This window comes from Actinia tenebrosa, unplaced genomic scaffold, assembly GCF_029948245.1.
Source record: "Actinia tenebrosa isolate PJP-AT-01 unplaced genomic scaffold, QUT_ActTen_1.0 PGA_scaffold13__45_contigs__length_12533684, whole genome shotgun sequence".
In the NCBI taxonomy this organism is placed as follows: Eukaryota; Metazoa; Cnidaria; class Anthozoa; order Actiniaria; family Actiniidae; genus Actinia; species Actinia tenebrosa.
Genome location: NW_028292573.1, coordinates 4,675,662 through 4,912,494, shown reverse-complemented (window position 1 = coordinate 4,912,494; position 236,833 = coordinate 4,675,662). Strand labels below are relative to the sequence as shown.

The 236,833-nt window shown below is 38.5% G+C and overlaps 20 protein-coding genes and 1 long non-coding RNA gene across 35 annotated transcripts in view; 12 read left to right on the top strand and 9 right to left on the bottom strand.

Moving 5' to 3' along the window:
• Nucleotides 1-2,320: 2,320 nt before the first annotated feature.
• Nucleotides 2,321-9,057, bottom strand: LOC116299765 (large ribosomal subunit protein uL10). Its single transcript, XM_031708485.2, has 9 exons — nucleotides 9,010-9,057; nucleotides 7,625-7,735; nucleotides 6,829-7,004; nucleotides 6,081-6,315; nucleotides 5,100-5,208; nucleotides 4,185-4,261; nucleotides 3,545-3,631; nucleotides 3,102-3,155; nucleotides 2,321-2,533 (listed from the first exon to the last, which is right to left on the bottom strand). The coding sequence occupies exons 2-9, from the start codon at nucleotides 7,676-7,678 to the stop codon at nucleotides 2,387-2,389; spliced, it is 939 nt and encodes a 312-aa protein (XP_031564345.2). The 5' UTR covers nucleotides 7,679-7,735; nucleotides 9,010-9,057; the 3' UTR covers nucleotides 2,321-2,386.
• Nucleotides 9,058-9,154: 97 nt separating this feature from the next.
• On the top strand, nucleotides 9,155-20,507 carry LOC116299771 (uncharacterized). Its single transcript, XM_031708489.1, has 19 exons — nucleotides 9,155-9,309; nucleotides 10,507-10,786; nucleotides 10,997-11,082; nucleotides 11,588-11,676; nucleotides 12,277-12,388; nucleotides 13,552-13,658; nucleotides 14,016-14,096; nucleotides 14,661-14,706; nucleotides 14,783-14,903; nucleotides 15,090-15,175; nucleotides 15,396-15,541; nucleotides 16,042-16,113; nucleotides 16,390-16,443; nucleotides 16,868-16,931; nucleotides 17,192-17,292; nucleotides 17,777-17,905; nucleotides 18,386-18,500; nucleotides 18,892-19,315; nucleotides 20,070-20,507. Exons 2-19 carry the CDS (start codon nucleotides 10,527-10,529, stop codon nucleotides 20,272-20,274), a joined length of 2,298 nt encoding a protein of 765 aa, XP_031564349.1. The 5' UTR covers nucleotides 9,155-9,309; nucleotides 10,507-10,526; the 3' UTR covers nucleotides 20,275-20,507.
• Nucleotides 20,508-23,251: 2,744 nt separating this feature from the next.
• Nucleotides 23,252-68,190, top strand: LOC116293286 (extracellular sulfatase Sulf-2). 2 transcript variants are annotated; one of them, XM_089029033.1, is made up of 10 exons: nucleotides 23,252-23,787; nucleotides 35,888-36,356; nucleotides 59,833-60,154; nucleotides 60,905-61,228; nucleotides 61,767-61,913; nucleotides 61,984-62,028; nucleotides 62,556-62,860; nucleotides 63,117-63,797; nucleotides 64,508-64,650; nucleotides 65,122-68,190. In XM_089029033.1, the coding sequence occupies exons 2-10, from the start codon at nucleotides 35,963-35,965 to the stop codon at nucleotides 65,986-65,988; spliced, it is 3,228 nt and encodes a 1,075-aa protein (XP_088885159.1). In that variant the 5' UTR covers nucleotides 23,252-23,787; nucleotides 35,888-35,962; the 3' UTR covers nucleotides 65,989-68,190. The 2 variants fall into 2 exon arrangements, with proteins under 2 accessions (XP_088885159.1, XP_088885158.1); XM_089029032.1 differs by lacking the exon at nucleotides 23,252-23,787 and adding an exon at nucleotides 35,317-35,501.
• LOC148911662 (uncharacterized) lies at nucleotides 37,851-41,788 on the bottom strand. The gene is made up of 3 exons (XM_089029034.1): nucleotides 41,197-41,788; nucleotides 40,836-41,090; nucleotides 37,851-40,562 (listed from the first exon to the last, which is right to left on the bottom strand). The coding sequence occupies exons 1-3, from the start codon at nucleotides 41,487-41,489 to the stop codon at nucleotides 40,352-40,354; spliced, it is 759 nt and encodes a 252-aa protein (XP_088885160.1). The 5' UTR covers nucleotides 41,490-41,788; the 3' UTR covers nucleotides 37,851-40,351.
• Nucleotides 38,464-40,276, top strand: LOC148911663 (uncharacterized). Its single transcript, XM_089029035.1, has 4 exons — nucleotides 38,464-38,604; nucleotides 38,899-39,047; nucleotides 39,134-39,334; nucleotides 39,732-40,276. The coding sequence occupies exons 1-4, from the start codon at nucleotides 38,513-38,515 to the stop codon at nucleotides 39,896-39,898; spliced, it is 609 nt and encodes a 202-aa protein (XP_088885161.1). The 5' UTR covers nucleotides 38,464-38,512; the 3' UTR covers nucleotides 39,899-40,276.
• A 2,281-nt stretch (nucleotides 68,191-70,471) lies between the features above and the next one.
• LOC116293290 (TBC1 domain family member 2B) lies at nucleotides 70,472-111,501 on the bottom strand. 3 transcript variants are annotated; one of them, XM_089029031.1, is made up of 34 exons: nucleotides 111,375-111,501; nucleotides 109,201-109,243; nucleotides 108,797-108,830; nucleotides 107,869-107,937; nucleotides 107,136-107,210; nucleotides 106,265-106,337; nucleotides 105,407-105,481; nucleotides 104,783-104,843; nucleotides 104,262-104,406; nucleotides 103,142-103,294; nucleotides 102,430-102,507; nucleotides 101,811-101,852; nucleotides 101,093-101,156; nucleotides 100,411-100,460; nucleotides 99,847-99,897; nucleotides 99,695-99,721; nucleotides 99,294-99,357; nucleotides 98,651-98,700; nucleotides 98,112-98,211; nucleotides 97,605-97,675; nucleotides 96,997-97,161; nucleotides 96,476-96,561; nucleotides 95,916-96,015; nucleotides 95,216-95,324; nucleotides 95,045-95,134; nucleotides 93,773-94,009; nucleotides 93,312-93,377; nucleotides 92,652-92,710; nucleotides 92,212-92,355; nucleotides 73,504-73,570; nucleotides 72,980-73,024; nucleotides 72,350-72,484; nucleotides 72,055-72,132; nucleotides 70,472-71,152 (listed from the first exon to the last, which is right to left on the bottom strand). In XM_089029031.1, exons 1-34 carry the CDS (start codon nucleotides 111,489-111,491, stop codon nucleotides 71,045-71,047), a joined length of 2,931 nt encoding a protein of 976 aa, XP_088885157.1. In that variant the 5' UTR covers nucleotides 111,492-111,501; the 3' UTR covers nucleotides 70,472-71,044. The 3 variants fall into 3 exon arrangements, with proteins under 3 accessions (XP_088885157.1, XP_088885155.1, XP_088885156.1); XM_089029029.1 differs by having other exon boundaries at nucleotides 70,473-71,152; nucleotides 102,430-102,519; XM_089029030.1 differs by having other exon boundaries at nucleotides 70,473-71,152; nucleotides 102,430-102,519; nucleotides 109,201-109,240; nucleotides 111,375-111,497.
• A 448-nt stretch (nucleotides 111,502-111,949) lies between these two features.
• Nucleotides 111,950-121,195, top strand: LOC116293283 (nucleolar RNA helicase 2). The gene is made up of 19 exons (XM_031700685.2): nucleotides 111,950-112,094; nucleotides 112,496-112,606; nucleotides 113,456-113,534; nucleotides 113,629-113,712; nucleotides 114,099-114,118; nucleotides 114,211-114,285; nucleotides 114,779-114,896; nucleotides 115,079-115,175; nucleotides 115,700-115,934; nucleotides 116,034-116,093; nucleotides 116,394-116,483; nucleotides 116,731-116,787; nucleotides 117,111-117,215; nucleotides 117,333-117,452; nucleotides 117,640-117,713; nucleotides 118,060-118,219; nucleotides 118,725-118,865; nucleotides 119,149-119,193; nucleotides 119,458-121,195. Exons 1-19 carry the CDS (start codon nucleotides 112,008-112,010, stop codon nucleotides 119,731-119,733), a joined length of 2,034 nt encoding a protein of 677 aa, XP_031556545.2. The 5' UTR covers nucleotides 111,950-112,007; the 3' UTR covers nucleotides 119,734-121,195.
• Nucleotides 121,196-121,652: 457 nt separating this feature from the next.
• Nucleotides 121,653-129,200, top strand: LOC116293302 (sialin). Its single transcript, XM_089028873.1, has 10 exons — nucleotides 121,653-122,050; nucleotides 122,517-122,550; nucleotides 123,034-123,233; nucleotides 123,611-123,698; nucleotides 124,104-124,199; nucleotides 124,967-125,103; nucleotides 125,481-125,636; nucleotides 126,137-126,263; nucleotides 127,538-127,782; nucleotides 128,362-129,200. Exons 1-10 carry the CDS (start codon nucleotides 121,757-121,759, stop codon nucleotides 128,611-128,613), a joined length of 1,629 nt encoding a protein of 542 aa, XP_088884999.1. The 5' UTR covers nucleotides 121,653-121,756; the 3' UTR covers nucleotides 128,614-129,200.
• A 549-nt stretch (nucleotides 129,201-129,749) lies between these two features.
• LOC148911661 (uncharacterized) lies at nucleotides 129,750-135,185 on the bottom strand. The gene has a single exon (XM_089028872.1). The coding sequence runs from the start codon at nucleotides 134,923-134,925 to the stop codon at nucleotides 129,976-129,978; it is 4,950 nt and encodes a 1,649-aa protein (XP_088884998.1). The 5' UTR covers nucleotides 134,926-135,185; the 3' UTR covers nucleotides 129,750-129,975.
• A 226-nt stretch (nucleotides 135,186-135,411) lies between these two features.
• On the top strand, nucleotides 135,412-141,407 carry LOC116293307 (cathepsin B). The gene is made up of 8 exons (XM_031700717.2): nucleotides 135,412-135,708; nucleotides 137,497-137,612; nucleotides 138,411-138,526; nucleotides 138,786-138,815; nucleotides 139,253-139,416; nucleotides 139,654-139,806; nucleotides 140,612-140,740; nucleotides 141,090-141,407. The coding sequence occupies exons 1-8, from the start codon at nucleotides 135,495-135,497 to the stop codon at nucleotides 141,167-141,169; spliced, it is 1,002 nt and encodes a 333-aa protein (XP_031556577.2). The 5' UTR covers nucleotides 135,412-135,494; the 3' UTR covers nucleotides 141,170-141,407.
• A 559-nt stretch (nucleotides 141,408-141,966) lies between these two features.
• On the bottom strand, nucleotides 141,967-148,311 carry LOC116293306 (serine/threonine-protein kinase RIO3). The gene is made up of 10 exons (XM_031700716.2): nucleotides 147,844-148,311; nucleotides 147,523-147,645; nucleotides 147,026-147,121; nucleotides 146,558-146,685; nucleotides 145,722-145,871; nucleotides 145,318-145,445; nucleotides 144,388-144,573; nucleotides 143,421-143,580; nucleotides 142,582-142,863; nucleotides 141,967-142,227 (listed from the first exon to the last, which is right to left on the bottom strand). Exons 1-10 carry the CDS (start codon nucleotides 148,028-148,030, stop codon nucleotides 142,075-142,077), a joined length of 1,593 nt encoding a protein of 530 aa, XP_031556576.2. The 5' UTR covers nucleotides 148,031-148,311; the 3' UTR covers nucleotides 141,967-142,074.
• Nucleotides 148,312-150,628: 2,317 nt separating this feature from the next.
• Nucleotides 150,629-177,205, bottom strand: LOC116293308 (heterogeneous nuclear ribonucleoprotein A/B). 8 transcript variants are annotated; one of them, XM_031700718.2, is made up of 14 exons: nucleotides 176,971-177,205; nucleotides 176,642-176,682; nucleotides 176,408-176,489; nucleotides 175,511-175,556; nucleotides 172,549-172,587; nucleotides 171,923-171,961; nucleotides 167,198-167,293; nucleotides 165,019-165,067; nucleotides 163,047-163,129; nucleotides 162,260-162,356; nucleotides 161,070-161,123; nucleotides 159,910-160,155; nucleotides 154,783-154,900; nucleotides 150,629-152,172 (listed from the first exon to the last, which is right to left on the bottom strand). In XM_031700718.2, exons 1-14 carry the CDS (start codon nucleotides 177,054-177,056, stop codon nucleotides 152,145-152,147), a joined length of 1,104 nt encoding a protein of 367 aa, XP_031556578.2. In that variant the 5' UTR covers nucleotides 177,057-177,205; the 3' UTR covers nucleotides 150,629-152,144. The 8 variants fall into 8 exon arrangements, with proteins under 8 accessions (XP_031556578.2, XP_031556579.2, XP_031556581.2 ...); XM_031700719.2 differs by having other exon boundaries at nucleotides 159,910-160,152; nucleotides 176,971-177,204; XM_031700721.2 differs by having other exon boundaries at nucleotides 171,929-171,961; nucleotides 176,971-177,204.
• A 1,435-nt stretch (nucleotides 177,206-178,640) lies between these two features.
• LOC116293289 (uncharacterized) lies at nucleotides 178,641-188,413 on the top strand. Its single transcript, XR_004196796.2, has 3 exons — nucleotides 178,641-178,791; nucleotides 183,364-183,506; nucleotides 187,956-188,413. It is a non-coding gene; the product is annotated as an uncharacterized LOC116293289 (long non-coding RNA).
• Nucleotides 188,414-190,111: 1,698 nt separating this feature from the next.
• On the top strand, nucleotides 190,112-200,695 carry LOC116293287 (uncharacterized). 2 transcript variants are annotated; one of them, XM_031700693.2, is made up of 8 exons: nucleotides 190,112-190,591; nucleotides 191,416-191,542; nucleotides 196,571-196,761; nucleotides 197,376-197,443; nucleotides 197,884-198,341; nucleotides 198,961-199,228; nucleotides 199,454-199,546; nucleotides 200,283-200,695. In XM_031700693.2, exons 1-8 carry the CDS (start codon nucleotides 190,560-190,562, stop codon nucleotides 200,345-200,347), a joined length of 1,302 nt encoding a protein of 433 aa, XP_031556553.1. In that variant the 5' UTR covers nucleotides 190,112-190,559; the 3' UTR covers nucleotides 200,348-200,695. The 2 variants fall into 2 exon arrangements, with proteins under 2 accessions (XP_031556553.1, XP_031556551.1); XM_031700691.2 differs by lacking the exons at nucleotides 190,112-190,591; nucleotides 191,416-191,542 and adding an exon at nucleotides 193,395-193,806.
• An 892-nt stretch (nucleotides 200,696-201,587) lies between these two features.
• LOC116293288 (uncharacterized) lies at nucleotides 201,588-203,093 on the top strand. Its single transcript, XM_031700694.2, has one exon. The coding sequence runs from the start codon at nucleotides 201,732-201,734 to the stop codon at nucleotides 202,266-202,268; it is 537 nt and encodes a 178-aa protein (XP_031556554.1). The 5' UTR covers nucleotides 201,588-201,731; the 3' UTR covers nucleotides 202,269-203,093.
• On the bottom strand, nucleotides 202,914-211,676 carry LOC116293298 (uncharacterized). Its single transcript, XM_031700706.2, has 6 exons — nucleotides 211,430-211,676; nucleotides 211,205-211,321; nucleotides 208,458-208,882; nucleotides 206,628-206,753; nucleotides 206,139-206,299; nucleotides 202,914-205,935 (listed from the first exon to the last, which is right to left on the bottom strand). Exons 1-6 carry the CDS (start codon nucleotides 211,538-211,540, stop codon nucleotides 204,533-204,535), a joined length of 2,343 nt encoding a protein of 780 aa, XP_031556566.1. The 5' UTR covers nucleotides 211,541-211,676; the 3' UTR covers nucleotides 202,914-204,532.
• Nucleotides 211,677-212,812: 1,136 nt separating this feature from the next.
• Nucleotides 212,813-216,250, bottom strand: LOC116293285 (E3 ubiquitin-protein ligase RNF181). 2 transcript variants are annotated; one of them, XM_089028617.1, is made up of 6 exons: nucleotides 216,057-216,250; nucleotides 215,854-215,892; nucleotides 214,946-215,037; nucleotides 214,526-214,644; nucleotides 213,817-213,891; nucleotides 212,813-213,668 (listed from the first exon to the last, which is right to left on the bottom strand). In XM_089028617.1, exons 1-6 carry the CDS (start codon nucleotides 216,128-216,130, stop codon nucleotides 213,609-213,611), a joined length of 459 nt encoding a protein of 152 aa, XP_088884743.1. In that variant the 5' UTR covers nucleotides 216,131-216,250; the 3' UTR covers nucleotides 212,813-213,608. The 2 variants fall into 2 exon arrangements, with proteins under 2 accessions (XP_088884743.1, XP_031556549.1); XM_031700689.2 differs by lacking the exon at nucleotides 215,854-215,892 and having other exon boundaries at nucleotides 216,057-216,245.
• Nucleotides 216,251-217,511: 1,261 nt separating this feature from the next.
• LOC116293301 (muscle, skeletal receptor tyrosine protein kinase) lies at nucleotides 217,512-225,988 on the top strand. 3 transcript variants are annotated; one of them, XM_031700710.2, is made up of 9 exons: nucleotides 217,512-217,679; nucleotides 218,834-219,077; nucleotides 219,611-220,074; nucleotides 220,847-221,170; nucleotides 221,584-221,871; nucleotides 222,624-222,811; nucleotides 223,967-224,146; nucleotides 224,839-225,052; nucleotides 225,272-225,988. In XM_031700710.2, exons 1-9 carry the CDS (start codon nucleotides 217,610-217,612, stop codon nucleotides 225,436-225,438), a joined length of 2,139 nt encoding a protein of 712 aa, XP_031556570.1. In that variant the 5' UTR covers nucleotides 217,512-217,609; the 3' UTR covers nucleotides 225,439-225,988. The 3 variants fall into 3 exon arrangements, with proteins under 3 accessions (XP_031556570.1, XP_031556568.1, XP_031556569.1); XM_031700708.2 differs by having other exon boundaries at nucleotides 217,517-217,679; nucleotides 222,621-222,811; XM_031700709.2 differs by having other exon boundaries at nucleotides 217,520-217,679; nucleotides 222,621-222,811; nucleotides 225,275-225,988.
• Nucleotides 225,989-226,878: 890 nt separating this feature from the next.
• LOC116293303 (melatonin receptor type 1A-like) lies at nucleotides 226,879-227,830 on the bottom strand. Its single transcript, XM_031700713.1, has one exon. It carries the CDS (start codon nucleotides 227,828-227,830, stop codon nucleotides 226,886-226,888), a length of 945 nt encoding a protein of 314 aa, XP_031556573.1. The 3' UTR covers nucleotides 226,879-226,885.
• Nucleotides 227,831-231,728: 3,898 nt separating this feature from the next.
• LOC148911660 (melatonin receptor type 1A-like) lies at nucleotides 231,729-233,065 on the top strand. The gene is made up of 2 exons (XM_089028718.1): nucleotides 231,729-231,769; nucleotides 232,072-233,065. Exon 2 carries the CDS (start codon nucleotides 232,072-232,074, stop codon nucleotides 233,023-233,025), a length of 954 nt encoding a protein of 317 aa, XP_088884844.1. The 5' UTR covers nucleotides 231,729-231,769; the 3' UTR covers nucleotides 233,026-233,065.
• Nucleotides 233,066-235,441: 2,376 nt separating this feature from the next.
• Nucleotides 235,442-236,833, top strand: part of LOC116293304 (melatonin receptor type 1A-like) — a 4,535-nt gene continuing 3,143 nt past the window's right edge. Inside the window, exon 1 of the mRNA XM_089028717.1 lies at nucleotides 235,442-235,816. Within this exon, the coding sequence (XP_088884843.1) occupies nucleotides 235,442-235,816 (375 nt within the window). The remainder of the gene's footprint in view (nucleotides 235,817-236,833) is intronic.

Sequence of the window (236,833 nt, the reverse complement as noted above, 5' to 3'; positions counted from 1 at the left end):
ACATCAAAACACATAAAAGGCTTCATCCAAAACAGCATTTATCCAATACTTGGTGAAACTTGTCGAAGACGTTGAAGAAGTAACTTTATATAGTAAGATGGGAGAAGTTGAAGTGTCAGATTCATGGAACAATCGCCTCAAGACCCTGGCTGAAGGCCTTGCAAGCATGATCCCCACAGTTGGAAAGGTGGTGAAGGTCGCCATACAGTTATTTTGGCCCGATGACACAGAAGATATTTGGTCACTGATCAAGTCACAAGTCGAGCATCTCATCGAGGTTAAGATTTTGGAGCACGAGCTGGATGAACGAGAGGCACAGTTGAATGGTTTGAAGCAGAGCTTAAGTATGTATTCCGATGCTACGAATAAAGAGCGAGCGAGCCTCCTTTCTGCCATCATAGTACAGTGCAATGAATTGTACAGCGAGCTGACTGAGTCAGATAATACTATCCACTTGATCCCTCTAACCGTTGCCCATGCGTATTTACACTTGACCGTACTCAGAGAGCGCTACGAACATGGCCTTAAACTTTATAGCGATGCTACAGATCAAGATCAATGGGAAAAAGATCTAACCACTAAAGTATCTGACTACCATTCACACTTCCTCTCTGTGTACTCTCAGTGGCAAGAGTGGAGAGAAGATGAAATATCGGTGTCAGTAAAGACAAAGAAAAAACCCATGGGCATTCCTCCATTTTTCTACTGGACGGCGTATGGCAAAACGAAAGATTCCTTCGACGGCGAGTCTGTCAAGTACAGTGAATCGTGGAATAAGAACAAAAAAACTTTCAAAGACGTCCAGAAGCGCGCAAAATTGAGGATGTATAATGAAGCGAATGCCAGTATGATGATGGACGCTTTTATTCGAACGTTCAGCCTCGGGAATTTCCTTCCCGGTCATGAGAACGACGCAGCTAAAGCTGACACTACCGTGTCAGAAGTGAGCTACGGTCCGTACTCCGTGGCACTCACGAAGGGGGATCATGAAAAGAAAAACATGGCGACAATAATCGGTCAAGAACTAAAGGACAATAATGGAGTCATTACAGAGATTCACATCTGGGCTGGAAACTTTGTAGAACGAATTCAGTTTCACTACGAGGGCAAGGGTGCCGGCCACGCCTTTGGTGCGCCCAAAGTAAGTAGCAAGAGCGAACATGTAATCACTCTCTCAGATACCCACGTAACAGGGATGAAGATGGGATTTTCAAATGGGGTGATGGCAAGAGTGCAGTTTAAGTTCAGTGATGGCAGCTCTAGTGACGCTTACGGTAACAGAGGATGGCGCATGAAGTATAAACAAGAAGTCGATGTTGACAGTGATTTTCGTTTGGTTGGAGCGACAGGGAGGAAGGGTAACGGGCCTGGTGCAGTAGGTCTAGCGGAAATGATGTTTAACTTCCAACACATCTCCGTTGATCCATCTTCTTGATCTGCATCGGTTGAAGTTACGCCCACCGAAAATAGAACGTTTCATACTCTAAGTATTATTCATATGTACGTAAGAATAAGATCGAGTCCATTGTCTCTCGATAAAGAATATATTATGCATCTATATTTTACTCTTTTTATATATTTTACTCTTCTTGATCTGTGTCAGTTGAAGTTACGCCCACCGAAAATAGAACGTTTCATACTCTAAGTATTATTCATATGTACGTAAGAATAAGATCGAGTCCATGGTCTCTCGATAAAGAATATTATGCATATATATTTTACTCTTTTGTGCACGTGTTTACTCCATTTTTCCAATTAATATATATTATATTTTAGATGATTATGATAATTAAGTTTACAACATTGTAATATTGTAAGTAAATAAATGTCCAAAAAGTACCTTTCATCAGATTGTAAGTTCATCAACACTTAAACGTGTCGTTTTTCGAGCTCATCACGTCAGAGCGCATGTTTCATAGGATAAGAACATTAGGAGTTATACAGAGCGCATCCCACATGGAAAGAAATGGCTATGGTCCCTTTATTTTCCTTGGTCACTGTACGTCTGTTTGCCCGTGTCGATTGGTCGAGGAAGATGGGTTAAGAGTCAAAAGTCCCTTGGGGAGGGCGCTGGGGAGGGAGGGACGAAAGCTTTCCAGTCTCTCTCGTTTTTGCCGCCATCTTGAAAATATTGAAACGAGAGAAACTGTGGACGAGTATTTTGGTTCCCAAAGCACGCCGGGTTCAAGTTTTCGGGACCCATAAGTCCTTTCGGTCATTGTACCGTTACAGTCTCTAAGCGTGGAGACGGAAAGGACAAGCGAGAGACTGTGGAAGAGTCTACATTCTATTAATGAGTATAAAATACACAAGGCCTTGCTTGGAGAATGAAGCTCTTTAATGTTCAGTATAGCTGTAACAACTAAGAAAGTCTAGTGAGAAGAGCTTAGTCGAACAGACCGAAGCCCATATCTTCATCACTCTCTTCTTCAGACTCTTCCTTCTTCTTTTCTTCAGCAGCTGGGGCAGCAGCAGCTTCTACAGCAGGTGCAGCTACAGCAAAAGCAGATGGATCCTCTAGGTAGGCCTTGAGCTAAATGACAATAACATACATTGATAAGCATTGTACTTGTGGCAAAATCTTTACACATTTCCTACAACTTCAAGGATAAAGGATGATGAGCCCATTAAAATTGTTCAAATTAGTCAGCGTGACTTATTAAACGGTAAAATGTTTAGATTGAAAGAAACCAGATTAAAAGATACCTGGGATTCTGAGATATTCATAGTTGACAAAGGGTGTCAGGTTGGTTACATGAAGTGTGGATAGAACTATCCATTGGATAAGTCAATACTCTTATCCAATAAATTTATAGACCCCTTGCAGCACTTCAGAATGCAGCTCAATTTGGAGGGCTAAACAATAGGTTCATCACGGGACGTATAAATTCACAGGGTTGGGTGATGCAATCACTTATTTACTTAGCGTTAGTGTTTAAGCAAATTGGTGTGTAGTTCAAGTGAGTGTTGGACCAGTTTTGTCCTCCAAATTCAGCTGCTTTGACATCACATGAAAGGAGTCAATGCCAACAAAATACTAACATCAGCAACAACAAAAAATGACTAGCAACTCGATGTTTAGTTTTTGTTTGTATTCTCACCTTTTCAACTTGAGGGAAAGTGATGTCTGTCTCAACAGCCACAGCTGCAACATTCTGTAATAAGAAGAAATGTCACAAATTTGTTAGAAAAATGGAAAATGTAACCAAAGGAATCATATTGGCTTGACACGGGTGTAAAAATATCACGCCCACAAAAAAAAATTCTTGCATTAATACTACAATATGCTTCATTTATACCATTAATAATAAAAACTCAGACAAAAACATAGACCATAGCAAAGATAGTGCACTGTGGTCTAGCCTCGGTAATAACATATTTTGTTCATGCCTCATATGGTACCATTTGTACCCAAGCTAGACCACAATGCATCATGTTTCTGGAACTCAGAAAAGGTCTATTCTAGTAAAATCTGTGCTTGTGAAAATCTGCACATTTCTAGCACCACACCAATGTTGATTGTGATTTAAACAGAATCTGTTACCTTGAATCCATTGATGATGGAATGTGGCACAGACACAACTGTGGGATAGCCAATCTCCAGGCATACTGAGGCAACGTTGGCAATTCCCTGGAAATGGAAGGTACAAAAAAATAATGCTACTATTAGTTTTGTAACAAGCAATAGGAGGGTACTTGGTAAAAATATAAGGAGAGAACACTATCGCAATGAAATCAAGCATTCATGTCAAAAGCCAAAAAAAAAAAAAAAAAAAAAAAAAAAAAATCCAAAAAATAAATGAAAAGATGAATGACAAACAGGTACATGTCTTCTTAAAATCAAAACCAAAATTTGAATATCTCTTGGTTTACAGTACTAAAACTCTTCTCATGGACTAGGTGAGGTATCTATGCCCAAGTTTTGTGTTGTTTGATGGAAATCCTTGTTCTGCAGGGCTTAAGATAACTGCCAGACATCAGATCATGTCTGCCTAGAATTGGAACTTGTCTGGTCAAATATTTGCCTTGCCGGCCATTTTGACCAATAACATTGAGCCAGAAACAAGATATGACCGAGCTTAAATCAATTTGGCCAGTTATCATGACTGGAGACTAACAGGCCATTATCTTAAGCCCTGGTCTGGAAATGTTTAAATACATGGTCTGCAGTACATCCAGCTTACCTCCCTGAATCTTCCAAGGAGGTCCTCAGGAGTGATGTCCAACACACTTGGGTCAAAGCAGGAGCCATCTTCAAAGACTGTAAGTGATAGAAACAACTTGGTCAATGAACCACTTCGGCGATACAGTGACCATCTTGGATTGCAAGTTTATTGGGTGTACAGGGGGCAAATAAAGCTTTGTTACAGTAATGACGTCGTTTGATATTACTGCTATTTCCATAAACATGCGAAATCTGTGTCTTCGAGCTGCACGCTGAAATTTGGTTTTTCACTACCGCAAGTCAAAAATATGAAAGGTACTGACTGATTGGTTTTGATGGCTGAAGCCAAAAACTAAATTTTGGCGTGCGGCTCACAGATACATAGTTTGCATGTTTATGAAAAATAGCATCAACAGCTCTCAAGAGAATACAAAAAAAGAAAAATTAAGATGGCACCTCAAACTATAAAAGAAAAGCAAACACATGAAACTCTATATATCTTTCGTCATCTTTGTTTTGTTTTGCCTCCTGGCAAGATGGCCGCCGTATTGTCGAAGTAGTACACCACTATATTGTGTGTAAAAATTCAATAGCATGTCCCTTTTATATATTGTAATTCTAATGAAATCCTTCCCAAATCAAAGGCAATAGACCTTTTTTGTCTTCCTATTTCAGACCAATCACTCCCTTGAAAATTAAATTCTTTGTTTGAGTCCTTTCCATATTCATGCACAACCTTTAAACAAAGGAATCATACTCAAGGGAATGACTAGTAATCCGACATGGAAAAACTCTATGCCCAAGCTAAAAAGCCCTTTTATTCTACATCTTATCAGCAGAACAGTCGTACACTCTACCACAAAAAGTATATAACAATAACAAGTTGTCTGAGCTTAGTTGTCTTGGAAAACTAAGACAAAGATATTAGGTTTACCTTGACGAAGAACCAAACCGTAGCTGAAGGGAGAGATCTTCAACATAGTTAGCAGAGCAGACTCTGAAGCTCCAACCTTGTCATCCTTTTTGATCAAATGCACATCTGCCTATAGAAAGAAAGAAATCTGAGACATCAAACAAGAAATCTGAGACATCAATAGGACACACAGACTACGCTACATGGATGTTATAGGACAACTGAGGTTTCATCCCCCTATAGAAATGTCTAGAAATCTGAGACATCAACAGAACACAGACTACTCTGTATAGATGTTATAGGACAAGTGAGGTTCCACTATGATATTCAATAACTGAGCAGGAAAACATAGGTATTTTACAAGATAGTGAACAAGGTGTATCTAAATAAAATTAACTTCAGTACAAACTTCAAATTTTGTTTGATACCCTGTAACAACCTCTGAGCTATATCATAACTCACAGATCAAATTGGAATTTATACTAAATGTGATGCCGAGTCTAAGAATCAAACCAGATAGGGTTCAACCTCAGCCTCATCAGCGTGTAATATATTCTTTAGAAATTGCCTACAACCTGTGAAATCTTTAAGTGTTTCAATTGTTTCAATTCCTTTCATTACTGCGGACTGTAGTCAAATTCTAAAGAATAATTACACACTGACGAGGCTGAGGTTGAGTAATGGGATCCATGAAATGGCCTATTCCCAAACATCTTTGCGTTAGGGATGAACCATTAGATTTTTTAGGAGGGGGGTTTGGCAAAAACCAAACAAAATTTGAGAAAAAAATTCCAAATTATGTCCAACAAAAAAAATTCCTGCACAGCTATGAGGCGTAAAAACAAAATTCCTGCACAAAATGAATTGCCCAACCCCCACCTCAAATATCTTATGGTCCATCCCTTAGATGGTGTTGTTTGTAACCAAGCTAGACCACAATGTATCATGTTTGCCCAGACATACATAAATATGGAAGAACTGAATATGTTTTTCACTGCTTACCAAGATTTCAATGGTACCCCTAGAGATTTTAGTGGGGATAGCTAAGGCCTGAAAGAAAGAGGTCTTCTCAGGACCAAGTCCAGTGTTACCACTAGGGATGTAGACATCAATAGGTGCAATAGCTCCTGCCCTAGCAGGGGCAGCTACTTTGTTGTTAAGGATGATGTCACGGATCTCCACAAGATCTTCTCTGGTAAACACAAAACCAACATTTCCCCTGATGTGAGGAAGTAATCTATAAATAAAAATGATATTATGTAAGTTATAGAGAACCAAAGTGATAGTACACTTTCTTGTATCTCACTTCTGGGGCCTTGGGTTCAATTGCTGGACTCAGTATCATATGCTAGTAGAGTTTTGTTAGGTCTCTCCCTTGATTAAAGGATTTTTCTCTAGGTTCTCCGGTTTTCATTTCTTGCCAAAAGTCGAATTTCCTCAAGAATTCAAATTGAATCTGTGAGTTAGCCATGCCCTGACTTATATCAGCCCAGAGGTTGTTTCAGGGTTCAATCTGTGAGTTAGCCATGCCCCGACTTAGATCAGCCCAGAGCTTGTTTCAGGGTTTGATCTACAAGTTAGTCATGCCCTGACATAGATCAGCCCAGAGGTTCTTTCAGGGGTTGATCTATGAGTAAGCAGTGTCCTGACTTTAATCAGCTCAGAGGTTGTTTCAGGGTATTGAAATAAGAAAAAAAGCAATGGCTACATGGCTAAAAATTTAAATAGCTTTTCTTTTGTAACTGCTCACTTTTCCAAAGCAGGGTTGTTGTCCAAGTGTCCTCTAATGGCCTTGCGAATCATGGTATTCTTTCCCATGAGGACCTCAGCTTTGCCACGCAGATTCTGTCTGATCTGCTGCATTTGCTTGGAACCAACATTGTCAACACCGACCAAAAAGAGCTTAGGGTACTCATCCAAAAGTTGCTAATAGAAACAAACAATACCCATTAATGCAGCTCTAATTTCAATAGTTGGTTCTCTTGGTTTGAGGGTTTGATCTGAGAAAATGTTGTAGCCAATCAGAATCGAGAAAATTTGCAAAACTAAGTACACTTTCCATCAGGTCTAACCTACCAGTCTGGGTGGCCAGTTGTCAAATGGTATGCATCAGTTCTTTAGAACTGATTAGCCAGGGTCTTACAACTAATGAGAAATGACCGCTTGGACTGTTCAGCTCGACTTAATGGTAAGCCCCCTAAGTTGTCACCTTTTCTCATGAAATTATGGATTTTCAGGCCACCAAATGAAAATAAAATGACATTGCTAATAAGAGGTTGATAAAAGCAACACAATAACTAATGAGTTTTATATTTTTATTACGATGGTGGTTAGGTTTTTATTTTTCGCTGGTCAATTTTTGCAGGCTTCATGACACCTCAGTTTTACAGTACCGTCATTTTTACGACACTATTTTAGATTATCTGACTCTGGTTTCCCTCCCTTTGTAAAAGTAAACTTCTATGTTCAATAGATGGAGAACCACTATTTGGAAATTTCAATCCCAAATCCTTTTTTTCTATGAATATTTTTAACAATCAACTTACGATAAGTTTAAGGAAATAGTTTGACTTCCAAGTTGCCTTGTCTTCCCTGACCATTTTGCCTGGTAAAGGATTGCGCAGTTGTGCGTTTAAAGACAAGTTATGTATTTATATCTGAAATGGGAAAGAAAACTACACGTTAATTGAAATAATACTGAAAGCTTATGGTTTATTCCCTTTGATTTCTTGCTTCGACAAATGAATACTAAGGGAAGAATGTGAGAAGCACTTGCCTATGGTTACTATTTCTGTTTCTTCTTTAATTCTATGCTATAAGATACACTTTTTTCAATAAAGTTAGTCACCTGAAAAGCTACAAAGCTGAGACCGGCAAGGATTATGGATAGATACATCTTACACGTTCCAAGCGCTCAAAAAAACTGTTGATGGACTGGATATCTCCTACCATTTACAAGTCCACCTCCTCTGAGCATCCCCAACTGCTGCAGGTCGCGCCAAAAGCCTTACTTCTTGGATATAAAATGTTTCCCATGATTCTCAGCGATCACAGCTTTCTAGGCTTTTGGTGACTAACTTTATTGAAATACGTATATATTTAAGATTGAGGTTCAGGGTCTGGAAATCATGAGCTATACTTCCCCAAAATCAAGCATCCTGTGACATTTTGTAAGTGTCGACCACATTCAACATATTCAAAAGCAAAATCCAGCTTGTCGGACATTGAGTTTGGCAATTCCGGAGTCACGGCCAATGCTAATATCCCAAATGACGTAAGACTTTTTCTACTTTTCCGGCTCCTGTGCTATATTTTATCCCTTTCCCGACTCCCGTGAATATCCTTCCAGACCCTGAGGAATCTTAAGGATCGACAAGCATCCAGGATAGCTCTACTGGAATAATGGCCGAATAAATACCGAATACAGTACGAAAAAGTTGTTCCATTTCTTAACTATAGTATATTATATGGATACCAAATTTCAGAAATTAGGAAATGAGTTACTAACTTTCTCTATTTCTCAACATCATCAGAATCAGCTTTAATCCAAACATTCTAGCTCGATTCGACTAGAATTTTAAGCTTAACTTTGATATTATGAATGGAATTTCGAACCATTGTTGTTATTGGGTCTAAGAAACTGTTATAGTAACGTACTTTTAAAGTTCTTTTATTGTTAAATTATTATTATAAGTTTGCTCGTATTTTCTACACACAACGTGTTTTAACCGGGGTGTTTTGCCTGGAAATTTGATCGGTTTTCAGTTTTCGCAATATAACTCTAGAATTTAACGGATTTTTAGACTTTTTCTTCAAAAATAAACACCAAGGAAGAATTGGATATCATTTTACGTTATTTTATTGCAAAGAAATTGGTTAAACCGCACGAAAAAAGGCATAAAACCTGGCACTAAAATTTTACTCCACTCACCAAGGCGAAAACTTGAAAGAAAGAGAAACCTCACGTGGCCGAACTCCCATACATACCATAATTTCTCCATTTCCGTCAACTCCTCGGACCAATCGATAAAGAATCGTGAAGCCTCCGCTTAACCTTCGAGCTCGTTCGAGGTCACTATTGGAACATGGATGGAGACTGATTCCTGTTAGGTTCGAAACCCTATTTATAGTTTATTAGCTAGTTTTGAGAAATGTATTTCATAACTTCCTACAGGATTGATCTTCGTGTTCTTTTATTTATAAAAGTCTTTTGTTGAAAACAACTGTATTTGTAAGTATGATTTTAATCTTTTCCCTGCGCAAAACCGAATGGTTTGAGCATTTTCACGTGGAACATTGTTAGTATAATAACTAAAGCTCATTTGTTAAGATAATTTTCTTTTTTGTCACTTATACAGCTTATAATGTAAATTTTGCACCTTAATTTAAATTACGAATTAACTTATCAAGCCTAAAATGTTGTGTGTAATAATAGTTTTAGGGTAAATGTATGCTACACTGCGTTTAACCTTATATTTTGGGGTAACTTTATACATCTGTGGCTTTTTTCCTTTCCCACCGGGGGAGGGACAGAAAATATAATGTATTTCAGGTAAGGGGTCACAGAAAAGAAGTATAATCATTTGTACTATTTTTCACTCTTATGCAATCTCTTATGTTTGATGTTAGGGTAAGTTAGGGCGGGATATGGGATTTCGCTTTCTGATTTTTGGGGGAAACATGCAATAAGCCTTTTCATAGTTTAAGAATCGATTCCACTGCGCATGCGATTTTATCCCGAATATCTCACCTTCTTTTGTTTAATTAAGAACAAAAGAAGGTTTAGACAAAAGAAGGTGAGAAATTTGGGATAAAATTGCATGCGCGGTGGAATCAATTCTTAAACTATGAAAAGGCTTATTATCAAGTAACAATTTTTAATTTTTTCTTCAATTTTTGTTAAGATCTTTTTCATTTTTTCCCTGAGGTTGAAGAAAAACCTGCTTTGAGTTAGCATTGCATTTCATTGTGGGACTGTTTTAGGGGACGAAATAGATGCCATCTTGGAAATATGTTCCCTAAAGCTGTCCCACAACACACTACAATGCCAACTCGACCCAGCCAGTTTTTCCCTTAACCTTGAAATGGATAATACTTGGGACTTGGCTTTGATAGGTACATATAAACAAATTAAATGTATACACCTATTTCAAAAAACGTTGTCGGTCGGAGATCTGAAATCTGAGGCCGAAAGGAATTGTGGGTTGTAATTTGTTTGTGGTTTTAATAAGTAGTTCGCAAAAAGTTAATATCTTGATATTAACCTCTGTGCTGGCAAACAATCTGGCTAAGTGTATATTGAATTTTGAACAAGAAAACACTCAGTTCCCCACAATTATAATCAGTCTCAGATTTCTGATTTCAGATATCCAATGGACAACCTTTTTTTGAAATAGGTGTATATCACACGTGTGTTTTTAATTGATAGGTTGTTACTGATCCTGTAGAATGATGATCAAGGGAGTGTGGTCTGTTCTCAAGCATTCAAGACTTGCCTCATTCAGAAGATTAAGTACAATAACTGAGTACAGCCCACTAGGGACAGGCCTAGGACCAAAACCGATTGTCAAGACTCTACTAGATAAAACATCAAATCCATTGTTAAATATTTATCCTGAAGTTGCAGATGCAGTTGCATTGAAGAAGCCAGTTGTAGCTCTGGAATCTACAATCATTACACATGGTTTTGCATATCCACAGAACCTAAGGTTTGTAAATAGAAAGGGTTAGGGTAGCCTTGCCTAGCTGTGCCATAAAGTATTTCTATATTTGACATTGGTATAGTTCCTTCAGTTGAAATTCAAGTGCTATCAATGGAAGCCATGACTTTGATCAGCCCATGTAGGGGCTCAGCCCTATATATTATATATAATTAATCATTCCCTGAATATTTAATGATTAGTTTTTTGTTGTTTTAGTATCGCTAAAGAAGTGTGCAAGATAGTGAGGGAAAATGGTGCCATACCAGCAACAGTTGCAGTCTTTGATGGTTGTGTTCATGTTGGTAAGTTGTAACAAAGTGATATCAAACCTTTGAATCAACCAGCAAACAAAAAACTAAGCATATGCATGTAGACTGTGTCAGTGCAAAGAAAACAGACAAAAATGACCATCAATGATCACCCTCACATCTGCCTCATATATGTATGAGGCTTTTAAAAGTACTTCTCTATGACCCTCACATTTTGCTTAACAGTCAAACATCGAGTACCATGCACTTGTGGCAAAATGGGAGAATCTACATACGTAGCACTCAGTTTATGTATTCTATTCAGAAAATCTATTGTATTATATATTGTCGTTCTATCTATTAATTGTATTATTATTGGTGCGATATTCATTGTATTTTGATGATACATTCTACATCAGTTGCTTTATACATAGGCTCCCCCATGTAATTCATGCATTTGCCATGGGCCACCAAAAAACAAACTACAGGCTAAATTTTCATATGAAATTTTCTCTAGTCCTTTGTACACATGTTAACTTTACTTGTTCACATATTTTAGGTATTTCAATGGAAAATCTTGAGAAATTAGCCAAAAACAAGGAATCTGTAAAGACATCAAGAAGAGACTTTCCTTACGTACTTAGCAAGGTGTGGTCTATTAACCAAATCTCATTGAGAATCTCATTAATCAGCAATTTTAGGTAGCACCTAGAGTCTATATTTTCCCTAGCTATAATTCTTCTTCAATAATTACCTTTTCCAACATACAGTATTTTGGCAAAGTTCTGTGTAACATCATATTCCACCTTTTTGAAATTCATCGGAGGTTTGTATGTACAGCCCTTTATATAAAAATGTTCTCTTGGATGGTGCGGAAGACTGTGAGGTCGAATTTGGGGATGTGGGATGGTAAAGGCTTTTTGACCTCATCCCAGAAAATATACCTTTTTACCTAATATTGGGTGTAATGTTTCCCATTTCAGACCAAATGTCATTCCCTTGAGAATAAGATTCTTTGTTTGAGTTGTATCTATGTTCATGTGTCTTCTCATGCACAACCATTAGACAAAGAAATGTTACTCTAGGGAATGTCATGTGGTTTGAAAGGGGAAAACATTACAGGTAGAGGGGTCAAGGTAGAGAGGTCAATGTAGCCCTATTATTCTGTCTGTTCACCACAAGGTTAGTAATAGTCTTCCTTTGAACTTCAGAATGGTGAATTTTCCATTTTCCATGTAAACAATATAGGGTATGATGGGAGGAACAACAGTAGCAGGCACCATGATTGCAGCCGAGAAGGCTGGCATTGACGTTTTTGTTACTGGAGGCATTGGGGGAGTTCACAGAGGAGCACAGACAAGTGAGTTTATTTGTAGTCAATTTATTTATTTGCGTAGATCATTCAATTCTTGTCGGTAAACCCTACAACCCCAAAATTGGTAGGTGCTGGTGGGTTTTTTTCAGGTGGTTAGTAGGATGTTGGAGGGGTGTCAGTAGGGTGTTGTAGGTGGTCAGTAGGGTGTTGGTAGGTTGTCAGTAGGGTGTTTGTAGGTGGTCAGTAGGGTGTTGGTAGGTTGTCAGTAGGGTGTTAATTGGTAGGTGGTCAGTAGGGTGTTGGTAGGTGGTCAGTAGGGTGTTGGTAGGTGGTCAGTAGGGTGTTGGTGGGTTGTCAGTAGGGTGTTAATTGGTAGGTTATCACTAGTGTTGGTAGGTGGTCAGTAGGGTGTTGGTGGGTGGTCAGTAGGGTGTTGGTAGGTGGTCAGTAGGGTGTTGGTAGATTGTCAGTAGGGTGTTGGTGGGTTGTCAGTAGGGTGTTAATTGGTAGGTTATCACTAGTGTTGGTAGGTGGTCAGTAGGGTGTTGGTAGGTGGTCAGTAGGGCGTTGGCAGGTGGTCAGTAGGGTGTTGGTAGATTGTCAGTAGGGTGTTGGTGGGTTGTCAGTAGGGTGTTAATTGGTAGGTGGTCAGTAGGGTGTTGGTAGGTGGTCAGTAGGGTGTTGGTAGGTGGTCAGTAGGGTGTTGGTGGGTTGTCAGTAGGGTGTTAATTGGTAGGTTATCACTAGTGTTGGTAGGTGGTCAGTAGGGTGTTGGTGGGTGGTCAGTAGGGTGTTAGTAGGTGGTCAGTAGGGGGTTTGAAGGTGGTCAGTAGGGTGTTGGTAGGTTGTCAGTAGGGCGTTGGTAGGTGGTCAGTAGGGTGTTGATGGGTTGTCAGTAGGGCGTTGGTAGGTGGTCAGTAGGGTGTTGGTAGGTTGTCAGTAGGGTGTTGGTAGGTGATCAGTAGGGTGTTGGTAGGTTGTCACTAAGGTGCTGGTAGGTGGTCAGTAGGGTGTTGGTAGGTTGTCACTAAGGTGTGGTAGAATGATAATGGCCGATGCCCTCTGACACTAATTTTGGTGATGTTTTGTTTACTATTACCCCTGATATATTCAACTCCCTCTAGGGAACATAACTTCATGCATTCTGGATACATATTTGTGAATTAACAGTGAATAGATCTAGTTACCTTTTTGTGTTAATATTGCAGCATTTGATGTCAGTGCTGACCTGACAGAGTTAGGACGAACACCTGTGGCTGTTGTATGTGCTGGTGCCAAATCTATTCTGGACATCCAACTGACCCTGGAATACCTGGTATATATATGGCTATGATTACACCACTATAGCAATGCAAGAATATATCTGGATCATTGGAACCAATCAGTGATCACAGATTAAAAATCATCCTTGTTTTATGAGGGTGGCACTCAATTGCCAGTGGCTCTCATCCCATGATTGAATTGGAATTTAAAATTTGATTTTTGGGAAGGGAAGAACATGCAATACAATACAATATGATACACACATACGACACCGCGTCCAGGAATCGAACATGGGTTACATAGGTGAGAGACGAGCACTATCGCAGCTATGCTACCTGTATTTTCCAAATCTGATGAGTTACCTTAAGAGATATTTTTCAAACTCATAACTTTTTGTCATGATGTATAGGAAACCCAAGGTGTTACCGTGGCGACATATGGCAACACAAAAGATTTTCCTTCTTTCTTCACATCTAAAAGTGGATTTGAGGTATAAAGACAACAAAATAAGTCTTAAGCATAATGTTTTTCTATTACAGACCACGTGTCATTCCCTAGAGTATCATTTCTTTGTTTAATGGTTGACAAGAGAAGCCACGTGAATTTGGAAACAATTGAAACAAAGAATCTTAATCTCAAGAAGATGATACTTGTCTGAAATGGAAAAACATTACGACTTAAGTAAAGAGATTTATTGCTAGTGAATACATATCAAATGATGTAATAGTTTTTTTAATTTTTTCCTGTCCGGTATCCTAAAAAATCGTGCGTTCTGATTGGCTGTTTGAGCGGGCGGTATTTTGTCAGTATCTGCCCGCGCGCGCGTGGTCCGGTACACAAAACGATTACAAAAACAAGTAAAAAAAATACGGGAAAAAAAGTTATTTACCGTCCTATAGTCGGCCTAACGGCCTCGCTCCGTATATTCAAGACCTCGGGCACATTTTTTCCCTATCCGGACCTCCTGGCCGGTAAATAACATATATATATCTTCATTCGTTCTTAGCTACAAGACTTTTTCAATGTATTAACTCTGCATATTTACTTATTCTAGTCTTCCTGTTTTGTACAAACTCCAATAGAAGCAGCAAAATTGATAGGTATGAAAATCAGGAAAACCAGTGTTGGTAATTTATTTCATTCTAAAAGTCATGTTGTTGGGTCTATATCTATTAGATTGTAGCAAGTCATTTGGTCTTCAGAAAGGCATGGTCATTGCAGTACCCATACCTGAGGAAGAAGCCGGTGAAGGGTCACTTATTGAGCAAGCAATTCAACAAGCACTGAATGAAGCAAGGTTAGTTGCCAATCAGCCAACAATTTAAGAAATAGTCGAGGTTAAAAATCGAATAGGGAAAATTATTATCATCATAATCACCTTACCTAAACAGCAGCAGCAGCACCAACACCACTTAATTAATTATTATCATCATCGTACCACCATCACAGCAACCGTTTTTATTAACAAATTATATTATTATAGCTCAACAGGTATCATCGGCAAAGACATTACCCCTTTCGTTCTCAAGAGACTCAATGAACTGACCGAAGGAAAGTCTGTCCAAGCCAGTATCCTTATAATAAACTAAACTTAAACCTAAGTCTAGTTTATACGTGTGATCGCTCATAGAAGGGTCCTACTTTACACATTCCTTAATTTATTTTTGAAAGCAATTCCGCATTGAGCTAACGACTCCATTTTTTAAAAATCCTTTTTATATCGACCAGCATGGCAGCCATGTCTTTAGTTACTTAAAAACCATTCATTTTTCTTTAACTTATGCTCCAGACTTTTCTCTCGTAAAAAATAATGCAAGAGTTGGGAGTCAAATTGCCGTCGAACTCTCTAAACTCAGGCAAGGAAGAAAAAGTATGTCGCCAGCAACGACACAGGGATCTGTTAGTTTGCCTACAGACGGGCAACTGCATTTCAAAGTAAGCCTTGCGCAAGCAATTCTTGATGGAAGACGAGGTTCTTATATAGCGCATTTATACATCGTCTTAATGTGCTTTACACTTTTATGACCTATGAAGGATTTTACGGGCTGCATATTAAGGCGCTGTAGCAGTCGTGCAGCTAATATTCTTGGTTCTGACCATACATAGCTGGTGATGGATTGCGTTGACGTTTCTTTACGTTCGAAGGCCTCCATCGCTCCCGAACAGAATGTTACATTGTTAACAGATTCCCACCATAATATACCGCCCATTAATTTGAGCATCCCGTTTTCCCCATTTCAAAAGCCTTGGGAAACTGAATTCGTGACGATTTAATTCACTTACAGCACAGGTTTCATTTGCACGAAATTACTTTTCCACTTAGTTCGAAGCAGCCGAAACGTCAATGGCACTCGTTTAACTACGTGGAAACCATAAAACCTCGCAAAACACTTTATGTTAACATGTTTATATCTTACTGACTAATTCATCACCAGAACGATGTGACTAAGCCTAGCAAAAGGGTATCGAATGACGAGACTAATGGTAGTGAACGACGTGGACGACCAGTAAGTAAACTAAAACTCATTCATGAAATTTGAAATTCAAATAAAACTTGCAAATAAACTCGTGTTTAGAAGTTGTGTTTGTGTGCTACCTTTTTTGCAAATATTTTTGTGCATTGCGCGGAACAAGAACGAAATATGCTTAGGATAGGTGCAACTCCATAAGCTTCTTGAAAATTCCTGGAATTTGAAATCCAAAAGTACCCTTGCAATTCCCTGTTAAAAATCATGTGGAGTAGGGTAGCAGGGTTTCATGCAAGTTTTGTTTGTTTGTTTCAGGTTGTTATAGGAGGCTCCAATGTCGATTTTATAGCGACAGCCAAAACAATTATTGTAAGTATTTGTTCTACTCACATTTGATAGTGAAACCATGACAACCACGTTGGGAGGCGGCGCATTGGTAGGCGCAGCCATCTATGATGATGATGATGGTAATGATGGTGGTAATGATGATGATGGTGGTAATGATGATGATGGTGGTAATGATGATGATAATGGTAATTATGTTGATCATGATGATGGTAATTGATGATGATGATGATGATACTGATGACGATGATGATAATGTTGGTGGGGATGATGATGGTGATGATGATGATTCATGATGATGATGGTGATGATGACGATGCTGATGACGATTATGATGATGGTGGGTAATGACGATAATGGCAATGATGGTGAGCGATTATGATGGCGATGATGAATAGCGGTGGATTTAATAATGATAATGATGGTATATCGTTGTCATTTGCTACAGCCTGAAGCATCCAATCCAGGCAAGGTGCGAATGAGTTTTGGTGGTGTTGGTCGGAACATTGCTGGTAAGTGTCAAACAATACTGCAGCAAATCAAGACCTTTTCAGCTTGGGCATAATGTAATGTTTTCCCATTCCAGACCACTTATGATTCCTTTGAGAAAAAATTATGTGCTTTCGCAACATCCATGTTAAACGTTTTATCAAGCAATACCAGCAAACAAAGAGATAATAATCAAGAGAGTGACACGTGGTCTGGAATGGGAAAGCATTACCCAAGCTTGCAGACATTTTAGATTTAACATGATCTTTTTTTACTTTTCTAGAGGCCTTATCTCGATTAAAGATGAAGCCATTATTCATCTCTGCTGTTGGCGAGGACCCTTTGGGCGCTATGTTGCTTGACCATTGTCGGGAAGTAAATATAGTAAGTGCAGCCTTCTTCATATCCACGTTACGAGAGGCTCTGTTTGTTAGTTTCTTAATATCAAATTTGATTTGCTGCGCTTTTTCCTTAATGTTGGATGTTACATGGAATAAGTTAACTAATATATACCAACACTTTTCAAGTGTTCTACCAATTCCAAGTGCTTTATAACTTCACACAGCACAGCAAGTTTTTTATTTCTTTTATAAAATGCAAAGGGCGCGTGCGTGCTGTGTCTCATAAAGCACACGCTCCCAACCAACCAGAATGCGAGATTTATAACAGTTATTTTGTAATGTATAGTAGTGTATTGTTTTATATTATATGCATTGTCTTGTTTTCTATTGTTTAAACGAATGAACTACCGCATCGTCGACGAGGTCCATTCCCTAGAGACTTGTAGAAATGTTCGGAACTGGGTGCCTTCATTTCAGTAATTTTGACATATCGATTCTAGTATGTTGATGTCGATACTCATATATAGTCCACAGGTGGGATTCAAACTTTCAGCACATGTCAAACAGGAACCTACTCTACTATACTGAGTAACGAAGGCGACTTTAACGTAGCAGTTGGTGATATGGATATACATCAAAAGTTAACACCACATTTGGTGGGTATTAGCTATTTCAGGTTAAGGAGAAAGACTGGGGCGAGTTGGCATCGTCGTGCATTGTGGAGCTCTTTATGTACATATTTCCAAGATGGCGGCTATTTTGTTTCATAACACGGGTCGGTGTCCACTGGTAGAACGAAGCTTGGGATTAGACAAAATAACAAAAACAAAGAAAGCATGGATTATGGTGAACAATGTGTATTGTTCTACATGTGAGCTGCGTTCTTTGATTTATCTCACCATTCATTGTTTGTTCATCCACTCCCAGGCTTCGTTCTGCCGGTTGTGGATTACCCGATAACACAGCCCCCACGCCTTCTACCCAATCTTTTCCTCAAACGTTTTTATTTCCATGAAAATAAACATGGCTGCCGCGTGAGTAAGAACCATCGGTACTAAATATTTTGCGTTGTCCGCATTCAAGGTTTCAGAAAAAACTCGTCCCGTGTAACAAGAACACTAATATTTTTTCCCCAGATTTTAAGCTTCGAGGAGTCCATAAAGAATGCCCCTCTAGTGATTGTCGACGCTAACAGTAAAGAAGAGAGCTTAGATTTTGTGATTCAGCTCTGCACACAACATAAAGTACCAGGTAAGCTAGCTGACTTAAAACAGTATTAATAATAACTCTTAATTAACTTTGTTTATAGAGGATAACACTTGACAGTAATTTAACTGATAAACTTGTGGTCCTCTTTTAACGTCTCTAGTTAATCAGGGACGGGACCCATTAACGAAGGTCTAACCATTTGCAGATGTAATTACAAAAGTAGCACCTTCTCCTCAGTTATTTTAAGACCCTGAGTGTTGGTCCGGCCGAGGCTTGAACCACGACCACGAGTGAAAAACGCCTGCACATGCTCTAAGTCCGTATGCTAATTAGCATGCGCAAACGTTTTTCTGTAGTGTCATTGGAAGGAGCTGTAGTAATAGTAAACTCTGATGTCGTATAATATGTTTTAATAAGTTGATCTTTTTCGTAGTCTGGTTTGAGCCCACGTGTATGATGAAATCAGCTCTACCATTCCAGTCATCTGCGTGGCAGAACATCACGTACGCCTCGCCCAACGTGCACGAACTTCGTAGCATGAGCGACACTGTTGTTCAGTACCACAAGGCACCGCGACATCGAAAAGCCGAAAAATTACGAAACCGGGAAAAATCCCTTGAGGATGCGATAGAAGAATGTATATTGCTCTCCCAGCCTCTCATGACTCATATTCATTGTCTCGTTATAACCCTGGGAAAAAATGGCGTCCTCGTTTGTCGGAATACTGCCGCTGACCACCGGTTTCCGACGGCTCAGTTTTCAGAAATGCTCACCATGTATCATGAGCTCGTATCAGTGGTTCACTTTCCTGTTCCTGAAGTAAAGGACATCGTCAACGTCACAGGAGCAGGCGACAGGTAGGCTGGTTCTTCGTTTGATGTCCGCCATGTGTATAAACTTTGCGAGTGACGTCATAGGCGCCATTTTGGTTCATTCAACATGGCTGTCACATATTTTGTTGTTTGAGATGTTTTGGACATTCTTGCACGTCACTAAAAAGTGTTGAGAAATAAACTTGTAAGTTTATGAGCAATTCTCTCAATACTAAGGGCGATTAATTAATGAGCGGACTAATTTTAAAACTTTTGGATCATTTAGAGGTCTGTTTTCATCTTTCTCTTTTCTTTGGTTTCTTTGGTATTACTGGATTTTTCTTGTTGTATTTGCACTTGATCTTTTAAAAATAGAACCTCATTCTCGTAGCCAGACCTCCACAGTAGTCTTTCCTCCCAGTCGAAGTAGAAAGAAACGACTGTCGAGGAGATCTGGGAGCTTGAATGTAGGAATCTCTGCCCGGACTCGGCAAATTTTCGTGCGCGCATACGCCGAGACTTCATCCTTGATAATGATAAAGCGCACGCATAAATAATGTTTTCTGACAAAAATTGAGCCGCGACTTGCTTGCGCATTACTTAATGAACTTATAACTGGTCGTAGTCTCGTACCCAGAGCTCCTTTTTCTCGTTCCTTTTCCGAAGATAAGCCGAGGAGCTCTGGGTACGAGACTGAACTGGTCGCAAATGAGCCCACCCTCATATTTGCATTTCAATGACGGAACCAAATACTAGGGATAATCCAATATTTTAATTAGCTTCCTTTTACTTTTTTCAGTCTTGCTGCCGCTATAATCATGGCTATCATAAGAGGTTACCAACCAGAGATCTGCATAAAACTTGGCCTCAAAGCTGCAATTCATTCCTTGCATTCCCAAGACGCCGTTTCTCAGTCCCTTACTCCTGATAATTTTACCGCGGATTTAGTTAAAGACTGGACCGAGTTAACTCACAGGGAAATAGATATCCGCGACTTACTTTAAAATAATGATCGAAAATAATCCTGAAATATGTAAAAGTAGTAAAAAATTTTTCCCCTTTTGTAATCAATGCCTTTAGAAGAAAATGGAAGGCCGCCATCTTGGTTTGTTGATGTCACGAAACAAGCGAGTAACCAATCAAAATTTGTCTGTTAAAAACAACCTAGATTGCTGCCTGAATATCAGAAAATGTGAAAATTTAACAATGAAAACAAGAATAGATCAGTGTTTTTTGAGTAGTGCTTATTTGCGTATGTGCGGCGTTCAGTTATTTCAAAGCGCATCCCACATGGAAAGGAGGGTACATGGGAGCTTAGTCCTCAGTGATTGCTGGTCATAGCAAGGGGTTAACCATCTACACGGTCTACGTACAGGGACCTCTCCCTGCTTCTGCCGAGCTTCCTGATCAGTCTGTAATTCCTTCCGGGATAGCGGTGTTGGGGTCGAAATCATAGCCGTAAATGCTTCGCGCTGCCATACAACGCTTCAGCATTCGGGTCTGGGAGTATGGTCCTGGTTATTTTTAATCGATAAATCAATAATAATAAAATCTCAAAATATTGGATGGACACGACGTCAAGACATAACTAGACTGCACTATTCTATTACACAAGACTTCATTCTTTTATTGCCTTTATCTTAAGTGGGCTCCCTGTGGTGTACCGTAAACCTAATTTGTCTCCCACTGTCTCATTGATACTTGTAGTCCGAACAAAACGAAGGCATCAGTCGGATACCTCTTTATTTCACGTCCAATCATATCAATATTTTCGAACTAGTGCTCTCTAGCTCTGATGAGCGCTAGCAAGACATAAGGGCTGTTGACAATCATTAGCTAGTTTGCTAACTAGAAATGCTCACAAACTCTTCATTTAAACCGTACGTCATAGCCGATGTTGAACGATAGCGTTTCATTTATCATAGTGTCCTGCTGTTAACCATAAATATTATAGAAAAACAGTTTCAGTTTATCCTCTGAAGACGAAAAAACGTTGGTAAACAAAGTACAAATTTGGATACATTGGGATTTTCATCAGTTTTGAAGAAATGCCCATTTTACAAATTAGGCGTGATAGACGACGGCAATTATTGCTAGGAATGAAATTCTGAACGGAAATAGGCCAGGCATGCGCTTTAGAAATGTCGAATTTGTCTGTTCATAGTTTTACCTTAATCAGTAAAAGTGCTTTCTTATTAAAAAAAGCCGGCACGTTCAAAAGAATTTCTCCTCTAAGTCTTTAAATATTGGTATTTGTCTGGTTTTTGACAGTATTTTGGTGCTAAGCATATTTGTTAGACTTCGCTTCCTGTCTGCTGTGTTGGGGTTGACCGATTTCCATCTAAAGCTAAAATAAAAAGTTTTGGCTTGAGGCGTACGTTCATTTATTCGTGTTCAGTTTGTTCTGAAATTCCCGGCTTTACTGGCATTTACCCCCCGAAAAGTTTAAATACATAAATATTGGAAAATTTCCCGCAAGATAATATCAGGTTGCATGAGTTTGGATGATCATTCTACTTGAAGCTAATTACTTTTAAGAAATATGTCAATTAGGAAAAGCAGGAAAAAGATTATCAACCGTAGATAACGAACTATAGATCAGATCAGAGAAATATCTTGAATCTTTTCTTTATCTTTTTGTATTATCTGCTGTCTCTACTGATTTTACTTTTATTTTCAAGCAAAATAAAATGATACTTAAGTATATTTTTACTAGAAGACGTTTTGTGCTGAAAAATAAATTTAGGTTTATAAGGGTCTCAGTAGTTAAATCTTTCTTAGGAAAAAAACTAGAATTAAAGATGAAATCTAATGGAAGTGAGGTTTGTAGTCGGGAGATTTAATCTAAATTCATTCGCAAATACCGAAACGATTACTGCGTTTCTAGCCTGTCTTAAAAATAAATGATAGAATTAAAAAACAAGAAGAAGAAGAAGAAGAAAAAAAAAAAGAATTAACAGTGGATTCCACAGAGTGGCTCTTCTTCAGTCCACTGCATTGCAATTGGAATTTACATCTTTTTCATTAAAATTAATCAGACCCTGATCAGACCAAACGCCATAAAATGTTTTGCAAAACTATTTTAGACTTACTCATAAATGAAAACGGTTGCAACGAGATTAGTACAATCATTTTCAAAATGAAAAGTGTGATGAGAAAAGTACAAAATTACGACATTCGTTGCTATTTGGCTTAATTTGTTTTTCGTCTAGATCTGTTGATGCGCGCTGTTACTGTGGCCAATGAGGGACGATGACATGCAGCAAGTTGGACGATTTGCTGCATGTTAGACGAGTTGCTGCATGTCATAGACTAGTTGCTTCAAATAACAGTTGCTGCAAATTAGTAAGACAGAAAAAGTTGCTACGAATAAGAAACGAGTTATTGCATGTTAGACGAATTGCTGCTAATAAGAAACGAGTTGCTACAAGTTCGCTGCAGGTTAAAGACCATTGGGCATTGAATTAATCCGTGCCCGGTAGTCTGTACACTTATTATTACTTACAACTCGTCTAACTCGCTTGCAGCAACTCGTCTAACTCGCTTGCCCAGCAACTCGTTTCTAATTTGCAGCAACTCTTTTCTAATTTGCAGCAACTCGTTTCTTATTTGCAGCAACTCGTTTCTAATATGCAGCAACTCGTTTCTCATTTGCAGCAACTCGTCTATTTTGCTACATGTCCCTCGGTTTATAGCAACCATACGCTGTAAATTAGTGACAATTTGTTCTCGAAAAAATGCAGTAAAATTGCGCCTTTTTACAGTGGGAGAAATTCACGCACAATCTTAGCTGAAGAGGTTAAACAAGCAATATAACTGATTGTTTAGTTTATAGAGTCCTTAACTAAAGGAGTTTGAAATACCAACACGACCTTGGCCTTATTCAAGAATTCACTTCCAATACGACAACCTTCCCTTGGTGACGTCACAATTGAAATACCAACCCAAACGTAAACGATTGTCCACATTTGGTATCCTGTTTTCATGAGGTCAGGCGGGAAACCTATTTACTGCTTCATCTTGGGCTTTATCCAGACAATCCCTTTCCACCAATTGAAGTCATGTATTTATTTTCCTGCTTTCTTAACGGAATAAATCCTTATCTTTTCCTCTGACACGGAAAACACCAGTCTTATCAATAAATAATTGAAGGAAATGAACGAAGCGTTTTAAAAGAGGCCGAATTATAGTTTCACGCCACTCAACTTTGATCTAAGAGGTCTAGCTTGTCGCGGTGGAGCTTTGTCGAGGTAAAATTTAAGTACAAACTCCGTTGATGCGGTTTTCATGAGCGGAAAGTAAACACTTCAAATGAAGATAGTTCGAGTTTGAATCAATCAGCCGCTTACATTTCTTGGCCAGTTTGGACGAAATTTTGGTATACTACTAGCTTATTGCGTAGTTCATTTGTGGGTCTGACTTGCTCGTACTAGACGGTATTGAAATCGTCGAAAAATTAACACCTTTGAGTTCTAACTGGATGACATCAGTGAACGTACCTCAGTCACTATATGAAGGTGAGATTTATACACTTTATGAAATGATGTTGCTTTTACAACTCAAGTATTGTATGAAACAACTTCAAACCTCTTATACCAGGCGTTAATATATTATGTTTAGAGCCCCTATATTTTCACAACACGTTAAATTTTTTTAGTTACATCAGTTAAATATTTTCCTCGATAGTTTTGGCGGTATGATTCGTTTCTAGAGTATAACAGGAACTCCGCTTTTATTTCAAGCAAAAATCTAATCAATCTAATAATCAAGCAGTATAAATATTTGCCAAAGTGCTTTTCCCCTTTGATCCAACTTTCACCATTCCTGCCAAGGTAAAGCAAGAAAACTCCGGTCTTTTCTTAATTTTAAGTTTTACAGCAGATGATATATATTATATATACTTTTGCTTAAAGTAAATAATTTTGAACTAAATAAATTGCTTCCATGCAGTGGTTTAATATTTCATTTTTTTATCAGTGATCAGAAAGTCTACTTCTAACTCGTTTTCCCAAAATAAATAAATAAATAAATATAAGTGAAAAAATCTTCCCAGGAACCATGATAATCTTACTCGAAAGTATAGCCACGAGACGACACCAGATTATTAACTTAACCTAAATATTCCTTTCAACCTAAGAAAGATGTTACAAATTTAACTTGTTGAGGGGGAATTCTTCCATAAACTATAATAACATATGAAACTTACGCTTAACAAAAGGTCAACAAAAGGAAACTGACGCTCACGCCCCCTCCTAAATCACGGTCAAACACGCAATTTTGAACATTTTTTTGTACATTTTGTTGGATATATTCATCTCTTCTAACAATATGAAAAAGGTAGCAACGGAAAACGATAGAATAACATCTCCTTTCAATGTTTTTAGTTTTCTGGATCTCGTAGATTATTTTTTACCCCGGTCAATTTGGAATTTTTGATCATCGGTGAGGTCAATGTTTGTATGGCTTTCCTCATATTTCAGCACACGTACGTGCACAAAAACCCCTATAAATAGCTCCAAAATCAACCAATCAAAAAGGTAGCAGCTGAATTGATTAGTATATGGAAAAACCCGCATTTTGATGTAAAACAGACCCACATTCGTAAGGATTTTACGCGGTCAAAATGAATTCGAATGTTATACTTCTTGCCTCTCTCGTACTGATTCTCTTCGCTGCCCCTGCTGTCGAAGCACTTGGAGAGCAATCTTCCGAAGGAGGTTCGAAAGGAGCAGAATTTCCTCATTTTTTCCACGAAATCAATAAGTAAGTAGCGTTGGAATTGATTTCTGGAAATGCGCGGGAATACTATAGTTTTAATTATGTTTCCTAATTTTACAATTTCAGCTTTCTGATTTATACATTGTCGAAAAAAATACAACGCGATGCTGGAGAAAGCTATGAGTCGGCATTGAAGACTATTGTTGAAAAGGTTCTGGACGAATCGGGTCTTAAAGGGATCACCGTCAACAACAGAATTATCAGTGCGATCAAAACTCAAATTTACAATTTACAAGCAAAAGTTAAAGCAGCACGGTTAAAAGGCGGTGGCAGGTTGGCAAAGAAAATTTTAGACTCGTGGAAAAATGGAAAGACCTATCGGTTCAAAATATATTACAACGAGTTAGATGTTGGAAAACTTAAAGAGGAAAATAGAGAATTAAGGAAAACAAAAAGAAAACTTGAAGAATCATTAGTCCAAGAAAAGGTTAAAAAACTACACGAAGAAAAACTCACGGACGCCTTAAAAAGAACAGAAAAACAAAGGAACTATTATAAGAAACAATTCAGAGCAATAGCGCTAAAAGTTGCCAGAAAACAAAACAAAGTGAGAGGTCCAGAAAAAAATAAAACTTTTAATGAATACTCCCCACAGCAAAGGACAAGAATAAGATCTAGTTTGAAAGAACAATGCAAGACAACACTATCCTTTCTTGGCCTTTATAATTTTATGGCTACGAAAGTTGAAGTTTTTAATCCTGATACCGGAATGTTTGAGACTTTTGAGCTAGCTAACGAACAAGATATAGATTTTACTAACGCCCCAACAAAAGAATTGACTAGTGATGACATCAATGAACTGAATACCTGGTTATATATCAAAGACAAATTCAATCTTTCCAATGAAGCATGGAATGAACTTGCTCAAAAATCCAAGGAAATTCCATGTCAATATAAAATGGTAAAGAGGATGCAAGCATTAAATGGTCAATGGGAAGTGAGGCCAACCCCTGGTGATGCTGAAGGTATTCAGATTGAATTTGCTAAGAGTTTAGAAGAGCAAATACAAAGGCTACAGAAACAGGGAGAACTGCTGGAAGGAAATACCATACAGGTCAAAATCAGTGGTGATGGGACTAATGTTGGAAGGACTTTAAAAATGAAAACATTACTTATACAATTTTAAACGAAAAAGATATTGCTATGGGAGAGAAAGGTAATTATATACTAGCAGTCATAAAAATACAAGAAGATTATGATAACTTAAGAATATCCCTTTCTGATCTTACGAATGAAATGTCTAAATTAAAAGAAATTACTGTCGATAATATAACATATAACATAGAATATTTTCTGGGTGGGGATTGGAAATTTTTAGCTTTAGTTTGTGGGTTGGGAAAGGCAAACCAAGATCATGCATATGCATATGGTGCAAGTGCCCAAGAATGGAAAGGCATGATACTACTAAAACATGGTCAATTAGTGATTCAAAGCAAGGAGCAAGATCCCTTGATGAAATATCTAATCATGCCAAGTCTAAAAAATTTAATTGTAAAGCTGTTCCTCTCTTCCCTTTTATTCCTATTGATCATGTAATTATTGATAACTTACATTTATTCTAAGAATATCAGATAATTTAATTGAGCTACTGATTAGAGAACTCAGAAGGCAGGATGCAGTTGACAAGCTAAAAAAATTTCCAAATGGATTTCAAAGGGATAAGTACAAGCACATGACAGGCTATGAAACCTTTCTAAACAACATTGGAATATCATTTTCATGGAAAATCAACAAAGATACTAAAAAATTAGAATATAGAGATCTAACTGGCCCTGAAAAACTTATTTTATTTCAGCATATTAACTTTTCTACACTTCTTCCATTTTATGACAAATGTAATGATCTTGAAAAACTCTGGATTGATTTCATAGAAATCATAGGGGACCTCAAACTTACATTTTCATCTGAGGAAAGCATTATCAATTTGAAATGCAAAATCAGAAATTTCTTCTCCTTATTTCTCTCTTTGTATCAGGCAAAAGATGTGACACCCTATATGCATGCGCTGTATGCCCATGTTCCTGAGTTCCTATCACTGTACAAGAATCTCGCATATTTTACACAACAAGGGATGGAAAAATTTAATGACAATGCATCGAAAAATTATTTTAGATCTACCAATCATAGAGGTATTTCTGCTTTGAAACAACTCTTTTTAAAGAAAAACAGAATTCACTTCCTTGAAGCAGAAGGCTGTGAGAGAGTTAAAGCCACATATCAATGTAAAAACTGCTCAAAAAGCTGCCATAATATTAAGACTTGCACTGAGAAATGTGCAAACTGTGGCTTTCAAACTTGTTGTGCACATCTTGAGAGAGTAAATAATGTATGGACAAAAAAATGCCTAATTGCACAATAAAGTTTTTAATAGGTTATTCACTGGGTATAGGGTATTCACTGTGATGATCAACATTCTAACACAACAGTTAATGTGCTAGATATTTAAACATACCTTGTATCAAAAATGATGTTCTGAATCTTCATTAATATAAATCAAAACATCAATGTAGAGCTATATTGCAATCAAAACAACAGTAAAAAATATTGCTTCTTCAGACTATTATATTGCCTCTAAAAAAATATGTATATATTAAGCATAATCTAATACCAAAATTATTAATTATTGGCAAAGAAATGTATTTTTACTTATTCCATTGTTGTTAATTCTTATCTATAATTATGTAATTATGTTTCATCAAATATTTTTTCTCAAGTCATTTCTAGTATTATGAACTAAATGTACTGTAATTGTAACGATTTCCATAACCACGAACAAATGTAAATACAATAAAATTTCTTTCTTCAATCTCAGACTTCACATATTGATCTCCAATTAACTTATATTCTACTATAGGATTAGATTTTGAAAGCCAGTAGCGAACTGTTCCTTTAATTACAAAGGCAAAGTCTCCATTACCATTAAAAATGCGCTCATCCCACTTTTTATCAAGGAAATTGTCAATGAGTCTGTTGGATGGTAGCCCGTAAATAGTCTTTTGTCTTTCTTTAATACCTCTTACTACTGTGGCAAGTGCTCCTTCAAACACATCTGGCTCAACCCTAAGCTCTATGCGTACAGCTGGATCATCCCTTCGACCAGAAAACAATTTTCTCTTGATTTCCCGACATAATTGTCCATGGAATATTTCTTGTCTATCTCCAATTGAATCTGCGGAAGGTATATTCAGCTTTTCATGACGAACAAAGGGAAAGCTTGCTCCATCTCCAAAAGATTTCCACTCGTCATACTTTGTACTATACCCAACATAGTGGATTTTTATTCGCTTCTTTGACTTATCTACCTCAGTTACTACCACGTCATAAAGATTATTGTCTTTCTTTGACGATTTTCTTTGCTTTGAAGCAAAATCCGAGGAAAATTCCTGCATATACCTCACTGGAAATTTTGACTCACGTTTTACACGAGCCGTGTCCGCCATTTTGAGAATCCATATATGGGATTGATTCGCATGCGCAGTACATTAAAATGTGTCCGCGTAGGCCTAGGCGCTAAAAAGAGCAAATGTTCATAAATGTATGGAATAAGTTTGATATGAGTAACAATATAATCTAGACAATATGTCTCAATGGTAATGAGTGAAAAGTAAAACTGTACCAATGGGAATATAAGTATAAATCAGCTCATTTTCAAGCTCCTTATCAGCGTCAGTAAAATCAAAAAGCCTTGACAGAATAAGTAGAAAATATAGTGAAACACAAATGTTTTTCTTAAAAAAAGATTTAAAATTATTTTTTCTGTATCTAAAAATTACAGAAAAAATATTTTTGTAAACATTTTTCTTAAAAGCCATTTGATTATTGGCTCGCATTATTGTGTAATTATCCAACGAGTTTAAGTTATTTTATTATTAATGGCCACCGTTTCCTTATTTAAATATAGCTTCAATTTTTATTCGAAGATTCTTAAAATCATTAAGTATAAAAAAGGATTAAGGAGATGTGTGCCGAAGAGCATGAATAAAGATCATCGTTTCTTTTGAACAAACATCTTAATTCAATGGGTTTGGCGGCCGGCCTTTTATCGGGCATATTTTGAATGGATAAAGATTAATCTTACTTGAATAAACATTGGAACAAAGTTACGGGGAAATGTTAGGGTTTAGATAACGATTTCACTGTCTATAATCACAGTGCACATGCGCCAAGAAAAAATTCGTCGAAATCTTGAATCGATTTTTCGATCGGCTATGACGTCATGACCGCCATTTTGAATAATAATTAGTTACTCATTTTAAGAATATTTTTCTCGAAAAACTCCGTTCTGTCCGTTTTACACAAGAAATGGAATTACAAAATTTTGTATTTCTAAATTTGCCCACAATTCCACGCAGGAGGTACTAGTTATCAGTCTTTTAAAGGCTTGAAAATGGTAGAAGTCGGTCACGGATAAGCATCGCGTTCGGCGTATTCATTAAAAGTCTTTTCTGCCTTTATTTATTTATATTTTATTATTTCTTTAGTTTTTTCTTTCTGGAGGCTCTTTTTCATTACTATTTTATGAAACTCGAAAAAATCGATTTAAACTATGAAATGTTGAGCTATTGTGTCATCCATAATCTTTACTGAATGCATGATTGCGGTCAAGTGTTAGATAACTCTATGGGTTAATTGTGTCACCCTCCTTAAATAAAGTTTTATTGTATTGTATTGTAAGTGTCTTCCCTCTTCCGGCTTCTCTTCGCCTAGTTTTCTTCTCCGTCTCTCTTACTAGCTAGCTAGATAAAAATCTACAAAATAGATCGAGAAAGCAAAGCAAACCCACTACATAGCTATCATTCTCCTATAACGTGATTGCCAACCATAAATAATATCTAAGCATAAGATAAAATGAAAATACACAAGGTGACAACTATGTACACTCAAAAGCCTTTGATAGCCTTATATCTTTAAGTACAGTCTTACTGCTATCCGTAGTCTAACTTGCGCTTATTCCGGTCTGAGTTCGCAGGACTTATATAGCAAATTGAACATGCCAGTCAAGATTATTTCATTAAGTGTCAGGAAATTTTTTTTAGTTTTTTGTTTCCTGATAAAATCCGGCAGCCGGTAGAGTCAAGGCCTTCTTTAAAACTTTTAAATAAAGAAATGTCACGCTAGGGAATGACACGTGGTCTGAAATGGAAAATATTACGCTCATGTTATCAAACGTAGACCGTACAAGAGATTTGATAGATGGAAGCCAAAACCTAGAAGTCTCGACGTTTTCAATTACGCAAAACGCGATGAAAAGCGCTCTAAACAAAAGCGCTCTGACAATGAATTTTTGAATGACTTTAACCTTAACGCCAATGTAGCCGAAATTTAGAAATATTAAGAATTTAATATTAAATGTATAGTTTTAATATAATATTATATCAGTGTGAAGAGCTGGACTCTTGTTTTGAGCTATTAATTTATTTTACAAATATGTTTTCATCGATAAATAAGTAATTTGTACATATATTTGTTATTTTATATTCATAATCTCTTTTTTTTTTTATTGTGTTATAATTATAGGAATATTCTTATCACATGTCAATTTATTATTCAAGAAAGGTTTTATTTTTTAAAGCGCTCTAAAAACCCTCCCTCTTAAAACAAAATTGTAATATGTATGTTAATGTGTTTGGTATTCATCACGTGCGCATGCGCTAAGCTACATGATGACGAACAGCCACTTGAACCGCACTGTACAAGTAGGTAAATCTCGAGAACTTAATTTGTTTTTTTTTAAATTTGATATTTCGTGTACTTGACTCTCGTTGAATAACATCATGATCAAAAGCCTCCGTATAAATAATTGCGTACTTTGATCACTTTAATGTCTAGACTGTTAATCTATCGGGCGCGGCTGATCAGAACGAGGTACGAGGTTCGAACGCTGATTAAGGTACATATACTTGCAGTGACGGTAGAGATTCAGTCAAAACAATAGACTGTTTTCTCAAGGTTGCGTGCGCATACGATCTTGACGGGCCAAATAACTAAAAAAACGCAAATTCAGTAAAACTGAGAAGCCAGTTTATAAATTCAAAGAGGAGAATAATCGATTTTATGAATTCTTATCGAAAAAAAAAAAAAAGAAATGTATGATAATTCTCATTATAATTCAGTTTCTTTGAAATATCTTTATTTTTGCATGAAACCGAGACAAGAGAATATGACCATTTGAATTTATTAAGTATGGCATACAACATCCCACCTAAAGTGATTACAAAATTAAATCAATCAAATACGTCTTTGATTATGGACATTTTCAAAGCCCATCCCACACGGAAAGGAGTGACAATTAGGGCTTACTCCTCAGTGATAAGAGCGACATTTCGGGTTTGCTGGTCATAGCAAGGGGTTAATCATCTACGGTCTAGGGGCCGACTAACCTCTCCCTTAGGCTTCGGCCGAGCTTCCTGATCAGTCTGTAAGTCCTCCCGGGGATAGCGGTGTCGGGGTCGAAATCTCTGGCATAGCCGTAAATGCTTTGCGCTGCCATACGACGCTACAGCATTCGGGTCTGGGAGTATGGTCTCCGGTTATTTTTGATTCATCAATAAATAAATAAACATAATCCTATAAAGTAGGTTTAACTTCGGGAAAGGACAAATTTCATATCATATCAAAAGCCCTCATGTCTTACTGCGCATGCTCGACGAATATATATAGATGTATCTGTTGTTCGCCACATACAATACAGGAAACATAAGAAGCTTAGTGAAAAAGGGAAGAATAAAAGACGCAGGAGTGGTTTTACGGTAACAAAAGGAAGGACATATAGATAAGCGAGATGTTTTCTATTTAGATAAGAGCTAGGAGTGGTAACAGTAGTAAATAGAAAAGCAGATACGAGTATGTATGAGATAAAAACTCTTTTCCTTCCTTGTCAACCACACACGTTTTTTCTTATCACTTCAGCTTCCCTCTCGTATATATTATCTATATTTGTTGTCGAACGCTGTTGCGAACGAGGAAAGGCGTTCCTCTGCAGACGGATTGCGTTACTTTCTGAAGGCCAAAAATCCAGAATCAATGAAACTTTCGCGAATTCGTTTGAGTGACAACGAAACTTGATATGAAATACAATTAATGTAAAAAAACACTTTCGGCTTTTCCCATTTCAGACCAAGTATCACTCCTTTGCGTCACATCTTTGTTTACCATTAATGCTTGACACATCAATATTATGGATACATAACTCCAACTAAGACTTTTTAAATATAATATTCTTAAAACTTTCGAAATGCGGAGTTTGGCGGTAAAATCAAAAATTGTTTTCGAAAGACGGAAGCCAATAAAATGCCGACAAATCTGCCGCGTCTGGAATTGTTTAGCTGAGTCACGTGATATAGATGAAATCATTCTTTCTCAAACCAATCAATCAATAAACTTTATTTAAAGAGGGTTACACTGAATAGCAGAAATGTGGCCCTAACAACTTTAACTTAACGTTTTTCAAACTAAAAACGTTACCATACTTCCATTGCTTGAACCGTTACGCTTGTGAAAAGAAGTTTCGATACTTGTTGAAGCTTACGAATCATATAGCACGTGGTAAGCATGAGGTAGAAATGAGAACAAGGTCGATTGTTGTCATGGAAACCACATGCCACTCTTAGTGTAAATTTCCGGACTGTGCCGGAAATAATATCTGGCTTTCATGATCAAATTTACATGTTTGGAAAAAAATGACCAAACTATAGAAGTATTTTGGCATGTTGGAAAACCATTTCGGCACCACTGAGGTCGAAGGCCAACTGGTGTTTTGAAATATTTGCACGATACAGTAATATTTTGAAACCAACTTCTAACAGGCCTCGTTGGCTTGCGAGATATTAATATAAAAATTCTGGCACGATAGCGAGGCTCTCCAAAAAACGATTGAAAAATTGCATTATACCACAAAAGGATCAATGTATATATATATATATACATATATATATATATATATAGTAATGTAGATTCCATTATGACGTTGCTGACTAGCATTCCTACCAAAATTTCATATTATTGCCGAAAGGTACTAACGTCGTATAATATATTATTTTATTCCTATCAATTAATGTGAATCCACATGCTTGTGACTTAGATGAAGCAGTAAAGTCTACGAGCTGTGTGACTATAGATTTCAGTTTTTTCACTCCGTGATACGACAACGGAAACCACAACAACAGCATCAACAACAACAACAAAAAACAATTTAAAAAATTATTTCTTTCCTTCCTTTTTTTCCATTTAAAAAATCTATTATTTCCCTTATTTCAATATTAAATTGCGAAGCCGAAACTTCCAGCATTTTAAAGATTTAAAGTCGAGAGACAACTTTTATCCATCTTATTTCGATAATAAATATCTAAGAATGTTCTGAAATCCTGAGAGAACGTTTTTAAAAATTTGGCTGATAAAATCTTCAAAGCAGGGGAGCCGTGGATCGAAGTCTTTTTTTACCGAAACTATTGTTTGTTTGGTACATTTTGAGTTGGATAATTTTCTCCATCGAGAGGGATGGATAGGAAAGTGAAAGAAAAATCGAAAGAAGAGAAAAATGAGAAAATCTTCAAATCTCATATCACGACCGAGTGAAGAGCCGTAACTGATCGCAATCATATTTTCAAATAATGAATGGAATCTTTCTAGAAACATCTAAAAAATGTATAATACATACTTGGAGGACTTTGTTCATGTCAGGAAATTATCGCAGCGAGAAATCATTCAGGGCTAAACTCTTGAATCGAACTCAAGCTTATCAATCGAGTTGAAGCCGAATTCAAAGCAATTCATTCGATTTTTGAGTGCATTTTTAGAAAAGCGAATATATTAAGTATTCATGTATCGCGAGCTGTCTTGCATCAATTGGCAAACTGATTTTGAAGAAATGTTGTGCAAAAAGACCTCTTTAGTTTGGGCTTAATGTTTTGTATTACGGACCACGTGTCGTTCCCTAGAGTATTATTTCTTTGTTTAGCAGTTGAAAATGTTTAAACACACGGAGTATAGATATAATTCAAAGGAAGGATTAATTTTCTCTCACTTATTTATTTGTATTCAGTTTTGAAGCAAACTATAGAGGTTGCGCTGGCTCTTTATTCCTGGCGAGTGAATAAGATCATTTGTAGGGGTTTTACGTTTGGAAAACAATAAGTCTATCAATCGGCTCGTCTAAACGGCTTGATAATGTAACTGAGAAATTAAGTATAGCCTGAGGGTGGATCAATGATATACCGATAGAACTGATTAAAACCCGACGATTTTACCAACCGCTCACTACAAAAATACTCCGTGAAATTGTTAGTTCGAAAGTAGAATCCTTTTTGTTAGGTATAGTTAATCATTAAAACGCAGAAGTTACCTGTAAAAGGCAATAGATAGTAAAATTATGCTACAAGCGGGGCGTACCCAGTGATATGAACTATATGAGAGTATCACTATTCCTCCCACTAGTACTGAAAGGCCATCCTTCCGCCCGAGACCGATATCAACGGTAATTGCTTCTAAGAGGGCTTGCCGTTGGGCGCGACTTAAGTTTAAAACACACCCTTTTCTTTCAAGAGAATCTTTGAGCTGTAAACACGAGCTTTTAATTTTCAATAGTTTCTCGTCTAAACTGTCAACAAACTCACTTTAGGCACTCAGCCGGGTTTGTATCTAAACTGAAAAAGGGTGGGCGAATGGCTGTAGAGAGGAGAATGCAGGAATAGCGTGAGGTGGGCTGAGCTGATCATACGATTTTGGCACATTTATCTACATCTTGCGATCTCGTCTGATTTTTCACTCAACACGGTCTTTGATCACGTAGATAAACCCATGAAGGATTCTAGACGAGTGATGGCTTCTTTAATAAACGCATAAGGAAATCATCCAAAAAAACTACGTAAAGACTACTGGTATAGTAAGTCAGTCAAGTGACGAGACGTGTCCGCGACGAGTATAAAAAGAAAAAAACTTTTGCATTTGACCAGAGGTCACTCATCAAGGTATCTTTGCCAACAGCGATTACATCATAAGATATATGATCTGATTTAACTCAAAGTTAATGGGAAAATCAACGAAAAACCCCCACAAAGTAGTGAATATTAGAATTAAAAATCAGGCGGTTAGTGGAAGGAGATGCTAAAAAGTATCTTATTAACACGTCGAATTCACTAATGACTTTTAAAATCATCAAAAAATATTTCAATGTCAAATTATGTTGTTGAAAGGTTTAGGAATTCCAAGGGAAGTTTTTAGTCGATTAGGTCACCTCTGGCTGAGCCCTGGTCACCTAATAGGTCATTCAGCAGTCTGTGGGAGTCTGGATACACGTTATCCCGAAAGCATTCCCAAAGGAGAACAAGCCAAGCGGTCTCGCCGCTGTTAGAAGACAAAAATCGTCTTGAATATTTTGAGTAATACTTAGAATGACTTCAAAGTGTCTGATAGTCGCTATATTCACTAACGCGGGTTAGGAATTCACCTCTATAAAGTAAGTACAAATACAATGTTTATTAAGATGGAAATTACGCGTGTTTGGGCATCGATGATAACTTCATTGACCAGCCAAGAAAATCTTCTAATCACGTAAAAATAGACTCCAAATATGATAATCGAAGTCATGAGTCATTAAGTAATTCATACCAAGGATAATCATTCGCGAGAAAAAAACTTTCTAGTTCAATTTGCCAAGTAGTTGCGATTGAAATAAGAGCGGCAAGACAGCCGAGTCGTAGATTGGCATTCAGTCAGTTCCCCAAAGCGGCATGACTTCATCAATTCATCAGACTCTATTAATTCATTATTGTTTTCCAAATTCTATTGGTAAACGTCTAGGTTTTTTCACACAATACTAATTAATATACGTTGTCTCTACAGTCGGTCAAGTCACAGAATTACTCGAACTGATCGGCTAAAGATTCAGACTGTCTTCAAAGAGCAAGCCAAAACATCATGGTGTATTGCTGTGGTATCGATATGAAACTTCTCTATCCACTCTTGTTTTTATTGTGCTTCTTGTGTCAAACTACACAAGGACGAAAGAGGAATAAAGCTCAATCAAAACCCAACATTATATTCATTTTAACCGATGATCAAGACAGTGAATTGGGGTCAATGTGGGTTATGAACAAGACTCGTGAAATCTTTTCTTCAGGAGCTGCCTTTGTCAATGCGTTTGTGACTTCACCGATTTGTTGTCCTTCTCGATCATCGATTTTAACCGGCATGTACGCGCATAATCACAACACCTTGACGAACAACATCAATTGTTCTTCACCGAACTGGAGAGCAGGACCCGAGAGAAAAAGTTACGCGAGATACCTCTCTGATGCAGGATATTTAACAGGTAAAGTTGTAATGAATAAATTGAACTACCGAATCCTAGAGTATTGCTAATGAATTATGATAATAATAACATATAATATCTAAAGCATTATGTTAGTTTTTCAATTGTTTTAAGCACTCACTACACAAATATAGCCAACCAATTGTTCTAATATAGAGGCAATATTAATTACTGAACTATTGAATCAACTGATCATGAGTGCTCTGATTGTAGTTGTGAAAGGAGTGTTTAGCTCCGTTTAGCTTGACTAACTTGCGATGATTTTTTTTTCATCTTGAAAAGCAGAAAGCGAAAACGAAAGTCCTTCTCGCGCGCATTAGTAAAACTGCTCCACGAAGTGACACCAACTTCTACTTTATTTTTCTTATGAGGCTAATTTTAGAAATGGAGTTTATGAAGAAAAATAGTGACATAAAAATCCATCGAACCGTCGTAAGTTTATTTCACTAGTTTTTCTTCTGAATTTACTTTTCGTTTATTAAAAGTATATATATAAGAAGTATTTCGAGTAATTTGGTGAACGAAGTAGGTAATCTAGTTCCAGACATTTGAATGATGTGTTAAGAACAATTGACTTATATTTTTCCGCGTTTGAACACGTCCCAATTAAGTTGTCAAAACTTAACCCTTGGATATCCTACTCTATGTTGTTTGTGTAAAAACAGTCGGAGATGGATAATAGTCAAACGTGTCTACGTGAACTTGAACTTGAATTTATATCCTGTGGATGGGTGGGGTGAAAATGCGTCTGTGTCTACAGAGACACCGATTATATCCCATAAATGGGTGGGGTGGAAATTCATCTGTGTCTGCAGACACGGATTATATCCCATGGATGGGTGGGGTGGAAATCCATCTGTGTCTACAGAGACACGGATTATATCCTGTGGATAGGTGGGGTGGAAATCCGTCCGTGTCTACAAAAACACCGATTATATCCGGTGGATGGGTGGGGTGGAAATCCATCTGTGTCGACAGATGTTACTCTTACATGCACGCCACAGGCTACCCAGTCACATTTTACCCTGCATCGACTACCCTATAACACTCCCATTCGTTTTCATCTTTGCTCCCTGAGGATTTCTCCAGGTCCTCTACTGTGTTTGGTCGAGTGGCAACCGTCGAGCGTGCGCAGTAAGAAAAAAGGCTCCGGGTACGAGACTGGTCAAGTAGTTTCTGTTGGAAAGCGCACGCGCACAGCCTTAAGAGCGCCGTCAAAAAAGAACTCTGCTGTTCCTTAAGAATACCAGAAATTCATTGGCATTGTTTTTGTTCCAGCGATTCGACGTTTCTCTACACGCTTTTCATTCAACTGACATTGACAAACATCATCATTGCACTCTCGTTTCCTTTATTCAATAGGTCAATCGCCATGACTTGACCTCCCCCCCCCCCCCCCCCCCCCCCACACACACACACGCCACCCCCTAGGAAAATCTATTGTAAAGGTATTTTGCGGTTTGTAATCGAGGCATATGCCAAATAACGAAATCCTTAGGCTGGTATAAAACGTGTATTGTGTGTACTCTCTAAACAATAACCGCACTATTAAATGATAACATACATTCTCAGGCTTTCTCGTTACGGCATGTGGTCTTTGACGGTGATTAAGTGGATAGCACGCCGATAGACATAACAGTCTGATTTTAAAGTGTATATCAGGTCTATAATTTTTTTACGGTTTTGTCATCTCTAGATGATATAGATAAATATTCCAAAAAAAATTTTCGATTTCGAATTTTTTTCACCTCGAAATCAGCCTTCAAAGTTAGATTTCTGGCGACGCCCAGTCGTGTTGGCCGTGTTTTGGGAGACGCTAATGGACTGGCACTAGTTTTTCTGTGACGTAAATTCGGTGACACAGTTTAGATCGGCCTTTCGAAGTATTGTAAATATGCCTAGTAGGTGCGTGGTTGGAGGGTGTTCAAATATAACGAAGAAAGGCATAAAACTTCATACGATCCCTTATTTTAATGATGACCGACCAATAGCAAAGGCTAGAAGGAAAAGATGGGTCGATTTTGTGTTGAAAAGACGAGCAAAATGGACGCCTACGGCGACTTCGGCAATATGCTCGGAGCACTTTTCTCCAGAGGACTACAGTCAGCGTTACTCTTTCGGAGAAGACGACAGAAAGCTGGCACACTTAGTAAGGGATGAGACCGGAATTGTGTCATACCCAAAACTTTACCCAGTTCCATCGACTAGTTCAGCTGAAGCCAACAATTCTCAAAGAAATCGCCGAAAGGTAAGTCGTCGATTGATAATAAAAAAATGTCACACATATTGGACTATATGCCCCAACTGTAGCACTATCGTTTGTTTACTATATAGATTTTTCTAATATTATAATCATAGTATTATTCTCATATAAAAGCTATCAAGAAATAAGACATAAATGCATGACTAAATATTTGCATTCTTGCAAAAACTTGAATTGCAATATGCAAAATAAAGAAACAAATGAAATCAAACTAAGATATTCGAATAATAAGAATAATAATTTGTTATAATCATTCTCTTTGTTTTCTTTCCTTCCAAGACAAATACTTGCTGTAAGCCACTTCAACTACAATATCATTAGAGAGACAAAAAAGAAGCCAGATGGATCAGACCAAGTGAGATTTATTTATCCGAAGTTTAAAAATGGGGAGGCTACTGTAAGAGATGTGAGAATAAAACCAGATTATGGTAAGAATTGCTATTTCGGCACATCTGATTTAACAAAAAGTCAAAAAATACTTGTATACATGTTATTGTTTATCTTTTATCAATAGGGTATGTGGAAGAGATATACATCACTTTTCTCGAAGCATTGCAGAAAGAAGACATGTTAAGAGAGGCACAGAAAGAATTAAAAGAAATGACCCCACCATCAATGAACACGATGCTGGTAAAAGAAAGTAAAACTGTGGCTTTGGAAAAAAAGGAAAAAAGAAAGAGTATGGTTGTAGACAATGTACCACCCACAACACCATGTGAGTAGGATGTTATTTCCCATTGATGTTTCTAAGTTTGAAGAGTGCCATCATCATACCTGTGAAATTTGCTTAGCTGAATAGCACTGAATAGTGCTAACCAAACAAAAGAAAACAAATGAATTTGTGCTAATTATTACTACTATTTAGATTTTGTACTATTTCACTGGTTATACTGACTGCACTCTGTTTCAGTGTTCAAATATCACCAAGTCCTTATTCAGTGCTTTCACTATAGATCTTTCTTCATAATTAGACTGTTGTGTCTAAGTCATGAAGGTTTATTTCTAATATGTTGAATAATCTAACAGTCATAACATAATAGAAGTATAATATAAACTAACAATTTTGTCATCAACTATTCACTTCATGCTAATTTGTGCATTACTTTTATCAGTATCACAGGTACTTGAACAAGAAGCCAAAGCTGCCAAAATGAAGAAAACAAAGAAGATTGGAGAAGGCAGGATAGAGAAATCAATCCCTCATTGCACTCGTTGCAAGAATCCCATGAAAGGACACAAGAATGTGAAAGACTGCCCTAAAAACCAGAAAAGCAGTTAATACTCTCTTGCTTTTAGAGTGAAGTTACTAAACCCGTGAAATAGAAATTACTTGTTAAGGTGTAATAGTCAAATAGACACAAAAGAAAACAATGGCATTAGAGTCTCAGTGCTAAGGTGTATTAGTCTACTATCCATTTCACTGGTTTAGTGACTTCACTCTTATATTAATATGTAGAAATGTATCATTTTGTAATACTTTTTACAATTAATTATTTTATAATTTTTTATTATAGTTGTAAGTGCAATACAAAGTGACAAATACAAAACAACCCTCATAAAGGCAATTTGAGTCATTTCTATTAGACCCATGATACAAAGTTGTATAATTAGTGAGGAGAGTCGAAGTAAAACAAAAGAAAACAGTGAATATCTACTACTATGTAGTGCAATTTTTTTTATGCTTCGAGTAAAATCACTCTAATGCAATGTTCTGTTTATAATATAATATGTATCACTCGTTATCTTCGTATCCACAAAAATCGGTGCTAGGAAACTGTTTTCTTATCGAGTGGTATGCACAAGCAGGCAGTGGGATTCTCTTGGATCCTCCTCCTTGATAACCATGACAAGCACAAGCAGGCAGTGGGATTCTCTTGGATCCTCCTCCTTGATAACCATGAACCAATTGGGTGAATTCCCTGTAAGCTGTTGCACGGAGAAGCCTAAAATATGAAATGATAATTTGTTAGTATATAAACTTATCAAACAAACAAGAATATATTCTTGAAATAAACGACTGTCAGTTACAATTGCTATTTACATCATTATCATGGAAATAAGTAATACTTTAAAACGGCATGGTATGACTTGTAAAGCACGTGAACAGTAAAAGATATAAGAAAATAAGGAAGAAAACATTAGTCATAGTTATCTTACTTGTTCTGGGCCCATGTAATTAAAACTAAGCTTAGAAGAAAAAAAAAGGATTTACTCACTCTTCTTCACTGCCAGTTTGTCTATACTTATATCCGTCGATAGTGCGGTACTTGGCACATGATGAACGTAGGGACCAGCGATTTAAACAAACAGGCTCAAACCCTGGATGTAAGGTCACACAAATGGGAGGTACTTCCAATTCTTCGAGCACTTCGGAAGACTTCAGTGACTCGAGACAACCCTCTATTTCGTGACAGCAATTACACTCTTGAGGTTTTTGAAGTAAGTCTTTCTTGCAATGACCGCATCTACACCTAAAAGAGGAAACGTTTAGATTTGCGAGTTAGTAAAAAAATCAAAACGAAACTAAATATTTTGCAAAAAGAGTGAGCTTGTAGCTAGATCTTGATAGTTACGTACCAAGCGCTATTCGGCGTGACGCCATCAAATCTTTCTTGAAGCTTTTCATTTCTCTTCTCGATCTTTGAAATTTCTTCGTTATATTCACTGAGCCAGTCCGCATCAGCAAGTGGTTCTGAAGAATATGGTCCTACCAATTCGTGAGATTCAGACCTGGGGTAGCTATCATCTGACTCGTGTGTTTCAGCATGTTGATGGCATTCGTCCTCTATTTCTCCATCCTCTTCCTCTGAATATATACTTGAAATCTCGCTTTCAGAGCTGCAATCACTCCCGTAATAGTTCGTAGCCATCTTGTGAAATTATATATTGAAATTTATGTTTTTTGAAGGAATGAAAGTCACTAACGGGTCAATGTTTACAATACTTTGTCTACTCGTATCCTTGACAATCGCTTTTCTCGGTTCTCGAATTTACGTCACTAGTTACCAGTCTCCTAAAACACGGCCAACACGACTGGGCGTCGCCAGAAATCTAACTTTGAAGGCTGATTTCGAGGTGAAAAAAATTCGAAATCGAAAAATTTTTTTTGGAATATTTATTTATATCATCTAGAGATGCCAAAACCGTAAAAAAATTCTAGACCTGATATACACTTTAAATCCTAAGCGCTTTGACTAGCAGATTTAGTTATGCCAAAAATTCGATTTGTCGGGAAAATGATAAAAAAGGTTTGAGTGTTACTATACAGTTGTAATGTCTTTATCCCTTTTGCGTCTGTTATGTTAACCGCAAGTGCATTTCAAATCGACCACGTGATGCCAAAGTTGTACCACGTGGGCAAAATTTTTTACACCAAGTGATCGAAGTGCAGTCAAGTGTTTATCACGTGGTGTAAAGAAACGTACCCACGCAGTCGATTTGAAATGCACTTGCGGTTAACATAACAGACACTACGAAGCCGATAAATAAAGATCACAACTGCCTTGGTCTACTGGGAAGAGTGGTAGCATGATGTTAGAATCGCGAACAATTAGAATCCAGGAAACATTCGATCAAAGTTGTAGCCTTGGAGCCGTGCGTTGACGTGAAACTAATCTGCACCATATTAAATAAGACGCACTCGCATATTAGCTAGAATATCTAAAAGTTTGATAGCAGAAAATTAATTATAAACTGTTTCGATTGTTAACTGTCCTGTGAAAATAAAAATGTATTGCCTTGTAATCCTTGTAGTACTCTTTAAAACAGATACTGTGTAGTTGTTTGTGGGACAAGATTTTCATTCCACTGGAAAAACTACTGCGACGGTGATTGGTTCGCTATTATCTGAGTCGTAGGAAGCCCTTTCGGTGTTACCTCCGGCATGTTTCGTAAACGCGGATGTGTAGCAGCAGTAAGGGGTACTCGCGGTCACCATTCGGAATCGCCCGGGAATTACCCGTGTTTATGCACTAGCGTCCCCCGCGGGAATTACCCGTGTTCTGTTATGTGTTGCGCGAAAGTTGGGAATATTTGTCTTATATATGCATGAATGTAAAAAGTTCACCAATGACTTCTGTATAATTTGCCCAAGATCCAAAGTTAACATACCCAAGCCTCGGGGTTTCTGGTGTTGTGGTAAGAAAATGCAAATAGAAGACGACACGTCAGCGCAGTGTTACGAATGTGGTAAGAATATTCGTAATGCCGTACCAAATGCTACCAGAGAGCAGTATTACGCCAATGGAGGTCGTAAGAAAACACCTTATAAGAGAATAAAATACTTTAGAGACTGGATGAGTCATATCCAAGGTTTACATCCGGTATATTTAGACAACGAAGTAAGGAAGAAAATCATAGACCACTTAGAAGAGCCAACCCCACAAAGTCTACGGAAGACATTGAAAAAATTAAAACTAGGGAAATATTACAAAGCTATTCCCTATCTTTTGTCTGAAATTACCGGTAAGTCTCTTCCCGAGGTTTCTGATATGAGCAGAGCCGAGTGGATGTTTTGTCGGCTGGATAAGGATATTCCTTATTACCCTGACGTAATCTATGAAATATTTTACAAAATAGACCCCAACCACCCCCTGTTAGGATGGATTCCGAGAAGATAGTGAATCTTATGGCATAAGATGAGCGAATAGCATAAATCTTATGCCATAAGATGAGTAATTAGCATAAATCTTATGCCATAAGACGTTGGTTACGCGTAATTTCCAGACTGACGTTCGATATGTAAATAGAATCCTGTCTTGCTTTTTTTAAAGTAAATATTTACTGAGCAAGCTTTCTTTGAAGCTCTTCTTTCGCTTCTTGATAGATCTTTTTGCGAGATTCCTCGGAAAGATCTTTTACGACTGTTTTTTTATTCCTTATGTCCGACTTTAATTTCTCGTATTTGTCTTCTTCGGCCAGAATAAGCGAGAATTCTACGTCGTCTATCTTTCTGTCACGCAAAGCCTTTGAGACAAGATCGGTAATTGTATTTACTTTAGCCCTAGACAGAGCTATTGTCGTGTCATGCTTGGATATTTTGCTTGACAACTGTTTCATAATACCCGTAGCAACAGCCGAAATGATACCACAGGCTGCCCCAACGCCGGCCAAAGGAACTCCAACAATTATTCCCGGTCCGGTAAGCGAAGTAGCAACGCCGGAGCCCGTTAACACAACAGATATGGACCCTGAAGTTATCGCAATCTTATGTAGCGTACTCCGTGCTCTGACGTATTTCTTCCTAACTTTTTCGTAGTGTTTTGCTTGTCCTTCCAAGTAAGCCAGAATTAAGTTTGCTTTATTCAGACGAAAGTTTTCAGCGTTTAATTCGTTAGGTTCCTCCCTAGGTAAATCAGGATAAAGTGGAGGTGCTGATGGTATAACATCCATTATATATACTAATGTACGACGCTTTTGGGAATGATATTGAGGAGCAGCCACATCACGATAATCGAGATTACTGGAATTGGAGAGCATTTAGGAAGATGTTTCCGCATGCAGACCCTAGTAAGTTCGAAAGGAGGCCTGATGGGATTTACTTCAACGGCTCCAGGATGTACAGCAACGAGGATTTGAAGCCTACGCTGGTTAATCAAATAGACGATCAACGGAAGCATTCGCCAACGCCAACATATGTCGAGCATAAGCCAACGCCAGCGCCAACGCATGTTGAACCCGGTTGGTCAAAGGAATTATTGCTGGGTACCAGTACTTATCCGATACCCGCAGTTTCATTTGATAAACACCCAAGCTTGGACCTAACGCTGAACATGCGGATCTCTAACAAGCATTCCTTTCCGTTAAAGGTGCGAGATATCTTCAAAGAAGTTCCCATTATTCATACCACCGCCAAGGAATCTCACGAATGGTTAAGTGGTCCTAACATGCGTTATTGGCCGCAGCAACTAAACTTTGCGGTTTGGTGTGCCACTAGCGGCTGTGGGGTAAGCGCAAACTTGATGAAGAATTCGATATTTATGTTTCACTTTCACTTCACGGTTAGAAGAATACTGCATGAGATGGGTGTTATTGCGCTGCCGGGAGATGCCACGTTTTATCCAAGAGATAACAAATACAGCGTGCCGGCTTATGATAGACTTTGTAAGGAGTTTGGTGTTGTAGGGAAGGATTTCCGATGCACTACGGGCGCTAACAATGGGCTGAGACACGTTTGGGCTTATTGGGGGATTGGTGGGCACGAGCTAAGCGATAAGGAAGTGCATACGCTGCGGTTGCAGTGGGACACTGGGTATCACAAAGAAACCTACGACAGCAGCACCTTCTTCGAACCAAATACCAAAACTACTAAGGAAGTCAGGGATGGGCCTTTGTTCAAAGACGAGGGCGGTAAGTATGCCGGGGCTAATCCACTGATTATCAAAATTACCAACGACGAGCAAACAAAGCAATACTTTAACTTTATACCCCCAGAAGGTAAAGGGTTAACCAAAGCCGGCCTTGCCCGTTTGAACCGCAGCATAGAAGCTTACGTGTATTCCATTTTGGGAGCTCAGGTAAACACCCGATCCAGCATAATCGGAAATACGGGCGCCGCAGAAGAAACGCGAGCCGAAGCTTTGATTCTATTCGAAAGTTCGATCTTGGAGGGCGACATTAGCAAGGGCGTACAGCGTTACCAACTAGCTATACAAAATTCTAAGGCGAGGTTGGACTATGCCGTAGCCCCTGGTTGTTGGTTAATGCCCAGTAATTTATCTATAAATACTGGCTCTGTAGTAGGATACAACAACAAACTTCAACGAGCTACTAAGGATATGAAGTTTGGGGTGAATGACGTGAACTCTGACACTCTTAGAAGGCACTTTGTTGAACAGCCTAAAAAAGTGCACCATACGCAACCACCTAAGAAAGTGCAGCTAACAAAAGAAGTATACCGAGCGCCTAAAAAAGAAGAGGAATATAACCATAACTTATTAAAAGCCGGCCTAGCAGTCGCGGGTGTTGGTCTGAGTTATTATATATGGCGATGAACAACCCCTACGTAGCTGGAGTAGATTGTGTCTATACGACTTACACAGGTGAGAAAAAATACACCCAGGCATCTTGGGTTGATGTCACGGGCATGTCTGTGAATTTGAATTACTCAGGAAAGAAATTGATCCTTTGTAGTATTTGCATTGGCACGAGCAGCCATGCCAACGTCGGCTTTAGGTTCCTGGATGAGAATGGCGTACTGCAGCCTATGAGAAATAAGACAAACAACAGGGAGCCTGCGCATTTCTCCGTAGAGCCCAACCCCAGCAGTGCCGAAAATCATTCCGTTTGGACTTTTCACATTGTCGCCGATTGCCATGGAAAGGTAAAGCTGCAAATGCGCGTAGACGATACGGGAAAGGTTACGGTAAATAGCATAGAAAATCAGAAAGATACGATTTATAATCACAAGACCATTAGCACTCTTACGGTGATTAGTCTTTAAATATATGAATCCACATGTAAAGGAAGATTGGTTCCTTCATTATCTAGAGGAAAAGGAATACTTAGAACAGCATTGGCATGACACCGGGCTGTGGGTGAAGGTTGGGGGCCTGGGATTGATCGTGTGTACTATTAGCATTAACACGGGGTATTCGTGCAATGCTGGGTTTAGGATCGTTGATGAGAATAACCATCCATTACTGCCTTACAGAAAAAAAGATAACAATAGGAACCCAGTCCATTTCTCGTCGGAGCCCCCACCGCAAAGCTCAGAGGACATAACGTCGATAACTTTTCATATGATAGCTAATTGCCAGTATGCGAAGCTTCAGGTTCTTCCCAATGACGTTGCCTACCTTCGAATAAATGGCCTTGGTTCTAGTTCCCCTAATGCTGCCTGGTGCCATAAGCCCATTTCTACTATGACTGCCCTACCCCTGGTGCCAAATTACCAAGGCGGCGCGAATACTATCTTTACTTATCCCCAGTCGAGGACGCCTCGGATGCCTGACGACGACAAGCCCCCAGTAATACACAAGGATAAGATTAAGCCTTCATCTTCTTCAGGAGTACCACTCCAATAGCTACGACTAATATCCAAATGTTATTCCCCACGAACTTCAACAGTTCGCCGCCGGCCCTAAGTGCCAAGGAAACAACCGAACCCAGCAGCCCGGGAAGACCGGCTGCCATCTTTTTACCCAAGTCCGTTAGTCCACTGCCTAATTTCTTTACGCCCGCACCCGTAGCCTTAAGCGCATTAAGGATAACTCCTACTACGCTCGAAATAGCAACCGCAAATGCCAGTGGAACGCCATACTTCAAAAGGGCTCTTTTTACCTTTTCCTTGGTGGTAAGCCCCAGCTCCTTTTCCAGCTTTTCCTTTTCCGCCCGTAATTCCGCAAGGCGCACCTCTAGGGTTTCTACTTCCTTTTGAGCTGCCTCCCTTTCCTCTTCAGGCCGAACCAGGTCCGTAATTACTTCTTGCTGCCGCTCTATTTGCCCCTCCAGGTCTTCGATGGCCTGATCTCTTTGCCGGATTTGTTCCTCCTTAGTATTGATTTCAGCCATTAACCGCCGCCTTTCCACCAAAGAGCCAGCTATGGTGGTTTGTAGGTTTTCGGTATCGTCTCTAATTAAGTCTAACTCTTGCAGGGCGAGGTTAAGAGCCCTTTGAGCCTGATTTCTTTCACGTCGAATTCGGGTTCTTTGGTCTACCAACTCAGCTATTTCTTGATTTTTAAATTCGACCTCCCTCCTATGTGCGTCGGCAAGCCGTTGGTTTTGCTTCATGTATTCTTCCTCCCTTTCTTCCAACGTTTCTCGCAGCGCCTCAACGGAGGCGCCTGAGCCTTTAGCCTCCTCCAGGTCCCTTTGCGCTTTATCCCTTTCCCGCAGGGCTTTATCCAACTGGTTTCTCATTTCCATCATTCTTTCGTTACCGAACTTTTTTTCAGCATCGACAATTAGCTGAGTTTGCTTTGCGTATTCTTCCTCCCTTTCTTTTAACGTTTTTTGCAGCTCCTCAGCGCGTTTTTCTAGTGCGACCCTTTCATTTAAGGTCTCCAGCCGCTCTAAAGCGCTCCGGGTAGCCACTTGGAAGCCCCTTAATCTTGCCACGTTGACCTTGACCGAGCCATTTTCGTCGAAAAGGAGCTGTGGTTTCGTCCAGCGGTCTTTGTCGGGATACCTTAGGTCTCTGACGCTTACGAGGACTTTGTTTCCGCGTTCTGTGAGTCTTATGCCGTCGGCATCGAGGTGGGAATAGCGCTGCGCCAGCTCTTGCTTTGCCCACTCTACGGTTTCCCGCGCGGTTGCCTCCTCCGGCTGGTCCACGTTTTGAAGTTCCAAGTACTCAGGAATGGGTTCATTAGGCTTTTTAGATGACCACATGTCTCTTAAGGTGGCTTTGGCGCGTTCCCATCTGCTACCATACTTGTTTTCTAAGGCTGCGTCGTAAACTAGGGGGTCGGTTTCCGCGCCTTTAGTCCATGCGTCGAATTCGTCGTCGTTAATGTCAACTTGACCTTCTTCGGTAAGGGGATCGAAATCCGTTCCTTCTACTTCCATTATATATGATAAGCTCAAAGTTAAATCCCAACGCATTACCTAAGCAGGTTGGCGGACTGAAAGCAGAACGCACCTTTCACCGGGTCACATTCACGCCCAGTAGCGCTAAACCTGGAGAAACGCTGTACGTAGGCGTGCCCCGCCTAACAGATAACCTAGTGTTGGTTCCTGGCACCCTGGCGCTAAGGTTTGACCTAGCAATACAACCAAACACTGCGGACGTGCGTTACGTCGTCAATAACGTGGGTAGAAACCTCGTTTCCAAAATACGCGTAAAGTTCGCCGGGGAATCCTTGCTGGACTTAAATAGGTATGATTTGTATACCACGTACAAAGACTTATGGTTGACTGCATTTGACCGCGCGCAAAGGATAGAGCAGGGAATCGCCAGTGATGTCATACGCAAGGTAAGAAGCGCAACCTCTGGCGCCTCAGGAGAAGACGAAATAAAGACGGCTTATGGTACTAAATATGTCGTTCCATTAGATTTCGAAGTTATCACGAACCACGGTGCATACTACCCAAGGCAGCTAAGCGAACTGCAGTTCGAAGTAACCCTAGCAGACACTACAAACATCCTGCAGGGAAAGGACGTAAGTTCCTCAGCCGTCCACCCATACTCCGTTACTAACTTAGAGCTGCAGTACGAAACGGTATACAGCGAAGATTTAGCACGTAGCGCCGGTATGGAATACAGCGCCGGGAAGGCTTTCCTTTACGATCACGTCGTGATGTACAAGACGTTCAGTTTTACAAACAACGTCGAAGAGGTCATCAACCAAAGCATTAACCTTCCCAGGCGCAGCCTCACAGGGATAATGTTGCTGTTCGCAAAGACATACACGGCAGGATTGCGTGACTCTGAGGCGTTCTTTTATCCTAACATCACTAACGTAGGCGTTAGCATTAACGGAGTGCCTAATAAGGTTTACTCACAAGGGATAAAGCCCGAGGACATGTACCGGGAAGTCGCGCGTAAGTTTGGCGACCAAATTGGCCCAAAGGAATTCTTTAAGGATAAGTATGCGCTGTGGATCGACATGCGCACAACGAACGACGAAGACCTACATGGTCAGGGTTTACGCCTGGTAAATACCCAGGACGGCATTACGTTGGAGATCAAGCGCACCAAACATGCCAGCGACACTACTAAGATAAACGCGTACATTTTCGTAGTCTCAGACGCGCAGCTGAGCGTAGAAATGAATCAGCTAAAGAGCGTCGCCTACTAGTTTCGTGAACGAAGTGAACGAAAAATTAAAATATTCCTTACGTATAATATGCTTCGCGTATTTCAAAACAACGAAACCAAACTGCAATGCATAGTGCAAGGCGACAAACTGTACTTCAAAGCAAAGGAGGTGGCTTTGGCGTTGGGCTATGAGCGCCCTAGAGATGCAATTAGAGCACACGTATCTGAGAAATACCAGAAAAGATGGGTTGATCTACAAGGGGCTTCAAATCACCGCTCCCCTACTACGCAACCACATTCCGTGTTTATATCCGAACCTGGTTTGTACGAACTGATATTTAGCTCCAAACTACCCAAAGCTGTGGAGTTTCGTGATTGGGTCTTTGAGGAAGTCCTACCCGCGCTGCGTAAGACGGGTAAATATGCAATAGACAAGCGCTTCGACGGTCCAAACAAGTTGGTATTTAAGATCGAAAATGAATTCGACCTGCATAAAAAGGTAGTGGACTACATCCGCAGGTTTTACCCCCAAATGCTTGTGACCCCTGGTCTAGGCGAACTGCAGGACGGCGACGGTAAACGCATAAAGTGCTGGCAGAAAGGATATCAGCGAGGGCAACCCGACCTGCTCATCCTGAATGCGCACACCCATTACCGTGGCTTCTGCATCGAGCTGAAGACTCCAAAAGGCAACGGGGTATTATCCGAGGATCAACGCCGCCTCTTACAGAGGTATGAAGAAAACGGTTATAAGGTAATGATTAGCAGCGGCTACGATGTCATTTGCAGGGAGATCACGGAGTATGCACAAGGAATTCGCCTGCCATGTAGGTGGTGCTGCAAGCGCTTTAAAAGCGCGCAGACTCTGGCAACGCATTTGAGAATATTCCATAGAATATATGGACAAGGACAAATTTAACGAGTTAAAGTTCATACAAACGCACTGGCGCGATTTGACCGTAGGGGAAATCTACGAGATAAAGAATTACGTGGTCTTTGAAGACATCGACCGCCTGCGCTTGGTCTTAAAGAATAAAAAAAGAACATACACCCTTTGGGCGCCCGATAGGATAAGGTACGCTATTGAAGGGCAGGACGTTACCCATGTTATGAGTCATGGTAAGAGGGATGGCAGGTGGGTATTTGACGTAGTCAAGTATGAGCCTGAGAGTCCTCTGCATAGCTAAGCTTCGTTCCTCAGCTTACTAGCGCGTCTGCTAAAGTCCGCTGCGCTTTAGGATCCGCGGAGCACCAATGCCCCACAAAGGATCCTTCGGGGAATACCTTGCCACAATGAAGGCAGGTGTATTTTTTCTCCTCACGAATTGCGGGGGTTTCAGGGATTATGCAGTCGCTTGGTAGTTCGCACGTAATACAGTCCATATATTGAAAGGGCGATTAGGAATCCTCCAAGAAATGCGGCTGCGTAGGCTAGCATATACCTTTAAAAGGGGTCCTTATTTTTATTGTTGTTTTGTTAAATGTTGATCCCTAACAAACAACAAGAAAAATAAGATCAGGATTTGAGACTCTTTGCACAAACCCTGCTTTACTATTAAAGGCCCCAAGAAATGCTATTGCGTATCATATATTTCAAAGAGTGTCTCAGAATGTTGACAATAAGGTTAAATCTTTGTTAAGGATGCCTGGAAACTATTTCAAAGAGTGTCTCAGAATGTTGACAATAAGGTTAAATCTTTGTTAAGGATGCCTGGAAACTATTTCAAAGAGTGTCTCAGAATGTTGACGTTTAGGTTAAATCTTTGTTAAGACAGTTGAAGATATGTTCCTCTTCTCTGACGCAACCACAACGATCGCACTCCTGCCTCCAATACTCCCTTTTAGTCCACGGAACGCCTTCGGCGCGTTCAAAAAGAGGGGAAAGTACGGACTATCTTCTTATGGTAATCTATGCGATTCCTTAAGTAATCCTCTTTATGCGGGCAGCGACACATCAAATCCGCACATTGGTAGCAATCCACGCCTTCCAAGTCGTAAGCGCGGGAGAGAAATCGATAATTCACTTCATGCGTTCTCCGGTGCGTCTGTAAACGTTGACGACTACTAAGTATCTTATTACAGAAACTACACTGTCTGGTTCGATTACAGACGCCCCTTTTCAGATGCTGCTGCATTTCAAAGGGGTTGAGGAATTCCTTATTACAGTCCTTACAAAGCCCACGAATGCGTTTATCCTGATGTTGTTGCATCTTTTGAACGGTGCTGAATTCCTTACCGCAATCCTTACAAACCTTACTAATTGGCTTCTTCGTGCAAACTCCATGCCGAACATGGTATTGCAGTCTTTGTTTGGTGCTGAACACCTTTTTACACATCAAACAGTCCATATATACTTAACAGTATCTTAGCCTCCATTTAACATCCTTAACAAAGATTTAACCTTATTGTCAACATTCTGAGACACTTTTTAAATAGTTTCCACATATACTTAACAAAGATTTAACCTTATTGTCAACATTCTGAGGCATTTTTTGGAATAGCTTATGGGCGACTTAACAAAGATTTAACCTTATTGTTAACATTCTAAGACACTTTTTAAATAGTTTCCAGGCATCCTTAACAAAGATTTAACCTTATTGTTAACATTCTAAGACACTTTTTAAATAGTTTCCAGGCATCCTTAACAAAGATTTAACCTTATTGTTAACATTCTACGGGGGATATCGCATGAAGTCCTTAACGGACTCCTTAGCCCACGTTGCCATCGTTATCAGCGCGCCAAACCGTTCTGCACGCTTCAGACCGCACATTTCATCGTACAACTCCTGCACGCGCTCTTTTAACCGGTCTATCTCCTCCCTTTGCATTTCTATGGTATCTCTTTTATCCTTTGCGTCGGCGACAATTCTTTGCACTGCTTCCACTGGCTCCATATATATCAGGGAACAAGTTCCCTTCGAAAGAAGGGATATAAATGAACCCAAATCACATGCCTTGTAACGCTCTGATAGTAGGACCCACCGGCTGCGGAAAGACCCAATTCGTCGTGGAGCAGCTATTAGGACCCTTTAGATACCGCTTCGACTACATAGTGCTGCTCTGCCCCACCTACGTGAATAACCGCACCTGGACGGGCATAGGAGTGAAAGACGACGACTTCTTCGTAGATATCTTAGACCCTAACGAGTTATCCAGCCATTTGAAGTTCTGGCACAAACAATTCCCTAAAGATACGCAAACCATGCTCATACTGGATGACATCGCCTGCGGGGACGACGTAAAAAGACGCACCTCCGAGCTCGTTAAGCTCGCTTTCAGCGGCAGACACGACAATATTAGCGTTTGGTTGCTCTCGCAGCAGCTTACCAGCGTCTCTAAGCCTTTTAGGGAAAACGTAGGTTCACTTGTCGTATTTTATACGCCGAGCAAGTCTGACCTGGAAACCATCTTAAGCGACTACGGCGGTGAGATATCCAAGGAACAGTTACATGAATACATGCGGCATCTAAAGACGCACCAACATTCCAAGATGATCTTCTCTTTGAGGTTTCCGTATTCCATAAAGATCTGCGATCTTTAACTCCTAACATATATGGATATTGAGCAGCTCTTAGATGAAGTCCCCACACAGTTAGATGAAAGTAACCTCAAGGAACAACTCAACATCCTTGTGTCATCTGGGAAGTGTAAAGAAATGATAGGCAAGGAACTTACCCATGAGCAGGTTAATAAGTTGTCAGAAGAAGAAGTCAAGAAGTTCCATAAGAGGTATGAGGCTGCCCTTGCAAGCAAAACCACGGACGCCGTAGCAGACTCCGCTATCCGGCTTGCAACTAAATTGCTTGGACTTGCGCTGCCCATAGACGACGTGGAGCAACTACGGAAGGACATAAGCGAGGACTATGTTATCGCCCAAGAACTTAAGATAACCTGCGGGTGGTTGTCTTTGAAGTGCGGTAAGTTAATGGCAGTCGCCTCTGCGGCACTTCACGTAGCTCAGCATGTCGACTTGAAGGAGGTACTGGTGTCTTGGAAGGACTTCAAGAAGGACAGAGAAGTCGAAAAGGTCTTCCAGGCGGCACTTGCTGAGGTACCTGATCACTTAGTCAAGTCGTCCTCAGGAATTACCCAGGTCGCCTCAAGTACTTAGTCAAGTCGTCCTTAAGTACTTAGTCAAGTCGTCCTCAAGTACTTAGTCAAGTTCGTCCTTAAGTACTTAGTTACTTATCAAGTCCTTCAAGTCCTTAGATATAAATGGAACCAGAGTCGAAGGTAGAGCAGCCCCAAGAGGAGCAACGAATCACCAAGGCTAAATCCCCAGGCAGAGTTGCCGCGCGAAAGAAGCTCGCGGAGATGAATAGGAAGAACAAAGCCAAAAAAGAAGAAAAGGTGGAGGAAAGAGAAGAGGAATCCTTTATTAATCCTGGGTACGTCATCGGCGCGTTAGGAGTCATCATAGCTGCAGGCAGCCTTTACTTACAATGGCGGGCAACGAAAAAGGTAGAACCACCAACATATCACGCGCCCGTGCACGCACCTGTGGAGCCGGCTGTTAGAAAAAGTAAGATCCCTGAAATGGAGTAATAACCTTCTCGCTTTGTAATATAATGTCGACCGCGTTGTTGAAAACTGTTGAAGAAGCAGCTATTATTACTTCCATCGTTGCGGGTATTGGTTGGGTAGGTAAGAAAGTGCTCAAAGAAGACTTTACTGAAGACCCAAGCAAGAGCTTCGCTAATTTTGCTAAAATGACCGCTGCCTGTGGGTGGGGCTATCATGGTAAAGGATTACCTACGAAAGGAAAAGTACCTACCTACGACGTAACTCGTGAAAATCCCTGTGATTTTCTAATATATAATGGCTAGCGTGGTCGCAGGTGGAGTTATTGCAGCTTTAGCATTCACTGGAGCTAATTATGGCGGTCAATATTTGGATAGATTAGTTAGAGGTGATCGCAGCGGAGATTTGGCCGCTGAGAGGAAGAGACACGACTTAGCGCTGGAGAAATATCAGCGGGACGTGGCGGCTTGGAATGAAAAAAGACAAGCTTACAGGGATTGGTTGGACAAGAACTACCAAGACAAGATGCAGGCGGATAAGAACTTCGAAAACACAGACTACGCCTTCAAACTTTATGCGCAAGCACACCCCGCAGCATCGATGGGATTGAGAAAGCCTCAGTTTAAGAATTACTATCAGCCTTCTAAGAAACAAAAAGATAGCGAATTGGTCTTTGTAGGAGTCGCAGGGCTGGCGGGAGGCGTAGCTTTGGCGTACTTAGTCTAAGTCAGCAAGCGTAGCTTGCTTCTAGAAGGAAACTGTGTTTCCTGAAATATATGATCGTCTTTTTGGAAAGCGACAAGAATGACTTTACCACTTATTTAAATCCCCCCATTAAAGCCCATAAGGTTCGGCTCATAAGTTGCTCTTTGTACAATTCTTGGTATAACCTGATTAGGGGCATAGTCACTGAGCATACAGGAGGATCTAACTATCAAGCCGTATTGCTGCCCGATGGACATTACACGCCAATCACACTGGCCAAGGAATTAGCAAAACACGGTTATACTCTCACCACAGGATTACCACACGAAATGACCCTCAAACACAATATGCCAAACTATTCAGTAACTTTTGGAAAGTCTGACCCATTGGGATCTTTATTATGTGCCTCAGGCAAGACAATTACCGACGCGGCCATACCTGTGAAATGGAAAGTCGCATCCTCTTACGAAGTCTATTGCGACTTGGTCCATAGTTACAACAATGGAGAAAAGTCTTCTCTTATGTCCAAGTTTCCACCTAAGGGTAATCCATTTGACCTGGTAGAATACACCCCCATTTCTTTGAGCTATGACTTGTCTAATTTGGTAGAAAGCATAAACATCACCATTAAAGTGGACGGAAAGACGGTGGATTTTAACGGACGTAAGATCAATCTCGTTTTGGAATTCATATAATGGGCCGCGTAGAGAACAAACTCAAGAGGATTTACTATGGACCTGAAGGCTATTGGAGAGGAGCGTCGGCTATTAAGAAACTTGCAGCCGCGGCCAGGGTATCGGAAGAAACGGCTAAGAACTGGCTAAGAAAACAAACCATCTGGCAGGTTTATCTTCCCGTGCCCAAGTACATTCCCAGGCCCAGCTTTACCGTAAATACCCCCGATGAAGTTCATCAGGCGGATTTGCTTTTCTTACCGCACGACAAGGTGAGAAAAAAGACCTATAGGTACGCTTTGACAGTAGTCGATATCGCAAGCAGATATAAGGACGCCGAACCCATAACCAGCAAGGATTCTGGGGAAGTCGCAGAAGCCCTAGGTAGGATTTATAAGCGCGTCTTGAAATGGCCTAAGCTGCTGCAAGTGGATGCGGGGACAGAGTTCATGGGCGTGGTTACTAAGACCCTGAAAGACCACGACACTAAGATTAGAAGAGCCGAGGCAGAGTACCACAGGGGTCAGAGCATCGTTGAAAGATTCAATAAGACCCTGGCCGAGCGTCTCTTTGGGTACCAGTATCGGAAAGAGCTGGAAGATCCATCCAAACGCAACAGGGAATGGACTCAGAGGCTCCCCCAGGTCGTCGCGGCTTTGAACAACGAGGCGGCCAGGGCTACGGGAATAAAACCCAAGGATGCCATAAAAAAGAAACACGTGGAACATAAGTCCTACGTCAGAAGTTCGAGGGCGGTCGGACTGAAGGAAAAAAAGCTACCCCGCGACATAGTGGTCAGATACCTCTATCAGCCGGGGGAACTCGAAGGTGGCAGTAAGAGAGCCACGGATCCTAACTGGTCCCTGGAAACGTATGAGATTTCGAAGTCCGTCACCAAGGAAGGGCAACCCGTGTTGTATTACCTAGATGGCCCAAGTCGTGGATTTGTCAAGGAAGAGCTGCTCATAGTCCCCAAAGACTCAGAGTAGTGCTGCTCCACGCGCCCGATTGCACTCTAGGCATGTCAGTCTTACGTTGCCTCTGCAATGCCCGCGTTTGTTATTTATACGATCCACGGAGAACTGCTGATCGTCATTTGGGTCAAACCTCCATAGTAGAGGTATGTTACATTTGGCACACCTTGCCCCTTTCTTATAGACGTCGTCCACGCATAGGTCGAACGTCATATTTTTTTCTTCGTCGTGCCGCTTGTAGCGAAGGAGTTTCTTGGCGATATTCTCTTTGGCTACGCCCTCTGGCGTTTTATCGTAACGCAGTTGCGGCCCCCAGGCTCTTTTTAACTGTTTGGCGTACTCCACGCGGCTTACGGCGGTGTAGATAAGGTTGCTCCAACACAGCCGCTGGTCTATGATCCATAAGGTATCTTTTATGGTAAGCCCTTGCGCGCTGTGGACTGTCATGCAATAGCCCAAGCGCCAGTCTGGATGGGAGGTTATTTTTTCCACCTTTTCTATGGGTACCCAGGCTTTGTCATGCGTTACTGCGTTCTGCAGTTGGATGTCGGTACCAGGTACCCAGACGTCGCGGCGCTGCATGCGGGTGTCGTGGGGTTTGTAGCAAACAGGTACGGGATGCGTAGGGAAGCGCTCTCGGTGTATATTTAGCAAATCTTTTTGTATGCGCGACTGTGCTGCGCGTTTGCTGCTCAGCACCAGATCCTTTGGATGCCATGTGTAAAGGAAGTCCTCGTAGGACTTCGCTCGTATGCGTTTGCGCAGCGTCTTGCATTGGTCGGCGTCACTAAGGCCCCTTAATTCCGCTTTCAGGTATCTTACTTGATCCTTGCTGCGGTAGTCGGCGTTAATTTCTTCCGCATGGTCTACGAATTCTTTCAGTCATTCGTGGGGCATCTCTCCGGCTATTGGAGGAGGCTGGCATGGATCTCCGGCGAATATTACTTGACACTTTCCACGGAGGAATTCTACGAACTCCTGCAGGATTTCCAAAGGCACGGTGCAAATCTCATCCCAAAGTATCACTGGTGGTACGTCGTGGATAGCTTCCGGCACCCACTTTTGGCCATTCCAACGAAAGAAGCTGTGGTACGTTTGAGCGTCGTGGCCCATTTCGCAGAGTTCTCTTTCCAAACGGTGCGTTGGCGTTAGCACCTTTATCTTAGGAAAGAGTTCTAACACGCGCGTCGTCTTACCGCTGCCTCCCGTACCGTACAGATAGGAGAAGCGTTGGTAGGAAATAGGATCGGCAACGGAAGGCAGCGGCTCCACAGTGGGCGTTATGGTGCCCCGGGTGTGTTCTCCATGATATTCCACGCGCGCTCTCCAGGCTTTTATTTCTTCATCTTTGACGCGCCATTGGCCACTTTCTGCGAGTTCATCGGCAGTGTAGAATTCCTTCATCTTCTCTAAGACGTGCGGTTTCACGTACAAGGAATCCGTGGCTACGCGTGGAATGTCTTCTTTGTCAAACCGCAGGAGCATTGCGAGAAGGTTAATGTGCGCGTAGGCTAACATGCTGGCACGCAGATGGTAATACTGCGATCGATGGTCCTGGTAGTAACACAGCGCATTCCATTCGTGCAGCTTATCGTCGACAATGTAGTCCCATTTCTCTACGGACACCATCGTTCCTTTGTCATGCGCACGTTTTATGAGGAAGCTTAACTCGCCGGCGTCCGTTATTAGGCGCCGCTGCATATGTTTCTCTCCTTCCTTAGCGCCCTGCGTGAACTTTCCTATGACCACGCGCGCTGTGGGGTTATGCTCCGGTAACCATTGCGTGAAGGTGCTGTGACAAAGTATGGCCTCATGCGCTGTGTATTTTAAAAGTTTGCGCTCTTCAAAGAACTTCAATAGGGGTATGGGTATCCATTCTTTCTCCTGCAGGTGCTTTCCGTACCACGCATAGATTATGGGGTGCAGGCCCGCTGCTAATTTCCAGGTGGTCAACCGTACAAACCCCGTTGCTGGGGCGTCGTAGTGACCATCCAACGCAACACGAAAGAACTGTGAATCTGGATGTCCGTAACGGTCGTAATATTCCTTACAATCTCCTAGGCCTTTGAAGCTTGCGGGGTAACAATGTTTCATATCCAGCGACACGTATTCGTCTTCATCGTACTCCATGTTCCACAGACCACCGTGACCGTGTTCTACACAAGCTTTAGCTATATCTTTGAACTCCTCCGGTGTGGATTTCCACCCGTTTCTTTTCTTTGCGGCTAAGAAGTCCAAACTGCGACTGCTAAGCACTTCGTCGGAGAAGTCTTCTCCTAAAGTCTCACAGGCGCTTTGAATGCGCAGCTGTTCCACTTCAGGACGATACAAAGTACCATCTTGGGTCATAAATTGACTTCCCTCCGCATCCATTAACCAAATAGAATTCTCGTGCATTAGTTCTGCAAGCGGCGACTCCTTGTAAACGCGCGTTTCCTTCTTCTTTGGGAACCTTAACTCCCTCCACGCATGTGCGTTATGCTGGTAAATTACGATAGGCGCACCCCGGCCCCCATACTTGTGCGTCCCGGAGTAGATGAAGCCGTCGGTGATGTCTTTCACGTGTATGCGCCTTTCTAGAGCAACCTCTAACTTCTTGATGTTTTCAATGGTGGCTCCTGCCCTACGAGTAGCATGCTCCCATTTCCTGATGGCTTCTCTTCTCTTCAACGTAAGCTTACCTCCCCTAGAGGAATCCTCGAAGAACTCTCTAACTAACTTACCCGCGCAGTTACCCGGATGCCGCATTGGTTTGAGCTTCTTAACGTCCGGGTTCTTAATTTCATACGCACCGTAAATAACCACGGTGACCGGGTAAGCAACTTCGTAGAACAACATGTCGATGCCCACCAGCGCCCCAGGACGCGTGTCCTTGTTTAAAACGAACAGGTCCTTCTTGCCAGACGCCCGTATTGGATTCCTGCCCTTTTCTATTATCCACTCGCCGTCTAAATACTTTATAAACGTCAACTCCAGGCGGTAATTACCTTCGGGCATCAAGCCAATTATTCTTTCTGCTCTTTCCTCGTCCATCGTCTCGTCTGTATCTCCCTCCATAAATGTCGTGAAGGCAAAGTCGGCGTCTAAGCGGTCCAGCACCTGAGTTCGCAGTCGGCGCACAGTCTTGTTACTAATGCTTTTGATGGTGTCCATCTATATCTAAGGAATATTTTATCCTCCGTTTGCGACCTTGCCCATCGTTTCGGCTACCTTTAATCCCCAACACAGCAGCAGTAAGGGGCTCAGCGCGCAACATATAACGGGACACGGGTAATTCCCGCGGGGGACGCTAGTGCATAAACACGGGTAATTCCCGGGCGATTCCGAATGGTGACCGCGAGTCCCCCTTACTGCTGCTTGTGTACAGAAAGTGTGGTAACCAATCATATTATAATAAAACAATTTATCTATTCCTTCCTCCGCGCAAAATTTATTTCTGAAGTAAAGTAGGACTTGATGCATGAAGTATTTTTCTGATCCCTTAGTAATGCCCCCTTAAAAACATTCGCAAATTTGCAAACAGCTTCAATTTGGCTATCACTGAGTTTTTATGCATAGCCTTGAAAAATAGAGTCCCATCCCGCTTCGTACTTCGTGTTGTACGAAGCTCACTAACTAACTATGCTTATATTTTCAGGTCATTTTGGTAAATACTTGAACGAGTATGATGGAAGTTACATTCCAGCAGGTTGGCATCGCTGGGTCGGTCTGGTCCGTAACTCCAGGTTCTATAACTACACCTTGAGGCACAACACATTCTTCAGGAGACATAGTAATGTATACAAGAGGGATTACTTTACAGATGTTATAACCAATCACAGTCTGGCGTTCTTTCGTCACGCCAAGGCACGAAATCCAGAGAGGCCAATCTTGATGGTGATCAGTCATTCAGCGCCTCATGGACCAGAAGATGGTGCACCGCAATATAAAGATACGTTTGAGAATATCACATCTCCGAGGTAAGCCCCATTTAAACCAGCTATGCTGAACTGGGTATCTCTGCTTAAATATTGTCCATAAACTAAAGCCTTTCTCAATGGCACGAAATGACCAATGAGTGACAAGAGTGAGGTCAGTCCAAAAATAGCTAAATTTTGGTTGTCATCCATTAGAATAAAATTGTCAGTCTTTTTCCACACGCATGCATTAAAGGTGGTTTTATTCAAATATTTGAACCTAATAAGTTGAGTCGACTCCATAAGTTTTCGACAATGTTTTAAAAAGTCAGTAAACATATAGAGTGCCTTTTAAGTTTTGAAAGCCAATTTTTGCGAGTCCCACACTTTGACAATATAATTAATGTATTCTGATCTTAATGCTTTCCCATGTCGGGCCACGGGACATTCCCTTGAGTAATATTTCTTTCTTTTCCAGTAAACGGCTAGCCTGCGTGCAGCAGGAATTTTCTCTCAAATACAGATTCGTTCGAACACGCAAGCTAGTAAAAAACGGCTTGATAATACTAGTCAAGTATTTAAACTTACTGATAATCTTTGAGAATCATATTTTCAAGTGAACGACACTTTGATTTATCATTAATTCAAAGACAATTCATTATAATATTCTAAACTTACCATTCCGTAGTATGCTGTGATTTGATATTTGACATTCTTTCTGTTTTTAGAAGAATTTTAAAAACAGATTTTTTGTACTACTGGTAGTCAACATGGCCGCCATTAAACACCCATAATCCTTTGAACTTTCCACAGGCTACCCAACTGGAATTTCATCTCACCGGACAAACACTGGATAGTTCGAGTAACTCCCGAAATGACCAACCAAAAAATCGCATTCTCCGATCTTTTGTATCGTAAACGACTGCAGACGCTCCTCTCTGTTGATGAGTCTATACAGCGAGTATATGATATGTTGAAGGATACTGGCAACTTAGATAATACGTACATTTTCTTCTCGTCCGACCACGGTTATCATTTGGGTCAGTATGGACTTGTTAAAGGCAAATCCATGCCTTATGAAACAGATATACGAATACCTTTGTACGCTAGAGGACCTAACATCCCTACGAACATCAAGTATGTATGCACTGAAATTATTTTCACTGTAGTGTGCGTGTTTATAGTTCTAAATTATGGATTGTGAAGTCGACACACATTCCAACGTTCTTGGACAAACCTGCCAGATAATGACCAATTATGGTAAAGCCTGCCCATGCTTTTTGTCAAGGGAGGGGTTAAAGTCACACATGAGTTGCATTCCAATGTGCTTTGTGGACCTGGAATATTATAACTAAATATGGTAAAGGGAGGTCCATGATATTTTGTAGGGGTGGAGGAGAGGTTTAAAGTCACATATAAGTCAGATGCATTCCAACGTGCTTGGTAGACCTGGAATATTATAACTAAATATGGTAAAGGGAGGTCCATGATATTTTGTAGAGGTGGAGGAGAGGTTTAAAGTCACACATAAGTCAGATGCATTCCAACGTGCTGGGGAATATTATGGTAACTAAATATGGTAGAGGAAGATCTATGATATTTTGTAGGGGTGAGGGGTGGGGTGAGGAGAGCCGTGTAATTTTTTGGTCAAAATTATCATTTGCTCGTTTTCCAGGATGCACCAGGTAGTCCTCAACATTGACCTGGCCCCAACATTCCTGGACATTGCTGGTGTTAAAGCACCTCGTTCCATGGATGGCGTCTCAATCATGAAACTCTTTAGGCGTCTAAAAAGCCAAGATGACAAACCAAGAGTCAGAAGGTATAACATCCACAATCCCGACTCCAGGATCCGGATAAAATCTTATATGATACTGTTTTTATTTGTCCAGGAAAAGTAGCCATATGTGGAGGGACACATTTCTCGTCGAACGAGGGTATGTAGATACATTAAGATATACAGTCAATGTCATTAACGTTGTCCACCGAAAAAAGACATTTACACATTTACATATTTTAGACTAAAAGAAATGTCACGTGTTTCATTATGTATTCTTTGCCTTGTGTGCGCCAGCCTGAACTTTAAATGTAAAATTCAACTCGTGAATCGAAAATCCAGAATGCCCCGACCATTTAGAGGATTTAAGATGGAGAATGGTATTTCAGCGTTTGTTTTATGCCAGAACCTTCGAGGAAACACGTGATATTTCTTTTAGTCTAAATGTGTAAATGTGTGAATGTGTAAATGTGTAAATTTGTAAATGTGTAAATTTGTAAATGTTTTTTTTTTGGTGGACAACGTTAATGACATTTACAGTGTAGTTATTTTAGTTGTTCCTTCCTTCCTTCCTTCCTTCCTTCCTTCCTTCCTTCCTTCCTTCCTTTCTTTCTTTCTTTTACCACTACGAAACCAAACAACTACCATGTTAGCTTTCGATCTAAGCAGTCTTCCCTTAAATTACAGAAAACCGAAAAGGTATGCCAAATCTAAGGTTGTAAAGAAACTCAAGAAACCCACCAAAGCTACCTTTCTTGAGCAGCTTTGCTTGAAGACCAAGTACAGAACACCTTGTGCCCTGGGACAGGAATGGCATTGTGTGCGTTTAAATGGTCAGCAGAGACTGAGGAAATGCAAAAAGGTTTCAATTGGTCAGCAGTTTGTTCCATCGACTTCACCTCCGACACTGGAAGTAGAAATGTGCACGTGCTATCGTCCTAAATTGCCTTGGATGGCGGAAAAAAGCAGTCCAAATGATGAGCCGCACGGTGGTAAGTGTGTTGTTGTAGCGTTTGACAAAAACGAGTTGGGGTTGGGCACTTTTTTGTCGCGCAGGGACTGGGAAACGGCCCTCTGGGTGTACTGTAGTCAAAGTCAGTTTTCCAGTGTCTCCTGTCATGGATGCCATCACGTGATGGTACAAAGCCTTTGTTCAATTAAACATCTCCCTGATAATAATACTGGTGCTTTTTAGATATTATTTACCAAATTCTAACTGTTGCGTTGTGCTTTTTTTATATTTCCTAGATGACTGGGAGGCTTATTTACGTAAAAACGAAGTAGAGCTGTCAAAACAACTCAGACGATTTCGTAGATCAGTCCAACGAACGTCACTCAAAGAAAAACAAATCACGAGGGAATTATCTCGTGCAATGAAGCAGCAGACAAGAAGAAACAAAGCCAAGATGCTAGAACAAGAGAGTAAAAGATCGCAGGAAGAAGAGGAGTCTGATAACCCTGACTTGGATGTGGATGGAAAACTTCAACGACTGAATGCTCGAATAGCTGGTATAAAGAATCGCTTGGAAATGCTCCGTGGCAGGAAAAAGAAGCTCATTCGAATCAAAGAGGAAAAAGAAACTGAAAAAAACTTTAAAGAAAAATACGAGGAATTCCCTTGTGCTTGTCCTGTTCCTTCGCGCTCAGTGTTTAAAAAATCGAGGCGACCAAAACGCAGTCGAAGAAGCGGGAGGCTGTTTGAAAGACTTCGCAGCGGAATGATTGATCCCGAGGTATACAGAAGGAAGATGAATAAGAAAATGATGAAACGGTCTGGACTCAGGTCAGGAATGAGGAAATCATTAACCGTTAAGAGGAAAAAGAAAACGGAAAAGAAGAAAAGTTCTCGGAGATCCAAGTGTTCGATTCCCGGTCTCAACTGTTTTTATCAAACTAATGATCATTGGAAGTCAGAGCCATTGTGGAAAGGTTGGTACACTGGTTACTGGTTGCACGTCATATCCGGTCTAGTGCGCGTATGATTTTGTCCTCAAATGTCTCCAAAACTAAAAGTCAAATTCCAGTCTGAATGAATGTACCTCAGCTGATCTGAGAGAAAATGTTAGCCAATGAGAATCAAGAAAATTTGCAAAAAAGAGGTGTTGCTTTTCCTCTTGGAACTATTGATTTCCAAGCCACCAAATGAAAAAACAAAAATGTTGGTAATAAGAGGTTGATAGCAGTAATACAATAACTAATGAGTTTTATATTTTTATTGCGATGGTGGTCAGGTCTTTATTTTTTGCTGGTCATTTTTCACAGGCTTCATGACACCTCAGTTTTGCAGTGACGTTATTTCTACGTCACTATTTCAGATAAGCTGGCTGTTAGAAGCATGTTAAACAACGTATTATTTATGTGTATAGAAAAAGATCAGCCTATGATTTATTGTCGTTCTGCTCTAACCGTGAACTCTCGAGCTTGTCAATTAATCAGATTACAAACCAAAAACAATAGAATTCCAATTATTGAAAGTCTATGAAAGCTATTCATGGAGATGAAATAATGATAGAGAAAGAAAAAAAATGAAATAATTTACACCAATAAAAGATAAAATGAAATAAACTCGATTGTTCATGGTTAAAGTAAAACGACAGTAAAAGATTTCTACCACTTATATATTTGTTCTTTACTTGTAGGAGGCGAGTTCTGTTTCTGTCCCAGCTCAAGTAACAACACGTTCTGGTGTCTGCGTACGATAAATCAACACCAAAACTTCTTGTACTGTGAATTTATCACACAATTCTTGGAGTATTTTGATCTCAACGCCGATCCTTATCAGGTACCATTAAATACATCTTGAAAATGGTTATGATGACGTTAATGATGATGACGTAGATGACGTAGATGATGGATATAATGATGATGATGGTGATGATGATGATGATGAGGAAGTCGAAGATAAAGAAGTCAGTAAAGATATGTGATATTAGCGATCACGATGATGATGGTGATGATGATGATGATGGAGATAATGATAGATAATGATGACGATGATGATGGAGATAATGATGATGATGAGGAGGAGGAAGTCAAAGATGAAGAAGTCAGTAAAGATATGTGATAATAGTGATAATAAAAATCATAATTGTTGATGATATGCTCCCTTTTGAGAGTGTTTTACCTCTGGTGCGAACAAATTTAATATCTGTCCGCCGCAATAGGAAAACATTACAGCCAAAAAAGAACCACTCTGAGAAAATGGTAAGATAGTTCTTATTCATCTATTATTTCTTTGATTTTTCTTTTCCAGTTGTACAACATCGTAGACCGCATTAGTCCCTCCGTTTTATACGACCTGCACAACCAACTCGAGCACATGAAGGGATGCAAAGGTGCTCAAAGCTGCACACAGTATCATGGGAAACCAAGGCCCACAACACCTTCACCTTTACTAAATATCACTGAACAACCTGTGTTGATGTCTACACCGGAGCCTACACAGCCTACAACAGTGCAGAAAACAACAGACAGACAAGAGGTTATTACACCTACGAGAAATGCGTCGAGCGAGGTCGAGGAAAGTCCATCAGAGTCGTCTAGCGAAATTGAAAAAGGGATAAGTGAAAATAAGAACGAAACGAGAAGTGGAAGGGAAGAGATCGAAGGCAAGAGACGCGAGAAAGAAATACGAAAGAAAAATGGGAACAAAGCGGAATCCGTTGTTGATAAAGAAAAGACTGAAAAGAAGAAAAGAAGAAAGAAGAAAAGAAATGGTAAGGCGTTAAAAACTGGGAATAAAAGAAATAAGAATGAAAATGAGAATTTACCAACGGAATTGACACCAACGACGGTGGCTCCCACTTTGATGGTTGAGAAAGAAAGAAAAAAGCTGAGAAGAGAGAAGAAAATACGACCAGGCCTAGGGACCTCAAAAGAGCAAAAACAACTGAAAAAACGAGAAAAAATTAAAAGTCGTCATAAAAATAAAGGAAATACGACGAATGGAAGAAAAGGCGTTGGATCTAACATAAATAGGTCTTACATGTCAACAGTGACTCCGACGACATCACAAGCTCGCGACGAAGATACCCAAAAGGATGAACAACAAGCTAAAAGATACGAAGAGGAAATTCCAGAACAAGAAGATAAACCTATTGAGGAAACAGCAAATCTCTAGATTCGAATTTTCCCACGATTATATTGATTCATTTGGGCATTTACGATAAGATTTATAGTTGACATCAAAACGAGGCCCGTGATGACATTTTTTAGGCCTATTTTTGTCGAGGCTTGGTAGTCTTTAGTGTAACGTCAGTAGTATGGAAAAACGACTTCTGGGTCCAAAACGAAAAGCAGTTCTACAATGATTTTTCTTGCTGTTTCTTCGGGACAGGATTTGTTGTCCAAAGTTCTATTTGTCTCAGGAGTAGGTTACATCATTGAGAATATTTTTCTTCTTCTTTATTTTGATGCCGGTATACACGGTACGGTATTTCCTCGCGCGCAACATGCTGACAACACGAATTGCTTCGAATAAATCAACCGTGAATTAGCCGTTAATGAGCAGTTGGACCCGAAAAAAACGTTACAACTTAAAAGCTCTATATATTGAGAAAGGCTGATTTAAAAGCTAGTCATTCCGAGGCTGCATAAAAGCCTGCGTCGAGCTAGTACTGCAGTGCATTGTGGGGCTATTCAAGAGACGAAAAAACAGTCCCAAAATGCACTGCAATGCCAACCCGATCCACGGTTTTTCCTCAACGTAGGAATGGTTTATAGAGCGTTTTCACTTACGTGAGAAGGCAGCCATAAACAATAGAAACTTTCTGCACAGTATTTGCATAAAAATAGAGTTCAATTCCCGGAGGATAGAAAATGTATTGTTTTGGTACCCCATAATGGCCGCTGTGACGTCACGTGAAAACGCTCTATAATAAGTCCAAATTTACTTAAATTACTAGCCAACCACTTAATAGGAAACACATTTTTGGCTAGAGGGGGGAGGAGGTTTACTTGACTTCAGAGTGGAGTACATCATAGATAATTCAAGGCCTTAAAATGCCTATGCTTTTTCTTTTTTGAAAAAGATTGTGGAATTCTCCATGGGCTTATCCCTATTTTTTTCTTTTCTTTTTACTTTTTTTTTGATTAAAATTGTGCTTTTTTCATGCAGCAGCCATGTAATTGGTTTGAACAATAGATTCCTCCATGTGTGGCCTCGCATTAAAGTAGTTGAAAATAAATGTATGGGGGAGAAACAAAGACCTTTTTTCTCATGAGAAAAAACATGGCCATCGCGTGATAAAGGTCTATGTGTTAGTGTGAGAGCAGAAGGTTTTCCACCAGCATTTTTTGAATTACGTAATAAATGCCTCCTTTCCTTCCCACACAAATAACGAAAAATATATCTTTATTGGTTTTAATACCCTAAGTTTTTTTCAAAAGGGCTATAAAAGCCAATTTTTTATATTCTAGTTGAGTGGTCAAGCACCAAACATTCTGGCCCAAGGCTCTAGAGAAACAATGTAATAGACCCCTTGCATGTGAAGTCAAAACAGCTCAATTTGGAGCCAAAACAAAAGAATTTCAATCTCAAGAGAATTGGAAACCTATTGTTGTGTAGTGCAAATTGAGCTGCATTCCAATGTGCTGCAAGGAACCTATTGGAATTGTTCTTTTCTTTTCGTTATTAAGGTCCATGGGAAGCAAGAACACATATGTGTCCAATGGCATGTTTTTCCCAGTTATATCAAATTTATACTTCATAAAGCATTTTTAGAAAAGTTTTAAAATAATTGATAGAAACTACAAGAACATGCCAATGAAAATGTGTTAAAGGTTCTTTAGTACCCCCATTGTGCTGTGACTTGTAGTCCAGCCTTTGACCCTTTCTATAGAGCAAAAACTACCCATAGGTAGATAAGAAGAATGAGTGGGTTTAGTTTTAATGGACAGTTTTATTTTCAATGTTCTTCAAAAAAGTCGGCCTTGTCTGAAAACATTGAATGCCCCTCTCCCTATTTCATTATCCTATATCTGCCTGTGGAACCATGTTCACTGGAAGACAATATTTTTCCTTGTTAAATTAGTATTAGTATTTCCCTCATGAGAATAGCAAGACAATCGGTGCTAATTAACTGAACAAAACAAAGTGTGTATGGGATTCTGGTAGTAGAGGTTTTTTTTAGACAATACTTGACATTCTTTATTGAATACTTACCCTCCCCTCCCTCAGGTTTAAGTTTTTAAGCATTGACTTTAGTCTAAGTAAGGGAGCTGGAAGAAGTTTTTAATGTTTCTTTTTGAGTAATGTTAATGTGCTTTAAGATAAATTTGAAATTATTAAAATTAATAAAAGAGAGAATATGATCAACTTTAATAGCATGTTGTATACACTTATTAATGATAATTAATAATTTATTGAATCTATATAGCACAAATCTCAATTGGGGTATTTTCATTTGTATTTCAATAAAGTTAGTCACCTGAAAAGCTACAAAGCTGAGACCGACAATGGACCGATTATGGATAGATACATTTTACATGTTTCAACTGCTTGATAACTGTTGATGGACATGAGATCTTCTACAACTTAAAAGTTAACCTCCTCTGCGCATCCTCAACTGCTGCAGTTTGTGTCAAAAGCTTTACTTGTTGGATATAAAACATTTTCCCATGATTCTCAGCGATCACAGCTTTCTAGGTTTTTGGTGAACAAACTTTATTGAAGTAAGTACTGATTTCAGAAAATGTTTTAATAGTGGTAACTAGTTGATACTGAGAGGCTAGGTGTGTTCTTTTTTTTTGTTTTTGTTTTTTTTTTTTGAGTAAATTAAAGCTGTCATTTTTTCAAGGCAAAAACTTGGAATAAAGAAATAACAAGCTATGAAGAAAATCTTCTTTGACTGGCTAATTCGTTTTGGCAGACAGAGGCGGAAGCACCTAAGAGTCATTTCAGATGAGAGAAAAAATGTGAGCATTTTACCTTACATTGTAAACATTGTTTTCAGCTTCAAAACAGAACAGAATTTAATTTTAAGTTACCTTAGTACTGCAAACAGACTGCTCAACATTTTGTAACTTACCATAAAAAAGTAGATGTAGACAAAAAGAGAAAAATGAATTCTGTGAGACATGAAAAAATAATCTTAATCATGGTTAACTCTGTTTTCTTTTGTTATTGGCATTAACAGCTTACAACTCTAATAATATTCCAATATATTTTCTTTTGATACAACTTGGTAATATAATTTTTTATGTCAAGAAAAGAACACATCATTAAATAATAAAACTCTCATAAAAATATAATTCTATTTCCATTTATAGGGTGAAAATTACTAAAAAAATATGATTTTTATATAAGTATTTACGGAAGAAACCTTATTTTTGTATGACACTAACCATGTTATTCAAACTCTAACTGTTACCGAGCAATAAACTTCATCCTTTGATAAGATGATGGCCTCTTCAGCCAGGAGCATGCACATGCCACATGAAATTTTTGTCTTTTAATTTTTTTGAATGTGTTTAATCAAAGTTAATAGAGGGGAATGGTTAGGAAACCTATTGTTATCAGGTCTTTGTTCGCTTGTGAGGTTGAACCGGTCTTGACCGTGCAATATGTTTGATTTATGCTCATCCGAAATTGCAAAATAAGTAAACATAAACTTTGTCTATGGGATTATTGTAAGGAATATACTTTAAAATCTTTAAGTATTTTGAACTAGCTGCCAAAAGAAAGATTTTGGTCTGTTCACTCAGCCATTGCCAACAATGGTAAAACAATGGTAAAACAAAGGGTTGTGCAAGGTCACGCTTGAAAAAAGTGAACAATAACCTATAACAATAGAGTTTCCAAACCATTCCCCTCTATTAAGGACGTTCATGGGCATTGTTCACACGCATCCTTCTACACGTGAATTTAGTGCGCGCGCGCTCATCGTGATGACGTCTTTCTAATGTTTCGATTTAATCTCTTATAGCTCTAAAACGAAGTCGGGCACCCCCTTTTTTATTTCGTTTTTTGAAAGTATTCGGCAATACCTAACTTTAGAGGGGGAAAAATCTGACGATGGGATCAAATCGAAATTACAAATTTTGTGCATAATAAATTGGAATACGTAATCACGTAACGCGAAGGCTTCAAGGCCACACTTAAAGCACAAATACTGTCATTTCATAAGTCGGGGACACCACATCTTTTATTTGCTTATTTCACTTTTAGTATGATGGAAAAAAATCTGACGATGGGATCTTTTGCCCATGAACGTCCTCAAGAATAACTTCATTCCTATAGTAACATAAGGTGGAAAACTAGTGAAAACTAGTGTAAACTGCGTCGGTGTTTTCAGTAAAACAGTTGATAGATAGATAATTTATAACACCGTATGGTATGTAAAAATGAAACTGACGTTTCGGACGTTAGTCCTTCATCGGAGTAAACGAGAGATGAATGTGAAAATGTGTTTATATAGTGAGCGTGGATGATAAATAACCAATGAGAGATAAGATATATTATACTTATCTCTCATTGGTTATTTATCATCCACGCTCACTATATAAACACATTTTCACATTCATCTCTCGTTTACTCCGATGAAGGACTAACGTCCGAAACGTCAGTTTCATTTTTACATACCATACGGTGTTATAAATTATCTATCTATCAACTGTCTTATAGTAACATACCTTATCAATTCTATTCAAATATTAAAGCACTATTATTATAATAGATAACGATCAAGTTATTATTCATTATTTACATTATTAATATTTTACATTATTTTACCTTAAATAATAACTATTAAACTTTCATTCGAGGTCACATATTTCCGCGAGATTTAAATTTCACAATTTTGCCAAAAATCCATATTTAAAGTTAGGAGGTGTTCAGGGCACGAAATTAACTTTTAAACCGACTAGAAAAACCTTGCTAGTAAGTTTTGTTCTCATTTGTAAAAATTTGAAAGTCACTAGCGATCGGACGCGGTGAATAGCAAAAGTTACTTGATGCGGGTTCTAAGTTTTTCAGTCCTTCAATTCCTGGATTGTGGTCATACTCGCAAGTTAGCTAGTTAAATTTTTTGTCACTCGTTGCGAGTTTGCGAACGTTACTTTGAATACTAATAATCCACCATAATCCTCTATAGATTCAATTCCGTAACTACAACTTGGGCTACCTGTGATATGTCTGGTATCACAACAATTATGACAATGTAATACTATTTATCAACTTAGTCGTCTGTCGTTAACTCACTTTCACTTAGTATTTCTCCTTCCTTGTCGTCGTCACGTTGCATGACGTAATCTGCACGTAATCGGTCAAGCTCGTCTAGTTCACTCTGTTGAACATAAAATTGTAATTTAATTGCAGCAACTGCTGAGCGGCTGCGCGTCAAAAAGTAGGGTACGACTGTGTCTTTCAGAAAAATTTTGATTATACGATAAGGCTATATTGGTAGTTGCTAAGCATCTACCCGTGGCTACGCGTCAAAAAGAAGAGGACTTTTGATTAGAGCGAGGCTATATTGGTAGAGGCTACTAGGCTTAAAGTTGATCTGCAAAGTGGCTATTCCTCTACGCGTAGCCATAGCCACCGGCTACACCGAGTAGGGAAGGTGTGCGGGGCAGTCTAGCCATGTATTAATGCTTCACCTCATCTCTCTTTCCACACTCCATTTTAGAAACGTTTTGATTATATATTGGCGTAGCAGCTATGCATCTATACGGCATGGCTACGCGTCAAGAAGAGGACTTTTGATTAGAACGAGTTTTATAACTACAGCTGGAAGTGATTTTAATTATTATTTTAATGTATACCAAAAAGAAAAGTGACAATTTGGCATAAAAATATCTTGCTTATCTGTATTTATAAGAATAAGGGATATAAAACCGCGCGTGCATCAATATACTGTGATATAAACTCCATGAGATCTAAAGAACAAGGAAGAGTCATAGACAAACACGAGGCGTTAGCCCACGAGTTCCTTTAACTTCTTGAGTAGAGAGAAGTTGATTTTCGATTTCAAATAATAAGAGATTAGCAGGATTTGAAGTAACGTTCTTGTCGTGGATTTCCCAAGGATCTAGAGTAGTTCTAATTGGGAACCCTGTGTTTGAGATAAATTGAAATTTGGGAGCCCTGTGTCACTCCTTATGGAATAGGTGAAGCACATAGATGTAAAATTAATAAGTTCGAAGAAATAAAGGAAAGAGTATAGTTTTATTCCATCACAGTTCTTACCTGCACTAATCCCAGGTAATAATTTCGTTTAGTTTTGATCTTCTGCATTGGGAATGGATTGAGCCCTTGAAATGCAGTCTGTAGGAAAGAGAACATAATTGTGAAGATCAAGAGAAAAATAAAAGGATAAGAAATTAGCTTCTGTGTTTATTATTTTCTTACCTGGGTTAATGCATGGTGATCAGCAATTCTTTCTGTTACTTGTCTCATGTGACACCTCCCTCCCTCCCCCCTGTTGTCAAGGTAGACCTTGCTACGTCACTGTGATGTGGCAAAGTGGTTTTCATTATTTTACCTGGGTTAATGCATGGTGATCAGCAATTCTTTCAGGTACTTGTCTCATGTAGTTAAATATTCCTGTGGCTTCTTCTATTTTCAATATCTGTTCTTCATTAGTTTTAAACACGGCCAAAGCATACCGGAAAAGCACCTGTTCAATTTGAAACCGTAAATGAAATGATGTCGACCATACTATTAAGTTAAAAACTGATATGTCTTTTAACTCGACTATTGATGCGTCCAATGGCAGATCCACCCAGGAGCAGAGCAGAATTCCCAGGATAGGGCGAGTAAAAAAAAATGCCGAAAAACGTCGTCATCGCCAAAAGCGATAGGCGATAGGTCATTCCGACACGGAAATGGTTTCGTCGACTACAAAGAACATTGAATCTGTCTCAACACTAAGATCCATGGTCTTGACGAGAATAAGGCGCAGAAACACATGCCATTCCAGCTATTCTTGGATCTTGAAATGACTTATCTCATATCGCTTTTTGTCTATCGCCTATCGCCTTTGGCGATGACAACGTTTTTTGAAATAGGTGTATATAAATAGGTACTCCCCAAGGATGTTAAGCATTTTGCAAGAAAATTACTGCTAAATCAACAGGTCTGGAAGTACTCCATGAACATACCAACTTCATACCTTATTGCCCTCAAGGAAGTAGCAGTCCCAAATCCTGAGAATCGTCTGAAAATATAAATTAATATTCACATTTGGAATAAGTGTAATATGATGAAAAAATAACAAGTTTGTAAGGAGTCATGAGGCCATCGTTATTTCAGGATTCTACGACAAACATTAAAAGCTACCTACAGCTAAGGCCTAACCATTTGCAGATACTTTTATAGCAAAGGTAGCACTTTCAAGTCTCATACTTGAAGACCCTAAGTGTTGTTTCTTCCACAGCTTGAACCCACAACCTCCTACATAATAATCTGGTACCCAAAGGTTTTTAGTGATCAAAAGTGATCAAAAAAATAAACGGAAAGAGCAGACGCACGCAAGTTGATGACGCACGGGAGTAGGGCAAGGCGAAATTTAAACTGCATCCGGTTACCAAAAATAGCCCAACCGGGAATTTACCGTCATGCCGCGCGCGTTGTTAAGAAATTTCCCTCTCTTATTTATGCTCTTTTGGTTATACGAAGGAAATGATGATGTTTTACCTCTATAGGGAAACTATCCACAAATATGGTCAAGAACCAATTGAAGGTGATCAAGGACAAGTCCACACTGTAAAAGAAAGAAAGAAATTAAAGAAAACACCGATGACTCAGCTTTCATCTGCAGTCTCCCACAACCTATGGACGTAATTGGGAGACCGCTGAAAACAAGAAAGAGAGAGACTTAAATGAGCCAGCCCGTACCGCTCAGAACGAGTTACATGATTGGATTAAAAAACAATAGATTGGTCATCCAAACAATAGCACTAAACCTAACCTTACGAAAGCTGTACTGTACTTAGGGAGCAATGAAAATCCAGTTTTCGAGCGGTACTGGATTACTCACATAAATGTAAGAGCCACATTTGAAGAATTTTTTTATCAGAATACGAAGACCCCCTATCTTGCTCGCCCAATGCATGGAAAAGTGCCACTCAGGTTGAATGACCTTTTTCTCCAGTGATTCAAGCAAATACATGTATGGTACTCCAAGTAAAAGCATGGAACCTCTGGCATGGCAGGGTAGGTCCGCACCCCCCCCCCCCCCCCACCTAACCCTCCCCCTGGACCCGCCCTCGTATTACACCTTTTGCTGTTCATTAACAGAAAATGTACATTCATTTGTGCCAATAGTTGTATCAATAACGTGTAATGTACTTTCATCAACACCACAAGTAACATCATTAGCGCGGATCAACTTTCAATAACGATATTTGAATATGCGTGTACATTCATAGGCATCAATGGACAATCAATAGCGCGTTTGTACATTCATATGCGCGGAATGTATTTTCTTGTGCGCGAAATTCAACTTCAATAACACCAAATGACAAACAATTGCATTTATGGACAATCATTTACCCAAAAGCGAAAATTCATTAGTGCTATTAGCATAATCATTGACAATCTATAACGCGTTTGGACAATCATGAGGGTCAACGTTATATTCTATAGCGTGGTTCAACAAACATTTGCATGATTCGAATGAACAATAAGAGAAATAAAACAATCATTAACGATGCTCTTTCTTATCAATTTAAAACATATAAAAAACTCAGGAAACTGCCTCCATAATAGCGGCTGCGTAGGAGAATGGCAATTAGCTCACTTAAAGCAGCAATCAAAGCCGACATCACCGTCCAGAGATCCAACAACATACGAACGATCGGGCTGAGGCAAGACGACAAGGGATTGCTCTAGGTCACTACAGAATGTAGTAAAATGTACCAAAATGTGGCAACTATCACTATCGCTAAATGTGGTCAGTGGTTCAGATATATGCAAACGTATTTGCCACGAAGTATAAATGGCGAAGAAATTGAAGGCTAAAATTAAAAAAGGACATCGCTAATGATTGTTTTATTTCTCTTATTGTTCATTCGAATCATGCAAATGTTTGTCGAACCACGCTATAGAATATAACGTTGACCCTCATGATTGTCCAAACGCGTTATAGATTGTCAATGATTATGCTAATAGCACTAATGAATTTTCGCTTTTGGGTAAATGATTGTCCATAAATGCAATTGTTTGTCATTTGGTGTTATTGAAGTTGAATTTCGCGCACAAGAAAATACAATCCGCGCATATGAATGTACAAACGCGCTATTGATTGTCCATTGATGCCTATGAATGTACACGCATATTCAAATATCGTTATTGAAAGTAGTAGTATAGGGAATGGGGGTTCCAGCGCAATCTCAACACGGGCAAGACCCGTGTCAAAAATCCACCTACGGACAATCCCCACTCCAAGTGTGGTTGGGGGCAACAGCGCAAATATGTTAGTTTATATATGGAGTGCGAAGAATGTAAAGAGTTTGTTTATGATTTCTGTGTAAAGTGCTTGAAACCCAAGTTTGTGTCTACTAAACCAAATAAGTATATTTGTTGTGGTAAGAAAATGCAAATAGAAGACGACACGTCAGCACAGTGTTACGAGTGCGGTAAGAATATTCGTAATGCCGTGCCTTGTGCTACCAAAGAGCAATATTATTCCAACGGAGGTCGTAAGAAGACGCCATACAAAAGAATAAAATACTTCAGGGACTGGATGAGTCATATCCAAGGTTATCGACCGGTATATTTAGATAACGAAGTAAAGAAGAAAATCATAGACCATTTAGAAGAGCCAACCCCGCAAAGTCTACGGAAAACGCTGAAAAAATTAAAACTAGGGAAATATTACAAAGCTATTCCCTATCTTTTGTCTGAAATTACCGGTAAGTCTATTCCCGAGGTTTCTGATATGACAAAAGCCGAGTGGATGTTTTGTCGGCTGGATAAGGATATTCCTTATTACCCTGACGTAATCTACGAAATATTTCACGAAATCGACCCCAACCACCCCCTCTTAGGATGGATTCCAAGAAGATAGTGAATCTTATGACATAAGATGAGAAATTAGCATAAATCTTATGGCATAAGATTACGCGTAATTTCCAGACTGTCGTTCGATATGTAAACGAAATCCCGTCACGCTCTTTTCAAAGCAGATGTTTACTGAGCAAGCTTTCTTTGAAGCTCTTCTTTTGCCTCCTGGTAGATCTTTTTGCGAGATTCCTCGGAAAGATCTTTTACGACTGTTTTTTTATTCCTCATGTCCGACTTTAATTTCTCGTACTTTTCCTCTTCGGCTAAGATAAGCGAGAATTCTACGTCGTCTATCTTTCTGTCACGCAAAGCCTTTGAGACAAGGTCAGTGATCGTATTTACTTTAGCCCTTGACAGAGCTATTGTCGTGTCGTGTTTTGATATTTTGCTTGACAACTGTTTCATAATGCCTGTCGTAACAGCGGAAACAATGCCGCAGACGGCTCCAACGCTGGCCAAAGGAACGCCAACGACTATTCCCGGTCCGGTAAGTGAAGTAGCAACGCCAGAGCCTGTTAACGCCACGGACATGGAGCCGGAAGTTATCGCGATTTTATGTAATATGCTTCGGGCTCTAGCATACTTTTTCCTGACCTCCTCATAGTGCTTCGTTTGACCCTCTAAGTAAGCGAGGATTAGATTTGCCTTATTCAAGCGGAAGTTCTCGGCATTCAATTCATTGGGTTTTGTAGGTAAATCAGGATAGAGTGGAGGCGCTGATGGTATAACATCCATTATATATACTAATGTACGACGCTTTTGGGAATGATATACAGGAGCAGCCACATCACGACAATAGGGATTACTGGAATTGGAGGGCCTTCAGGAAGATGTTTCCGCACGCGGATGCTAGTAAGTTCGAAAGAAGGCCCGATGGTATTTACTATAACGGCTCCAGAATGTACAGTAATGAGGATTTGAAACCTACGCTGGTTAATCAGATAGACGATCAACTGAAGAATTCTGGTTATGTTGAACATAAGCCTAAGCCAACATATGTTGAACATAAGCCCGTGCAAGGTTGGTCAAAGGAATTATTGCTGGGTACCAGTACTTATCCGATACCCGCAGTTTCATTTGACAAACACCCAAGCTTGGACCTAACGCTGAACATGCGGATCTCTAACAAGCATTCCTTTCCGTTAAAGGTGCGAGATATCTTCAAAAACGTACCCATTGTTCATACCACCGCTAAGGAATCTCATGAATGGTTAAGTGGTCCTAACATGCGTTATTGGCCGCAGCAACTAAACTTTGCGGTTTGGTGTGCCACCAGCGGCTGCGGTGTAAGTGCGAAGTTGATGAAGAATTCGATATTTATGTTTCACTTCCACTTTACCGTCCGAAGAATACTGCATGAGATGGGTGTTATTGCGCTGCCGGGAGATGCTGCGTTTTATCCAAGAGATAATAAATACAACGTTCCGGCTTACGACCGGCTTTGTAAGGAGTTTGGTGTTGTAGGGAAGGATTTTAGATGCACTGCCGGTGCTAACAATGGTTTGGGATATATTTGGGCTTATTGGGGGATTGGTGGGCATGTGCTAAGTGATAAGGAAGTTCATGCGCTGCAGTTGCGATGGGACACGGGATATCACAAAGAAACTCACGACAGTAGCACCTTCTTTGAACCAAACGCTAAGACCACTAAGGAAGTTAGAGACGGACCTTTGTTCAAAGACGAGGGCGGTAAGTATGCAGGGGCTAACCCGCTGATTATCAAGATTACCAACGACGAGCAAACGAAGCAATATCTTAATTTCATACCCCCAGAAGGTAAAGGACTAACCAAAGCCGGCCTTGCCCGTTTGAACCGCAGCATAGAAGCTTACGTGTATTCCATCCTTGGAGCTCAGGTAAACACCCGATCGAGTATAGTGGGGAATACCGGCGCCGCAGAAGAGACGCGAGCCGAAGCCTTGATCTTATTCGAAAGTTCGATTTTGGAGGGTGATATTAGCAAGGGCGTACAGCGTTACCAACTAGCTATACAAAATTCTAAGGCAAGGTTGGACTATGCAGTAGCCCCGGGTTGTTGGTTAATGCCTAGTAATTTATCTATAAATACTGGTTCTGTAGTAGGATACAACAACAAACTTCAACGAGCTACTAAGGATATGAAGTTTGGGGCGAATGACGTGAACTCTGACACTCTTAGGAACATTCCTCACTTCGTGGAGAAGTCAAAAAAGTCGCATGAAACGAAGCTACCCGTAGTTAAGAAACCATCAAAGAAGGCCCTGCCTGCGATACCTGAGGAATATGACCATAACTTACTAAAGGTCGGCTTAACCGCTGCAAGCGTTGGTCTAAGCTATTATATATGGCGATGAACAACCCCTACGTAACTGGAGTAGATTGTGTTTATACGACTTACACAGGCGAGAAAAAATACACCCAGGCATCTTGGGTTGATGTCACGGGCATGTCCGTGAATTTGAATTACTCAGGAAAGAAATTGATATTATGCAGCATTTCTTTGGGGGCCGTTAGCAGTGCGAATGTAGGATTTCGTTTCTGTGACGACAATGGAGTATTGCAACCCATGCGCGCGAAGACGAACAACAGAGAGCCCACTGCATTTCTCAGTAGAGCCGCCAACGAATAGCGTCGAGAATCTTTCCGTTTGGACTTTCCACATGGTTGCTGATTGCCACGGAAAGGTAAAGCTGCAGATAAGAGTAGATGACACCGGGAGTGTTTGCATAAATAGCATAGAAAATCAAAGGAATACTGTCTATAACCACATGACCATCAGCACTTTGACGGTAATGAGCCTCTAGAAGGGAACTTGTTCCCTGTAATATATGAATCCACACGTGAGGGAAACGCGTTATACCCACCGCTTAGATGAAGAGGGATATGACAACGGCGCTTGGCATGACGTTGGACTGTGGGTTGAGGTTGGGGGCACTGCATTGGTCATTTGCACTATTAGCATTAATGCAAATACGCATGCGAATGTGGGGTTTAGGCTTATCGATGAGAATAATAAGCCACTGCTTCCTTATCGAACTTCAACGAACACCAGGAAAGTTACCCATTTTTCGATGGAGCCCTACACTAGGTCCTCTGAAGACCTAACGCCAGTAACTTTTCATATGCTAGCCAATTGTAAATATACTAAGTTGCAAGTCACTTCTGATGACGGCAAGTTTGGGATAAATCGCATAGGTCGCAGGCCCGCTAATGCAGCCTGGAGTCATAAGCCCATTTCTACCATGAGTGTGTTGCCGTTGGTTCCAAATTACCAGGGCGGTGCTAATACCGTCTTTCATTATCCTCAAAGCAGGACACCGTCCGATGAGAAGATCAAGCCTTCATCTTCTTCAGGAGGACCACCCCAATAGCGACGACTAATATCCAAATGTTATTCCCCACGAACTTTAACAATTCTCCGCCGGTCCTAAGTGCCAAGGAAACAACCGAACCCAGCAGCCCAGGCAAGCCGGCTGCCATCTTTTTTCCCAAGTCCGTTAGTCCATTGCCTAATTTCTTTACGCCCGCGCCTGTGGCCTTAAGCGCGTTAAGGATTACCCCTACTACGCTTGAAATGGCGACCGCAAACGCCAGCGGAACGCCATACTTCAAAAGGACTCTTTTTATTTTTTCCTTGGTAGTAAGTCCCAACTCCCTTTCCAGGTTTTCCTTTTGCGCCTGTAATTCCACGACTCTTTCCTGAAGGGTTTCTACTTCCCTTTGAGCTGCCTCCCTTTCCTCTTCGGTACGAGTTTGGTCATTGATTATTTCCTGCTGCCGCTCTTTTTGCCCCTTCAGGTCCTCAATGACCTGATCTTTTTGTCGGATTTGTTCCTCCTTAGTATTGATTTCAGCCATTAACCGCCGCCTTTCCACCAAAGAGCTGGCTATGGTGGCACGTAAGTCCTTGGCTTCTTCCTTGCTTATGTTTAGGTCTTGCAGGGCGAGATCGAATGCCTTTTCAGCCTGGTACATTCGACGTTCAGCATCATCTCTTTGTTCTCTAAGTTCTAATATGCGTTGATTTTTGTCGTCAAGTTCTCTCTTTTGAGCATCAAGGAGTAGTTGGTTTTGTCGCATGTAATCTGCTTCCCTTTCCTCCATCACCTGCTTTAGCTCTTCGACTTCCCTTATCGCATCAAGGCTTTTTTGTTGCCGCTGCATTGCGGTCTTAACTCTTTCGACGGTTTCATTAATATTCTCACTATTTTCTCTCATTCTTTCGGGTAAGTTAGGCTCTCCTAATACCTTTCTAAGGGTTGAAGGAATATTTTTATCTGCGTAGTATTTACCATTTATGTCCCTGATGATGTATGGATGAGCATTAGATCTATTTAACCTTGCTACTACAACTTCCCTGCCCCATTCGTTATCCGCGTCAAACATTACTTGGGCTTTGTTTGGATCCCAGTTTGGGAATTCTTCCTTGATCCTATCAAAGTCGTCCGGGGTTTCTTCCATGGATTCGTCCATTTGTTCCTGAACCCTACTAAGCCATGCAGCGCCGGGGGCTTCGGGGATGTTGCCGTCCGGACCAAAGCTGGTTTCCGCGGTTTTACTCCTAGGAGGTTTCATCATCGTGTTACTACCAAAGTCGATGTTATCGAGCTTTATGTATTCTGGTATGGGTTTGCCTGGGTTCTTAGTGCGGTATTTGTCTAGGAAAGCCATCCAGCCGGCGCGGGCTCTTTTTCCAAACCGACGCACCATGTTACCTCGGAATTCCGTGGGGTCATTGGTTTTAGGTAGTAAAGACTCGTATTCTTCGTCATTAATGTCGACTTGACCTTCTTCGGTGGTGGGATCGAAATCCGTTCCTTTTGCTTCCATTATATATGATAAGCTCAAAGTTAAACCCCAACATATTACCTAAGCAGGTCGGCGGACTGAAAGCAGAACGCACCTTTCACCGGGTTACATTCACACCTTCTAGCGCAAAGCCGGGGGAGACGCTGTACGTAGGCGTACCCCGCCTAACGGATAACCTAGTATTGGTTCCTGGTACCTTGGCTTTAAGGTTCGACCTAGCGGTGCAGCCAAGCACCAAGGACAAGCGCTATACCGTCAATAATGTGGGTAGGAACCTCGTCTCTAAGATGAGAATCAAGTTCGCAGGGGAATCCCTCTTGGATTTGAATAGGTACGATTTGTACGCCACGTATAAGGACCTGTGGCTAACAGCCTTTGACCGTGCACAAAAGATAGAGCAGGGAATTGGAAGCGTTATTCTTCGTAAGCTTCGCAGCGATACTAACCCCGCGCCTACGGACTCCAGTGGAGCAACCGCAGTAGCAGACGCGACGAGGGTAAAGACCGCCTATGGTAGCAAGTACGTTATCCCTTTGGATTTCGAAGTAATTACGAACCATGGCGTGTACTACCCCAGGCAGTTATCCGAGTTGCAGTTTGAAGTAACCCTGGCGGACACTACGAACGTCATAGGAGGAATGGACAGCGCAATCAGTGGAGCTGTGGATCCCTATTCTATCACCAACTTAGAGCTGCAGTACGAGACCGTGTACAGCGAAGAGCTGGCCCGTAGCGCTGGCATGGAATACAGCTCCGGAAAGGCATTCTTATACGACCACGTAGTGATGTATAAGACGTTCAGCTTCCTGGATAAGACGGACGAGGTTATCAACCAAAGCATTAACCTCCCCCGAAGAAGTCTCACGGGGTTGATGTTGGTGTTTGCCAAACCCTACGAAGCCGGCAAGCGCGACTCCGAGGCCTTTCACAACCCCAACATTACTAATGTGGGGGTCAACATAAACGGCGTTCCAAACAAGGTCTACTCGCAGGGAATAAAGCCTGCAGACGTGTACAGAGAAGTAAAGCGTAAGTTTGGTGACCAGGTAAGTCCCGAGGAATTCTTTAATGATAAGTACGCGCTGTGGATCGACATGCGCACAACGAACGACGAAGACCTACATGGTCAGGGTTTACGTCTAGTAAACACCCAGGATGGTATAACATTGGAGATCAAGCGCACCAAGAATACCTCCGCGGGCGACGGCGATAAGATAAACTGCTACGTCTTTGTCGTGTCTGACGCGCAACTGAGTGTAGAAATGAATCAGCTAAAAAGCGTTGCGTATTGATTCGCGTTCCTTGAGCCAAGCGAAAGGATAAAAAAAAAAAAAAAAATATTCCTTAGGTATAATATGCTTCGCGTATTCGAAAACAACGAAACCAAACTGCAATGCATAGTGCAAGGCGATAAACTTTACTTCAAAGCGAAGGAGGTGGCGGCGGCGTTGGGCTACGTAAATTCCAGAAAAGCGGCGTCTGATCACGTATCAGAGGAAAACAGGGTAACTTTGAAGTCTTTAAAGGGTGTAACTCAGCGTGACACCCTTAACGCACAACCCAATGCCGTGTATTTGACGGAGGAAGGTCTTTACGAATTGATATTCGGATCTGAAAAGGCCGAAGCAAAAAAGTTCAGGAAATGGGTGTTGGGTGACGTTCTACCCACGCTAAGGAAGACAGGTAAATACGATATGGAGAAGCGATTCAATGGTTCAAATCCAATGGCATTTAAGATAGAAACGGAGGCAGACATACACGATAGAACCGTACACAGGGTGCGTAGGTTCTACTCGCACGTAATCATAGTTCCAGGTCTTGGAGAACTGCAGGACACCGCAAGTAAGCGCATTAAAAGCTGGCGGAAAGGCTACCAGGCAGGTCAACCTGATCTGCTGATCCTTAACAACCATAATAAATACAATGGATTATGCATAGAATTGAAGACACCCAAAGGCACCGGCGTATTGTCCGAGAAACAAAAGGTAATGTTGGAACGATATGAAGAAAATGGATATTTAACCATCGTAAGCAATGATTATGATCTACTTTGCAGGGAAATAGACGAATATGTTGCCGGTATTCGCATTCCTTGCCCTTGGTGCATTAAGGCATTCAAAGGTCAAGACACTTTAAGCACGCACCTTAAAATATTTCATAGGTATAATGATTCTTGAACAAACACACTGGCGAGATCTGTCGCAAGGCGTTTCATATCGAATAAAAAACTACGTCGCATTCGAAGACATCGACCGTTTGAGGTTGGTCTTAGAACGCGACGGTCAGGAATACAGCCTTTGGGCGCCTGACTGTGTGAGATACATACTGCAGGGTGAAGAATATACACACCTACGCAGTCATGGTAAGGTAAACGGCCGATGGAAGTTTGACATCGAACGTCGAGCGGAGGATAATCCGTTGTGCGACTAATCCTCTTCATGGGCGGATAAGTAGTCATCTGCTGTGTCTGCCCTCATTTTTTCCGCCATTTCATACGCTGATAAGGTAATAGTCACACCTCCTAGGAACGCTGCGATGTAAGGTAACATTATACCTTAAGTAGATTCCACTCTTTTCTTACCAACAGATAATGATCTAAGGGCTTAGGGCCATCGTAAAGGCAGCACCAAATATGTTGGCCGCTGCGTTGACAGCCACATCGGTCGCAGATGCCATCCCAGTGTTCTCGGTTCTCCCATTTTACTCCTTCGTAGTCGTCAAAGCATACGAAGTCTTCGTCGATCTCCTTCTTACGTCGCGTGAGCACCCGGCCGGTTTCAAGGGGGCAACATCGCTCTGCTAAATCGCCGTGGGTCTCGCAGACCACATCTGTGAGGTCATAGCGACGGCAGCGGTACTTATGCCAGTTTTCTTCGAAGAGGGGTTCATCGCATCGGCGGCAATGACCTTTAAGGCAGACTCTATGCTCGCGGTGATATCGTAGGGCCTGTACTGTGGACAGTTCCTTACCGCAGCCACCGCAAACAGTGCTGATGGTCTTCTGACAGACTTTCTTGGAAAGATGGTATTGCAGTCGCTGCTTGCTACTAAAAGCTCTATCACATTGCACGCACTTCATTATATATACCTTATTTTTTATTGTTAAATTGTTAAACCCTGTAAGGGGGTTTTAGGATAGGATCTACCTTTTATTGTTATTTTGTTAAATCATCGTTGAAACCAGCAAAAAGATAATCATGTTAACCATTCTTCGATTACGATGATTTAACAAAATAACAATAAAAAATAGGTCCTTGCTTGAGACCTCTTTGCAGCATTTGGCGAAATAACGATAAAAAATAGGTCCTTACTTGAGACCTCTTTGCAGCATTTAACAAAATAACAATAAAAAAGAAAGACCTATGCTAATTCCCCTTGCCGGGGGCTTAGTAAGATCTTCTTTGCGACCTCTTACTCTTCTCGAACGTCGTCTAAAGTCCTTTGTGCTTTAGTATCCGCGGGACACCAATGTCCAACGAAGTCTTCTTCAGAGAATACCTTATTACAGTGACGGCAGGTGTATTTTTTACACGGTTTGGGTATCGGTGTTTTGGGAGGGATTATGCAGTCAGCAGGTAGTTCGCACGTAATGCAGTCCATATATCTATGGGGGATATCGAATGAAGTCCTTAATGGACTCCTTAGCCCAGCCCGCCATTGTCAAAAGCGCGCCAAACCGTTCTGCACGCTTCAGACCACACATTTCATCGTACAATTCCTGTACGCGCTCTTTTAACCGGTCTATCTCTTCCCTTTGCATTTCTATGGTGTCTCTTTTATCTTTTGCGTCGGCGGTAATCCTTCTTACTGCGTCCACTGGGTCCATTGTATATATAATGGATCCGAATCATATTCCCTGCAATGCTCTGATAGTAGGACCCACCGGCTGCGGAAAGACCCAGTTCATCGTGGAGCAGCTATTAGGATCCTTTAGATACCGCTTTGACTACATAGTGCTGCTTTGTCCCACCTACGTGAATAACCGCACCTGGGAAGGCATAGGAGTGAAAGATGACGACTTCTTCGTAGATATCTTAGATCCTAACGAGTTATCCAGCCATTTGAAGTTCTGGCATAAGCAATTCCCTAAAGATACGCAGACTTTACTCATACTGGATGACATTGCCTGTGGGGACGACGTAAAAAGGCGCACCTCCGAATTAGTGAAGCTCGCCTTCAGCGGCAGACACGACAATATCAGCGTTTGGTTGCTCTCGCAGCAGCTTACCAGCGTCTCTAAGCCCTTCAGGGAAAACATAGGCTCTCTCGTAGTATTTTATACTCCGAGCAAGTCTGACCTGGAAACCATTTTAAGCGACTACGGCGGTGAGATAAGCAAGGAACAGCTGCACGAATACATGCGGCATTTAAAAACGCACCAACATTCCAAGATGATCTTCTCTTTGAGGTTTCCGTATGACGTTAACATATATGGACATTGAGCAGCTCATAGATGAAGTCCCCACACAGTTAGATGAAAGTAACCTCAAGGAACAACTTAACATTCTTGTGTCTTCTGGGAAGTGCAAAGAAATGATAGGCAAGGAACTTACCCATGAGCAGGTTAATAAGCTGTCGGAAGAGGAAGTCAAAAAGTTCCATAAGAGGTACGAGGCTGCCCTTGCAAGTAAGACCACAGACGCCGTCGCAGACTCCGCTATCCGACTTGCAACTAAATTGCTTGGACTTGCACTGCCTATAGACGACGTGGAGCAACTGCGGAAGGACATAAGAGATGACTATGTCATATCCCAAGAACTTAAGATAACCTGCGGCTGGTTGTCTTTGAAGTGCGGTAAGTTAATGGCAGTCGCCTCTGCGGCTTTGCACGTAGCTCAGCACGTTGACTTGAAGGAGGTACTAGGTTCCTTCGGAACATCTTGGAAGGACTTCAAGAAGGATAGAGAAGTCGAAAAGGTCTTCCAGGCAGCACTTACTGAGGTACCTGATCAAGTCGCCTCAAGTACCTAGTTAAGTCATTCGTAAGTACTTAGTCAAGTCACCTCAAGTACTTAGTCAAGTCGTTGTCAAGTCATTGTCAAGTCGTTGTCAAGTCGTTGTCAAGTCCTTCAAGTCCCTTAATATAAGATGAGTGGCACCGAAGAACAACCACCCGTAGAAGATACCAAGATTACCAAGGTTAAATCTCCAGGCAGAGTCGCTGCCGGTAAGAAGCTCGCGGAGATGAATAAAAAGAACAAAGCCAAAAAAGAAGAAAAGGCGGAAGAAAAAGAAGAGGAATCCTTTATTAATCCTGGGTACGTCATTGGCGCGTTAGGAGTTGCTATAGCAGCAGGCAGCCTCTACTTACAATGGCGGGCAACGAAGCCAAAAGTAAAGTGGGAGGCCGTGCATGTGCTGCCAACATATCACGCACCTGTAGAGACGAAAAAGAGCAAAATCCCTGAAATGGAGTAGATTTATCACCCGCGGCGACCTAGATTTTCCTTCTTGCTTTGTAATATAATGTCGACCGCGTTGTTGAAAACTGTTGAAGAGGCAGCTATCATTACTTCTATTGTTGCGGGTATTGGTTGGGTAGGTAAGAAAGTGCTCAAAGAAGACTTTACTGAAGACCCAAGCAAGAGCTTCGCTAATTTTGCTAAGATGACCGCTGCCGTAGGCGGGGCTATCATGGTAAAGGATTACCTACGGAAAGAAAAGTACCTACCTACGACGTAAGCTTTGCTTGCGTCTAATATAAATGGTTAGCTTAGTCGCAGGTGGAGTCATTGCAGCTTTAGCATTTACAGGGGCTAATTATGGTGGTCAATATTTGGATAGATTAGTTAGAGGCGACAAAAGCGGTGCCGCCGAAAGAAAGAGACACGACTTAGCGCTGGAGAGATATCAAAGGGACGTTGCAGCTTGGAATGAAAAAAGACAAGCTTACAGGGATTGGTTGGATAAGAACTACCAAGACAAAATGCAGGCAGACAAGAACTTCGAAAACACAGACTACGCCTTTAAGCTCTATGCGCAGGCGCATCCCGACTTTAGAATGAGAAAGCCTCAGTTCAAGAATTACTACCAGCCTTCTAAGAAACAAAAAGACAATGAATTGGTCTTTGTAGGAGTCGCAGGGCTGGCGGGAGGCGTGGCCTTGGCGTATCTAATATAATGATCGTCTTTTTGGAAAGCGACAAGAATAACTTTACCACTTATTTGAATCCTCCCATCCGCGCGGAAAGGGTTAGGCTGGTTAGTTGCTCTTTGTACAATTCTTGGTATAATTTGATTGGCGGCTTTGTCGTTGTGAATTCCCAAAAGCCAAAAATACCAGATTCCCATTACACCCCTATAACACTGGCTAAGGAGCTAGCAAAGCATGGATATACTCTTACCACAGGATTACCTCATGAAATGAAATTCAAGAAAAATAGTGGAAGCGCTAATTTAAAGGGCAGTTCATTGGTAGAACTCCTGGGCCTTACTAGTACCACGATCAATGGTCAACTTGACGTAAAATGGAAAGTCGCATCCTCTTATGAAGTCTATTGCGACTTGGTTCATAGTTACAACAATGGAGAAAAGTCTTCTCTTATGTCCAAGTTTCTGCCCAAAGGTAATCCATTTGACCCAGTAGAATACACTCCCATTTCTTTAAGCTATGACTTATCTAATTTGGTAGAAAGCATAAACATCACCATTAAAGTGGACGGAGAGACGGTGGATTTCAATGGACGCAATATCAATCTTGTTTTGGAATTCATATAATGGGCCGCGTAGAGGACAAACTCAAAAGGATTTACTATGGGCCTGAGGGCTATTGGAAAGGAGCGTCAGCTATCAAGAAACTCGCGACCGCGGCCAGGGTATCAGACGAAACGGCTAAGAACTGGTTGAAAAAACAAACCCTCTGGCAGGTTTATCTTCCCGTGCCCAAGTACATTCCCAGGCCCAGCTTTACCGTAAATGCCCCCAATGAAGTTCATCAAGCGGATTTGCTTTTCTTGCCGCACGATAAGGTGAGAAAGAAGACCTATAGGTACGCTTTGACCGTAGTCGATATCGCAAGCAGATACAAGGACGCCGAACCTATAACCAGCAAGGATTCTGGGGAAGTCGCAGAAGCCCTAGGTAGGGTTTATAAGCGCGTCTTGAAATGGCCTAAGCTGCTGCAAGTGGATGCGGGGACGGAGTTTATGGGCGTGGTTACCAAGACCCTGAAAGACCACGACACTAAGATTAGAAGAGCTAAAGCAGAGTACCACAGGGGTCAGAGCATCGTCGAAAGATTCAATAAGACCTTGGCCGAGCGTCTCTTTGGGTACCAGTATTGGAAAGAGCTGGAAGATCCCTCCAAACGCAACAGGGAATGGACTCAGAGGCTCCCCCAGGTCATCGTGGCTTTGAACAACGAGGCGGCCAGGGCTACGGGAATAAAACCCAAGGATGCCATAAAAAAGAAACACGTGGAACACAAGTCCTACGTCAGAAGTTCGAGGGCGGTCTTCCCCCATGAAAAGAAATTAGGTAATGTCACGGTTCGATATCTCTATGAGCCGGGTGAATTAGAAGGAGGATCCAAAAGAGCTACGGATCCTAATTGGTCTTTGGAAACTTACCAGATCCGAAGTGCGATAGCTAAGAAGGGTCAGCCCATCTTGTATTATCTTCGTGATGGTCCCACGCGTGGGTTCGTCAAAGAAGAACTGCTTATCGTGTGATGTCCGAATGCTATCGTATGCACTCCGTCATCACACATCCATCGCTTACCGTCAAATGCAGACAGTGACACCTTCTCCTGCGTGACGTTATGTATCTGATGACCATAGCTGCGCAGGCTGTTCATCTTATGCCGCTGTTCCTTGCGTGTTCGTAATACGTTGAGGTAGGACTCGTGCGTAATGTCCTTCTTAACCACATACTTTTTTACGCCTTTAGCTTTCTTTTCTACGCCGTCTAACTTTAGCACGCTGTACATCTTTGGTTTCAGACCCACGTATTCCACGATGGGTTTTCCTAACATTTCGTCTTTCATCTTCCCAATTACCTTCTTATTCCTTCGCAGAGTAAAGGAAGTGCTCCTTCGGGTAACCGCTGGTGTCGTACTCGTCTATGTCGGGGAGGCAGTCTTTGTAAACGTCTTCCGTTTGCACTTCTAGAATTAGGGAGTCGGTGTCTGTGTACAGGAGGCGACAGCGGTCTCCGTACTTTGGCTTAAGCTTATCGTAGTAGAACTCGTACATAAGCAGCTTCGATAGATCCAGCACCGTAAAGCCTGTGTAAACGGGCTTGTTTAGTAAGAGGTTTGCCCTTTTCATGTGAATCACGTAGAAGTTCAGCATTTCTACGTATCTAACGAAGCCTGGCTGTGACACGTATGCTTCTGCTTCCTCTTTGGTGCTGACTATTTTTACGCTTACGCGCTTGCGGATGTTCTCCATTGTCTTTCCGAACACGCTGTTGTTCATCAGTTTGAAGAGGTTTTTCTCGAAGTCATTTTTCGCTGCGGTACGCTTTTGCGTGTTAAAGTCAATGTAGGGGCGCATCCAGGGTTCCTGCGTGAATTTTAGGACTCTGTGGATCTTCTCTACGCGCATTCCGTGTCGCACGTAGAACTGCAGGTTGCGGTAATGTACCACATACTTCTTCTTATCCATCAGGTTCATAGTTAGTTTCCTGTACGGTTTGTAACCAGGGCACATTTGCTTTTGCAGCGGACTTAGCTGCTTAAATGGTATCTCTATCGCTTCTGGTGCTAAGGGGAACTCATTGTGTTCGTCGTGCAGGCGCTCTGGGTACTCCAGATCCACTTCTAAGACGTAACCCTTGTCTTCCTCCTTTCCTACCTGCATGTAGAAGTCTATCGGCTTCACTGGATCCCATTCGAAGTCTCTCACAGGTAGGTACTGTGACATTGCCCAACCATAAAGGTTATTCGCATCCAGGTAGTAAATGTATGTGGTTGGTTTCTCTGGGTCGTGCTCTACTAAGGGGTTGTTTGCGCGGGCGTAACGTCGGCTGGGTCCGCATACGCCGCCACGAATACCGTCTTCCATAAACCGATACATGTCGTACTCCGTTAGGAGATCCAACTGCGCATTTGTCTTCTTTAACAAAGCACTCCAGCTGAGCCCAGGAGCCGTGTAGAAATTAGCGGGATCCAATCCGTAATATTCCATAGCCATCTTTCTGAAGCTTTGGAAAACATCTGCAAGCAGCACTACGTCAGACCTTAGGTAGATGTCGTGGTAGTCCCCCATGTTCTCACAGGAGTACTTTTTCCACACGTCTAACGCATGCTGGTACTCCTCATCCTTTATACCAGACTCGTTTAGGGTGCTGTAGAAGCGATCTTTGGGTGGTAGGGGTTCTTTGAATCGATCCCAGGAATCCATGTATTCGTATGGGTAGACTCCTTTCCTTTCCGCGCCGTATTGACTGGAAATGGGAAAGTTGGTGTTATACTTTACGAGGTTTGCTAAGGAGTCCGCCATAAACTGCTGCGAATCTAAGAACTTTAGCTTACCCACAGTTACGGACATGTAGCGCTCTTTGTTGTTGGGTATGCATTTGACGTCGGAGCCGTCTGTTCCTTGTAGTAGCAAATGGGAGTCGTAACCGCGGAGGTTGTGAAAGAACACCGGAATCTCCATGTCTGGATTTACTTTGAAGTTTATATTGCATTTCCAATGAGCCGCTCCTCTGTATTTACCCGTGATGTGGCAGTGATCCCTAACCTTATCCACATAGAAATCCTCAACAAATGCTTTGTGACAGTGAATGCAGTGCGTGGAGGGCTTTCCCGGCTTCTCACCTTTCTTAGCATACTTCCCGCATTTAAAATGAGCTTCTCCTAGATACTTTCCATCTTCATCCCACGCTTTCTTGGCTCGTCTTCCAAACTGAAGAAGCGTATGTTGGCAAATGTAGCATTTTTTTGCCTTGTTAAAAGCCTCCTGGTTCTCTTTGGTAAATTCCATCTTCTTTGGACATCTTAATTGTTCTCTTATCTCTTCCTCCTCTTCTCGCAATGCTTCTAGAAACTCATTAGCTGCGTTCTTACCTCGGTAAATCACAGGAGGGTTGGCCTTACCATCTGATCTGACTACTATGTAACCAAAGGAGCAGATCTCGTGTAATCCCACCTTATTCGTGGCGCCACGTTTCTGCTCTTCCTTAGTTATCAACGCTTCGAAGTCTGCATATATCACGTAAGGCACTTGCATCTGCTTTTGATGGTCTGCGTATGAAAGCTCTTTGTTGGTGGGCATCTGGATCCGTTGCGCCACTTCTTCGACTCCGCGGCAGATCTCATCGTGTTTCTTTAGGGTATTTAAGGATGTAAATGACAGCAAGCAGCAGTCACAGAAGTACTTTTTGCCTTTGTGCTTAGTATGTCTGTAGAATAGTCTGCTAATGTGTTTAACCCATGAGTAGTGTCCGCCGTGGTAGAATAAATGTACGCGCTCTCCTTTACTTTTTGACAGAACTAACGGTACTATCGTCTGCTCTCTGACTCCGTAAACGTTAATTGCTAGATCGTTTATTTCCTCAAATATGGGGATGTCTATCAACTGCATGGGAAATTCCACACCGTCCCACTCTAAATCATCTGTGGGATACTTACTTGTCCTACAGGGATCCTTCTCTGCTGGATACAGTGCAGACCTGATTGCCCACATAAAGCATCGATTGTCTTCATTCTTCACGTTTACAATAGCCTTCTTCCTTTCTACCCACGTTGGTAGCGGTACGTAACTCCCCCCTCGTATGGGTACGTACCTGGCTATACTTATCTCTATTCCTTCAACCTCCTCTACTGTCCAACCCGATCCTTCTTTCGTGTAGTTAGACAGCGACTCCATTATTGCTTCTAAGGCTTCACTGAGTGACCTATCCAGATTCGTGGATTCTAATATCACTAACGACTTTGATCGCAACATTGCTGTCGTCATTACCTCGTCTTTTGACAAACTTACTTCTACCATTATGCTCGCTTTCAGGGCTCCTAATTCTTCTATACCTTTTCGGAGAGTCCTTTTAACCTTCCTTTCTGACTGACGCCAAAACTGTCTAACGTCAATCTCACCGTTACCGGGTATTGACACCGTGCTGAAGTTGCTTTGGGATTCCATCTATATAATAGGAAATATTTTATACCTAATACCAAGCACTTTTTAAGTCGTCGTAGTCGTACTCACAGTCCTGACAATGCCAAAACAATTTAACCTTAGTCTCAAACTTCTTACCACATCCACAATCATAACTGCTCATACACTTCGTCTTCATTTTCAAATGCTTTTTCAAATCCGCTTCTTTCTTAAAAGTTCTCTTACAATCTTCGCACTCCATATATAGACTAACATATTTGCGCTGTTGCCCCCAACCACACTTGAGTGGGGTTGTTCCTGTAGGTGGATTTTTGACACGGGTCTTGCCCGTGTTGAGATTGCGCTGGAACCCCCATTCCCTATACTACTAAAGTTGATCCACGCTAACGATGTTACTTGTGGTGTTGATGAAAGTACATTACACGTTATTGATACAACTATTGGCACAAATGAATGTACATTTTCTGTTAATGAACGGCAAAAGGTGTACCTTAAATTTTCCAGGTGTGTGTTAACTCTGGGTAGTTTTTCGGCCAGTAGGTCCTTTAGTACACGTTGATCTGCCTGTGCTGCTAGTAATGTCTTGGAATAATAGTCCTTAGGCATGATGTGTTCAATGACTGCCACAAGAAACCTGGCAACCAAAAAAAGCATACGCCACCATTAGGATTCGTTCCTTGCTTTGGATTCAACTTATCTTTACAAACTACAGGTCACTGGGAGACTCTAGCGAGGAAGTAATGCGACTCTCTAAGTTTTTTCAGCTTTGGTAAAATATTTTCTCATTTCATCACGTGTCATTCCCTAGAGTATCATTTCTTTGTTTAACGTTGCACCTGAGAAGACACATGAATCTGGGTACAACGAAAATAAAGAATCTTATTCCCAAAAGAATGACACGTGATCTTATTAAATACTGACAGCTCTTACCAGAATGCCTCATCTTCTGTCAAATACAGCATTGCTATGGCAACCAGACGATTGATTCCCTTTAATGGAAAGTATTGAATAATGATAGATAATAACGATGATCATTTGTACCAGGTACATGCAGTAACTAAAATGATGAAAAACATCTTTTCTCTGTAGCAAAGTATATACCATAAGTGTGTTTGTCTGATACAGCGCGTATGTCTGTCTTTGTATTCTCATCTCAAGACCTAATTCTCTACATTCCCGTAGCTAACGATGTTTTGCTTTTTGTGGAGTAACTGGTCAAAAAACTGTCTTGAAATTAAGCGTGTTCAAACGATTGTACACTATACTGATTATCAATTTATTCTAGTATTTTAATTTTGCGGGTTCAGAACATCATCAAGAATCGAGGACAGCAACATCAAAACAATGACGTGAACACATTTGAAAAATAATTCTTATGCACACACCATAATCCTTGCCATTAGCATCTTTGTTAGAGCGTCAGTTGGTGCTTTTTCACTAAAGAGAATGGTAAGGACAGTGGCGCATGCATGAAAACCGTTTTGAAAAAGTGGTGGCATCATTATCCTGGAGTCGCCTTCCTGGTCTTGATATCCTCATGCATGAGGTATCTATTGTAGCCAAGAGGATATATAGAGCCTAATATTTTACCTGGCAGTAGCCAACTTCGGGGTTGTGTCCACTGTATGCTAGCAGTACCCTGCGTAGTTTGTCTATCTGTAAATAAAATAGTCTCAAATTTGTGATGATAATAATGATAAATATGATGGTGGTGGTAGTGATATTGATGATGGTGATTGTGATGATGATGATGATGATGGTTGTGGCGGTGGTGGTAATGGTGATGATGGTGATGGCGGTGGCAATGATGATAATGCAGATGATAGTGGTGGTGGTGATGACGATGATGATGATGCAGGTGGTGGTGGTGGTGGTGATGTTAATGGTGATGTAGATGATAGTATCAATGCTGATGATGATGCTAGTTAATGCTGATATAATTGTAATGATGATGATGATGATGATCATGATCATGATGATGCAAAGGGCAATGACTTGGTGTCATTAGCTTTCCAATCATGGCCCTAATACGCAATGAAGACGATCCTTACCCCATCAGAGTCTGGTTTATCGTAGTGTTTGTTATTAGGCAACGTCCGTAACAAATCCAGCTCAATTTGTTTGGCAGCAGGAGAGAACTTGCCCGCCATGGATGCCAGTATCTTCGTGTAATAATCTTTACCAGCAACCTTCTTGGTTTCGCGTACGTAAACCTCGATACATTGTTTCCATATTTGGGCACGATATTGATGGGGGATTCCTGCGCGTGTTAGGGTCTTTAGCTCAACCTGAAATGGCAAAAGGTAAGGCGTTAAGTACACTGTATGGAGCAAGGCTCCATTGAAATACTCTCATCAAGAAATAAAACTGTTTTCCATGCTCCAATCATGCCTTCATCGCTGCATGTTGTATAACTAAACAGAACTCACATAAAACAGTTTTCAATGCTCCACAATCATTAAAAGATCATGCCGGCCATGCCTTCATTGCTGCATGTTGTATAGCTAAACACAGCACATAAAGGTACTTGTCCTATATCATTCTGGTCAAGAATATGTTTTAGGTAGTGTTGAGGTATTTAGTGTCGTTTGTAGTAGTCGACAAAGCCATTTAAAACACTTCAATGTACACCTATAATGCCTATGCGTCTTCGAATAACCTATCGCCTATCTGCCTTTGCTCTGGCAACTTTTTTTGATATAGGTGTATGATACTTATAATAGTGTTGAGATATTTAGTGTCGTTTGTAGAAGTCAACATTTGAAACACCTCAATGTATACCTATAATACCTTGGGTTAGAATAACCTATCGCCTATCTGCCTTTGCTCTGGCAACTTTTTTTGATATAGGTGTATGATACTTATAATAGTGTTGAGATATTTAGTGTCGTTTGTAGAAGTCAACATTTGAAACACCTCAATGTATACCTATAATACCTTGGGTTAGCATAACCTATCGCCTATCTGCCTTTGCTCTGGCAACTTTTTTTGATATAGGTGTATGAAACTTATGATAGTGTTGAGATATTTAGTGTCGTTTGTAGAAGGCAACATTTGAAACACCTCAATGTATACCTATAATACCTTGGGTTAGAATAACCTATCGCCTATCTGCCTTTGCTCTGGCAACTTTTTTTTGATATAGGTGTATGATACTTATAATAGTGTTGAGATATTTAGTGTCATTTGTAGTAGTCAACATTTGAAACACCTCAATGTATACCTATAATACCTTGGGTTAGAATAACCTATCGCCTATCTGCCTTTGCTCTGGCAACTTCTTTTTTGAAATAGGTGTATAATACTTGACATCATTGTCTTACCGATGTCTTTTGAAACTCTCTGTTCTTATGTGCCACAATGTAATTATCCCATTTGATAGCGTTGTTGATCTCAATACTTTCTCTTGTGGCCTGATAAACATAAACATATCCATATCTTGATTATCCAATTCATTTAAGTTGTGTTTGATACATTAAAAGATAAAATCATACCATAATCTCTCCAGACCGTCTGTCAAGTCGGTTAGCCATAGATAGCATTGAATCTTCATCCTGACTGTCAAGTTTCTGAGGAAAACCCCAGCGATCATATGGGGCAATTCTAAACACGCACATATAAGGTATAAAGACCAATTAAAAATATTTACTATTACGGCTATTTATCTGTCATGCGACCACTCTTGCCTTGGTCCCTGGCCCAACCATGACGGTAAGAGGGTCATCCCCTGCCCCACCCATGCTGGTAAGAGGGTCATCCCCTGCCCCACCCATGCTGGTAAGAGGGACATCCCATACCCCACCCATGCTGGTAAGAGGGTCATCCCCTATCCCACCCATGCTGGTAAGAGGGTCATCCCATACCCCACCCATGCTGGTAAGAGGGACATTCCCTACCCCACCCATGCTGGTAAGAAGGACATCCCCCACCCCACCCATGCTGGTAAGAGGAACATCCCATACTCCACCCATGCTGGTAAGAGGGACATCCCCTGCCCCACCCATGCTGGTAAGAGGGACATCCCCTGCCCCACCCATGCTGGTAAGAGGGACATCCCATACCCCACCCATGCTGGTAAGAGGGACATCCCCTGCCCCACCCATGCTGGTAAGATGGTCATCCCCTACCCCACCCATGCTGGTAAGAGGGACATCCCCACTCCACCCTTGCTGGTCCAGTCAGTTTGGTACTTACACTGATCTGGACAATGTAGCTCTATCTAGTGACTCATTCTCCATAGCATCTTGTAAAAGTCGATTAATGATTTCATCATCTGGGCCAGCATTTTCTGAACCTTATGTAAGAAAAAATGTACTAATAGTTATCCCAACTATGCTACATTTTGAGCAAAAATTAAAGATGATGAAATAATGACGATACTGCTGGTGATCATAGTCATGTGATGATGGTGGTATCAGTGATGAGGGTGATTATGGTGATGGTGATGGTGGTGGAGATGGTGGTGGTAGTGGTTGTGGTAGTAGTAGTGGTGGGGATGAAGATAGTGGTGATGGTGGTAGAGATGGTTGGTGGTGGTGATGGTGATAAAAGTGGTGGTGGTGCTGGTTATAGTGGTAGTGGCGATGAGGATGATCAAGGTGGAGGTGATGATGGTGATGGTGATGTTGGTGTTGGTAGTGTTTATGGTGGTAGTGGGGGCGATGAGTATACTGTTGATGGTGGTAGAGATGGTGATGGTGCTGATGGTGATAATAATACAAAAGATACAGAAGCATGATGCTGATAACCATTACCTTGCTTTGGTCTCTGGAATTCTCTCAATACCAAAAGATACTTGGATTTATATTTACAGATCTCAGCTTCAGCAGTTGCAACTTTACTGCATACAAATCAAAATAACAAAGGTATTCAACACTTCAGTCACCAAAAAACTCCTTTGTCTACCCCCTTTGTCTTTTTTTTTTATCGCTCTATTGAGTCTGATGGCTTCATATACTGCAACTGCTCGATACCGCAACTTAAAGCATTTGTATTTGGACGTTGTCAGCAAAAAGGTCTGTAGCACACGTTATCTTTTTTGACTAGAAAAAGTAAATCGTACTGTAATCCTTTGGTAACATTATGAGGGATCATTCCATGAAAAAACCTTGGACAATCATCTGGGACAATCACACCAAAACTAGGATCCAAATGGGGTGAAAATCCAAAGATCGAATTGATGAAATTAATGTGAGTGGCTAATCGTTAGGTATATCACTGTATGCATTAGTCATGTATTTCAAAAGCCTATGGAGTCAGCCTTAGTCATACTTACATTGCTTGTAGGCGCAGTCTTTCTTCATCATCTTGTCGAAGTCGATTTAATTCTAAAATTTCACTGTTAAGGAATCGGTTTTGCAAAGCGTATGCCTGACAGGCTTCCTTGATTCTGCCCATCTCGTGTATACTGTTTATGTTCTCTCTCTCACGAAATGATGGACTGAAATTAATGAAAACATTGGTATCAGGAGAGAAAGATACGAAACGAGAGGGGAGGAGAGGGGGAGAGAGAAATGCTAAAGTCCCTGAAAAACGGTCCCAACATTGGACCCAACTTTCAGCTAACATTAGTAGAGTCAAAATGTTGGGGGCTGGTTGTCAAGGTCTGCCAATGCAACAAAGTTGGGATATGTTTTTTTTTTTTTTTTTTTTTTGAGTAACACAATTTTGATTTTCAACTAAACATTTCCACAATATCACACCAACATGCGCATTTAAGCTAGAGGTTTCCATCAAATCATTGGAAATGTTGGCTAAATGTGTGGCTCATTTGTCACGCTGGTTTTTCACAACACGACATTGTACCAACATTCTGCCGACAAATGTTGTCTAAATTTTGGGTCAAATGTTGGGCCCTTTGTGAGTGCTTTTATACTGTCTAACCTTTCAGGTTCAATTTCTTCGCCCACTTCTTCTCCTTCACGGTTCTTGTACATACTTTCAAGGTTATGAAGCTAGCAAGAAGCAAAATAAAAATATGAAAAAAATTCTCGACCATGCTTTCTCTCCTTGCCTCCTTTTTTCATTGCTGCCAAAAATTTTTTTCTTATCACTTTGGTGTGTACTTTTGTTTATTGAAGAAATAGAAAATGGTCATCAAGGAGTGTGGAGGAATACTTCTCAACACTTCTGCCAATCCCCAAGTGCTTTTATATAACTTCACACAGCACAGCAAGCGATATCAGCAATTCATAACAAATATTTTCAGTAAGAGTAGCAATTACTGTATTTTGGACATGAACTACAAAATAGCAAGTGTGTATGCGTGCTGTGTGCTTTCATAATGCATGCACTCCCAACCAATCAAAACACGATATTTATAACAGTTATTTTATAAATCCTGTTTCTTGTCTTTTCGGGGTTCGATAAAACTAGGAGTGGCAATATTACCTGGTTTGTTAAAGAAACTACAACTTGGTCTTTTACTGCTGTCATTTCTTGATACATCTGGATCTGTTCCATTAGTCCACAAAGCTGAATGTCCTTCTCTCTGGAATTGTTACCATCATTGACAACAAATGATTATTAGGATCACATTTTTATAAGGACTAATTCCACTTGGGTGTAATGTTTTTCCATTTCAGACCACATGTCATTCCCTTGAGATTCTTCATTTGAGTCGTATCCATATTCATGTGTCTTCTCATGCACAAAGAAAATAAGTGGAATTGGTCCAGTGGGTATTGATGAACATAGAGACAAGGCTAGACATAATGAAATTAGTCAAGTAGACCTCTTTACCTAGAGCGTAATGCTTTCCCATTTCAGACCATGTTTTTGTTATTCCCTAGAGTATTATTTCTTTATATAATGGTTGTACATGAATATAGATACGACTGAAACAAAGAATCTTATTCTCAAGGGAATGACACGTGCCCAAGGTTTTAAACGATTTTTTAAAGTCAAGATTTTGATACGGAAATATTTACTTTAAAGAGCTTTCGTGTTCTTCCTTTAACTGTTTCAACTGTTCCTCAAGCTGTCAAATAAAATGTAACAAAAATAAAATACAAGTTTAATAACATTTTCTTAAACATATTCAATCACATACAGTAAATTCAAAAAACGTTGTCATCGACCAACTCAAGCCTACGCGACTGGACCGAGAGGAACTCTGGGTAGCAATCATTGAAGCCAAGTTGACTCCATAATTTTATCTGACTAGTTATGCCTGGTTTACAGCATGAACCTTCGTAGGCGAGCGGGAAGTGTTTAAGGAGACGTTTTTTTAATGCCTTCATATTTTCGAAATTGTGAACTGAATCATAACTACTTTATTTTTCTTTACCTAAACCCAAAGACATGCATTTGATGGATTGTTTCTTGCCATTATTATCTTATTACTAGCTGGACAATCAATTCAGAACGAATATTTAACCGCTTCAGTGATTTTTACCCATATTCCTTTCGGTCCAGTCGCGTAGGCTTGTGCCGGTCGACGACAACGTTTTTTGAATTGACTGTATTAACCCCAAGAGCATAACCTCATTGAGAAACTAAATTACATGGAGTACATAGGTGAAAAAAGAAAATTAATGACATTTGATTTATAAAGTATTAATAATATTTTACTTTTCTTGTGTAAGCTGTGTTTGTTTTTAGTTCTTCTTCCATTTTCTTTTGATCAGACTGCAGGCTGAAAATATCGTGTAAATGAATAGTTAGACAAATTAATCTTTAGTTTGCAATGGATAGATAGATAGGTAGTCTCCTATGCAGCCGCTATAAGTGTTGCCAGGCAAGGCTAACTCCCCTAATGAAGAGTCAGAAAGAATGGCAGGCAGGAATGATGGATGAATGGATGGATAAAGGGATAAATGGGAAAGAATGGGATGGGATAGATAGGTGGATGCATAAACCATACATGAATATATGGATAGAATGATGGATGAAATAGATCAATGGAATGGGTTTATAAGTGAATGAATGCATGGGATGGGAAAGATGAAAGGATGAATGAGTGAACAGCTTACCTTTCTTCTTTTTCAAGCTGAAACCGTCTACAGTGAAACAAAAAAGGAAAAAAAAAAAACAGTCAATATCATGTAACAAAATCTTAAATTTTTGTATTTGGACTGAAGCATATATAAGGAAGTAATTCTTACAGAGCAAATGCCCTTCTCACCTTAGTAATTCATGCAAATTGAGGATCACTTCTTGTCTCACTGTTATTTCTCTGTGGAAGAAAACGAATTCCAAATTCCAAAGGTCAGTTCAAATTTATTGAAGGGGGACATCCCAAAAATAGGCTGACACGTCCTGGAATTTTTCTATTTTTGTACCCCCCTCTCTACTAAGGATGGTCAGACAGAACAGAGGAGGCAGCATGGTCGAGTAGTCATAGTGTCAGTCTCACAATCCAGTTGTGCTGAGTTCGAGTCCCGCTGTGGACACTAGCTGAGACTGCATTTATCCTGATTTCTGATTAGTGCAGATTCAGTTTTTCAACCATGCTTGTTAATAGCCAACTGGTTTGCCTCCTTGCCAGTTGGGATTCTTAAACCACTTTATGTTTCTTTGTCTATTATTTCTTCATTTCCGTATTTTTTTTTTTTGTTGTTTTTTGGTACTCTCCTGTTTAAGGGCGGTTTTACTCTCAACTCAAAACTTCCACTTCATGGAATGACAGTAACAAGTTTTCTTATCCATGAAGGTAAATATGCAATTTAATTAAGAGGTTTGTACTTACTCTCTAGCTGATTCTAGTTGTGCTTCACTAGTATCTAACATCGTATGCAACTATGATGAAGATAATGAAAATATTGATAATTATTAATAAGGTTTCTGGTATTATGCAATGAGTTGAAATAGGGTGCCGTCCAATTTCAATAACTTACTATTGTTCTGGACTGACTGACGAGCCACTTTGTGGAATACACCGTAAGTTAATCCCATTATTTTTATTTTTATTTATTATTATTTATTATGTAATATATACAGTATGAGTGGCCGTGTTGTATCAGATATACAACCATGAGGCGTAGCCGAGAGTTTGTATATCTGATACAACACGGACACGAATACTGTATATGACTTATCAAACATCTAGGTTAGTTCCTTTGTGTTTCACTAAAATTTTCAAAATTAAAGTGAATTTGGCCAAGAAAATCCAACTTAAAGTAAATGCAAATGAACACAGTTTTGTATCAGATTTACAACACTCTTCATGGTCGTGATTTCTGTTGTGTTTTCCTCATGAATTATTAATGAGTTTGATAATATTATTTAAAAGTGTTTTCACATGTATGAGAGGCTAGTCAGTTCGTCAGTCCAGAACAATCAATATTTAATAATTTTGAAATTGGTCATCGTATTTTGATTTGGTATATAGTCATAAGAATAAAGTTAAATTAAAATACACTGAAGCTTACCCTTTCACATTCCAGGCATTTGGGATTAACTGGGGCACTTGAAGATCTACTTGCTGCAAATTTTCTGGAATAAAAAATTGGGACAAATGAATAAATAGAAAAGAAAGGAAAGAAACAAATTAAGAAAGCATGAACCATAAAAATGTCTAAAAAAGGATGGAAAACCCACACATTTCCAAAATAAACAGATTTTTTTCACAGAAATAAATTCTAGGAACTGATAAAAGAACAGAAACAATTTAAGAAAGAAATGTGAGAAAATGGGAATAGACAATATTGAAGCTTCTTAGAAAAAATATTTATTTGAGAATTTGCCCGAGGGCTGGTTTAGCACAATAGGACCCGAGGTCCCCTACAAGGTACATACACCAATCCCACCCCTTCAAAACCCCTAACCCAACCCACAAATCAACCCGTTAAGAAATCATTAGTAAAGGCCAGACACTGAGGGTGGTCACTGCCAGGGTTTTATTATGTCCTAAGTGGTTCTTATATAGGGTTAGATAGTGTGGAGAGACGGGGCCTACGGTTTAACGTCCTTATCCGAGAAGATGCGAACGTCTAACCATTTGCAGATGTAATTACAAAGGCAGCACCTTCTCCTCAGTTATTTTAAGACCCTGAGTGTTGGTCCAGCCAGGAATCGAACCCCGGTCTCCCGCACAATAGTCCGGCGCCCTACCAACTGAGCCAACCGGTTGTCCTTTATTAATAATACCTTCGTAAAGTTCCTGCTAATGTCCCAGCCTCTGTGTTTGAGCTAAAAAATTGAACAATAATTTAAAGACTGATTTATTTCACCATGGATGTAAAAAACATTTTCAAAACACCGATCAGCATGTAGCAATGAAAATAGTAATAATTTGATTAACAAAATACAGTAACTGTGAAAAAGATGAAAAAATTAAGGGAAATAGAAGAGCATTTAACTGCCACGAGAAGTGCATAAAAAAATTGAAAAATTGAATCAAAAATTATTCTATAAATTATATATTACTATATCCAATATCTATCTTTAGGGTTAGAAAAAATAAAATAAATTATATATACTTGTCTGAATTCCCTTGGAATCTAGTATTAATATTTATTATTGTGTAGTTCCAGAAATATCCATACCCCAACCACGGAGGGAGTTGGAAATTCTAAAGGGGAGGGGGGTTAGTGTAAGATCAAAATTACAGAGTTTGTATTGAAGAAAATTGGAAGTTCCTGGGATAGGGGGGTCCTTTTACAAATTCCCTCCATGGAGGTGGTATGGATATTTTCTGGAACTACACTGTACTGAATAGACTAGAGTGTATAAATGAATTTGATCTCGAACAAATTTTAATTTTTACTTTGTTGTAATATGTGTTTTATCATCATTTGGTTGGGTTGTCTCGGCTGTGTTGTCCTTGTCTAAAGTCTTGATGTGGCTATGGAAAGAACTGCATACATGTTTAATAACAAGGTGGTTAACAAACTGGATGGTTGACAAAGGATGGAAGGGAAAATGAATGAATGTGTTTAAGTAAAAAAATGAATGAATAGATGGAAGTAAAAAATAAATGAATGGATGGAAGTAAAAAATAAATGAATGGATGGAAGGGAAAAATAAATGAATGGATGGAAGGGAAAATGAATGGATGGAATGGAAAAAAGGAATGGATGAAAGAAAGGGAAAAATGAATAAATAGAAGAAAGGGAAAAATGAATGGATGGATGGAAGTAAAAAATGAATGAATGGATGGAAGTAAAAAATAAATGAATGGATGGAAGGGAAAAATAAATGAATGGAAGAAAGGGAAAAATGAATGAATGGATTGAAGCAAAAAATAAATGAAAGGATGGAAGTAAAAAATAAATGAATGGATGGAAGGGAAAAATGAATGGATGGATGGAATTTAAAAACAAACCCAAAAGTTTTGAAAAACATCATCATTATCTCAATGTTTCCACGATGTTTATTGTAAATTTGATGCAGCGAAAAACCAAATTTCAACGCGCAATTCAGAGACACAGTGTTCACATGTTTATGAAAATTACAGTAAGCAACTTTTCCCTTCTTACTTTTGCGGTTGTAGTTCTGTCCTCCCTTCCTGAGTGTGGTTGTTTCTTGTTGTAGCCTGATCTGTTTTATCATCATCATGTACTTCTTCTGTCACCACTTGAGGGATATTTAAGCTTTGATTTCCAGAGAAGAAAGTTGAAACCCTTTTGGCACTAAAACAAAAACTTATGATAAAGGCTTTGCACCATCACGTGATGGCAGCCATGACAGGAGGCACAACAATAGAGCCTTTCTCCCCTGGGAAACTGAATTCTTTCTCATGTAAATCACATTAGACCAGATTCAATTGTTCCTGCCTCGTGTCATGGCTGCCATCACATGATGGTGCAAAGCCTCCATAAATGTACTGCACAAGGGAATGAGATGTGGATTACTTTTGATTATTTTACTCAACAGGTTTAAATTGCATTTATCTTTTCCCTCTCTTCACTTCTATTTTGCTGGATTTTCTTTGTTTTTTCCTTATATTTTTCACTTTATTTGTACAATAAATCACTAATTTCTCGCACGCTGATTGGTTATTTTTTATCATCAATAAGAGGACAGACAGACAAAGCATGCACTCTTTTCTTTGATTGTTTTGATCAGTAAAAACAAGAAGTTTTTATCATTTAATTGCTATCGCCAAAGTACTAGTGTGGATCCACAAAGATATGTATATTGATATATATACTGAACCACTCGGCTACGCCTCATGGATCCACACTACTTTGACAATGTGATGACACAATTTATTGTCAATAAGAGGACAGACACATAAAAACTGATGTCAATTTGTTAAATTTGTCATTCAGTTTTTCATCTTCTTAGTCATTCATTTGTTCTATTTTTTCCCTTCCTTTTTTTACTTGCTTTAATTCATTCATTCGTTCATTAATTCATTCATTCATTTGTTCATTCATTCATTCCTTTTTTCTTTCTTCCATCCTTGTTTTCTTATTCTCATTCATGAATTTTGTTTTTCTCTTTTTCATCATTCCTTTATTTATTTCTTTGTTTGTTTGTTTGTTTATTTATTTATTATTCAAACATATATTTTTAAATTCCATTACACCCATTCCTTCTGTACTTCCTTCTATCCTTCCTAATTTTTTTATTTTCATTTTATACTTTCCTTACCTCATATTTCTAAACTCTGTTCTAATATTGGTCAATGACAAGTTGAACATGCCCCCTCCTGACGGGGACTTCATTGCTGCTTCTTGTCCTACTGTTTCAGGGGGAGGCACTGGTTCCATCACTTGGACTTCTGGTTTGTTGGACTCTGTCAAAAGTACAAAGGTCTGAATTTCTTCTGTTTATTCTAGTAAGTCCTTTTCAAACTTCCTTAGAGAGTTTGGAGAAGACCCAGAAGAATTAAAGGGTACACATAGGCAAAACGATTGTAGTGAAGTGTTGGGGAAGTGACGGTCAAGTGTTGGGCAAATGTTGGTCAGCAGTCAGGCGATAATCGACTGACACATGCCAGCTGGTCATGAAGTACACAATTAAAGAGCAGGCTAACATGAAGTTCTTTAGAAAAATTCAAGTTTGTTCAATTCTAATGTTACGTTTTAAATTCATGTGCCCTGCTTACCATAAATGATCTTGGGAGCTATACTAGGACCTGTGTGTAATTTTCAACAGCAAGTTAGACCAACCTGGTTTGTCCTGGCTTGATTTTTCCTTTTCTTCTTGCTCTATCAATCCACCTGTTGATTGCTGTGAAATTTTACATTAATTTACTTTTTATTTTTGAAGTGACTGTAGAGGGTAGTGTACCAACTAAGAAATTCTCAATGTGCTCAGCTGCAGCAAAGTATAAATTTAACCAATTTTGATTATTTCTGATAGGCTGCTTGAGAGGGTTGGTATCCTGACAAAATGCTTATGTCTTCCACCATGTGCATGGGCTAAGGGATTGTTATTGAACAACAACAAAAACTGCATAACAAGTGGGAAGATATGCAAAAAAAAATTGATAAGTTATTTAAAGTCCTAAAGTTGGTCAGGATAATTCATTATTGAAAACTGTACCCTCGGCCTTGAAAAAAGTAACCTTCGCCTAACCCCCAAGCAAGGTGAAGTTATATTCAAGACCTCGGGCACACTTTTTCCATATTCGGACTCCTGGCTGGTAAATAACCTAGCTTTATATTATAAATGCTAATTTAACCCTAAGTTTAACAAAGATTTATGCCAAGCTTTTGACCAACATTGAAAAAGTATTGAATTAATATAAAATTTAACGTTCATATTTGATCGTACTGCTACTTTATTCTTACCATGTTTGCAACACTGTCTTCCCTTTTTTGAACGGCCAATTTAGTGCGCCTTCTACTGAATTCCCTCCTTTTAACCTAAAATAAGGAAAAATATATCATGAACAATGGTTTGTTTAACTCAGTTATTGTAACTATTTTGTGCTATTCTCTATAAATAGAGTTAATTATCATCATTATCATCATCATGAAAATTATAGGCATTATCATCATCATCACCATCATCATCACCATCATCAAAACCATCATCATCATCATCGCCATCAACATCATCACCTTCATCATCATCACCATCAACATCAACATCATCATCCTCACCATCACCATCATCATCATCACCAAAACCATCATCATCATCATCACCATCAACATCATCACCATCATCATCATCACCATCATCATCATCCTCACCATCATCACCATCATCATCATCACCATCATCATCACCATCATCATCATCACCATCACCACCATCATCACCACCATCATCATCATCACCACCATCATCATCACCATCATCACCATCATCACCATCCTCACCATCCTCACCATCATCACCATCATCACCATCATCATCACCATCATCATCCTTACCACCATCATCATCATCACCATCACCACCATCATCATCACCATTATCATCATCATCACCATGACCATGACCATGATCATGACCATCATCTTCATCAACATCATCACCATCATCACCATCAACATCACCATCATCTTCATCAACATCATCACCATCATCTTTATCAACATCATCACCATCATTATTGATTGACTTTTCTATAAATATTTTTATAAATAAATTATTATTTAATTCTGACAATATTTTTAATGGAATGAATAAATTCCAACCTGTAGTTGCTGTAGCCAGAACATCATGGTTTGTTTGTCTTTAGCCTGGAGGTGGTAGTTTCTTTCCGCAACACTACGAACAGGGAAACAGAAATAAAGATCTATGATATCAAATAATTGGTCATTGCACAATAGACCCCAAGGTTTCATGAGACGTCAAGGCAGCTCAAATTGGAGGACAAAACGAAAGAATTTCTATCTTCCAAGAATTGAAAACCTATTGTTATGTTCTCCAAATTGAGCTGCATTCTGAAGAGGGGTCTATACTAGAAAATATGGGTAGGTATCTCCAAAATATAGATTTATGATTTAATCTTGTGAACTGATTCAAAATTCAATCAAATTACTGATGCTTAACATTAAGCCATTATTGCATAGTATTTCGAATTTGACTATGGGACTGAGTGATGCAGTTCGTATGTCAAACCACACACAGATAACTTCTGCTCACCATAGATTCTCTAGTAGATCAGCTAGTGGTTAAAAAAATCCCACTAGATTGTGGGGGTCATGGGTTTGAATCCCATTTCGAACTCAGGGTTTTCGGAGTTTCTTTACTCTTATGTTCAGTTTCTATCTACTCAGGGGTGGATCTAGGGGAGGGGAGCAGGGAGAGCAGACACCCCCCCCCCCCCCCCCTCCTCCAATGAACTAATATCTACTGCATTATTGGTGTTTGAGTTTGTGCACCAAAGGTGTGCACCCCCCTCCTAAAATGAAAATCCTAGAAGGTGCACCCCTCACCTCCCCCCATAGGAAAAATCCTGGGTCTGTCCCTGCTGCTGTTGATAGCTTAAATTTATTATTATTATTAACATATATTCTAGCAGTATGGAAACCTCATAATTCAGTAAGATATTACTGTATTTACCATATATCAAACTGATTGAGTCTCTCAGGGTTTTCTACTTGGAATGAGAGGGTTGCATTAGCAACATCAATGAACCTAAAAAGAACAGATCTAATAGGTGAATAGAGCTTTTTAGCTTGGACATAACGTTTTCCATTTCAGACCATGTGTCATGCCCTAGAGTATCATTTCTTTGTTTAATGGTCGTGCATGGGAAGACAAAGCAATATAGATACAACACAAACAAAGAATCTTATTCCCAAGAATATGACACAAGGTCTATTGTATATATAAATCCTTTATGTAGAAGATAAACAGAAAGTGAGACCATAACAAACTGAACCTCATTCAGTGGGCTAGCTGTAATGTCAGGTTTTGTGGTGCCTAAGAGTTTACACAGTGTTGATTGGAATTTCTGAGGGGTGGGGAGGGTATGATATTATGGTATACATGTGTAATTACAGCAAATTCCATGCCTTCCCAATGGAAAGGGTTTTACTAGGGGTGGGGAGGGTGTAAGGAGGGTATATTTTGCAGTTTTAGAAAATATCCATAGCTCCCAAATGAATTGAGATCAGAATTTCCAAGGAGTGGGGAAGGCCTGAGGAGGGTATATTGTGAAGTTTCAGAAAATATCCATACCTCACTCACTGAGATGGGTATTGGAATTTCCAAGGGGTGGAGATTGAGGGTCTGAGGAAGTACAATATTTATATCAAGTGAAAAAACATAAATTGAAAAATGAAAACATTACCCTAGTGGTACATGGTCTTGTGGCGTTCTGTAATAAAACAATCTGCAACGGCCTTCATCATAGACAAACCTTTAATGTTGTGGAATAAAAAAATGAACACAATTCCACATCAATAACACACCCTATATCAATAAAATTAGAAATTTTATATTTTTAAATTTTGAGTTATCTTAAATTAGAACGGTTACCATTATCAGTATATTTCTATTGAAACATAATGCTTGCCATCTGACTAGTAAAACGAACTTCCATGAGATAGAAAATGATTTATTAATAGCAACATAATGCCGCCTGGTTAACTCAGTCGGTAAGAGTGTTGGTCTTTAGTGCAGGATGTAGAATACTCAGGATCTTACAACAACTGAGGAGAAGGTGCTATCTTTGTAATTACATTGCAAATGGTTAGACCTTTGAGTGGCTTGGATGACCAAGTAAATGGAGGTCCCCTAATTAACCCTAATTGATTAGAGACACACGTATGTAAGGATCACAAGTTTAATATGAGGGTCCGGTTGTACGAAGCCTGAATAGCGCTATCCAAAGGATAAATCTTATCCAGTGCCAGGATAAATTTATTGGATAACAGCATCGACTTATCCACTGGATAAAGCTATCCCAGCTTTACAACTGGGCCCTGTTGAATTACTGTTGAGGATTAAATCCTCTATAAACAAAGCTGATTTATTTTTTATTATTCTATTTTTCATGTACATAGCATTTATGCATGTTAGAAAACATTATTAATAAATTATATTTTTTAAAGTTACAACTGAAGGGAGAATCCCTTCACATGATTGCCATGTGAGCTAAAAGCATGAGTGTATATGTACTTGTAGTCATTTATAGATAATGACATATTATCTATTTAACAAATTGGATGTTTTTTCTAAAATATTAATTATTAAACAAAGTAAAATTTTATTCCTACCATCTTGACTTCCATGTCTTTATCAAGCCCTTTTCTGAAGAAAAAAAAGAAAAAAAATTCAAGTTAATATCTTACAATTTTCTACTTCTTACCCTTGGATCTTGGGCTCAATTCTGACTAAGCATCACATTAAAGGTTAAATATGTTAAAAAAGAGTTTTTCTCTAGGTTCTCTGGCTTACCTCCCTCCACAGAACCGAACAAGTTTATTTCCAATTTGATGTGTGAGTTGGACCATGTGAGTTGGCTAATGCCCTGATTTTGATCAGCCTAGACTGACCAGATCTAGAGACTATTTCAGAGTATGGAAACCAGAAAATATTTCTATTTCAATAATGAAAGCATGAAGGTTCCTTAGCATAATCTTTTACTTTTCAGATTCATACACTATCATTAGTAACTAACCTCCTTGTTTGTTTAGAAAACCACAGAGTTTTGGGGTGTTCTGCTGAAACAGAATTAGATAATTTAAAATGTTAGTTAAAAAATTAGAGATAATACCCTTAGAAATAAAATCACTAGTTCAATCAGCTCTCTCTAGAATGGTTTAAAAGCTGTTTGGCTAGCAATGGCACCTTCATAATATAGAATTAAAATGTTAAAGCAAACAGGCATATCCTAAGATGGAAAGATGGAAACAGGAATTTCAGTTCGTTCATGTGATCGTGATGGTCATGGATCACAAAAAATCATCAATCAGCTAAAGCAGCATATACAGTTTTTTTAAATACAACAAAAATATGTAGTAATTAAAAAGAACTGATAATTATTTTTGTAACTAACTTCCATTAGATAAACCACAAGCCAGGGTTCAATTCTTGATAATAGAACTAATATTTTCAGCTGTAGGAAAGCAGTAGTCATAAAATATTCTCTAAAACACTATGCTTTTTTTATTCTCTTAGGAAGTTAATTAGCATATTTCTGTTGATGAAACAAGACTGATACAGAACACAGGAAATGATATTATAATGGGATCAATTTAAGCAAAGTTAATCCCAAAAATATACTAAAAACAATAACATTGGCTACCCAAATTTCAGCTGAACAGGTTTAAGATAACTGCTGATCCAGGATTTTTAAAATATGTCATTTTCAAGAGGGTTGTGGTCAATTGCATTATAGCGAGCCTATGTGCAAAGACAAAGTTTTGTCTTTGACATGTCTATTTTGTTTATAAAATGGTATACACCTACTTGCAAGAAGGTTGACATACAAGAATAGAACATTAGTAATTTAGTGAGAAAGGAATGCATTGAAAGACAAAAGAAAAAGTTCAGCTTCAGTGATCTTCTTTTGTTTTTTAATATAATCCCTATCCCACTAAATCACCAACGTTCTATTTTCGCATGACAACGTTCTGGCAAGTAGGTGTATATATAATAATTCAGTCGCCTGTTAAAAATAAAATTTCTCAAGAACACTTTCATATTTTGTGCTACCAAGCATATCTTGGCAACTAGAATTGCTATTATGCACTTGGTCATTACAATTCAGAATTTGCTCTCATTAAATAAGGGTATATATATAAAGTAAACAAATCAAGAATCGATTGTTTAATCTTTTCAAGTGCTTGATCTCTCGAAACAGCAGCCTAACCCTAAGGAAAATAGCCAGGAAAAATGCTTTTCCACAGATTAGCCATGCTATATAATCAGCTACATAGCTTGATAGAATAAAGATATATGTACCGATTTTAGCAGAGGTTATAGAGTAAGAATGGTAGCAAAATCTTTGGTATAAAAAAAAAGTGGAAAAAAACGTGAAGTGAAAGTGTACAATAAAAAAGGTCTATATTTACTGTATCAATCGTTATTCTTTAAGTTATTGTTATGCATGGGTGGATGTAAATTTAGATGTTCAGAGCAGCGTAATCTGATAAAACATTGATCACCTCATATATAAAGGTCACCAACTTCCTTTGAACCAGGAAATCGTCCAAAAGCTTCCTATAAACTAAACTATTTACAAAATAGGAGTTACTGTATTATGAGCTCAATATTATACCTTAAATTATTAATAAACAATATTGAGTATTTATAAACTATCGATTTCATTAATAATTAATTAATAAAAGCTTATAAATACTCTCGCTCGGAAATACTCTAATAAACTTAAACAATTATTTATACCGAAATGAATAAGGTATTATTTAAAATATTAAACAAGAACAAAAATGAATGAATGAATAAAGTTTAAACGTTTAAGATCCAACTAAAGTGTTTAATTTGTCAAGTTTATTTGGGTATATATTATGTACGGAAACTGAAAATGTCAAACATATGTAGACTCAGTCCGGGACTGAGTGAATGTCAATAACAGTCGAGTGTTTTTTCCCGCAGAGAAAACTTTAAAAATGTATATATAGTCCAATATGTGAGGTATTTAAAAAAAGAATATATCTATCTTATAGGAAATAAATGCTGCCTTAGATATTTTATTTTCTATACAAGAACAAAGTGTCATTAAGTACAGGAAATTAAGAAAATTCATCCTGTCAGAGAAGATAGTCGCGAGCAAAGCAAAAATAAGCTTCGAAAGTGACCCGCATTTTTGCTCTAGGTTTATAAGCTACAAACCTTGGTCTTCTCTGCATCTTCTGGTGTGGAATTATTAGCTTCGGAGCCGTTTGTTTGGCTGAGTGTTGAATGTTCGATCTCTGGAGGAAGAGCTAGAACTTCCCAGGAATCCTCCATCTTGAATATATCGGACGATGCTATTAATTTATGCTAATGTCGTCAATTAATTTATGCTGAAGTACAGCTAATTTATGGGTTTATCACAGGAAGCCCAAAGTGTATATTTTCAGTGCGTATATTAAATTTTAATTCTCAAAAAATCTTTATAAAGCGTGAAAAAATTCTATAACTTGTTTTTAGAATTCTCCTTGGCCATATGTGAACCAAATTTCGGTTTATTGGTTGGTGCCAACTGCACGCATTTATAAAGCAGTAAAGATATAGAAAATCGATTAGAATGAATAGCCAAGAGAGAGAGAAAGAGAGAGAGAGAAGAAATAGGGGACTGCTAAGATTTATTGTTTTCTATTTGATTTTATTAGAAAATATAAAATAAAGTCGAATCTCTTAGCTTGGGCTTCCTGTGGTATTTTAAAATTCGCGGAGGTCTGAGTCTCATTGCGCAATATTGTCTTCACAAGCAACAAGAATTCTCTCACGAAGATCTCCAGTTTTTGACGATTTTTTCCTATCATGGCTGAAAGGAAAGATAAAAAGAAGTCCAAGAAAGACAAGAAGGAAAAGAAAGAGTCGAAAGATGCTTCAAAATATAGTTTAAAGGTGAAATTTGTAAAAAAGTGTTGACCGGCAAAACACACGTGGTTCGTAAACCAAAACACACGTTTAGTCTTTGTATTTCTCTTATTTTACTAAAAATTAGCAGAATTCTCGTGCTTCTCTCTTATTTGATCGCAACTGTACAAGATTATTTGTAGAATTATAAACGATTTGTTGCGATCAGGTTCTACAGATTACTACAAAAACAGTTTCAAAATTTGGGATTTTCACAGCTGATGTTCAAAAAACTTTCTCTAAAATCTATATACAATTAAGTTTATGTACCAATAACTGCATTTTCTAATAGTCGACTAACTCTTAAATAGTATTTATTTCCATATTTATAGTTGTAGTTAACTTTGTCCTCGTTGAAATGTTTTTTATCGGTTTTGTTTTTACTTTAGGAAGAAAAGAAGGAAAAGAAGAAGCGCAAGTTAGAAGAACATTCATCTGAAGAGAGCGATAGTGTTGCTCCTAAGAAAAAGAAAGCTAAAGAGGAATCTCTTGATGAAGGGGTAATTACAAGTATAGTATTTTACTGTTGATGTTCCATTCTCTTTTCATGGAATGCCTGTGGAATGGATGGAGCCATAAAGATCATACATGTCGACATAGAGGAATAATGTTTACCTAGCGTTATCAATCGAACAAAATCGAACATTCGATTCCATCGAATTGATTGGATTCGATTCCATTCAGCAATCAAATGAAATCGAATTCACAAAAAAGTTGGAGCCAATTGAACACAATCGAACATTAGATTACATTTGATTGTACATTCGATTAAGTTCGATTGAAATGGAATCGAATTCACCATTTTTTTAGCATTCGATCTTTATGGCTGAATGCAATTGAATCCAATCCTGTGATGGTATTCAATTGAATTTGATTTTCAAATAATTCAATTGATTATGCTAGGTGTTTAGCATACTGTAAAATTCTGGTTTGAGCCTTCGCCTTCCCCTACTCCCCCCCCCCCCCCCCCCATTCCCCTCCCAGGTTATAAGCCTGCTAGTCTGCTAACACAAATATTTTTCCAGTTATATATTAAGCCCCCAGCTACATAGGCCCTCCTCTGGTATCTTACATTCATAGCAATGAAAACACAGAATATTGATTGGGAAAATAAAAGAAAAAAAATCACCATTTCTTTTTATCCCAAACTCTTTTTCCTATTGCTCAGTCATAAGGCAATTGAAAACCCCTTATGAATGAGTGTAAGCCTAGCACTTATAACTGGTACAGTGGTAGTTAAACACAAGATGCCTACCTACACATACACTTACCAATAGACTGATTTGTTTTCTCAGTAAGATTAACAAGACACTTTCAAGCAACTACTGATTTACTTTTGACTTTCACAGGTTGAAATAAGTGTAGCTCAAAGAGAGGGTAATTTTGCAAAGTTCAGAATATCTCCAAAAACTATTCTAACTTTAGAAGGTAAAATAAATTGGTGTTTATAATATTTTCTTTCCTGTTTTTCGACTGCACAACAGAATCGTTAACAATGTATTTTTGTCTGTTTCTTCTATAGACAGAGGCATTACATATCTGTTTCCAATTCAAGCACATACGTATGATTACATCTATGATGGTCATGATGTGATTGGCAAAGCAAGTAAGTCATAGGTTTTGCCACTTGTGAATGCTGTTTTCTCGGGGGAGTCAGGATGGTGGGGTGGTAAAACACTCGCCTCTCACCTCTAAGGCCCAAGGTTTGAATCCCAGTCGTCTCATGTGAGCTGACTTGGTTGGTTCTCTTTCTGACTCCAAGGGTTTTTCTGACCCTTTTGGTTTTTCCTCCCTCCTCTCAAATCAACCCTAACTAATTTAAGCTGGTTAGAGCTGTGCTCCAGGGTCATATTTGGATTGTATAGTGGCTGCCAGAGGCACCTTCACATGCTCTCAGTTCGACCCAGCTGATAGAGTTTCTTGAATGTATATATAATTAGTTAATTTCCAATATTATGAAAGAACTAATAGTGCATCTCTTATTGTCCATAGGAACTGGAACAGGTAAAACAGTAAGTATTAATGTTGTAGAATACACAGAGAAATTACCAATCGATTTTTCTGATGATGATGATAATTTTCATAAATTGTTTCCTTTGTTCAGCTCTCCTTTGCACTGCCCTTGATGGAGAAACTGCAGCTAAATAAGCTGGATAAGACAAGAGGAAGACCTCCAAAGGTAAGCATCATTGACTTTTAAATTAAATTATTAATGAATTACAAGCATTCTCAAGAGAGTCAAAGGACAAAACCACGGCAGTCATCTTGGTGCGGTTATGGAGAAATCTTGTTAAAATGGCACCAATATAGCCATGACTGCTTAATGTGCAATATTAATGGCTGGCATCAGTGGCATATGCTGCTAAGCCTTACCTTTCACTGCTGCAATTCCCATGGGCTGAGCCCCTGGTTTGAGTCTTACGGCTGCCACTTGTGAATTGAGTTTGTTTGATGTATTTTCTCTCCTATATGCCACAAGGATTTTTCTCTGGATTCTCTTGTTTTCGTCCCTCCATAAAAATCAACATTTGAGTTGGGAGTTGTGTGTATAGAATATTCTAATGTAGTAAGGAATGTGTATGGAGGATACACGGCCCCAGAAGCTTCTAGCTTTGAAACAGGAATATATTTAAAAACTGAAAAAGTTTTTTATGTGCTTATATCGTTATTAGGTTTTAGTTATGGCACCAACCAGAGAACTTGCTAAACAAGTGGGCAAAGAATTTGAAGATCTAAAATCTGAACTGAATGTGTATTGTATCTATGGTGGAATGCCTTATGACCCACAAGGTATGCACTGTTATAAACTATATTATAGCAATAAAGATACATTGTTAATTAATAACTTGAAAGTTACCTATCATATCCCAGCTTATCTTCACCAAAGTTTAATATAAGATAATATTTATCGATATTTAATGTTACTTGTATGAGCTCCAAAAAAAGTTCCTAAATTGAATTTTCTTTTTCAGAATATGCTATAAAAAATGGTTTGGATGTTCTAGTTGGAACACCAGGAAGAATTCTTGATTTTATGAGACAAGGAACTCTTGACTTAAGCAAGCTGCAGTAAGTACAGTTTACAAGTACTTGTTTTACTGTTCAGTAGCTGATCTAGAGAGAATTGACTTTTATATAGAGAGCTAGTAAAAGTTATGGATAAGGTGCAATATTCCAAGATTTCATTGACAACGACAACTTGTGAACAAGGCATAAGTTTTACTGAAACTTAAGTCAACCACTTGGTTGATACATGTATATATGAAGGGGTGATATGGACAAAATTGTTATTCGTTATACAGTCTTTTATATTTTAGCGTGCCAAGGGCCTATATATGTAAAACCTCTATGTGATATGCCATACCTCTAAGCAATATGGTTTTATGCCTGCATGGTGATCACTTGACTTGGCTTTACCTAAAGAATATATATCGCTTTGAGGTACGGTATATCACATAGAGGTTTTACATATATAGGCCCTTGGCACGCTAAAATATAAAAGACTGTATAACGAATAACAATTTTCACCCCCTTTATTTCAAAGATTGAGTTGGGATTTAGCATGTTTAATTGGGTTCATATAATCTTTTCAGACATGTGATATTAGATGAAGTGGACAGAATGCTTGATATGGGGTTCTCTGACTCTGTAGAGGAAATCCTTGCTGGCTCGTTTGTTAAGGAAAGAGAAGACAAGCCACAGACATTGTTATTTTCAGCCACTTTACCACCCTGGGCTGCGACAACAGCAGCCAAATACATGAAAAAGGACAGGAAACTTGTTGATTTAATTGGGCATGATAAACTGAAAACTGCTGTTACAGTCAAGGTATGTATAGTATTTCCAATCCATTAGACAGGTAGTGCAGTCCACTTGCATTGAATCCACTACTTCATGCTTTACTGAAAATCCTTTTTTTCGTTTCAGCACATGGCAATCAAATGTCATTATACTGCACGAGCTTCAACTATTGGCGATGTTGTACAGGTAAAGAGATTTTATAAGTTCATTGCCACTCTTTTCAATGCTACTCGCTGATCGAGACAACAGTCGCAACAGGGAAATAGGGCAATGTACACTTCCGCCAATCAGAGAATATAGCAGGCACTGACTAATTTATTTGATTGACGGTTTAGTGTATTGCCCGATTTCCCTATCGGGACTGTTGTCTCGATCAGCGCGTAGCAACGAAAAGAACGGTAATTATAGAATCTTCAATTGATATTTTGATAGTCAGTTCATCTTTTTTTCTACTCCACTAATTATCATTCCTCCCATTTCCCCCAGGTTTATTGTGGTGCACATGGCCGCACTGTAATTTTTGCAGAAACAAAGAAAGATGTCAATGAACTAGCTTTGAATTCCTCTCTCAAACAAGTAAGGGAAAAATAAATAAAAACTGTCTTACCAAAATTTTTAAAAAAATTAATGCATGTAAGGTATTCTTAATCCAATGGAAATGAGAAAAGTTAATTTCTGTATAGAAAATAAAGTGTCAAAACTAAAGTGGACTTATCAAAGCATCAATGCAGAACGAACAAGCAATGTTTTAGAATCTTGCACATACACATGCATGGCAAGAGTATTTTACTTAAGTATTATAATATTGAATTTCTTATTTTAGGAAACACAAGTATTGCATGGTGACATTCCACAGAAACAGAGAGAAATCACCCTTAAGGTATCATTAGCCACTAAATTCATGCATTACCATTTGCAATAGTTTTTTTGACGGCCTTATAACCTGGGGGACTCATAACTAAAAGGGGAAAAAGATGAAGAGAAAATGGTTATTTTCCCCTTTTGTTCCCGATCAATCTCTTCTGTGTCATTAACGCCATAAATCTGATACCAGTGGTGAACTAGCTTCTAATTGTGAGAGGGGGGGACTTCTAATTGCGAGAAATTGGGGGAAGGCTGGAAGGCTTTTTATGTTAGCATTCCTTTTACTAACATTCTGCATCATGATTCCCTTACATATTATGATATGTGTGTTTTTTGCAGAGTTTCCGTGAAGGGAAGTTTCGTTGTTTAGTAGCAACAGATGTGGCAGCTCGAGGTCTTGACATCCCAGAGATTGATTTAGTTGTACAGTGTGAACCTCCCAAGGTATGGATACTCATTCGCTTTGCAGTTACATTCCAATCTTTTCTTATCCAGAGGCAATAGCCTTAGCATAACGACATTTGTCGTTTGAGTTTGTTGATGGTTTATAATTTTCTGCAGGATGTAGATGCCTATATCCATCGTTCTGGTCGTACTGGACGCGCTCATAGAGAAGGAATTTGTATCGTGTTCTACAAACCACAACAAGAATCACTCTTACAACACGTTGAACGCAAAGCGGTAAGAAAATAAAATAATGAAAATAAACATAAATAATCCCACACTTGTTGACTGACCATCATTGTGCCGATTTGGCTATTTTTTATGCCGTTGTTGAGAATAATTGAGCTAAAGTGAATCAAATATGGTAAGAAACTTTAAAACTACGTAATTAATCATTTCTTTCGTTTGATGCTTTGATTTTCAGGGAATTAAATTCACTCGTATCGGAGCACCTCAGCCATCGGACATCATAAAGGCTTCTGCAGAAGATGCTCGAAGGTATGGTTCCCTTTTATCACTCTTCATGGGCTCTTGCTTCCTCCACTCATAACGATAGCAGTAACAGCGATGACGTTATCACCAAAAACCCCTAAACACTGGGTATAATGTTTTTCCATTTCAGACCATGTGTCATTCTCTTGAGAATGATATTCTTTGTTTGAGTTGTATCCATATTCATGTGTCTTCTCGTTCGTAAACGTTAAACGAAGAAATGAGAAATGATACTCTAGCGAATGACAAGTGTTCTAAAATGGGAGAAAATTACGCTCAAACGTAAAATATCTATGAATTTAGATATTTTCAATATGTTTTCATATTTTCAAAATTCATTGGTGTTTTATAGCTTTTTGGAACAAATTCCTTCAGACGTGTTAGAACATTTTCAAGAGGCTGCCGAGAAGCTTATCAAAGAGAAGGGAGCTGTAGAAGCTGTAGCAGCTGCCTTGGCGCAAATCTCCGGTACGACTGAGATCAAGTCCCGATCTCTTCTCTCGTCACAAGAGGTAAAAGTCTATAGGTTTTCTCACATTGAATTCGAGTGGTTTTCCTCAGACAGTGAAATAGTTAGTCGACTGAATAGATTAAGTTAGTAAATCTTAATTCCAGTGTTTACTTTTGTGTCTATTTGATTATTACACGAGTTGGTAGCAACTGTTTCAGGGTCTGAGGAAAATCACTTTACTATATTTAATACAGCTTTTTGTGGGGGGAAAAGAACCAGGTACTCGGGAATTTCTACCCATGAGAAACAAGGGTTGCGTAGTGGTAGCGCACTCTCCTCTCACCTCTGGGGTCTCGGGTTTGATTCCTGAACTCACGGCTCGACATCACATGTGAGTAGAGTTTGTTAGGTCTCTCCCTTGATTTGAGGGTTTTCCTCCGAGTTCTCCGGTTTTCCTTCCTCCGCAAAACCTAACACTTGATTCCAATTCAGTCTGTCAGCCCAGGAGTTTTTTTTTGTTTTTTGTTTTTGAGTTGTATACTTAAAGATCTAATTTGTTTTAATAGGGATATACAACGTATATTATGACTTGCGATCTTGCTGAACCAGTCAGATCGACAGGGTACATGTGGCGCATCATAGAAAACAATCTGCCTCCAGAAGTCAAGCCTGAAGTACGAGGAATGCGACTTATTAGTGATAAAAAGGTGAGTTATTCTTCCTTTCGATTCAATAACTACATAAATAAATCATGTGCAGAAGAAAGGAGATATAACTAGCTAAAAACTAGTGTGAGCTGCGTCGGTGTTTCTAATGAAACAGTAATGATAAAAAGGTAAATTATGCACCGTGAAAAGATTTTAAAAACCTGACATTTCGGACGCTAGTCCTTCGTCGGAGTAAAAGAAGAAAGGGTTACAGGCTGAAGCTCCTCATGAATCTCCTCTGGAATTAAATATATAACTAATAATTTTCGTCTTGTTTCGGTAGGGAGTCGTTTTCGACGTACCTAGAAAGCTCGACAACTTAATCAAGGTAAGATGATCAGGCGAGTTACTAAGGCGTGGCAAGGCGTTTGAAATATTTGTTTGAGATATCGCGGGCAAGCAAAAAAAGAGGAAGAAGGAAGCGAATTCTTTCTACTCCCCTGAGTTTTTTACCCTATCAAGGTAAGAATGAGGTAGTGCCCCAAGGTACCAAAATAGTGTGCGCGAGCGCGCTGGATGTAAACACATTCCTGCTGGCAACTTCCCAAAACAAGGGAAATTTTAAATTCTAAGATTTGACATTTGATTTCAGGAATCGTGGACAGATAGGCGTGGAACCACCCTGCATAGAGCAACAAAACTCCCCGAACTCCTCGAATCAACGCAGTCATCTTCAGGGGGGTATGGTCAAGGCGGGTACGGTCAGGGGGGGTCATGGGGAAACCGTCAGTATAACGGTAATCGACAATATGGAAATGGTCGACAGTACAACGACCGGTCGCAAGGATATAACAATCGATACAACGACCAAAATAACAGTAATAGGAACTTTAATAGGTCTTTTAATGGCTTCAGATCATATCGTTAATCACTATCAGAAAAATATTAGCGTTTTGGAGTGATTTTACTTGGCCCGTAAAACAAAGTTGTAAAACGTATGTCCAGCAGTCCAAGTAAAATATTGCTAAATTCCAATTCCATCTGAGTTATCCGTGCCCTGACCTAGAGTAGCACAGTCTGTGCTATGGTATCGATTAAATTAATTTGAAGGTTTCAAAGCAAACAATGGAATAAGTGTCTACTATAAGTATTATGCTTTGTACTGGTTTTTTTTTACGGGCAAAGTAAAGTTATTCTTAACGTTTGTATAAATAGACGGAGCAGTGGAGGTAGTTTTTGGCTTTTTTGCCTTCAGTTCTTCAATGGCATAAATTTGTAAAGGTTCTGACACACAGTGCAACATTGCATGCAACATTGCACGCAGCAGGAATGTTGCAGCGTGTGTCTACCGCAAACTTGTTGCGCGCAACGTTGCATGCAACAAATCTGAAGTTGAATCCTGCTCTACTCTTGCAACATTGCGCGTAACAAATTTCATCATGTGAACATGGCTGCAACATCACATGCAACGTTTTGAAATTTCCAGCCAATCAGCTTGCACCAAATTTATAACTGCTGACCAAATATCTTAACATAGCAGGCTGACACAAGCGATGTTGAGTGATTTTGTTGCAATGTGTGCCAATGTGTGCAATGTGTCACCCCGATTCAAATTTGTTTCTTGCAATGTTGCGTGCAATGTTGCACCGTGTGTCAGCACCTTAATTATTTGAATGACGAAAGCCAAAAACTCATTCATTCATCAACTATCCTGGCCACAGAACCATGGTCATGCTTCCAAGATAATTTTATAATATACACCAAATGAAAATATGTTGACCAATTTGAATAACTATCGTTCTGCACTGACTATAGCTTCCTGTTCACGTGGCGTTTTTACATGTAAGAGAGGCTAGTCAGTCCAAAACAATAGTGTTATTCAAATTTGTCGCCATATTTTGATTAGGAGTACTGCATGTATTACAATTAAATATGCAACATTAATTTGGGATATATTTTATATGCAAGGTATATTTATTTTGTACTCTAGTGTGGGGTAGGGCAGTTTGTTCATTATTTCTCTCATTCAAGCATATGTCTTTCATTGAGGTTAGAGAAGGATGCAACAATTTCCCTGCCCTCCCCACCCTTACTATTCTAAAAAAATTTTCCAGAGGTCATGGAAATAAGCAATTAATGCGCACCCATATTCCCCATTTTGATAATGGGTTGTTATCCTATAAAGTTAAATCTCACTTATGACTGAGCTTTTCTTTTAGATAAGCTATATGAAATTAATATAATGGTAAAACGATGTACCTATTACGCTTTTTAAAAAAATAAACTATTCTGACCGCCGATTGTGTAGCAGGAACGATACCAAATAAATATGTGAGTAAAAGAGGCCCAATGTCTATAGGGAGGTATGTGGATACAAGTACGTTACTTGAACGTAAGTAATGTACGGAGTTTTGAGAGTCAAATACGAGAGCTAGGAATACGCGCTACCGAAAGGAATGGCAAGGATATCGAAATAAAGCACACCCTTTAACTATGGGATTGATGGAGTCTTGTAAAAATAGAGAGAATGGGAAGCAGCTTGGGAAAGCTAGGGGATGGAAAACCCTATCGACTCCAGACAGATCGAACCCCACTGAAAAAACACTCTCTGGGCTGATCAAAGGCAGGGCACGGCTAACTCACAGATCGAACTCCACTGCAAAACACTCTCTGGGCTAATCAAAGTCAGGGCAAGGCTAACTCAGATCGAACCTTGAAACAACCACCTCTGGACAAAGGCAGGGTGAGGCAGGGCACGACCCATCAGTTCTTTTAAATAAGTGACGTCATTGCGTTATGTATTTTATGGGCTTCCTGTGATGAAAGTCACGTCACACGTCACATGTTTTCACAAACCTTCAAGGACCGGAACCTGTCCAATATTTTTGGTTGAATCCAGCAAGAATTTAGGTTTTTCACGGCGCTAGAGAGGCGTTTTTACCCCATAAACCATGGATCACGAAGATCATTCACACATCGATGAAACAAGTTCTCTTCTCGACGGATCTACGGAGTCAAACTCAAACGAAAATATCAGTTTTTGTACTCGCTTCTTTTGCTGTCGAAACGTCTTGGTGTTTTTACAATTTTGTGGTTTTATTACTGTATATGGAATGAGGGCTAATCTAAGTGTCGCTCTAGTAGCTATGGTTAACCAGACATTCGCTGAACAGTCAGGAAATAAAGTGTTACAACCCGAATGTAGAATATACCATGGGAATTCGAGTGACGACGACACAGCTGAGGTAAAATGTTGTTTATAAACATACAGCGTTATTTTTAAGGTTTACCTGTTTTTCTTTTCTTTTTTTTTTTTTAATTTTCTTGTTTGGTGTTTTACCTTCATTGCTCTTTTTATTTATATTTGTATGGAATTTTTTTTAAAAACGGCTTTTAAAATATGGCTATATTTGCCTTCGAGGACTTTTCCCTCTCTTGTCACCACAGGTAGCCCAATATAAGTGATCTTCAAAACTAGAAAATCTTAAAGAAAATCTTACAATTTAGAATAGTATTTTAGATAGATTATGTTTTGTGATAGCTTTTATCAAGCAGAAACATCAATCAATGATGCCATTAATATAAATTTCTCTCTTTGTACTAGGAATTGAATTTAGAATATAATTTCCTGAGATTGGGATACCTGTGGTAGGGGTTGAAATCTTTAGTTTTGATAAGTAAACATATTTTTTGTATCTTTGCTTTTTATAGGATGGTCCTTTCAATTGGGACCAGCAGACCCAGGGTGAGTCATAACTTTCAAGATATCTATATACTCTTTATAACACGAGATTTAAAATATTATGATGGATTCTTGGGGTACATATGACACCATTGCTGCCCATGGTTGATGATATACCAATAAATATTGGTGGCTGTTTCATCGTTATATATATTTCAAGGGATTTTAGGTTATGTGGTATAGGAATGCAGTATCTAACAAACAGTGACTGTTATTTTCTTCCTATTCTATAAAGTTTGTTGACAATTACTGAATGCAAAGTTGCAGATAAATTGCATTACAATTCAAAGTTATAGTCTGTAAAAAGGCATTGTGCAACAATTAAGTGGTGTCTAAGCCAAGCCTCTCTTCTCTAGTTACCCTATTCCCCATGTTTTCCACTCCCCCCCCCCCCCCCCCTTCAGCCCACACCCCTCCCCCTTCAGTGCCCCCTGCAACCCTGAAGAGCAATACCATAAATAATAAATGTTTTTTATTCTCATGCAGGGTATATTCTCAGTGCCTTCTTTTATGGTTATATCATAACCCAAATACCAGGTGGCTGGCTGGCTCATCAATATGGTGGCAAGAGAGTCCTGGGGTATGGGATATTTGTAACGGCTCTTTTTACTTGTATGACGCCTATTGCAGCTAAGACTCATGTTTTATTTTTGATTGCTGTAAGAGTACTGGCAGGCTTTGGGGAGGTAAGATGCGCATTTCATTATTGAAAAGATAGAATAATTAACCTTCTATTTTGGTGGTACCATTTTCACCGTGTTAATAAATGCCATAATAATCACTGGTTTTGCCCCTCAGTTTCAATCAGCATTTTTTTAATCCTAAATCTATTTTGTAGATGTCATTAGCTTTACTATAGCATTTGCTATGCTAGCGTATAACAAAAATCTACCTAATTTTCATTTTAGCCCCCCTCTCCCCCCCCCCCCCCCCCAATAAAAATATTATGCTCCTACGTCTGTTTGCCTGTGATCCAATCTATACTTAATATGTAACCAAGGCTTTAATCTGATAACACAAAACTAACTAAATCCACTGACAATCATATTATCTGCCGTTACAGGGAATTACGTATCCAGCAGCTACAACTCTGTGGAGTAGATGGGCTACTCCCCTTGAGCGAAGTACTTATATCGTATTCTCATTCTCAGGTAAGGTTCAGGCATTATCTGAAGGAGGTGGGGAGGATTATACATAAGCGATGCCAAAACACGAAGAAGGGAATGCAAGACTAAAAGTTTGATGTTTGTGAGATGGAAGTGACAAAACGACATTTTCATATATGCAAATTGAGTTGAACATTTGCAAGTGAGGAATGTGAAGAGAGTGCGAGAGGAAGCAAGAGTAACAAGTTGATTTGTAAACTTTCAGTGGTGAAAAGAATAAACGCAAGTTTATCCATGATCTTTAGCGAATTACAGCCAATCAGTGGGCATTCGCAACAAGTGTGTGGAATCATAGGCGTTTGGAGACGTGACCGTGGCATGTTTTTTTGGCTTGGTTCGACAGTTTGCTGACATCTGTAGTATCTGATTCTTGTATTTCCTTTCTTCCAGGTGGTGATTTTGGTGCTATTTTTTCCCTGGGTGTCAGTGGATGGCTTAGTTCACTTGAATTTGATGGTGGTTGGCCTCTGGCATTTTACGTTTTTGGTAATTCTAATATGTTTTGATGAATGATATTAACCATAATATTAAATAATATTTATTATATTTAGAAGCTTGGTACTCCATCAAATATCCTAAGTGAAAGAAAGGCTGTATCAAGCTTCCAGAAATATATCTAGAACTCTCATGCAGGACTCTCATGCGTTCAAAGTTGGAACTCTTTACCTAATGACATTAAATTACTTTCGTCTTTAAGAAAATTTAAAAGAGCACTAAAATGTTCTTTTTTTAATTAGAAGCTAATATTTAGGTTATAATTATATATGTATACATATTTACATATACTTTTATTTTTACTTTTTATTTATTTATTTATATTTATTTACTTTTATTTGTTTATTTATTTATTTATATATATATATTTTATTTTCTTTTTTACATATCGTTTTTGATTTTACTTGTATAGTTCGTAATGCAGTTCCCTATTGTAAATCACTAATCTGACATAGGTTTACTGTCGAAAGAAAGAAATTATTATTATTGACTCTAGTGCATGCTGATACCAACATTTAAATAGGTGTGCCCAAATACCAACGACACACTGAAGCAGATCCATGGTTCACTGATTGAAACGTCTGTAAAATTCTAAGTCAAAGACAAATATTTCAAGTAGCAGAGGAGGGGATGGGGCTGCAAACTAAAGATGGATTGTTTATAGTCAACTATATATATCATAATAATAAATGTATATAATTTATATATGTTGGATGTGTGTGACATTGCAGACTGAAAATACTTTATTTTCTGCACAGGTGGTCTAGGTATTTTGTGGTTTATTGTCTGGATGATTTTAATCTATGAAAGTCCTTCTCAACACCCAAGAATAGCACCTTGGGAAAAACAGCACATACTCAAGGGGATTGGTAGATCACAAGACATAGTAACCATGGTAAATAACTTCTATAGTACCGTAAAATCAATATGACTTCGAAGGAAAGGAGGCGAAGTGAAACAAAAGGAAAGGGAATAAGGGAAGGATATGAGAGGCAACATTAAGGAAACAAAAGAAAGCAGAAGCTGAAATACTACTAGTATGTTTATAAATAATTTATAATGAATGTCAGCCAAGGACTGCTTGCATTGCTTAAAACTACCTACTACTTTGATTTAGGATCACTAAAAGAATTTCTGGCTAGCTGGAGATAAAGTTCAATGTGTTTTTCATAGACTGAAGAAGACACTATTACTTATACTCTGCCATTATTATAGACTATATATTAATTCAATTATATTCAATGTCAACTCCACTATTTAAATTATACACAGAGAAAACCAATGCCGACCCCCTGGAAGTCCATCTTGACCTCAGCACCAGTTTGGGCGATAGCAGCACTTGGATTCTCATATGGCTGGGGGTGGTATGTCTTTCTGGCGTGTCTTCCATCCTTTTTTAAAGAAGTGCTGGATTTTAACATCAAAAAGGTAAAAATAGTAACATTTAAAATAGTCCAAAGCCAGCTAAATTTCAGTCTCTCAGTGGTATTCAATTTTGATATTAGTTGATTACACAAGGCTTTGCAAAGACTTGCATTGCGTTTCTGACTGGAATTCAATTTTTTTGGGTCTGTTTAGGGTGTCTCTGAAAAATACATGCTATGAAATTTCAATTCGATCTGTAAGCTGGTTGTTTCAGGGTTCAATCAGTGACTTTTCATCAGCCCAGAGGTTTTTATAGAATTACTGTGAGTTAGCCCTGCCCTGACTTAGATCAGCCCAGAGGTTGTTTCAGGGTTAGATCTGTGAGTTAGCCATACCCTGACTTAGATCAGCCCAGAGGTTGTTTCAGGGTTCGATCTGTGAGTTAGCCATGCCCTGACTTTGATCAGCTCAGAGGTTGTTTTAGGGTTCGATCTGTGAGTTACATGTAGCTGTGTGCTAAATTAGACCAGCCAAAACTTATTGTTCTATAATTCTGTTTTCAGAATGGAGTCTTAACTGCTCTTCCTTTTATTGCTTCTTGGACTATAAAAAATTTATCTGCAAGGTTCTCTGACCTGCTACAGAAAAGCTTTGGCTGTACAATTGTGAGAAAAGCCTTCAGTACTACAGGTAAATATTTAGCAATAATTTATTCACTGAAGGTGAAGTGAATATCGGGGAATGTTTACCAAGATGCAAGTCTTCGAGCAGCAAGGAAAATATTTAATAGATAATTACTGAGGCACGCAGCATTCGTAGGTATAATGCAGGCAGCTGAGGGCCCCTCATGCACCAGCTGCCTGCATTATACCTACGAATGCTGCGTGCCGAAGTGATTATCTAGTATAATTATTGTTCTTATCAAAATCCAATTGTTTTCTTTCTAGCTTGTTTATCATAGAAACAAAGCCAATAATGAATGAACTAAATATGTCTGATTTTCCTCTATGCATTCGTTGGGATAATGCAGACTGAAAACAATGGATTTTGATAAGATCAGTAATTATTCTCTGATATTCACTGAGTCTGAGGCAAATCATTGTTATAATATTTTTAACACAAATGAATTTAATGAATAAGGGAGAGTTTTTTTTTTTCAAATTTTATTCATCTCTTCAAGCGGCACAAATGAACCAACGAGGGTGCACATGCATGCATGTTATATTCACCTGTAGGTAAATATAGCAGCATAAGATGTAAATTGAGGCCAATGAGTAGAGTGCAAACAAAATAACCGTGAAACTTTAGTAATACTAAATAGCACGATTTCATGCAAATTCCATTGTTTTCTATTTTAATTAGCACTCTATCCTAAATTTAATATATTCACTTGTGTAAATGTAACCAAATGAAATTTAATAGTTTTATGTAACATTTGTTTCATTTTTGCTCACATAGCAAAGCAAGGTATTTTCGGAGAATAGATTGTGTTCCAGGTTAAGAGAGCCTGATTTTGTAGAAAGACAGCAAGGGTTTGTCTTAATTTGTTAACCTATTAGTTAATTAATCCTTGTGTCAACATGTTATAGGATACTTTAGTTGTCACAGGAAATTAGAACAAACACACCCTGTTTATAAACCTGTTTTAAACTTGTTTTCAATTAACTGTCAATCATTTTGTAACCATATGCTTATATTACTTGTGATTTGTATCAATAAACCAGTTCTGTCTGACCTTCGTTTGGTGCACACATGAAAGTTGTGTGTTACTGTTTTCTATAGTATTAGTGAGAGTCACATATTCTCAATTCAATCTTCTGATGTAAATGCCACTTAATCCATCGAAATGGACCTGTAAATTAAACCCGCTCACATAAAAATACTTAAATTAGTTTTGTCAATCATTTTTAATTCAATTCTTACCTTTTTTTTTTTTTTTTTTTGTTCTTTGTTTTGTGTTTCAGCATTAATCATAGGAGCAGGTCTCCTTTTACCAGTGGGGTTCTTAAAGTGCAGCCAAGATGTTTTATCAATAGTCTTCTTGACCATATCATGTGGAGCACTTGGCTTGTACGCTCCAACAGGGGCAACCAACCCAGTTGATCTTTCGCCAAGATTTTCTAGCATCGTGATGTCAATTTCTAATGTTGGGACAAATATTCCGGGCATTCTTTCACCAGTTGTTGCTGGCTATTTGACCAACCATCAGGTATAAGATATATTTATTATAATATTCTGAAAATTTTGATTTTAGGAGGGCCCCTTTGCTTACAAACTCAAACACCAATAATAGGGTTATCAGTTTATCTAGGAGGGGTGTTCTTCCCATGTATATACCCCTTCCCTTGATCCACTAAATAGATATTTTATTCCATCCACATACAAGGTGCACAATGCTATGCTCCTTCAATAACTTCCATGCGGCACTCCATATGCACTACACTACAGGGTACTACATCCATTATTTGCAACAGACAGCATTCAACTCATATGTTGATTCTTATGAAGAGAGGAAAACTGGAGAATCCAGAGAAAAACCCTTGTAGTTCTAAGAGAAGATTGAGAACAATGCATCAAGCAACTTAACAGTTCTCATGTGACTCAATCGGGTAAAATGAACCCCGCGACCCTAGGTGCGAACTACACACAGCAGTGAAAGACAGAGCTGTAGCAGTGCATGCCGTCAATGGTTATCTTATGTTGCACAAAAAAATATATGTAAGGATTTTGTGATATAAATTCAAACAATTAAAGTTTTGATAACTGTTGCTCTTAACTTATCCATTAGGGTACAAGGGCACAGTGGAAAAAAGTGTTTTACATCACATGTGTAATCTATTTCTCTGGACTTCTGTTCTTTTTGATATTTGGAAGTGGAAAAGAACAGGCTTGGAACTCCCCTCCAGGTGTGAAGGCCGATGATGATGATATTGCTTCTATCGTAGCAAGAAGGGAATTGCATAGTGAACCACGTGATGATTCTGATTTTGAAAAATCGTTTGGACACGGTGTACAGAGTTCACATTCAGCTGTTATCTAAAGCAAATCATATATAACTTGTAGCTTTTTAGAGTCGAATTAAGAAAACTGTGAACACCAATGGTGTAGTAGGGGTCAAAAGGTGAAGTGAAAATCCTTGCCATTCATCCCCCTACCATTGGACTGTGTTATTCATGTATCTATTACTAGTATTAAAGCAGAGGTAATTTTTCTTGCCCTCTGTAGCTGAACAGCAAGTTTGACTTTACCTAAAGCCAAACAACTGAGGGCAGATAAAGACATCTGCAAGCACTGTTCTGTTGACGGTATACTTCTCTACGAGGTACTAAATTGCCCCTATTTCACTTATGACGACACATGCATTATAAAACAATCTTTTGTTTTAATGCTAATTCAGAATCATAGAACTTAGGAAAGTAAATATAACAGCCACCAACTACTTATATAGTTTTAGGTTTTAGCGTAATAATATCTTTACATAATGATATTTTTAGCATAATATTTTTACAAAATTAAATTGTATTAGGAAATTATGGTAAATTTAAAGAAATAATGATATTAATTCAGATTTGACGCATATTATAAATAGCTATTTAAGAATACATGCATGATAGATTTTGTAAGATATTGTAAGTAGTATGGTAGTATGCAATAAATAATTTTAACAAAAATTTTTTTTCTTTATCCATTCATTGATGCTGTGTTTGCAACTACTAACAAGAGAGTCAAAACATGAAGACACAATAGCCATGTTCGTGCTACCATAGTTCTTCTGTTAACACCCAAGGGGAGGCCCATTTAAGGAGGAATAATAGAGAAGGGGCCTTAATAGAGAGGGGGCTTAATAGAAAGGGGGCTTAATAGAGATGGGGGCTTAATAGGGAGGGGGGCTTAATAGAGAGGAGGTGGCCTATTAGAGAGGGGGCATTAATAGAGGGGGGCTTAATAGAGTGGTGGGCATAATAAAGAGTGGCGCTTATGGATTCAGCAAATGCAGTACAAGTATGCTATCAGTATATAATATGATTTGATAGCTTTCTTTGAACATGGCAAACTCAGGATTAAACAGAAGTAATACAATATTGTTATATAATTTGAACTTCCAAGACCTGCTCATATAATAGTACTTTTACCAGGCTAATGTACTTGCAGCGCCAGTAAACACGACGAACGACGTAAACGAATGAACAAGCTTTAATAATGAAACGTAGTCGCCAGATGGCCGACCAATAACAACAGTAATGAACAGGCGTCACTGGCGCGGGCGCGCGCGCATGACAGGCACAAATGTCCGCGGGCACAACGGGCTCGCTGGCGCAGTATCTTCTTCTTCCTTATTTTCTGTTAATTAACTGGATAACAAAGTTATTATGGTTCATACATCTACAGGTCGCATAATGTCTCAATATAGGAAGTAGTCCTTGAGGTAGGCTGGGGGTTTGCGTGTTCGTTGTGGTCTCGAGGGAGATTCTTCGCTGCTGAGTTCGTTGTTGATGGGCAGTGGGACGGTGAGAGTGACTTGCGAGGGTGGTGGGTCTTGCTCAGTTGTTTCTGGGGTTGTGTTGGTGTCTTCTTCCGATGCGTTGTCTTGATTGTTTGGTTTACACCAGCTTGGTAAGTCAACTTCGTATGGGCGGATAAGTTCCGATGGGGGTGTTGGTGGACTTGGTTCTTCTGACGCTAACGTTGGGTCTACGGTGGCGAAGTCTTCGTCGGCATCGTTGTGGATTACTTGAGTACTAGTGTGGGAGGAGGCGAGGGGAGCGGGAACGGCATAGCACTCACATAGCTTGACCTTGTATGATGTGGCGCGAAGTTGGGATCCGGTGAACTTCTTAATGTAACACCAAGGGTCGCTCACTTCTGTAACGATGTAGCGGTCACGAGCACGTAGTTTGTCGCGGTCAGCGATCAAATAAACTATGTCTCCCACTCGAATCTGTGGCTGAGGTGCGGCAACTCCGTGTTTGTCTTTGGACTTTTCGCTGTGGGGATGGTTAGTGGACCTCTTCTGGTGCTGCGCTACTATATTCTGGTAGTCAGATAGTGGGAGTTGGTCACAGGTGTATTGACTGCGCTGTGTCCATAGTTCACGAGCGGAGAGACCTTGATGGCGTAGGCGAGAGTTGAGACGAGCTGTTGCTAGTGCGAGGCCAGTAGAAGTAATGGGTCCACCTCCGGGCTCCTGTCGCAGAAGCTCTTCTTCTAGCTCTTGAATAGCCTTTTCGGCGACTGGGTTCTTATTCTTATTCTTTATGCGACCAACATCGAGCCAAATGTTCAAGTGTTTTAGACCGTCGTTGTTGCTAAGAGATAAGAAGCTTGGTGCAGGGTCTACTCGAATGACTGCTCTTGGACCGTCCAAAGGGTGTAGTTCCACAATGAGGCGTGTAAGGGCGTCGCGCAGGGTGTCGTACTTTTCGTCTTGTATTAAACAAGTGTTGGTGTAGGATGTCGAACACTCTCTGAGTAGTAAGATTGCTTGTCGTTGTCGTTTGATAACGTCAGCAGCGAAGGATATGCCGACGACGTCGGGTGGTTCTTCAGATGATTGGTTTACGAGAGAACTTGGAAACTTCCGTAAGGAGGCACATGGGTGGCATGACGAGGATACCCTGGTTAGGGCACTGTTCATGTCTAACGCAAAGAAGTGGCGTAGTACAACCATCTGAAGCTGGTTGCGAGATGGATGGTTTAGACGAACGTGGAGAGCTGTGAGAAGACCATCAAGTACGGACCGTGGTACTACTATTGCCTCAGATGAGGGGGTGAAAGGTTGGTTGCGTTTGACTACTAGAATGCCGTCTTTGGAGATGGACGTTACGTTTAGATAGCGTTTGATGTCTTTTATGTTAGTCAGTTTCTTCGAGGGTCTAGTTCCTTGTTTCAGATGGGCATGGACTCTGCGGAGGTCGGGACATCCGTTTTGGATTTCTCGCCAGGCTGATCTCGTGGTGAATGGAAGTGACTTGGTGTTGTCGATGATGTCTTGAACGGACACGTCACGGACGACAGAGTCTTCTGTTTCTTTGATGAAACTGCACACCTGGCATGTTGGTTCTTGGCACTCTGGAGCGTTGCGGCTCGTAAAGTCTGAAGGGAGGTTAGCCGTACCGGCCAAATGCTGCAACGTGACTTGATATCGGCTAACGGTAGTTAGGAATGATGTTACCCGAGGGCTTGCGGAAAATTCGCCGCGACAGAGTTTATTGATGGCTTGGACGCATGGTTTGCTGTCAGTGAGTACGCAAGTACGGTGTTCAGACTGTATTATAAACGGGCTGAAGTGCTTGACGGCCGCGGCGATACTCAGTGCTTCAATTTCACAGGGCAGCCAGTTGACTTGGTGTTTGCGGAGTTTTGCGCTGAAAAATCCGGCAAGATAGAGGTTGTTCTCACGGGACACATATAGTGTTGCTCCGAGGCCACGTTTGGTTACGGAGCCGTCTGTTACGATCCATAAGGAGTCGGATGGACGTGGTAGAGCGATGGCTTTGGTTGACGTGAGGGCCTGCTGAGCAGCTTTAAACTTGTGGAGAAGACTTTCGTTCAACGTAAGTTTGTCTTGTGACTGGAGACCCGAGATTGCGCCTTCGAGGGGGTCGATTAGGGAGGAACACTCTGGTAGGACGCGGCTAAGGACTTTGTAGGACCCGATAAAAGAGCGCATGCCTTTGACGGTAGTTGGAGGAGGACAAGATGCAAGAACCGCGACGCGATGAGGACTTGCAGATAGTTTGCCTTGGGACCACACCCATCCTAATATGGTGGTGGACTTTGGACAGATGACCGTTTTAGTTGGTGAGAGTCTAAGGTTGCACCTGTCAAGCTGTTCCAGGACCCGTGCCCAGATAGGTAGAAGGTCTTCGGGGCTTGCTCCTCCGCAGTACAAGTCGTCTGCTATCTTTGCCACGCAGCCTTCTTGGATGAAGTCACCAAGTACTCGACACATCATCTCTTCGAGTGCTGTTTCTGAGCCGGGCATTCCCATTGCGGAGCGGCAGTAAACGCGTACGCCACGAAATGGTGTGGCTACGCCGCAGTACTTCCTGGATTCTTTAGCAAGGGGTATTTGGTAGAAGGCGCGGCTGAGATCAGACTTTATCAGGAACTTCCATGGTGCAATGGTGCGTAGTGTGGAGTCAACGTCTGGCATGAGTGATGGTTGGGGTTTGCTGTACCGTCCCACGTCTGCAAAGGCAGTGACGAGGCGATGACCGCCAGAGGGTTTCTTTATGAGGAAGGAGGGGTTCAGGTATTCTACTGCCACGTCGATATCTTCGGGTTTTTGGAAGACTTGGTCTCTTTCCAGTTCGTCAAACTTCTCTTGCAGCTCTATTAGTTGGTTTCGAGAGTATTGAGGAAGGCGCCCTTTACGTTGGGGCGGCTGTACCGGTCCCATGTTTACGCGGGCTTCTATATGGCCCGCTGCTCCGTTGTACCCTGGAATGTCCGGTTTGAAGACGTTGTCGTATTTCTGTAGGACCTTCTGGAATTGGTCACGCATGGAACTTGTAAGTAGCTTGTCTGGATCTAGACTTACGCTGCCTGAGGACGGCGGGGTAGGCTTTACTTCTGTAACGGGGAGTGTTGAGGGTGGAGCCGCTTCGGGAGGAGTCGCTGGGACGGTTGGGCGGGCCCAGCAGATGTGGTCGTGGCGTCGGACGGTGTATGGTTCGTCGGACGTGTTGGTAATTCGCACTTTACCTCCGACTGTATCTATGACTCGTGGTTGGGGCCATGGGTTTTCGCTGGGTGGAGGGCGTTTGAGTTGGGACGTATCACTACGGGGTTCAATGGCGATAGTGTTGTCAGTTCCCAGCTCGGGGGGGACGTCAACTTCTAGGTAATCTCCAGGCCAGATAACGGTGGTGGGCGACGATGAACGTAACACATACGACGTGGCGTGGCGTATGGTGTGAGCCTGAGTGCTGTGTTTTTCATCGGTGTGGTACAAGATGGTTTCGGAGCCTTGTATAGTTATCTGTTGAGTGGCTGGGCGAACTGAGATGTCGTTCGCGATGAGGAAGGGTATTCCAGCGAGTATGTCAACATCTATGTCCTCTACTACGAGGGCGTCGAGCGCGAGTTTCTTGTTGGAACGAGAGAGCAGGACGTGTACTTCGCCAATAACGGTCAGCGGTGTCGTACCATCGGCTTGCAATGCTTGTTGGGAAGACTTTTCGACGGTAAGACCAAGTGTCTGGGCAACGGACGCTTTAATCATGCTGGTTTCGGCGCCGGTGTCGAGGGTCAGCCTCACTGGGTGTTGTCGATAGAAGGCGTTGAGTAGGGGTGACCTTCTGGTGCTGACCCTTCGGGAGATGGAACGTGCGGACGGAAGGGCTGACGCTTCACTGTCAACTTGATCAGGTGCGTACAGATCTAGGTTATCGTCGTCTTCTTCTACTTCCTCTTCATAGTTGGTTGTCGAGCGAGTCTTGGCGAGGAAGAGTCTGTCCTCAGGAGGTAAGTAAGGGCACTTACTTAGGAAATGCTGTTGATCTGCGCGGCCTGCTTCTTTGCATAGTGGGCATGACCTGGGGCGTCTGGAAGTCGTTGGGCGGCGACTGTTTGGCAATTTGTTTGGTTCACGTGAGGCAGGGAATCTAAATTTTGACGCTGTAGCGCGTAGTATCTTGGAATCAGCGGCTGTGCGTAGTTCGTCAAGCAGTGAGTCCAACGCTTGGGAGATTTCTGGTTTTATCGATGCGAGGGTTCTGGAGCGAAGTTCCGTGCCATATCGTTGTTTTACGAGGTTTGGTAAGTCCGGGTGGATTAGTCTAAGCCAGGTGAGAACGATCATATTTTCAAGACTGGGTGTTGATTCCTCGTCGGCGGTTATAATCTCGCCATGGTGGGTGATATTGCCATTAGCGATGAGGAGATTGTCTTCGACGAAGGACATCAGTCGTTGAAAGAGGTCTTCTGGGCGTTCGTCATGTTCCAGTTTAATGTTATTAAAGTCGATAAAGTGTGCTCCGGTGGACTGGAACCCATAATGCATGCGAATCATTTGCCAGATGGAGTTGATAGATGTTGAGTTCTTGACAATTGAATTTCTAGAGATAACTGGGCAATAATTAGCGATTTGGCCAAGCATCAACTCCAGATGGGTACACTTTTGCTGTGCTGTTCGACGTCTAGCGACAGGGACTGCTTCACCGTCATCAGTAAAGCCTCTTAGAGGGCCTCGAGATTTCTTTAGCCACGTCACGGTATCACCAAGGAAGGATGCGAAATTTACGTCGAGAGATAATGTATACTGTAGGTTTTGTCTCCATGCTTCGAAGGAAGTGATTGTCTCGTTTTTAGTCAGTGTCCATTGTTTTGGTGCTCTTGTTGAAGTCATTTTTGGAGTCGATGGTTTGGGTGATTGTTGATGAGGCCGTGTGAATGTGTTTCGTAAGCTCTTGTGTACGTTTCTTGCTGTTCGTTTTCCAACCACCGTACAGGTTGGCTCGTTACGAGACTTCTGCTATTGATCGTTGTATTTATACTGTTGTTCGTGGGTCCTTTAATCGCTGCCACCACGCCAGTAAACACGACGAACGACGTAAACGAATGAACAAGCTTTAATAATGAAACGTAGTCGCCAGATGGCCGACCAATAACAACAGTAATGAACAGGCGTCACTGGCGCGGGCGCGCGCGCATGACAGGCACAAATGTCCGCGGGCACAACGGGCTCGCTGGCGCAGTGACGAATTTTATCTGAATTATTTTTAATATATTTGAATTGGGCTCCCTGTGGTAAGAATTACGTGATCGTAAAGCGTGTACGTGAAACGTGAAGTTTCGAAGTCACATGGAATCACATGCAGAACTCGTGATCGATCGATGAAGCGTCACAACTCTACACTTCTCCAAAGAAGCTTGAAGCAGCGGTTTGAAAGCGCGAAATAGGAGGACAAATTCAGCATGTTATCGTGCCTAGTATTGTCTCTAGCCATCGCTGTTGCCAGCGCAATGCCGGCAAACATCAATCCGTTATCACAAGAAGCTATCGACTACATCAACAGTCTCGAAGGAATGACTTGGAAAGCTGGCAAGAACTTTGATGATTCTGTCTACACAATTGACGACATCAAAGCGATGTGTGGAGCTTTAAAAAGCCCAGTACCTTTATTAAAAAGTAAGGATTTTACAATGTAACTTCTTAGATAAGATTACATGTTTAGAAACGGAGGTTTCAAAATAAAAAGGTAATGCAAATTATCCGAATTTGACAGTTCATGATAAAGTAGATATTTCGACGACTGAGCTTCAGCTAAATTATGCAGAAACCCTATAGCTTTGTCAAAATATTTTCTGCTACGAGAAAAAGAAAGATGCAGTTATCGACACTAGTTTAAAACAGTTGCTATGCAACTAATATTGTGTAAACTTTATTCCATGGTATAATTTTTTACTGGCTTGATAAAAATGAAACATGCCAGAACTCACGACTTCGACTGCGTTAGATAAATACACATAAAATCCTCACCAATAATCGGAATGCAGCGAGAAATAATATCACGAGGCAGGCATCTTTCATCAATTTTTAAGTCATATCATGTGAGATGTGGCATGATTCCAGTCTATATATGTCAGGGCTGTCAACTCTCCCGGATAAACCGGGGGTCTCCAGATTTTGGACCGTATCTCCCGGTCTCCAGATTAGAGTATCAAATCTGACAATTTCTCGTTTTGTGAGACTAGACTTTCACAACCATAAAATTCCAATTATTTCATGTTGTTTGTGTTATTTTACATCGCTAACAAAGTCAAAACCCCAGGGTCAAAACGTTCCTCATAAACTGTTCTTGCAAGCAGGCCATTGTAATATAAGCGATAATCTGATTGTTCAGAAATAAACTAATCACATCAAATGTTACAAAGCGAAAGACGTCTTTTCGCGCGCTTTTTGACGCGCTGTGACGTCATGTCCCTTCCCTATCAATTTTCCAGATTTGAATATCTCGGGGGTTGACAGCCCTGTTATGTCTATCTTAAAAGTCAAATTTGAAAGAGATCCGACAGAAAAAAATGGCAAGCTAAGTATTCCTTGCATGTTTATTTTGTGTATTATTGGGCGACGATGACAAGCTTCCTGAATTTCAGCAACACTACATTGGTGCATTTTGTTTAAACTTCACAAGGCACGCTAATGCAAACATAGGGAGCCCAATACTACAAGGTGCAGGAGCAGACGTAGCTCAGTTGGTTAGTGCGCGACCTTCAGAGCTTGAGGTCCACGGTTCGATCCTTACGAACTCCACGTCTGTTTCGATTTCTCTCTAATCCATGTAGCTTCAGCTTTAAATACTCTTAAAACAGAGCACTGATTGAGAGAGGGGGTAAAGTGCGCACCGTCGGCTTCCATTGATAGCAGTTGAATTTTAACTGAAGGAACTACCAACGTTAAACTTTACTTTACCTTTAGATCAAGTAATATGCTACTGTATGAGGAAGGGGAGCTTTAGATAAAAAATGTGGGAAAGCCATCCACTTGGATATGAGAGTATGTAAATTAAAAAAGAAATATAAGAGAATTCAGTATTTTTTTGAAGTAAGAAGCTCAGGTGGACTTGCGCATGCACTTCCGTTTACTATTAGCCAATCAGAAGCATTTTTGTTGAATCAAGTTCCATGATGAATTCCAAAATGGAGTCATATTTTAAGTGAACCTTTTTTAAATATGAGGGCTTCGAGGTGAGATCACTGGCTCTCTTGAAAAAAATAGGTAGCTGTGTCCAGCACCAGATTAATATTAATGATCTTACATTTGAACATCCATGAAATAACCGGCAGTGAAAGATGAATTACCTTGAGATCAATGGCCAGTAGCCACCCTCTATTGAAACCCTTGGGCAATAGGAACAAAATAATGAATGCATAAGATATAAGCTTCTAAAATGTTCAAATCTTTGTTACATCTCAGTCCGTGAATCCCTTGGTGCCATGGAAATACCTGATAACTTTGACTCCAGGGAAGAATGGTCAAACTGTGCCAGTATTAAAGAAGTCAGGGACCAAGGCTCATGTGGAAGTTGCTGGGTATGTTCATTAAAAACATTAATTGATACCCTGAAACAACCTCTGGGCTGATGAAAGTCAGGGCATGGCTAACTCACAGATCAAACCCTGAAACAACCTCTGGGCTGATGAAAGTCAGGGCACGACTAACTCATGCACAGATAGAACCCTGAAACAACCTCTGGGCTGATGAAAGTCAGGGCACAACTAACTCACAGATAGAACCCTGAAACAACCTCTGGGCTGATGAAAGTCAGGGCATGGCTAACTCACAGATCAAATCCTGAAACACAAGCTCTGGGCTGAACTAAGTCAGGGCTCGGCTAACTCACAGATAGAACCCTGAAACAACCTCTGGGCTGATGAAAGTCAGGGCATAGCTAACTCACAGATAGAACCCTGAAACAACCTCTGGGCTGATGAAAGTCAGGGCATGGCTAACTCACAGATCAAATCCTGAAACACAAGCTCTGAGCTGATCTAAGTCAGGGCATAGCTAACTCACAGATCAAACCCTGAAACAACCTCTGGGCTGATGAAAGTCAGGGCACGACTAACTCATGCACAGATAGAACCCTGAAACAACCTCTGGGCTGATCTAAGTCAGGGCACGGCTAACTCACAGATAGAACCCTGAAGTAACCTCTGGGCTTATCTAAGTCAGGGCATGGATAACTCACAGATCGAACCCTGCAATTCCCTCAAACAATCCCTACAAAGTGTCTAAAAAACATTAACATCATTATAATAAAGATCAAGCAGGTAAATTGTTTTTGCTACTGAATTCATTTAAAATATTTGCATGCTTTTTTCTTTTAGGCATTTGGTGCAGTTGAAGCAATGACTGATCGTTTTTGTATCCACTCTAAGAACAAGGATACACCTCACATCTCTGCAGAGGATCTTCTAACTTGCTGTGATTCTTGTGGAGCTGGGTAAGTACTAAACTGAACAAAAGGTGTGCAAGGGATCCTGGTAGCTGTAGTTAATGATGTACTGTATAGCGTCATGCAATTGTCCTATTAGAACTCAAAACTCTAAACACAGCATGAGCAAGTTTTTATCCACATTAGTAATTATTTGACTGATGCCAAAAATCCCAGATCTCATAGAAATAATTAAGCTACATAGTAGAACGCAGATTAGCAAAGAGTGCACAAAAACTAATTATCAACCTTTTCTTTTTTCTTTTAGTTGCAATGGAGGTTACCCAGAAGCTGCTTGGTGAGTGATTCGATTAAATTAATGGATTGTGATCATATATAAGGCACTCTACCCAAGGCACTATATTGAGCTGCAATTATACAGATGTACAAAACAGTGCGTGTCACACATGCACCTACAACTATTTTCATTCATTTACATTTACCTACATGGGAATCAAGATAGAACTATGTCTATGTACAGCAGTTTTTTTTAGAGAAAAGACAGCACCATCTATTCAGATATATTGAGCCCCCAAGAGTTTGTCTGGCTGAGGTTTCAACCAACAACCCCCCATGCAGCAGAACCTAATTGCAACCTAGCAAACCAGGAGTCGGTTGGCTCAGCTTGATTTACACCCTAGCTGCCTCAGCAGCCAGAGCAAATGTCATTCCCAGCATTATCAATATACTGCATTTAACACGCTGTCTTACGAAAGGTTTTTAATCATTTAACAGGCAATATTGGAAAAACGATGGTATCGTAACTGGTGGTCAGTATGGCTCTCATGAGGGTTGTCAGCCTTACCTCATCGCTAAGTGCGACCACCATGTTGTTGGCAAGCTTCAACCATGTAAAGGAATACAGCCAACACCAGAGTGCAAACACAAATGTGAAGCAGGTTGGTGTCTTTGCTTTTAAATACTGTAGAATCTCATTTATAAGCCCCCCACCCTCTCCTCCTCTCCATTCCTTGGATGCAATCCCACCTTTCTGTTTTAGAAGACATTTCCTCCCCTGAGGTACAAGCTCCACTACCCCACCCCCCTCCGTCTTAATCATTTATTAGGAATATCCTGCCGCATTAAAATTGTTGACCTATATTTTTATATTTGTATTCACTAATTCTTACTTATAGGATACAATGTAAGCTACTCTGATGACAAGCGTCACGGAATGAGTGCTTATTCAGTGGGAAGTGATCCAAGTGAAATCCAAAAAGAGATCATGACTAATGGTCCAGTTGAAGGAGCATTTACTGTCTACGCTGACTTCCCAACCTACAAAAGTGGTGAGTCGCAGCACAAGATATCGAGTTGTTTAAATTTTGATTTGGAGATTTTGCCTGTAGGTGCATGCTGCACAATATAGGACACAGGATCCCCTTTGATGTACATTGCAATAATTTCAAACGCACAAAAAAGGGGTGGGTCGACATCCTATTCAGACGTTGAATTTTCTAAAATTCACATGTCAAATTAATATTAATTCACAAATCACACAAATTTCAAGGAAAGAATCGCATGCATAGTTGAACTGGAATTCACGAATCACACTTTTCTATTTTGACGAATCAAATCTCACAATTAAACAAATCAAATCACACAATCAACTCCTGTGCCACCAGGGTGGGTTTTGAAATTCAGGCAACGACATTTCTAAAACTGACGTGTCAAATCAATCATTCATAAATTACACATCATCACACATCGTAGCTAACCTGGAATTCATGAATCACGCTTAACATTATGCTACTTTCACATACCCAATCACATCGTCATATGTAACTCCGGTGCCACCCGGCTGCTACTAGGCTTCCATTTTGATTTGGTGAAATAAAATCCAAGAAACAATATGGATAAATTGCAGGGCTTATAATAAATATGGCTGGTCATTGGTGGATCATAATGAGGTGTCAAATACGTTTTAGCTCAAAATCAATTAATTAATTATTATTATTAATTATTATCAAACCTTGTTTCTTGCCAAATCAACTGGTGAGGCAAAGATTTGACCAGACAAAATCCAATTCTGGCTGGACATTGTCTGATGACAAGCTTTGAAATTTAGAATGCTTTTCTTTTTTGTCTTTTAAGGTGTCTATCAACACAAAAGCGGTGGAGAATTGGGTGGTCATGCTATAAAGATCCTTGGTTGGGGAGTGGAAAATGGTACACCCTACTGGCTGGTTGCTAACTCATGGAACCCTGACTGGGGTGATAAAGGTATTTATATTAATATTTATATTAGTCAAAGGAACAGTTGGCTAATTACTACGGATCTCACCAAACTGTGGCGACACGTCAAAAATTTGTCTCGCTACCACACCCTAATTAGTCCACTGACACACCTACTTTTGTCACTGTCTCGGATCTAGCACATTGCCAGTAAGGTATTCACTGTAATACATGTAACAAAATGGGGCGTGACAGTAGATGAATTAGGGTGTAGCAAGACGTGTCACCACAGTTCTGTGAGATCTGTAGTATTATATTTTGTCTGTGACCTCTTTCTTGCTCCCAGCGAGTCGTACCATTCTATAATCCTAATATTATGAATGTTTTTTTCTTTAAGGTTTCTTCAAGATCCTGAGAGGCAGTGATGAGTGTGGAATAGAGTCTGGAATTGTTGGCGGCATGCCAAAGTTCAACTAAGAAAGTTATTAAGCTCTAGTTTCTGTTCGTTATGTTGACTATAATGATGATTCATACAAAGCATTCTTTTAGGAAAAATCCTATTTTGTATTGCAAACCAAATGAAATCTCTAAAGTAGTAGCAAAATAATACTAATGATAATATAATGTGAAAAGAACAATATTTTCTTTAAAAAATGTCATACAGTAAAACAAAAATATTTTTCTATCAATTTAAAATAAATTTGTTCTTGTCTTCTATGGTTTCATCTGAGTACATTTGAGATAACTTCATCATGATCCCTATATATTTCATACTAAATCATTGCTCTGTAGCTTTTGGTACTTTTCTATGATAGTTGAATCAAGGGAGACAGAAGTGGGTGTGCACTCACCTTTCACTCGCAAATCAATCATGGATTTGTGAGTGCACTATTTGCTGATTTAGATCAGAGTGAGTTAGCTGTGCCTTGGCTTAGATCAGACCAGAGGTTGTTTAAGGGTTCTATCTGTGAGTTAGCCATGCCCTGACTTAGATCAGCCCAGAGGTTGTTTCAGGGTTCTATCTGTGAGTTAGCCGTGCCCGGACTTAGATCAGCCCAGAGGTTGTTTCAAAGTTTAATTTGGAATTTAGCCATGCCACGACTTCAATAAGCCTAGAGGTTGTTTCAGGTGCTCTGTTAATTAGCCTTCCCATGACTTAGACCAGCTTAGTTTAAAGACTGTTCAAGATTGACAGAACTCATACATTTGGAATGTATATGACTCAAATGACTGGTTTCGAATGAGTACACTCTTGTTAAAAACTCAAGTCATCATGATTTTCTTTAGATGTATTTATTTCCCTTAATCTTTTACTTCATTCACTACACTCGAACAGCATACATTACAAATACTACCTTCTTCAAAGCTTTGTTTAACCAATTTCAATCGTTGGTCGTCAATTCATCTGGGGAGTCATCTGAAACATTCTCATCAGATCCACAACTTGACGTCTTGTTAAAGAAATAGTCAAAGGCATAAGGTTGTACATTTTTACGTCCACCGATGGTCATCTCATATCTCTCATATGACTGAACCTAAAAGAAATTTAAGTTATTTCTGAGATCAAAACCAACTCTGCTACATCCTTGAAGACGTCTAAGGGTAGCTAATGATACCATGCAAAACTGACCAGTTTTATAAGAGGGTCCTGAAGGGGGAAAATGGGAGCTTTGATTTGCCTTTTTGGGGCTGTGAAAATGGGATTTTATGCACTGGGAATGGGATTTCCCCTTCACTGATTGTCATAATTCTTTACGCTCAGTAGAATGAAATTGAAAACCCACTTTGTAAAAATCGTCCTTGGTTTTACAAGGGTAGCACTTAGCCAGTGGCTAACAAACCTGTCACCTGTTTAAATCTATATGACTTTAAAAAGATGTTCAACAAACCTTTGCTAGAAAGAGGCTTTCATCCTCGCACAGCGGTATGTCAAGACCGGACACCTTGAGAAACAGCTGAGGTACAGACATGACCTGTTGATTTCCTTGCTTCTTGAAGAACTCTATGATGTTAGTACAATCACGGTACAAGAACTCCAGGGCATGTGGGTGGATGGGCTCAACAGCCTGGCTGACATCAATGAACCATACCCGATTATCATGCCATAACATGTTGTATTCACTTAGGTCAGCATGAACAAGCTTGCATTTCTGATACATGGCACACATCATCTAGAAAGGTTTGTATGCTTGTTAGTTTCTTTTAAAAGATACCCTACTGACATCCAAAATTAACCTACTGACAACCTACCAACACTCTACCGTCCTTTTTCTTCACGAGGGTAGCACTCAATGATAGCCTGAGGCTAAAAAACCTGTGGCCCTCATTTTATGATCAAATTGGAATTTAGGAGTTGGATTTTGAGGAGGGAGGAAAACCGGAGAACCCGGGAAAAAACCCACGAAGCACAGGAGAGAAGCAACGAACAACTCTACTCATATACAACACCGAACCCGGCGGGACTTGAACTCAGGTCACATTGATGAGAGGTGAGCGCTCTGACCGCTACGCCACCCGTGCTTCCCAAGGGATCTGCTATTACTCTTCCAATGACATACAGACACTACTGTGATCAACACTGATTTTGAAGTTGCAAGTATCAAACAGTTCAACAGCAAATCCGAAACACCTCAAATTAAAGTCCTATAGGCTGGCAATAAATATTCGAGTCATGCATGTAGTGTAATAATATCTCAGTATAATCTTAAAAATGATTTTACTGCAGTACCTCAATACACTGTTCATATGCCAGTTTCAGCTGGTTTGAAGACAGAACAGCATCTTTTAGCTTGGGAGCAGCCTTCATGTCTCTCCCAACAAAGCTCATGACCAGAATGTGTTTCTTGAGTAGAACTACACTGGGGCAGGAAATCCCTGCCTTCTGCATCCTAGAACAAAACAAGAAACCATTTAGAATAGGTTGGGTAAAACCAGTAAAACTGGTTTGCTTTTTACCCCTGTCAGTCATTAATATATGGTCACTGCATGTGGTTGCAATTGGATCGAAAATAAAGCTCTTCAGCTTGGGTGCAATGTTTTCCCATTTCAGACCACATGTCACTCCCTAGAGTATTATACCTTCATTTAACGGCTGCCCATAAGAAGACACATGAATACCGGATGCAACTTGAACAAGAATCTCAATCACAAGATAATCACATCTGGTCTGGAGTGGGTAAACATTAAACCAAAGCTGAAAAGGTCTATTGGGTGATTTTACAGCACAGTTCATGTCTGTGGTTTAATTTCTGTGGCCACTGCAGGTGAACTTATGGACCTCTATGTGTGAACACTTCTCAATGAGATGGGACTGACCATTTTATTTGGTCATTCAAGCCACAACCAAGGTCTAACCATTTGCAGATATTTTGAGAGCAAAGGAAGCACCTTCTACTCAATCAGATACTGTACTTTAAGACCCTAGGTTTTGGTCCATCCATAACTCAAACCCATTAGAGTGATTTAGCAACAAGATTCGAACATTGTTAAAGACAATGGTGGCAGCACTTTTTTTTTCATCCTAAACGTGGCTGACATCCTAGACAGGAAGCTTTTTAGCAGCATTTTTACCTCATGTTGAGAATGTCAACCATGTCGTCTTTGACATTCCCGTCTGATGCAAAATCTCTCTATAACAGCAGGTCAATGCCCAACTGACCAGTTTGAGTTTACTAGTTTACTAGTTTGAGACTTACCTGCTCAAGTTACACATCTCTTTCTCTGCCCAGAGACGGATCACCTTCCTGGGATTCTGCTTGCTGAACCTGTCTCTGAACCTGTGGTCATCTTTGATGTACCTCTCCCGCGTTCTGAACTCATTCAGAGTCGTCTTGAAGACCTTGACGGCACATTCTTTAGGGAGTTCTTCACCATTCTCCTTCCTATCAAAATTAAAATTAAAAACATTGGAAAGATTTTTAACAAATTTAAAGTCTACCAGCTTCTTGATTCCAGTTGAGAATGGTGAAGTGGAATTGCACTCACTCAACTCTTACTACTTAATTTGTCTCAATGTTTCTCTTAAATTGTTTCCTGATTTCAGGCATCCCAGCAATTTTTTAGACAAATTTGATAGGAAATATAGGCTGTGCAAGTTCTAAATATAGGAAAATATAGGAGTTTTTCCCAAAAATATATGCACTTTATAGGAGCTAAGATAGCTTTTCGGTGCCATAACCAGGGATCGGCCATAAAAAAAAACAGAACCAAAAAAAAAAAAAGGGGCCACTTTATTTCCTTCGCCAAATATGCTAAACAGTGTAAAATATAAATGTATCAATCAGCAGTCGTCCTATTTATACGAAATATAGGAGGTTTTCTTTAAATATAGGCTCTTTATAGGATCCCATACAAATTATAGGAAATATAGGATAAATAGGAGGTCTGGGATGCCTGTAATTTTGTGAGCTTTATCTGTTCCCCTCAAAGTCTTAGTTTTTCTCTGGGTTTTCCAAAGAGGTTTCCTCCCTGTGAGCTAGTTGTGTCTTAAATTAGATCATTACAGAGGTTGTTCATGAGGGTTTGATACAACAAAAGTCTTTAAGCTTATGCTCTACATATGTGGTGGGTACAGTGCTGTCGTCGGGGTCACAGACACATGAAGAAATGCCATGCCATATACTAACCTTCCTCCATTAGCATGAAACACACAAGCTTCCTTGCCTGTGCTAATGCACCCATTCACATTCTCAAGTGTCTCGTTATTCACCAACTTGTACAACAGAAGGCGTGTCTTGGGGTCCAAGGCTTGCTCCTGTTTAACAATAAGAAGAGAAATTGGTCAGAGCATTGGTATATTGTGCAGGCGGTCGTGGTTCATGCCTCAGCCAGACCAACCCTCAGGTTAAAATAACTGAGAATAAGGTGCTGCCAAAAACTCAATTATTTTTTTGTTTGTGATGAAGGTCAAGTTGAGGATCACAGCAATGGCCATTCTGTTCCTAATTAACTAGAGATGTTAAAAAAGGCCATGCATTTGTTGAATTACCTGTAGTCAAGTGTCATCCTCTATAAACAACTTATTACTCACATGTGTTGAGTGTTCTTTCTTCTCGTGTAGTCTGTGACTCTGTCTCTCCTCTTTGTAGGAGTGTTGCTTCAAGTTGTTGTAGACATGGTTGGAGAGCTTGAGATCAAGCTGCTTGCTTCCCACATCTCCCGCTGCAAACCCTGGTGGAAACTATGATGAATAGGCACACAAATGTCAATGCAATATTGCTTACATTAAGATAAGAATGGGGGACTTCTGATTGGCAGTTGTCAACAGCACTTCCCTCTCACAAGTAGTACAACTTGGAATAACTGTGGTTATTGATATTCAATATTGCGAACTCCGACATTTCAACGGCTTGTTATAAAATTGGTTCTTCACTGATTGACGGCAGCAAAAAATATAATTTCAGCATGCAGCTTGCAACTACCAAGTTCACAGAATATGAAAAACCACAGTAAACCACAGGGGTGTGTGATGCTAATACAGGATCTCTCACTACTGAGGTCATGGATTTGATCCGTGAACTTGCCATCATATGTGAATAAAATTGCTTTTGGCTCTCTCCTATCATTTGAGGATTCTTCTGTGGGTTTTCTATTTTCAGTCATTCGTTCACCCATTCAATCATTAATTTGTCAATCCATCCATCCCTCCTTCCTCCCATCTTCCCTCCATTATATTCATTCATTTGTTCATTCATTTGTTCATTCATTTGTTCATTCATTTGTTCATTCATTTGTTCATTCATTTGTTCATTCATTTGTTCATTCATTTGTTCATTCATTTGTTCATCCATTCATTCATTCCTTCATTTTTTGTTTGTTTTATTTTACATCTACTTAAGTAGTGTGTGTTAAAGTGTAATGTTTTACCTTTTCAAGGCTTCTAACATTCTTTCTCCCACAAACCATAGCGTCATGTTTGGTAGCAATCTGCTTCTTGGTTCCTTTTGGTTTAACGCTTATCTTACTCATGTCAGGGTCAGGTGGCGGTGGTGTATCTAATCAACATAAAAAGCAATGGTAACAAAATTACACCAGCCATTAGATATCAAGAAGCACTAGCAAGTATTAGCTAAAGAAGTATTATGGAATCCAGGGTGACCAATAGCAGAAGTTCACTCGCCTCCCACTATGAGGTCTCTAGTATAATTTCTGCATCATATCATTTTCAATAAAGCTTGTTAGGTCTCTCCTCTGTCCCTTGACTTGAGGGTTTTCCTATGGATTCTCCTGTTTACCTCCCTCCATAACACCCAACATGCGAAATTCTAATAGCCAAGTTTCAATATTCTGTTTGAGCGGTAATATAGTAAGTCTTACTCTTATAGTAAGTCTTACCTAAATCATCTTCAAATGCTTCCTGCTCATCAGAAGAACTAGAATCATCTTTCAGCTGTGCATGAACACTGCGGTAATTGTCGAAGCTCAATGAAACTATTTATAAAAAAGAAAAACAGTTTGATGTAAATACAACTGAATGATTTACTCTTTGAATGGAAATATGTTGCAAATACATGGGGAGTGAGTGTGAAGTGTTCGTGATGCGTCAGCCAAATTTTGGTCAAGTATTGGCCCTGTGTTGGCTGTCAATCGGAAGATTGTCGGCCAACATGAGTTGACTAAAATAGTGGTGGTGATAACAATATTGATGACAGTGGTAGCACTGATAATGACATTGTTTCAATCATATGAATATAGATTGATTGTAAACATATATAAAGTGCAGAATCAGTCATCAAAACTGGGTATCCTTGTTGTTCCAGCCCATAAAATAGAGATCTTTGAAGGATGAGAGAAAAGTACCAGTCACTGTTATGTCATAAGGACTTGCTTACCTTTGCTATTTCCATTGTACTTCTGTTCACAGATATTAACATAATGATCGTTCTCTTTATCAAATTCATTCTGAAGCATCTGAGCCAGCAATAAATCGTTCTCGACATCAGAACCACTTGCTCCTAATTTTAAAAATAACAATAATGATAGTGGAAACTAAAATCTTAGAATTGGTGGAAGTGTGGGAGGAAATATTTCAAAATTAAGGGGGTTAGCAAATTAAAACTTAAAATATTAATATATAAATTTTTGAAGATAAAATGGTCATAGTAGAGATTAGTCTAAGGCTGTTAATAACATAACAATTCCTAATTTCTTACCAGCCACTGGAAGTTCTACAGCGAGACTGTATTTTAAAGCCAAGTCTTCTTCTTTCTGCTGCAAATCCCTCGCCATTTCTTCGTCAATAACCGAAGACAGCGAACAAGGAGCTACTGAAGGCGTCTTCCCCCAAGGACTTCGTTGAATTCCTGCAGCATTGAGTACCACTGTTTCTCCTTGATCCATATTTTGACTTAATTCTGTATCTAAACTTTATATTACAAATAGTATGTACACTTGCGAAAAATATAAATTAAAGCTTGGGTTTTTAAACGACGTGAAAAAATATTTCTTTTAGGTTCTAGAGCGAATAAAGACAAACTGTTCGTAAGACTAGGGTTTGAAGTTCTTGTCTTTAGGAGTACTAGGTGCAGACTAAAGGAGTTATCAAGAAAATTTGGGATAAGAAGGAGTAGAAAAATTACAAATAAGTGAAAATGGTGGTGCAATGTGCCTTGTATAGTTATGACGTCATGCTTACTGACCAGCATAACCACAGGGAACCCAAAAACTGTTTACTCATCATTTTATTTTTCCACTGAAAGAGAAAAGAATTATTTATTTATTGATGATAAAGCGAGAGTTTAACAAAGAGAGAAGTTTATTCTTATTTGTAGTTTTTGAATTCGAAGCTTCGTGATTAATCGTTCATGCATGTGCATGCGCAATGCTTTTGAACCGGCGCGCGCAAACAATCTCGTAGAAGTACCCAGAGCCAGCCCAGAGCCTGAGTTTCTTCTGGCCTGGCCTTATATATCTCTTTTTCGAAAATTGCGCATGCGCCAAAAAATAAATTATGCCAGAGCCCTCGTTCTTCGCTGCAGGCCAGAAGAAACGCGGTCTATTGGCGCGCAAAGTCACGATCAAAGTCAAGACTGGCCGCACGATTGAAGCGGAAAGATCATCGCATACCGGTCAAACCAGTTTTGGATATCAAGAACCAACTCAAGAACCAGCTTTGGAAAACCAGTTTTTGACTTCATGAGAAAGAACAACCAGTTTTGAAGATTTAGAGAAACCAGTAGTTTTGGTACTCTGGTTCACCTAGTCGGCCTTCCCGTGGAACGAGGGCCACGCTACCATCGCAAAACGACAGAACAGAATCCCTTTTACCCCTCCCCTCCCCCTACGAAAAGCGAGCTATTTTCCAAATGGTTTTACTGCAATACAAGAAACACTTGGTACTACATCTTGGATGTACAATTCAAAACGAAACCAATGCCGAGTGACTAAACGGCGCCTTACGCCATAAAGTCGGTTCTAAGTAACCTTCGAATTCATTTCCACTCATCGATTTGGTCATTGAATAAAATCTATTGATCGAAGAAAAAAACAAATGCTGGAAATATTTCGTTTTGATTGATACATGTGAATAATATAAGGGAGTATTGGGTCAAATCAAACCAGAATTAGCATATATATAGACAGCTAAAGTTCAGATTCGCAAATTCCCATTCGTATGGAAAGGAATGTAAAAGGCCACAAAATGTTGGCAGAAGTTTTGAGGGAAAAATTTAATCCTGAAAGAGTCAAAACGGAGTGATTTTAATTTTTTACTCCGCTAAAAGTTTTACAATCCTTTAGTATACGAAATTAATTACGCTTTGCTTAGAGTGAAGTCATTAAACCCGTGAAATAGATATTAGACTAATACACTTTAGTAGACCCTAATTCCATTGTTTTCTTTTGTGTCTATTTCTAGTAATTTTTATTTCACGGGTTTAATGCCTTCACTCCTAAGATAATAAAAGCGTGTTTCGCGTAATAAACATAATGCAAAAATTGGTCTAATGAAACAAAATAAAATAAGCCCAAGTACAAAAAATTTTAGTCAAAGCAAAAACTAGATTATTAGCAACATTATGGCTTTGTGCCTAAAAATACCACAGTAAACTGCATGGCTGTCAAATTTTGATTCTTTACTGTAATTTAACTGCAGCTCCAATTTTCACTGCGCGGTCACACTAACCGGGACCACTTGAATAAAGCTGACCAATCAGATAACAGTAAACCAGACAGAGATTGAACTGATAAGAGTGTTATCCAATCAGATTATCACGTTCTCATGCTCTTATTATATCGATGTGCTATCTGATTGGCCGGTTAGAAATATTGAACTAAATGAAGCAATATGATTGGGTAATAATATTAGTTTATCGAAGTGATCCCTGTTGGAGTTAGTCACCTACGCAGCCGCTATTTGTGTCGTCACGCCACGCTCACTCCAATCTCGTACACAGAGCCTGCTTTTCTTTTGGCCTGCGGCGAAGAACGAGGGCTCTGGCATAATTCATTTTTTGGCGCATGCGCAGTTTTCCGGAAGTGAAATATAATGAATGAAAATCATGCTTTCAAACGTGCTTTCAAACAGAGTTCCGTGTTTACTTCCGATTAAAATAAGAATTAGAAATCGGGAACCTTTTTTTTTTGGCAAGTCTTTTAACGTATACGCTCTTATACCGGAAGTCCAAGAAATTCTGGTCTCAAAAAATGGATTACTGCCAAAGCCCTCGTTCTTCGCCGCAGGCCAGAAGAAACGCAGGCTCTGGGTACGAGATGGCGCTCACTCGTGACGACACCGAATAGCGGCTGCGTAGGAGAATAGGTCGGAGTCACGCCACACAGTAACTACTAAGTTTGTTAAATACTGTGGTATGTCCACTCACAAGCCATCGAGGGTTACATTCTCGTTACCAGGATCTCGTCGCCATAACAAGGTCAATAAACGCCGAGAAGACCATGGGTACAAAAAATACTATAGAATGTATCCCAATCATCGCTGAGTACAAATACACAAGATTTTAATGTAAACAAACATTACTAATAAATATACTTCGTAAAAATTTCCTAAGGGTACTTTTCGTAACCCGTCAAGTCCAAGATATAGAATACTTATTCTATCCTCAGTAATACAAATATTTTCTACATCTACTAACCATTCGACTTATTGCTCAAAATCTAAGACTGAAATTACAATATGATTGTTATACTCGTGTTTCTTTCGTCCTGAGAAAAAAGATGCAGCTTAAGAATGTGGTTGTAATTTTTCAGTAACGGGCTGGTGCGCGTGCGCACTCTACCCCCTCTCTCCAACAGTGCTCCGTTTTCCGTTTATACACAAGATCCAAGGATGCTGGCGTGGCAAGACAACGATAAGCTGCAACTTGTTTCTCAAGCTTATGGACTAAATGCATGACAAATTTGAAACGAAAGAAATGGAATAATGGAATTATTTGATCAGGAATAAAAGTGGGCCCTTTATTTATGGATATATACGCGATGCAACCTGTAAAACCGGTGGATCAAGTAGCCAACGGTTAGAATATCTGTCGAATTCTTGAAACGTTTGGATAATGAATCGACAACTCAGTATTTCAGGTTCGCAAAACTTTGGATGAAAAGGATGTTAATGGGAAAAGTCGTAAAAACAAACTAAAACCAAATGCGCTTGAAAATTCTCCATCAAAAAGATGTCGAAAAATTGGTTATTTTTAAATGACTAAAAAATAGAATAAAAAAACCACAAACGAGGGGAGATGGATTTTGGTTTGTGGTAACGATGCGGAAAAATTACAATATCGCGATGGATTCAAATGAAAATGTTAAAAGATGTTTTTAGACGTGGCGTTTGGGTTCTTAGGGGCGTCACTAATACTCCTCTGTCGTTGTATTGAATTTTTCAAACTCGTGCAAGCTAAGCACACGAGGCAAAATATGGTGGAATTGGGTTGCGTTTTCTACGCGATTTTCCTTTCGTTTCCTAAACACAATTTTATGATACATTAATGACTTAAAATATTACCTTATTGAACGCTTGTTACGAGCCGTACGAAAACTAAAACACAATACTTTCACTATTTTCTAACTACAATTTTAGTGCAATTACCGTGACTTCTTATCACACATTCTAAAATATCTTTCACCGTTTGAGTCACGTGAATATCGGGTCTTGGACCAATCACAAATGACCTACATCGATTTCGAGGAAGCCATTTGAGTGCAAATCCATCTTGAGTGAAATATCTCCACAAAATGTCATTGAAATGTTTTGGGGTTTTTTTTCAGTTTGGAAAATAGTTGCATTTGTACATTTTTCTTTTGTCAGATTCTTTGTATGAAGCTTCCAGTCTGGCTGTGTGTTTACCTCTGAGGCTCGTCAATGTTTGCTGCTGGCATGGTCTGTAGTTTGACTACTGTAGCAGCTAAATAAAGAACCAGATGGAAGACCAGCCAGTCAATCTAGCGAGCATAAGGATGAAACAAGTGGCGTGCGTACGTAGCTGTGGCAATCGGACCGATACTACTCGTTCGCACCAGTTCTGTTGGGACTGAAAGAATAAAGACTGTTAGTAGACTGGTAAGAATGAGCAAGTTTAGTTTCGTGCGGATTTAGGATTAATGTTACCTTGCTAGGAGAGTTTTGATTGCCATGTAACTATCAAGGGGAAATAAGATGATGTGGTGGTGCAAGAAGAAATAGGAGGCGAAGGACGAGGTGGAAGTGGACGAAGAGGTGGAAGTGGAGGTGGAAGTGGAGAAGGAGAACAAGGAGAAGATGAACAAGGAGGAGGAGGATGAGGAGGAGAAAAGGAGCGAGAGGAGCGAGGAGGAGGTGGTGGTGGTGGTGGAAGTGGAGGAGCAGAACAGGGAGAAGGAGAACAAGGAGGAGGAAGAGGAGGAGGTGAACAAGGAGGAGAAAGAGAGGGATGATTTGGCATCCATCGTAGAGGATCCTTTTTCTCCGCCCTTATTTCTGGACTCACCCTCGTATGATGCTTACAAGGAGGAGGAGAAGGCGAAGGAGGAGAATGAGGAGGAGGAGAATGAGGAGGAAGGAGAAGAGGAGATGGAAGAAGTGGAGTGCTTGCAAACGTAAGAACGGGAAGAGATACTGGTAGGAGCATGAACTTCCATTTCACAAATTATTTACGGTTATTCGTTATCATACCAGGACCTTAAAGAAGGCTTACCGCCACAATCAACTATCCCCTTCCTCCTAAACAAACGTTAAAAACTCACCGACACCCAAAGAGGCTCGCCAAAATGAATGCATTCTTAAGTCATAGCCAAACATTTTCTCTCACATCAAATTGCTCACATGCTACACATCTGCGCGCTTCACGCCCCATGCGTTAAGGGTCTCGAATACTTCGCTCTGGGGCTTCGCTTTGCAAAATTGGTTTTTGCACTAGGAGTAATTCCTATTGATATTCATTAAGACCTTATTTATCACACGAAGACTAAAACCTTGCAAAAGCAAAACGTTTAAATCAACATTTTACTCATCAATAAACAATACGCTTCACTATCAACCAAAAACAACAAACGATTACGAGAGCGCTTTCTATTGATTTGAACCAATCAGTCTGAGCGGCCACAGTTCTCAAGTGTTTTCACACGGCTACATATCGCATCTGTCCACGTACACCAAATTTATTATCACTCATGACAAACGGCTAGGCGCACGATGCGCACCACACAAATTAAAGTTTTCTTTACGCACTTCTCATTTGTCATCACGCATCACGCATGTCCAATCACATCACACTTGTCTTCACTTAACATCACGCATGTCCACGACACCAAACATATCACTGCGCGTCACACACTACGCGCATCACGCACGAGTACGCGCATCACGCACAACTACGCGCATCACGCACAATTACGCGCATCACGAATAACTACGCGCATCATGGACATCTACGCACATTACGCACGCACAACACTTACGACTACGCGCATCACGGACACGCATTACGCACGGCTACGCGCATCGCTACGCGCATCACGCATGTTCACGCTCTACGCCTGAGAGCTACTACAACAGATAACTACAATGTCTAAAGGAAAGTAATCATCTTTACAAAGAGCATATGGATAGCGTAAAGGAGAGCGCGCAAGAGAGTGCATACCAATAAACAAAAAATCATAAGAAAATGCGTAATATTTTAACAAATGTCGTGTAAAGTATGGCTCATTTCTTCACCCTCATGGAAGTGTCGTAAAGCTACTGTTTAGAAGTGCAGTAAATGACAAACAAACATTAACTATAATTATCATATACTCTATAAATGGTCACATGTATCTTATATGTTCTACTAATAACTAATATATATATAGATATAGATATCTATTTATCTATATTTATATATATATATATATTGAATATGTCATAAGTATTAGCAATTCTTTAAGATTAGCTTTGTTATTTTAAAGTGAATCAGTGATTGATTTTACGGATCTTACAAAAGAGATAGAGGTTTTACATGAAGGTGTATTAAATAACCTAGCTGTACAACAGAATTGCTGTCTTTTACCTAACATGTCCACTTAACGAACAGATTACTTTACCATCTTAACTCGGTGTATAATTAACACTAAAATAGAATTAAACATGAACAATTATTATTTTTAGGTTAATAACGTTCTATACAGTGTTTTGTACATCTTTGAATTTATCATGCAATTATTCTATATTTTCCCCATAAACAGACAAGATTCTTGGCAAGATTCAAACAAATTCTTTCTGCGCATTTTATACAAGACATACATCCTTCCAAAATCGATCCAAAATGCGCGCGAAACCGAATGGGGGCTGTATTACTGGCTTTGGTTTTTGTTGGACAACTGCATAAGCCAGCTAAGTCTACCCGAGCTATTGAAAGAATTGCTTGTATCAATGCGTCAAGAAAAGACAATGTGCTCGTGTTTAAATTCGTGCATATTAACGTTTATCTTGATTATTATTACTTATAAAAGATGGTAACACGGTGGGATACAAAAAAAGGCGGAGTGGTTAAACGAACAAGACTTAAAAGAAGTACGACTACGTAAAAGATAAACTGAAAGAATTGAAACGTGATGAAGAAGGGAAAGGCAAGATTAAAGGAAGAAATAAGGTTGTCTTGGACAGGGTAAAACGAAGTGTCTCTTACCTGAGTCTAATCAAGGGGCTCATTGAAAGAGGTACATTATACGCTTGGGGCCTGGTGTCATCTGAGCCCGCGATACCACTTCCCCGGTGCGGGAAGGAGCCAATCATATCACTTGTATCTGTCACGTGACAAATGGTCGTCTCATATAAGGTAATGTTTTACTAAACGCATGCGCAGTTGAAAATGGGTTGCTTTGGTTGGTTGGCTTTGAAATACGTTAAAAGACTAACAAATTTTAAATATGTATAATTTAGACAGAAGCCAAATTTTAAAATATTTTATAGATAATGAAATGCTAAAGGGAAAAGAAATCCTGATAAGACTAGTGGAAAAAGGGTATCAGATGGAATAGACTTTGGTATATACTAAACACAACAGCAAAACAAGAAGGGGGAAAAAAGACATAAGAAAAACATAAATACAGATTATCATTTGCTTACTGAAACGGCTGGTAAAACCAAACATTTCAGGAAAGAAAAAAAATAGGAAAAAATAAAATAAACTTAAATACATTCACTTGCACCCTAACTCGCTACCATTAAATGGATCTCCATGCACGATGCTGATTGGTTGATCAGTAATGACGTAATCACATAAACGACCAATCAGCATCTGACACACCAACCCAGTCAAGGAATTCGCTTCAAATTGAAGTAGAAAGTTCTAAATTCCAAATTTTTTAGTGTTACCATGGCAACTTAAAAAGGCTCGAAACGATAAATATAGAAAAAATAAAGTGAAAATTTTGAGTCGCAATTCAAAATGTCCATGTAAGAGTTTCCAAACTAAATTTCTAGCCGAAAAAATCAAGAACAAAATAAATAACCACAATAACACACGCACAGGTACGAGGTAGGGTGAAGCGCGCGAGCGATAACACAACATAAAAAGTTTGAAAATGACTAAAAAATGAACAACAAGATGAACACGCCGTTGTAATAAAATACAACTTTTTATTCAGGGTCTACAACTCTCTATTAAATATAATGCACGTGTGCATGTCTGGAAAAACTACAACAGGAAAATATTGACCGCAAATTTCGGCTTCACAGAGCATAACAGCTCGTTCAAGGCCTCCTCCGCCGTGGCTGGAGGAGAGTACTGGAAATAACAGTTCAAAATCCAGGTGCTCACTACGCATGCGCATCTGCCTACCAACACCTGTGAGTCATATTATGGTCCATCACGGGTCTACGAAAATATATTTTGATCTATTCTAGTCAAACCAGATTTGACTTGACTGACCGGTTTAATGGTGGGTGTAACTTCAACCACGTGGGTTTGCAATCAACGACTTGTATTTCACGAAATATTCACTTTTCAATTTCATTTGATGTCATTTTCTGTCTCGTGCAGAATGTTCAGCAGCTGAATCACAACTTTTCACTGGAATTTTTTTTGGCTGACAGCACATGGTGGTCAGTGTTTGACAACCATTTAGAGCAGATAATGAGATTCAAAGAGTTTCTTCAGCTGATTGAAACCCAGCAATCCGAGGTGTTAATATGGAAAACTCTAAAATGCCCTACCTTCAACAAAGCGGCCAGTCAAGCACCAATCCAGTTCAGAGAAACATTAATGGATATATCGCTATATTGATAGTAGTTCTACTCAAAACGTTATAATTAAGGTCTAACAATACTATTTATCTAATGCTTAGAGTGATAGTTCTAAACCAATGAAATTAGCAGTCTTTCCGTGGATTCGACTATGATAATTTGTTTCACGTGTGAAGTTCCATCACTCTAGTATAAATAACTAATGCAGGACAAAGAAATTTGGTATTCATTCAAAGACTCACTGAAAATACTGATTAATTTTGACTGTCAAAATTTCCTCACATCCTCGATTTTAGAAATGCTGAGGATCTGGTGGTGGGGTCCAAAATAATGTCAGTTTGCTTGCGCAGATAAGCATTATAAAAACATAAAAAATTAAGTCTGTGCGTAATTCGCTTCTTTCCTTGTCGTTAAAGGTTCTGATTTACGATTTGCTCTGGGTACATGTAGTTAGAGTTAGTCAAAATTATTCAGCTTCCAGGAGAAAAAAGTAATTGAACGAATCCTAAAATTTCAATTTATAGCCTTTGAGCTAAAACTATGAATCTAAGTTGAAATACATATATCGATCAATCGCCAAACAAGAAAATACATCAAAAAATCTACTGATGGTTTGTTCAAGGAAAACACAGAATCGATTCAAGTTTACTCGGGCTTCTGTTGTTGCCTCGTGTCAAGGGCAACTTTACTCGGGCGCTCTGTTAATGACACAACTTGATTCACATTTAACGAGAGGGTGGGGTAACACCCAAATGCAGGAAAGCTTCACGTAATTGGTATTTAACTTTGGCCTAGTAAGTCTTAACTGTGAAGTGATTTGATATATCGCCTTGTTCGGCGAATAGTAAGATATTCTGAGATGTGACTTTCGGCTTTGTCACGCAAATCGTCAATACAGTCGCGCGCAACACGAGATTGCGTGACAATCGTGTAACGCAACCGAAATCACCTACAAAAACATTAATTTACGCTTAACATTCTTAGAACTAAAAGTCGAGTCAGGTAATTTATCTAATAAATAATCCAGGAGAATGTAGATGACGTTGGATGGCTTTGGCCTTGCATCATAACCAGTGATTATTTCACTTTTTCCATTTCGATATTGTCTGTGTACTTTTTATTTCCGAATGATCATTTCGCCACATCCGGGGAATTCTGTTTCCATGGTAGTCGTTTCCATGGTATTTTTTCGTATGGTATGTGAATGGATACCACACATACTTTAACTCTTGCTTGGCAAGAATCTTGCTAATAACTGGTTCCGTCATTGATCGTTTACAACAACGTTGCGGATTTTTCTCTTTTACAAACTTTATAATTGATGTACAGTTTGCCATTGGTTTCTCGGTATCAAAGAAAAGAACCAGAAAACCCGCGCGGGCTTCCTGTGGGCCAGTTAGAAAATCTCTCGATTTATCCCAGCATACTTCGCTAATTCTTTGATACGAAAAAACACAACAGATTTTTCAAGCATAGCTAAAGCTGGGAGAATAGATCGAATTTGTGTACAGTTTAATGATATTCTACCGATATTAAAAATAATTTTCCAAAAGCTCTTTTCGTAATAATTGGTGCGGATATACGGTGCAACATTACCATGAAACATAACAATTTAAACGCCTTATTTCATTTTGTCGGTGTTATGTCCTCGTAATTTATGCGAAAAAATATATAATTGCAAGCAATGTTGCACCGTGTATCAAGTCAGAGGTCATTTGCATATCATGGGACCATATGTTTCACTTCCATGATCTGAAGATTTCCTCACTTTTTTTTTTTTTTTTTTTTTCATATTTCAAACTTCGATCTATTCTAGCTTTATTGTCTCGTAATTCTTTATACACATTCTATCGTTGTTTTATAAACAATAAATTCTCTTCAAATATGGCTGCTGGTGTTAAAAGCTAGATGTTTTTTTATCAGCCAAAGTGTAATTACATTTTTAGGTCTGCTTCTTGCCATTAGTTTGTCAAGCTTTCTTTGCAATTAGCGAACAAAGTCATCGTCCTTTCTTAAAATCAAACACCAAATACTACCATGAATTAACTTCTTAATCACCATCAATGACTTATTTATCTTCTCGTTGGATTTATTTTCAACAATATTACCTCTAGTATTTTATTCTTTGAAGATTAAAATTTATTAAGAGCTTAGTGGGTTACCCTTATCGGTTAATAGGGTTCAAAAGAACACCGATTTACGGCTTTAAAAGCTAGCTAAAAGGTTAAATATCTGCAATACAACTGCACCCTTGACGGTTCGTCATTTTCTTTAAAATAAGACATCATTAACAGTAGCTTTACCACACAACAAATAGACAAATGCAAGACTCTTTAAATACTTTAGCCGGGGTTTGACTGGTTACGATTAGCGGAGAGTGAGAGTTTCTTGTCAATCTCCTTACCTTAGCGCCAAGGTGTGTTATGTCTAATATTATGTTAGTGGTGACTTAGATTAACTAGAAACCATTCAGACTTAACGACAGCTAGTTTTAGCAGCGCTATAAGGAATCGTTTGGTTAAAATTACAGTGAACGATTTAAACCAATTGAAGTGGAAAGTACAAAATTCTCTGGTCAAGAAAGAGATTACGATCAGAGAACTACCCAATGTACCACCAAGCACGCAAGACATGATGGACAGGGTTGGGTCAAGTCTTAAAGGCACATAACATTATTAGAGTTTGTTAACAGCAACCAGCTGGAGAAATAAGATTCAAAGATGGAAAACTAAATTGAAAAGGCCTTAGAAGCAACTCGGAAATAAATAGAATAAAAACGTAACAAAGCCAATACATATGTATCTACAGTTCTGTACACTGCGCGGCTATGACAAAATCAAATAATATAACAATATTGGATGTGCTAATAATATGAATATAGCAATACATTGATATTATATACACGTCAGGAACACAGTGACACGGCATAGGTGAATTGAGAATTTTTTAACTTCCTCCACAAAAAACATTTTGAGCGGGAAAACGTTTTGGCGGGAAAATTTTGAGCGGGAAAAGTTTGAGCGGGAAAATGTTTGACGCGAATAAACTGTTTATGCATAACGGCCTATGCTATGTTTTACTGTGTCCCAAATAATGGATAAAACATATGATGTATTGTAAAATAAAGGCATGCAGATAAAGAAATTGTGAATCTATTTGTCGTATCGACTCATTGGTTTTTCATTTAAGTGTAACGCTTTTAAGCTGAGTGGTCCTGAAATAGATTCGAACAATGCAACAAATAAGAACCTTGGATATAAATGAAACTCCTCGCTTGGAGTGAAATATTTTGAAAACAATAAACGAATGAGAAGAAAAGCAAATGATGGATGAAAATAATACTTATTTATTAAGCTGATGCTACCCTGGAATGGTGTCAGCGCGGACTTCAGTAATTTTTTTTTTCCACTGGTAAATTTAAATGAAGAACAAGATAAAAACGACCAAGGCAAAAACAATTCCATTCAGGGCCACACGGCTCAAAACCAAAACACAAACAGCAGTAAAATTAATTCCCCAGATATACATCACGGTGCAGCCAATAGTTCCTTAGCTTGAGAGCTCGTACCTGCATATCGAACGTCACTTGCTCTGGACACAGCTCCATATGTTCCATACTCATATGCAGCAGCTGCTGCCGCTGGGTACCCCGGTGGGTAGGTCCCGGGACTGTACCCTGGGTAGCTGGCCACTCCAAAGGAGGCACCATATAAGGCAGGGTCAAAAGTAGCAGCACTTGCTCCAAGACCACCACCATATAAGGTATAAGGGTAGCCGCTAGCACCAATCCCTACTCCTGGACGAATGGCTCCTGCTGAAGGAAATCCCAATTGTGACAATGATGAATGATTAATCTATTAGGATTGTTGATAATAGTTAATAGAATCAGATGATTAGAGATTCAGAATTATCGTGACGATGTGATGCTATTTCTAAAGTTGTGAAGCTTTTGATGAAGGAAGCCCAGTTACAGAAAACATGCAATTTGGAACACTGGAAGATATTATAATAATCAATGATTTATATTATGATGATTATTATCATTAAGTTGACATGAAGACACTGTCAAAAGTTCTTCTACGAAAGTACGAGAAAAGTTTTCTCGAACGGTTTATATTTTACGAGATTCTGCTTTAAACCGCGTCATTCCCTAGAGTATCATTTCTTTGTTTAACGATTGTGTCTTATTCTCAAAGGAATGACATAAGGTCTGAAATGGGAAAATGTTACGCCCAAGGAAAAGAAGTCTTATTCATGTCAAAAGTTCTTTTTATCAATTTAGTTTTGTTCTGTGATAAAATGGAGACTTTTCAGGAACCTAAATAGCGCATCCGGGCCAAAACATGTTTTTTATTCACACCCCACCAAAGTGATGGGCCATATGAAATTATTCAATTGCGCATTTTCCTCAATAGTTTGGGAGATGAACTTTATTCAAAATCCCTAAATCTCATAATCTGCTCCAAATGGTTGTCAAACACTGAATGAACATGTGCTGTCAGCCAAGAAGAATTGCACTGAAAATTCAATATATGTATCGATTTATCTGATAAAAAATCTGCACGAGACAGGAAATGGCGTCAAGTGAAGATCAGCAATTACAGAATGCATGGGGTTCTTTTAACCTGTGAGCTTTTCTTCATTTTAAAATTTCACTGGATCAAGATATTTTTTGTTGACTTTTGACAGTATCTACATGTGTGAATATATGGATGATTTCGAACTCACCCCTCCCTATAGCAGTGGGCCTTAACCTTCCCGTCACCACACCAGCAAAGGGAGCTGTGAACAATAAGCCAAAGCTTTTCTTTAAAATGCTGCCTACTCTTTGTTAACAATAACATTAGCAATCATTTAGTAGCATATGTGGCAATTATATATTAAGCATGATATTGATATCAGGTGCATTTAGAAGTGAATTGAGATTTAATTTAATAATAATTAATAATGGTTACTTTCTTTGGTGTTGTATGTTGATACAGATATTATATAGCTAGCAGGTTTTTCTTTTATGGACACAAACATATTTCCCTTAAGATTAGTTAACGAAGTGTATTGAATAGTAGTGAAAAGCAGATAAGGGGGATAAAGTAAGATTAGGTAGAATGTATACCAAGTCAAAGGGGGGCAGAGTATCAGAATATAGAGGAACTTTAGTTGAAACTGAAAGATGGGTACTATTTCAAGAATGATGGACTAGATAGTGGGGGGGGGGGGGGGGGGGAGCTGGTGGTAAGGGAGTGATTTTGAACATCTGACCATCCCCTCCCCCCCAATTCCAATCAGACCAATCAAATACCTCAAAAAGCATACCACAAAATACTCCAAAACTGATAAATTTAAGAAAAGCAAGTTTGTAGAAAATGTATTATAATTTGAACCAGGCTATTATCCTTTCATTCTAAACCCCCTACAAATTGCCAAACCCCATGCTGGTAAATGTCAAGCATGATAAAATAAATTTCAAATGCAAAGGAAACAAAGAAATCTTTTAAGACCCTCCTACCCTAAATTTAATATATTGTTACCCCTGGAAAATCCAATTTTCTTCCATACAAACTCTGTAATTTTGTTTTCTCTGACCCCTCCAACCTTGAAAGTTCAAAATTCCTCTGGGGGGGGGGGGGGGGCGTGGAAGGGGGTTATTTTATGGAACTACACAATGAGCTTTTAATCTTAAGAGGAATTTATCTCATTCAATATATACAGGGTACAGATATACAGAGATTGAAATGCATACACAGAGATTGAAACCTGATGCTCTTTAAGCTCAATGTGTATCAATTCCGTCATGTCTGTATGTCATTTCCTCTAATCCCAACCATTAATACTTGACCCGAACAGAAGGTGCTTTCTGTCACTTATCTGGTTGTATATTATTAGAAGTGAAACTTATCATCATAACCCCAAGAACCCACCTAAGGCTGGAATAACTCCACGTCCTGTCACAGCCGCAGCCCTAAGGACAGCTTGTTGCTGTTGAAGTTCTTTTGGAAGGGCTCGTTTGACTTCAACCTGAGTTATTAAATTAGTAATGTTAGTGAAAATCGTCTGAATTACACTAATGGTACAACTTAAATCTTGAATGAGCTTTGACTCGTTGAGAACAAAGATATGTCATTCTAAGTAGGGAAAGATAATATCGATTAACAGAGAAAGGATAACATTACATTGGGTTTTTTTTGTAACTTTAGAATCAAGGATGCATTTTTAGGTACATTTTTCAGTTATTTAACCACCCACATTAAGGTTTATTTTGTACAGACTTCAAGCAGACATGTTGTGGAGTAAAACAATTTCTTCTGTACAGGGAGTGAGTACTATTTTGATTCTTGAAAAGAACACTGACTAGTTTTGCTCCAAAACATGTCTGCTGTCAAATCTCTAGTCATAATTAATAGAAAATAAAAGGCAAAAAAAACCTTAAACAAAACAAAAAGCCTATAATCACTTTTCTTTGCAAAGTATGTACATCGTGTGCATTGAATTTCTTGGTAGACCCATTGTTGTTGATGAATAAAATAAATTTAAGACTGTTTTTGTGAATCACTGCTTCTGTATTCATAGCAAATATAATATTTGATACTGATAAGAAATAAATGAGTTTCAGGTCATTTTTCTTGCTTAAATCATTATGATGGTATAAGCCTAGGTAGAGATACATGAATAAGTAAGTAGATACAGGATTTCTAGGACATTTGTTACCTTATTCCCATCAATATTATGGAACTGTGTCTCACATATCTTGTCTACGGTATCTTCAGAATCAAAAGAAACAAAACAGAAACCTGTAGGAACAACAAAAGATAAATCAAGATTAAAATCAGTCATTAAAAGCCAAGGACATGACAAGACAAAGAGCTTTATTTGACCAGTATTAGAGGGAGATAAAATCTATCTAATGTAAGTATAGGAATATTAACCTTTAGGAATGCATATCACACCCAATTGTAAACATTACAAATGCTAATGCCAGGCCATAGGGGCTTTAGTTGTTACTCTCTGTAGGGTTTGATGAATTAGTTTTTAAATTTGAAAAGGGTTTATGGAGATGACAGTTGAAAAAATATTTTGAATTTGATAAATGAGTTGGAAGGTCTAGAAAGTTTATATAAAAAAAAGAGTAAGAAATGAAAAGAAAAGAAAAGAGAAAGAGAAAAGAGAAAAGGAAAAGAAATAAAAGGAATAGGGAGAAAGCATCTGAATGTAAATGAGAGGAGATGAAAAATTATGGAAAGGAAGGGAAAGGAAAGGGACAGAAAGAAAAAAAAAAGGAAATAGGAAAGAAATCTAGATTGAGAAATTTATATATAGTGCTCAATTAGAGTTATCCTCCCCTCTTCTCCATGTCTAGGGGTTAGATTTCCATGATTAATGCCAGACCTAATCAAAACTATCATCCATTTATGGTCTTAAGAGTTTCCTTCCTCCACAAAACATTTTTGGCAGAAAACCAGACAGCCACCTTCCTAATAGCATCACATTTTAATTAAAATGGAAAATTAGACAGCCAAAGTCCCACCCTATTTTGATAATGCTCATGAGAGCTTTTTATCATCTCTTATGAGACGCACCTACTTTGTGAACAAAGTTTCATTAATCAATATTTATAGCCATAGTACTATTATGGTATTTTGAAGAATCTAAGGTTGACCAGCAAAATATGGTTTAAATATTTAAAAGCTCTTATGTTAATGAGGAATATCAAACAGAAACGTATAGTAAAGCACAGTACAGACTGTTCTTTGCTGATCAACAGCACAGCACAGCGCAGCACAGCACAGCACAGCACAGCACAGCACAGCACAGCACAGCACAGCACAGTATAGTTGTACTCAACACATAGCTTTTGTCATTTACCAATCAACAGTTAATAAAGTCTAATGACCCAGAAGCACACCTGCCTTTGTTCCATGATCAAATTGAAAACTTAAAAGTTGATTTTTGCTAAGGAAGTAAAACTAGATCTATATACCAGGAGAAGAACCCATGAAACAGATTGATCCAGAGGCCAGTAAGAATCCACATTGAGCTAATATAATGGCAGGTCCAAGTCTGGTCGAACCTAACAACAGGCTACCCCACCCACACTTAACTTCCAATGAAAATAATCCAATTTAGATGCTTTTTACGAAACACAGCAAAGTACCATCTTTTAACACTTGAAATCCAATCTTTCATTAAAATTAAGTAAATCTTTTTTCTAAGTAGACAAAGAACGATTCTGGCATGGCTTAACATAATATTCTCTTGACTTGTGTTTCATTTATGCCAAATTTAATTAATTAAAAGTGAAGGTAATGAACATCACAGAAACTCCGAGTGCTTCTTAGAACATGTCTGAGTTGAATTATAAGCTACTTTCAGCTTACTAACATTTAAATGACCAATGAGTAGAATAAGTTACAGACCTCTTTACCTCGGGCACTAACTTCAGACCACGTGTCATTCTTTAATTTGTTTAATGAAGTTGCACATGAGAAGACACATGAATATGAATACAAAGCTCAAACATTGGAATATTATTTTAAAGAGAATTTGTCGACACACCGGTCTGAAATGGGGAACATTATGCCCGAGGTAAAGTGGTGTATTTATAGCTTTCTGTCACTAAGGTATCGTCTGTTTAATATATAATTGTTAATGGCAGGCAATTAGTGCCCTGACTAATTCTTACCTCTCCTCTTGTTGCTTGAGTGTTCAGTGATATATTCTATTTCTTTTACCTGATGAAGAGAAAATCAATAATTTAGATTAAAATAAACCATAAAAGGCCTTCCGTTGAGTACTTTGATGTCAAATTGCGTTACCCTCTTGATATAAATCCATCCATCCATCCATCCATCCATCCATCCATCCATCCATCCATCCATTCATTCATTCATTCATTCATTCATTCATTCATTCATTCATTCATTCATTCATTCATTCATTCATTCATTCATTCATTCATTCATTCATTCATTCATTCATTTATTTATTCATTCAATCAATCCAATCTATTTTCACCAACATCTACAACAGATATAAACAATTTTGGTTTACGGGGGGATGCATTTCTGATTTTAGACCATGAGTCATTCCCTTTTGTATGTTTTCTTTATCAGTAACTCTTCAGAAAATTACATTGAATATAGATATGATGGTAAGAATGAATTAAAATATTTTAAAGCCCCATTTACACTGGCGATTTTTGTGGCGGTTTTTGCTGCAATTTTTGTGGCACTTTTCAGAAATACAAAATCTTTTGTCTCATCCTTCAAAAAAGGCATTCGTCTAGGAAAATCTTGGTATCCTGAATAAAACTTTACAAATAAATTCTTTACCATTATTTATTATGGACAGGATCGCCCAAAAAATCTCAGCAAAAATCACCGCAAAACTCTCTAGTGTAAACGGGGCTTAAGATAATAGAAAACCCATGGGATGATACAAGCATCTATTAATAGTAATAACTTGTCAAATAAACCTGTCCCACTAAGTGAACTATCAATTTTTGAATTCTAATTGGCTACGTTCCAGATTCATATTCCATTTCGGTCACACCACAGCTTTGAGTTCTACAGACTAACTAAATATTTGAAGTAGACCAGGCTAAAAACTCTCATGCACTGATTGTAACTTATCGTACAACAGGACACAATACTTTAATGTCATCACCTCAATAATTAATGAAAATGTTCTAGATTTCTTGGTGTTGTAGAGGAAGTTTCGTCATTATCAAATATTCAGAAAATCAAAAATCTGTTTCTCAAGTGGTTTTCCATTAGACAGCGAGTCTAAGAAATAAATGCCCACTTTGTGAGCGCTGTGGCTATTAAGATAATACCATTCAGCTGCCTAACCTTAAACATGCACTTAGACTGGCTTAAAACTCCCCTTACAGCAAAACACACAAAAGTATAACCACTCTTAATGTACTTGCATACTTCTACCCACACATTTAAATGCAAAGTTGGCTCGTTATACCAAATAAGGCATGAAACTACTCTTTTGGCAGCAAAAAAGCTCATACATAGAAGTATGCGAACATTAAATGTGGTCATACCTTTGCGCATTGCACTATAAGATATTAATAAAATATGAACTTTGGCCATAAATCCCTAAATCACAAGAACATCTCAGATTACACCTAAGGGCAAAAAACTGACGAATAAGCCTGACAAATTTGTGACAATTGTTTGGCTACAGCTATTCCAAGGAATATTCTTTCTAGTTAATTTAAAAAATTAAGAACATTTTTGTTCATAAATGAACAACTATTTTTGCTAAAGATGAGAACTTTATCAAAAAAAGGTCACAAATAGGTTTAATTATCATAATTCCAGCTGTTTTAAATTTACACTAAATATGCATGTCTAAATTACAAAAATGAGTAGGAGTGCATTATAAACTACAATACAAATTCTAAATTACAAACCAGTACACTTATTCTTCCTTTTTTTTCCCTTTTTTTGACTTTCTTTTTTTCTTTTTTTTTTTTTTGTAAGTTTATTTTTTCTCCACTTCTCTCTTCCCTGTTTCTTTACTTTGTCATTTTTCAATCCATTTAAAACTACATTTTCCCCTCATCTTAGCTTCTCTCTTCCTTTTTTCTTTCTTTCATTCATCTATATAGGACTGGTTCATTCTTTTCCTTAACTTCATGCTTTTCCTTGCCTTTCCTCCTTTCTATCTTTTCTTCTAATTGTCCCATTAGAAATTACATTTTTTGTAACAATAACTACCATAGCACTTGGTTCCACTCGGATCAATTCAATTAATGTTCACCCTACGCCCACTTGGGTATTATTTTGTCTAGTGTTCCCTCCCACACAAAACAAACCAAAACAGAAAAACATGTACGTAATACTTACAGGTGCATATTTTGCAAAATAATCTCTTATTTTATCATCTGAAGTGTCTGGCTTTAATCCACCAACAAATATCTTCTTCACTCTCAGATGTGGAGGCTGAAAACCAAGATAATAGTTATTATTTATTATTGATTTCATGCCAGGCATATACCATTAATATCTTGACAATAGCTATGAGGGTTTTATATATGAATATTAAAAGGGTGTCTGCTCATGCAACAACAAAAAATATCAGGAGGGGTTGTTGAGTAATTAATAAATAGTAGGTCAGTCATATTTGTTTCTAAATGTAAAAGTAAATTTTGAGAAGAAGACAACACCTTTTGGTTGTCTGATGGCATTGGGAGACTGTACATAGGAGACATCATTCATTTTCTGTTCATTTAGGAGCTATAACATTTATTTTAGCAGAAACATCAGATATTTCGTTGTTTTTTTTCTGGGAATCGGATCCTGGACTTACGAACTTATATTCACAAGTACAGTTAAATATTAGGTCACTCCCTTGATTCAAGGGTTTTTCTCCAGTTTTCGTCTGCACCAAACCTATAGCAAGGTAGCTAAATTTGAATGATAATCTGATACTTAGCAGTGCCCTGACTAATTATAATCCAGAAGTTGTTTCAGGTTATTGATACAAATTTTAAGTTTCCTGGTACATATATCCAATTTCAAGGTCCTGACCTCAAGCTTCTCGGTAAATAGTGAATGGATAAAACAATATTTTATCAAATACATGATATGTAAACATTAGTCCAATAATAGAATCTTATATGTGAAACATAGAATTCCTCTTTGAAGTAGACTCTTTTGACTTGAAGAGTTTAACATTATAGTAATGCGTATGAGGTGGTTTGGTTACAATAACTGGGATAAAGATATTGGTTAGTTCTATAAAAATCATAAATGTTCCTCAAATAGAAGGTCAACTTCCTCCTGACATTATAGGATCAGCATGCAGTAATACGATCACGTCTTGCCTATATTGACGTAGTCTGCCATCAGTTAATTCATTTTGTTTTTCAGACTTCTAAAATTAGTTTGACAAAACATTTTCTATTTCTTGGGAAATAATAATAATGATGATAATAAAAATGACAGTAATGATGATGATGGTGATAATAATATTATTAATAATATCAATATTAATTATGATAATAGTAATGATAATCACAATATTAATAATAATAATGGTAATGGTAAGGGTGATGATGATGAGATAATGTTAATGATTTATAATAATGATGATGATGATGATGATGATAAGGTCTTATTAGCTGACATTACAGCGGCATTTAATGTGAAATCATCATTATTATAAATATAATAATAATAAGGATATGATGAAGATGATGATGATAATAATAATAATGACTTATTAAGATCCATAGAGTGGTTCTTCCCTGATAATATGAGCTAAATATATGTTCATTGAATTATATGTACATTTGTACAATAATTTTTCATGATAACTTAATTTGATAGGAGTCTTTAAATAACCTAAATCTTCACTCAGGAGGGTGGTCTGACATAGGAAAGAGGAGGATCAAATCCTAAATTAGCTTCATGAAGAATTAAAAATAATCTATTTTCCTAAAGCAATTGCCTGTGTAAGGATATCATAGCTTGTGCTTTAAAACCCTTAAAATTATTATTTCAATCCGATCTGATGTGATGCTACTGCACATTTATAGGAGGGGGCAGAAAAACGGGTTCTACTTTCGATGTTCATGCGTTAATAAGCTTTATATTTCATAAACAGGCTATTTTTGGGCTGATTAACAAAATACCAAAATTTGGGGAAATTTAAGGAATGCATATTTGAGATATAACGCCCTGAACGTTGGGAGAGATGATATTTTGATCAGCACAAAAACTAACGTTTTCGCTAATACCTCAATGTAGAATTGTTCGAGGTTAGCGGAATTTTGTGAAAAGCTTAAAGCACAAGAGACATGAATGAAACACTAAACGTTTTTTAGCATGATTGAGACCCCATGCAGGGACGTACACCAGTTTACTTACAAAACCTTTTCTCCGACTACCATACTAAATACAACCTTCGAAATCATGATCATAAACTGTCAATACCTAAGCCACACACTGAATATCTAAAACGATCATTCAGCTATAGTGGGGCAAAATTGTGGAATGACCTACCGTTAAATATAAAAGAGGTCAAGTCAGTACGAAAATTTAAAACGGAAATTGATAGTTTGTACAGTAAGAAAAGTTGTAACTAAGGGCTCCACGGCAAACATGTAAAACAGTAACTAGCTTTTTAATCGTAAATCTTTACTTTTAAATATTTTTAGGCAATCGACTGATGTTTTTACCGTGGCAAAATAAAGAAGCTTCCTTCCTTCCTTCCTTCCTTCCCATCCACACTATGCCGGATAAATTTGAATCCAAATTTTTATTTATTCAGTTAGGCCTACCGTCCACACTAGTCCGGGCGAATCTGGAACAATTCTTCACCGAAAACGAATTTTCTAATAAGTAAAAATCCGGATTCAAATTTATCCGGCATAGCGTGGACAGGTCCTGAGAGATAAAGAAAAGAATTGCGAAAGTAGCAGCCTTGTCCTTTTTCTGCTCTGTCCATTTATAGTAAATGTTTGATTGAAATGTGTTCAATTTGTGATAGGTATCTTATAAATATAGTACAAACTGGATAGTTTTTTAACTTTAATAAGGACCACATGCATATCTTGTCTAAAATTTGAATATAACACTATTTAAATGGCAGGTGAGCTATAATTAAGCAGATGTGAGACTCCTATTATAGAGTTATGAATCAGCTTACTTAATCAATCCTTAGAACTTCCTTTTATAGGTGTAATATCTCGTTCTAAATCAGGAACATGGACAGCCAATTAAGAAATCATAATAAAAATTAGTCTTGAAGAAAATATAGCAGAGCTTAATAGGAAATAGCCATTAAATTGGATTAATCTTATGATATTCACAAGATCATCTATTCTGGCATAAGTGACTAAGATAAATAGAATATACTGTATTTGCACAGTTTTTAGTATTTACTCAAAAGGATCCATTTATTTGGATTGATTTGGCATGTTTAATTTTGACTTAAACTGGAGGTAAACGAAAGTAAATAAAAACTCTGACCATCTAAAGATCAATTCTCAATTTTGATAAAGTTTCTAAAAAATATTTGTACAAAATTTCAGAATGTACAATTCCTAAACTAGGCAGGTTGAATAACTGTTAAAAATAGCTGTTTTTTTGAAGAGGGTAAAGAAATATAACCACAAAGAGTTATCTAACAATGGGCCCTTGAGTCTGAGATTGAATTAGAATTAAGCATTGTTGCAAACAAGACCTGATGAAAAACCCTCCTAGCATCAGAGGAAGATGCATTGAACAAACTCATCTCACATAATATTAAAAGCTCTGCATGTGGTGCTCCAACCATTGAACCTGACAAGCCTTGATTTATGATTTATTGGTGAAAGGACAATGCATCAGCATCGCAAAACCACCCTGTCTCAACTTTGACTATTAATATAAATTATATTTGTAAAAAATTTCAAAACCATTATCAAGTACTAAGTACTAGCCAAATAAAAGACTATGAACACAGAGGCTGACTTTAAATTTTATGTTTCAACTTTGAAAGGCAATAATTTCGTTTACAATGTTCAAGATTTATAGTAAAGGTAGGCTTTTATTGGGGGAGGGGAGGGGGGTCACTCAAGCTGGGGGATTCACAGTAATTTCTTTAAAAATGATTACTACAGCCCTTCACCTTTCACTTAGTGAGAAATTTATGACCCTCATTAAGTCATTTCTCTCCTAGCTTTCTTCAAAATAAAAAGGCATGACCTTCCACAAAAGTTTAAATTGTATGATAAGTACTGTGAAGTACAACCCCCCTGTGATGTTGGTATCCTCAATTTGAAGATGATTCAATAATTGCTAGTCATTATCTGTTCTTATTACTTATCTTAAAATCTGAATAACATTATATTCACTCAATTGAAAAATCATTGTCAGGTTCAGAAACATAGAACAAAGAAGCTGATAACGAAAGAAAGGTCTTCTTGGAAACGACATAATTATCCTCTGGGCCCCTTCATACAAAGGGTAGATAGTGCTATTCAACAGATAAATCTTATCCAGTGAATAAATTCATTGGATAACAGCATCACTTTATCCACTGGATAAGGATTTATCCGTCAGATGGCACTATCCACCCTTTGTGACAACCGGGCCCTAAGGTATTCATTTGGTAAATTTTTTCAGCCAATAACAATGGGTTTAGCTGTTTTGCCGTCAGCCCTAGCAGACATTTCCAAGCTGCTACAACCCAAATTTTGGCATATTTTTCTGTTTTTTGTTTTTTGTTGTTTTTTTTTGACTAAAATAAAATATACGTGCCTACAAGAGACAGAAATGTGGAATATGGAAAGGAAGAAGAGAAGCAATTTCACTTTACTGCCAGTGTTTGCCTCATTCCTTCTATCACTGCTCAGCTAGGGATCATACACAGTCGATATGAAACATGTGTTAAAAGCCTTAGTCCATACTTTCTGTCATTGCAACAGGATTTATAAACTTTTCCCATATATTGTATCACTAGATTTACAAATAATTTTAGTACTTCCCATGTTCCATTTTAGTCTCAGCTATTAGCTTCTTTGTTCTATGTACTGAGCCCGACAATGATTTTACAAGTGAGTGTTCACTGCAGTTTGTTTGTACCTTTACCTTTCCTATGGGTGCGGCATGCTTAGGATCAATCTATGACGAGAAAATGAAACAATTGTCAACAAACATGATAAATAGATAAATAACACTTCTTTCAGACAGCAATAAAAATTTCATCACAGATAATATAATATAATATAATATAATATAACAATAAAGATAGTCGTTCAATCTACGTAAAATAACAAAATTGAGCTTATGATTTAAGTCTTTTCAGAAAAGAAAATATCTGATTTTTTTAATATGTATTGTGTGTTCATAAAAATAAATTTGCAATGAATTCAAAAAATACCACATAATTTTTTTGTCAACATTTTTAAAACCTGGTTTTTGTTCATGAATTTCTCTTAATGTTTGAGTTTCAAAAACTAGACCAATATTATGCTCAATTTTCAAAAAATAATGCTGTCCGAAAAATAACACCTTGTAAGTGAATACAAATTACAATATGAATTACTTATAATATTGTTTAAAAGCTATATTGAGACCACAAGATAATGTTTCAACAAAAAATATAAAAGGGACCAAAAATCCCTTCCTACTAAAAATTGTTTCTTTTCACAAAAAATATTAAATCATAAGCACTGTAATTAATATCATTTATTTGAAACTTTATGTACCGTTCGTCCATCTAAAATGTGAGGTCCAGTTTGGAGAACCTGGAAGAAAAAGAAATAACTATTATTCTATTATATTTTATTTAATGTGTCTTTTCAGTGAAGATTTGTAAAGAATAAGCAGCATTTTTTTACCAAAGTTTTAACTTTTATAGAAAACATTTGAAAATATTGCTAATTTGGTTAATGGTGTATGGCAATAGTTAGGACAACCATACAACTTGTTTGGAATTTGTTTTAAGAGCCATTAAGACTGCAATGATTTATCAGACTTTAAATTTCAAATACACCTTTTTTAAAAAAAAAAAAAAAAAAAGAATAAATCTTACTGATGAATCATCAAAAGTAATGGTTTTTAATGTCAGGAAATCAATCCATTTCCTACATCTCTGAAAAGATATTATCTTAAGGTCATAGAAAAATCTTCCAAATTTTAAAATAATAAAATTTTCCAAATTTTATACAAAATCTTTCAATAGCTTTAGCTGATCATAATTTTTCTTATTCCACAATTAATTTTAGCATTTCCCAGACATTTGTTTGTATATGTAGCCTCCAAGCACTCAGGGCGTCTTTTTGGAATATTTTTTAACTGAAAATTCCAAAAACGCTTTATAAATTTCCCAAAAAAACTAAGCTTTAATACAGCAATACAAATATTTATCTTCTAATTATTAGTAAAATAATGAATTGAATAAAACATATTTAATTTATTTTATAATAACTGTTTGCTTGTGTTTGAATTATTTATGGTGAAAAAAGTTTGCTGTTAAAAAGACAGAAAAATTACTGATAGCAGGTACCCGTGGTGTTTATCATCAGAACAAATTAGCCTGTTTTGTAGAAATAATAATTAATATCTTATATACTGACTAGTATTTCACAAACACACATAGATAAACCAACTTCATAGATTTAACAAATTAGCCTGTTTTGTAGAAATAATAATTAATATCTTATATACTGACTAGTATTTCACAAACACCCATAGATAAACCAACTTCATAGATTCTGAGCAAGAAATACAAACAAATATATCCGAACTCAAAAGCGAAATATATAAGACAGGGCATAGGATTGAAGGGCTAATTACGCAAATTATAACTCATTCATGGCACAAATAAAAGATCTTTTAACATTTTTATCTCGTCTTGCATAAGATAAGAAGCTTTTATGTGAAATTCATTAGGTTTCATAAATTTCTAAACTCTTGAAATTTGAAATTAAATGTTGAATAAAAGTTTAGCAGTTTAATAAAATTATTTTTCATAATAAAGAACCAAGCTTAAATTCAAAAACAATTTATATTTTCTTTGTTACATTTGAAAAATGATATCAAACATAATTTTCTTCTTGAAGAAACGCATTATTTATTAAAAATAGAATTTATTGAAAAATTTCCAAAATTCCTCTTTAATTAGTTCAAACATTTTCTAATACTAAATATTCAGAAATTATATATAAGAAATCTATGAATTTTACTCTTGTCTTGAAAGGAGTTCAAAGTAAAAAGTCTTAATCACGAAAAGCTTTGTTTATAGAATTGTTGAATGCATTGATTATCATCATAGCTGCAGGGTGCTTGTAAACTAACGGCATTTATATGTAAATAATGGAACATGGAATCTGTCCATTATGCTCTGAGGGGATTCCAACTTGTGAGTTTTTATCTTAGAAGAAATGGCAAATAAGAAAGAGGGAAGGACACCCTCCTGTTATAAATTGATTGGGGGAACTATCTTTGATCAGCTGTAGTGGAATAAAAGATATATCTATCCACTGTGCTGATATTATATCTATATGGAAACCCTGTTTACAAATCATTTCCCCAAAAAAATGCACAAGCTATTTCTTTAAGTGGCCTGATCTTTAATTTCACTTTGATGTGCGCTTTGAGGGCTTGTCTTTATTTGCACAGCCCTAGCAAAAATCACACATGGTTTAAATCTAGTTCACTATATCCTTAATTTACAAGGTCAACATAATCCAGCATCTTTATTTGGAACTTTCAATGTGGGATTTGAGGTTGGCGATAAAACTTTTTATCAAAATAATCATGAAATTTGTTTCGTTCTAATTATGAATAAATCATTCAAAGGTTTTAATCACTAATCATTTGACTTAAGGATTTCCTGGAGGAAGGTAAAGTTTACTGCTGAATCTAAAAATGTTTGTTTAACAACAGCCATGCCCGTGACATCAAGTGGATAATTATTCAACAAAACTGGTACAAGTCTAATTTGCCACTAGCAACTCACTAGCTGGTTCCCAAATTTGCTCATTAACAAGTCCCTGAGGATGCAAGTAGCTGACAAGCCCTTGTCAAAACATAGACATCCTCTTGTCCATTAGGTTGATGGCCATTCAAATATGTACATCCCACACTGATCTCAAGCCCCGGAAAGGGCAGAATGGATCTACTTTAAACTGAGAATAGTCCATGGCAGTGGAAGGATGCTTTGAAATCGCATGTATATAAGACACTTAAAAGGGTATTTGGTCTCTTGAAGTGACAGTTGTAAAGACAGCACTACTCATTAATATATAATCAATATGCCATTTATCATTAACAGTGACAATTGCTGTTGTTGGCTCTATTTTGTTTGCTATAGATTTGAGCCACAACGTTGACAGTGATACCCCACTAAGAAAAGGCCATTATTCAATATATGCATACAATGCAAGTTCTAGTTAAGTTTTATCACAGTGATTATGCTTGACTTACTCGTATAAAAACAATACTATAAAGTCGATGGCACCTAGCTGTCTGTTTGCGCGCTTAGACTAGTCTGGTGGTCAGTAAGGATTGTATAAATTACGAGTGCAAGCCATTAGTGCAATCGAGCGAGTCTTTGACACGTTTCGTTAGTCGCACGAAAAGCCTTGCGCGCAAGCTCCAGGATACCAAGGAAAGAAAAGATAAGTATAGTACCGGTATTAGTGTAAGATGAGAGGTTATACTCACCGCGTCTGCCTGAGACTGGTCCTTAAATTGGACAAAAGCGAAGCCTCTGGAGAAAGAGAGAGAGAAAACGAAATAAGACGAATAATTCAACCAAGTCTAGAGCAGACAAAGCCATACTCATTTGCATTTCATTTGGCTTAATGGATCTCAGCTTTAAGGGCTGTTATTGCACGGCTTAGCCAGTTATTGGCATGCAAAACGAACGTTCGCGTCACACGTTAACGTCGCTTGGAGATGGAAACTTTTCTATTTTACCAAGTCACGAACACTCAAAATAACCCTAAAACAGCGCTTAACCCTTACGCCTCGAGTAGAGAAACGAATAATCCAGCGAAATTTCTTGGGTTGTTTTTGAATCCAATTCAAAACAGAAAGTTCCGGGTTGCGCCGTATATTGGCTTGCGCGATGCGCCCTTCATCCCATGCGGTAGATAGTCTATTCAATGGAAGACTAATGCTCGAAAATTTAACTTCGCTAAATCTCCCGCAAAATGACTCGACTCTGTTAGGGGGTCTGTTTATTCTAAAATTAAAATAGCTATGTTGCTTTAGAATAATAGTGTGCTCCTAGTTTATCAGGTAAACAACGGGTAAAATTAAAAACAAGACAATCACATCGATAATGGTGTTTGTAACTGTTGAAGGAAGAGAAAGGGAATTCAGCGACGCATTTTACGATAATCGCCACAAAATTCTAACGTCAATTTTCTAAAGAGCTAAGAAAACTTCAAATACTCGTCCTAAATTAAATATGTAAACTGTGTAAGAAGCACGTGGCACAGGAACAAGAGAGTAAAGTTAATACAAATAACAGACTGAAGTCAGTTTGAAGCCCGTTCGGGTTCTGCCACCATAACTGTTTAACACATAAGAAATGATCTCGTTAGAAAAACTTACCTAGGTCGGCCTGTAAGAGGGTCAAATTTTATATCCACGCCAACTACATCTCCAAATTTAGAAAAATAAGACTTTAAACTGTCTAGTTTGGAAGGAAAAATGAAAATTAGCTAAGGACTACATAAGTTCCTTGTGTGAGAACCCGGTTACTTTTCAAATGTACAACAGCAACCACAAGAAAAATATGGTGCGAATTTTTGAAATTCATATCCAAACTTTGAAATTAAGACTTACCTTTTGAGGTGTCGTAGCTTAATCCTCCCACAAAAAGCTTCCTGTAGAAAAGAAAAAGACTTTTAGCCCACGTTTCATGCGCTAGACAGGAAAATATACGTGTACATATTAGACATTTTCAATGAAAGAAGTACGAAAAAAATATTGAAATCCAAGAAAAATACTAGAAATGAAAAGAGATCGTTCATCGCTGTGAATATGGTGGGCTTCGAGGCTTTGGATTCCGAATACATAATAATAAAATATATTCTGGAATATTTTCTAGAATTTTTAGAAGTTAAGAAGGTATATTTGACTTCGACAAGAGACACACAAAATACACTTCTCACCCTATGTCGTCGTCCTTTGTCATTCTAGTTTTATTTGGTCCCAGAGATGTATCAATAATTCCGTTTAGTACATTGTTCTCAGACATAGTAGTAATTCTCTCGACTCTGCAGGCTTCAAATTAGTTGAAAATCATCCCCAAAAGCCACGAAATCCCTATGTGGATGTTATCCATGAACCTCAGTTGAACCCATACTGGAAGCACCGCTCAACAACCCCCCTTACAACAAAGCATTGTGGGAAAAACCCTCCAAGGCTATCACGTGGTCAAGATTCCTCGCCCTCATTGGTCAAATAACAAGCGTGGGGTCAAAATAGCGCAATCTGATTGGACTAAAACATCAGACAGTGAAGGCGGTACTTTCTATCCAATATACAACCACCAGGCATGGCTAATATTGAGGCCATTTGCCTCTATTTTGTGAAGGGATAATTTTGGCATTCTGACATCATCTAACGCTTCTTGCACGCGATGTTGAAGTTATGCACGCGATGAATGCGAGATTCGTTCTTTTTAAAACGATGTTTTCTGATAAAAAATTCATCTAAAATCGACAGCTTCAAGAATTTCACCCCAAAAGGCGATTTTTCAAAACGCGTAGGTATCTGGTGAGCGACTTCTATACAATTCGACCTTAGCATTTTTGACCAATCAGAAAACGCCAACGAATAATTCCAAACGTTCAAATCTCAAGGAGGCAGTAGAGCCTAACCAAAACATACCACGAGACGTGACTAAGGTCTCGTGTAATGTAAAATTACCTAAGCTCAGAAAAAATATTTCAAGTTCTGTAAACAATAATTTTAAGGCGTGGTCCTTGACCTTACGAAAACCGGTTTTTTTTACGTCTGTAAACAGAATTAATATTTTTATATATTTTATCGAAGTTTGTTTAAAGCGCACGTAATTGGCAAACATTCATTCTTATATTTTACTTCACTGTCATTTTGCTTTTACAAACGTCCTGTCCTAACAAATGATTTGAAAGAAAAGAGTGAATGATTTCAGCTCAACTGCTGTGCTGTTTCTCGTACGTAACGCTCCAGTTCCTTGTCATTGTCACAGTATGGTGGATAATTTTAGTCGTAGTAATTTAGGGAATTACGAAAACTTTCATTATGTAATGTGAAAGACGACAGCGTGGATATTCAAACTTGGTTTCGATCATGTTTTTTCTCGTTTTTCCGTGTTTTGCAGAACTAGTTTTTTCTTGTTTTTATTTATTTTTTTATTTTGCTACTTTTGCTTTTTCGTTTTTCTATTTTTTCTCCGTAGATATTTCTACCTTTATTTGTTCAACTGAAAGTCTTTTTAAAATGTCGTTTTGTTTTTAATCATTCTTGTACGTAAGACCATCGGTTTATTTTTCATACATATGATAAATAATTTTCAAAACGTTATGCTATCGTTCACCACAGGAATAAATTTGAATTTCGATTAGGGATAGAATGATTTATCACTTTTATAGTTCTACGCTTCGAGGGTTTGCAAGACACGAAGAATTAGCGCAAAAAAGCATAACAATGTAAAAGAGGAAGTTTCAGTGAGTACTCTTTAACTGAGACATAAATGATCTACATTAAAAGTGCAGCTTTCGTTTAATTATTTTTATAATCAACCGCAACTGCAGACAGAGCGCAACCGTCTGCTAGCCCTTTTAGCTAAGTAAAATATTCCTTGCTTACTAAACACAGAAAGCTGTGCTCAAGCCGTGTCCTCAGTTTTATGCACGATGTCATTCTCTAATGAAGCTTGGTTGTGACTGCGCTATGACCAGGATAAAACTGATGCAACGCAAGTTTGCGTAGGATTGGTTAAAAAGGTATGCGAGCGACGCGGTCTGATCACATGCGCATTACCCAAATCCATCTATGTGATGATGATCATCATCATCATCATCACAATGTCGTTGTCATGACAACTGAAAGCAACGCTCAAGACTTATTTTTCAGTGATTACAAGTCTGTTTTCTACTTGCCAACATCATGGCTTTAATCCTCCGAGGCGTAATAATGCATTAGTGGCCTACGGCAGCACGTTATATGTAGGAAAATCCATTGCATATGGAACATCCAGAAAGCATGATTTTCTGAATTGTTATCAAGAATAGGAAAGAAACCAGGCAAAAGCGTTGGGTGATAAATAATAATAATTTTGAAAGGAGTATCTGAGACTCTTATCGAACTCCATTTCTTGTGCGATGTCCTTTTTTTTTTATCATCTAGAGCGCGATAGACTTCACAGATACGTGTTTCAGGAGATATATCAGCTCGCGACGCACACAACTTTTCCTTTAAAAATCGACGAAAAAAAGTTTAGATTTATCGATTTATGTCGGTGTGCAGGTGAAGATCCTATCTAAATTCAGTCTTTCGTCTACGAAATGCAGTTCTTTCAAACCTCGTTTGTTTGGTCTAGAAAACTTGGCGGTTTCATTTCGGTTCTTCAGTCCCCAACGGCTTTCCTCTTCAAGAATTTTACTACATCCTTAACTCTCACAACAAGAATAATTAAAAATTATATATTTTGACAAATGAAAAGTGTCATTGACAATCGAAGGCTTTGACAATTGCGTATAGAATAAGACTTTAAGGAGTTCTTGAACACCACTCTGCAGTATTGCTCAAAACCTCTAGAGGAAAATTTTGCGTCATTGTGCAAATTTATAGTACTAATATATAACAAGAGAATATATATATGAATTGAGTATGGACACTTTGGAAAATATTTAATATAACAAGCTTATTGGTACAGGTTTCTAGGATACATAAATTTTTTAATTATAAAAAAGGAATCGAATTTGTCATGTACAAGGCAAAATATTCAAAAAATAGAAAGAATTGAAACGTAATCAATGCGCAAATTTTAAGTCTTTGGTGAAAGGCCTCAAATAAGGAGTTGGCCGCCATCCCAATGAAAGGCTGAAGTTTTCTTAGCTATCACTCAAGCGAGGAAATTATGAATTATTTGTGAATCAAGCCAGACTACACACTTGTAATATCGTTCATTTGAATCTTTCGGTGCTCTGCATGTTCGTTTGGTCAAGTTGATCAGCTAGAAGCTCTTAACAACACCTGCTCTATGTCTTGGATTATTTCCACTGCCTAGTAATATATATACACGTTCTTCTCGCCAAAGCAAATACTCTGCGCGCTGTGACTTTGTATGTTATTTGCTTCTAGAACTTCTGTAGTTTACGGGGCGCAAGCCGCCCCTTTTGAAGTCTGCCGTTTTACCCTATGTTTTCGTTATATTGTCGCCTTAAAATCTAAAACAAGCAAGACAGAATTGAGCTTAATCATTATCATACTAACTAAAGCTGAAGCGCAAGGGTTTTTACCAATTAACACAGACGTGAATCAAAACGAAATCTAAAGAAAATACTCTGAACTATACTCACAACCCTACGCATTCTATTCTCGTGATTCTTTCTCTCTCTCTCTCTCTCTTTTTTTTTTTTTTTTTTTTTTTTTTTTTCCTCTCGTGATTAATATTGAACATTTGAAAATCAAAAAGGGTAAAAAAAACACTTGTTTTAATATATATCATAATCGCAACTCCGCCCTCTATGATTTTTCAACTGTTTCGTTTGGTTTTTTTTTCTTTTTCTCGTCCTTCTTTCGTTGTTTTATTGCCAACGCACATGCACCATTAAGCCTTGTGAATGCGTGATTAAGGCAACCTAGGTTACCTAAATTCATCCAATAGATATCGATAATCATATACAGACGATGTTCAATTAAGAATGAATAGGAATTGAATGATTTTTCCTTGTCTTTTTTCCCATCTATTTACATTTTCTCATCTTCACTGAGTGAATAATGAAGGTGACTTTTCGTTATATCTGAAGATCTCAGCCCACACTCTGGATAGAACCACTTGAGTACTGACGCCAGAACAAACCGTTCTCGACTACAAGACGAAAGGAAACAAGATAATTCGAACAATGAAAATAAATTGGAGGAAAATGGACGTAGGGCTGGAGCTGTGACATTAATTACACAAAGGAATTAAAAAACGGACTCAGCTCTCTCTTATTCTTTCACTTATTTAATAACCCCGGACAATTCTACTTGTCAGTAATGAAAAGGGAAACAGCTAGAAAGTTTCCTCTTCAGCCTGGCGCCCGCGTCGGCTGAAAAAAAAACGCGCGCGCACGTCAACCTTCAGGTTATTGACAGAGCTTTCACATATAAAACAAAAGATACTATTCCAAACATCCAGTCAATGATAAAACTAAGTGGGTTTTTAGTAGAGTGTTAATATGGGAGTGCTTTCACAGTGAGTTAGCGACAAATGTCTATCATATTCTTAGTTATTTCAGGAAGTCTTTGCGTCTAAAATATATGATAACATTGATCGATTGAAGTGATGTTGGTGGCATCCGCTGTCTGGGTCCAGTTCCTTCGGAATTCAAGCCGAGCGAGCGTCAAAAAAACCCGCCAAACCAAATGTGACAAAACTAGAATTAAGCTTCCCTCAAGGATCTAAAGAAACTGAAAATGATGTAAATTCTACCGCGTTTAATTGTATAAGAACAATTTGGAGATAGCGATCAAGGGCGCTAAGACAAAACAAATCGGGTCGGGTTTTTTTTTCTTTCTTTTTTTGATAAATATACTTTTTCTCGGTTTAATAAAAACAGCGCGCCGGGACCGCTGTCGCACAACTCCTCTGGCCAATATATTCAAGTATTTCAGGCAATATGAGCTGGGATTGTGAATAAACCGAATTAATGTTGAAAATTGACTGAAATCCCCCTCATCGATATGCAGGCCTTTGTAAGTAGAGTTTTTCGTAATAGCAAAGATTTCGTATGTTTTGTATGTAGTTTTGTTTCGTTCAATGGACAAGTAAATTGCTCCCCATTCAGTCAGATTTTAGTGATTTAGCTAGGGGGCTCTTGCTTGGATTGGTAGCTTTATGTTTAAAGCTAAATCCTTTCTATTTCAAGAGCTATAAAGCGGAGATGCCTGCCCTAACGATAACAGTCTTATACTCATTTATCATAATGAAAGCGTGCATTAAAAGTGTCTGAATAAACTATACTGATGATATTTTGTTTGGGCTGATACGTGTCATCTGTGTCATCAATAGTTCGTCCATTAGAAAGGATACAATGCAACCATTAACGTAAATATATCACGACAAAGTTAAATTATTTAAGTAGAAAATTTATTATTCAGAATCAAAAAAGTTAAAACATACACATATATGAATTTTAAGACAAGGCAAAAGCTTGGAAAGTTAGCTGAGGGGAGGTCAGAATGATTTGAAAACGAAGAAAGTCGCTCGCTAATTATGGATGACACATCAATATGATAACGATTGTTTATTTGCTGGAGAAGCAAATATTAACATATTGTAGCAGCAGGAATAGTGAGACATTAATGATGACAACATAGGAGTTTAATAACAGCAATAGTAGACTACAACAACAGCAACAACAGTAGTAGTAACGACAGCAGAAGAAAAAAACAAGAACAGCAACAGCAGCCGGAGCCACAGTAACAGCAACAAAAACAGTAACAGCAGCAGCAGTAACAATAGCAACACTGACACGAGCAGCTGCAGCCAAAATATCTGAACAACAACAGCAGCAGCAGCAGCAGCAGCAGCAGCGACACCAATAACATGAACAACAACAATTGACTAGTATCGCTATAAGAAACTACAACTGCAACAGATAAAGAGTAATATGGTTTTCACCACTTATAAAATCATCATCATTCAGGTCATTTGAGTTTGTCTTACGCTTTTGTAAGCCCCCCGGCATAAAAAAACTAATTTACTATGGTTCCTCCCCCATCCTCCAATTGCAAATTAAATATTTTGATAAAATACGATACCCAGTCATCAGTAATTATCCTTATTTCGTTAAATAATATATATTGCTTTCAAAAATTAAAACTGAATTAATGACCCCCTGCAAAAAAGTCAACAAGCCCACCCCCCCTCCCCCCTATCTATTCACCTAAGTTATAAGAAAACAACGACGACGACGACGACGACGACGACGACAACAGCAACGACAACGACCGAAAACAGCAACAATGAAAGACAAAAACACCAACAACCTGAAAAACTACAACAACAGTAGCAGCAACAGCAACAGCAACAACCACAACAACATCAGTAGCAAAAGCAAGGACAAATTTAAGAAAAATTGAACTTAAAAATCAACAGTAACGCAATTAAGCAGGAGCAAGTATTAGACAAAACATCTTCGCCCCCTATTTTCGTAAAATTCCACAGAAGATATGCAAAAACTTCACACACTAATGCCTCGATCTTGATATAGCGCGATTTGAGAACAAGATCCAGGTTTCGTGCGAGGAAATTCGAGAATAACTCGGAATTAATCATCTGTTTTATTTTTGTTTTCGCTTTCTAGCTTGATGGTTCTCGATGTCTAGCGGCCAAACTAACCAGCATGAGGCATTTAGTTATCCGTCTAGTTGGCACCCACCCCTACTCATTGAACCTAACAGAAGTGGTGCTTTAATGATATTCTACTAAAGCTCACTCTAGCTGAAGGTAATTATAAAGCACTTAGGTTGCAAGAAGCTTATAATCCAGCTTAACTGGGACTTCGCAATCAGGGCGGCTCTTAAACTATATTCGTCGATCCGCGCCTATCTTCTTCGTTTGGAAATTTGTTATGACGTCACACTAATGCTCTAATCGCGGGAAATGGTCTTGATAAATTGTTGCCGCTTCAAGCAATTTAGATTGAAAATAGTCCTAGCTTTCCGTCCTTATCTAGATATTTTCGCATCTCGATCTTTTTGGTTGAAAGTGGGCGGAAAGATTAAGGAAGTTTAGAACCTCTAAGACATCGTTGAGGAAAGCTGTAGGAACTAAAGAAAACAAAACAATTCGATTTCGCTTTTACCTTGAGAATTGTAAACAAAAAAGTGCCAACAGCAGCCAACTGTGTTGTTATCTTCATAAAAACAAGAAAATATCATAACTAGGCTAGGAAGTACTAGGGCAAGAACCTTCGTGCTTTAAAGGGTAAATTCACTGTTATACGAAAAGCTCCCCGAGGACTCATAATTCGTTGAATGTATAAGTCGATTTTTAAATTTCAAGTAGGCCACGTGCAAGCACGTGCATGCACTACACTTTCCTCAGTCTGCTACTTATCCGCTTTTAAAAACCCATAGGTCGATCATAAGCCAAACAGACGTTTGCGTTTTCGCGCCAAATGAAAAAGCGCGCGCGCGTGTGTGATATGTAAACACGCTAGCCGCGATCTATGTAGCGGCCGCCATCTTGAAGTAAGGCTAGATTGCCCGGATAGATTGGGGCGATAAGATGAGACTTTTCGCTGAAATCCTGCTCTTTTGCAAAAACTAGGCATGTTCAGTTAGATGGGTCTCTTTTGATCTCTAGTTATCGTTTTCCTTGTTTGTCTAAAAGAACTCCAGTACTAGTGAGTTCTTATGTATGATAGGCACAAAACTTAGATAGACACAGTACTATTAGGTTTTTGTATATGGTAGACATAAAACTTGTTCTCTTTAGTGCAGCTCCTACTAGCTGTATCCCAGTGAAGAGACTTAACCGACCATGTTTTTAAAATTTTATATGTCTTAATTATAATGATTTTATTCTAATTTTACATAAATATCTCAATGCTCTTTGTTTGTTTGTTTGTTTGTTTGTTCGTTTGTTTAATTGTTCGTTCGTTCGTTCGTTCGTTCGTTCGTTCGTTCGTTTGTTTGTTTGTTTGTTTGTTTGTTTGTTTGTTTGTTTGTTGAACGAACGAACTAACGAACGAACGGACGGACGGACGGACGGACGGACGGACGGACGAACGAACGAAAGAAAGAACGAACGAACGAACGAACGAACGCGGAATGAACAAGGCAGTGCTCATAGTCATCTTTACCCGCACGTAGCCATGCATCAGATGTTCTTTTATCTTCTTTTTTACTCGAAAACATGGTCTGAATGTATAGATTTTGGCGTCGTAATGTCTACGTATATCTCTAACTACAAGAGCATTAAATTAAACAAGATCTGAACCATAATATGACAAGCGCGGTCGTATGACGGAAAATTGATGAGGAAGTTAAGTTAAGCAGGGACGCCAGGTGACGGAAATACTAGGGAACGAAGCAGGAGCTAAAGAAAAGAAAAAAAGAATATGAAAATGTGAAAAAAAAGAGTCATGACCAAATTGAAAGAAAATCGACACATTCACAGTTATGTGTGGATGATAACGGATTCTATAAAGAAACTGTAAATAAATTCCCCGCCAGAAGGAATGCATAGGGCATATATAAAAGGTCATGCAAAAATAAATAAATGCCAAGAGTGTGTATTTAATGAGCAGTGGAAGGACGAAGTGATATAGAAACGAGATGAGGAAAGGAAGAGGAGCTCGAAGGAGAAGATATGGGAGAGGAATGAACAACAAGCAGCTTGTAGTGACTTTCCGATGGCTTCCATTGGCTAAGCCAATCAAAAACTAGCACACAAACTGTAGTAGTTATCCAATCACAGTGTGCATGAAAATATGTCTCAATGTTTGGTGCACTTATAATAGCCGCCATCATATTGCAGGACTTCCCAAATAAGATAAAAACTATTTAAAGAAATAAGCACCAATATGAGAAAGTGCAAGTTAAAATATGTATTTTTGGAAAGTTTTATTGTTATAATGAATAGAATTTTAGTGAAGTATTGGGAATGAATAATAAAATAATTTGTATCAGGACTGTCCATCATCGTTCTGGCGTTGTTTTTTTTTTCTACATTTTTATTTAATATCATTCTAAGTTTGTTGATAACCGAATATTTTAATCTATAATTTAGATATAGGGTTTAGTTAGCTAGAATATGGTTTATAATGATGAAGTGGGACGAGCCATAATCGAATTCGGCGCATTTCCTATCTATTTTCTTTCATTATTCTTTATCTATAAAAAGAAGGATAAAGGAAAATAGGAAATCAGCCTCTTGATAAGAGCATCTATTTGTTTTGTTCAAGCAATAAATCGGTCTGATTGTATCCGAAAGAGTGGGGAAAAGACAAAAAAATAGATTCCTTTGAGCTAGAAATAGAATAGAAGAAGAAGAAGAAGAAGAAGGAAAAGACGGAATTGAAAGTAATTTAATCAGACAACTTGTAACTGTAGATAAATTTCAGACGAGCTGTCAACTCAGCTAATTATTATTTTTAATTTACGTTGTTTTATTATTTTTTATTATTATTATTTTGCAATTGGTTCTCATTTTACCTTGTAAATTGATCTCCATTCTCTACAATAATGAATAATGAATGCGAAGAAAACACATCTTGTGCATGTAAATAGAAATTCATCTGTGCAAAAGAAAGAAGGAAGTAGTTTATGATCTAATAATCATTTTTTTCCTGAGCAAATAAGGAACTTGAAAACTGATAAAGAAAATCATTATTATCATCATATGACAAGAAACGACTTCCACTCGCTGTCGGAATAAAAAATATAAATATCCTAAAAAGTATAAATATTATCTTTTTTTCGGTTGACGTTTTTCAAAATATACCAAAACAGGTTCCGATCGAACTAATTATTATTCCATCATGGCTAAACATTTTGGTAATTCATTTACGGAATTTCATGAAGTTTTTTCTCGAGGGATATTAGATTGCGTGTTTAAATCAAGTGTGCTATATTTGTAACAAACTCTAAAAAGGGCAAATTCAACGCTCGAAAACAGATCTGTTGTTAGTATGATTTACAGCTGTCAGAGCTGAGCTTTAAATGGATAGTCTTAAGTATGGGAGTGACTTTCCATAAATATACATCGCTCTATATTCCATGTGGTGTCTGCTGGGTATTTTGTTGGAGATTCAGATATTGGGGTTTTTTTTCATGTTGTTCGCACTCAAGTTTAGAATTTCTTTTCTATATTAAGAAAGAGAAAATAAAAACTTCTATAAGTGGAGCATTGTGCTAATGTTTTGCTAAAATTAAAAGAAGAGAAAGGGAAAGAGAGTGAACCGGAGACGTTTATAGCAAGCTTCCTCTGTTGTGAAAAGTTTTAAGTTTTCAACATAGTCTATATTGCATGCGACTGGCTTTCTTTTACTTCAAAATGTGAACAACTAATAACTTAGTCAGGAATGAATTATTAGACCTCTTCAGGCATATAGTGCCAAACTCATAGACTTCAGTGTCTTTAATTCCATGCAGTATCTACAATTCAACTTATATTGACGTGCAAGCAATACGTTTTAGTAGATACGATATATTTCAAGAAGGAAATGATTCCGGAAAGCTGCTAGCGTTTGTGAAACAAATCTTGCATGTTGTTAGAGAATTTAGAGTACTTTTTAAAAAAATCTGAAGTGGTTCTTGAAATCACATACACTAACACGTCGACCACGCTTGAGAAGAGAAAATGAAATATTTGATCCCTTAAGCGTTTTTTGTTATTATTTTAGACTTTCAAGTTATTAAACACTAGCTAACTGTACTCACTTTTGAAAAGTGAAAGAACTGTCGGGTGCCAGAAATCGAAAGACAATTTATTGGAAACCGAAACCTCTACTAAAATCTGTTTCCGGAATTATGCACAACTCCGTTAAAATTGAATATTTTTGAAAGTGGTTCGACTTCATATTCTCAAAACTCCAATAATTTTCGATTCCACCATGCAGCAAGTACTTATGAAATTTATTTATCTCTTTTAAATCTTTCCACATTTCCAAACCTTGTATCGGAAAGGCGTGAGCTTTGTTGTTTTATTTTTCAATGGCTTATTTTTGTGTCTGACTGTCTCACAGCCTTGGGCAGCTTTTTAAAAAGCCATTAACCTATATGCCAATAATGATCGAGCCATTTAGCGAAAACTGCTAAAGACCGATGTTAATGAACCGATATTTTTGGGGGGACAGTTACAGCAAGACTAACACGATCTCAATGCCTTTTTTTTTTTTTTTTTCATAAAAAGATGAAATGACTTTCAAAAAATTACTTTGTTTATCAGATATCGAATTTTTTTTCCACGAACAAGCTTCGCTCTATTTCATCAAAACTGTGATCTTAATCTTGGATTCATTATTTATATCTCTTGAAATTAAGGTAAGTGTAACCGATAAGGGGTGTGAAACTATAGCCTACTTGTACCATGTGCCATGATTATTTCTCAAGACACAATCTAATGATACTATTCTCAAGACACGTCACGGTTTAGTTTACCATTTGGGTATAAAAGCTGTCTCATAATTCGGAGAGTTTTTGGCTGTTAATCGTGGCGAAGCAATCTGTAATGCAAATGAAAATATAAATAGATGTGAAGTATTCATTTAATCAATAGTGTGGTGATGGGAATTCAAGGATTGACTCATTACAAGCGGCACTCATGCACGTCTCAAGTCTCTAACATGTATATCTAGCATCTTTTTACCTCCTCTCCTCTCCTCTCCTCTCCTCTCCTCTCCTCTCCTCTCCTCTCCTCTCCTCTCCTCTCCTCTCCTCTCCTTTCATTTCCACTCATGTGAAATTTCTGTTATTTATACAACAACCATTCTACACTCAACTCAAACCAGTGAACCCACACCCACTAGCAACATAAGGGTCATTATCATAGCCAGTCACAATAAAACATAATATGTTACTTAGGGGCTCGAGATTGATGTGAGTGTTTTGCTTACGAATACATTCACGAGCTGACTGTACAATGAACGAGAAATTTCATCACGTGATCGATTTTAGCCAATCGCGCACTTGGATTTTGTACAGTGAACGAAGATTGAATATTTATTATCAATAGTCCTTTTCTCATTTGGTAAATACCGCTGTGTTATATGACTGAAGACTCGCCTGCACAAGCTCAGCCTTGTTTAAGAGCAAATCATTTGCAAAAGTCAACTGTAATGTAAAGAATGTGCAAGTTGAACAATACTAATGTTTTGAAATCTCCCGGACTCTTATGGTATATGTGAATAGCTGACTTATAAACGAGGCTAAATCTGTGCAATGAGCAGTGCTCTTCAAAGAAGCGGTATGCATTGAATGCGAAACTGGTCGATCTTTTTCTCGTACTCAAAATGAAATAAAATAAATCACTTTTATTTAAGTGTCTAGTCGTTCTAGCGCTTTCGCACTAATAGGGGAAACTTTTCGCTCACACGCACTACCACTACTCTTAATGTTCTATTCACACAACGCTCAAGTCACATGTTGATTTTTACGGAGGGAGGAAACCGGAGAACCCGGAGAAAACCCTCGTAGCATAGGAGAGAACAACACATCAAACAAACTCAATTCACATGTTGGACTCACGGCGATGAAAGACGACGCGTTAGCCACGAAATAAGGGTTCTGGTTACGAGATTTTACTTACTAGAAACCCGGTCTCGGCCCTAGGTTGATTTCATAACTCGTAGCTTTCGCTCCATTGTGGGTAGTGGTCCCTCAAGCGCGTAGGTGAGATGAGAGATATGTATCAAGATTAGTCGACAAAAGAGTGAAAACACCGCGGTCGCCCTTGAAAAATAATCATCAACTGCCTGAAAGGGCACCATATAATACCGTAATCACTATTGATGGTTTTCACGGCGGCCATGTTGAAGGAACTGTCAATGTATGTAAGTATGAAGTATTGTCAATGAATTCTTTTGTTATATCCTCCAACATGCCCGCCGCGTCTTTTGTTATTTATAGTTCTCTTGGAAATGGTTGAAAACCATCAATACTCCACCATTACTCTACCTATCAGTATGACCCTTAGACTCCGTCTCCCTACGGCCCTACATTACTGGCTGTGTTGGAAAATACTTTGGTGAACCGACTAAACCGCCTTCCTGACTATAAAACCCAGTGTTATCATATCCATGTTGCGGCTTCTCCCTGCGACACGACACAAGCTTGCTTTGGCCATGGAGTAGCAATACGCTCAGCATCAGGAAATGTTTTAGTTGCAAACGGGTATAAGAACGTTTCACTTTCTGCATGCAACAGACTTCAGGCTCGGATACACCGTGCAATATTGGGCGCAACGCTGCAAATAAAATAACAATTTGAATGCCTGTTTTTATTTTATGGTCATCAAGGGCGTGGGGGGGGGGGGAGGGAGAGGCATGTCCCCCTTCGTGGCAACAGAATGGAGGCTTTTTAGAACTTATACGATAATTTAAATATATTTTTCTACGTTTTGCGAAATAAAAACGTTAAACTTAATGCCATTTCCTTTCCCCCCGTATTGCTACTGATTGAAGAACTGTACACACCGACGCATCTCAGCTCACACTAGTTTTTAGCTAACTTATATCTTCCTCTAGCCGTCTTGTATTTGGTCTGTCTGTCTGTCTTGAATACTGTCACTGTTGACTGACCAATCAGAGCCAAGCGTTCCCCAGACAATACCATGCATTTACTACAATTATGTTTCGCAATTAATCCAAATTACCCTGGAGACAGTAATTGTTTAGCAGCTTAGGACCACGACAACCGAGATCTACTGCTGTTATTGATAACTATCCACGTATTAAATGAATTAGAACGAAAATATCGTAGGGTAGAACACGAAGATCGTTGGATAATCTTTTTCTTATTGTCGAAGAAGACTTGAACAACAAGAGCAAGCGAGATGCCTGAATCACACACTAGACCAAAGTCAAGGTAACGCTTCCATTATTTACGTTCTTATTTCTGTGTTAATCAACTTTTATAAACTTAATTTAATATTAGTAAAGCCTAACAACTTTATAACACCTTTTAAATTCTTAGATCTTGTTCAACAACTTTTCAATGTTTCTTGACACTTTAGGAACTTAGTGATTTACTGGTGTATAAAAATTTCTGAAGTGTCGGGTAAATTTGAGTTTTATTTGGTAAAAGTATTACTCTTGAATTCAAGAGATGTTCAAATACAACTGTGCTTGTATCAGACATCGACTCGTAATTCGGATACAGTATAATTTATTTCACCAATCTTTAGCAATTGTAGAGTCCTAAAGTGACTATTACTCTAACACTTAGTTGTTTCACATTGTATTTTCCTTTACTACCAACGCCATGTGTATTCCTTTTGTCTATTCTCTGCAAGCTGACAGTCCTATTGATTCTTATATTATAGCACGCATAAATTTAATAAAAAATCAAGTCACTCTCGAAAGAGCTAACAGACCTTCAGTGTCTCCCAATAGATTTTGACGAAGTTTCTGGTCGTCCAAAAATGGCAATATTTTGACAACGATTAATTCTTGATTTGACTTCAATAAACCTTACTCTAAATACGCGTTCATTTTAGCATACGAACCAGACTAAATAAATAGCAACCAAGAGGTTTAATGTACTGTTGCAGGCTTAACTTAGTCTGTGTTGATATTTAATATTCTACGAGAAAATTTTCTTTACCTAGATAACTTAATTAATTGCCCACTATTACTTAAAGTCTCGACTTTACTTTTCCTTTTATTGATTTGTACCATTAATTATTTTAGGACATCCCTGAAACATGAACTTGTGCGACAAGATATTGATGAAAAGTGGAAAAGAGTCGTGATGACTCCTACAGGAATCAAGATTATTCGAATACAGCCGACAATAAACAATGACTCTCTGCTCAAGGTAGGACAATTGAAATGCTAAATATAGGATGCAAAAAGAATGGATGGTTGATCGGGATGAGATGGGATCTGTGGAGGAACGAGTTATAATTAGATCCCTTGCAGAAGGTTTCCTGATATAGTCCAGTTTGTTGGAGGGATATATAAGAACCATAGAGGATGTAAAGAAACCCTGGCAGTGACAACCCTCACTGTCTGGCCTAAATTACTAATGATTTCTTAAAAGGGTTGATTGTGGGATTGGTATGGGAATTTTACGGGATTGGAAATTGGTGCAATGGACCTCAAAGGGGACCCTGTGTCCTGATGTGCAGCACCAGCTTGCAGGCAAAGTTTCAAATAAACAAAATGATATTTGGAGGACTAAATTTTTAGCATGAATATATAACAGTGATGGATCCAAAGCTATTTTAAGGGGGGTGGGGGATGGCTGTTACCTAGAAAGGCATTACATAGCATCCTTTTAACGTAGCTCATTTTTTATTGTGGAGTTGTGGAGTGGATAGGGGGATTGCCTTGGTAACTCATACAAGAAATCTGACTATCTATATTGTTGCATAAAAAATGGCCCCTCCCTTGTTTTCCATTCTTTATGTTGCAAAATTGCTGTGTACTTTTTTTAATGACCCCCCGCCCCCCTCAAATCCCAACCTCCCTGCCATTAGAAAATGAACAGTCTCCGTTGTATAACCCAACTATAAAAGTTTTGAACTTTAATCATTAATCAACCCCTATTCTGTGATACCCGGGCATTACCTCCCCCTCAAATAGAGAGCACTATTCTTTGCCATAAATTTATGATATTATGCCGCTACCATATACACATTAGTAAGTCGTACTTTCTTACACTGTAATCCTTCATCCTCACCATACTTTATTTAGTAACAGGGGCCACAAAGGGGGTTGGGCAGGGAAGTCTACAGCCTCCCACCTATTTTTCCTTTTCCTATACTAGTCTCATATCTTTTCCAATCTTACCCTCTCCCCCACCCCCCCCCCCCCCACCCCCACTTTTTAGGTACTCCTTGGCCCCTGAGTAACTTTCCCATAATGTAATACTATCTTCAACCAATTGGTAAAAATGAAACCATTTTCCGCATGTTCCTTCACTGGGTATAGTTAGTATAGTATAGTATTCCGTTCAACATATTTTCATCATAAGATATGTCAGGGGTGTAGCGAGGACCTAGGAGCTGGCGGGGCACTGACCCAAAAAAAAAAAATTACTCCTCCCCCCATAAAACAAATAAACGAATAAACGCGCAAACAAAAAAGAAACAAATTTGTATTGGTATAAACTGATTTATACAGCGCACTTTCCTAGGTTGCAATAATCTATTTTCCTCTTTCGTTTTGGTTTAATATGTTTTGTTTTTGTTTTTTTGTTTTTTTCGAAAAAGTTGTTTAAAAATTTGGGGGGGGGGGGGGCACGTGTCCCCCCGTGCCCCCCCCCCTCGCTACACTACTGAGATATGTTGTCAGAGAAATGTGAATTCTACAGCGTTTTTTATTTATAACGCATGGAAAGTTTTGATCCAGTAATGAATCTCAGTACATAACAAAACTAATCCTCTTTGACAATGTACATAGGATTACTAGGCAAGATAATTACTTTGAGATGCTGTTGTGATTTAGTGTTGATTAAGTGAATATGCAATATACATAACCTCCTTTGAATCTATACACGAACAAACTTCAATTTAAATCCTGCAAAAAAACAGTTGCAAAAAAAACTTTATGAAGAGTTGATATTTGTTTAGAGCATTACACCTTACAGTGTAAAAGTATTTTCATTATCGTGTTTATATTAAAGATTACTGTAATTTACACTGCTATGCCAAGCAGACGAAACACTACCGTTGCTTAGTAACTGTTAGGCAACCCTTCAAATGTCATTGTTTGGCAGACAAAGCAAAATTAAGGAATTTGGGTCGCAAATATTGCGGAGTAACTCGTGTACGAAACCCACAAAATCTTTGCATTCGAGCCTTCTCTTCCAGTTCATACAAGCTCTATATCAAGCCAACTCAAAGATTTACATTCGATTTTTCAGAAGTATATAGGTATAAGATGGATCCGTTGTTTTCGCCTGTAAAATGTATCATCCGAGAAAAAGACCCTCGTTTAGACGTGAATATTGTCCGAAAAGATCGCGCTATAATGTACAAAGTCGAACCAAGAAAAATCATGGACGTTAGGAAGGAAATAAAGCTTTGGAACTGTCCTAATGTTGAGGTTCGTCAGCTTGTTGAAACTGCATTAGGGGTAAGTTCAGTTATATTTTTTTGTTAAATTTAGTTTAAAATTCATATCGTGGAGGAAATTAGTTTTTTCAAACCAGCACATGTTTTGTAAGCATTTTCTATTAAAATTCCTAAAATGTGATTTCTGAAGGTTTTTTTTGTAATTAGCTCTAAAAAATTTTTTTTAAAAGCTATCTTTTTAAAATACCTAATGTTATATTGTATTTTTTTATATTCATGTAAAAGACTTTAGGTTTAATAAAGTGAACGCTATTTGAACTCAAGCCATTAGTAATATGTGTCAACATCAAAACTTGACAATTTAACAAATTTTTAAAACCTGGCACAGATTCTGTCACATATAATGTTTTCGATTTTCTTTCGATTCGACATAGTTAGCAATGAGGAAAGAATATTCACTGGTATCTTGTCCTCGCAGTTTCAAATTCTTTAAAAGAAAACGGAGTTTTAATTTGATGTTTAGTTTAGATGTTTTTGGCTTCTGATATCCTCATTCTAAAAAAAGATTGAAATCACACATCTTAACGCTATGTTTATTCTTTCTTCTCTTATTTGTTTTTTTGCTCAACATGTACGATACTAAAAGTGCCAAACTAAGCCGAGGTTCAGAGAACGACCGATGAACTAATTGTTAAAACCTTCAAAAACAAGAAAAATCGATAAGTTTGCTTTTGTAACTTTGCCTTATAATCTACAAACTGAGCCAGCCGCGTAAAGGGATGTCGGTCCGTGTACCTTCCGGCCATTTGATTTTTAAAAATAAGAAAATTGAATTTCGTTCACCAATTTTTTTGATTTTGTTGTTTTGAGAGTAAGAAATTACCAAAAATAGCATTTTTTTTATTTTTGATAATAAGAAATTAGCTTTTTTTGATTGAAATCTAAAAACTGAAATCAATTTTCAATTTTCAAAAAAACAAAAATTGAATCGTACAAAATTTACTCTAACGGGGGAGGGGTAAGACAAGTCGTGACTCTGTCCCAGGACCTTATCTGACAATGCATAATGTGCATTCTGATTAAAAATGGCCGCACTGTTGTCAAACAGAGGTGTCATTCGTATGTTTTACTATTTGGCATTAATCTTGGAAAGTTTTTCGTGGATTTTAAACACAGCTGGAACCGAAATAGTTGGCACAATGTAATTCAACGCTGGAACCTGAATATTCTGCCAAACGTTATAATCGTCTCGATGGTTCGGTGAAAGGAAAGGCTTGGTTTTTAACAGATTTTTGTATTATATGTCATTGGCCGGCGAGATACAGCATTGGAGATGCTTCAAGCAAGAATCAAAGCATTTTTTAAAGAGTATAATCGTTGGATTTGGCTTTTTTTGTGTGGGTTTATTTGGAGTATTAGCCAATTTTCAAATCACATAGTACATCAACATTATAATACCCTTAGCCATGAAGCAGGATTTCGTTTTCATGAATCCCTTTGAGTCTTGGTAGATTGATTAGGATGTACTGCATAAAGTTGTAGTACTACTGTAGTAAATGCTAATGAATTTTTTTAAGCATTTTGATATATACCTGTTGCGTTCTTGCCTTGTAAGCTTATATTTCCACACAGTTAATCCAAAATTATTAGCAATAAAAAGGAAATTGTTGTTGTTATAATTTGTCTTGTCTTGTCTTGCGTAAGCTTACTCCAAATAAACCCACACAAAAAAAAGCCAAATCCAACGATTATACTCTTTAAAAAATGCTTTGATTCTTGCTTGAAGCATCTCCAATGCTGCATCTCGCCGGCCAATGACATATAATACAAAAATCTGTTAAAAACCAAGCCTTTCCTTTCACCGAACCATCGAGACGATTATAACGTTTGGCAGAATATTCAGGTTCCAGCGTTGAATTACATTGTGCCAACTATTTCGGTTCCAGCTGTGTTTAAAATCCACGAAAAACTTTCCAAGATTAATGCCAAATAGTAAAACATACGAATGACACCTCTGTTTGACAACAGTGCGGCCATTTTTAATCAGAATGCACATTATGCATTGTCAGATAAGGTCCTGGGACAGAGTCACGACTTGTCTTACCCCTCCCCCGTTAGAGTAAATTTTGTACGATTCAATTTTTGTTTTTTTGAAAATTGAAAATTGATTTCAGTTTTCAGATTTCAATCAAAAAAAGCTAATTTCTTATTATCAAAAATTAAAAAAATGCTATTTTTGGTAATTTCTTACTCTCAAAACAATAAAATCAAAAAAATTGGTGAACGAAATTCAATTTTCTTATTTTTAAAAATCAAATGGCCGGAAGGTACACGGACCGATGTCTATTCGACATTTTTAGTATTCGTTTTAATTAGATTTTGAGATGATATCGCATTCTTATGGGTATTCAGCTAATGGTATTGTCAAAGAATTGTATGGCATACTGTGTCTAGAGGATTACGGCGGCTTTCACACAAAGTCGCTATGGAATAACTATAAGCCAAGGTTTGCATTCTAATATATCCCGTGTCTCTCTTCTTTCATTTGAAATAGTAACTTGATTTTTTTATTCTCGTAATATACGTTTAGTTTGTCTCTTTGCAACGCATGCACAAAGTAACTTTTTATCTGAGGGGGGAGGGGAGGGGGTATGGGTGAGAAAATAGGGATATATAATTAGTATAACCAACTTTGTTTAAAACACCCTATTTTATTTCCGACATTCTTAAGTCTCTCCTACACAACTATAATTTCAAGTGGTTATATTACACGAACATCCTATTCAATCAGCAGCTTGGTATATATTTTATAAATTCAATTGCAGTACCAGTCTCGGCCAGGAACCTCGTCCTCTCTCAGAGGGTCCTTATCTCCAAGGCATACGTCAACCCCTACCAAAGGAAGGACCATTTCACCAGTACCCCCTTCACAAAGCCGACCAGGTACTTCAACGCCGAAGAACAATGGAAGGGCTATGTCAGCCTCATCTATGAGGTCCACGGGGACACAAACAAGGTATATAAAAAATAGGTTAATTTAAGCACCCACGAAAACAATTAGCCTTTTTAAGAGTTGTGGAAATGCGTTCATTATGGGGCTGACATTTTATGCTTCAAAAAACGAAAGATATTTGATAATTAACACGAACTTAAGGTTTCCTATCCCTTTTCACTGTCAGCAAGTGAAATATGAGCCAAATAAGCACTAAAGAGTCCCCTAAGACAGTCCCATGATGCGACGTGTTCTGCAACTCTGTAAAGACAAATAGTTGGTCACTTGCCTCTCACCTCTGGGATTACAGTGTTCAATTCTAGGACTCGGCATCTAATGTGAGTAGAGTTTGTTAGGTCTTTTACCTTGGAGTGTTTTTCTCTGGGTTTTCTGGTTTTTATTTCTCCACAAAACCTAACACGCTAAATTCCAATAAGACATCTGAGTTAAACTTGCCCTGACTTTGATCGACTCCGAGAGGCACCGGTTGATTCAGGGTTCTAGAAGATATTGTCCAGTATCATCAAGTTACTGCCAGAATATCAGTTTGTCCTAAGGAGGGCGAGTCCTTGAGTTCAGAATCTTTTATTTTCCTTTATTGTTTTTCAATAATTTGCTTTCTTTCTTTGTCGTTTTAGTCTTGAAGGCACTGTTCCTCGTACTGGTCTTGTTCTAGAGAAGCCCCCAGCACCAGCCGTCAGACCAGGTTCGTTAAGCACGAAATAGTTCCTTCAGTTGAAATTCAAATGCTGTCCGTGGAATTAAGCTGACGGTGCGCAATATACTTCTAAACAGTGCGCTGTTTTGAGGGATGAGAGAAGTCAATGCAAGCGTCAGTGAGATCACTGGGTGTCGTTCTATGTATGTCGTGTTTGCTGCAAGCATGCATACTTACAAAGTTAGCCATGTGCACTTGCACCAATATTTATCCTATACTTGATAGTCATTTTTTATTCAGATTTTTCTCAAATTATAAAGAAACACTGCATATTCAAGGGGTACTACTTTATACCCCTACCTCGAAAAGAACGACATTCATTGTGCGCGCTTTCTTGCAGATTGTGTTAGAGAGATGAGGCTTATTGCTGCGCTTCTCGTGCATATTATAAATAGAATACTAAATCCTTGGTAACTCTTTTTTTTTAGGCTCGTCCCGGAGCACCCAAAGTGCTACCTATAATTCTAGAAGCCAGTCATGTCAGCCTCCTCACATGTACATGAACGATAACCTGCGACGAGCTGCCAAGCACAACCGCCCAGCAAGTCATGTTCACTCGTGTGGAATAACCGAAGACCTCACGAACAAACAACCTACGAGCCCGAGACGATTCGACGGCACAGTCGTAACGCTACCGAAGTTCGTGAAGGGGAATGAATTTTTAACTCACGAGGATTTATCGATTGGTCAAAAGCAGTACATCTGGGGAATTGCACGGATTTATTCTGTGTCTAATATGATACAGTTGAAACAGAGACAGTATCAAAGTTTGCTTGATTATGACTTTAACCGTAGAATTCAGAACAAGGACTTGAAGGAACATGAGAGAAAGAAAGAGTGGAGGGAATATATACGATACTCGAAGTTCATCAAGAGACAAGATCTGGTAAATAAGGAAGTAGCTGGGGGAGGGAGGGAGGGAGGGGAAGGGAAGGGGCCGGAAAATGTCTTTCTCGGGGCTGCGCATTTATCTAAAGGTGCAGCATTGTTGCGTTGAAAGTTGCAGAGCGACTGTTGCTTGTATCACCACTCGGCGCGCAACAAGTTTGTACTGTTGCGCGACGTAAAAACTCCTTGCAATAATGCAAATTTGTTGCACGTGGAGTGCTAATACGAACAATATTAGCTCTGTAACTTGCAATGCACGCATTATTATCTATTTTGTTGCCGCATCTTAAACAAAAGAAGCGTGTGCGTAACGCGTGTTGCTAATGCGTCGCTTCTGATCAAGCTCCGATTCGAGTTCTTCTCGATTTTAATCTCAGATTCGTGTTCACATGTACGCAAATTGAATGGTTCGTTGATTTCGTAGGTTCTCTTATTTTCCCTCCTTCTTCCGCAAAAAATAGCACTTCTTTGCCTAAAAAGGGGATCCACCTCGCATGAGTAATGTGTCGTTCTAGGGAACTAACATGCAACTTGTTAATATCCAAAAGATATTTCCATACACCAACTTACTTTCATTCACATAATTTTTGATTGCAAGACTTCTCTGAATTTTGTAGCGCATTCCACGTGCGGGCAGACAACAAGGCTCCCCTGCCACCCCATGTGAGGAGGTATCTCATATTCACCGTCACGTAGTCAAAGGTTGGACAACGAACCCTCATTCAGATGCAGCATACCGACATGACAAACAAGAAAGGGGTAGAGAACAAAAAGAAGAAGACGAAGAAGCTGTACGTAGGTTACCAGATGAGAGCGATACAGAGACTAGTTCACCTGATACGATGTCTGGACGGTACGAAGTGGTACTCCTTAAGACACCAAAAGGTATTGATTGCCGTGAAAGATTTGATTTAAAAAACTTGTTAGGTTTCATGTTTTGCTTGGAGTCCAGGGACCGGTTGTGCGAAGCCTGGATAGCGCTATCCAACGGATAGATCTTATCTAGTGAATAAATTTATTGAATAACAGCATCGACTTATGCACTGGATTCATCAATGATTTTGTAAGTTGTACAAAATTCGTTAGATAATAAATATTTTCATATTTCAGATACATCTGAGGATGAAAAAACGAGCAAACAAGAAGAACAAATTTCAGAATCAGCTGATTCACCACGAAACGAGGAAAAAGATGAGGACGCAGGTACAATTTCTTCTCTTCATTTTTTTATTTCGTTGTTCTTTGAGAAGGGGAGAGGAAAGAAAAAAGAGGAATAGCGAGTTCCCATCCCCTTTTCCCTCGCCAGTCCTCCTTTCCTTTCTTTTTCTCTCCTTTCCTCATAGACGGGGCCGCTACGCATGCTATCTCATTTACGTTGTCTTCCATTCTCCTTCCCTGACACCTAAGTAAGTAATAAGTAACCTGATAGATACGAATGAGAAAATTCGCTTCCATTCAATAGCTCATTCACCGCGAGGTGCCTTGGTCATAGAAGGGATTGGAACATTGATCGATCGATTGATTGGATTGCGCGCGCATTTTATCCTATGCCTCTTGATCACTGCATGCTTTGTTTTCGACATGGAGAATCGCCAAAACAAAACAACCGATCTTTTGCTCAAGATTTGCACACTAGAGCGCATGCAGTAAAACCATGAAAGAAAAACAAAGTTGATACTGAGAAATAGTATTTGTTTAGCGACTAATAGTTGCTAGCACCAAACCAGAACATTCACTACACAAGAGACCATTTGTGTCTTTAGTGTAAAGAATATTTTGGTTGAGTGATACTTACTATCAGTCACTAAATAACTACTACTTGTCAGTATCAATGTTGTTTTTATTTTATGGTTTTACTGCATTCGTTCTAGCACCTTAATTACTTTTCTTTTTATACATTAAAATCTGAATAACTTTTTCGATTTATTTTTTTCCGCAGACGTTGATAAAACTGGCGCTACCAGTGAGCTCTTATCCGAAGGAGAAGAAAGCAACTATCTATAAATATAAATGAGGATGGTTTCTTCAGGATAGCTTGATTTCGCATTAGTTAGAGTTTCTGAATTCTAGTATTTCATTTTTTAATAGGATACTTTGCAATTTTGATAAGATATTTTGATAAGATATTTTGTAATTTTTATATTTAAAGTGAACCTTGTGATATGGAAATTAATCATTAGATTATTTATATTCTTAATTGGTTTTGGAGTGAACGAGTATAGCGAGTATATATAACCATTCACCTTCACAGAGCCTGCGCTTTTACCAGCCAGCGGAAGGCAAAAGCGCAGGCTCTGGAAATGAGAATATAGTATCCATAATACATGTTGATTAAAAGTTTTGTTTTCAAAATTTTGGTGTTGTTTGAAGTTTTGGTGAGTCTGTTGCGAAGCACGTGGGGTGGTGTGCCCTGATGATGCCCCACATCTCATCGCTCTGTGGTTATGGGTTTGGTCCCAAAACTTGTCATCACATTTGAGTTGCTTTTTGGCTCACTTTATCCTGTGCTTCGAGGGTTTTTTTTCTGGGTTTTCTGTTGTTTTTTCTCCTTCCGTAAGATTTGTTAGCCCCTAAGGATTTTCTATCAAGATCTACCCTCGTAAAACAATGATGATTTATTAGAACCATATTAGCTGTCCTCGCAATGGTCAGAGCTGTTAATTAAGTCACCATTTGAATATGATCGTGCATGTGGTGAGAACATCGTGGCCCCCCCCCCCCCAAACATTTGAAGAATCTAGAAAGAATCGTATTTTTGCGGAGCGAGAAAACATGAGACTTTTTTTGAGTCTGAACAATTACCCGTTTTTTTCACGAATAATTATTGCTCAGTGTATCACCTGTTGCTTATTGAATAAAATTACTAAATTTCAATTAAACGATGTTAAACCATTACACCGGCGTTAGAATATGCATAGCATTTTTACCTGTGATAAAAGAAAACAATAACGCTGTTGAACATGGAACTGCATGTCCGTACAGCCTAATTTCAAAGTTCTTACTAATTTCAACTATATCAGAAGATTTAGAAAAGACCTCGGATTCAGGACTGAATGAAAATAAACATCGTAGCTAAAGATTGGAAGATAAGCGTTTTGCCAACCGTTATCCTGGCTGCTCAACAGAATAGAAAATTTTAGTGTCCAAGTCACCGAATGTGTACATGTGTTTGTTCCTTCTATGACGTCAGTCTCGAACCTCGCCTCCTTTTCCTTTTAGCGTATTATATTAGTTTCCATGACAACATTCAAGATGGCGGCCAATATTGTTTGAAACGCTTAGAAAGGTGATTTTGAATAACACGTCTGTTTCTCAATGAAAGCGTTAAGTAGAAGACAAAGCTTATTCAGATGAACTAAAGAGCTTCTTTACGTACCCAGAAGATAAAATGTCATTTGATAACAGTGCTTACGCCTCCAGAGGTCGTTTCAAGCGAACGAAATTCACTCCTTCATCGGTAGACGAGTCATTATTTGGTGAGCTCAGAAAAACACGAGAACCTGATCCGATCCCAGAGTTCGAGCCACCTTGGGTTGATACTGGGAAAACTAAACTTAAATCTCCTCCCAAGCCGTTGTTATTCTACTGTCCAACGACTAGTTCTCCGTTCTCTTCTCGTCCATCTTCATCAGCTTCTTCTCGTCCAAGTTCCAGATGTACGTCGTCACGATCGTCGGATAGAAAATATAAACCTGTAAAATTCTCCCCTACTGTGGTAGACAATACGTTGTTTGGGGAGAAGAAAAAAGACCAGTTACACAGCTTACAAACAGAGAAGTTTTTCACCTCAATGGCAAAGAAGGAACTGAGTTTTGATGGTGAAGTATGTAATAGTTATCGACCTCAAAGTTCGATTTGTTCTTCTCGACCTCAAAGCTCGCAAACACCTGTGAAAGCCAAGCCCTCACCACCTCCTTGGAGATGATGTAGCTCTTTATTTCATATTGTTTAATCCTTTGAAGGATTTGAAAAAATCATCACTTATCACAATAGGCCCGAGTACGGGCAGTTCAACTGCGAATCGAAATCTGCTGCTAAAGACGATCTGGAAAAAATTCAAGGTTGTTGGGTCGTAAGGCTTTCTCAAGGTTTTAAAGAGACGACTTTTTTATGAAGAGCGGTACTTGATCATTGTTTGCATAATGGAGAACCTTAGGCACACTAGTTTCAGGAAACATTTTGGAGCTTTGGAGTGTGACGTCATCGAATAAACATTAATCTTCAATTTTGAAATACCACTGATAATATTTTTAAGAAAACATATAATAAATTGTCAATATTTTTGTATTAATTAGCTGTAGAAATACCGAGTGTAAGCTCCGAAAATTTCCCAAACATTTACTTTCATTTTTCTGCTGTTCCCAATCACGTTAGAACCAACACCAAGAGAAAATGTATGGGGATATTTTTGGTTTAGATTAAGTTACCTTTCTCCCGGTTATTTCTTGCTCTATTATTATAAGGATACAACTATCTTGAACCCAGTAATTTATCTCTTTAGTTGTTCTGCGTAATGTATAGTATCTATTGAATTAGGATGTTCTGGACAATTTAAACAAATATATATATGTATGTGACAAAGCTTTTATTATGGTGTAAACCACACAATATAGATTATATTATAATACATGTTGTCATTTCTATAGCTATTTTACAAAATATAAGTACAATTACGTACAGCTTAAGACTGATGCATTATGATTCTCATCAATAATGAGAGTAAATGTCAATAAAACTATGAAATATTCCATTGATATAATTTATACATTAGTAGAGTGATTTCACTTACAGTAACCCATGAAACAAAATCGATGGTCAGTGAGTAAAAGAGTGGAGTCATTAAACCTGTGAAATAGTATTTATCATATAATCATCCATAAAATACCTATATTTCTCCTTTTCGAAAAACTGATATTTTCACATGTGAAAATATCCTTACCATGTGCATTTAAGCTATTAGTTTATAAATAAAAACTTTTTATGACAATAAAAAGCTTGTTAAGTTGATTTTATGGATAATTATTTAATAAACAGAAAATAACATGGGCGCTTGGAGATATGAAATTTATCTTCTCGTGTTGAAAATCTCTCACTTGTTCGCTGCACTCACTCGTGAGAGATCTTTTCATCACTCGAAGATGAATTTCGTATCTCCTCGCACCCATATAATATCCTCTATTTATTACACGGGTTAAATGCCTTCAATCTAGTTGTTGTTTAATTCTTGCACCTGTGAGATTTTTTAGTTGGATTGTGAAACAAAGCCGGTATGATGTATGATCAAAGTAAAGGAGAAGAAAAAAATAGGAAACAATGGCTCCAAGTTAAGTTTTGGCTCAATAAAATGCATTATAAAATAACTATTATGAATCTCACGTTCTGATTGGTTGAGGACGAGTGCTTTAGGAGAGCATACAGCACACGCACACACTTTTAGTTGCATCATTTTTTTCCAAAATAACGGTTATTGTAATTTGTATTTCATGAAAGAAATAAAAAAAATTGCTTGCTGTCCTGTTTGGAGTTATAAAGCACTTGGGAATTGACAGAACACTCAAAAAGGGTCCAGAAGCATTCCGCCACACGCCGTGCTTCTCCTAACACTTCTCTTGTGTTCTGCCAATCCTCACATGCTTTATAACTGCACACAGCAGGCGCGTGCATTAAAACTTGACTGAATTTTGATCACGTGGTGTAAAAAACTTGTCCTCGTGGTACAACATTGGCATCACGTGGTCGATTTGAAATGTACTTGTGGATAACATAACAGACGCTACAAGGGCGATTAAAAAATCACAATTACCTCGGTCCACTGGGAATAGTATTTCTTCAGTAAATGTAAGAACACATCAAGTCGAGCCTCAACTTGGAGCAATTGTTTTGACATTCCTCACTCAAGCAAATTTCATAAAGGTCTTATAGTGTCTACTACAATATAATATGCTTAAAGTGCATACTATATGTTCGTGAAAAACTTTGTTAGAAATAGAAGAAATTTGCACAACTTAATAGTAAGTTCAGTAGATCTCAGTGGACCTAAAAAAACTTTGCACTAATTTCTACAATTTTGTTAGTTAACTTTTTCAAAGATATATGGCAATATACACTACTATTTTTTCAAGTAAAAAGGGCAAGTAAAATTACTGCAACTGAAATCCCTCCTATCACAGCCCAATGCAACATAACAGCTTAATCATCAAAGAGCAAATTGCGAATAAAGTCGTCCTGCTCTTGAGAGATGCCCTCCAATTTCATCGTTTCACTATGGATGATTTGTTCCTCATCATCTACTGCTGATGTACTTCTTTTCCTGCGATCTTCAAGAAGACAGTCTGGCAAAAGCTTCTCAAGTTCTTCGGCGATATTTTCATGATTGGAATCATCTATCTCCATCTTCTCTATATCATCAGTAACACTCATTTTCTGTTCAGTTTCCATACTCGTAGTACTTGACCCACTCCCGCAGGAACTGACAGAGCTAGGACTCGAGTAGCCACTGTCACTATGGCTATCAAAATCCAATAAAGTAGGTTTGTTATTAACAATCTGTGGTTCAATTCGCTGTTTTTTAGGAACATATGGCTGAAACTGGGAAGACAATGTTCGACGTTTGTTATTGAGTGATGGCTGAAACTTTTTACTTAAAGAGTATTTTTTGAGAGTAACTTTGATTAATGAGTTCTCCAGTTTGGTTGAAGTAAGTGAAGATGAAACCACTGGAGGGGTTTTTCTATTCATTAAGGATGTGTTTTCGGGTTGAGAAGAAGTCTGTGTTGGAAGGGCCATATTTGGTGTAGTAACAGTAGCTTTGATTAAGGAGTTCTCCAAATTACTCGAAGTAAGTGAAGGTGAAAGCACTGGAGGGGTATTTCTATGTGTTAATGGTGTTTTTACACCTTGAGAAGAAGTCTGTGTTGGAAGTGCCAAATTTGGTGTAACAACAGTAGCTTTGATTAAGGAGTTCTCCAAATTACTCGAAGTAAGTGAAGGTGAAATCACTGAAGGGCTATTTCTATTTATTAATGATGTCTTTTCTGGTCGTAAAGAAGTCTGTGATGGAAGTGCCATAATTGATGTAGCAACAGTCTTTCCATGTGATGACCAATTATCTGGTATATTTGAACAATCTTTTAAAGGAGATCTTCCAGGAAGATCACCATCATGTTTTCCAGATACTGATGCAGAGCTCAAACTCTCATTCGATACTATTTCTTCAGATGCAATAATTTTTGATTCTAGATTCTTTTCTTTAGAAGTGATTTCCTTTTCTTCAACATCTTCTATGACCTCCAATGCATCCATGTGACAAGAAATACTCTCTTCATCATTAACCTTTGAAAAACAGACCTCAGCCTTTGAAAAAGATATTTCTGTGTTCCTCAATATTTCTGTCGGTGACACAAGTACCCTATTTATGTCATCAATCACCTTTTCCGATTTATATTCTTTTGAGTTGATTTTGTTTTCACACGACTCTGAAGTGATTTTTTCAAACACCACAACGTGAACTTCTGAGGGTGGTACCTTGGGAGTAGAACTTGACCATGAACATACTGAAGTTTTTAGGTCATCTAGTTCTAACCATCTCGTCCCTACAAGAAAAATACAATAATTAGCAAACAAAAACTTAATGTAGTTTATTACTCATGTTGATGGATTTAATAAGCAATGCCATAGAATCCTGGTTTTAAGCTATGGGTGAAAACCATCAAATTATACTAGGAAATACAAGTGCCTTGTGGTATATCCATGGTATAGCACCCAAAAACATTGTAAAACTAGTATATATACTTACCGTCATTCTCTTTACACCAACAAATAAAGTGATCAGGATTTCTTGAGTACTGAAGGAACTGTGTTAACTGATACCTACTCTTGTTCAAAACAAAATTGGAATCTAAATAATCTTCTGTCATCAGCCCTTCAACAAAGTGCATCAGCACAAGATCTGGCATTCTGAAAATTATGACAATAATAATGTAAGAACCAATGGATGAATGTTACCAAGACAAAAAATAATACTCTACTGTGGCCAAAAAGTGTAGTACTTATACATAAAACAGCATATTTAACAATATGCTGAAAACTGTACAGTATGGATGTTACACATGATTTTAGTTTTTGGTTTTAGTTATTGTATTGTGTTTGAGGCTAACACGAAAATACAAAAAAGATCAAACCTTTTCTTATTGGAATATGAGCCGTTTATTTTGCATTTTCCCATTAGCTGTGCATGCAAGATAATTTTGAAAGGGGTCTATAGGGGTCCCTATTGTTTACTTACGCTTCATGAACAATAGTACTCTTCTGGCCTGAAGACTTGCATTTAGGACAAGGGCGTAGAAATGATGCCTTTTCAAAGTCAAAGTCCTCTGGCGTGTTTGGATATGTAACAAGATGTTTCTTTTGTCTGAAAAACAAGAAACAATGGAATGAGAAAGTAATAATTTTGGTTATTGCTTGGCTGAATTTGTTCACTAACTACAAATCAATGGATGACTTCAACGATATGGCGGCCATCTTGCCAGGGAGCAAAAAATAAATAAAAAAATAACAGAAAATATATAAAGTTTCGTGTGATTGTCTTTCTTTTATGGGTAAAGGTGGTTGATGAGCTGTGTTAATTCATCTTTTGTTGTATTCTCTCATGGTGAGCTGTTAATATCAATCGAAGTCATTTACTGTAACAAAGCTTTATTTGCCCCCAGGATGTCCCATAATGCCTTGCAATCCAAGATGGCCACCACATTGTCGAATTAGTCCATTTCAAAGATAGTAATGATTTTCATTGAATAACTTCTAATAATCATCAGACTACAACAAATATCGTTTTTGGGTTTTAAGAAAAAAGAAAGTGAAAGAGATCACCAAATGACTCTCGTAAATCTGTAACCGACCCCTACAAATTAATGTCGAACATCTAGGTTTTTGGCTGCCATTCATCAAAAATCACCAAGTAACATTGTTCATGCCATCATAATTTTGATGTAATCAAAGTCGCAAGTCATTCTCATGTCAAAGAAAAACAAAAATCATTTGGAGATAAAAATATTGAATGATTGATATAAAGATTTCCCTAATGCTCTTCACAGGTAAGCAAGCTTACAATTTTTAGCCATCTAGTTTGAACTGAAATGCTGGTTATAAGCAATGAACCTGAAACAATTTATTTGAAATGTTATAGCAAGCCATGCAATGCGCAATGGGGAGGGCGGCAAGAATGAGAATCGACTGTTACTAACATATCATGTTACCCACCCCCCTATTACTAAGCAGTTGTATCCAAATGAACAACCAAAATGAAAAGTCAGAGCACTTTGATATAGACCCCTTGCAGTACGTCAGAATGCAGCATATTTTGGAGGACATAATAGGTTTCAAATTCTAAGGAGATTTAAATTATTTTGTTTTTCCAACCAACTTAAGCCTGCATTGTATCCGGAATTTTTCGAGGTGTTCTTTTCATTTCTAATGTTCATTTTGACACAGCTGTTCAACTTAAGGTGGGCAGGGTCACATGACGAGTCAGTGTAAACAGTCTATATTGAAATGAAATGACAAAATCTGATATTGTCTCACAGGTTTTATGTTGTTGCATGTGAAGCACAGGCCCTTGAAGCTAATTCAATTGCTAAGAAAGATTTTGAAACATACAGCAATACAGCATGGAATATACGATAGTACTATTGGAGGTTTGGAAAATATCACAACTGAGGGAAAGAAGGCAGCATGCATTCTTTTTTGGATGTAGAAAAATGTAATGAAGATCATATATGAGCTATATAATTTTAGCCATTCCTAGGTTGAGGAGTAAACTGGGAAGAGTTGGTATTGCAGTGCATTCGGGGACTGTTTTAGGGGATATTTCCCCAAATATGACATTTATTTTGTCCCACAAATGACCCCCAATATGCACTGCAATGCTAATTTTCTCCTCAACCTAGGAATAACTTACTACATACATGTTTAATGTTTAGTCCACAAGAAGTGACTGCAAGTCAACTATGCAGAAGTTCTACTTTTTTGTCTTTCTAAGCCTTAACTGTTCAGTTTTAACAAAATCTAATCCACACCATTCATTCAGGATTTTGTTTTACAGATTAATGCTACTTACCTAGTTTTCTCCTCAAATCCACACAAGTCACAGCTAAATTCCCAGGTATACTCCTGTAGGCACTTCTCCAAGGTAACTCCATTGTCGTTTAGTAGAAGAGGGAGAGCAAAAATAGGAGAGTCATTCACTCCAAGTGAACATTTCATCTTAGGAGCAAGATACATCCATACATTTTGTCTTATATCTTCTAGTATCTTCTTAGCCGTTGTCAAGTCTGATAATGCAAGCTGTTGTGCTTTGAAATAGCAATCCAAAATGGACTTAAGCAAGGAATTAGGAGTTTGGATAGTACTGACAAGATTTCTTAGAGTCTTGTTGTGTACTATCAAGCTTAGCGTACAGTGTAGCCAACACAATGCGTCGACGTTTTCCCAATTTATAAAATGTTCTGGAGTGGAAATACTCGTTGATTTGAGAGACGAATTCTGAAATGGAAGAAGTCAGGATGACATTAATTAATAGGCTTGCATAAAATGGTAATATGATACGTTAGCCAACATCACTGAAAATATTACTGAGAATACAAGAAAGTTAAAAAAATAAAAAATTGTACATTTGTATGACATTTTTTTGTTGAATGTAACAGCGTGTAACCAGGTTCAATCTAAAGGCCAATCTGTGAATAGCTTGTCACCTTTCACCTTTAGCTCTGACAAACGTTTTTAAAACAGGTGCAATTATCTTTTTTGTCATTCATATTACTGCTAGATACTGCAAAACAACTTAACTTAAACCAGATGGCTGGAAAATCAAGTATGCTTATTAAAAAGTCAAATTAAAATGTCAAAAACAAGTCACTTTATCTTGTTTTACTTGTTCTTATGAGCCCTATGACTTTTGTCAAACGATGAAAACAATCATATCTTTTTGGGGGGTCTATTCCCTGAGAGGGTTGCTGAAATCTTGTTAATTCAGAGCTACAGAAAACTTAGGAAACATCTGGTCTATGAATTAATGTTTGTCATTAGACATTCATAAAAGGAAGGAAACTCAAACTGAAGGAAATTTGTAAAAGGGATGTTCTTATATATTATACAATGTTATAAACAATAGAACTTAGCCATTCATAGACAGAATACAAAAATTTCCAGCATAATTTTATCTTATAGCCTTGATAATGGAGTCAGTATGACTTCGAAGTTTTTACTTGTTAATGAATACAAAGATGAAATGAAAAAATTGCCCATTATAAAACATATGCAAATTGAAGGTGAAGTTCATCGCAAAAGATTATATTTCTTAATATAAAAGAGTAGAACTTTTTTTAGCTATACAGGCCTTGTCAATAATATAAAAACATAGAAATCATTTTTTTGTTCATCATTAAAAAACTAGAAGCCATTTAAACATACATAATTGGAACATTGTGTTTTTTATTTGGCTATTCACCAAAAATCCATTACTACTCAAAAATATCTAGCCAATTAATGGACAAGATGTTTCATGTTTTTGGTTAATTTTATAGTGATTTTGTCAATTATGTTGATAACTGAAAACTTTTTTATCGCTCATAAGTCAAGGTTAAACTCTGGAATGATTAAGTTTTTGGTATATAACAAAATTAATATGTGGCACATTTTAGATACCTTTTTCAAACTGTAAAACCAGATATATCAATTATATTATGTACCTTACATAGAGTATATATAATTCTATTCAAATCTTTCCTGCTTTTAAGGAGGCTTAAAACAGTTTTTCTTAAATGTGCAAATGCTCTAGGGATAACTTAGACATTCATGTTTGAAATTCGCAAGGGCAGATTTCTTTACCTAGTTCGTTATCAATATATTTCATTATTTAAGAGTGTTGATATTTTTGAGAGTTTTTCATAAAACCAAGGCCATCTCTTAAAAGATGTAAACAAATTATAAACTCTATAACACTTCAGCCTATAAACAAACTTAAAACAGATGGCAAACTTCTTTCAAACATGATTATTACTTCAATATATAATTCATTCCAAAAAAATCTTAGCCATGTTTTACCTTGTCAAGAGTAACAAATTTGACAACTTAGGTCGAATAGGGTACATAACCAAATGAAATCCAAAGTATTTCTTAAAATACAGTATCTTGGTTTAAAGTCTAAAAAACACCAGACTAGATGGTTGGAACAATATGATGCATATAAAACTGAATCAAATTTTAAATAACAAATTCTGCCAAAGATTTTTCTTAGGTTTTAGATAAAGTTTGACACACTCTTAAACAGATGTGTAGAGCATTTTAAATTGGACCAAGTGTTTCTAATTTTAGATTTAGATTTTTATTTTATGTAAATGAACAAAAATATCCTCAAGAAACCATTCCCTATGCATTGATATTCTGAAAGTATGTCTTGTATTCCTCTAACATATAGCTCAAATATCCTGTATCCTGTATTTTTAGGACTCAAATATATCATCTCTTAATATATAGCACCTATTTCCCCCTCATCTTATTTGTTTTGGCCAAAACCAACCAATTTAAAAATGTTTTACACTGAGCTGCTCAATTTAATTTTGGCTGAAAGTTAAATAAGCTGTAGAATAATTGAAACTAGCTAATAAAAATTCAAGCTTAAATTAGTTCTTCGAAGTTTCTGGGACTAGAAAAAAAAAAATGATAATTTTTTGGAAAAGTTTTAGTGCACAAACTAGCTGTCAAAGAAACAAACAATGGTAAGGTTACATATTAACTTTTTAAACACAAAAGCGTTGTGTTATGTATAAGGAATAAGGAGTTTCCATGATTAGCTTTTTTCGTTACCTCTGGATTATTTTTTGAGGGTATTTTCTTCCTTTTTCGCTTGATGTTTGAGATTTCTGTTGCTTTTCTGGACACCACAAAGTTTCCAACGTGAAGAGTACCAAGTGGAAAAACGCACTGCAAACAAAACAAAATTGAATTCAAAACATTATAACACAGAAATACTTATAAATATATCTATATACCTATACATACATATAATATGGCTAACATTTAAAATACTACCTCAGAATTCTCGCAAATAAAGATAGCTTCCTCAGAATTCATTTGGTACGGCACAAGTCGGCTCGACAACCCGGCTTCACCACAAAGTTCACAAAAGTTTTTCCCAGACATTTAAGCTAGAAATTGAAGGATTATTGTCTTCATTAGGGTTCTGTACTACTACTTTGACTAAAGAAGGAAATAAACGCTCTAAAAAGAGCAGTTTTTTCGGAGGATTTTCAGCTCATACTTTCGCACATGGTTTTCCTCCAAGGCAAACGTTCTGAATCGTTGTGAGCATGGGTATTAGGAGGAAAACTCCACCGCTGACCGGATGTATAAGTGCGGCAAATACACCGGAAGTCATTTGAAACTCGAAAATTTCACCGGAAAGACCAAAGGGATTTTTTCCTTTGGGGAATAAAATCTCTTTTCAATAAAAACATTGCATTTTCCTGCCCAGTAATATGGCTGCCATGTTTATAATTTTGCTTGTTCTCCCCCCTCCCCAGTATTGTGGAATGTTAATGGATAGGTATAAATATCATAGTATATAATAATATTGTATAATGTTACACTCGATTGCAGAAAAGTTGTAGTATACATTTATACAAATATCTAATTTATTCAGTATATTTAATGATATGCAAAACAGAAAAATCGCTTTATTTATTGTTTGTTTCATTAGATGACTGTCAAATAATTTTTTTCTTGTCTGTTAGATCGTACAGATTATAAATCAGTTGTTTTTAAGCGCTGAAAATGGTTATTTTGCATTATGCATCTCATTAGATATTCGTATAAATGTATAAATGTATACTACAACGTTTCTGCAATCAAGTATATATAATATGATACAAGGGCGGATCCAGGGGGTGGGTCGGGGGGTCGCGACCCCCCTGTCATTAATGAGGTCAAATGGGCTTTTGTGGTAAAAATGCGACTGGGATTCCTTTGCCCACAAAATTTACCCCTGAGACCCCCCTTCAAAAAAACCCTGGATCCGCCCTTGTAATATAAATATCATAATAGACTGGTTTTGCACGTCACATGACCTTCGGCAGCCATGTTAAATGGCAGAAACAATACAATCATTTTACATGAGAAAGAACTTGATTCCCAAGAGCAAAGGGATTTGTTCTGCCATCTAACCAAAAGCAGACCAAGCTGTATTGTGCAAAACCTCTGTATTAATGAATAGGTATAAATATAAAATTACCCTCTTACTTTGGTGTCCTCCCTCCCCTCCCACGTAATCATATGACATGTACCCTGATCTGGGAATTTGAATTTTTTTGTATACATGTTAAATTACCTACAGCAAAGAGGTTACATTACAGTTGGGATCTGATGACAAACATTAAGAAATTGTATTGCAAATAGAAATATTCGAAACCAAACAGATGGAAGCATTGACAAGTTTTTATTTATCTCAAAGATTAAAGATACTATTTTTCATCTATCTTATTTTTGAAGTCCTTAACTTAAACAAGGGACCGACACAAAAAAGGTCTGCAAAGGAGGCTATGCCTCTTATAGTATATTGAAGAGAAGCTAACAAACTTGAAATAAAGAATTATCAAGAAAACCCATTTAAAAATCAAGTGAATAAAGAAGGAAGCTTTTCAAAACACTGTATAATAATGATAATAATGATAAATTATACTTGATAAAAAAAGAAAAGATTAAACTTAAAAAGAGCATCTAAAAATAAAATCAATACATATAATAATTGATCATGGAAGATTTATTCACTAGTGGGGACAGAGGGTCTCTTCTGCAACTATGTTTAGGGTTCTAATTCCACCCCATGTGGGATGATATAAGTGTCCAGGTGCCAGAGCCAACAATTAATGGCTCTAAGTTAGGATTTACCTTAGTGTAACAACCTCCTTTGCTATGTTCAGTTTTCGTGCTTTGTTTAGTTTCAATACATGCATTGTTTTGAGCTATAGCAAAGTTTGCGCTGACATCACCTATTGATATTGGTCATTCAAGCAAACTCACAAAAGTTCTATTGCTATTACTATGTAATTTATTTTCCCCAGCAACACATCAATAATATTATTAGCCTATGTAGCAGTGTTTTGGGGGAGGGGACAAGGAAAGAGATCTATACATTATTTTATATTTCATTTACAAACACATGTTTTTCATGTATCCCAGGAGTCTCTTTCTGATTGTGATTTTTGTCTTCATATTAACTAAACATTGAAGCATGGAGGGTTTGAACTCGATGTTGTCTTCCTTCTTCTTTTCCCTGAAAAGAAAATGGAGACTTTAACAAAAATGTGTGTGGACAAATTTTCCAAAAGGAAAGTTAAATGAGCAAGAAGGAAAAATTAGTCAAAAATTTTGGAAATATAAGCCTGAAAATCTGCTAGAGTTCTACATCAGTATCAATGTACCTTGAGCTTTTTTAATTCTTCATATTCTTCATTGTCTGTTGGCAACTCATATCTACATACTGGGCAACTATTTGTCTACAAGAAAATAAATTTATTCATTGAATTCATGCAGCGTAATTGGTATAGCATTACAGGTGTATAATTATATGGTATAATATATGGTATGGTATATGGTATAGTATGTGGTATGGTATATGGTATGGTATATGGTATGGTATATGGTATGGTATATGGTATGGTATATGGTATGATATATGGTATGGTATATGGTATGGTATATGGTATGGTATATGGTATGGTATATGGTATGGTATATGGTATGGTATATGGTATGGTGTATGGTGTATGGTATGATATATGGTATGGTATATGGTATGGTATATGGTATGGTATATGGTATGGTATATGGTATGGTATACGGTATGATATATGGTATAGTATATGGTATGGTATATGGTATGGTATATGGTATGGTGTATGGTATGATATATGGTATAGTATATGGTATGGTATATGGTATGGCATATGGTATGGTGTATGGTATATGGTATCACACATGTCATGGTGTATGGTATCACACATATCAAGCATGTCAGCACAAGACGGCATGACACAGCACAGCACCGCATGGCATGGCATGGCATGGCATGGTGTGACACAACACAGCACAGCACATGGTAGAGTATGGTATATGCATGCATCTGCTTACCTTTTCTAGCCAGGGCAGAATGCAACCTGAGTGAAACATATGTTCACATGGCATTTGTTTGACTTTTTCGTTTTCTTCATACTCGGCAAGACAGATGGGACAACTTGAAGTTGAATCATCTACAGTATTAAAACAAAGTTGATTATTTGTTTTCAAAACAAACTGGTGAATATAAATGTATTAATATGCACAAATTAAACCCTTTTTTATCTTAAAAATAGTCCCATTCAAGGTAGCCATGCCTTTGCATCGATGTGAGATGAATGGTGAGCTTGCAATGATAGAGACCGTTTTTTAACACCTTGGACAATATTCACATTTCTCTATGATTGCAAGCTCACCATTTGCCTTGCTTCGAAGCAAAGGCATGGCTGGCTACCTTTTGAGATGGCACTAAGAACTGTGATATGAAACGCTTGCCTTTGAGATGATTCCTAGTAATCGTCACTACAACTAGGTTATTTATAGCTTCATTCGATGCTGGTGGAGAACCAATATTGTCAAACCCCGCACTGAAATTTGAATTTAACAAATAAAAATAAAAAACTACATATTTCTGGAACGAAAATAAATTTATCCCTGCTTCCCATGGAGGAAGATCGATGTTATGCCTCCTGAATGGGCACTTTAAGGATGTACAATTTACAGTGCAAAGCACAATATTAAAGTATGACCACATTAATTAATGTATTTGAATACTTATATGCACTTGCTTTTCGTGGCTAGCTTTTACTAACTTTATTTGGTAAAACCTTATTTAGCTCATACATAAGCCCCTGGTTCAAGATATATATTAGGGCAACCACTGTTTGGTTATCAAAACAAAATAAATTAGCTTCTCTGCTAGCAGAGCCTATTTTCCTTTTGTTTTGGTGGAGTGAGAAAAATAGACTCTGCCGATGTAGAATGTTATAGTTGTCATGTCTGCGTGGCGTAACTTAGCAACGCTGTCACGATTTTGACAGCTGCTCTGCTCATCAAACAACGTTTGGCGCCACGGTGTGTTACATTTGCTCATGCACACTACATGTACCTGGTATAAAACCGGTTTCGTTCACCCACGATCGTGGTTGGCGGTGTACCGAAGGAACCACTCTACATCGGCAGAGTCTCCCTCCTCTCTGCCTAAAAGAAGGGAGAGAAAGAGGAGACTCTGCTAGCAGGTGTTTTGTCGTTGCCGTTTCAAAATATCAGAAAAGAAATCTAGAGTTCCCTCAGCCCGTCTCCCCTACAGAGAATTACAGATAGGACTTAGAGGTATATGTATAGAAAATGTTAAGGCAGACGTCGGAAAATATGGGTTCTTAATTAATGATGTGTACAAGCACCTTGCTAACTCCACCAGATCTTCAGTTGACAAGAGTAACCTGTATAATAGAACCACTGATATGTATATAAATCTACTATAAGCTATTATAAACGACCAAACATATTATTCAGTTCTCTATCTATAGTAAACCCTTTAGTATTTTTTTATTCCCGGCCCATTGATGGCTTTCTTACTTTTTATGTGTCATGATAAGATATTTACCTGGCCAACTCGAGAAGAAAATTTGGATGAGAGGCTCGATCCGTCGAAGCGTGTTCATCGAAATAAGAAGCCATCAGTTGTGAATGTGAGTCGCAAAAACCAGATTTTCAGTGATTTCTGTCTTCAGTTATTTAAAATTTTATTGGAAAGCGAAGGAAAAAAACATATGAGTCAGCATCGAGCAGCGGTCTTACCCTATCCTATAAACGTACGTGGGGTTCCTGTGGTTTTGCGCACAGGCAACCCATAGGCAAAGATGTTACTTTCTTTGTCCCTCGCCTTTTTCTTGGAGTGCAACCACGTGACCAAGAAATTCCTTGAGATCAACCAACATGGCGGCAATGACGTAACATGCACCTCCAAGAATAGGCTTGCGATCGATCGTGTGCAAATGCAGGGGCGGATCTAGGGGAAGGTGCAGGGGGATCGCACACTACCCCTCCCCCTAATAAGCTGATATCTACAGCATTGGTGTCTGAGTAGTCTGCAAAAGGCAAAAAGTGCGTGTCTGTGGGAGGGGGGATAGGGGGAGTATAGCATTTCTCCAGTTTCCGACCCTCCCCCTCCGTGGTCACTATTCTAATCCACAAAAGAGTAGTCTCATAAATATATTACCACCAACATGGCCGCCACGTTTATGAAAAAGAAATATAGTACTTAGCTAATACTTGCACAGCCTTGACCCGCCAGCGATGAATACAGTCAATAGCAGTCTCGTACTCAGAGGAGCCTCTTAGAGGAGGAACGATACCGAGGAGCTCTTGGTACGAGAATGCCAAGGAGGTTTTGCACCATCGCGTGCGCTTGCTCAAGCTTATTATACAGCTTAGAAACCCTATACTTAGATGGCAAAACAATAACAACCTTTGCTTTTGTGAATACTCCCATTTCGAGTTCGCCTTTGCTCAGTCTTAGCCTCGAGTATGTACAAATGTGTTCTTTTCATTTATTAACCCTTACAGTAAGGAATCTGTGTACGAACTACGGAAACAATATGAGTTGATTTAAATTCCAAGGGTTTTGGTTGAAATTTTAACGCACAACCGAGATTAAGGCTGAGCAAAATAGAACTCGAAACTGGAGCATTAAATTCTTTCTTTATAAACGTTAGTATTGTTTCTGCCAGTAACATGGCTGCCGTCACGTGGTATATGCTTTGGTCGAAAAAACCATTCACTGGAGGTTCATAAAAGAGAGCCATCTTTTTCTGTCAAGTATCACACTGACCTCCTACTGTGAGTTGGCTTGGATTATTGCCATAAAGAGACGCCCCCATTATTATTTTTCAAGAAAACAGCACCCGAGAACTTGTATATTTTCACAAAATATTGTTTAAATGATTGAATCAGGCGATAATTTCTCAGGATCAAAATACAAAGCTCAAAGAAACGTACCGATAAAGAAAACAAACTGCTTCAAGTTCCTTATGAGTTGATGGTTATCCATTAACAAGGTCCACAAAACGTGATCCAAGCTTGTTTACTTACGATTTGGCAACCGAATGAGCACAGTCATTCTCGTCCTATTACACTCTCCGGCCGCGCAGTTCAATCATGGTTTTGCAAACTTTGGTGCTATTTTCTTCTTTATTGTTTTTGGTGCTTTATTCCTACGGAAGTGAAGGTAAGTACTAACTGCTCTAGATTTAAAAAAGTACACCCGGGCAGTACAAAATCATTACATGTATCTACTTGTATTAACTTTTCAACTTAAAATTTGTAGTTAAATTAAAAACATATGGAACTAGCTATTTTCCGCCAAAATGCTTGAAACTGCAGAAAATATTTCTATGCATGATTTAAAAATAATAATTTTGAACTTTATTAGAAAATTTAATTTTAAATTTTGTGCAGTGACCTCAAATTTCTTGCGTAAGAAGTTTGGTAAAAGATCCTACATTTTATTTACTGAAAAAAAAAATTACATCAGTATAAAGTAAAAACTTTATAGTGTGTGTGGGATAAAGTTCGCGTGTTTGTTAAAGCAAAACCAAGTTATTATTTATTTTCATGTTGGAACTCATTGGTGTCGTAATCTATGGTTTGTGTAAGAAAAATAAAATGGATTAAATTTAGCAAGTGTTGTCGAATCTGGAGAACTTGATGCCTTAAGTATACATTTATCTTTCATCAGATAAATTTGTTTTATAATGATTTATCGGGGATTTTTTAGCCAAAGCCAAGTTCATTAAAATGACAAGTTACTTTTCTTATACTTCAAACGGTAGCCGGATTCATTCGTTTGTAGGTTGAGTATATTTGGTCTATTTGCGATATTCAACTTGAATGTGATGAATGAAATCTTTATTGTTGTATTTCAACAAGTGAGAAGGATGACAGGCATTAATCCAATATTTCTCTCTTCTTCGATTTTTCTGTGTTTATTCTTGTTCTTCTTGTTCTTGTTTGTCTGCGGATTCTTGATATTTTTATTTTATTTTTTTATTTTATAATCTTCGCCACAAGGGCAGGGAAACCCCACAGAGCAAAGCTCCACTACGAGGACCCAGACTTCTTTGATTCACTTTTCTTTTTTCTTTTTTATTCTGTTTTCCAGTCTTTGACAAATTATTCTAATTAATCTGCCCTGGCAGCAATTTTCATCGTTTTCCTTCTTGTTCTTCTTGATATTGTTTTTCTTGATCGTGTTTGATCTTCTTCTTCTCCTACTCCTCGATCCTCCTCCTTCTTCTTCTCGGACATTTCGCCGGAATAAATTAAAGAATCGTCAGCTATATTCAACTGGAGTACTTATGTACTAACTTGTATTTTCAACAGGATTTTCAAGTAAGAATTGCAGTCAAACCAATATCCAGAATTCCCAACTGGTCTTGTACCCATGTAGTTCTCGCATACCTGTCAATCAAACTGAGTGTCTGTCCCTTGGCTGTTGTTGGAATCATACGGTTGACAGCAACAAGACGGTGCAGTGTTTCAATGTATCAACAAACCAGTCTACATTAACCACAAGACTTCCGGTTTCGACCACGCATGCGCTTCAATCAACACGTCAGCCAACCAGGTGATCGATTCTAACTCGACTCGTGATATTCTAGAATAAGAAACTTACGTTATGGCGTCAATAATTACTACTACCAGAATCCCAGGGGCGGATCCAGAATTTTGTTCAGGGGGGTGCTGCGCACAAAGCTAACTCAGAGGAGTTAACTCAGGGGAGGGGGGTTGCACCCCTTAGAATCAAAAGGAAAAACCAGTATTGGTTACTTCGAAGTAGGGACACAAAGTCGAACCAGGGGGGTGCGCACCCCCTGGATCCGCCCCTGAATCCCTTGCACACTTTCTTTTGTTCAGTTAAGTATCACCAATTGTCTTGCTATACTCATGAGGAAATATAAATTTAAATATGAAAGGTAATGATTCGCATCATGGATGGATGGATGGATGGATGGATGGATGGATGGATGGATGAATGAATGGGAATGAATGCAAGCCACTACTATAAACCCTTCTACACATTACTTTCATTTTTTTCCTAAAATCCTGTAATACACGGTTTCCGTCATGTCATTTAACGCAAGTCATTAATTATTTCAGTACATCGAACCAACGAGACGGGTTCTGTGTCATCTACGACAGACCCGTTTGCAGTGCCTGGCTGAACCAGACCAAATCGAACGAAGGTCCACGGCCAAGATTTATCGGTAGAACACTGGGCGTAAACAAGACAGACAACCTGATCCTGAAGTACATCGGGGTTATAAACAACAATATAGACAAGGACGAAATACAGTGCAAGGAACTCCTCAGAATAATGCTCTGTCAATTCACTCTTACTCCGTGCGACATACACGGTGGACCCATAATCTACTGCCGCGAAGACTGTGATGAGATATTCAAGAGGTGCCAGAAACCTCTTACACAACTCCTCGCAGTTGCCAAATATATTATCGACCAGTCTGGTGTACAGTTCGTACATATTGGAATACCTAATTGTACTGAGTTAAAGTACTCATACGATATGGCTAACAATGAGACGTGTGAACACTTTGGATTATTTGGTAAGTTAGTGGAGTGTGCCCGTAGGGTCCCTGTGCAGAATAGTACGACATTCGTTGAACCAAGTGCACGATGTTAAGAAGTTTGTACCGCTGTGAAAAGTCTGTGCGAACGTACTACACGGTCACGCGGTACGAAAGAGTACTACATTCGTTGAACCCGGCCAGCGCAAGAAGCTTGTACCGCTGTGAAAAGTCTGCGCGAAAGTGCTACGCGGTGACGCGGTACGAAAGAGTACGTACGACGTTTGCTAAACTCATTAGATGAGGTAATAGAAGTCGTACGACTGTGGAAGATCACGGCACACGTCACGGACATGGTGCGCAATTGCCGACTTTCTTTCAGTCAAACAACGGAGCGTCCATTCTCTAGGAACGTGTTAAAAAAGACGCTAAATAGTCAATTATTGGTCGATGCCTTTCCGAATAAATACAAAATGCCGGGGGTGGGAGGGGGGGGGGGGGGGGTGGGAGGGGGGTAACTATGGAAATCTTCGACCTTTTTATGAATGAAGTTCGACAAAGAAGTACGTCGATACGTCCTCATCCTATAGCAAGCGTTCGCAAAATTGAATTGGGTGCTAGGCAATTGCGGTTGCGGTAACCTGAGTATCAGTCTTCCAACCCCTCCTTTCCTAGGCACTCCGCCAGGGCCTGATACTCAGATTGCAGTTGGACCTTACCCTCTTGCCTGCTTTTGGCCTCTAGACACAGTATACGTTGGTATTCTTCCACTTTTACATAATTTTGACACTAACGTTTAATACTTCTTTAGATTTCCAAAAGACATCCAAACCAAGTCCAAATAAATTCATTTGGTTTCTCGTTGGCGGAATAGGCGCGTTCATTGTCGTAATCATCATCATCGCTTTCATCGTGGCTCGAAAAAGAAGAATGATAAAAGCCGCAAGCGTGTATAAAGGTGTTACGTTCACCGCTGTTACAATGCGAGATCGACTACGCGCGGATACTATGCTGGCCCTTGACGAAACCAAACTGTTGAGTCTATATAATCCTGATGAAATGACCCAGTTCCCTCTCGACCGAGTTGAGTATGTGAGGGACTTGGGCGAGGGCAACTTTGGCCAGGTGTTTCAAGGTAATAATAGTAATACTACTAATACTTAATGATAAATATTTATAATAAAAAGTCTAGTAATACTTTATTTAGTCCAAACATGGGGCTTATAAAGTCTTTCCCTGCTAGCAGAGTCTCCATCGTCGGCGATTCTTGGCAGAGAAAAGTTTCTCTGCATGGCAAAATCGAATCGTCAACGATGGAGACTCATATATCAGGAAAATAAGGACATACTAACTACAATACAGAATACCGTGCATTGGGGAAGTCTGTTTGGGAGTACGAAATAGACGTCGTATCGAATATTAATCCCTTAAAACAGCCCCACAATGCACTGCAATGCCAACTCGTCTCAGGTTTTCCCTCAACCTCGGGATGGCTAATAGTAATGGTTAATGACATATTTCACTCCACCCCCCCCCCTCCCCCTCTAGGCCGATGTTTTGGACTGCGCCCCGCAGACAAACCAAACACAGAGCTCATGGTTGCCGTCAAGACTCTGAAGGCGGGCTGCTCTAAAGAGATGAAAACAGTCTTTCTTCAAGAAGTAACCTTGATGTCTGTTCTTCATCATGAAAATATCGTCGAGCTTCTTGCCGTGTCTACAGAGGAAGAACCTTACGGAATGATCTTTGAATTCATGGCTCTTGGAGATTTGAACCAGTTTCTCAGAAAACATGGACCTTTTAGATTGAATGAGACGGAAGGTAAAGAAGAGAAAGGTAAGGCGACAAGTGGCAAGAGAGATTTCAAGTACGGCAGCCCTTTTTAATGGGAAAAGCAAAACATATTTTCACGGCCTCTGATATCCTGAAAACTATTTTTAATCCCAAAACATTGCATTGTTCCGCTCTACACCATTGCCACCGATATCCGATATATGAGGGAGCTAGCGCACTAAATATCAATGAAATAAGAATAAAGTTGGTGTTGATGAGGATGATGATGATGATAATGATGATGATGATGATGGTGGAGGTTGTTGTGGTGATAGTGATGATAGTGATGATGTTGATGGTATTGATTAATATGGTGATGGAGATGGTGGTGATAGTGGTGATGATGATGGTGGCAATATGATGACGATGGTGGTGTAGGTGGTTGTGGTGGTGATAGTGGTGATGATGATGGTGGTGATATGATGATGATGGTGGTGTAGGTGGTTGTGCATGGATGTGATTATGGTGATGGTGATGTGGAGGATGATGATGATAATAATAATAATATTGAAATATATTTCTTAAGCCGAAAATTGGGTTCATTTTTTGTCATGTTGCGTTTCGCTGTACTTTTATTGCGTCATATTCAACGTTGCCTCGCGTTGTGTCACATTGCTTCGAGCTTGTTATTCTGTTAATGAAGATGCGTCACGCTGCACCATGTTTCGTTACATCGAGTCTTATTAGCATTATTTGGCATGCCAGCACTGATGTTTATAGTGTTCGTAAACCTACTTATACGTTATCTCTAGAAGAAGTTCTTACGCGTGAAGACCTCCTCTCAATCGCTCTACAAGTAGCCAACGGTATGGAATATCTACAGAGCATGCGATTCGTGCATCGGGACCTTGCCACAAGAAACTGCTTGGTAGGCGATAGTTTGGCGATCAAAATAGCTGACTTCGGCATGTCGAGGGATGTGTATGCTTCTGATTATTACAAGGTACGTTGATTTGTCCAAGAACATAAGCTCAGTTTATTTACAGGCCAAATACGTCACGAAAATATGCATTTATAAGAAAGAAATTGTGGCTTCACAGTGTGGCTTTTCTTCCCGCCACTGAATTATCCACTACGCGTCGTGCTTCTCCTTACACTTCTCTCGTGTTCTGCCAACCCCGCGTGCTTTATAACTGCACACAGCACAGCAAGCAAGTTTTTTATTTCTTTTATAAAATACGAATTACAACAACCGTTATTTTGGATAGGAATGACGGCAGCACGCGCTCCCAACCAATCAGAACGCGAGATTTATAACCGTTATCGTTATCATCGTTATCGCTATCGCTATCGCTATTAGCTATTCGCTATCGTTATCGTTAATAATAATAATAATAGTAATAATAATGATAATAATAATAATAATAAATGTCTTTATTAGAAATTACTACAAAACAAACGTTTAAGTTCGAAATTTTAAAAAGTGAACTTAACTAAATAAAATTGTACAAGCATCTATATATAAAACAGCGTTTAAAACGCTCAGTCTCTAATTCTTGGGAGAATAAGACCATGTCCCCGGGGGGGGGGGGGGGGGGGGGGGGGGTACTCCCCTATATTTGCTATACGGGTATGTGCCGCCCTATAGGGTATGGTTTTTCAGCTTTTGGGTCTGGGGTAGGGTATCATTTTTTGACATTTAGTCTGGGATAGGGTATCATTTTCGTCTGGGATAGGGTTAACGATTTGGTCATTTTTGTCTGGCGAATAGGCTACGCTTTCTGCCGGCACAAAAACAATAAAAACGTTAGTAAATATTGATTGCAATCTATTGAAAAACCGTCTTTTCCGTCTTTTAGTCTGGGATAGGGTGTACAATTCTTAGTTTTAGTCTGGGGTAGGGTATGTAAAATCAAAATTTTAGGTCTGGGATAGGGTCAGGGTTTTGAGGTCCTGGCGGCACACCCCTACCCAAGTTGGGGTGGTAGTACCCCCCCTCCCCCCCCCCCGGGATCATGTCCTCTCTTGCATAGCTTGATATATCTTCTTGGTGGGAGCAGTCCATGGAGGGCATGTGTCTCATCATCCTTGATCCTGTCCCATAGATGTCGATCCTTTCCTTGCAATAAATCCTCAATTGATAGTTTATCGTTGATAGGTTGAAGGACAAGCGGTGATGCCGATTCGATGGATGCCGCCAGAAGCGTTACTCTACGGCAAGTTTACTGTGGAGTCAGACATCTATTCTTATGGGGTTCTACTGTGGGAAGTGTATACCTTTTCACTACAGCCTTATTATGGATATACAAATGAAGAAGTCGTGGACTTTGTGAAGAAGGTCAGAGAGACACTTACAAGCCTGTTCAATAGATCTTTTGGGTGTAATGTATTTTTCATTTCATACGACGTAATATTACCCTTGAGAATAAGATACTTTGTTTGAGTTGTATCCAAATATCGTACTCAGAGCCTTGGTCGTTATCCATATATTCATGTGTCTTCTCATGCGCAGCCTTTAAACAAAGAAATGATGCTCTAGGGAATGACACGTGATCTGACATGAGAAAACATTACACCAGAAGATAGCAGCTGGTAACTAAGCATTTTCGACACGGCCAAGTACAGCTTCAATAAATTAGCACAACAACAGCCATGAAAGCAATGCATCAATATTATTTCTCCTTTAAATCAACACGCGTTTTGGCAGATATTGTAAGGGATTTGGATGCAGGTAAGGTCTGTGGGCTGGCTAGTCTCTCCACTGATGCCTTAGGGCTAGAACAACATCCGGCTGCGTGCGAAATTTTAGAAGGGGGAACTATTACAAAGGTTTTACTAGGAATGCGAGGAAAACGCGGGCTTGCTAATGATAATGCCGAGAAATTTGAGCACAAGGGGGTGGCTAGCCACCACGTTCATCACCCCCCCTGGATTCGAACCTGAATGCGTAAATTAAGAGCGGATCGGAAATGAACCTTCTCTGCGGACCATTTATCAATTATATTCAGAATATTCCAATCTATGTTGTAGGGTGTTCATCTGGGGATGCCTGATGACTGTGAACCTCACGTCTACGAGGTCATGAAGAGTTGCTGGAATCGAGATGCTATTCAGAGACCAAGCTTTGATATTATTAAAGCTAGGCTCAAGAACGAAGAATGCCAATATGATGTTCCTGCTGAAACTGTCACCGAGACTACACTACAAAATCCATTGTATATGAACACTATTTTGACCGATCAAGGTTGGTATGCTGCCAATATACGAACGGCAGACGGACGGACGGACGAACGGACGGATGGATGGATGGATGGATGGATGGATGGATGGATGGATGGATGGATGGACAGAGGGATGGATAGAGGGAGGGATGAAAGGAGGGAGGGAGGGAGGAAGGGAGGAATGAATGAATGCCTAGCCTGGTTCATTTTTATTCACTTCATGAGTTTTTTTTTTTTCTCAGCAGAACCCACTTCAAAGCAGCACCCGTCACCGGCAGCAACACACAAAACCCAAGACAAACCACGTGTTCCTGATATTCCTACCGGATACATGAACATTGGGTATAAAGACGGAAAAGTCATTCGTCCTGCGGAAATAAAACTGGAAGACGGAGAGCAAGAAATTTAGTTGAGTTATAACTAGAACTTCTCCTCAAGACATTCCTAATTTCTTCAGCTCATATCATTACTAATAAAAGACGCGTCCTAGTACGACGAGCCTTAATAGACCTCCTCGGCTCTGACGTAATGTTGTCCCATTTCAGACCACGTGTCATTCCCTTGAGAATAATATTCTTTGTTTGAGTTGTATCCATATTCATGTGTCTTCTCATGTGAACCGAACGCAAACCTTAAACAAAAAAATGATACTCTAGGGAATGAGTGGTCTGAAATAGGGAAAAAAATACGTCAGAGCCAATGAGGTCTATTCCAGGCGTCTGGGTCTCTTAATAAATCCAGTCGTCCTTTTGATCGTTAAGATTTTCCCATTTCAAACCCCATGTCATTCCTTGAGAATTAGCCGAGTTTTTGTTTGAAATTCATCAATGTCAATATATATTTTCTCACTGAGCGTTCGTAAATAAAGAAAATAATACTCAAGCGAATGACAAGTGGTTTGATAGGGAAAGAAATAGTCTCTTCAGTTGCAGTCGTTAGCAGTCGGTCGTATATCGGGGGAATGGAGGGGGGGGGGGGGGTGACAAGGGGGAGGGGGAGGGAGGAAATTAACATGTATCATCGGGGCTAGTGACGGGGAATGGGTATTGGAATAGAAGGGAGGGATGGGAGAATTTCAATGAAAAGGAACCGAGAAGAAAAAGACAAACAATTTGATTAAATTTCCAAATAAAAATCTCTTTAAATGTTGTGAAATAAGCCTTTTCACCTTGGGTGTGATATGTACGTATTTCGGACCACGTGTCATTCTCTTGAGAAGAAGAGTTGTATTCATATTCACGTGCCTTCTCGTGCGCAACCGTTAAACAGAGAAATGATATTCTAGGGAATGACACGTGGTTTAGCTGAGATGGGAGCTTAAAAATATTATACCCAAGGTACAGAAGTCTATTGTTACATGTACATAGGATAATGATACAAACTTTGACTTATTTTTTGTGTAAATCGTTTAATAATAACAGCAATACCTATGTAGAATTTTAAAATTTCATTCCGGCAGTATGATAAAAATATTAAAGATCTTAAAAATTCATAAAATTTTTCCAAATAAAAATCCAACAGTAGACCGGAAGTGACGTTTTAATAGCAAGCTAGTGCCCAGGGCCCTTATTTCTTACTGCGCATGCTCGATGAAATAATTGGGCATGGCAATTATTCGAGTATAAGTTGTTTGAAAATCGTACATGCTACACAGAAAGCCGTTACAAAACACCACTGTTACATTCCCTATATGGTAATATTATAACCTGGAAATACGTAAAAATTGAAGGTACGAACACAGTTGGCGTTTTGCAGACAAGTTACCGACAAGTTACCGGAGAAAAAATGTTTCCTGTTTAAACTATAGCTAACCATCGAGCTATAAAAAAGCCAAGGTTCAAAACCCGGCTCCATATCTACTTCAGACAAACGATTCTTTGATATTCATGGCGAAACGTTCTATTCAAAATGCCATAAATCACCGGATTGATGGCGCTACTACTTATCCCCGAGAATGTCACGATCATGTGAGCCTGACGAGGAAGAGAACGTGAACCAAACAAGTTGGAAAGCAACGTCACGATCATAACTGGAATCCATGTGAAGCAGTAACCAATCAAAACTGCAAAGAGCGTCCTTGTGACCTTGATTTCTTGTACACTTGTACCCAGGCTCCTCGGGTTAGAGGCAGGAGCGATGCTTCTCTTATGTTGGCGGATTTTCTTGAAGACTTTGAAGTAGCAGAAAAAGATGATAATAAACGGTACTAACAGAATGAAGATTAGCGTCAATGTCCCGATCGTTCGCGATGATTTTTGATCTCTATTGAACATAAGACCGCAAGTCAGCTTGTGTTCCAAAAATTTTACGAATGCAAACTTGTTTTCTTTTCTGCCATACAAGGCTACAAGCTCCAGGGTAAAAACAGTTGTCCACAAGGCTCCTATCATTATTAAAGAAGTCTTTTTATTGAACAGTTTACTATATTTATCAGGTTTACAGACGCGAATAAACCGATTGACCGCCATAAGCGTTATGGTAATTACAGATATATATGTTAGACCAGTTGTTAGAAGTCCTTGGAAAATACACGTTCCTTCTCCAAACACTTCGAAAAAGTGGTTTCTTATCGACCACGCCAGGATAGGAGTGAGACCGAGTAACGGAGCCAAAATATCCGTGACACAAAGCGAGAGTACGAAGTAGTTAGTGATGGTACGAAGACTGGGATTACGATAGATGGAGATTACTACCAGAAGATTTCCGACAAAGGTTATGAGTCCAATAAGAAGTAAAATACTTGTCTCTGCAGCGATGATAGCTGTGCTCCGGCTCGTAAGTCTTGACTCTGTTCCGTTCATCCTATGATTTTAATGAATAACAAACCTTTGAAGAAGCTGTTTAATTCTGTTTCCTGTTTTCCCACTAAATCAGTGATTTTTTGGTCAGAACAGTTCTATCACCTGTATAAAATATAGCCGAAGTTGAGACTGATTGAAAGTACTCATCTCTGGTTGAGTTAAGCATGATAATGTAACGGTTTTGTCCTGTTTATCGCTTAAAAGAGGCCATTAGTTTGCAATGTTTTCTTTGATTCAAGGGTTATACGTAATAAAGTGAAGGGGAAGAAAGGAAGGGGTTTTTTTAAAAATGCATGGTTTTCACCAGCGACGCAAGCATACATGCAAGCAGAAAAACTAAAAAAACTATTCCATTTACTTGCGTTCGTGCTTATATACCTTAATTGAGCTTGTTTTCGCATAAGAAATATTATTATATAATTACCAATGAAATATCTATTTTTCTCCTTTTCGAAAAATTGATATCTTCACACGTGAAAATAACACCATTGCGATGGCTATTCAAAAATACACGGAAAGAATTGCCTGAAAAAGCCAAAACATACTTCATTGATAATTATATAATAAACAGAATATTACATGGGCGCTTGGAGATACGCAATTTATCTTCTCGTGTTGAAAATCTCTCACTCGTTCGCTGCGCTCACTCGTGAGAGATCTTTTCAACACTCGAAGATAAATTTCGTATCTTCGCGCGCCCATGTAATATCCTCTATTTCTTTTGCTTATGTCGCTAGCGAAAATCAGGCTTAAAAAAAGCAAAAAGAGTTATGTAAGAAATAAATAAAAAAAGATAAAAATAAGAATAGAAGGAAACTGAGAAAAGCGCAAAGAAAAAAAGCTATGAATTAAAATCGAAAAACTAATTAAAAAATAGCAACAAAAAAGGAATAAAATAGGACGAAAAACAAACAAATGCTAAAAGCATCAAAAAGCTATAGTAAAACCCTGACTAGCGTAAGTCAAGAGGTACGATGACATTGCACTTTAAAAGTAATAATAATTTGCAAATGAAAAGAAACGTCCGATAGCATAAAAAACACCTGTTCCAAATAACTGTTACGAGAAGAAAAACCAAGGAAAAAGTATAAACCTTCTACCAATTATTTTTATAAGTTATTATTTGTATTTTATTCGAACGAACTTTGAAAAACTGCCTATTCAACCGGGGATTATATTAAGGGGTAAAACTTAATTACAGCAGCCAGTATTTTTGATTTAAAATCTTTAAAATAGAGTTATCAGCATTGCGAAATTTTCAGTTTGAATGCTGAGTTTTCATTTCCAAACGAAATTGAAAGGATGAAGTTTATCTTAATAAGGAATATTTAAAAAACGATTAAAATGCGTGCTTTTAATCGTGGCTAAAATTAGTTACCCGAAAAATTCAACCAATAGTTACCTCTTTCTATATATTTCTCTCTAAAAACTTTGATACGTGAACTTTACGTATGTAAAATCCTTGTTTCTAAGACTTTGACATGGTTCTACAAATCGTGATTAAAGTACAAAATTCAGACCTTTTTTTGTGGTTGTGAAGCTATTGTGCTGATAAGCAGTGCCTTGTCTCTTTAATGGCTTGAAAGTCAAACACTATGATTGACAACTGAGCTTTGTATTTGATTGGCTTTACAAAAGAAGCCATTTGTTCGTCACGTACGGTTGTATTCGCAAAACGCAAATTTGTAGGTGAGGAAAATCTATTTGTCTTATTTGCCTGCCTTGTTTTATTATTATTATTATTATTATTATTATTATTATTATTATTATTATTATTATTATTATTATTATTATTTGGGGTGAATTTCGGGGCCCAGCAAAATTATTTCATTCGATATATCCAAGCAGAAAGAGATGGGTTCGACAAAGGAGGCGTGGTCGATTTTTTTAACTTTCGGGGATTTTTACACCAAGCATGAAAAAATATATTTTAAGACACGTGATCTCTTGTGTTTTTTTTTTGTAACAGGGTGCAATGCAACATGGTTGCCTATTCAACTGTCTGCCACTATAAATTAACGAGTAATTTTCAAGGCTTTCGATATGAGCAAGTGAGCAAAAATCGATCAACACTATTGGACAGAGCTCCTCAAAATTTAGAAAAGTTAAGTTTGAGCAAGTTTAATTGTGCCCCCACCTTACAAACATCTGGAAAATTTCGTGACTTTCCATTGCCATGTCTTCGGCTGTTTCCAATTTGTCACTCTCAAACTTGGTAAATGTTCTCATTTTGGGGTGCTTTCGCTCACGGCTGCTTGTTGACTATTCACCTTGACTTCCGTGTTATTCCTTGTCGTGTCCTGTTAGTTGTGAGCGTACTTATTTTTATTTGACTGCCTCAAAACCCTTCAGTGCATAGTAAAAGATACATCTTTCAGTGACTACATTTAGAAAAAAATCGTTCGACGATTTTTTGAATGCCGCTTTCATCGATATTTTCTATCGCTTTTGACAACAAATGGGGTCATTTAGCTTCATATCAAAAAATCCATAACGTTAGAAAGAAAGTCACAATTTGATTCATACTCAATAAGGACAGTGTCTATATCCGTACCTATATTCTAGCTACTAAAAATATCGAATCCACTAAATTAAAGTCCCGATTTTGAGGGTATAAAGTTGACACGCTGGAAATAGTAGTAAAAGTCCATGAAAATATTCATTGCGAAATATTTGGAAAACTCTCTCATACATTTTTTTCATACTGCAATATGTTGGGTGCCTTGATGAATACTATCGACTGGTACAAGTCGCTTTGGAAGTTTAGCTCTAGTTTTCGAGAAAATAAGCGGTAAACGATTCCTATGATGTCACCATTACGTCACAACGCAAAAGGCTGCTTTAAACTAATTCATCATTTTCGAAACCTTTAATCTTTTCCTGACATTGTGTTCTCCGGTTCCTTGTGGGCTCCTAATAAACTCAAAGGAAAAAGTCTGGCTTTTGTGATAATCAATCTAGGAGCTTCTCATCTTTCATCACAGAGGTTAGAACATTAGCACAACAGTTTTCTTACGATTTTTTTTTCTTTTTAAAGGTCTTTATTCGCTAGGTTCTCCAACGCGTCTGTCCGTGAATTTTCGTAGTTTCTTGATCTTAACTTTTGCACCATTTACAACATACATTACTAACAAAGCTCTCACTTGAATATGTCATATTAAGTAGCAAAGTTTGGCTCATTTTAATCGCTACACGAATGACGACGCTTTTTTTCCCCCAGACATTAGATTTTTGCGAAATTTGCTTGAGAATATTTCAGTATTATTAACTACGGCTAGCTCTAATTATGATGAAGGGAATTGGTATCTCAAAAGTCTGTTCCTTGAGAATGGACTTGTATGAAAACATAATATTGGCTTGAAAGCATGTTCCTTGAGATTAGACTTGACTTGACTTTTTCTTGGAAGAAAACAGGACACTGTCCCATGCCAATTGATACCCGACCTCTAAAAATGAAAAAACAAATTAAAAAAAAAAAAATAGCTACCACATTTTTTTAGCTGAGCTGGTCAACTATTGAGGCGCTCTTCTATCAGGTTTTGGATCACAAAGACTGCTCGAAGCACGAAGACTTAACTTGTCGATGAAACTAGACGAAAAATTAAAAGCTTTGATAAGAGTGATGATTGTAATGATAATAAAATCAAGTAAATGCATGTCAGGAGAGTTATCAAGGCTTTTATTTTAGAGGCTAAAAAAAAGATGTCTGAGTGGTGCGAGCAGATGGCTGTTACATCTCAATAACTAAATCCAAACTTTGTCTTTTGAGTCTTGGCTCGAAATAATACTGAAATCGTTCAAAAGGCCGCGATACAATGAGGAAGAAACCACGAAACTCAAGGACATAGTGAGGTTGAAAACTTTATTTTTTTCAGCTGTTGATGATCGATGGAAGAAATGGGTTTCCAGACCATTGAAAACATCACTGATCAATCGAGTGTATGGTATTTATGGATTGCCTATCACTTTTCCTTCTGTATTCTTTCGTTCCTTACTTCCCTTCATCTTTTTTCCTTCTATCTTTCTATCTATCTATCTATCCATCTCTTTCTTTCTTTTCTCCACGAGTTGTTCCTAGTTACATAAATTATAATTAACTTTAAAGGTATATTAGAGGTTGGAAAAAAGCCGAAATTTACCCTCTCGAAGTTTGAATTACAGGCAAGCCGAGCCTTGCGATTAGCACAGAAAAAACGGCCATTTCGGTTCGTAAAATTAACAGAGTGTTTCATATTTTTTAGATGAATTCGACTATCTCCACGCCTCATGTGTCTCAGAAATGGCGAGATTTCTGGAACCGCAGTCCAGCTACCATCGCTGTAGAGACAAGTATTTTAATCCTTATTGGACTGATTGCCATTGGAGGAAATCTTCTGGTAGTAATCTCCATCTATCGTAATCCCAGGCTTCGTACCATCACTAACTACTTCGTACTCTCCCTCGCGATGACTGATATATTATACCCGATGTTGGTTTTGCCTATCTCTGTGATTTCATCAGCCGTCAGTCGGTTTGAGATGGGGCAGACGGTTTGCGATTTCCAGGGAACAATCTCATTGATTTTGCTAAACGTTTCTGCCTACACCATAGCTATGATGGCGGTCAATCGATATTTTTGCGTCTGTAAAAAGCACAAATACAAGAGATGGTTCAACAAAAAGACATGCTCGATCATGATCTTTGGTGGTTGGTTTGTTTATGTTGTCGTAGGATTGGTTGTCATAGGTACAGGGAATGTTGTCTACAATGTTTTTCTTCCAAGAAAAATTATGTGTAATCTTTCGCGCACTACAAAAAACTCAACGACAAAGATTATAGGAAACATCAACTCAACCTTTCCTATCTTATTACCATTCACAATCATCACCTACTGCTACTTCAAAGTCTTTAAGAAAATTCGAGAACACAAGAGAAACATCGCTCCTGCCTCCAACCCAAACAGCCTGGGAACGAGTGTCCAAGAAATCAAGGTCACGTGGACCATGTTTACGGTTCTAATGGGGTTTGTGCTGAATTGGATACCAGTTCTTATTGTGATTTTAATAACCAGTCACGACAAAAGCCTTCCACGACAGGTGCACATGATCGTGACGTACTTGATGGCGAGTTATACTGCTGTCAATCCTGTGATATATGGAGCAATGAATCCGACGTTCAGAAAGGAATACAAGAAAATCATCAGATGCATTGCTTAAAGCCATACAGTCCTTGCCTACTGTATGCTTGCATGCTCCTATACATATATACATATATATATATAATATTTATTAATCTTTATTAATTTCTCTTTACCTTACCTCTCTTCTTATTTCTCTTATACTTATTACCTAACGTTTTTGCTAACCAGCTTTCATGATGATGCAGTTTTCTCCTGAAAAAGTACACGGAAATCTCCAAAATTTCAAGTTGCATGAAAGACATCCATCATAATTGTCACTAAACCTGATATCGTGTTGAGTTACCCGTAGTTATCTTTCATTTTTTAAGTAAAACCAACCAAAAAAGCGAAAAAATGTCGACCATAGAAAACTTTGTGGAAGGATTTTTCGAGTGACAAAACTAGCCTTGTGGGGTGGCTGGTGGTGGGTCGTGTACACGTTACAAAAATCCTGGGCGGGAGAGTAGTAAGGTCGAAATTCGTTCTTGCCCGAGTCCTACGCAGGTAAGATCCTTGACATAAAATTTTCAGAAAATGCAGAAAATTTTGGTTATCGAAACATAATATTGGGGGAAGAGCCAAAAGAGCTTTAAAGAAATGAATCCCCCATCGTAGGGATCATTTCGATCAAGTTTTTTTGTGGAGCTCGAGGTTTAAAAGACGATGAAATGGTGGTTGAAAGTGAGTTTTTTCCTTATAGCGGAGCACCATACTTAAGAAAAAATGGTAAACCATCGAGTTGATTTTTCATGGCTTGGCTGACGTCACTTCCGTCCGTCCGTCCGTCCGTCCGTGTACACAACACAGGAATCCCGCTTGATGTCAAAGCATAACTTCTCACAAATGCGGCTCTCAAATACACAGAAAAAAATCGCTATAGGACAAGTTATAGACCAAAAACAATTTAAAAAAAACTTTCATTTAGTCAAAGATGGATCAAGAAGTGTTCTTCAAGAATTCAGGTGTGTGTTTTTTAGCAAACAATCAGTGGTATATATTTATATATTTTTTTTGACAAGCATTTTTCTCGACGAATCGACAAATCAAAGACTTTCTCTCAAACTTTTGATATTCCTATATATAAGCTTAATTTATTTTAATGCTGGATGAAATATAACGCGAAGAGCATATTACAACAAATGTTTGTCCTTTATTTAACTTTGTGAATCTTTAACAATTCGGTTGTTTTTAACCAGCTATCGTATGTTTTTCGTTCAAGAAAAATGCAGCTCTGTTCGCCTCCTGTCGCGGGGCCCCATCGGCAAAACAAAGAAGACTTTCATTCAATGATTTTATATCTTTCTAAAGATAATTTATTTAAATATCGAATGAATATGAAATTACACCAAATATTCAACTGTTTATTAAGCTGTTCGAGCTAGTATGATTATACAAATGAGCTAATAAATTTGTGTTGTTGAGATATGTTATTATATAAAGACCTTGTCTTTCACTTTAAAAAGCTAAAAAAGATATTCAAAAACATTTACAAATGCCAATTTAGTCTACTGTCAAAGAAATTAGTCATTTTGCATTGCATTTTGCATTATTTTCTATTTTGTCTCAGTTGTTTTTTCAAAAGTTTAACTGAATGTAAACTTTGTTTTTCGAAAACTTTTCGGTCGTTCGTGATTTCCGTAACTTTATCGCGAGGGAAATTGTTACTTTTGTTTTCCCTCGAGTCTCGATAGTTTCACGAGAACGCCCCGTGAAAGTACGGGTAATTGACTGTATTTGAGTATAATGTGACTCAATTATGATTATGAAAACCAGATTAGTGAACATTTTAGCCTGGGAGCCACTTGCAGTTGAGAAATTGTGGTTCAAAAACAGAAAGAACACTGAATAGGGTTGAGTAAATGACGTCATTTACTCACAATTTAGATGCTGAATAAAATTGATAATTTTTATCCGACACATTTTACTGTGAAGAAATTATGTTGCTTGGATACTATTGGGGCCATATAGATACGTTAAACTAAGTTTAAAGCCATTTCCAATTTTTATCCATTTTCATCCAAGTGCCCCTCTAAGTGTTTTGTTATATAGCAATTGAGAAATATTGAGAAGTCACTTAGAGTGAAGTCATTAAGCCCGTGAAATAGATATTAGACTAAGGCCTAGGGCAAACGTTGAACTTTCCATGCACCGAACTCATTAAAAACAATGGATATCAGGTGATAATGAGGCGGCATTCTGTGATGTAATTAAGTTCGGTGCACGGAAAGTTCGACGTTTGCCCTAGGCCTAATACACTTTAGTAGACCTTAATTCCAATGCCTTCTTTTGTGTATACAGTCGATCCCAAAAACGTTGTCCAAGTGAAAAGAGGTTTATAGGACAATAAATGTCACGTGTCTCATTAAATATTCAGTTTTACGCGCGTGGATTTTTTAATTAGCATACTGATGCAAAAGTAAATTACAGTATTGAAAACTGAATCTGAAAGGAGAATGGTATACCAACATTTGTTTTATGCAAAAACAAACCAGGAGATAGCTGCTAATCTGTTTGTAAGTCCTGAAACGGTCAAACGGACGTGTGCGACATTCTACACTAGTGGAGACATTAATCCTTGGCCCGTCGGTCGACCTCTTCAAACAGGAACACTTTTTCCGCATGAAGAGTATATCGTCATGGAGTGTCTTCTAGAACGTCATGAAATGCAATTGAATGAAATAGCGACGAAAATATTCAATACAACTGGCTCTGCAAACATTATGCAGAACGGTCCACAGGCTTGGATTCACGCGCAAGAACGTATGGTACGTGCAGATTGGTTTGCTCATTACTCATTACTCAGTCTTACAGAACGTTCTCTAAGTCTGGTAAGGCTTTCACTAGCTCAGAACGTAGCTCTGAAACGGTCTCTAACACTGGAAAATTGGGTAAACTTCTTACAACGTAGCTAGACTTCTTCTTGGAGTCCAAAACCCGAACTTCTAAAGTCGAAAGAACTTGTTTTGAATTACCCGCCGTCGACATTTTCTGCCACGCATGTGATGCAGCACGTTCAGATTCCTATTTCCACACGCGCGTAAAACTGAATATTTAATGAGACACGTGACATTTATTGTCCTATAAACCTCTTTTCACTTGGACAACGTTTTTGGGATCGACTGTATTTGACTATTACACATTGACTAGTATTTTTTATTTCATGGGTTAAATGCTTTCACTCTAACGAAATAAGAACTTTATTCAGCTAGCATGCATTGAAAACTGACCATGATTTTACAAATACAACTCAAATACGGTCTTGTATTTCTCTACCAAAAACCGAGGAGAGTAGCAACAGCATTTTTAGCGGTCGCTTTTTTCGTATTTTCCGAATCCTTTTTCTCAATAAAAGTCTGTAATTCTGTAGAACACTGGAAAATCTCTATTGTTTCGCTTCGAGCTCCATTTGTACTGAACATTTATAAAGCAAAATATCTGCTCCCGCTCTGTTGTTTTTGATTGGTGCAAAATATCACGCCATCAGCGATTTTCACGTTCTGATCACGTGCACTTGTTTATTTTCACGATTGTTGTCACGTGCAACTTATTTCCCGACCCAACTTATTTCGGGATACATTTAGATTAACTAGTGTCACGTGGTCACCTTTCAAACAATGAGAGTGTTCCTTATATCGGAAAATTTCGTAGCTATAACAATTATGGTTATTTGTTGTTCCTTGTAATTCGAAACACCTGCTTCTATATGAAACCAACTTGCAATAATTTCTATAAGAGCAATGGGAAAAACAACGACGTATTTCAAATTTAATTTATCTGTGCCAGTAATGTTTTGTTAAATGAATACTCCTCATACGTCACAGAATTAGCATATGGCATGGAAAAAC

Excerpts from the sequence above, each read along its gene's own strand:
- LOC116299765 (XM_031708485.2), bottom strand. The coding sequence starts at position 7,678 with ATGGTCAGGGAAGACAAGGCAACTTGGAAGTCAAACTATTTCCTTAAA. Across the intron at positions 6,316-6,828 it reads AACAACCCTGCTTTGGAAAA|ATTACTTCCTCACATCAGGG; the intron begins GTGAGCAGTTAC and ends TTTTATTTATAG. Across the intron at positions 3,632-4,184 it reads TCCTTGGAAGATTCAGGGAG|GGAATTGCCAACGTTGCCTC; the intron begins GTAAGCTGGATG and ends TTCCATTTCCAG.
- LOC116299771 (XM_031708489.1), top strand. The coding sequence starts at position 10,527 with ATGATGATCAAGGGAGTGTGGTCTGTTCTCAAGCATTCAAGACTTGCC. Across the intron at positions 14,707-14,782 it reads AGAAGCAGCAAAATTGATAG|ATTGTAGCAAGTCATTTGGT; the intron begins GTATGAAAATCA and ends TATATCTATTAG. Across the intron at positions 16,114-16,389 it reads GTGAACGACGTGGACGACCA|GTTGTTATAGGAGGCTCCAA; the intron begins GTAAGTAAACTA and ends TGTTTGTTTCAG.
- LOC116293286 (XM_089029033.1), top strand. The coding sequence starts at position 35,963 with ATGGTGTATTGCTGTGGTATCGATATGAAACTTCTCTATCCACTCTTG. Across the intron at positions 60,155-60,904 it reads GAGAATATCACATCTCCGAG|GCTACCCAACTGGAATTTCA; the intron begins GTAAGCCCCATT and ends AACTTTCCACAG. Across the intron at positions 62,029-62,555 it reads ACATTTCTCGTCGAACGAGG|AAAACCGAAAAGGTATGCCA; the intron begins GTATGTAGATAC and ends CTTAAATTACAG.
- LOC148911663 (XM_089029035.1), top strand. The coding sequence starts at position 38,513 with ATGAGACCGGAATTGTGTCATACCCAAAACTTTACCCAGTTCCATCGA. Across the intron at positions 39,048-39,133 it reads GAGAATAAAACCAGATTATG|GGTATGTGGAAGAGATATAC; the intron begins GTAAGAATTGCT and ends TTTTATCAATAG. Across the intron at positions 39,335-39,731 it reads TGTACCACCCACAACACCAT|TATCACAGGTACTTGAACAA; the intron begins GTGAGTAGGATG and ends TACTTTTATCAG.
- LOC148911662 (XM_089029034.1), bottom strand. The coding sequence starts at position 41,489 with ATGGCTACGAACTATTACGGGAGTGATTGCAGCTCTGAAAGCGAGATT. Across the intron at positions 41,091-41,196 it reads GTCACGCCGAATAGCGCTTG|GTGTAGATGCGGTCATTGCA; the intron begins GTACGTAACTAT and ends TTCCTCTTTTAG. Across the intron at positions 40,563-40,835 it reads CAAACTGGCAGTGAAGAAGA|GCTTCTCCGTGCAACAGCTT; the intron begins GTGAGTAAATCC and ends TTCATATTTTAG.
- LOC116293290 (XM_089029029.1), bottom strand. The coding sequence starts at position 111,491 with ATGGAGGATTCCTGGGAAGTTCTAGCTCTTCCTCCAGAGATCGAACAT. Across the intron at positions 96,016-96,475 it reads ATTCCAGAGACCAAAGCAAG|GTTCAGAAAATGCTGGCCCA; the intron begins GTAATGGTTATC and ends TTCTTACATAAG. Across the intron at positions 92,356-92,651 it reads ACAGAAGATGAGGCATTCTG|GTTTCTTGTGGCAGTCATTG; the intron begins GTAAGAGCTGTC and ends TTTGGTTGCCAG.
- LOC116293283 (XM_031700685.2), top strand. The coding sequence starts at position 112,008 with ATGGCTGAAAGGAAAGATAAAAAGAAGTCCAAGAAAGACAAGAAGGAA. Across the intron at positions 112,095-112,495 it reads CTTCAAAATATAGTTTAAAG|GAAGAAAAGAAGGAAAAGAA; the intron begins GTGAAATTTGTA and ends TTTTTACTTTAG. Across the intron at positions 114,897-115,078 it reads AATGCCTTATGACCCACAAG|AATATGCTATAAAAAATGGT; the intron begins GTATGCACTGTT and ends TTTCTTTTTCAG.
- LOC116293302 (XM_089028873.1), top strand. The coding sequence starts at position 121,757 with ATGGATCACGAAGATCATTCACACATCGATGAAACAAGTTCTCTTCTC. Across the intron at positions 122,551-123,033 it reads TTGGGACCAGCAGACCCAGG|GGTATATTCTCAGTGCCTTC; the intron begins GTGAGTCATAAC and ends ATTCTCATGCAG. Across the intron at positions 125,104-125,480 it reads CACAAGACATAGTAACCATG|AGAAAACCAATGCCGACCCC; the intron begins GTAAATAACTTC and ends AATTATACACAG.
- LOC148911661 (XM_089028872.1), bottom strand. The coding sequence starts at position 134,925 with ATGACTTCAACAAGAGCACCAAAACAATGGACACTGACTAAAAACGAG.
- LOC116293307 (XM_031700717.2), top strand. The coding sequence starts at position 135,495 with ATGTTATCGTGCCTAGTATTGTCTCTAGCCATCGCTGTTGCCAGCGCA. Across the intron at positions 138,816-139,252 it reads GGTTACCCAGAAGCTGCTTG|GCAATATTGGAAAAACGATG; the intron begins GTGAGTGATTCG and ends ATCATTTAACAG. Across the intron at positions 140,741-141,089 it reads CCCTGACTGGGGTGATAAAG|GTTTCTTCAAGATCCTGAGA; the intron begins GTATTTATATTA and ends TTTTTCTTTAAG.
- LOC116293306 (XM_031700716.2), bottom strand. The coding sequence starts at position 148,030 with ATGGATCAAGGAGAAACAGTGGTACTCAATGCTGCAGGAATTCAACGA. Across the intron at positions 146,686-147,025 it reads AGCATTTGAAGATGATTTAG|ATACACCACCGCCACCTGAC; the intron begins GTAAGACTTACT and ends TATGTTGATTAG. Across the intron at positions 145,446-145,721 it reads AGAAAGAACACTCAACACAT|GAGCAAGCCTTGGACCCCAA; the intron begins GTGAGTAATAAG and ends ATTGTTAAACAG.
- LOC116293308 (XM_031700718.2), bottom strand. The coding sequence starts at position 177,056 with ATGTCTGAGAACAATGTACTAAACGGAATTATTGATACATCTCTGGGA. Across the intron at positions 171,962-172,548 it reads ACATTTTAGATGGACGAACG|ATTGATCCTAAGCATGCCGC; the intron begins GTACATAAAGTT and ends TTCTCGTCATAG. Across the intron at positions 167,294-171,922 it reads CACCCATAGGAAAGGTAAAG|CCTCCACATCTGAGAGTGAA; the intron begins GTACAAACAAAC and ends CTTGGTTTTCAG.
- LOC116293287 (XM_031700691.2), top strand. The coding sequence starts at position 193,612 with ATGGATCCGTTGTTTTCGCCTGTAAAATGTATCATCCGAGAAAAAGAC. Across the intron at positions 198,342-198,960 it reads TCATCAAGAGACAAGATCTG|CGCATTCCACGTGCGGGCAG; the intron begins GTAAATAAGGAA and ends TGAATTTTGTAG. Across the intron at positions 199,547-200,282 it reads GGAAAAAGATGAGGACGCAG|ACGTTGATAAAACTGGCGCT; the intron begins GTACAATTTCTT and ends TTTTTTCCGCAG.
- LOC116293288 (XM_031700694.2), top strand. The coding sequence starts at position 201,732 with ATGTCATTTGATAACAGTGCTTACGCCTCCAGAGGTCGTTTCAAGCGA.
- LOC116293298 (XM_031700706.2), bottom strand. The coding sequence starts at position 211,540 with ATGTCTGGGAAAAACTTTTGTGAACTTTGTGGTGAAGCCGGGTTGTCG. Across the intron at positions 206,754-208,457 it reads GGATTTGAGGAGAAAACTAG|ACAAAAGAAACATCTTGTTA; the intron begins GTAAGTAGCATT and ends CTTGTTTTTCAG. Across the intron at positions 205,936-206,138 it reads TTGGTGTAAAGAGAATGACG|GGACGAGATGGTTAGAACTA; the intron begins GTAAGTATATAT and ends TTTTTCTTGTAG.
- LOC116293285 (XM_089028617.1), bottom strand. The coding sequence starts at position 216,130 with ATGGCTTCTTATTTCGATGAACACGCTTCGACGGATCGAGCCTCTCAT. Across the intron at positions 214,645-214,945 it reads TACTAGGAATCATCTCAAAG|ATGATTCAACTTCAAGTTGT; the intron begins GCAAGCGTTTCA and ends TTAATACTGTAG. Across the intron at positions 213,892-214,525 it reads TTCTGCCCTGGCTAGAAAAG|ACAAATAGTTGCCCAGTATG; the intron begins GTAAGCAGATGC and ends ATTTTCTTGTAG.
- LOC116293301 (XM_031700708.2), top strand. The coding sequence starts at position 217,610 with ATGGTTTTGCAAACTTTGGTGCTATTTTCTTCTTTATTGTTTTTGGTG. Across the intron at positions 219,078-219,610 it reads TCAACACGTCAGCCAACCAG|TACATCGAACCAACGAGACG; the intron begins GTGATCGATTCT and ends TAATTATTTCAG. Across the intron at positions 222,812-223,966 it reads ATGCTTCTGATTATTACAAG|GTTGAAGGACAAGCGGTGAT; the intron begins GTACGTTGATTT and ends TATCGTTGATAG.
- LOC116293303 (XM_031700713.1), bottom strand. The coding sequence starts at position 227,830 with ATGAACGGAACAGAGTCAAGACTTACGAGCCGGAGCACAGCTATCATC.
- LOC148911660 (XM_089028718.1), top strand. The coding sequence starts at position 232,072 with ATGAATTCGACTATCTCCACGCCTCATGTGTCTCAGAAATGGCGAGAT.